Consider the following 288,358-nt stretch of genomic DNA (forward strand, 5'->3'; position numbering starts at 1 on the left):
TATATTATGCATCGCTTGGCTGCACTGCTTTTTCACTGATGTCATATTTTTTTATTATGTGCCTGCTGTGCTTATTTATTTAAATTGTAATTGTAACCTGATTAATTGTGCTGACTGTGATTATGTATGTAAGTTATACTTTGTGATTTATCTGCTTGCGCCTTCATGTTTACTTATTAAGATTACATATGAACATTTATTTGCTTATGCTGATATGATGCTAATGACCTGTTTATTATGTTAGATAACATATTTGCTGCCTTGCTTATGGATTGCATATTTACAGATTTCTGTTTTGTTGTCATAACTACTCTTTAATTTGGCATATAGAAATGCTGATATACTGTGTATGAACATAGAGTTTAGGTCACATTATTGTATTAATTATAGATTGTTCGCTTGGCAGAGCCTCGTTGTAAGAATTGTGCTGCATCCACTTGTTGACATTATGTTCTCTACTGGTATATTTACTCGCTATTGCTTGTTTTGCTTACGCTCAGTGCCTTATATTTTTAAGATAAGAAAATGAACTGCTATAATTCGACGAACGACATTAGTACAAGAAACTTCATAGAAGTCACATGAGCTGGAGGTTTTATGGAAGCTGTATAAATTTATGCTAATAGGAAGAAAGCTAACGACATGACATACCAAAACTAGGTTTAGACCATTGACAGTTATTACACTGCAATTTTCGTGAGCAATTGAAATAGTAAATGACACTTGACACAAAAAATACTCCACATGTTTGCTTCTGCCATGATTCTTGAAGTGGTGTACAAACTGTGAAATATTATGATCATTCACAATCCGTAATCGAACTTAATTACTGAGAATTATTCGAACTAAGTCTGTTAGAGGTCATGTATGCATTTCTTTCGTTTATAATTCATATTGAGTAGAAGATTTGGGTCAGATGGATTACACAGAGGTTGTGTGTTGACGATGTGTCTTCGGATTGTATGGGATAATGGGGTTCGCATTAGGATTTTATCTGTACTTGTTCGAGGAGACTGACTAGAGGAAAAAGTTGTCATGGAAGTGAAATGATATTGGTAATAAGGTTTATATGTATCGACGTGTTGAAGAGGTATTATTGAGGTATTATTGAGATTATGTGAAGTTGATGATTATTGGAGTTTTTGTGGACAAGAGGTAAGGTAAATGATATTGATGATAAGATTTATATGTATCGACGTAAGAGGTATTATTGAAGTATTGAGATTATGTGATGCTGATGATTATTGGAGTTTTTGTGGATAAGAGGTAAAGTAAGTGAGGTGCATATTTTTTTTGTTGGTCTATATGGAACAAGGAGGATGAAGATAGCAGACTAGAACACTAAAGTGGAAGGAAGATTGTCTACACACACTTTGTTAAATCAATAAGCAGTATATACTTTTTTTTGGAGAGAGGAAGTAATTGCATATCTTGGCTCACTGACAGTTGTTCAGCAACCGTACATTTTGATCTGGCTTGGCAAACATTGGTCTTGACATGATGACTATGATGTTGACTTAACTATTATTGACTGTTATACATTGCTGCCACTACTACTTGATACACATGATGAACATCAAATTTTGACAGAATTGCATTTACACAGTTAACACTATTCAATTACACAGTAGTACTTAATGTGGATGAAAGATGAGTGAGTGTGTTTTGTGTGTTTTCCCTTCCTAATCCCAAATTGGTATCGACCTATCTCCTAAATATTATTTTACTTGTTTGTTGTGGCTTGCACTGACACCCATAAATATTATAGGTTTACTGATATTTGAGTATTTGTAATAGTTAATATGACAATTATCTGATATCATTTGTGTGTTTATTAGAATTTATATGTTTAGTGTGTAAAAGCATTTGTATGTGTATTCAAACTATTGTTCATGCCTGAACTGTCTGATTAGTGATGGTGAATATTATGAACTGTTACCTGCACTTGTTCAACATTGATGTGTGACACTTAGAAATGTTTAATTTCTGCTGATGAACTGTCTGATTAGTGATAGTGAATATTATGGACTGTTACTTGTACTTTTTCTACATGATTGGTGCCACTAGGACATGTTTAATTTCTGCTTATAAACTCTGATGAACAGTGTGATCAGTGACAGTGAATATTATGGACTGCTCTCTGGACCTGTTCAACAATGCTGGGTGCCACTAATGGAACTGTTTCTGCTGAGTGATGTCACTTGTTGCTGTCTGCACCTGCTCAACATTGCTGGGTGCCACTGATGGACTGCTTGTACTGAAATAATGTCACTTGTTGGTTTCTGCACCTGTTCAACATTGCTGGGTGCCACTGATGGAATTGCTTCAACTGAGAAGATGTCACTTGTTGGTGTCTGCACCTGCTCAACATTGCCGGGTGCCACTGATGGACTGCTTTCTACTGACATAATGTCAATTGTTGCTGTCTGCACCTACTCAACATTGCTGGGTGCCACTAATGAACTGCTTCTACTGATATAATGTCACTTGTTGCTGTCTGCACCTGCTCAACATTGCTGGGTGCCACTGATGGATTGCTTGTACTGAAATAATGTCACTTGTTGGTTTCTGCACCTGTTCAACATTGCTGGGTGCCTCTGATGGACTGCTTCTACTGACATAATGTCACTTGTTGGTGTCTGCACCTGTTCAACATTGCTGGGTGCAACTGATGGAACTGATTTTATTGAAATGATGTCACTTGTTGGTGTCTGCACCTGTTCAACATTGCTGGGTGCCACTGATGGACTGCTTCTACTGAAAAGATGTCACCTGTTGGTGTCTGTTCTTGCTCAACATTGCTGAGTGCCACTAATGGAACTGCTTCTGCTGAATGATGTCACTTGTTGGTGTCTGCACCTGTTGACCATTGCTGGGTGCTACTGCTGGAACTAATCATTGAAAGCATTTTATGTGAACATTTGTATAAACTGATTTTTTGTGTATTGTGTAAACTATTATGTAAAGTCACATGTATGAAAGAAGTTGTATTGCTTACTGTATTTTATATATTAGGTTGTTGAAAGGTCAGTGCAAAGCCAAAATTTTATCTAATTATGTGATAGTTAGGTATTAATATTATCTTTTATTTTTGTCTGTATTTTTGTGGACGAATTTGGTGGTATTTTCACCACCAATGCTGGCAAAAATACCATCAAATTCTGGCCTGTGGAGGAGGGGCATATGAAAGGTGGCTACACTGAGCCACAGCGCCAGAGATTGCGCCAAAGGGTTTTATTCAGCCGCCTCCACTGGCAGTGCTTGGGGAGAACTCGTAGTAGTCAGTGCCTGTCGAGAACTCGTAGTAGTCAGTGCTTGTTGAGAACTCGCGGTAGTCAGTGCTTGTTGAGATGTGCTAGTGAAAAGTGCTTGCTGAGATGTCGTAATGAAGAGGGCTTGTCGAGATGTGGCAGTAGTCAGTTCTTGTTGAGATGTGGTAGTAGAGAGTCGGTGTGGAGATATATTGTAATGATTAGAGTGATTTTCGTCAATATATGATGGTAAAAGAAAAAAAAATTTCCTTTTCTTTTTATTATCTCAATGTCTTAAATAATGCGTCATTACAGGTTCAGTCAACAAAGCATCTGGCTTGTGTTCTTGTATTAGAGTGTAATTCTGCTTTCCTTACGCAATTATAGTATTTCTATTTTTTAATTACTTCAGTATAAATGATATTTAAAATTTCTTGCCTTATTGAAAAAGAACCGTGCCAGATGTATACGTTGAGTCATACTTCCACACACAGAACAGTTATACTTGTGCTTGGGTTTCGTAGGTTTTATAGTTGCTGGGGACTTAGTTGATTAATTGTGTTAACGAAAATTTTCATTTCATTCTTTGTTGTTGTTCTATGCAGTCAGATTGCGTGCAAAAACTAGTCAGGGCCAACCGTTAACGAGACTTCCTAATCGGACATACAGCTACGATCGAAAAATAAAAATTATTTTCAAAGATATTTAATTAAGCCCCCATGCAATCTCCAGCGGCTATTACGCGCGGTGATATGTTGAGTATTGTGCTGATGTCGCGTGTTTTAATGTTTTTAGGGCTGTTGTATACTGACACCAGTGTAGTGTAGGCTCCGTTGAACATGACCCTGACGGTGGTTGCCTCTAGTTTTTCAAGTTCAGGGAGCACTATGTTTGTGTGTTCTATGTCTTTGTGTATGATGATGGCTGTTCCGTCGTGACCGTAGCCGTCCGGTCGGTCGGTACGATAGGCGCAGTAGCCGGTGAAGTTTAGTTGGTTGCGTGGTTTGAGCTTAGTTTCGCTCAATAGTGCGATAAGGATACCCTTACGCTCCATGAGCGCGGCAAATTCCCCACTTTTGTTGTTGATCCCGTCTGCATTCCAGAACAGGATCTGTGTCAGTGTCTGGTTGTTTGCGATGGGGGCGGGGTGTGGCGTGTTATCCATGTATGGGTGTAAGCAGTGTGGTGAGCGCTGTTTGTATGGCGGCCCAGTACTGCCCAGGTTGAGCAGTCGAGAGCCGTGTGAAGAGTGTGGCGACGGCCGCCATGATCTTGTTAATGATCTGAGCGGTCGTGTGATGGGGGAATATTGTTTCCAATAAACCCTCAAATGTTGTGTTGGTGTTGTGTGTGTCGGCCTGTGGCTCGGTTGTGGTGTTGGCGGCCGCTGGTGCGGGTGTTGGCGTTATGTGTGGGCTGGCGCTTGTTTTGTTGTTATGTGGAACATTTTGAGGCGCCTGTGTGTCTGACGTGGTGGGGGGTGGAGTAGTGTGTGTGCTGGTGTCGCTGGCTTGCTGACTGTGTGTCTGTGTGTCAGTGTTTTGTTGTCGCTGGGTACTTTGTTGTGGTGCACGTGTGTTCCCGCTCCTGTTTCCGCGTGTTCGCCTGCGCCTTCTCTGGGTTTTTGGTTCTGGGGTTCCTTGTGTGAGTATGTTTTCCTGTGTGTCGTGTGTAGGTTCGCAGGCAGTGGCTTCAGGGGGCGGGGTCGTGTTGTTTTTGGGGGCTGGTGTTGGGACTGGTGTGGTTGCAGTGTCGTGTGTTGGCTGAGACGACTGTGTTGTTGTCGCAGCGGTTGTGTTAGGTGTGTGTGCTGGGCGCAGAGGTTCGGCGGCCTGCTCCGCTCCTCCAGGGCGTGTAGCCATGGCGAACGACACTCCGTTCCTGACAGGGTTTGGTGCGGGCCTTGGACGTGTTATGACGTTGGGTGGCTTCGACTGTTGGTTTTTGCGCCTCTCTGTATACGTTGCAGCCCCTGTAGTTGGCCGCGTGGCCTTGGCCACAGTTGGCGCAACGGCGTAGGTTTTCGTGTATTAGTGTACATGCGTTGGATGCGTGTTTGCCAGCGCATCCGCGGCAACGGGGTGCCAGGCCGCAGCGGAGGGCCGAATGACCGAACCGCTGGCAGTTGTTACATTGTTGTGGGACCTGTGGGGGTTCGTATATCTCTACCCTTACGTCCATCCGCAGAAGGCTTTTTATCTGCAGAAGGCCGCGGGAGGCGGCCGTGTCGGCCATCTCGACCAGGTAGTATGGTAGACGATGGTGGGAGCGGAAGCCTGTCATCCTGGAAGCACTTTTGCAGTCGAATCCAAGGAAGTCGAGCGCCGCGTTGTACTGTGCTGTTTGGGGTACTGGGGTCCACTCCCTTTACCACGTACTGCTGTGTCCGTTCTTCAGCGGTCCTGTACGTATAATGTTCGATCCCCTTTTCTTTGAGGAAGATAAGGAGATGTTTATATTCATTGTTAGTTGATACGTACAGTGAGGCCCTATCACCAAAGTACTTCGTGTGTGGCGTGCAAGGTGAGTGCCTTTCCGCGAATGTTGTGTTGAGGACGCTGAGGTCCCCGTAGTTCTGTATTACGACTGGGGGAAAACCAGTCTTCTGTTGTGCGGGCGTAGCTGCGGTTGGTACTTGTGTGGTGTTGCTGACCGCAGGTCGGGTCGTATTTGTTGTTGTGTTGGTGTCCCTAACCGGAAGTGCGGGTTTTGGTGTAGGTAGCAGCGCCTTTCGGCTACCTTGCGAGTGTGGTTGCTCGCTTGTTTGCGTGGTGTTTCTCTGTTTGCGTCGTGGGCCTCCACCCGCCAGGGCCCAGTGTAGTGTTGGTCTGTGTCCGCATCTGCAGCTGCTGGCTCCGCCGTGGGACAGTGGTGCATGAGTCACCAGTTGCAGGTGAATGTAGCGTTATGTGGAGGGTACTTGTCCGCGTGGGGCACTCACTTGGGCCGCAGAGGTCGGTTATCAACCGACGCAGTTCCTGCGCTTGCGCAGCGATCTGCCGGTCCTTGTCGGCCAACACCTCCTCAACGGCGGCAAGCGGGACGCTGACGTCGACGGGAACAGCCGACTCTCGCGCCTCTTTAGCTGCAGCCTTGCTGCGGGTTATGGCGGGGGAAACACCGGCGGAATCTGCCATCTCAGTGTTTACAGGAGCTTTATTTGGTGTGGGTGGGCACGACAATTATGCTTTTTCTGAAAAGAAAAGGCTAACAAGTAGGTCCTACAGAAGAGGGGGAATGCCCTACGGCCTAGCGTGCGCCGTTGGTGCAGTGGCGCGTAGGAAGAGAAGTGGCCTACAGTACGCGGGGTGGTCCGAGGTGAACGGGCCCCTGGCACTGATCAGCCCTAACACAGAACGAGATAGTCTCTCTAAGTTTGTAACCGAAGTTACGGGTTACTGTGAGTCAGTGACTCTTATGACAATTGAGCTTCCACGCGAGCTACGCGGCTTTTCGACGAAAGGGAGCAAGCTCAACCGTCCGCCGATCCACCGAGCGCTACTGGCGCTTCGAAAGGGAACTCTCTGTAGAGCAGAGCGGTCAGCGAGGCCTAAACCCCAATAGCTACCGTTGCACCGGCCATCACCGGCTGAGAGCTCCTTCCGCTGCGACTCAGTTGGTGCTCTGCCACGGCCGATTTCTCCACCTGCCCCAACCTGCAATGTCGCTTATGCTCTTTGATCCTGGTGTTAATTGATCGTCCAGTCATTCTGACATAACCTTTTCCGCATGTGCATGGTATACCGTATATTCCCGACATTGCAAGTGGGTCTCTTTTCTCCTTCGCCGATCTAATACACTCTTTGATCTTCCTTGTCGGTTTGAAAATCGTCTTTACGCCATGTTTGCGCGATATACGGCCGATTCTGTCCGTCACTCTGGGAATGTATGGCAGAAAGGCCGTACCCGACATCTCTTTTTCTGGTTCCTTACTTCGCCGAGTGTTTGGCTCTGTTACACTTCTAATTTAATTTGTGGAGTACCCATTGCTCCTCAGAACACTTTCCAGGTGTTGCATTTCTCGTTTGAGATGTTGCGGCTCACATATTCGTCATGCTCTCGTGACGAGCGTACTAATCATGCCTATTTTCTGGCTCGGTTGGTGGTTTGATAGTTTGTGCAGGTATCGGTCCGTGTGTGTCGGTTTTCGATACACGCTGTATCCCAGGGTTTCGCCGTCCCTTGTGACCAACACATCTAGAAATGGCAGTTTCTTGTCCTTTTCTACTTCCATGGTAAATGTTATGTTGGCATGGAGGCTGTTCAAGTGTCTTAGGAAGCCACCGAGCTATTCTTCACCATGGCTCCACACCACGAAAGTATCAGCGACGTACCTGTACCACACCTTAGGTTTGCAAGTCGCCGAGTCCAGTGCCTGTGCTTCGAATTGTTCCATGAAGAAGTTGGCCACTACTGGACTAAGAGGACTACCCATGGCGACGCCTTCCAGCTGTTCGTAGAAATCGCCATCCCACGTGAAATAGCTCGTGGTGACACATGTGTGGAAGAGCTTTTTGATGTCTTGTGGGAAAATGAAACAGATGTGCTCCAGAGTGTCACTGAGTGGCACTTTCGTAAACAACGAAACAACATCAGAGCTGACCAGAATGTCGTTTGGTGCAAGTTTCAGTTTCTCCAGCTTCTCAATGAAATGTCCTGGGCCCTTTATGTATGTGTCGGTCTTCCCCATGTGCGGATGGAGAAGAGAGGCCAAGTGTTTTGCCAGTTTATACGTCGGTGAGCCAGGAACGCTAACGATCGGTCTCAGTGAAACGTTGTTCTTATGGATCTTGGGTAATCCATACAGCCGAGGTAGTAGGGCTTCTGTGTTGCGCAGGTCTCTCTGTATGTTCACCAGCAGAGAAGATGCCCTGGTTAATCGATTCGTATTCCGTGTGATACGCTGCGTCGGATCTGCGCTTAATTTTCGGTACGTCGTCGGATCTAACAGGTCTCGGATCTTTTGCTGATAATCTTCGGTCTTCATTACGACGGTTGCATTCCCCTTATCGTCAGGCAGTACCAATATACTCTTGTCGGCGTTGAGATTCTTAATGGCTTGTACCTCTTCTTTCTACAGGTTGCAAGCTGGTAGTTTTGCTCGGCGCAGTATCCTGGCTGTTCCAGTGTGTATTTCCTCTGCGCTTTCACAAGGAAGGCTCCGAATGGCTGCTTCGGTGTTGGCAATGATGTCCTCCATAGGTATAGTTTTCGGGATGATAGCGAAATTCCCTCCTTTTTGAAGAACAGACACTTCGTCTTCGGTCAATTGTCGTTCAGTGAGGTTGATCACTTTGTGTGACATGTCGGGAATCGCCTTGTCGGTCTGCTCCCAGCATCTTTCAAACTTTTTCTTCTGTCGCTCGGTGCAGCGCTCGAGTTCGTCCTGCATCCTCCTGTGAGTGATGCTGACGATCTTGCCCCAATCGTCTCGATGCATTCTGTTACTGATCCGTTCTTTCCAAGTCTCTCCGTGTTGTATGAATTCGCTCACGAAGAAAGCTCGTTCCATTCTGTCGAAGATACGATGTGCTTGGGCGGTGGTGAATAGGCGCTTACATCTCAAGAACTTCGGTGTAGCACATTCATTTCGGCGCCGTGACAGAAAGGCGAGAGAGGACATCAATCGCGCTTTCTTCTTCCGTCGTTCGTCAAGGCGTCGGTACAATGCATGTCTCACCACGAGCTATTTCACGTGGAATGGCGATTTCTACGAACAGCTGGAAGGCGTCGCCATGGGTAGTCCTCTTAGTCCAGTAGTGGCCAACTTCTTCATGGAACAATTCGAAGCACAGGCACTGGACTTGGCGACTTGCAAACCTAAGGTGTGGTACAGGTACGTCGCTGATACTTTCGTGGTGTGGAGCCATGGTGAAGAACAGCTCGGTGGCTTCCTAAGACACTTCAACAGCCTCCATGCCAACATAACATTTACCATGGAAGCAGAAAAGGACAAGAAACTGCCATTTCTAGATGTGCTGGTCACAAGGGACGGCGAAACCCTGGGACACAGCGTGTATCGAAAACCGACACACACGGACCGATACCTGCACAAACTATCAAACCACCATCCGAGCCAGAAAATAGGCATGATTAGTACGCTCGTAACGAGAGCACGACGAATATGTGAGCCGCAGCACCTCAAACGAGAAATGCAACACCTGGAAAGTGTTCTGAGGAGCAATGGGTACTCCACAAATTATATTAGAAGCGTAACAGAGCCAAACACTCGGCGAGTAAGGAACCAGAAAAAGAAATGTCGGGGACGGCATTTCTGCCATACATTCCCAGAGTGACGGACAGAATCGGCCGTATATTGCGCAAACATGGCGTAAAGACGATTTTCAAACCGACAAGGAAGATCAAAGAGTGTATTAGATCGGCAAAGGAGAAAAGGGACCCACTTGCAATGTCGGGAATATACGGTATACCATGCACATGCAGAAAAGTTTATGTCGGAATGACTGGACGATCAATTAACACCAGGATCAAAGAGCATAAGCGACATTGCAGGTTGGGGCAGGTGGAGAAATCGGCCGTGGCAGAGCACCAACTGAGTGAGATACGTAATAAAATTCGCTGACACGGAAGTTCTGTCTGTAGAGAAGCACTATTACACGTGCTTGTTCAGAGAAGCTGTAGAAATACAAAAACACGCGAACAGTTTCAACAAGAAAGAGGAAAGCCTTAAGGTAAACGGATCCTGGCTTCTCGTATTGCAGCTAACGACCGTCGCAGGTAGCAAGAGGAGAACCGCACCGGAAATGACTGCGGAGAAGCCCTCGGGCGTTGGCGCGCCAGGTACATATAGTCTGCGGTCGCGAGCTCGGCTCCAGTTCACCAGCGGCAATGGAGGAGGAGGAGGATATTAGTGTTTAACGTCCCGTCGACAACGAGGTCATTAGAGACGGAGCGCAAGCTCGTGTTAGGGAAGGATGGGGAAGGAAATCGGCCGTGCCCTTTCAAAGGAACCATCCCGGCATTTGCCTGAAGCGATTTAGGAAAATCACGGAAAACCTAAATCAGGATGGCCGGAGACGGGAGGCAATGGAGGAAGAAGCTTTGACAATGCCAGCCACTTGCGCTGCTGAAACGTCAGTAAAATCATTAGATGAACGTCGGCCGAAGAATCCGAGACAGAAGCCAATAGGCAGTTGTGGCCACGAAAGCCTTAACAATTTTGTAATATTTCACTTCTATCATGATTATTATACATAACAACTGTCGAACAGGAGCGTACGGCTTCTATCCGACTAGTTCAGGTACACGATCGACTACAATGTCATGAGACCGCTATAAACGATGGTCCTCACAAAGGGGCATTTGACAAACTTGGAGAGCAAACGGATAGCCACGCATCCGCGCTCCCTGCACTACAAACAGGGAAGAAGAACCTATCAGTTGCTTTTGCGCCCTTGGAACGAGTACACGTGTGCGAAAGTTTTTCCTGTTGCTAACGTTTTGTGGTTACAGCGCTTCGATGTGAACACATCGCGAGTTCTGAGGGACTTGTAGAAGATATTACCGACGATTCCCTACACAGCGAGAAATCGAAGTTGCTGATTGAAGATGCAGTTAACCATTTCAGTGCACTGCTGGTTGAAAACGATTTACTGGTGTCAGAAGGTTCGCCGTCAATTCCACGCGAAGATATGCTGATGGCACAGAAGCTGTACAACACTGTGATAGATTTCTTGAGTGAAAACGCTATCGTAGTTGATGAAGAGTTACTTCACGAGAAGGAAGGTGGTGAAGATGTAGAATTCGAAGAGGTTACAATAGACGATTCTTTGTACGAGTATGAACCCCCAGGGAAAAAATCCAAAGAGCCTAGAATACAAAACCCAATGGTCAACATTGCGAAAGCACATCCTCTGTGAAGTCTGCAGGCGCTGAAAAGTAAAGGATGTAATCGTTAAAAAAAAAGGAAGATTTATCACGATGGGAAGACGAAATTAAAAAGGGTGGATCTGTATTTGACAAATACACAGCGCTAGATTCGTGGACTTAACGATCGTTTTGTCGAAGCTAGGCACAATCACCATCAAGTTACCACTCGAAATCTCCAACAATGGGCTTTAGCAGCGGCCGCACAATATGAAAACTTTGAACTTAAAGCTTCTAGTCGATGGGTGGCGAGATTTAAACAACGGCACAGAATTCGTCAACGGAAAGTAACAAAATTCGAATCACGAAAGGAAACAGTGACATTACAAGAAACCTAGGCTGTTGCAGAAACTTCCCGGCTACAAACTCGAGATTTAATACGCACTTTTGACAAGTTCTATATTATGTCAGTCAAACCGAACTGGTATTCCATCTATATTCGCGCGACGCCTATTGCTATGTCCTCCATAAGGGAGTCTGTACGACAGTCAAACGATGATATGCTTCCGCGATCCTCCTGCATGAATGATTTTTAGAATGGTAAATTTAAAACTTCAGCTTTCCTTTTGCAGTCTTCTTTTGCCACACAAATCTGATCTTGGAGTGACTGGGTGGATCTTTCGATCCTCTTAGCGATTTCTCATGGGACCAGAATTTTCCCAGGTTCTCAGCAAGACCTTTGGCTAAGGAACGATAGTGGAAGTTGTTGTATGCTTCGTGGATTGGTCTTTGCACAGACGCACAAATTTCCACTAATGTTTGCCTTCCAACTAGTAGTGGGACAAGGCTGGCATCACCATACATCCCAGGTTGCCTACGCCAGGGACAAGTATACATTCCAGGGCAAACCTAGTGTAATCTTTTGATTGACAGGTCATTAACCTATTGTTCTGCTAAGAGGATTATGACTCTCTAGAGATCAACTGTCCTTTTGACTGACAGGTCCTTAAATTATTGTCCAGTTAAGTGGTTTTCTGCTTAGATCAATATAGGGTAATATCCACAGCATCAGAAAATGGTATAACAGGAGTAGGATTCGTTATGAATACCAAGGTAGGGCAGAGAATGGGTTCTGTGAATAGTTCAGTGATAGGGTCGTTCTTATTAGAATCGACAGCAAATCAACACAGACAACGTTAGTTCAGGTATACATGTCGATGTCGCAAACTGAAGAGGAAGAGACAGAGGAAGTGTATGAGGATATTGAAAGGGTTAATACAGTGTGTAAAGGGGGATGAAAATCTGATAGTCATGGGGGACTGGAATGCAGTTGTAGGGGAAGGAGTAGAAGAGAAGGTTACAAAAGAATATGGGCTTGGGACAAGGAATGAGAGAGGATAAAGACTAATTGAGTTCTGTAACAAGTTTCTAGTAATAACGAATACTCTGTTCAAGAATCACAGGAGGAGGAGGTATACTTGGAAAAAGCCAGCTGATATGGGAAGATTTCAGTTAGATTACATCGTGGTCAGACAGATTTCGAAATCAAACACTGGATTGTAAGTCATACCAAGGAGCAGATACAGACTCACATCACAATATAGTAGTGATGAAGAATAGGCTGAAGTTTAAGATATTCGTTAGGAAGAATTAGTACACAAAGACGTGGGATACGGAAGTCCTAAGCAATGACGAGATACGCTTGAAGTTCTCTAAAGCTATAGATACAGCAATAAGGAATAGCTCGGTAGGCAGTACAGTTGAAGAAGAATGGACGTCTCTAAAAAGGGCCATCACATAAGTTGGGAAGGAAAACATAGGTACAAAGAAGGTAACTGCGAAGAAACCATGGGTAACAGAAGAAATACTTCAGTCGATTGATGAAAGGAGGAAGTACAGAAATGTTCAAAAATGGCTCTGAGCACTATGGGACTTAACTTCTGAGGTCATCAGTCCCCTAGAACTTAGAACTACTTAAACCAAACTAACCTAAGTACATCACACACATCCATGCCCGAGGCAGGATTCGAACCTGCGACCGCAGCGGTCGCGCGGTTCCAGACTGAAGCGCCTAGAACCACTCGGCCACACTGGCCGGCTACAGAAATGTTCCGGGAAACTCAGGAATACAGAAATAGAAGTCGCTGAGGAATGAAATAAAAAGGAAGTGCAGGGAAGCTAAGATGAAATGGCTGCAGAAAAAAATGTGAAGACATCGAAAAAGAAATCATTGTTGGAAGGCCAGATTCAGCATACAGGCAAGTCAAAACAACCTTCGGTGACATTAAAAGCAAGGGTGGTAACATGAAGAGTGCAACGGGAATTCCAGTGTAAAATGCAGAGGAGAGAGCGGATAGGTGGAAAGAATACATTGAAAGCCTCTACGAGGGGGAAGATTTGTCTCATGTGATAAAAGAAGTAAGACGAGTCGATTTAGAAGAGACAGGGGATCCAGTATTAGAATCAGAATTTAAATGAGCTTTGGAGGACTTAAGGTCAAATAAGGCAGAAGGTATCGATAACAATCCATCACAATTTCTAAAATCGTTGGGGGAAGTGGTAACAAAACGACTATTCACATTGGTTTGTAGAATGTATGAGTCTGGCAACATACCATCTGATTTTCGGAAAAATATCATCCACACAATTCCGAAGAAGGCGAGAGCTGACAAGTACCAGAATTTTCGCACAATCAGCTTAACAGCTGATGCATCCCAATTGCTTGCAAGAATAATATGCGGAAGAATGGAAAAGAAAATTGAGGATACGCTAGATGACGATTAATTTGGCTTTAGGAAAGAGAGACAATTCTGACTTTGTGGTTAATAATGGGAGCAAGACTAAAGAAACAAGATACGTTCATAGGATTTGTCTATCTGGAAAAAGCATCCGACAATGAAAATGATGCAAGAAGTTCGAAATTCTGAAAAAAGTAGGGGTAAGTTATAGGAAGAGACGGGTCATATACCATATGTACAACAACCAATAGGGAATAATAACAGTGGACAACCAAGAACAAAGTGCTCGTATTGAAAAGGGTGTAAGACAAGAGTGTAGCCTTTCGCCCCTACTGCTCAATCTGTACATCGAGGAAGCAATGATGGAAATAAAAGAAAGGTTCAGGAGTGGAATTAAAATTCAAGGCGAAAGGATATCAATGATACGATTCGCTGATGACATTGCTATCCTGAGTGAAAGTGAAGAAGAATTACTTGACCTGCTGAACGGAATGAACAGTCTAATGAGTACAAAGTATGCGCTGAGAGTAAATCAAAGAAAGACGAAGGTGATGAGAAGCAGTAGAAATGAGAACAGCGAGAAACTTAACATGAGGATTGATGGTCACGAAGTAGATGAAGTGAAGGAATTCTGCTACCTAGGCAGTAACGTAACGAATGACGGACGTAGCAAGGAGGACATCAAAAGCGGACTAGCTATGGCAAAAAAGTCATTCCTGGCCAAGAAAAGTCTACTAATATCAAATATCAGCCTTAATTTGAGGAAGAAATTTCCGAAAATGTTCGTCTGGAGTACAGCATTGTATGGTAGTGAAACATGGACTGTGGGAAAACCGGAACAGAAGAGAATCGAAGCATTTGAAATGTGGTGCTACAGATGAATGTTGAAGATTAGGTGGACTGATAATGTAAGGAGTTAGGGGGTTCTATGTGGAATAGGAGTGAAAAGGATTATGTGGAAAACACTTATAAGGAGAAGGGACAGGATGATAGGACAATTGTTAAGACATGAGGGAGCCGTAGAGGACAAAAACTGTAGAGGAAGACAGAGATTGGAATACATCCAGCAAATAATTGAGGACGTAGGTTGCAAGTGCTACTCTGAGATGAAGAGGTTAGCACAGCAGAGGAATTCGTGGCGGGCGCATCAAACCAGTCAGAAGACTGATGACCAAAAAAAAAGTGGTTTTCCAAGGAACTCCCTCTCCTCTCCCTCTCCCTCCTCCTCCCCCTCCTCCCCTATCCCTCTGGGAACTGCCCTTGCTGATACAAGCATATTTTTGATATCAATTTGATTGGCTAATTAATTAAATCGATCAATTAATTGGCCCCTCCCCCTCTGGAGAAACCCCCAGCCATACCCTCCCCACTGGAATTTGGCGCGAAAAAGACTCAGCTGACTGGTCATTTGGTGCGAAATCGATTGCAATGTATGGAATATTTTTTAAACAATTTAGACACTGTACAGACTATTGTTTGTTTAAACAATTTAAGGGATATAAGGCAATGTATGAAATATAGTTTATTTATTTATTTACAGAATTTGGGGGGAAATAGATTGCAGTGTATGGAATTTTGTTTAAACAATCTCTGGTATACAAGGCACAGCGCGGAACATTGTTTATTTTACTAGTTGATGGGAAAAACGCAGTATTTGGGATATAGTTTATTTTTTTAGTTAAAGAATTTGTCGGGAAAATCACTGCAGTGTATGGAATAGTGTTTATTTAAACAATTTGTTAGTGACAAGGCAGTATGGAATATTTAAACAACTGGGGCGCTTTTTTATTCTGATCGCGCTCTTATTTTTTTTCTCACTTTTTGAGGCACACTGGTGTCGAAGGACAGATGGGAAAATCAGAACAATTACGAATCTAAAAGTTCATGACATATTTCGAAACCCACCGCCACTTTCTGCAAACGATCAAACTACTCGGATCTCAGTGGCAAATTATTTGGTACAGATAGAGTAACATACAGCAGTCATATTGCACCGACAGTTTAACTCTGCAAAAGTGGTCTACATATCATGAATGGAATGCAGTGCCGTACAGTAGCCATCTTTGAGGTCTATCGTCAGGGCGCCGCCACGAATCAAAACTGCACAGAGTCCTAGTTACAGATCACAGTATTAAATACCACCGACTACGGACCGCATATCAGCCTCTTTTGATCTCGTGGCCTCCAAATAAGCATCAAGTAGTGGCATTTTGTTGATCGGGAAATTCCAGATTCGCTTCCTTTCTCTGTCTTTCTTAACAGGCCACTCACTGTTTGTCTGTGTGAGCCCACGTGTCGAAACATGTAGACGGAGTTTTTCATCTCTTCTCAGATTACAGTGTTCCTATTGGCTAATGCTGGAGACAAAGAACGAACTGACGCAATTTCGATATCAGAAATAGAGTGAAATAATCCATTTGCACTACCTTATCAAATTAATTGTTTAACAGATTACAGGAGTCAAATAGATCTCTTAGAACACTCACTCCACCTTTCGATTATCCTTCTTTGTAATAAAACATATTTTCAATGTTTGAGTATCACACGCAAACATTATGCAAATAAAGTAATGAAATTTCCACAACAAATAGGTCGTAGTGCTAAATATATCTGAGGTCTTGTATGCACTGGGATTTGAGAGTACAGCCTCCTCTACTACAACATTTCCACTAAACATATATGGTGAAAAAAGAAATCCTACCGATCACACAAACTTGCGATGGCAGGGCGTGTGCTGTCTGCTGACTACAGGGTGATGCTGAGGGAACTAGATTAGGAAATGAGACACTTAAAGTAGTAAAGGATTTTCGCTATTTGGGAAGCAAAATAACTGATGATGGTCGAAGTAGAGAGGATATAAAATGTAGACTGGCAATGGCAAGGAAAGCATTTCTGAAGAAGAGAAATTTGTTAACATTGAGTATAGATTTAAGTGTCAGGAAGTCGTTTCTGAAAATATTTGTATGGAAGTGAAACATGGACGATAAATTGTTTGGACAAGAAGAGAATAGAAGCTTTTGAAATGTGCTGCTACAGAATAATGCTGAAGATTAGATGGGTAGATCAGATAAGTAATGGAGGTACTGAAAAAAATTGGGGAGAAGAGTAGTTTGTGGCACAACTTGACTAGAAGAAGGAACCGGTTGGTAGGACATGTTCTGAGGCATCAAGGGATCACAAATTTAGCATTGGAGGGCAGCATGGAGGATAAAAATTGTAGAGGGAGACCAAGAGATGAATACACTAAGCAGATTCAGAAGGATGTAGGTTGCAGTAAGTGCTGGGAGATGAAGAAGCTTGCACAGGATAGAGTAGCATGGAGAGCTGCATCAAACCAGTCTCCGGACAGGAGACTACAACAACAACATTTTTTCCAGTTTTCCGTATGTGTATGGTCAAATTGCTGACATACCCATGTGCTGTTTGATTTTCTACAAGAATATTTGCGCATCTTATATATCAACCTACTAAAAAATCCAAAGACTTGCTCTCTCCCCAATGATCCACATCCATGCATTTTGGATAGGATGAACATGAAAAGTATAGTAACAGTCGCTCCATACCTATATGAAACTTAAGTCTCGCTTTATGTCCAAGGTTTGACAGGGAGATGGAGTACTTTGCATGCATCTTCATTCGTTTTAGAGGAGGATACCGAAACAGGTTTTCCATCGATGAACATGTTTCGTCATCACACATGAGTTGGAAGTCCTCTGATGACTGTGGTATGGAGAGGTTTGCTGTTAACGATCGCAAGTAGATGGTGCTCCATGTCACACATAGAATATGCAATTTTATACTAGTCGATCGCAGGTTATACCACACAGCTGATACACCCTGATAGAACAACGGAAAAGAATGATAAATACTTGGTGAAAGACCTGCAACATATCTCTTTCTCCAGAATGCATCATCAGTCTACCATTAAATTATATTTCGTTCCAAGCCCTCTCAACCGATCGCTCCATCTACTTTGTCTCGTCCTTTAATACAGATCTACCTGTATGTCAATTTAGAGGCTGATGGCTCACTCTTCAGGAAAGCATCAAAGACAGTAGCCAACTTGCGTGTATCACTATTAACTCGGAAGGCATACAGTAGAACGTTGTTACAAAAAATTACAATTGTTTGTAAGGTGTTTGTTAACTGACACGTCATGCGTGTGATTTGTGCAGAGTAGAGAGAAGTACATTGTAAATATTGATTTTTAACGTTTAAAACACTTAAAAAGTCCTGCACAGATTCCAACACACGATTCGTTCTATAGTTGTATATTTCAGTATCCCCAGCTGGTAATACAACGCTCTTTAGCTAAGGACACTATAAAAAATTGTAAGGCGGTTGCCGATAACTTTGGGGTCACACCAGGACTTGTGAGCCGACGTATATAAATTTATTACTCTAAAGGTGGCAGTGTTCGCCGACCTCTGAGTGTTGGCACCGGGGGAACATTGTGTATGGACATCGGGATATGAATGTGTGGGATGTGTGAATGTTTCAGCGATCTCCGACATCTAGCCACGACAACAACTGCCACAAACTGGATAGTGGTTTAAGTGTCTCACGTTTAGTGCTTCTCAATACATTGCAATGGACTCTGTCTTGCAGTGGTATTTGCTGTTGTCTCTATCCTATCACGCAGTTGACTCTCCCTCCTTCTGAAAGTAATGGGGAGAACCAGTTTAGAAATCCCATAGTGCTTTAAAAACGCAGTCACGGCCCAAATTCCTGATTGATAGGAATCTCTGACACCTAGCCATGACAACTCATTACTGGGTACTGGCTCAAAGTTTAATGTGTCGCATTTAGTGCTTCTCAGTTCGTGGCAGTGGACTCTGTCATGCAGAGGTATTTGTTGTTGTTACTATACCATCACGTGGTAGACCCTTCCTCCTCCTTCTGAATGTAGCAGAAAGGACCAACTTAGGAATTCTATAATGCTTTAAAAACCCAATCGCAACGGCAGATTCCCGACTGTTCAATTTATTGTTTCCGATAGTTGTATTGTGAACATGCATGCATTCAGTACAGGCAGGCATGCCTGTGAGTCTCTCTCCTGGCCTGTACAGATGGGGCTACCCTGTAGTCAGCAGACAGCACACGCCCTGCCATCGCTAGTTTGTGTGATCGGTAGGATTTATTTTTTCACCAGATATGTTTAGTGGAAATGTTGTAGTGGAGGTGGCTGTTTGTACTCTCAAACTTCAGTGCATACAAGATCTCAGATATATTTGGCATTATGACCTATTTGTTGTGGAAATTTCGTTACTTGTTTGCATAATGTTTGTGTGTGGTACTCAAACATTGAAAATATGTTTTATTACAAAGAAGGATCATCGAAAGGTGGAGTGTGTGTTCTAGGTGATCTATTTGACTCCTGTCATCTGTTAAACAATTAATTTGATAAGGTAGTGCAAATGGATTATTTCACTCTATTTCTGATATCGAAATTGCGTCAGTTTTCCTTTTGTCTGCGGCATTAGCCAATAGGAACACTGTAGTCTGAGAAGAGATGAAAAACTCCATCTGCATGTTTCTAGATGTAGGTTCACACAGACAAACAGGGACTGGCGTCTTGTGAAAGACAGAGACTGGAAGCGAAATGTGGAATTTCCTGATCAGCAAAATTCCACCACTTGATGCTTATTTGGGTGCTGCGAGATCAAAGGAGGCCAGTTTGTGGTCCATAGTCGGTGGTCTTTAGTAACGTGATCCGTAATTGGGACATTGGGCAGTTTTGACCTTCGTGGCGGCGCCCTGACGATAGACACGCATAGGAGTACCCAAACTATGGATACTATACCGTACTTCTTTCCATTCACCATCTGTGGACCACTTTGGCAGGGTTTAAATGTCTGCTGTTTGTTTCTCGATCTGTACAAAGTAGTTTGCCGCTGAGAATCTAGCAATTAGTTCATCTGCAGGAAGTGGCGGTGGGTTTCGAAATATGTCATGAACTTTTGGGTATTTAATTGTTCTGATTTTCCCATCTGTGCTTAGACACAAGTGTGCCTTAAAAAGTGGAGGACAAACAGGAGCCTCAATATCCCTCACTCTGGCAGCAGATATAAGCTAACCCCACTCAGCCTTTCCACGAATGATCAGAATAAAATTGCGCTGCAATTGTTAAACTATTCCATATTGCCTTGTCACCCACAAATTGTTTAAATAAAATGTATTCCATACACTGCATCAGTAGTAGGTATTAAAATTCATGGAGAAGAAGTAAAAACTTTGAGGTTTGCCGATGACATTGTAATTCTGTCAGAGACAGCAAAGGACTTGGAAGAGCAGTTGAACGGAATGGACAGTGTCTTGAAAGGAGGATATAAGATGAACATCAACAAAAGCAAAACGAGGATAATGGAATGAAGTCAAATTAAATCGAGTGATGCTGGGGAGATTAGATTAGGAAATGAGACACTTGAAGTAGTAAAGGAGTTTTGCTATTTAGGGAGTAAAATAACTTATGATGGTCGAAGTAGAGAGGATATAAAATGTAGACTGGCAATGGCAAGGAAATCGTTTCTGAAGAAGAGAAATTTGTTAACATCGAGTATAGATTTAAGTGTCAGGAAGTTGTTTCTGAAAGTATTTGTATGGAGTGTAGCCATGTATGGAAGTAAAACATGGACGATAACCAGTTTGGACAAGAAGAGAATAGAAGCTTTCGAAATGTGGTGCTACAGAAGAATGCTGAAGATAAGGTGGGTAGATCACGTAACTAATGAGGAGGTATTGAATAGGATTGGGGAGAAGAGAAGTTTGTGGCACAACTTGAGTAGAAGAAGGGATCGGTTGGTAGGACATGTTTTGAGGCATCAAGGGATCACAAATTTAGCATTGGAGGGCAGCGTGGAGGGTAAAAATCGTAGAGGGAGACCAAGAGATCAATACACTATGCAGATTCAGAAGGATGTAGGTTGCAGTAGGTACTGGGAGATGAAGAAGCTTGCACAGGATAGAGTAGCATGGAGAGCTGCATCAAACCAGTCTCAGGACTGAAGACCACAACAACAACAACAACAACACTGCATCAACTTCCCGACCGATTCTTTAACTAAATAAATAAAATATATTCCAAACACTGCCTTGTATCCCATCAATTCTTTAAATAAACGATATTCCACATATTGCCTGGTGTACCAGAAATTGTTTAAACAAAAGTCCATACAATGCAACGGATTTCCCACCAAATTCTTTAAATAAATAAATAAGCTGTATTCCATACACTGCATAGCGACGCGACGCGACGCATGCGCACCCACGAGGCACACGCACTCCGCTGCTCGACTCGCTGCGGCTCACTTCGTTACCGTGTCCGGACGCGGAAAGGGAGAGGCAGACTTGCTGCTGTGGCCAAGCTTCTGCTCACGCTGGCAGGAGATGGCCGTGGCAGCAACAAGAAGAAGCGCAGCCGACCGCAGCACAAGAGGCAGTGCTACCGCTGCCAGAAGATAGGACACGTCGCCAGGACGTGTAGGGAGGCAGTCGCGTGTTTGAAATGTGCCAGGTCACATGACACACGGGATTGCGACAAGCCACCACACGTCGCGCCAACGTGCATTAACTGCGGCGGCACGCACGCTGCAAACGCATGCAGCTGCACATTCTTGAAGCCATGGAGGTAGAATAAGGGGAGATGGCGCTACAGACTTACGGTGTACGTTGTTTTGAAGCCAATGGGCGGCGCCTGCCGCCATCTTGGATCCCCCAAAACATTAGCAGACAGGTGTTTACAATTCCTTCTTGTTCGTTATTTCTGTCGTGTGCACGCGATATTTATTTTATATAGTAAATGCTACGCTGTTTTAGTGTACAACACAGCATAAGGAACGAAACTTCAAACGTTTTTCTGGTTTTAAATGCGTATTCGATACAGTAATACGACACGAAAATATGCAATTCCTTTTTGTTTATGTACTTCGAATTACCGAGCAGAGAAGTATGTGCTATGAAAAGCGTGCTTTCATAATTCATTTCTATTCACTTTCATTGTGTTTGTGTCGATAATTGATAAAGCCAGAACTTCAAAAGCAATGACTGATAGTTTAGAGGCACCGATTTGTATTCGTTGCATTTTCAAGTCAAATGCAAATTTTAAATGTTCAACTTTGCAAGAAACTTGCCTTATTTCCTTTGGTGTCCCATAGATGTATGCAGGGATGATATAAACAAGCCAGCTGTCATGTCAACAAAGTGAAAGATTCGTTAAATTACAAAGGAAAAGAACAGAATTTAAGATTGTCAGACCCATTGTAGTTTACACATCTGCTTTGTTTTTAAATTGTACCCACAAAGTGACATTCAGTGTGGCAAATAACAGCAGTTTACAGGATAACACGACAACACAGTGATTAATGTAATGATCTAAATAACCTGGACATAGACAGGGAACTTTGCTTTAACAAATATGTAACCCTTTAAGTACTTATATTTTAACCATTGTAACAGGTGTTCCACACATTTTACTGAAGATTTAATTAACTACATATAGTTACATTACTTACATATAAAATTATCGTATTTTAAAACATTAGTCCCCATTTCCAGTATATTTCTTGCCAGGACTTTTCAGTTACTCGTGAATAACCAAACAATGAAAACCAAGTGTATTGCTCACCTCTAGAGAGCTCTTCGCGTTGGATTGATGTTGTTGTTGTTGTGGTCTTCAGTCCTGAGACTGGTTTGATGCAGCTCTCCATGCTACTCTATCCTGTGCAAGCTTTTTCATCTCCCAGTACCTACTGCAACCTACATCCTTCTGAATCTGCTTAGTGTATTCATCTCTTGGTCTCCCTCTACGATTTTTACCCTCCAAGCTGCCCTCCAATACTAAATTGGTGATCCCTTGATGCCTCAGAACATGTCCTACCAACAGATCCCTTCTTCTGGTCAAGTTGTGCCACAAACTTCTCTTCTCCCCAATCCTATTCAATACTTCCTCATTAGTTATGTGATCTACCCATCTAATCTTCAGCATTCTTCTGTAGCACCACATTTCGAAAGCTTCTATTCTCTTCTTGTCCAAACTATTTATCGTCCATGTTTCACTTCCATACATGGCTACACTCCATACGAATACTTTCAGAAATGACTTCCTGACACTTAAATCAATACTGGATATTAACAAATTTCTCTTCTTCAGAAACGCTTTCCTTGCCATTGCCAGCCTACATTTTATATCCTCTCTACTTCGACCATCATCAGTTATTTTGCTCCCCAAATAGCAAAACTCCTTTACTACTTCAAGTGCCTCATTTCCTAATCTAATTCCCTCAGTATCACCCGACTTAATTAGACTACATTCCATTATCCTTGTTTTGCTTTTGTTGATGTTCATCTTATATCCTCCTTTCAAGACACTGTCCATTCAATTCAACTGCTCTTCCAAGTCCTTAGCTGTCTCTGACAGAATTACAATGTCATCGGCGAACCTCAAAGTTTTTATTTCTTCTCCATGAATTTTAATACCTACTCCTAATTTTTCTTTTGTTTCCTTTACTGCTTGCTCAATATACAGATTGAACAACATCGGGGAGAGGCTACAACCCTGTCTTACTCCCTTCCCAACCACTGCTTCCCTTTCATGTCCCTCGACTCTTATAACTGCCATCTGGTTTCTGTACAAATTGTAAATAGCCTTTCGCTCCCTGTATTTTACCCCTGCCACCTTTAGAATTTGAAAGAGAGTATTCCAGTCAACATTGTCAAAAGCTTTCTCTAAGTCTACAAATGCTAGAAACGTAGGTTTGCCTTTCCTTAATCTTTCTTCTAAGATAAGTTGTAAGGTCAGTATTGCCTCACATGTTCCAGTGTTTCTACGGAATCCAAACTGATCTTCCCCGAGGTTGGCTTCTACTAGTTTTTCCATTCGTCTGTAAAGAATTCGTGTTAGTATTTTGCAGCTGTGACTTATTAAGCTGATAGTTTGGTAATTTTCACATCTGTCAACACCTGCTTTCTTTGGGATTGGAATTATTATATTCTTCTTGAAGTCTGAGGGTATTTCGCCTGTTTCATACATTTTGCTCACCAGATGGTAGAGTTTTGTCAGGACTGGCTCTCCCACGGCCGTCAGTAGTTCCAATGGAATATTGTCTACTCCGGGGGCCTTGTTTCGATTCAGGTCTTTCAGTGCTCTGTCAAACTCTTCACGCATCTTCCTCTACATCCTCTTCCATTTCCATAATATTGTCCTCAAGTACATCGCCCTTGTATAGACCCTCTATATACTCCTTCCACCTTTCTGCTTTCCCTTCTTTGCTTAGAACTGGGTTTCCATCTGAGCTCTTGATATTCATATAAGTCGTTCGCTTATCTCCAAAGGTCTCTTTAATTTTCCTGTAGGCGGTATCTATCTTACCCCTAGTGAGATAGGCCTCTACATCCTTACATTTGTCCTCTAGCCATCCCTGCTTAGCCATTTTGCACTTCCTGTCGATCTCATTTTTGAGACGTTTGTATTCCTTTTTGCCTGTTTCACTTACTGCATTTTTATATTTTCTCCTTTCGTCAATTAAATTCAGTATTTCTTCTGTTACCCAAGGATTTCTACTAGCCCTCGTCTTTTTACCTACTTGATCCTCTGTTGCCTTCACTACTTCATCCCTCAAAGCTACCCATTCTTCTTCTACTGTATTTATTTCCCCCATTCCTGTCAATTGCTCCCTTATGCTCTCCCTGAATCTCTGTACAACCTCTGGTTCTTTTAGTTTATCCAGGTCCCATCTCCTTAAATTCCCACCTTTTTGCAGTTTCTTCAGTTTTAATCTACAGGTCATAACCAATAGATTGTGGTCAGAGTCCACATCTTCCCCTGGAAATGTCTTACAATTTAAAACCTGGTTCCTAAATCTCTGTCTTACCATTATATAATCTATCTGATACCTTTTAGTATCTCCAGGGTTCTTCCATGTATACAACTTTCTTTCATGATTCTTAAACCAAGTGTTAGTTATGATTATGTTGTGCTCTGTGCAAAATTCTACAAGGCGGCTTCCTCTTTCATTTCTGTCCCCCAATCCATATTCACCGACTATGTTTCCTTCTCTCCCTTTTCCTACACTCGAATTCCAGTCACCCATGACTATTAAATTTTCGTCTCCCTTCACAATCTGAATAATTTCTTTTATTTCATCATACATTTCTTCAATTTCTTCGTCATCTGCAGAGCTAGTTGGCATATAAACTTGTACTACTGTAGTAGGTGTGGGCTTCGTATCTATCTTGGCCACAATAATGCGTTCACTATGCTGTTTGTAGTAGCTTACCCGCATTCCTATTTTCCTATTCATTATTAAACCTACTCCTGCATTACCCCTATTTGATTTTGTGTTTATAACCCTGTAGTCACCTGACCTGAAGTCTTGTTCCTCCTGCCACCGAACTTCACTAATTCCCACTATATCTAACTTCAACCTATCCATTTCCCTTTTTAAATTTTCTAACCTACCTGCCCAATTAAGGGATCTGACATTCCACGCTCTGATCCGTAGAACGCCAGTTTTCTTTCTCCTGATAACGACATCCTCTTGAGTAGTCCCCGCCCGGAGATCCGAATGGGGGACTATTTTACCTCCGGAATATTTTACCCAAGAGGACGCCATCATCATGTAATCATACAGTAAAGCTGCATGCCCTCGGGAAAAATTACGGCTGTAGTTTCCCCTTGCTTTCAGCCGTTCGCAGTACCCACACAGCAAGGCCGTTTTGGTTATTGTTACAAGGCCAGATCAGTCAATCATCCAGCCTGTTGCCCTTGCAACTACTGAAAAGGCTGCTGCCCCTCTTCAGGAACCACACGTTTGTCTGGCCTCTCAACAGATACCCCTCCGTTGTGGTTGCACCTACGGTACGGCTATCTGTATCGCTGAGGCACGCAAGCCTCCTCACCTACGGCAAGGTACATGGTTCATGGTGGAGGGTTGGATTGATAGGAAATCTAAAGTCAAATCACAAAAATAAAACCATACTGTATAATTTTACAGTGCATCAGAATTTCAAATAATATAAGAAAATAGCGCTTAAATAAGTCCACTTACCAATGAAATGTGATTTGTTTAAACTTTAGTCTACAATCAGAACCATTAGTCCGCCAGTAAGCGACGCAAGCCGGCATTTTTTATCAAAACACTTCACGACTACACAGAATCAAACTACCAGAAGCGAATGTTTTGGGGTAGCTAACATGGCGGATCTTCACTTGGGTCGGCTTCAAGTTTGTGACATCATGACAACTCCTCTTATTTTTACCTCAATGCTTGAAGCAGCGAACATCAACCACCAAGAAAGCCGTGCTTGGAGAAGAGGCAGCCGTCCCGCCACCCCCTCACAAGGGGGAAACGGGGAGGCCGCAATCTCCCCCAGCACACCACCGACGACGCCGTGGCCACCCTCAAAGCCGCGATGGCGGCAGAGAGGGCGGCAATGCAGAAGGAGATCGTCGGTCTCCACCGGCTGGTGCAAGAGTTGCGGGAAGAACTCAGGACGCTGCAAAAGAAGACACCCGCCCCGATGCCACCCCCACGGTGGTACGACAAGCTGGGGTGGACGTGTCTGCACAAACGGACGTCGCCCCGGAACCTGTAGCAATACAGGAAACCGGGGAGACGCCCAGGAACGTGGTGCAGCCTGTACCGCCGCCGCCGCCACCGCCGGATGTGGAGAAGAAGACGCAGCAAGAGAAACAAGATCAAGGGGGAGGAGGGATGCGCTCTGAATCCATACCTTTCCCGGACGACACGAACCTACCAGCGATACCCAAGAAGATCGCTACCATGCTGCGACATGGGCGGTACAACGTCCAAAGAAACCCTTACCTTTTCGCGCAAGCGGAAGGGAAACGGAAGCCACCACTTCCACACCGGCCGTTCGAGCTTCGTGGCGGATATCGGACAATTATGCTCGAATTCGTCACGAAGAAGGACTTTCACGCCATCAACTCGAACCCAGTCTTCACGCCGCGCGACTGGGGCTTCATCTTGGAGGATGCGGTCGCGCGGCTGAAGAAAGAGGTCTGAGATGGAGAGAGGAAGCTCTCACCTGAGCTGGAGTTTGCACTGAACAACATCGCACACAAGGGGAAGAAGAACTAGTACAACGCCAACAGCCAACGTCACTGCCAGCATCCCAATAGGCACAACTATTCCAACCCATAAGGGTCTTGGAGGAACAGCTATCCACAGCTTAGACTCCAAACCTCGGGCCAAGGACTAGGCCCGTTTGTATAGCGTCAGCGTCAGCACACTGCCTAGCACCCCATAAATTGTATTAATAAACAATAGTCCATACAGTGTCTAAATTGTTTAAATAATATTGCATACAATCAATTTCCCGCCGAACAGCGTATCAGCTGAGTCTTACTCCCACCAATTTACAGGTGGGGAGGGGGAGGGTTGTGCTTTCCCACAGGGGGGGGGGAGGGTAAATTAACCTATAGATTTAATAAATTAGTCAATCAAATTGATATCAAAAGACGCTTGTATTGGCAAGGGAGTTTCCAGAGTTATGGGCGATGACAAGGGGGTGAGAGAAGAGGAGAGGGATGGGGTTTCTTCGAAAATCACTTATTGAACAGTAGCTTAAGGGCCTGCCAATCCAAACTATGGATTATCCCCAGGGGATCATAATACTCTTAGCACAAAAATAAGTTAAGGACCTGTCAATCAAAAGTGAACAATGGTTTGCCCCTGAATGTATATTTGCCCCTGATATAGGCACCCACAATGTGTGGTGATGCTGGCCTTGTTCCACTACTGACATCTATACATTATTCTTTTGACCATTCTCAGAATTTTCAGAATTTTCTTATTAAATAATGGTAGATCTTTTCCATCCTTAATCCATTTACTGAGCACATACTTGCCCCTGCCATGATTTACAACCAGTTTAAATTTTCCCATAATTACTCTATGTCCATCGTATTGGAACTAAATGATGCCCATTCATTGTCTAAATGGGATGATAATAACTGCTTATCTGCTCTTTCTGGCATAAATGTCCCCTAGCCTTCTTGATGAATTTATTAACTTTAGCAAACACTATCACTCTGATGATGTCACATGTTTGTAGCTACAAACTCTAAAATATTTTCATTGCATGTGAGTTGTCTAACTAGCTGTTCAAGACAGTTTTCAGAAAACATGTTCAAAAGTACTTCATAAAACTATCTGTCCTTACCTTATGCAATGAATCCAGTCAATACTCAGTAAAGTCGCCTCCAAATAATATTGTATGATCAGGGTATTTCTGCACTGCTGAGTGTGGACTCTCTTCGAATGATTTGACAACTGTTATCATTTAATCAGGTGGCTGGTACAAACATCCAATAATTAATTTTAATACACCTAGCCTTGCTACTGGTTCCAGATAACTCACAGTCAGACTGACTTTCGACTTCAATAGACACAATATTTTTGTTGGCAGCAATGAACATTCCTCCTCCTATGGCATACAATCTGTCCTTCTGATAAACATTCCAAGCATTGTAAATATTTTTAAATTCTCTACTACAGGGATCCGCAGGTGGCTTAGCAACAGAGCCCGTGGATTAGTGTAGGTCTTGTCATCAACACAGACTGCAATTGCAGCATGTTCAAGAGGTATGTCAGTGACACAACTAGAACATGAATTGTTGATAATAAAAACACTACTCAAAAAGTGAAAAGACATGAATACATTACATAAGAGTTCTGAAAAGTGCAACTTACTTAAAGAGTATATCAGTCATATAACTAAAACATGAAACTCTGATATAAAAAACCTGTGAAAAATAAAAATTCATTATGGAACACTGCTGAAAAGTATAGTGCACAAACATATGATAACCTGGTGATACTATTTCCATCACTACCAGTCTAACGCCAGATTCCTCCTCAGTGGAGGTACTGCACTGTATATGAAAGAGCAAACAGAAAACTTACAGCAGAAAAATTCTTTTGCAAACACAAACACAGCATAGGTGGTACATCAGAATCAAAAGAACTCAACAATAAACAAGGATGCAGTATTCCTGTAAACTAATATAATCAGTTACATTACAGGAATATTTCTCAAGAAGAAATGTATTTAACTGTGCTCTAATAGCCGTTTCCTTCTCCTACCTCTTTATGTAAGTCGATAGTGTGTTATAAAGAATTGTATCAAAATGGTTCACATGTCTCTGAGTACAAGTTGTTGTAACTTGTTCTATACATAGGGATCTACAATTGTGAGTTCTATTTACAGCTGTGGTAACTGGTGTTGATTTGCAGGTCACCTAATCTGGCTCTTGTCAGCAACACACATTTTTACGTATACAAGGAGGGTACAGTTAGTAAAAAGGACTTTTTACATAGGGGCTTGCTTTGAGTGCTAGAAGAGCTATGTGGGTAACTAGAAATAACCCTTTCCTGCAATAAAAAATTTCATTTTAGTAGCTATTAATTTTACACCAGTGAACTATTCCATATGCTACAAGGGACAGGATGTAATCAAAATAAGCCGTTCTAGCATTACCCGAGGAGCAAACATTAGAAATAATTCTGAGAAAAACATGCAAAACTTGAGTAACTGGGAGAGTTTAGAGAAATCGTCTTTCTAGTTTAAGTCATGATAAACGTACATTCCATAAAGGTTTTTTGCATCATACCCTTTCTAACTCATTTCCATACAGTATCAGATAGAGACCTTGGTTTTCATTCATCTCTCCAAATTGAATATTATTTGTTTTCTTCACATTAAGAGCAAGCCAGATGACACTGAACCATGACTGGAATGACATGAGGACTTGATCAGTTGTTGTAGGCAGAGATTCCCTAACATCACTCACTAATACATCAGTGTCATCTGCTACAACATGGTCTTGGCTGTAGTTTCTGAGGTGTGTATGTCATATAAAAAAGGAACAGAAGGGGGGCTAACACACTACCCTGGGCTACATCTATTTCGATGTTCATTCAATCAGATACTAATCTGAGATGATGTGAGCTCCACAACCTGTGATTGGTTTTGCAAGTATGATTCATACTATTTGTTTATATCCCTTTTATCCCTACTGATCCCAACATATCTAAAGGAATTTCACGACTAACAATACCAAAAGCTTTATGAACATCTAAAGTAACTCCTACAGCACCACTATTATTATCCAAGATGCTCAATATGTCACTGGTGTAGTCCATTATCACTGTTTCTGTTCCTGTACGTTTTCAAAAGCCATGCTGATTATTATTAAGTAGACTGTGGTCATTTATGAACTTGGTGATTCGTTGATTCATTAATTTCTCAATTACTTTGGAGCAGTGGTTGTCGAACTGCAGGCCATGGCAGCATGCAGCTAAAATCAAATATTCATATGATTTGCAGTTCCTCAGCCATATACAACTAGCAACTAACAGACAAATCCAAAAACTTCAGCTCTCGTTACAGCTTTCTGAAGAACGTAGTTTTCCCTCCTAGCAACAAACAAAAATACTTTAAGAGACAATAATGTTTTAGGATATACTCAATGCTAACTGATGCTGGTGAATTTGGCTGTGAGCTAAATATAGTTGCTGCTTACCTAAGGTGCAGATGGGTAAGTAGTGTGGCCACTTTGAGGTTAGAGAATGTTTTATTGTTTGCCTTTCAGTAATGGCAACTTAGGGGCATGCATGACTAGTAGAACTTAGCTCCTATGCCAGTATAAATTTTGAGACAGAAGTAATATAGATTTGTGAACAAGCATTACAGAGACTGTCATTTTAAAATGCAGTAAACGTTTGTAGCAAGTAATACGAAACTAAAATAAGGCTGTTGTAATACAACACTAGAAGAAAAATGACATTAAAATATTTAGTAAACAATTGTGATCATGTCTTACATTGCATAAAGCATTTGAATATAATTGCAATTACTGTTATTAACCAATTAATTATTTGTTTATGTAGATAAAACAACAACACTTCAGCAGGCAATTACAATATCTCAGCTTTGGAACTGCTGAGGATGGCAGCAATCTGAAACAAAGAACAGTTGACATGAAGTGTTCAGAATGGTGCCGATTTTTAGCTATCGGTACTTGGGGTCCAGCAACCAAACTATTGTGCTTTTGCTATAGCTACGCTATTGGGGTTCACAACACACTAATTTAAGTGTTTACGAATTAATAATAAGATCGTTATGTATGCAGCTCCAGGTGCCACCAACAGTGTCAGTACAGGCTCTCGAGCAAAAATATTTGCCGGCTACTATTTTAGAGAATGCTGGGAGGAGCTTGATAATTTTCAACTTTATCATTATTACCACTCTTGAATAAAAGTACCACTCTCATATTTTTAATCTATAGGGGAATACTCCCTTAGTGTTTGATAAACTAACAATGTGAGGCAAGTACTTTGCAATTTGTGAAGGAGTAAGGATTATAAGTGACAGTGGCACTTCATCTACACCTGCCGACATTTTTCATTTGAGGCTTTTAATCATCCTTACTGCTTTATGTTTACTAGTTTCACCATCTGGTACTAAGCTAAGCTAATTGACGTGACGTTCCATCGAGTGTTAATACACTATGATGTTGACGTGACATGATTTGACGTCCCGTTCCGTGCGAATCGGCCATTATGTTATTTGGAAGGTCTCCAACAAACATTAACTGGACCCAATACGCTACCATGAGGAACACTCAGGTTACATGTTTCCTGTCTGACAACTGCTTTACTAAAAATTTGTCATTGTCTGACGTGGGAACTATCTCTGCTTTCTGATTCCTGCTTATCAGGTAAGACTAAAGTCACTGGTTTGCTATTCCTCTAACGCCTAGTGCTTCCAACGTGTTTAGTGCTATTTCATGGTCAAAACTCATCATTGTCAAAAACCTTGTAGAAGTCTACCTGGACACAGTCATCCTTGTCAAAAGTTTCAAGTAGCGCTTTTATGAACATTGTCATAGTCGGTGTCTCTGTATGGCCGATATTGTGCTTCTACCTGTATGTGCCCTAAAAGTATCTATGATGGTGGTCAAATATTATTTTCATGTATTTGTAAAATCTTCTAATTTGTGATAACTGAGAATAAATTATTAAATAAGTAAAGGTCTCTCACGGGACAGTCAGAGGTGGTTCGAGTCTTCGAAATCACTTAGTCCATTTGATACTGTTGATTAGGAATATCTTTAAATTGTAATCTTAGATGTTCTGGAATCGGACATGTTTATACAGTTGTTTTGACTGAGAAGATTTGGTTAGGTATTTTTGTTTGGAAATGGGCGATAGAGCGAGACGTGACAACCCAAAAGTCGTAAATAACCCTTTGTTATTTGCTGCTGGGAGTGGCTTTCCATTCGAAAACTTTTCGGAAAATCCTCTTCTAGTGCCTGTCTCTCAAGCGGATCCTGTATTGCCAGATGGTATGTTAAGTTTTTTAAAACTGATTCTTTTACTTCACAGGTGGTAGCTGTAGCGAAACTAGTTTGTGTGGGTAGATGAAATTGCTAGAATTACTTTCAGGTATTTTGAAAGTATGTTAACAATTGAAGCAAGAAGTTAGTAAACAAAAGCTTTTCTACTGTCAACCTATTTCGTATGTATCCTTTTACAATCTTATGTGCGACAATTTTTTATGAATTGGTCGTTACAGGATTGTCAAGCTTATTACAATATTACCGGTTGTCAACACATAACCACCATAAATAATAAACAAAATCTAAATGATGTTTTACTTTAGTCTCATTTGTACATCTCAAAGATCCTTCAAATGATGCTGTTATAGTGTGCGTCATTCATCCTGTAACTACATCTGCATCCACACTCTGCAAACCACTGTGAGGTGCATGTCAGAGGGTACGTCCCACTTACCAGTTCATAGGGTTTCTTTCCACTCTATTCACACATGGAGTGCGGTAAGAATGATTATTTGATTGCCTCTGTATATGCAGTAATTGTTCTAATTTTATTCTCATGGTCCCTATGTGAGCGATATGTAGGTGATTGTAGTACATTCCTAGAACCATCATGCAAAGCCAGTTCTTGAAACACTGTTGATAGACTTTTGTGGGATAGTTTACATCTGTCTTCTAGAGTCTGCCAGTTCGGGACTAGTGTAGCAGGGGATACAACCCGTTGGCTTTGGACATTGACGTCACAAGTCGCCAATCGAGAAGCGATTCTTCTTAGTGTTGTAGCTCCCTTCAGTGGCTGATAAGTGTTTTTTGGCTTTTTTAAAAAAAATCTCACTAGATAGAGTAAACAGATCCACTTTATTAAGCAATCAGTAAAAAAACGAAACTGAAACATAACAGCAAAAGCGAAAATTGTAAACTGCTATCTGGCGACTTGTGACGTCATTGTCCAAAGCCGCTGGGTTGTATCCCCTGCTACACTAGACCCGCCAGTTCAGTTCCTTCATATCTCTGTGACACTCTCCTATGGATCAGACAAACCTGTGACCATTCATGCTGCCACTCTCCGTATACATTCAGCATCCCCAGTTGGTCCTATTTGGTATGTGCCCCACACACTTCAGCACTACTCTAGAACCGGACACATGAGTGATTTGTAAGCAGTCTCTTTGTAGATGATACCACTTCCCTAGTATTCTACCAATAAACTAATGTCTACCACCTGTTTTACCCACGACTGAGCCTATGTGATCTTTCCATTTCATAACCTTGCAAGGCATCCTGGTATTTGTATGAGTTGGCTGATTCCAACAATGGTGCATTATTGCAGTCATAGGACACTACATTTTTGTGAAATACAAAATTTTACATTTTTGAACATTTAAAGTAAGTTCCCAATCTTTGCAACACTTTGAAATCTTGTCGAAATATGATTGAATATTTATGGCAGCTTCTTTCAGATAGTACTTCATTATGGATAACTGTATCATCTGCAAAATATCTGAGGTTACTGTTAATGTTGTCTGCAAGGTCATAATAAACAACGTGAACAGCAACGGTCCAAACACACTTCCCTGACACACACACACACACACACACACACACACACACACACACACACACACACACACACACACACTAAAGTTACTTCTACATCTGACAATGACTTTCCATCCAAGATAACATGTATCCTCCGTACCAAAAAGTCCTCAGTCCAGTCACAAATTTCAGTTGATAGCGTGTTTGATTGTACTTTTGACAATAAGCATAGATCATTTTATGGAAAAGGCCAGAAATGCGTAACTATGGGGTCTTATCTCTTATATTTAGTAGGAATTCTAATTAAGCCGAATCCTGAAGGTTCATATCACTTATGTTTGATACAAAATCAGATGAAACCAAACAGTTATTTCAGTTGTAGCAACACTTTTTATTTCACAAGTCATTTCTCATATTTGTTTACAGTCCTCATTCTGGGTCAATGGAAGTGCCCGATTTCACCTGTCTGCTTTGACCTGTGACATAAGGGTGTTGTGGTGTATGATGTTATTGAAGCACAGTGTTTGTGAGTTGGTTGTGTTTGTAAATATCATCTTGATGTGTTTCATGGTGCCCTCTGGTGGTGTGTGTGATGTGTCTGCCCACTCTTCAACTTATCAATTGCAACAAGGACACATGACTTGTACTTTCAAGAACCTTGTGGATGAAATGAGTTTCTTTGGCCTTGTGGGAATTCTCTGTAGGTTTCATGTGATTTATTCTTTCCTTCAGTTCAATTATGAAACTTGGGAGATCAGTGTCCATTGTAATATGAAGTTCCCAGAAGAATTCTCCTTGTAATTTCAGTGTACTACTTTACAACATTTCTGCCACTGCAGAATTGCTACCGAGCGAGGTGGCGCAGTGGTTAGCACACTGGACTCGCATTCGGGAGGACGATGGTTCAATCCCGTCTCCGGCCATCCTGATTTAGGTTTTCCGTGATTTCCCTAAATCGTTTCAGGCGAATGCCGAGATGGTTCCTTTGAAAGGGCACGGCCGATTTCCTTCCCAATCCTTCCCTAACCCGAGCTTGCGCTCCGTCTCTAATGACCTTGTTGTCGACGGGACGTTAAACACTAACCACCACCACCGCAGAATTGCTTGCATTCCAGAATGTGTAACCTTAGCCCAGTAATATTGTGGGCAACATATTACAGCATTTAGTTGTGGACTCTTCAGTGTACAGCAAAGCCTTTTAATTTTTCCATTAGCTTGTGGGTAGTATGCAGCCATTCTAGTCATTTTACTGCCACAGATATTTGATAAGGCTCAGAATGTGTTAGATTGAAACTGTGTTCCTTGATCTGTAATTGTTGTGGTATTCCCATGAAGTTGTAATCCAGGATTTGAAAATGCTGTTGCTACTGTCTCTGTTTCAATGTTTCAAAAGGGTACAACTTCTATCCAGTTGATAAATGTACCAATATGTGTTAAGCAGTAAGTAAATCTATGGAGGATGGTAGAGGATCCACCAGGTCAGTATATACACCCCTAAAAATGTTTATTAACTGTGGGGAATTTTCCAATAGGCAATTTAGAATGCCTTGTAATTTTGCACTTTTGCCAGGCTGTTCATGCATTACTGTATTCTTACACACCCCTCCTCATGTTTAGTCAGAAGAAACTTGGATAATATGAGTTTTACTGAAGATCTAACACTTGTATGAACCATGGTGTTGCAATGCTTAAAAACTGTCCTGCTAAATTGTTTGAGAATGTAGGGACAAATGGTTTCAGCTGATATGTCACACTATAGTCATAGATCAACAGGAGTAGAGACTGCTTCAGTTTCGGTGAAGTGCTGCCACTTGACTTGAATGAAATTGTACAGCAGGATCCAAGTGTTTCAACATTTTTTAAAATTTTTGTAAGAAAATTAACAGTTTCAGATTGGCACTTCTCCTCAGGGTTGAAAGGAGATAGAATCACCAGTTAGTCTGTAAGCATTAACAATTCCATTTAATGTGGATTACTATCTGCAGAATCCAGTACTGTTATTTCCATTTTATCAATAAGAACCCAAAATATAAAATTTGTTTTAAGAAATTCATTAATTCTGTAAACCTGTATCATCACTTATTTTACTTACCTATTTCTACAGATTTCAAGATTAAAATGTGACTATCAGACTTGTTTGAGTAGAAGAAACTGCTTTACACGAGGCCCAGGCTGTGCCTCTCAACATCACCTGCATCTATGCTCTGTACCCCATTGTACCACATATTAAATTTTCTTCCTATTCCATTCATATACGTAGCAAAGGAAGAAATATTTCTTATATGACTCTGCGCAAGCTGTAATTAGTCTTTGTTTGTCTTTACTGTCCACGCAAACCAAGTTGACACTCGGTGCAATTGCTGATGGAAGTAACTCTAAAGGCAGTTCCTGTTTAAGGTTGCTCCCATCAGCCACTGTGCTGAGTATAAACTGTATTTGTACAGATAGTACCAATCCTGCAGAAAAAATACATTGGGGGCTGTAGTATTTTCACATATCCAACACTTAACATTGTTTCTCAAAGTCTTGTTAGTAGGTTTTTGCAGTTAGGTGGCATTGTTCTGCCCTTTTTTATATAGGCCTACATGCAGCATCCCTGTTTAGTTCTATCCTTCAGTGTTCTAGGATGGGATATATAAGTGATTTGTAAGCACAACTGTAGAATCGAAGTCTGCCACCTACTTTACCTCCAATTAAGTCGATGTGATCATTCCGTTTCGTATCTCCACAAATTGTTTTATCCAGATATTGGTAGGATTTGCGTAATTCCAAATGTTGGTCATTAATATTGTAGGGGAAAAGTTACTAGTCTTTGCGACTTTGAAAACATACCAGGTTCTTCCTGGATACTTGTAGAATGTTATGCAGATATGAGTAGATATCTACATCATCAAGAAAATCAGTTTGAGGTTACATTAATATTGTCTACCAAGTCATTAAAATACAGCTTGAACAACAAGAGTTCCAACGCATCTCCGAGACATGCCTGAGGTTATTCGAGCTTGAGTGTGATAGTGACCAGTACCTGAAATGTTAATGTGATTCTTGAATTTCTCCTGGCATATTTGATAATCAAAATATCCACGGGTGTACTGCCGGTCTACAGTGTCCAACGGGCTGCCGCCATGACCGAACCCAGTTCCCTCTGAGCAGCCATAGCATACGGATCTCCGTGCCGGCACAGTCACAGGAGCTCAGTTCGTCAGTTCACCTGATGATGGCGACATGTATGATTGCTGAAATATTGTGCCCGTTGGACACTGTAGACCGGCAGTACACCTGTGGATATTTTGATTGAAATATTGATGTCGGTGACAGAATGATCTGTAGGGATCCGGTTATCTATGTTCACACTATATGTAGTCAACTGCTCTTTGCTGTATATAACCCACTTTTAGTCACAAAACTAAAACTGCAAGCTACATTCAGAAAATTTGTATTAGGTAATAGACAAGTATCCAGTGAGTACTTTGGTTGATGCTGCATACATATAGGTCCCTTCACACATAATCTGTCCCCCCAGGGGGTCCACAACTCTTTTGTGGACACGTGCATAGCGAGCACGGGACCCCGAGCTAATGTGGCCCTCCTTCCTTTCCGGGCTGCATACCTTCCCTTCCCTTTCCGCATCCCTCCCCGTCCCCCATCTTCGCCCCCCCCCCCTCACCTCTGGCTCTTTCCTTCCCTTTCTCTCCCTCTGGGAGTATGGTTTGTGCCTACGTCCGGAGACGGACGCTCGAAACTGTTCCAAATTACTTGCTTTTACACTTGCAAGTCCTCGTCCTTCCTCTGTCCTTCTCTTTTCCTTCCCTCTTCTCCTTGCCCTTTTCTCCGCTGTGGCATTTGAGACCCCCTTTTCTTTCCTTTCCCTTTCTCTTTTTTCCTCCCTGTGCGTGTCTGAAGGCCGACCCACGCACTTCCATGCGTAGCCGGTGACGGGGTAACGCGTAATTCCCCGCCCCGGGTAGACAGGTAGGACACGTACGTACCCCCTGGTAACGGCCAGGCCCAGGGAGGGGTGATTACCCGAGCTGATACCTTCCGAAAGTGCCGATTGGTCCCTCTGTCCGTTTGTCGGGAGGTCTGACCTGAGGTGTGAACAATCACCTAAGGCGGGTGTGCCCTCGGTGAGGGCCCCCACAAGGGAGGAGCGCGCCATCGGAGACGCCGGTAATCGTGGGGGATTCTTCCGCAATGGTTTCCTCACCTTCCACTATGTCTGCTCACAAACGTAAGTTCACTGAGTCTCAGCCACAGACGGTTCTTCCATTGTTGCCACAGTTCCTTGTTGTTTCTCGGTCTGACGAAGGTCACGACTTTTCCACGGTCAACCCTTTCATTATTCAGAAAGGTGTCGACGCAATTGCGGGTCCTGTAAAGTCTTGTTCCAGATTACGGAATGGCACCCTGTTGTTAGAAACACACAGTGCCCTCCAGGCTCAAAAATTGCTGCGTACTTCTCTGCTCCACACCTTCCCTGTCCGGGTGGAACCGCACCGTACCTTAAATTCCTCGCGTGGAGTCGTTTATACACGCTCCCTCGATGGATTGTCTGACGAAGAAATTCAGCACTACCTGTCTGACCAGGGCGTCACAGCTGTTCATCGGGTTATGAAAAGGGTTGACTCGAACATCATTCCAACCCGCACTGTCTTCTTGACATTTGACAAAGTTCAACTCCCATCAAAAATCAAAGCAGGCTATGAGATAATTTCCGTTCGCCCTTATGTCCCAAACCCTACGCGTTGCTATCGATGTCAGCGGTTCAATCACACCAGCCAGTCCTGTTCCAATCCGGCCAAATGTGTTACGTGTGGCAAGGATGCCCATGAGGGTGCTTGTCCACCTCCATCCCCTCGCTGCATCAACTGTATGGGTGACCACGCTGCTTCCTCTCGAGATTGCCCCATTTTTAAGGACGAAAAGCTGATCCAGGAAATAAGAGTGAAGGAAAAGGTGTCGACCTTTGCTGCTCGAAAGTTACTCGCCAGTCGACAGCCCACCGTCCCTCAGAAAGGAAAATACAGCACTGTCCTTGCTTCTCCTCGGCCAACAAAGGAGGCAGCCACGCAGACTTGCGACCTCACATTTAGTACCACGGTCGTCAGATCGGCAAGTGCAAAGATCGCCCGTTCAACCTCACCACTTTCGCCTGCCCACTCTATGGCTCACCCTTCGTCGGGTTCTGCTAAATCTCGAGCCCAAAAGTCAGACGCCAAGTCTTCGAAAAAAGAGCATTCTCGTGAAGAGTTTTTACGTACTGCAACTTCACAACCATCGGTTCCTCCTTCATCTAAACATCATACCTCCAAGAAGGCTACGAAGAAACACAGTTCCTCTCCTTCTCCGCCCAGGCGTGTCCCATCTACAGCACCACCTGGCGGAAATCGCCCTCGGCCATCTTCTGTGTCGCCGAGGCGCACTGCTGGTGGCCGGTCAACTGGCCGATCGTTGGTGGCAGGAGCTGCTCCTGACCAACCTATGGATCAGGATCTTCTGCCTTCGACTGAATGCCATTCCATGCTGTCGGTCGCAAGCTCTGAGCAGTCGTTGAGTTGACAGCACCCTTGGTCACGTTCCTCCATTTTCTGTTCACCCTATGTCCATTATCCACTGGAATATCCGCGGCATTCGCGCCAATCGGGATGAATTGTCGATCCTCTTACGATCCTACTCGCCGGTCATCTTCTGTCTTCAGGAAACAAAGCTGCGTCCCCATGACCGCTTTGTTCTCCCACATTTTCAGTCCGTCCGATATGACCTCCCCTCTGTTGAAGGCACTCCAGCCCATGGAGAACTCATGATTCTGCTCCATGATACTCTCCATTATCACCCAATCCCCTTAAACACTTCCTTCCAAGCTGTTGCCGTCCGTCTTTCCCTTTCTGGATACACGTTCTCTCTTTGTACGGTATACATTCCATCGTCTACACCAATGGCACGAGCTGATCTCCTTCATCTTCTTGATCAGCTTCCACCCCCCTATTTGCTGGTTGGGGACTTCAATGCCCACCACCCGCTTTGGGGATCTCCACATCCTTGTCCACGTGGCTCACTATTGCTAGATGTCTTCCACCAGGCGGATCTAGTCTGCCTCAACACTGGGGTCACCACATTTTTGTCTGCCTCCACGGCAAATCTATCTCATTTGGACCTTGCGGTCAGTACTGTTCCGCTAGCTCGGCGCTTCGAATGGTTCACCCTTGATGATACACACTCGAGTGACCACTTTCCATGTGTTCTTCGACTGCAGCCTCAACTGCCATATATGCGCTCGCGACGCTGGAAGTTTGCCCAAGCCGATTGGACACTTTTTTCGTCTCTAGCGACATTCGATGACCGTCGCTTTCCCAGCGTCGACGATGAGGTCACACATTTTACCGACGTTATTCTCACAGCTGCGGAACGTTCAATACCACGCACCTCCGAATTGCCCCGGCGCCCCCCAGTTCCTTGGTGGAACGAGGCATGCCGTGACGCAATACGTGAGCGGCGACGTGCTCTTCGCATTTTCCGTCACCATCCAACTTTGGCCAACTGTGTCCGATATAAGCAGCTCCGTGCGCGATGCCGTCGCGTCATCCGCGATAGCAAGAAAGCAAGCTGGAAATTCTTTATTAGCTCATTTAACACCTTCACTCCCTCCTCGGAAGTTTGGAGTCGGCTTCGACGGTTCTCAGGCGCGCCTAGTTTCTCCCCGGTCTCTGGGCTCACTGTCGCGCATGATACCTTAGTGGACCCCGTCGCAATTTCTCACTCGTTGGGTCAGCACTTTGCTGAGATATCGAGCTCTTCAAATTACCCGCCAGCGTTTCTCCCGAAGAAACGTGCAGCGGAAGTGCGACATCTTGCTTTCTCCTCTCAAAATTGCGAAAGCTACAATACTGTTTTCTCCATGCGCGAACTCCAACATGCACTCTCTTCTTCTCGCTCCTCCGCCCCAGGACCGGATGGTATCCATGTCCAAATGTTGCTGCATTTATCAACCCATAGCCTGCGTTACCTCCTTCGCCTTTATAATCGAATTTGGACCGACAGTACCTTTCCCAGGCGTTGGCGGGAAGCTATTGTCGTTCCCGTTCCGAAACCTGGAAAGGACAAACATCTCCCCTCTAGCTATCGCCCCATTTCTCTCACGAGTAGTGTCTGTAAGGTTTTGGAGCGTATGGTGAATTACCGTTTAGCTTGGTGGCTGGAATCCCGCAGTCTTTTAACACCAGCCCAATGCGGATTCCGAAAGCATCGTTCTGCCGTTGACCATCTTGTTGCTCTCTCCACTTATATCATGAACAATTTTCTCCGGAAACGCCAAACGGTATCAATATTTTTTGATCTTGAGAGAGCATACGATACCTGTTGGAGGACAGGCATCCTCCGCACACTGTTCTCTTGGGGCTTTCGAGGCCGGCTGCCCCTTTTTCTTCGCGAATTTATGGCAGAGCGCACATTTAGGGTGCGGGTGAACACTACTCTCTCCCGTACTTTCTCCCAAGAAGACGGGGTACCCCAGGGCTCCGTGCTGAGTGTTGTACTGTTTGCCATCGCCATTAATCCAATTATGGATTGTCTCCTTCCTGATGTCTCGGGCTCCCTCTTTGTGGACGATTTTGCGATCTACTACAGCTCTCAACGGACCAGCCTTCTTGAAAGACGTCTTCAAGGTTGTCTCGATCGCCTCCACTCGTGGAGCATCGAAACCGGCTTCCGTTTCTCACCCAGTAAGACCGTTTGTGTTAATTTTTGGCGATGTAAGGAGTTTCTTCCGCCCTCCTTACATCTAGGTCCTGTCAACCTTCCGTTTTCCGACGTCGCTAAATTCTTGGGTCTTATGTTTGACAGAAAACTGTGCTGGTCCTCCCACGTTTCCTATCTTTCGGCTCGCTGTCTGCGTTCCCTTAACACCCTCCGTGTCCTGAATGGTACCTCCTGGGGAGCGGACCGAGTGGTCCTTCTCCGCCTCTATCGCGCCTTAGTGCGCTCGAAATTGGACTATGGAAGCATAGTCTACTCCTCTGCTCGGCCGTCTATTCTTCGGCGTCTCGACTCTATCCACCACCGTGGATTACGTTTAGTGTCTGGAGCTTTTTACACCAGCCCTGTGGAAAGCCTTTATGCTGAGACTGCTGAACCTCCGCTGTCCAATCGGCGGGCAGTCCTTCTGAGTCGTTATGCTAGCCATCTGTCTTCCATGCCTGCTAATCCAGCCCATGACCTTTTTTTCGACGCCTCCTTTGATGTCGGGTATGCAGGCCGCTCCTCCTCCCTACTACCCCCGGGAGTCCGCTTTTGTCAACTGCTCCATTCTCTTTCCTTCTGCTTTCCTAAAACCTTCTTGACAACTTGGGGTACAGCACCGCCTTGGCTCCGTCCCCGGATCGACTTGCTCAGAGACCTATGTCAATTTCCCAAGGATGGTACCCCTACACTTGTTTACCGTCGGGCATTTGCTGCTCTATGTGCACAAATGACGGAAGCCACATTTATTTACACCGATGGCTCGAAAACATCGTTAGGTGTAGGGAGTGCCTATATTGTTGGCGACACCCCAAATCACTTTCGGCTTCCCGACCAGTGTTCGGTTTATACTGCGGAGCTTTACGCTGTTCTCCAGGCTGTCCACTACATCCGCCGCCATCAGCGGATACAGTACGTAATCTGCTCAGATTCTCTCAGCTCTCTCCTAAATCTCCAAGCTCTTTACCCTGTGCACCCTCTGGTCCACCGGATTCAGGACTGTCTGCGCTTGCTCCACCTGGGGGGCGTCTCAGTGGCGTTCCTCTGGCTCCCGGGACACGCTGGTATCTGTGGAAATGAGGCGGCCGATATAGCGGCCAAGGCTGCAGTCTCTCTTCCTCGGCCAGCTATTCAGTCTCTTCCGTTTACCGATCTACGGAGCGGTTTATGTCGCCAAGTTGCTCATTTATGGCATGCGCATTGGTCAACACTTCCCCATAATAAATTGCGGGAAGTGAAAGCCCTTCCTTGCGCTTGGACCTCTTCCTCCCGAACGCGTCGTCGGGAGGAGGTAATTTTAGCTAGACTCCGGATAGGGCACTGTCTTTTTAGTCATCGACATCTTTTAAGCGGTGATCCTCCCCCTCTCTGTCCCCACTGCTCTCAGCTGTGGACGGTCAGACACCTTTTAATTGAATGCCCCTATTTTAATCCGTTACGCTCCCGTCTACAGCTATCGCCTGATCTATCGTCGATTTTAGCAGATGACACGCGCTCAGCTGACCGCGTTCTACAGTTTATTAGTGACAGTGAAATGACGTCAGTCATTTGAAGCTTTTTTTGGGGGACAACCAACCCCTTTCTATAGTGGATTTTTAAGCATTCCTTCTGCCTTTAGTTTCTCAAATTTTATGACTTTGTTCCCATTGCTGCTGATTTTAAATTTCGTTTTTTTCCTGTTTTCTACGTCACGGACCAGGCGCTAATGACCATAGCAGTTTTGCGCCCTAAAAAAAAAAAAAAAAAAAAAAAAAACAACAACACATAATCTGTGAAAAATTCAGAGATTTGGGGCACTATGTAACTACTACTGTTGTTCTGTACCCCTCTTTAGTTCTCTATCCAAGAAAACATTTTACATCTTGCCTTTCAGTAATTCTCAATATGATCATGCCCTGATGGGCAGGGGAGCAATAGTCTCTGGCTGTTTGCTGATGATGTTGTAGTGTACAAGAATGTATTGTTGTCGAATGATTGTAGGAGGATCCAAGAGGACTCAGACAAAATTTCTAGTTGGTGCGAATAATGGCAGCTTGCTCTAAATGCAGAAAAATGAAAGTTAATGCAGATGAGTAGGCGAAAAAATCCTTGTTCTAATACACCACAGTTGTGTGTTGATGGGCACAGTTGTATTGATTAAATGTCTAGGTGTAACATTGCAAAGTGACATGAATGGGATGAGCATGTAGTGCGGTAGTATTCAAGATGAATGGTTGATTTCATTTTATTGCGAGAATTTCGGGGAAGTGTAGTTCATTTATAGAGGAGAAAGTATGTAGCACACTACTGCGATCCGTTCTTGAATATTGCTCGAGGGTGTGAAATCCCCACCAACTTGGATTACAGGAAGACATCGAAGTGATTCAGAGGCATGCATGCTGCTAGATTTGTTACTGGTTCATTTGATCAGCATGCAAGTATTACAGAAATGCTTTATGAACTGAGATGGTAATCTCATCTCTGGAGGCAAGATGTTCTTTCTGTGAGGCTCCAAAAAAAAAAAAGAAAAAAAAAAAAAGAGGTCATTTGAGGCTGCTTGCAGAACAGTTCTGCTGCCACTGGTGTACATTTCACACAAGGACCAGAAAGATAAGATAAGAGAAATTAGTGCTCTTATGGAGGCATGTATATGGTAGTTTTTTTCCCTCGCTCCATTTATGAGTGGAACAGGTAAGGAAATAGCTAGTGGTGGTATAAGGTACCCTCTGCCATGCACCGTACAGTGGCTTGCGGAATATGTATGTAGATACTTTTTAGAAGTCTGCCGCTGAAGCCAAGTGCCCCCATGCGGCAGACCTGGGTTCGATTTTCGGTTCTGCCAGGGATTTGTCTGTGGTGGGAGGATGGACTGGGTTCCATTCAGCCCCTTGGTGCCTATTTTTTCCACCTCCATAGCAGACAGATCAGCGCAACTGACTGCCATCTGGAGACTGCGAGTTTGATTCCCTCTGTAACAAAGGATTTTTTTCTATGTGGGAGGAGTGGTACAGGGTGCATTCAGCCTAGAGGCCAATTGAGGAGCTACTTGACTGATTAGTCAAAACCCAATGGCAACTGGGAGAGCAGTGTGCTGACCACATGCCCCTCCCTACTGCATCCAGTGATGCCACTGGCAGAGAATGACATGGTGGTTGGTCGGATCTAGTTGGCCCTTCTAGGGACAGATTGCAGAACTTTACCATCTTACTTACTTTTCAGAAGTCAAGATCCACCTGAATTTCACATTACTGATGTTTTTGGAATCTGTGCTGGATGGTATTTAGGAGGTAATGCTTTTCAATATACTTCATTATATTTGAGCTCAGAATGTATTCTAAGGATCTACAACACAAAGCTATCAGTTACAGTGAACAATAATTTTGTGTATCATTTCTGGTGTGCATCTCGTAGACACACACAAGTGACTTGCACAATTTTCCAAGCACTGTGCATAGGTTTTGTTCAAGAGATCTGTGGTGTATTAAGGTTAAGATACTGGTTAACTTTGCGTTGTGTATAGAATGATGACAGGGATTATATTGGTCCCAAGGTCCTTTCTTGATTTTAGCAATTTTATTTGTTTCTCAGTGTCTCTGTAGTGCCAGTCACCATTGATATCCTTTATGTAATATGAAGGGCAGCACTATGTCCATTGTTTTACATTCACATTTTTCTGAAGTAGGCCTATGCAGAAAATGAAAATGATCAAATTCTCTACATTATGATTTAAAGTTAAGGCCATAGCAGCTGGAGATAGTGGTCATGTGAGCACGAGGTGTGCTTGCTTGTGTGAATGCGTGTGTGTTTCCTTTCCGAACAAGGCTTTGGCCAAAGGCTTATGTGTAACAGTGTTTTTGTTGTGCCTGTCTGCAACTCAGTGTGTCATCTGTACAGTGAGAAGCAGTCTATCCGTTTCATTATATTGTCATATATCTAAAAACAAAGATGCTGTAACTTACCAAACGAAAGCGTTGGTATGTTGATAGAGACAAAAAACATGCACACAAATTATAAGCTTTCGCAACCCACGGTTGCTTCATTAGGAAAGAGGGAAGGAGAGGGAAAGACGAAAGGATGTAGGTTTTAAGGGAGAAGGTAAGACCTTAGGGAAGGTAAGTCTTTCTGCTCCCGGGATTGGAATGACTCCTTACCCTCTCCCTTAAAACCCACATCCTTTCGTCTTTCCTTCCCTAAGGTAAGTATTTCCGCTCCCGGGATTGGAATGACTCCTTACACTCTCCTTTAAAAACCACATCCTTTCATCTTTCCCTCTCCTTCCCTCTTTCCTGATGAAGCAACCATGGGTTGCGAAAGCTTGTAATTTGTGTGCGTGTTTGTGTGTTTTTTGTCTTTATCAACATACCAACGCTTTCGTTTGGTAAGTTACAGCATCTTTGTTTTTAGATATATTTTTCCCACGTGGAATGTTTCCCTCTATTATTTTCATTATATTGTCAGTATTTCAACTGGATTTTCCAATCTAAAGTTAACTGAACTTATTTGTTACACAGAAAAATGCATACATTTGTCAGCCAAGTGAAGCAGGATAGAGTGGTGTGGAGCAGACAGAATTCTTGAAATTCATTGGTTGGGTGGAAGACAGAAGTTCTAGTCAATATTGTGGCTTCTTTGACTAGTTTGTTTGTTCCATGTTCCATAGATAATTTTCGCAATAAACCTGAACATGTAAATTGAACAAAGGCTGCAGAGACAATTAAACATACTAGCTTACCTTCAGGAGATGAAATATTCAGTACTACTGATACACATATAAAAATACATAACAGTATCCTAGCTTTCAGAACTACTGATTCTTTCCTTGAGGAGGAGAGAGAAATTGGTTGGAAGGTTTAAAGGTAGAGCACGTGACTTGGTCTACGGGATGAGAGGAACACATCAATCTGCACCTGGGATGAGGTGGATACACCTGTTTTGAAAACAAGGGGAGGCAAAAATCTGCAATTATAACCTGAGGGAGTGATCTAAGACTATTGCTGTTCATAATGTACATAAATGATCTGACATTGAAAGTTCCGTAGGACTACTTGTAGTTGTTTTTGCCCCCCCCCCCCCCCCATGGATGTAGAGGTGAAGAATATTGTAACAGGAAGACCTGCAGAGAAGTGAAACTTGCTGCTAGTACTAGCAATTTACCCTTGAAATACCAGGTGTACTGGTATGAAATGAGCAGTAAGATACAAATGTGTCGATACGGAACATTTGTTGTGAACGAGCCTTAGTTTTTTTTTGTTTGGTTGGTATGACATCTGTCAAAGATATTTAGTATACATCAAGTCTTGGAACAAACAACATCGTATGTTTTCATCGTGTTAACAATGTCGAATTTTGTACCAGATAGTGATGATTTGCGGAAAGCATTAATTTTTTGTTTTCATTTGAAAAAAAAAAAATAAATAAATAAAAGAAAGGTGCTGCAGAGTCGCATCGAATGCTTGTCGAGGCATATGGTGATAATGCTCTATCAGAAGCAACATGCAAAAGATGGTTTGAACAGTTCAGAAATAATGATTTTGATGTAAGAAATGAAGAACGTGGAAGACCACCAAAAAAGTTCGAAGACGCCGAATTGCAAGCAATATTGGATGAAGATGATACTTTGAGTCAGAAGCAAATGGCAGCAATGCTAAATGTTACACAACAAACAATTTCTGACCGTTTGAAAGCTATGGGAAAGATCCAAAAGTGTGGAAAATGGGTTCCACATGAATTGAATGAAAGACAGATGGAAAACTGAAAAACCATTTGTCAAATTTTGCTTCAAAGACATGAAAGAAAATCAGTTTTGCATCAAATTGTTACTGGCGATGAAAAATGGATTTATTGTGTTAGATAGAGCAGCAGTCAGTTGTAGAATTAAGTTCCATTAATATGACATTTATTGTCACAACACACATCAGATTTCGACCTGTGTCAGGTCATTATCAATGCAGTGCGGAATTGTAGCAGTTGTTCGGGCTCAAGTGAATGCTTACACAGTTCAACCATTAATTCTAGTCAAGTTGTGTCACAAGCTTCTCTTCTCACCAATTCTATTCAATACCTCCTCATTAGTTATGTGATCTACCCATCTAATCTTCAGCATTCTTCTGTAGCACCACATTTCGAAAGCCTCTATTCTCTTCTTGTCTAAACTATTTATCATCCACGTTTCACTTCCATACATGGCTACATTCCATACAAATACTTTCAGAAACGACTTCCTGACATTTAAATCTATACTCGATGTTAACAAATTTTTCTTCTTCAGAAACGCTTTCCTTGCCATTGCCCTTCTACATTTTATGTCCTCTCTACTTCGACCATCATCAGTCATTTTGCTCCCCAAATAGCAAAACTCCTTTACTATTTTAAGCATCTCATTTCCTAATCTAATTCCCTCAGCATCTCCCGATTTAATTCGACTACATTCCATTATCTTCGTTTTGCTTTTGTTGATGTTCATCTTATACCCTCCTTTCAAGACATTGTCCATTCCGTTCAGCTGCTCTTCCAAGTCCTTTGCTGTCTCTGACAGAATTACAATGTCATTGGCGAACCTCAAAGTTTTTATTTCTTCTCCGTGGATTTTAATTCCTACTCCGAACTTTTCTTTTGTTTCCTTTATTGCTTGCTCAATATACAGATTGAATAACATCGGGGATAGGCTACAACCCTGTCTCACTCCCTTCCCAACCACTGCTTCCCTTTCATGCCCCACGACTCTTGTAACTGCCATCTGCTTTCTGTTCAAATTGTAAATAGCCTTTTGCTCCCTGTATTTTACCCCTGCCATCTTCAGAATTTGAAAGAGACTATTCCAGTCAACATTGTGAAAGGCTTTCTCTAATTCTACAAATGCTAGAAACGTAGGTTTGCCTTTCCTTAATCTTTCTTCCAAGATAAGTCATAGGGTCAGTATTGCCTCATGTGTTCCAACATTTATACGGAATCCAAACTGATCCTGTCCGAGGTCGGCTTCTATCAGTTTTTCCATTCGTCTGTAAAGAATTCACGTTAGTATTTTGCAGCTGTGACTTATTAAACTGACAATTCCGTAATTTTCACATCTGCCAACACCTGCTTTCTTTGGGATTGGAATTATTATATTCTTCTTGAAGTCTGACGGTATTTCGCCTGCCTCATACATCTTGTTCACAATATGGTAGAGCGTTGTCAGGGCTGGCTCTCCCAAGGCTGTCAGTAGTTCTAGTGGAATGTTGTCTACTCCCGGGGCCTTGTTTCGACTCAGGTTTTTCAGTGCTCTGTCAACTCTGTCAAACCCTTCACGCAGTATCATATCTCCCATTTCATCTTCATCTACATCCTCTTTCATTTCCATAATATTGTCGTCAAGTACATCGCGCTTGTATAGACACTGTATATACTCCTTCCACCTTTCTGCTTTCCCCTCTTTGCTTAGAACTGGGTTTCCATCAAAGCTCTTGATATTCATGCAAGTGGTTCTCCTTTCTCCAAAGGTCTCTTTAATTTTCCTGTAGGCAGTATCTATCTTACCCCTAGTAAGATAAGCCTCTACATCCTTACATTTGTCCTCTAGCCATCCCTGCTTAGCCATTTTGCACTTCCTGTCGATATCATTTTTAAGACGTTTGTATTCCTTTTTGCCTGCATCATTTACTGCATTTTTATATTTTCTCCTTTCATCAATTAAATTCAGTATTTCTTCTGTTACCCAAGGGTTTCTACTAGCCCTCGTCTTCTTACCTATTTGATCCTCTGCTGCCTTCACTATTTCATCCCTCAAAGCTACCCATTCTTTTTCTACTGTATTTCTTTCCCCCATTCCTGTCAATTGTTCCCTTATGCTCTCCCTGAAACTCTGTACAACCTGTAGTTCTTTCAGTTTATCCAGGCCCCATCTCCTTAAATTCCCACCTTTTTGCAGTTTCTTCAGTTTTAATCTACAGTTCTTAACCAATAGATTGTGGTCAGAGTCCATATCTGCAACTGGAAATGCCTTACAGTTTAAAGCCTGGTTCCTAAATCTCTGTCTTACCATTATATAATCTATCTGATACCTTTTAGTATCTCCAGGGTTCTTCCATGTATACAACCTTCTTTCATGATTCTTGAACCAAGTGTTAGCTATGATTAAGTTATGCTCTGCGCAAAATTCTACCAGGGGGCTTCCTCTTTCAGTTTTTAGCCCCAATCCATATTCACCTACTACGTTTCCTTCTCTTCCTTTTCCTACTCTCGAATTCCAGTCACCCATAACTATTAAATTTTCGTCTCCCTTCACTACCTGAATAATTTCTTTTATCTCATCATACATTTCATCAATTTCTTTCTCATCTGCAGAGCTAGTTGGCATATAAACTTGTACTACTGTAGTAGGCGTGGGCTTCTTGTCTATCTTGGCCACAAAAATGTGTTCACTATGCTGTTTGTAGTAGCTTACCCATACTCCTATTTTTTATTCATTATTAAACCTACTCTTGCATTCCCCCTATTTGATTTTGTATTTATAACCCTGTATTCACCTGACCAAAAGTCTTGTTCCTCCTGCCTCCAGACTTCACTAATTCCCAACATATCGAACTGTAACCTATCCATTTCCCTTTTTAAATTTTATAACCTACCTGCCCGATTAAGGGATCTGACGTTACACGCTCTGATCCATAGAACGCCATTTGTGTTTCTCCTGGTAACGACGTCCTCTTGAGTAGTCTCCGCCCAGAGATCCGAATGGAGGACTATTTTACCTCCGGAATATTTTACCCAAGAGGACGCCATCATCATTTAACCATACAGTAAAGCTGCATGCCATTGGGAAAAATGATGGCTGTAGTTTCCCCTTGCTTACAGCCATTCGCAGTAGCAGCACAGCAAGGCCGTTTTGGTTAGTGTTACAAGGCCAGATCAGTCAATCATCCAGACTGTTGCTCCTGTAACTACCGAAAAGGCTGCTGCCCCTCTTCAGGAACCACACGTTTGTCTGGCCTCTCAACAGATACCCCTCCGTTGTGGTTGCACCTATGCTACGACTATCTGTATCATTGAGGCCCGCAAGCCCCTCCTCACCAATGGCAAGGTCCATGGTTCAAGACATAGACATACATTTGTAAAAAAACATGACAGTAAAATCAAATATATTTGGACTGATACGGAGGTTTATGTATAGTTGTTCTTTGTGCACACTATTCCTGAAAGGATAGTATTATGTCCCGAAGCTGGTAGCTAGTAGGTAAAAAAAAAAAAAAAAAAAAACTGCAACTATAGACTAAGACATATAATATATCTATAGAAAAGAGAGGTGGTATATGAAGTATCCTGCCACACACCGTTAAAGAAGGTAGCAGAAAATATGTGTAGATGTGTATGAAGCTGCACATAGAAAGCAAAAACCATACCACACTGAAAATCAGTTGCAAACACATGAGAATATGGAATATCTTTGCAGATGCGGATTGCCTTAATGGATTTTTGGTGAGCTGCACGCGCAACTCTGACTGATTTTAACCAAGTATTTTATTTTGGATTGTGAATGCGTATCAGAAGCAATAGCATTATAAGAAAAGTGTGGGAAGAGTCCTGTATATACATCTTTGAGTCACTGTGAGCTTCATGGCGTAGGATATTTTCTATCATTTTATTTCTTTGTGTTTGTCTTATTTTTTCACCTAAGGATCATGTGACAATGATACAGGGTTCATCACTGCAATAAAATAAAAATAAATATTTCAGTAACATGTATACGCACAGAATACATAACTATGCTTTTGTGAGGATAGAATTGATGGTCAGCTGAAGACTTGATGAAGGAAGTATCTTGGCATCTGCCTGAAATGCTTTAGGAAACATGGAAAATCTAAATCAGAATGGCTGAATGGAGAAAACTTGTGATCTAACAGAGTAAACTCCATTCTCCCGATATGAGGTCAGTGTCTTAGCAACTGCAGTGCATCCTTTGGATAGTCCTTGTACGGCGTTCTTTGATTTATACACAGGTTGATTCAGATAACTTATAATAACAATAATAATAATAATAATAATAATAATATAAGTGCTGGCAGGTCGATAGACATACAAACAAACACAAACATACACACAAAATTCAAGCTTTCGCAACAAATGGTTGCTTCATCACGAAAGAGGGAAGGAGAGGGAAAGACGAAAGGATGTGGATTTTAAGGGAGAGGGTAAGGAGTCATTCCAATCCCGGGAGCGGAAGGACTTGCCTCTCCCTTAAAACCCACATCCTTTCGTCTTTCCCTCTCCTTCCCTCTTTCCTGATGAAGCAACCGTTTGTTGCGAAAGCTTGAATTTTGTGTGTATGTTTGTGTTTGTTTGTGTGTCTATCAACCTGCCAGCGCTTTTGTTTGGTAAGTCTCATCATCTTTGTTTTTAGATATATTTTTCCCATGTGGAATGTTTCCCTCTATTATATTCATAATAATAATATAATATATAATATAGTTTTGCTCTTCATTGCTGTACACTCTTGAAAACACACTGCTAACTCCTGAACCGAGAAAATGTGCTATGCCCCTTGCAATAACTCCAGTCTCCTTGGAAAACTGCCTCCAGACTGGTATAGATGTTGAACTTGGGAAAATGACAACACATTACTATCATGCACTGTAGGTCTTGGTAAATGATTCGTTTGCATTCCATTCAAGGCTGGAGCCTGGGAGAAGTGACTGCTTATATGCCTCAGTGTGAACTGTTACTTGTCTAATTGTATTGGCTTGATATCTGCAAGTTAGATGTTTAGGAATATTCGTAGTTTCTGCTGTTAAAATTGTGAAATGTGTAGTATCACTCAGGGTGTTAACGTGTTAAACTTTCATGCCAATCGAAAAAGTCTGTGACCAACTATGCCACTATTCTTTGTATATGCTTCATGTCTTCTGCTAGTCCTCTGATGTCTTTATACATTCTGCAAGACACTTATGGTGTGTGGCAGAAAGTACTTATCCCTTTTCCTGTTCCAGTTGTGAATAGTTCGTGGGAAGAATGATTGCTGGTGTGAGCCCCTAAGTGGGTTCAGATTTTTCTGATTTTATCTACATGGTCTTTTTGTTAAATATAGAGTGGGAAACTACACATTGGTTGACTCTTCCAGAAAAGTATGTGATTTGGTAGTGAACAGTAAACCACATCATGATGCAGAATGCCTATCTTGCAGATCGCCCACTTTAGTTGGCTAAGAATCTCAGAGACCTGTAACAAAACATGATGCTGTCATTTCGACGACTCTATTTCCTCTATCAATCCTATCTTGTGTGGATCCCAGACTGATGAGCAATTATCAAATATTGATTGAATGAGAGTTTTGTAAGATACCGCCTTTATTAATGGACTACATCTCCTGAATATTCTTCTGTTCTGGGTCTCATATGCTTGAGCAGTATCCAGTATGGGCCATAGCATTTTGAATGCAATCTCTTTTGTAGATAGACTGCCTTTACCTGTGATGTGATTGTTTCCTTAATATATAACCATGGTTATGCCCAAATATGTGTGTGATATGACTTAATAGTTGCCCTCAGTAATCCTGTAGTCATAGGAAACTACACTTTTGTGTCCTGGAGTTGCACTATAAGCTTTGTGCCCTGCCTGCCCTGAAGTGATGTCTTCTGCTTCTTCAACCATTGGAATGCTGTGTAACATCCTCTTCCACCATCTGAAGCATTGATGTCTGCTCTAGTAGATAAGACCCTTGGGCCTTGCAACGTGATGCTGCTGGGGTAAAAAAAGCAAGAGTAGGCTGTAGAGAGAGGAAAAAAAAAATACAGATGATGTCTGATACAAGTAAGTGGCAGTAACATAAGGCAGTGCAAAAGAAGAAGAATCAGTGCACTACAGTGGCCGGAATTAAAGGTAACTGGAAACGACTTGAGAGCCTGCAGTGAGGGGCTGACTGGCCATGGGTGTCAACGGCGAGCTGCCAGAGAATAGACAGATGGACAACAATAAGGGAAAGACAGACACTGGAGATGACATGACAGAATAACAAGTCCTGTGAGTTAACCAAGATTTAAACCTAAGACATAGCGAATTTAGAACCAAGACAACGGTACATTGCGAGATCAGTATAATATTGCAGAGAAGTTACAACTGACTGACTGAGTGGCTGCACTGCATGCTTTAAAGATTGGCCATGGGTGCTGACAAGTCAGCAGGATGGGCGTGTCTTCATAGACAGCACTGCAGTTTTGACAGAAGTGCTGTTGGATTAATGTAATGTGGTCTAGTAGCCATCATCAAGGTCCGCACCTTACAGCAGGCTTTCAAACTCTCCGGGCTGGAATATCTGATCCTTCCTACCTGAAATGGGCACTTAGGACTGGAAGAGCCCAGGACAATGCTTGGGAAGGTGAACTGGCAGAATAGGAAGAGTCGTGGCACTAAAGGCCGTTGACTGGATGGAAGCAGTGAGGACTCCACCTTCATGCCCGCATCCAGTGGATCTGCCTCTGGTGACCTGGGCAGCAAGTTGTACTCATGCGGGGTTGGGGGATTGGCAAGGGTGGGCATTCCATGTCTGTCTGAGCCACCGACAGTGGTGCAGTCGGTAGATGTGGACAGAGTTGGTTGGTATAACTGCATGGGAACTGCCGCTCTTGAGTGGGAATTTTCAGCCACAGCGGATGTTGCCAGCACTGACCCAAATGCTATTATCCTTTTGAGGTTGGATGCCATTACATTATGAAATTCAGATTTGATTTATTTTATTTTTTGAAGAAAATACAAAAAGTGTGGAATGTAGAAAGATATCGTTGTTAAATAGGTATGTTACATAGATGTAACTCCATTGTGGCAAAATATTAGCAAAGTGACAATTGCACCCTTGAAAAGCATAATGTACTTCAAGACTACACTCACAAGGAAATGTCCTTTTGAGATGCCCTTTGCTTAGTAATATTGGTTAGTCCTCTTTGATGAATGTTTGCTGGGCAGAGTGTATCTATGTATTTTTAACCCAGTGGACTAATAGTGCTGGGGCAATGTAGTCAGGACAATATAGTCAGCCGGGACATTGTAGCTGTGCAGCCAAATGTGTTTTTGTCAGGGGCAATCAAATGAAAATGAAACAGGTGGAGAAAAATCAGTAATCTGTTGATTATTTCAAATGTAATTGCCATAAATGTTAATACATTTATCCCACTGTGAGACAAGACAGTCAATTCCTTCATGGAAAAATGTTTGTGGTTGGATACAGGGCCATGATTGTACCCAGGCAAACACGTCTTTGTCTGAAGCAAATATATGGCCACGAATGCCCTTCTTCAGGGCTCCAGAAATATGGAAATCACATGGGGAACGATAGGGACTATTTGGAGGATGTATAAAGGCTTCCCAGCAAAAATCATAATCATGCAGCATAGTCAAAACAACCTTGACAACATGTGAACCTGCTGCAGAATTTTTGCTGGGAAGCCCTTAAAAATTCTACGTAGTGCCCTGATCTCCCCCAATATGATTTTGGAGCCCTGAAGAAAGACATCCATGCCCCTTGATTTGCTTCGGATGAAGAGCTGCACACTTGGGGACAGTTGTGCCTATGTTTCTGTTTTCTATTTGGTTCAAGGCCTGAGGGAGCCATTCAGTTTCAGTCTCTATTGAACCAGATATCAATTGTCCAAATGGTGGAAGAGGATGGTAGTAGCATCCCAATGGTGGAAGAGGCAGAAGACATTGGTTCAGGGCAGGCATAGTTCGAGGTCTGTAGTGCACCTCTAATCTTCTTATCTCACATTCGAATAAATGTATTAACTGTTATATAGGTTAATTTTGAAGCGATAAACAGTTTACTTACATTTTGTCCATCTATCTCATTTTCATTTGACATAAGGGTACTCTACAGCTCTGAAGAGGGATTCTTGTGAAAGCTAGCTGCATTCTCAGTCTTGTTTATGTGCCACTGATTACTCAGTGCTTCAACTATTCATGAGTTGTTACATTTACTTCTTAAATTATTTATATTCTACCAATGTCTTTCCATTATCAATTTATACTTCAAAGATAACACTTTATGGAAGTTTTTTTCATATTTGTAGTTGCAGTGATACTTATATTTTGGCACAGTCATATTTTGCAAATGTAATGGTGGAAGTTACTGTAATGGAAGAAAGGAAAAGCTTCTCCATACACCAGAACAAGTTACAGAGAGGAGGAGTTAATAGTGAACCACAACAGATAGGTTTCAAACTTGAGAACAACTACTCCAAGGTACAGGATGTTTTTGGATCTGTAATGATAAAATGTAGAAGAAACATCAAAGTGAAGCCAGCAATAAAAAACAAAGAAAACTAGAAATGGCTGAGGGAGCAGAGGATAGAAGGAACTAATAGGGAAAGTATAATGACACAGTTACTGATTACTGACATAATATAAGAGAAACTATACAAAAGATAGAATGTGATGATTCAAAAAGTATGACAGATACCATTGGAGATGGGTGAAAGACAGAGAACAACTGAAGAAAGTGAATGAAAGTTAGATAATTTCAGGAGAATCACGTGGATGGCAAGAGTCAAACAAGTACCATGGGCCAATTTTCATTTCTAGAACACAACAGCATTGCTGTTCGGAGGAGATGCAAATGGTCTTTGTATGAAACAAGTTTCACAAGTTGTTAAACATGCTTAGTAGTATATAACTGCTTGTTGTCAGTGTAGACAGTTTTCTGTACCCGTTTATTCTGAATTATAAGTTAGTGTACCAGAACAGAATGAGGAATAAATTTGCAGGCACTTTTTTCATAATATTGTCTGCACTTACTACTTCATTGAATATTTAGTGCCAGAAGAAGGGGGGGGGGGGGAATATTAATGTGAAGTCATGCTAGGGTATGGGAGGAATAAATATTCAGATCAGAGGAGGAGGAGATTAATTGAACAAAACACCTCAAAAATCCACTTTTACAGAATTATGGTCACAGTAGAAGAGCTTTACTGTATGCTTAAATGATGATGGCATCGTCTTGGGTAAAATATTCCGGAGGTAAAATAGCCCCCATTCGGACCTCCGGGTGGCAACTACTCAGGAGGACATCATTAAAAAGAGAACCAATACTGGTGTTCTGAAAGAACCAGAGGTTGTAGAGACTTTCAGAGAGAACATTAGGTAATGATTGACAAGAGGGGGAAAGAAATACAGTAAAAGAAGGGTGGGTAGCTTTGAGAGATGAAATAGTGAAGGATCAAGTAGGTAAAAAGTCAAGGGCTAGTAGAAATCCTGGTGTAATGGAATAGATATTGAATTTAATTGATGAAAGGAGAAAATATAAAAATGTAGTGAATGAACCAGATGAAAAGGAATACAAATGTCTCAAAAATGAGATTGACAAGAAGTGCAAAATGGTTGAGCAGAGAGGGCTAAAGAACAATGTAAGGATGTAAATAGGGGTAAGATGGATACTGTCTACAAGAAATTTAGAGAGACCTTTGGAGAACATCAAGAGTTCAGATGGAAAACCAGCCCTAAGCAAAGAAGGGAAAGCAGGAAGATGGAAGGAGTATATAGAGGGTCTATACAAAGGCAATGTACTTGAGGGCAATAGCATAAAATGGAAGAGGACGTAGATGAAAATGGAATGGGAGATATGTTACTGTGTGAAGAATTTGACAGAGCACTGAAAGACCTAAGTTGAAACAAGGCTCTAGAAGTAGGCAACATTCTGCAAGAACTACTGATAGCTGTGGGAGAGCCTCTCGTGACAAAACTCTTCCATCTGGTGAGCAAGATGTATGAGACAGGCTCCAATCCCAAAGAAATCAGGTGTTGACAGGTGTGAAAAAGTACTGAACTATCACTTTCATAAGTCAAAGTTGCAAAATACTAACATGAATTCTTTATGGATGAATGGAAAATCTGTAGAAGCCGACCCTGGACAAGATCAGTTTGTATTCCGTAGAAATATTGGAGCAAGTGAGGCAATACTGACCCTACAGCTTATCATAGAACATAGGTTAAGGAAAGGCAAACCTACATTTCTAGCATTTGTAGACTTAGAGAAAGCTTTTGACAATGTTAATTGGAATACTCTTTCAAATTCTGAAGGTGGCAGGGGTAAAATATAGGGAGCAGATGGCTATTAACAATTTGTACAGAAACCAGATGGCAGTTATAAGGGTTGAGGGGCACAAAAGGGAAGCAGCGGTTGGGAAGGGAATGGGCAGAGTTGTAGCGTTTCCTTCTTGTTATTCAATCTGTATATTGAACAAGCAGTAAAGAAAACAAAAGAAAAATTTGGAGTAGGAATTAAAATCCATAGAGAAGCAATAAAAACTGTGAGGTTTGCTGACAACATTGTATTCTGTCAGTGACAGCAAAGCACCTGGAAGAGCAGTTGAATGGAGTGAACAGTGTCTTGAAAGGATGATGTAAGATAAACAACGACAAAAGCAAAATGAGGATAACGAAATGTAATTGAATTAAACCAGGTGATGATGAGGGGATTAGATTAGGAAATGAGACACTTAAAGTAGTAGATGAGTTTTGCTATTTGGGGAGCAAAATAAGTGATGATGGTTGAAGTAGAGATGATATAAAATGGAGACTGGCTATTGGAAGGAAAGTATTTCTGAAGAAGAGAAATTTGTTAACATCGAGTGTAGATTTAAGTGTCAGAAAGTCTTTTCTGACAGTATTTGTATGGAGTGTAGCCATTTATGGAAGTGAAACATGGACATTAAATAGTTCAGACATGAAGAGAATAAAAGCTTTCAAAATGTGGTGTTACAGAATAATGCTGAAGATTAAATGGGTAGATCATGGAACTAATGAGGAGATATTGAGTAGAATTCGGTGAAGAGGTAATTTGTGGCACAACTTGACTAGAAAAAGGGATCAGTTGATAGGATACTTTCTGAGGCATCATGAGGTTGCCAATTTATTTTTGGAGGGAAGTGTGGAAGGTAAAATTTAGAGGGAGATCAAGAGATGAATACACTAAGCAGAGTTGAAAGGATGTATGTTGCAGCAGTTACTCAGAGATGAAGAGGGTTGCAAAGGATAGAGTAGCATGGTGAGCTGCATCAAACCAGTCTCTGGACTGAAGACCAAAACAACAGGACAACCAATCTGTGGCAAGCATGTAGATGCGTACTTTTATCCCAAATTTCCCCAGTTAGTACCTGTTCAGTGCAGACACATATTAAACTATCACATGTTAACTCCTTAAGTTGATAAGTGAGAGCTGCAGCTGTTCTAAATTCATATGCAGGGTCTGTTACAATATGTGAGACGTTTTTTGACTCTGGCATTACACAGCACATGATGCCAAGAGTCTGTCATACAGCACAGCACAACACAACAGTAGCTTTGCCTGACAGCACAACACTACTGAAAACACTCAAGCTGTTATGCTTACTGTACAAAGTTCTACATTCTCATCACCAACTGCCAGGCACTCTGTGGCCATAGTTCCAAAAACAGTGCTTTCCCAACGTACGGTTGCTTGACAATGTTTGCGCATTTCTAGGTGCTCATCAAAACTATTTCAAATGTGCATACTTCTGTTCAAGTGAACAGATTTTATGGAAACAAGTGAAGGGTCAAAAGGCTTAATGTAATATTGGAACTAGTTATGAGAATCAAAGTTGGCAATGTTTACACTACAATAATTGGACAGTGTTTACACTGCAGTAACAGGTTTTGGCTGTCTTGCCTTTCAATTTTAACATATTTCTTGGATAGTTTTGTGCAAAATCATTGTAATCAGTTTTATAAGAGTTTTCAGATCCTCTTATAAAATGTGTATCATTTCATTAAAATATATTAGCTTTAGTATCTCAGCTGGTACAATAGCTAAGAATAGCAACCAGACAACAAAATTACATGCTATTCTGAAAATGGTGCTACTATCATTTGCCAAATCACTGTTTCGACATCTTTAGTTGTTAAAATCTTCTGCAACTCGTGTTGTATATAATGAACTGTCTCACAGGTGGTTCTTTCATCCATGAATTTTGAATTGTGAAGTGTGGATAGCAGTAATACACTCATTGCAATTATTCAGATATTGATAACTTATATAAAATACTGTGAAAATACATATATTAAAGAGAGTGGGGCCAGCATAAAATCTGCGCACAAGGACAAGAAAGGGAAAGTTCATCTTTAAACATCCCTGAAGGGAAAGTTAATTTTCAGATGCGTGTTAATCAAAATAAATTCTAATTTTATAGGTTGTAGACAGATTTTTAGGTATCTGTAAGCAAGTTTACACATAACTTATGCAGTCATCTCTCACACATCTTCTTTTCTTAACCCATCATTCACACCATTTCTTTTCCTGCATTTTAGTTCTACCCATGCTCTTAATGACTTCTGCTGATCTTCTTTTCCTTTTGCAATGTTAGATTTCGTATCCATTCTTCTTTCATTATTGGCTGTCATTATGTCAGTTCACATGATAAAATGATTTAAGTCATTTCCTTTACAACTGTTTGCTTCACGCACATTCTTTTCTTCAGATGCTTCATAATGCACATTATCGTTGCTAGTATTTTCTGTGTAAGTGTCTCAGGTTGCCAAAATGTGTGTGTGTGTGTGTGTGTGTGTGTGTGTGTGTGTGTGTGTGTGCGTGTGTGTGTGTGTGTGTGTGGTGTTGTTGTTGTTATCATAACTTTTCCTCAGGATTGGGGGGGGGGGGGGGGGGGCAGATACTGGAATAAGGTTTTGCGATGGTGGATTTTTAAAGGAAATGAGAAATGGTGTGAGTCATATGTTAGGGGATGTCAGGGATGAGTGAATGGGGGATTAGCAGTGCATTTTCTTTTTATTTATTTATTTCATCTTCAAACATTTTGCACACTGTTGATGTTAATACATCATACAAATTGAATAATATCTAATGGTACATATAATAATAATAATGATGATGATGAAGAAAGCAGCTAAATCATGTTACAATTAGTATAAGTTAAAAAAATTTTATCTTCTTTTGCACAATCAAACAAGTCCTGCCCATTGTTGTAAGTGTAGAGGACCATGTACAAATCAGCAAACTGAAATTAAATGAAAAATGTTTACAGAAAATTAGTCTGTCAAAAATACATTAATGTACGCAATAGACAGCTGCTGCACTATGAAGATTCTAGAAATTTTTTGAGTCTCATATGTGTAAAAAGTTCACATAATCCTATTTAAGTTTCTTTCTTAGAAAAGTCTTTGTGATTCTGTTCAGTCTCTTGACATGGGAAAACTATGAGATTTCTTCTTTTGATGTACACAAACAATTATTAAAATGATTAACAATATAATAATTATAACAGCCAACACAATAGCTATAATTTCACCAGTTCCAAGAGTAAATCCTGTAATAAAACCGAGAAAAAAGTGTGAGAATACAAAAATGCATAATATAGTATTGTATAATTTCAACCAATTGTCTTACCCAAAACATTTATTTTGTATCTCACAAAATTTCCAGCTACGTCAGTGACTAATATCTCGACTTCATTAATGCAGCAACTAACACTATATTGGTATGTTATTGTGCCTCTGATGCCCATCACTAAGTGGTCTGATGTTTGTAGTTGAACAGGCTGTGTTGTTATTTTGCGTATTCCTGGTAAAAAAAAAATGCAAATATTCAGTGAACACACACACACACACACACACACACACACACACACACAAAATAATAACAAAATAATATCACAAATAAAGTAAAGATAACTTTTGTTGTGTCTTAAAATTGTCATCTGTGTCACATGTAATCACTGATTTTGTAAATTATTTTGATAAGTAAATGAGATCAGCAGTGAAATGACAGGTTTTCATTTAAAGTGTCTATTGACAGGTGGGCAAAAATATGTTTAGTTGTGTAGACAGATTTCTGCAGAAAGTCCCTTATCCCTCTTGTGTGTCAGGAATATAGTAGATTAGTGACAGCTGTAAAAGTGAACACAAGGTATCAAGCAGTGGGAAGTAATCCGTAAGAGACCCAACATTTACAGGTGTGCGGAGTTTCTTTTGGATGATGAAGCTGTGAACATAGACGTTGATGCCAACCTGGGGTGACAAACCAGTTGTTGATTTACTTGTAGTATGTAAGATATCAATGGAATGAGTGTGTGAGATGATAGGTTATCTACTATAGGTAACTCGCACTAGTATTGCCGAGCCGACATGAGAAGTATGCAGGGCTACCAGCGCTGGAGTGAAATTAGTTAAGTTAGATAGCTCAAAAGAAGCCACCACTAATATAAGTGCCAAGCCTCAGCATTAGAACACAGAGTGGGTGTAGTTGTGAATTGTACAGTGCCCCAAATGTCATCGAATAATTGTTTACAGAAGACATATTAAAGGGCTAGAAATCCTGGGAAATTGGAGATAATTGCAAATATAATTTACTGTGAAACATTTAGCACATGTTATGTGTGAGAAACTACTCTTACGTCAAAAAATTCTCTGTCTAGCATATGTCACCATTCATACCTCCATTCACCAGCTCCACATGTGATCTGTTTATGCCTCCTAGATAGGACTTTAGAAAACATGACTTTTAGAAAAAAAACCATCTGCTTGTCCTGAAGATGTCTTACTGCTTTGAAGGTGCCTTAATAGACATGATGGGAGATTGTAGGGTGGGCATGATTACCAGGGAAATCAAATTGTAGGTGGTGAAATGGCTGTGCAATAAGAATCCTTGTACTTATATGAAGAAGCATACCAGCCTCCTCATCAGCTGCAGCAGTTGTGGAAATACCAGTGAGATAGGTTTTCCTAGCATACTTTATGGGAAACGGAAGTAAGCAATACAGTGGTATCAGCAGCCCAGAGAAAACCAAATAGTGACAACTAAGAGACGAGGGAGCAGCATTTTAGTGTAAAATTGCAATTCATATATCTGTACTACCACAAATTAATCTACCTGATTAGCATTTGGGTACAGCATTACCACCACAGACAGGGAAACTCTTGTTGTCATAAAACCTAGACTGTGACATGTTGACAAGGACATAAGACTGTGGACAAGAACGATGATAGCACAAGAGAAGAATACAGCCCTAAAGAAATGGGAAGCCGTTGTGTTAGATGAAAATTGTGAGACGTGTGACAATCAAAAGGAAAGCTAATAGAACTGTTAGACCCCCAAAGAGAGAACCTTATCAGGAATTATATGATCCACTTGAAATGCCAGATGGGTATAAGGAAACAAATTGGTTGGTCAATGCATAGATAAGAACTGCCTAAAACACTAAACATTACAGGAGCATAAAGTAAAAGGATGGCAAAATACTACAGGGCAAATGCCAAATGCAGGAAATTTGGGAAGCTTATTTTAATCAGCTCTTCAACACTGAATTCCTTCATATTCAGGAAGCACAGAAATTAACGGATGGAAGTAACTGGAGAAGTAGACAGTGTGAAGAATGTGAGGGCCTTTGTTTAAGCTGACATAGCCTCAGATTTTTCAGAATTAGCTGCTCTGCAGGAACTTTTAGTACAAGTTACCATTTCTCTTTTGATACAAAATGTATGCTCCTGGGTAGTAAATGCTGCTTAACAACAATAGTTCCTTACTACCCATTCATCAGAGAAATTAACTGTTCCAATTTCATCAGTAGCAGAAGTGCAGTAACAGAAGCTGGACAGACAAATATAGACACCAAGAAGATAACTACAAATAAACCTTGTTTTACAGAAGTAATACTTTAGTTTGTCTAAGAAAGAAGGAAATAGTAAAATATTCAGGGGAAGAAAGGAAGGTTGGGGAAAGAGAAACATGGATGATGAAAATTGTTACACTTTTGTAAAATGAGCAAGCTAGCAGTAGGCAATACCAGGCCTACAAAGAAGGAAGGTCATAAGGTAACATGGTACAGCCATGATTTATTGAGCAAATATGTAGTGAACTACATAATATGTGACTGTGTCACAAAGGTAACAGTCACAGATATCAAATTAATACCACCCAAAGCCCTATATAATAATCATTGTCTTTAGGCAGTGACGATTAGAGGGATTAAAGAGGCAAAGGAGCCAGAAAGACTGGAAAGAAGGACAAGAGTGTGAAAGTTATAAGAAGAGAAATGTAAAGAATTATTTCATAAAATAGTAAATGGCAATCTACTGAGTTACGAAATGCAGTCGGCAGAGGAGGAATGGGGAAGTTCAAAACAAAACTACTATTGTGGAAGCAGCAGGAAAAGTGCACGGAAGAATCAGTGATAAGAAAAAGTGGAACGAAGCACTCTTGTGGAATAATAGACTCAGGGAGGATGTTGCTAAGAAAAACAAAACATTTTGTACTGTCTATGCAAACCAAGCTGACACTTGGTGTGGGGGCTGATGTGAGTGACTGTAAATGGAAGATGTCTTACGGTCACTCCCATCAGCCACCGCTTCACGTATCAACTTAGTTTGTGCGTGTAGTATATGGCATCGGGAGAGAACAGAGGAAGCAAGAAATGAATACACTGAGAAGAAAGTGGCTAAGAGAACAGTCGCAGGAGAGAAGAGGAAATGGATGGAAGAGTGGACAAAAATGATTAAAGAGGGCAGTGAGGGAAGTAAGAACATCCACTATGGAATGGTTAAGGCTAAGAAGAGAAGCTAGATGGAAAATGTCAGGATGATTAGTAAAGAAGAACAAGAAGTTGGGAATGTATACATTGTTAAGGAGACGTGAAGTGAATAAATTGAAGAGTTACTGAGCCCCAGTGGAAATATGGAAGAGGAAAATGAGGAGCGAGGGAATGTAGTGGATGCTGAGATGTACGTAACTGGGAAGTGATAAAACCATGAAAGGAGGGAAAGCACATGGACTACCTGAAATAAGTGTGAAGATGATGAGAGTAGTTGGCATTGTTGAAGAGCAGTGGCTCTGTTGGGATATGGGAACAGTATCAAAGGAAAGAAGATACCTGAAGACTGGAAAAAGAGAACCATAGTGAAAATTTCTAAGACGGGTTGTAGTAAACTGTTAAAATTATTGTGGAATTTTTTTTTCTGTCATGCTGTCAAGGTACTTGAGAAGATCCAGGAAAAGAAAATATAGAATATAGTGTTGTTGGGGGGGGGGGGGGGGGATCACTGAGAGAGGAACAATGTTGTTTTCTGTCCAGGAAAGTTGACATTTTTAGGGTAAGGCTGCTCTAAGAGAGAAACTACGAACATTGTAAGAATATAGTAATGGTATTATTGGATGCTGAGAAGGCGTGTGATAGTGTAAATAGAAGCAAGGACTTGGAGACCCTTCAGAAAAGAGAAATTTTGAGGTTGATGATGAGAAGAATAAAGGAAATTTATCAAGTAAGTGTGAATTGTGTAAAAGTAGGAGAAGATAAGACAATGGTTTGAACATAAAGATGGACTAAAGCAAGGACATGCAGAATCCCCTATACTTTTCATCACTATTATGGATGAGGTAATGACAGGAGTGGAATCATGAATAGGAGATGAAAATATGATGTTTGCAGATGATTTAGTGGTCTGAGAAAATGGAAGAGGAGGGTGGAAGAAAGACTAAATCAGTACATAGGAGAAAAATGTGGGACAGTGTGAATTGAAAATTTAATCCAAAGAAATGTGAAGTGATGGCAACAATGAGGAATAAGAGGAGAGTAGCAGTGGAGGTAAGTATTGGAGCAAAAGTACTGAAGAAAGCAGAAAGCTTCAAGTAAGTGTGGAGCATAATAAAAAGACAACGGGAGGAATAGTAGCAAGGTTAATGTAAGGGAAAGGCAAGCCAAGGTTACTTGCATCAGAAATGTGGGTAATAAAGAAGAGACAGGCGAGCAGGATACATGTTTGTGAGATGAAATTTCAAATGTAGGACTTAAGGGCTTAGAATACTGGATACAGTAGGAAATGAGACAGTGAGAGAAATAGTGAAAGAGAAGCCCCTGCAAGAGGTCGTAGAAAAGACAAGCTTAAGACAGTATGAGAATGTTAAAAGAATAGGAGTTGGCAGGATACTGAGATGTGCCCACGAAATGATGATAGGAGGCAAGAGACCTAGGGGAAGACCAAGAGACAGATGGATTGTTGGAGTGAAGGAATGTTTCATGAAGAGAGGGGAGAAGATTTGGATGGATTGGAGAGATAAACATGGTGGGAGGACAGGGAAAGAATTGCGAAGCTTATGTTCTAAATAGTCTCAGCCAAGGGCTAGAAACTGTAGAAGATGATGGTAAATTTAAATGTCCCATTGCATAAACAGGACGTTTTATTTAGTGAAAGAAATAATAAATTACATTGTTCATCCTTACCAGAACTGTCATCCTTCACTGTAGCTTCAAAAGTCCAATTTCTGTAAGAGCAAGTAGTAGGTTCTAGTGCTCCATCACAGTTTTTGGTGATTCTGTGACTTACAGATGGCTGAGTTGTGTCTACAACCTGCAAACCATAAACTTTGATACAACTTTTATATTATATAGTATATATAAGAACCGTGCTGTTGGTGGGGAGGCTTGCATCCCTCAGCGATAGAGATAGCTAATACAGTAGGTGCAAACACGACGGAGGGGTATCTGTTGAGAGGCCTGACAAGTGTGTGGTTCCTGAAGAGGAGCTGCAGCATTTCAGTAGTTTCAGGGGCAACAGTCTGGATGATTGACTGAGTTAGCCTTGTAACATCAATCAAAACTACTTTGCTGTGCTGATACTCTGAATGGCTGAAAGTGAGGGGAAACTACAGCTGTAATTTTTCCCGAGGGCATGCAGCTCTACTGTATGGTTAAGTGATGATGACATCCTCCTGGGTAAAATATTCCATGGGTAAAATAGTCCCCCATATGGATCTGTGGGCAAGGACTACTCAGGAGGACTTTGTTATCAGGAGAAATGAAATTGGCATTCTACAGATTGGAGTGTGGAATGTGAGATCCCTTAATCGGGCGGGTAGGTTAGAAAATTTAAAAATGGAAGTGGATAGGTTAAAGTTAGATATGGTGGGAATTAGTAAAGTTCAGTGGCAGGAGGAACAGCACTTCTGGTCAGGTGAATACAGGATTATAAATACAAAATCAACTAGGGGTAATTCAGGAGAAGGTTTAATAATGAGTAAAAAATTGGGAACACAGTTAAGCTACTACAAACAGCATAGTGGACGCATTATTGTAGCAAAGACAGGCATGAAGCCCACACCCACCACAATAGCACAAGTTTATGTATCAACTAGCTCTGCAGGTGAGGAGGAGATTGAGAAAATGTATGATGAGATAAAAGAAATTATTCAGATAGTTAAGGGAGCTGAAAATTTGATGGTCATGGAGGACTGGAATTCAATAGTAGGAAAAGGAAAAGAAGGAAAAGTATAGGTGAATATGGACAGGGGGAAAGGAATGAAAGAAGGGCAGATGTGGGCTCTGACCACAATTTATTGGTTATGAACTGTAGATTTAAACTGAAGAAACTGCAAAAAGGCAGGAATTTAAGGAGATGGGAAATGGATAAACTTAAAGAACCAGAGCTTGTAGAAGGTTTCAGAGGAAGCATTAGAGAATGATTGACAAGAATGGGGGAAAGGAATAGAGTAGAAGAAGAATGGGCAGCTTTGAGACATGAAATAGTGAAGGCAGCTGAGGATAAAGTAGGTAAAAAGATGAAGGCTAGTAGAAATCCTTGGTAACACAACAGATATTAAGTTTAATTGATGAAAGGAGAAAATATAAAAATGCAGTAAATGAAGCAGGCAAAAGGGAATACAAATGTCTAAAAATGCTAGGTGTAATAGAGATACTGCCTACAAAAAATTAAAGAGATCACCTGTATGAATATAAAGAACTCAGATGGAAAACCAGTCCTAAGCAAAGAGGGGAAAGCAGAAAGATCGAAGGAGCATACAGAGGATTGATACAAGGGAGATGTTAATGAGGGCAATATTATGGAAATGGAAGAGGGCATAGATGAAGATGAGATGGGAGATATGATACTGCATGAAGAATTTGACAAAGCACTGAAAGACTTAAGTTGAAACAAGGCCCCAGGAGTACACAACGTTCCATTAGAGCTACTAATAGCCTTTGGGAGAGCCAGCCGTGACAAAACTCTTCCATCTGTTGAGCAAGATGTCTGAAACACATGAAATACCCCCATATTTCAAGAAGACTGTAATAGTCCCAGTTCCAAAGAAAGCAGGTGCTGGCAGGTGTGAATATTACCGAGCTATGAGTTTAATAAGTCACAGCTCGAAAATACTAACATCAATCCTTTACAGAAGAATGGAAAAACTGGTAAAAGCCGACCTCAGGGACGATCAGTATGGATTCCGGAGAAATGTATGAACATGCAAGGTGATACAGACCTTATGACTTCACACAGAAGATAGGTTATGGAAAGACAAACCTATGTTTCCAGCATTTGTAGACTTAGAAAAAGCTTTTGATAATGTTAACTGGTATATTTTCTTTCAAGTTCTAAATGTGGCAAGGATAAAATATAGTGAGTGAATGGTTATTTACAATTTGTACAGAAACTAGATGGCAGTTATAAGAGTCGAGGGGCACAAAAGGGAAGCAGTGGTTGAGAAGAGAGTGAGACAGCATTGTAGCCTGTCCCTGATGTTATTCAATCTGTATATTGACCAATCAATTAAGGACACAAAAGAAAAATTTGGAGTAGGAGTTAAAGTACAGGGAGAAGAAACAAAAACATTGAGGTTTGCCTATGACATTGTAATTCTGTCAGAGACAGCAGAGGACTTAGAAGAGCAGTTGAACGGAATGGACAGTATCTTGAAAGGAGGATATAAACTAAACATCAGCAAAGGCAAAACAAGGCTAATGGAATGTAGTCACATTAAATCAGGCGATGCTGAGGGAATTAGATTAGGAAGTGAGACACTTAAAGTAGTAAATGAGTTGTGCTATTTGGGAAGCAAAGTAACTGATGATGGTCAAAGTAGGGAGGATATAAAATGTAGCCTGGCAATGGCAAGAAAAGCTTTTCAGAAGAAGAGAAATTTGTTAACATCGAGTGTAGAGTTAAGTGTCAGGAAATCCTTTCTGAAAGTTTTTGTATGGAGTGTAGCCATGTATAGCAGTGAAACATGGACGATAAACAGTTTAGACAAGAAGAAACGTTGTACAACAAAAAATGCTGAAGATTAGATGGGTAGATCATGTAATGAATGAGGAGGTGGTGAATAGAATTGGGGAGAAGGGAAATTTGTGGTACAACTTGACAAAAGGAAGGGATTGGTTGATAGGTCACCTTTTCATGCATGAAGGGGTCCCCAGTTTAAGTACTGGAGGCAAGGGGGCAGTAAAAATCATAGAAAAATTTTAGAGGGAAACCGAGAGGTGAACACAATAAGCAGATTCAGGGGGATGAAGGTTGCAGTAGTTACTTGGAGATAAAGGGACTTGCACAGGATAGAGTAGCATGGAGAGCTGCATTAAACCAGTCTTTGGACTGAACACCACAACAACGAGAGTGTACTGTAGGGTTGTGCACAGCAGTCATTACACTGTCATATCAGTGAAAGACAGTAAAGTCATATTTCCTAAATGAAAAATGCAATTGCATAGATTGAAAAATGCTCAAAATGTTTAATGGCCCTGTAAATGAAAATATTCATAATCCCAAATATACATAGTACAAGTGTGGTAGGATTTTGAAACCAGTTGCAACTGTAGTTACTCACTCACTGATGCCCCCATTCACTCTTCATTGGATTAGAAATGCTTCCCTTCTAATGCATCTTTCAACAGTCCAAAGATGTAAATGACATTGGAGACAGTTAAGGTGTCATGCAGTATCTTTGATGGTACAGCAGTAACTGAATCAACAGTAAGACTGTGGACATTGTTGGCTAATAGAAATACTTGTGAATTAAGAAATTAGCATCATTGGCTACAATAATGCATTCACTATGTTGTTCATAGTAGCTTAACCACTTTCTATGTTTTTACACATTATTAAACCTACTTCTGCATTACCCCTATTTGATTTTGTTATTAGTAATCATTTATATAACTGACCAGAAGTCCTATTCCTCCTGCTACCGAACTTCACTAATTCCCACTATATCTAACTTTAACCTATTCTTTTTTCATTTTTAATTTTTCTAACCTACCTGCCTGATTAAGGGATCTGACATTCCACATGTGGATCAGTAGTATATTAGTTTTGTGTCTCCTGATAACGACATCCTCCTGAGTAGTCCGTGCATGGAGATCCAAATGGAGGACTGTTTTACCTCTGGAATATTTTACCTAAGAGGATGCCATCATCATTTAACCATACAGTAGAGCTTCATACCCTCGGGGGAAAAAACGGTGTCTGTAGTTTTCCATTTGCTTTCAGGCATTTGCAGTACCAGCACAGTAAGGCAGTTTTGGCTGATGTTTCAAGGCCAGATCAGTCAATCATCCAGTCTATTGCTGTAATTGCTGAAAAGGCTGCTGCCCCTCTTCAGAAACCACACTTTTGTCTGCATCCCAGTTGGTACCCCTCTGTTGTGGTTGCCCCTACTGTATGGCTATCTGTATCGCTGAAGCACATCAAGCCTACCCACTAAAGGAAAGGATCATGGTTCATGGGAAAAGGGGGTGGGGGAATTGTAAGACTAATAGTTCCTGAAAAGTTACAGTTCTCAAAAGTAACTTGTAACTGAGGAGAAAACAGGACACTTTAAATTCTCTAATTCAGATTGTTTCTACGTAAGTTATTTATCTCGCAAAAAGCATATGTGAAAGAAAGAGAAGTGGGATATTTTATTGCATTTATGGTTCAACAAAAATATTTAATGGCAAGTTTACAGTGCAGAACTGATACAAAAATCAAGTTTATGCGAGCTTCTTTCAATGTGCCTGCAACCAAAGGATCAAGAGTATGCTATGAAGTTATGTAATTTAGACGTATTAGTCTATAGCATAAATATCATGTAGATCCATGACACCATCACAGATAGTACAAAACTAATGCATACCAATATGTAGCAGTTTGTGCAGGCTAACATATTCAATGAAATGCATACTTACACATTAATGAAATAAGAGATTGTGAAAAGAGTATGTATGAGAGCATAAATCACTACTTGTCAAATAGGGGAGGCAGTAAGGAGTGAACAGATATGAAAAAACTGGATAAGGACAAGTAGGACTTGCACTCAGAGGGTTCCGTACAAACTTAATTATGTATGTAGTTAATAATAATAATAATTTAGTGTGGCTCAGATTGCCTGGTTCATGTTTTTCTGATGGACACAACTTTGGTGACCTGTGTTTTCCCAACTAATGCCAGTTATCCAACGGAGGAAATTGGACGCACAGTTTAACATGGAGTCTGAACTGCATGTGGTTTCTAATGACTCTTCATATTGCTGAGAGGCGAAGGCTAGGTTTAAACAAACAGGAAAAAACCCATCAGCCAACGGAAATTTGATCCCATGACCTTGTTGTTTACAAGAACACACTTTATCACTACACCTTCAGGATCGACATGTATATCGATATTTCATCTATAGGTTTTGATGAGTGAGTTTGTGAGGATCAAACTATGTGAAATATACGGCCATGTCTTTTGATTGCATTAACTTAGAAGCTTAAATTATTTACACAGCCAAGAGACCATAGAGCTTAGCATTTGACATAAATTTCAACTTCATATCTCTACCCCATTCCTGAGAAGAAGGGGTCTTGACAGCCAGACAGGTAGACAAACAGGCAGATTGACAGACTGACTGACTGACCAACCAGCTGACTGTTTCTCTGTCTGTCTGTCTGTCAGTCAGTCAGTCAGTCAGAGGATGGACAGACAACAAATTAAAAAAAAAAATTATATACTCACAAGTTAACCATTTTCAATTTTTTTCCTTTACTTGTACTGTGAAACGTTGCTTCTTGCCAAATTTTATGATTCTAGGTAAATGAGGAGTATCCTATAGGTTTTGATGGGTGAGTTTGCAAGTATCAAAATATCTGAGAAAAATGACCATTTCTTTTGATTTTGTTGACTTACAAGCTTAAACTGTTTACACTGCCAAGCGACCTTACGCCTTAGTGTCTCACATTACTTTCAACTTGATATCTCTATCCATTTATGAGAAAAAGGGGTCATTACAGTTAGACAGACAACAAAGTGACCATATAAGGGTTCCATTTTCACAGATTAAGGTACAGAACACTAAAAAAGGGGAAAAGTGTTTTTGGACAAGTGCTTCCTCAGAGCTAGAAATGTTGAAGGGGAATGCAAGCATATGCTCTCTCTCTCTCTCACACACACACACACACACACACACACAGACACACACACGAAAGAGCGAGAGAGAGAGAGAGAGAGAGTGAGTGAGAGAGTGAGAGTGGGGGGGGGGGGGGCAGGAGGGTTGCAGAATAGTGAAAACATGTAGGGGAAGGTTTCAAGAAAGACTTGGGATGAAATAGAGGGAAAAAAATAATTGGGGGAGGGGGTGGTAAGAGTATGATGAGACCATAGGGGAATCAGGGGTTGCTGACAGGAACTGAGGTCTAAGCATACATTGCAGGATGCATTCCTACTTATGCAGCTGAGAACTCTTGTGGTGATGAGGAGAATCCAACTGACTTTTGCTCTGAAAGAGCTGTTGAAGTCAATCTTGTTGCGTTGTGCAGCATGCTAAGTAGTATGGTAGTCTGGTTGGCCTCTGGCTACAGTTAACTGGTCACCTTTCATGCGGGCGACTAGAAGTCGTACTCCTTTAGAATGCTGTGGCAGTGGTTCAAACGCATTTCATGTATAATATAGCTATACATGGTCATATGTATTACCTCTTCCGTGATGTAAAAATAGACGGTTGCATTTATTGCTTTGAAGTTTTGTGTTTCTGCTGAGCTGATGGTTATTAAGTCTAGTGTTCTCAGAGGCGTGTCTCCTGGTATAGTAACAGTAATTGATAACGTTTCAACGTCTTGTTGGCCAACATAAACTCTGGAAACAGAAAAGTTGATTGTCAGATTTCTCACATAATAAAGTTTGTCTTTATGTTAGTAACGTGTTAATGTGATACTTGACATTATGATAGAAAAACAGGTTATGGTCATACCCTTCAATTATAGAGAGCTATAATGATGATTCTTTCGTTTTCAAAGTTCTATGTTTTCCAAAGCATTACATGTAAAAATATGACTGATGCAAGAATAGAACCGTAACTCACGGACTTGAAATTGTGCCCTTCAATTGGCGTTATGAGAGCAGTACTTGGATGAAATGGCGACAAAGGGAGAAAGGAGATTTTGTATGTTGGAATACGCGAGATGTTTATCTGTTAAAACAATGCAGCATGCATTCAGAAGGAATTATGGAAAAGAACCCCCACGTAAACAGAAAAAATACATGTTGGTGTCGACAGTTTAGGAATACTGGTTGCCTTTGTAAATGGAAAAGTACGGGGCGACCTTGTGTGTCATGCTATCGTGGAGAAGGTGAGGGAAAGTATCGTAATCAGACTAAAATAATGAACGGTCCGCGCAACCCGGGTTCCCGGATTCGATTCCCGGCGGGGTCAGGGATTTTCTCTGCCTCGTGATGACTGGGTGTTGTGTGATGTCCTTAGATTAGTTAGGTTTAAGTAGTTCTAAGTTCTAGGAGACTGATGACCATAGCTGTTAAGTCCCGTAGTGCTCAGAGCCATTTGAACCATTTTTGGTCCGCGCAAACCACGAACTTGGAATTCCGTAGCAAACTGTGTGGAAAATTTTGCGACGGCAGTTACATTTTAGGTCGTATCATCTGCAGCTCGTGCCATAAATAAAACTGGAAAAATAAAGCGTGCGCTTTCAGTTTTGCATCGCAATGCAGGACTCACTTCAAGATGAACATTTCGCCCCTAAGCTGATGTTCAGTGAAAAAGCAACCTTCTATTTGCCTGGAAGGGTTAACCACCGCAATGTGAGAGGTGGGGCTCTGAAAATCCTCATGAACTTGTGGCGCATGGATGAGATTCGCCGATGGTTATTATTTTTTGAGCAATGTCACAGACGAAGCTGTACGGACCGTACTACTTCTGCGAGAAGACTGTGACGGGTATCTCTTACTGTGGTAAGTTGCAGCTTTGTTTCCACAACTGACTGCTGATACCGAGAATTTCATCTTCCAACAAGACGGGGCACCCACTCATTGGAATCTAAATGACGAATTTCTGCATTGCTCGATTGAGAGTAGTGGTGGAGACGACGTGGCTCAGTTCCTTTGCCTCTCCCCTCCCCAAAAGGTCGCCTTACCTAACGCCTTCTGTCTCCTGTGGTGGTACAATAAGAACCGTGTTTACGCACGCCCACTGCCAAGGACACAGGAACAGTTCAGAGAACGCGTCAGTGCTGCTGTGATGACCATTGACAGGATGTTGCTACATAAGGTATGGAATGAACTTGACTACCGGTTGAACGTGTGTATTACGACCAGAGGGGCACTTACAAAAAATTGAAGAGTGCAAAATGCAAACTTGGTGAGTTTATGATTCTATTAATGCATCAGTCATGCTTCTACATGTAATATTTTGGAAAATATTGAGCTTAGAAAGTGAGTGAATCATTTATTGAACCCTTTATATAGTACAAAAATTGCTACATTGTGGTGACAAAAGTCATGGGATAGCCATATGCACACATACAGATTGCGGGAGTATCGCGTACATGAAGTATAAGAGGGAGTGCATTGACGGAGTTATAATTTGTACTCAGGTGATTCATGTGAAAAGAATTCCGGCGTGGTTATGGCCGCACGACGGGAATTAACAGACTTTGAATGCGGAATGATAGTTGGAGCTAGACTCATCGGGCATTCCGTTTCGGGAAACATTAGGGAATTTAATATTCCGAGATCCACATTGTCACGAGTGTGCCGAGAATACCAAATTTCAGGTATCATCTCTCACCAGGGACAACGTAGTGAGAGGACGGCCTTCAATTAACGACCGACAGCAGCAGCGTTTGCGTAGTTTTGTCAGTGCTAACAGACAAGCAACACTACGCGAAATAACCGTAGAAATCAATGTTGGGCGTAAGGCGAACGTATCCGTTAGAACATTGCGGCAAATTTTGGCGTTAGTGGGCTATGGCTGCAGACATCGACGCAAGTGCTTTTGCCAACATTACTACTCGTCCGCAGCGCCTCACCTGGGCTCGTCAGCATATAGGTTGGAGCCTAGACGACTGGAAAACCGTGGTATGGTTAGATGAGTCCCGATTTCAGTTGGTAAGAACTGATGGAAGGGTTAGTGTGTGGCGCAGACTCCACGAAGCAATGGACCCAAGTTGTGAACAAGGCACTGCGCAAGCTGATGGTGGCTCAGTAATTGTGTGGAATGTGTTTACATGGGGTGGACTGGGTCCTCTGTGCAATTGAGCCGATCATTGATTGGAAATGGTCATGTTCGGTCATTTGGAGACCACTTGCAGCCATTCATGTTTCCAAACAACGATATACTTTTTGTGCCCGACAATGCGCCATGTCACTGGGCCATAATTGTTCGCTATTGATTTGAAGAACAAGCTGGACGATTCGAGCGAATGTTTGGTCACCCAAATCGCCCACATGAATGCCATCGAACATTTATGGGACATCATCGAGAGGTCAGTTCGTGCACAGAATCGTGCACCGGCAACAGTCTCTCAATTACGGACTACTGTTGAGGCAGCACGGCTCAGTATTTCTGCAGGGGACTTCCAACGACTTGTTGAGTCCATGCTAAGTGGAGTTGCTGCACTGCATCGGGCAAAAGGAGGCATCCCATGACTTTTGTCACCTCAAGAGCTAAAATTGATACTGCAGGATAGGTTTTTCTTGCTTACCGTCTCACACCGGCTGTAATGAAGTTGTGCGTATCCGCGATTGTGAGGTAGAGCGCGACGGCGACGCTCCTCTGGTTGATGAAGCGCAGCCGGACCTGGGCCGTCTCTCCGGGCAGAGCTCTCAGTGAGGACGTGTCGTCCAGCTCGACAGTGACAAGCTCCTCCTGCCACTGCTGGCGTTGCTCTCTCTTCGGTCGTGACTCTGTGACAAGAACGGGAACTGTTAAGATTCACCAAGCGAAGTGTCGGGCGGTTCTTGGCATGTTGCTGTTACCGAAGTCACAATACCAGGCTCCAACCGGCAAAGGAGCTACGCACCTTTCCTTAACACATTGCGGACGGATCCCGAGTTTACTGTTGTTTCGTGCGCCACTACGGACGGACCTCAAAATATCTCGTGTCTTCTACACGCTGTCTGTAGATGCCATCTGGTGTGATTTACGAGGCGTGTCTGAAATGTGAGTAGCGTTTCGTTCTACCGCCACCGCTGCACTAGAGTCGCAGTTCCGCACATTCGCAGTCGTCTCTCTGGTTCGTCGTCTTTGCACTGACGCCATTACAGCCCGATTGTGTTGTGATTATATTTGTTAGTGATCGTTCAAAAAGTTTAAGACAGTCTCTGAGCCCACCGGCTGTGAAGTGCATTGTGTAGTAAATTTTTTAAACGCAAATAATTTTAAGCCAGCTAAAATTGATCGTCAACTTGTACAGATTTATAGTGAAAAGATGCTGACTGATGGAATGGTGAGAAAGTGGATGAGACAGTTCAATGATGGACGGACCAGTGTTCCTGGAGAAGTACGGAATGGGCGGCCTTCTCTTGTCAATGATTTTGTGGTTCAGAAAGTGAATGAGAAAATTCGTGAAGTCAGACGGTTCACAATAAGAATGCTATGTGATGAGTTTTCCAAAATTTCAAAAACTGTTTTGCCTGAGATTGTCACAAGTCGCTCAAATTTTCGCAAATTGTGTTCTCTACATCCACAGCTACATCTACATCTACATCCGTACTCCGCAAGCCACCTGATGGTGTGTGGCGGAGGGTACTTTGAGTACCTCTGTCAGTTCTCCCTTCTATTCCAGTCCCGTTGGGTTCCCAAATCGCTTACGGGTGTCCACAAAACGAAGCGACTGTGGAGTACTTTGACATTGCTTTCCCGACCCCGATACAGTGGTGAGGGAGATGAATTCTTAAACAGAATTGTGACCGGTGATGAAACTTGGGTTCGTCATGTCACTCCAGAGTCAAAACAACAGTCGACGGAGTGGAGGCACTCACGGCCCCTCACCCACCCCCCCCCCCCCCAAAAAATAAAAATCGAAACATCGCTATCAGCATAAAAAAAACCGTATGCACTGTGTTGTGGGCCAGACAGGACATTCTGCTTGTTGAGTTGCTTCGCAGAGACGAAATCTTCAGTGCAGTTCGTTATAATGAAATAGTGAGAAAACTTCGGCGCGCAGTTCAAAACAGAAGGCTTGGAATGTTTAGTCAAGACATTATGTTGCTTCATGACAACCACGTCTCCATTCTGCTGGTTTCAGTTTAAACCTTATTCAACAATTCGGCCGGGAGCAGTTCGATCATCCGTCCCGTACAGCGCCGATCTCTCACGCTGAACTTGAAGCGTGATTTTTCAGGAAGGCGCTTTGACTGCGAAGATGACGCAAAAAACAGCGCTTAGCAGTGGCTGTCTTCACTGATGGCCTTTTCTGTGAAGAGGGCATAGAAAATTTGGTTTGATGGCGTACAAAAGGAGTTGTTTTCTCGCTATTGCAAATGTCTGAGCAGTGATGTAACTGCGTAGCAAACCAGCTTAAGAAGTGCTCTTTCTTGTAAGAGTAAATTTTGGTGCGAAAAAGATGTTTTTATGAGTTTCTTACCAAAACGTTACTTATTCCTGGACATGCTTGATATTTTAACTGCTTCGGTGTTTACGCCATCGGTCAATGTATCAAATTTGATTCTCTTCGTGTACATTTCGCATATTTAGAATTTTGATTGTATTTTGATATTTAAAACTTAATGTTTTCGTCTTGAAGTTCTTCCTTCTTTTAGAGACTATCCTGTTCAGAAAAATGAAGAATCTGAAATAGTTTCGTAGGCTCTTGCTGATTATTCAGATTTTGCTTGTGAGAATGAACATCCGGCTGACTGTGCGAATGAATGAATGTCTTTATGCTTCTGAGGACTATTCAAGTGTCAGTAACATCATTAGGTCTGTAAATAAGCGCAAGATGACAGTATTTCCCAAGTGATTCCGCCAGTAACGATGAAGGTTATTCTGCTTCTGTGAATGAATTGTTTTGTCATGGTGTTAGTATTTCATTTGTGGAGATGTGAGCTGTATCCCCTGACTTGGCGACAGTTAAATTTGTCATGTTAAAAAAATATATTTGTAGCTCAGGCATAACTTCTTTACACAAATTTGTTCTTGTAGTGCTTGGGCATATCAGGGCCTGTTCCAGAAAATTTTTCTACAGTGGAATGCCCGTATGGCATTATTGGCCGGGAAACCCCCGTCTGGGTGGCTAGCCCGCCGATGGAGATGGGATGGAATGAAGAGGACAACACAATCACCCAGTCTCCGAGTAGAGGAATCTCCGATTCGGCCGGGAATCGAGAAGCAGCAGCGCTAAGCACTAGGCGACGAACTGCATTGTGCCACCCAAGTCACGTATCATTTGGCCCCTCCTCCTCACAATCGTCTTGCCTTGTGCTCTTGGTAAGACCTTTAAAAGTAAACAAAATCTTAGAAATGTTGTTGTCAGGGACCGTACCACAAACGGGAAAATGTAACCCTTGTTGGATCACTGTGTTGTTGGAGGACTACACATTATAAAACTTTGTACAAGACGGATGCCACGTCTGCTCACAATGCATCAAATCCAATTCGCAAGACGATTTCTGATGTGGCGCGTTTTCATAGAAACAGAAGTGATTTTCTGCATCGCTATGTGAGCGTGGATGAAACTTGGATTCGAAATCTTGTATGTTTGATGCTGTGCAGCGCGTAAGAATTCTTTAAAAGACACTGTGCTCTTTCGCTATGAGCTGTATGTAAAAATTAGTAATTGCCAGACCGCTGTTTGGACATACAGCACATCATCAGTGGCATATGCAGGCTGTTTCAAAATGAATATTGTTATTTTAAGGTTTTTTAGTATTTATTACATTCAACTTACAATTGTAAATAATACATCAAATGAAAGAGAAATTCAAACAGTTTTCCTTGCAAGCATTAATGTGAGCAGCAGTCGTCACACGGTACACATCGAGTCGATTGGCGAATTCTTCCCAACCCTTGATCATTGGGTGTGGAGTAATTGTTGCAACAACAGCTTCAGTCCTGTTTCTTAAGTCTGGTATATCGGGTGGTAGAGGAGGCACACACACATGATCCTTTGTGAAGACCCCAAAGTTAAAAACCGCATGGCGTCAGATCCCCTAAATTGGACGTGTTTAGCGCCATATCCCGGCGGAAAGCTTTCTTTTTCAATGAAGCAACTGTAACTGGTGTTTCTTATCTTGATGCGCTAGAGCTATGGCTCTTTCTTCAGTTGGAAGAAGTTGAACCAGAGACTTTTATTTGGCATAAGATGGTGCGCTGTCTCACTGGTATAACTCAGTGCGTAATTGGTTACACGACGTTATACTCGACTGTTGGATTGTCCGCAATTGACCTCCACGTTCACTCGATCTGTTGCCATGCGATTTTTACCTTTGGAGCGTTCATAAAGGATAACGTGTTTGCCTCCGCTGCCAGCTGATCTACCCAATTTAAGAAACCAGTTTAAGGCAGTTGTTGCAACAAATTTTCCAGACACGCTGATCAAAGTTTGGTAAGAACTCGCTTATCGACTCCATGTGCACCGTGTGATGAATGGTGCTCACATTGAATACTTGCAATAAAAATTGAGTGGCTCTTTCATTTGATGTATTGTTTGTGGTTGTAAGTTAAATGTAATAAATGCTAAAAATCCCCCAAACACCGACATTCATTCTGAAAACCCAGTATTGTATACGTCTGTATCAAATGACGTATGTGTTATCAGATCACTGACCATCAGTTCCATGGCCGCACGGGGTAGCCTCGCGGTCTAGGGCACCTTGTCACGATCCGTGCGGCTGCTCCCGTCGGAGGTTCGAGTCCTCCCTCGGGCATGGGTGAGTGTGTTGTCCATAGCGTAAGTTAGTTTAAGTTAGATTAAGTAGTGTGAAGGCTTAGGGACCGATGACCTCTGCAGTTTGGTTCCATAAGACCTTACCACAAGTTTCCAATTTCCAGCTCTGTGTTTTCACTGCGTGACAGTATTGTCCTGCACGACCACAAAGTGTGGCCTTTTAGTGTTTTACAGCTCTAACACGTACGCATGACTACCTGTGCAGCACATTGATCCACATAAGTTTAAATCACAAAGATTTCATATTTGATACAAACGTCATTTTATACAAACGTACAGAATATACGCAGTTGACGATGGATGGTCTCTATCTACGAAAAACCGGCTTTGCAGTCATATTTTTACGTGCAGTTCATGGTGTACAGTAACATATCTCTTAGCAAAGTTGGATTCAGCACTATATACCAGTATCAAAACAAGAATCGAAACAGTGGACAGAAGACGATTCTTCAGGCGAAGAGGATGTAATCAGTATGAAGTACGCCATCAGTGTTTTGGGATGCGAAAGATCCATTAGTTTTCTCTTTATATGTTACTGATGTTTCAACTGTTCTCTTCCACTGCATGTGTCACCTATATGCTGACGAGTTTAAATTATATGTAGATGCAATCAACAAATCAGTCCATGGATACCCAGCATATAAACGCGCAGTTAATCGACTTATCGCAAGGGACCCAAAATAGAAGTTTGAAACTTATTACACCTAAAATGCAAGCACTTTTAGTCGATTTCAAATTACTTCTTGTTCAGTTCAGAGAATCAGTTTCTGCTATTATCCTGAACAGCGCAGAACTAACTTTTTCTTTCTCTGCAAGGAATTTGGTGACAATTCTGAGCCATCGCAAGCCAGGACTGAACGCACTATTGCAGTCTGTAAGGAGATGTCAACGATTCTGTGTCGCTTCTTGAGCTCAAAAAGAAACTCGTAGAACCGCTAGTTCTCCTAATTACTGATCGTATTTAATATGAAGGCTCACGTTGTCCGTAAATGGCGATGAACGCTTGTGTGCAATGCATTTGTGATCTTAGTTGTTTTTTTTTCGATCTGTCACTCCTTCCTACGAACAGTTATCACGCCTACGTGCAGATAAGATGCAAGTTGGAGAGCTTATGGTAGAAACGCAACCGTTTTTATACCTAATATCCCAACAAACTTAAAGGTAGTTTTCGGACATTGTGTTCTTGCTGTAGCACCATATGGCTGTGAACCTAGATTTTAAACGAGTTTTTCAAAAGAAAACTTCTAACAGCTTAGGGAGGTACGGAAAGGTGACTCCTAACTCCCACGAAGAAAGATCGGAAAAGAATCGAAGACATGAAAGCAGTAACAGTAGTTCAGGATGTCGTAGAAAGGGCAGAGTCTCTAAAATAGACCTTGGCAGAGCGTACCGCACCAAAAATTGACGGTGCATAGACAAAGGGAGTACTAGTGTGAATCCTAGAGAAAGGTGAAGACCATAAGGAAGCCACCCGACCGCTGAGACAATAACATAAAAAAGTCGCAGGCTTCAACTGCCAGAGGACAGCAGAAGACAGAGAGGCGTATTCCTTACCTTAAGATGAGAGAGGCTACAGCTTGTAGAGGCTTAATTAGCTGAACCATAAATAAATAAAGGTGGAGCTCGATTCCGTTACAGATGTCATCAAACTTGTACGGCGGTTGGGAATAATATACAGAAGAAATTTTTGAAAACCGTATACACGTCAATTAATGGGTGCAAAAGTGTTTTACTACACTCAGCTAGAACTCGCACGTGCTTGGAAAGTGCGAAAAAAATCACCGATAGAATGTTATTCTGATCTAGCATTTGGCAGACTCAAAATGACTTGAAGCCTGCTGGATGAGAAAAGATATGTACCAATTCCTATACAGCATGCACAGAATCAGTGAATGTCTTGTTACCAGCTTGTGTGCTTCAAATAATGTAGCAATTATATCAGTATTTTTCTATCTCGTTCCATCGAGTAAATACGAGGGATATTCGGAAACTAAGTTCTGATCGGTCAAGAAATGGAAACTATTGCGAAAATTTAATAAAGCTTGGCGCATGTGTGTTTGACAGTGTCTCTAGTATTCCTGTCAGTTGCATCACTTGGCTCTTTTCGGTTCTGGGCGCATGGTGAGCACATAAAAATGCGTATAGAATAGTTTCTCCGCCAACTATGAGGACCTGGTGAGAGATTTCGCCTGATGTTATGCAACCCACATTACAGAACTGTCATACGGTTCCTCCTCCGTGACAATTCTCGGTCGCAATATGCAGGGGCAATGAATATGCTCCTGCAGCCTTTTCGTTGAGAAGTGTTTCATCACCCGCACTACTGCCGGTAATTGGCTCCCTCTGTGTTTGATCTCTGCTCACGTTAACTACTGGCTACGAAGGCAACATTTTCGCACAGACAACGAGCTATAGATGAGCGCAGAGAATTGGCGGGAAGCAGAGGGGGCTGCCTTCTATGACGAGGGTATGGGAAAGTTGGTATAACGATGCGACAGGTGTCGTAGCTGGAACGGCGACTATGTAGAGAAGTAGCTGGAAGGTGGAGCCATCTGTCCCAAATAAAACGTTTCTGATTTTCAATGTAGTTTCCATTTCGCGACTGATCGGAACTTACTTTCTGGACAAGTCTCGTATAAATATGCCCTCCTCCTTATATCATTTACATAAATGAAAAGTTTCCTGGTAATTCGCAGTATTACCATTCCTTTTCCTCCACTCCACTGAGATCATTTCGTCCACATTCACAGACATTCTAAAAAGCAAGCGGGAACCTGCCAAATCAGTCACGAATAAAAAGCGATACCGAGCTAGTTGGCGCACGTGTAAGAGACTGGATTTGTGATCGGGAAGTTGGCAGTTCAAATCGCAGTGCGGCATGAATTCGTTTATGTGGAATGTGGGGAAGGTTCCTTTAAATGGTCAACATCCGACGTTCCTTGCCCAATTATTCTCCAATCCGTACTTGTGATACGTCACTAATGATCTCATCATCGGCAGGACGTTAAGCTCTAATTTTCCTTCCTTTTTTCAAACACTGTAATCCGTTGTGTTTGTTCTGTGGTTTGACGGTGCGCGCCACGACTTTCTCCCCTTTGGTGACCATTTCAGAGTAGCACTTACTCCCAACGCTCTCAACTATTTGTTGGATGTATTCCAATCTCGGTCCTTCCCTACAATCTTTACCTTCTGAAGCTCCCTCTGAAACCATGGAAGTTATTTGCTGATGTCTTAACAGGTCATGTCATCCTGCCCCAACTTCGTGCCAATGTTTTCCTCATATCTCTGTCCTCGCCGATTCTGCTGAGCACCGCCTCATTTCTTACCTTACAAGTCCATCTAATTTTCAGCGTCCTTCTGGCGCACATCATCTCAGATGCGTCGATTCTCGTCTTCTCCGTTTCCCCCACAGTCCGCGATTCACTTCCATGTGGTACTTTGACCCAGACTTATATTCTCACAGTTTTATCCCTCAAATTGTCCGCCCCTGGTAGCTGAGTGGTCAGCGTGACAGACTGTCAATCCTAAGGGCCCGGGTTCGATTCCCGGCTGGGTCGGAGATTTTCTCCGCTCAGGGACTGGATGTTGTGTTGTCCTAATCATCATCATTTCATCCCCATCGACGCGCAGGTCGCCGAAGTGGCGTCAACTCGAAAGACCTGCACCAGGCGAACGGTCTACCCGACGGGAGGCCCTAGCCATACGACATTTCATTTCATCCCTCAAATTGAGGCCAGTGTTTTTCGCCAGGGATGCCCTCTTTGCCATTGTTAAGTCTGTGTTTTATGCCTCCCTTGCTTCGTCCGTCATACGCTAGTTTGCTACGTAGGTAGCAGAATCCCTTAACTTCGTCTGTTTCCCCAATCTTCACTTTAAGTTGATCGCTAATCTCATTTCTGCTAAACATTTGAATTCATATGTTGTGCTCATTAGACTTAATTCCATTCAACACGCCCTGTAATTCTTCTTGACTTTGGCATAGCATGATCATCAGCGAATCTTATCAATGGTATCCTTTCACGCTGAATTTTAATCCCACTCCTGAACCTTTCCTTTATTTCCTTCATGCTTCTTCGATATATAGATTCAACATTAAGGGCGAAATGCAGCGTCCATGCCGTACACCATTTGTAATCCGAGCACTTCAGTCTTGGTCTTCCGTACGTATTGCCCTCTCTTGGTTCTTGTACATGTCTATTTTCTGTCTCTCCCTAAAGCTTACTGCTATTTTTCCCAGAACTTTGAACATCTTGCATCATTTTACATTGTCGAACGCTTTTCCAGACTAATGTCTACGGTAATATTTCCGGATCACATCACTTCATTTTTCTTTGGTACATTCTCTATCGTTGAAGTTCATTTCTCTTAATGTTTCTCTCGCGTTTATAGTTTCTTAAATAAATACCAGATGGGTAGAGGCAGAGGCTGAGCTGGTCGTGATTGCGTCTGGATAGCTCAGTCGGTAAGAATATTACCTACGAGAGGCAAGCATCGAGTCGCGATCCGGCACGCAGTTTTATCCTGCCGGGAAATTTAAACTAATAATTACAGGGTGACAGTTGTCGAACCATATGAAATAAAATAGTCATAACTTCTGAACGGTTTGCATTAGGGCGTTCAAACTGCATGGTTGGCCGCGGGACAGGATGGGAATTAGTATCCGCTTGCATGGTTTAGTTTAGCGACGAAGCCCACTTTCATTTGAATGGGTTCGTCAACAAGCAAAATTGGCATATTTGAGGGACTGAGACTGCATTTCGCGATCGCGAAATCTCTTAACCCTAACGGGAAAATGTGTGGTGTGCAATGTCCAGTCACGGAATAATTGATGCGATATTCCTTGATAGCACGTTGACTATCGAACGGTCCGTGAAGGTTTTGGAAGATGGTTTCATCTTCATTATCCAAAGACACCCTGATTTCCACAAGATGTGGTTCATGCAAGATGGAGCTCGACCCCATCGAAGAAGGAGAGAGTTTGATGTCCTGTAGGAACACTTGGGGGATCGCATTCTGGCTGTGACGTACACAGAGGCCACTGGCATGGGCCGCCATATTCTCCGAATCTGAACACGTGCGACTCCTTTTTTGCGGGGCCATATTAAAGATAATGTGTACAGCAATAACCCCAAAACCATTGGAGATGAATACAGCCTTTCAGAAGGTCTTCACAGTATCGATGTTCCGACACTTCAGCTGGTCAAGTAAAATTGCGCTATTCGTCTGCGCCACATCATCGCCAATAATGGAAGACATATCGAACATGTCATAACCTAAATCCGAATATCTGTAATGACGTTTACTTGTTGAATAAAGTATGTGCACGCCGTAGTTGGTAACTACTTTACTTTTTTTCATATAGTTCAGTGATTGTCACGCTGTACTTTTTATAATTTAACCAGAAATCACGAAAGCAGCGATTACTTCTCAAAACAACGTATTAACGTTGCACAAAACCATCACGTAGGTAGCAGCTAACGCAGCAATCCGCTTGCGACATGGGAACGAAGAAGACAACTGAATTTTTAATAATTGGGTGGCATTTGGTGTCGTGACGGTTAGGGAAAGTGGCTGGGATGCCCACCATTGTATGATGGCGTCGATGGAAGATTCAACCAAGGACCGACGTAGGTCACAACATTCACAGGTACAGTGTCCGTCAAAAAAGTTCCGAGACTAATTTCATACCTGGCGCCTGCTGCGACTTGATTGAAATACAAAACGCGGGCAATTCTTTTCCGTAAAAAAAAGTGTTCAGATTTTTCACCAGTTTGTGGTCACTATGTTCAAGATGCCTTATTTCTTTCTTTTGACCTTGGGTTGATCAGCAGAAATGGAACAACATTCATCAACTGGCAATGCCTGGAAGTTGCAATTACCGATTGAAATTGAGTAAGCCAGCGATTTTCGCCAGAGGATTTGTCATCAAGGAAACGTATTTATGTATTCGTTTTTTAATTACTCATTCTGACACGTGGGTCCATGAAGTTTCTGCGTACTAGTCCAAATACTGTCATAAATTCAGAGCCGTTAGATTCTTTCCGCCTTAACATTAGGCAACGATGATAGCGTCTACGCGTAGATAGCCTATGGCCATGTAACGTCAAAATATCCATTGAAAGTAGCCTACGCGCGCACATCTAGTCGTATCTGTCGTATGTCGTTGCGTCTGACCAGAGATAGTGATACTGAAAAGCGCCTAGTAGCTGTCTGGTGTGCGTCATCGCGGAACTTGCTTCATCTGTTAACCAGCCAACACTACGAACATTGACCGCAGAATACGAGCTTTCGTGGCCGGGATTTGTATCCTTGGTGACTACTGTTTTGAGCAATAGGCCGTGGGCTAAGGCGTGTTTCAGTGCCAACGTTTCTCCACGTGCACCAGGAAATAGCAAAGTTGGTGAAGGACGTGGATACTTTATTCATTGTTCAGCGTCATTAATATTGACATAGATCAATAGAACCTCTCCATAACATTTAAAAATGAGAGTAATAGCTAATTTGAATAACTAATGCCAGAAACTTTTTTGCAAGACTTCATTCGTTGACTGATTCACATAAGTTTTTACTTTTGAACGTGTACTATGAACCATTTACATAATGGAGATAGGAATGTGGTGTTTGGTTTCTGTGACCGCACGGTGCCAGCTAAGTTTGAGACCGCAGACTTTGTAAGAGATTTTCCAAGAAGTGACTGTTGAAAGAGTCATTCTAGTGTATGCAGAGGGTGCTAAAATGGCGTACACGCTTCAGTAGAGAATGACAGTATGCAGTATATTGTTTCTCAAATAAACATCCTTTTTTTCTCAACACATACTATAGTACAGGGATAAATAAAGTGTCGTTAGAAAGGTTTTTTAAACGGCTTCTTAGCTTGCTTACCGATTTGCACTACAACTTACTATTTGTGGAAAATTTTAACATAGTGATCGTACTGAGTTAATTGTCGCCGACCGATGTGTCGTCTAGTCTGAGGTGCGTGAAACCGAATATTCGCAGTTGTAAACTGTCTTATCGTTATGTTCTGTACGGACTGGAACGCCTTGTCGAAAGTGTAGTAAATAGCTTGGTGAAACACAATTTACTCAAAAGACAAAACATATCTTTCAGCTCTAAACTATTTAATGGTAGAAAAGAATACACAAGAGAATAAATGTATCAATATAAAAACTTCGTGAAGGATCGGAGTAATCCGTTGTCGATGCCAGCACCCCTGGCGGCTGGCGCGGAAAGCGGTGTGACAACTGCATCGTAACGTTAATAAACACACGATCGCGCACAACATAACTGACGCTACACTGATAGAGAAGTGTGGCTCGGTCGCTACAACATAAGACTAACTTTTAACTGTCATAGGCAAAAGGGCATCATCGGTGCCCAGCTTTATATACGTATATTTTACGTAGATAACTTATTAATCACGAATAAGAGACCCCCTTTTCATATTATTACAAATACCATTTTATTTGTTTTAAAGGGTACTTACTAACTTAATAATTTGTATACAGCATTGCCGTAGATAATAACCGTGACCACTGCGTTGGTTCATTATCTCTACCCGCTGTCCAAGTTGACTTTTCTAAACGAATTTATTTTCCGAAACGACAAACATATTTGTCATTGTCGCCTTGAATTGTGATTTACATATTGCTACTACGGCCTAACGTGCTTCCCCAAAGTACGAAGTGCAATTAAAATACAAAAAAAAGTTGGAGGTTTTAGTGGCCTTGGTGATATACTAGGTAACTATCATAAATTCTTGATTATTATTTCACTTCGTTCGGTTCATTAGATTAGAACCAGTTTTCGTTACATAGACCCAGAAATGAGATGATTTTCGTGGGTGTGGAACATGAAAGTATGACATTTGAATGTAATACTCACTTCTTTGATTATTTGTCAGGAGATTGTCAAGATATGTGGGTGCACTACAGTAAACTGGAAATGCTAGTATCTACAGAATTAATGTATTGTCAGAATGAAACCTAGTATGCATTTATAATAAATTTATCATACACAAAATACCTAATCTTGACTGTTGTGATCAAGTGCAGTCAAAACTGAAATCTAACAGACATTTTTTACTTAAGCTGGCCTAAACTTCCAGTTAAGATATTCACTTATAGAGTAGAAGGAGTTGCCTACCAAAAAGTCTTTCAAACTCTATTTAAACTGTGCTTTATCTGAAACCAAGTTTTTAATGGCTGCTGGCAGTTTGTTGAAAATGTGTGTTCCTGAGTATTGGACCCCATTTTGGACCAAGGTAAGTGATTTTAGGTCTTTATGTAGATTGCTCTTACCCCTGCTATTGACACTGTGTATTGAGTTATTAGTTGGAAACAGAGACGTATTATTTACAACAAATTTCATTAAGAAATTAATATACTGAGAAGTAGTGGTTAGAATACCCAGTTCCTTGAAAAGTTTTGTGTATGATGATCTTGAATTTACACCACAAATGAGTCTTATTACACGCTTTTGGACTATAGAAACTTTTGCTCAGTTTGACAAGGTACCCTGAAGTGTGAGCCCATATTACGTAATAGAATGAAAGTATGTAAGGTTTTTTATATTTATATCTCCTACATTTGCTGTTATTCACATTGCAAGTACAGACTTGTTTAACCGCTTAAGGAGTTCTGTGGCATGCAGTTCCCAACTGAATTTATTATCGAGTTGTAACCCCAGAACTGTAACACTGTCAATCTCTTCTATCTCCTTGTCTTTATATGTTATACACATGCTGGAAGGAAATCTTGTACAGGTTCCGAATTGCATGTAATGGGTCTTTCCAAAGACTAATGACAGTGAATTAGCTTTAAACCATTATTAATGTCAGTGAAATTTGATCAGCAGCCATTTCTAAATCTTGATTTGCTATTTATTGCACCATGTCTAATTTAACATCTGGCAATGTATCAGACCAGAGGTCATTAATCTACACAAGAAAAAGCAGTAGAACCAAGATGTAACCTTGAAGAAAACCATATGTAATTAATTCCCAACCAGATGAAGACTGATTACTTACTCCATAGGTATTTCACAAAGGCACTCTTTGTTTCCTGTTCATTAAATGAGACTTGAAGCATTTTGGAGCACTGCCAGTGACACCATAATATTCCAATTTACTTTAGAGAAAGCTGTGATCACACGGAGAAAGGCGTTTGATACATCACGGAAAATGCCAGTAGCCTCCAATTTGTTATCTAATGAATTAAATACATTCTTAAAGTATGTGTAAATAGCTTTCTCTCTGTCAGAACCTTTCAGAAACCTAAACTGTGGCGTGGACAATAAATTGGCTCAAATGGCTCTGAGCACTATAGGACTTAACTTCTGAGGTCATCAGTCCCCTAGAACTACTTAAACCTAACTAACCGCAGGACATCACACACATCCATGCCCGAGGCAGGATTCGAACCTGCGACCGTAGCGGTCGCGCAGTTCCAGACTGAAGCGCCTAGAACCGTTCGGCCACACCGGCCGGCGGACAATAAATTATTTGCAGTCAGATGCTTGACCACAACCTTTTCAAATATTTTGGAAAAGCTGGGAAAAGTGAAACTGGTCAATAGCTTGACGGTATATCTTTACCCTCCCCCCCCCCCCCCCCCGCCCCCTTCTTGTAAAGAGCCTTAGATTCGGCATGTTTTAGTCAGTCTGGAAATGTTCCACTGATAAGAGATTGATTACACAAATAACTTAAGATAGAATTCAACTCAGTCTTTGCTTAACTTCGTTGATATGTTATCATAACCTCTGGAGTACTCTGATTTTTAAGTATTTTATGATGGATGCTACTTGCCTGGGAGGAGTGAGTGTCATTTCCATTTTACTGAAGTTATGTGTAAAGACTGGTCTCAGATACTCCCGAACCTGATAACCCCAAGCTGTCAGTGACAGAAACAAAGTACTTGTTTAAGACGTTTGCAACACTACATGCACTTGTTATCAATGTCTAATTTATTTTCATAGCTAGTTGTTCCTCTTCTTTTCTGGTCACACCTGTCTATTTTAACTGTATCCCATATTGTTTTTATTTTGTTACCGGATGTAATTATCTTTTTCTCATAATGAAGCTACATAGATTTCTGATTACTTGCTTTAATATTTTACAATAGTCTTTGTAATATATTACAATGCTAACATCAGAGGTGTTCCTAGATAATAGATACACTTTCCTTTTTATCCCACATGATACCTTTATTCGTTGTGAAATCCATGGTTTATTTTTCGACTTCTGTTTACTTTAGGTTACCTTTAGGGGAAAACGATTTTCAAATGAGCCAGTAACTTTATTAAATAAATGCTTTGTATTTTCCATTTGAAACAGAAGTATTGTAAACATCTGTCCAGTCCATGTCCTTGAGCACTCTCCTAAAGTTCTCAACTTTTGACTGATATATTACCATCCTCTGATCAGTAATAGATTTTATATCCTGACAAGTTTCAACATTTAACATAAGATGCTGCACGTCATTACTGGATAGTCCGTTTACTATTGGCTTTGTAATATGACTTTTCCCCCTAGATTTTTCTACAAAGATATTATCAACAGCAGTCGCAGAGCATTTACATACCCTAGTTGCAAAGTTCACAGTCGGAATTAAATTGAATGACAGTGTTACTGGTTGCGATAATTGTTCTCTGACAGAGTTTTTGAATAAATCCACATTAAAGTCACCAGCAACCACTATTTCCTTGTTCTTTACTTTGAGATGGGCTAAAAGAACTGCCAGATTGTTTTTGAAGATGTTAAAGTTTTCTAAAGGTGCTCTGTATACACTTGAGTATAAAGAATTCATTATGAAATTTCACTTCTGTTGTACAAGCTTCTAAGTGCTGGTCTGAGCAAAATTTATTGACACCAATATTCTTGAAATGAAAACCATTTCTGACAATTATGGCAGCTCCTCCTCTCCCCATATTTTCTTCATTTCCACAACTACCCTTATCCCAACGACTACACTTACTCCAAATAGTGTCATCATTTAAAATTATAAAAGTACGAAAGTTTCGCAAGGATCCCCAGGTGCTTTATAAACATGATGCTAAATTGATAAGTAAGACAAATTTACCGTCCTTTCCCAAAATGGCTGTCGAAAACGTGCAGGTAGACCTTCTTGTGACGAATTGTTGCCTGAGAGACATTCCTGAAAGTGTTACTGCATTTTCTGTTTATCCCCCGAGCCCTGTCAGTGTAACACGTTTATCGTTTGTGCTTTAGGGTTCCAGTATTACAGAGGTAGTAGTATAGAGGTAGCATAGAGTAGTGCTGAATCCGGAGAATGCGGGAGACATTCAGATCCTTTTCTTGTATCCCTTGTTGCGGAAGAACGATGTTGAGGTAAGCATTTCCGCGTCGGTAAAAGTGTGGGCAGTTTTATGTTGTTAAAAGTCAAATGCCCCATTATGTTAGAGCTACTAATCGCAGGTAATGTCTGAGGAGGTTGGCGGTGCAGGGGCGTGGCATGTTCGAATACGCTTTACTATGGCGTCATAACAGTCTAATCATGATACTCCCGATAAATTGCCTTCCTTTGTCACGTGCCGGCCGGAGTGGCCGAGCGGTTGTAGGCGCTACAGTCTGGAACTGCACGACCGCTACGTCGCAGGTTCGCATCCTGCCTCGGGCATGGATGTGTGTGATGTCCTTAGGTTAGTTAGGTTTAAGTAGTTCTAAGTTCTAGGGGGACTGATGACCTCAGCAGTTAAGTCCCATAGTGCTCAGAGCCATTTGAGCCTGTGCCACGTAAATATGTGGATAAACATGTGGATTATTTACACAGCAATATACTCGATTACGTTGTCTTTACGAACTCATTCGAATTATACTGTGTTTATTGGACCAACTTGTTTTTCGCGCTTATTCTTCCTCTTAGACGATGTTCGAAAGCAAGCCTATTACTCTCCAAGCAAGGCCGTTCTCGGTTAATGAAAACAAAAGTTTCAGTATGTTCACTGTAGGCACTGAGGGGAAAAAAGTCCCAACACAAGATAAACGAAAGTTTGTAGTGTGTTTTTACATCTGAATGACGTCGTCTATTCAAATTTCGTACCAGTCGCATAATAGCGGCGCTAGTAGCGCCACTATGACGGTACATCAGGTTTGCTTTCACTACGCGCTGTAACGGTAGTGAGCATTAGTTATTTTTGAGATGGACGTACTGAGTTGATGTCAGTAAAGACGGCGACACCATTAACAACACTTCATTGAGTTTGGACGAGGTCGTGTAATAGGGCTACGAGTAGCTGGAAGTTTCTTATGCGATACTGCAGGAAGACTTCGCAGAAATGTAGCCACTGTACTCGATTGCTGGCAGCGGTGGTCGCCAGAAGGTACAGTTGCAAGAAGATCGGGCTCCTGACCGCCACGTGGCACTACCGAGAGGGAAGACCATCGTGTTCGTCATACGACTCCCGAGCATCGCACTGCACCTGCAGCAACAATTTGAGCATATGTTGGCACCACAGTGGCACAACGAACTGTTACAAGGCAGACGCCCAGTAGCGTGCATTCCACTGCCCATAAACCACCACCATTTGCGACTTCGGTGGTGTCAACGAGAGCTCAGCGGGAGGGTAGAGCGGAAGTCCGTTGCGTTTTCTGATGAAAACCGGTTCTGCCTTGGTGCCTAGGATGTTGCTGTGGGGTTAGGTATAAGCCCGCTGAGCACCTGCAACCTACCTGTCTGGGGCCAAGACACACTTGACCTACACCTAGAGTTATGGTCTGGGATTACGATTTCTTATGACAGCAGGAATACTCTTGTGGTTATCCACGCTCTCTGACTGCAACTTTGTTCGTCAGTCTGGTCATTTCGACGTGTGCTGCTATTCATGAACAACTTCCAGTGGGCGTTTTCCCGACCTGTTGTGCTGCGATTCGTGAACGGCATTCCAGTGGGTGTTTTCCAACAGGACAACGCTCGCCCACATACCGCTGTTGTAACCCAACATGCGCTACAAAGTGTCGATATATTACCTTGGCCTACTCGGTGAACAGATCTGTTTCCAATCGATCATGCATGGGGCATCATCGGACGACAACTCTAGCTTCATCCGCAGCCAGCATTAACCGTCCCTGTATTGACCTACCAAGAGCAACAGGCATGGAACTCCGTCGCACAAATTGACACCGACACCGGTTTACCACAGTGCATGCACGTTTGCGTGCTTGCATTCAACATTCTGGCGGTCACACCTGTTATTAGTGTACCAGCATTCCACATTTGCAAAGACTTTTCTCCCGATTACATTACCCTCTGAACTTGCAACGTTAATCACTTAAATATGTTACCGAGATAAGTGTATTCCAGAAATTTCATTACTCTCTGTTGATTATTTCGTGGTTCTGTGATTTTCCCCCGTTAGTGTATACTTACCTCTGTAGCCCTGATCGGTAGCGCACAGTTGGGCAGTGACGCTCGACTCTTCAGGTGCTCGGTTCGTATCCCGATAGTGGAAGAAATATTCGCCGATAGTATTTCGCCGGCAAGAGGAGGGAAAATAGTGGCGTAAAGTTCTTGATCACAAACCTTTGCACAAGTATACGCTTTGTCACATGTATTTAAGAGCAGGTGACACTGTTGCTGATTAGAGAAAATGAATGGTTCAATATGTAGTGAAGCGTGCGCTTTTCGGAACCTTCCTGGCAGATTAAAATCAATACAGTGTGGGGGAAACATCTGTCAAAGTTGGGGAGAGGCTTTGGCAGAAATTAATTTGCGAGGGCGTGTGGGACGTGCCTTGATAGCTCAGCGGTTGAGAGAAATGTTCGCGAAAGGTAAGTTTCTGTGTACTATTCCCAGGTGTGTGTATAGTTTCAATCCAGCAAGAAAGTTGACAGTTGCTTATTATCCGTCCCTCCGTTCGGGGACGGTAAGCTCTTGGCGCTGTTCGAGAAGCGTAATCTATGTCCGAGAATATCGCCGTCGAATGCAAGACTCAGATTGCTTATTTAACTTAATATTCATTAAATTATTGTTAGTGATTTGCTAAAGAAGTAAACTATGCCTTGCATAAGGCGGAAATTCTCCTCAGTTTTTCTGCACAAGCACAGAAAACACGAAGAACTGCAATATCGTAGAGATGACCGTAGTAGACACCCGGTTTCCCTCTCTCCCTCACTTATCACAGTCATGCACACGACTTAGATACACATTTTACACTTCAGGAAAAGTCGGAAGGAGACAGAGGGAAATCATCTTTGCTGTACATGCGCCAGAATACTCGGCTAGGTAGCTGACGCAAGTAATTGAATCGATAGAGATCGAATCCATTTGGCCGGTATTGATTCTTTCTCGGTCGCCACAGACTCCAACTAGTAGACGACATTGCGTTTAATGTGGGTCTAACATGTCAAAAAATAAAATTACATCAAACTCGGACGCAATAGAACAATTCATCGACCGGTTACTCCTTGTATTTCTTTTTTTGTAGAGACAGACGCCTTAAGCACAGCGTTATCTCTCGTAAGCAACCACATCGTCTCTTCCTAGAGCACGGCGGCCATTTCCTGCGCGGTGAACTAACTTAAAGACTTGATAAGATTCGTAATGAGAATGCGACGTATGGTTTTTCGGTTAACTTGTGTTAAAGGTTTAACACAATAAGTAGGACTATTTTCACCCAGTATTTGACATTCACAAAATAATAAAAGGAAAAAGTTCATAGCTTACTGCATTTTAGCTGTTCATACAGTAAAACTTCAGCTTCATGCGTGACGTTTTAATTCATTACCTCTTGCGCAACACATTTTGCACACTGTATCCACATATATGACCGAGTGCACCGGTACCTGTAAAACTACATCGAAAAAAAAATTAATTATTTCATGTAAAGAAACCTTTTGTTAATCTAACACGCTCCACATCATAACTGAGTATCGTATTCATGATGCATTGAACAAGTAGTTGATCTAATCTAGAGTTCAAGATATACGCAGTCATAAATATTGAGATATGTTTTTCTTAAAACTGAGCGCAAATTACCCAGACTCAGCTTTACTGTATGATTACATGATGATGGCGTCCTCTTGGGTAAAATATTCCGGAGGTAAAATAGCCCCCATTCGGATCTCCGGGCGGGGACTACTCAAGAGGATGTCGTTATCAGGAGAAAGAAAACTGGCGTTCTACAGATCGGAGCGTGGAATGTCAGATCCCTTAATCGGGCAGGTAGGTTAGAAAATTTAAAAAGGGAAATGGATAGGTTGAAGTTAGATATTGTGGGAATTAGTGAAGTTCGGTGGCAGGAGGAACAAGACTTCTGGTCAGGTGACTACAGGGTTATAAACACAAAATCAAATAGGGGTAATGCAGGAGTAGGTTTAATAATGAATAGGAAAATAGGAATGCGGGTAAGCTACTACAAACAGCATAGTGAACGCATTATTGTGGCCAAGATAGATACGAAGCCCACACTTACTACAGTAGTACAAGTTTATATGCCAACTAGCTCTGCAGATGACGAAGAAATTGAAGAAATGTATGATGAAATAAAAGAAATTATTCAGATTGTGAAGGGAGACGAAAATTTAATAGTCATGGGTGACTGGAATTCGAGTGTAGGAAAAGGGAGAGAAGGAAACATAGTAGGTGAATATGGATTGGGGGACAGAAACGAAAGAGGAAGCCGCCTGGTAGAATTTTGCACAGAGCACAACATAATCATAACTAACACTTGGTTTAAGAATCATGAAAGAAGGTTGTATACATGGAAGAACCCTGGAGATACTAAAAGGTATCAGATAGATTATATAATGGTAAGACAGAGATTTAGGAACCAGGTTTTAAATTGTAAGACATTTCCAGGGGCAGATGTGGACTCTGACCACAATCTATTGGCTATGACCTGTAGATTAAAACTGAAGAAACTGCAAAAAGGTGGGAATTTAAGGAGATGGGACCAGGATAAACTGAAAGAACCAGAGGTTGTACAGAGATTCAGGGAGAGCATAAGGGAGCAATTGACAGGAATGGGGGAAATAAAATACAGTAGAAGAAGAATGGGTAGCTTTGAGGGATGAAGTAGTGAAGGCAGCAGAGGATCAAGTAGGTAAAAAGACGAGGGCTAGTAGAAATCCTTGGGTAACAGAAGAAATATTGAATTTAATTGATGAAAGGAGAAAATATAAAAATGCAGTAAGTGAAACAGGCAAAAAGGAATACAAACGTCTCAAAAATGAGATCGACAGGAAGTGCAAAATGGCTAAGCAGGGATGGCTAGAGGACAAATGTAAGGATGTAGAGGCCTATCTCACTAGGGGTAAGATAGATACCGCCTACAGGAAAATTAAAGAGACCTTTGGAGATAAGAGAACGACTTGTATGAATATCAAGAGCTCAGATGGAAACCCAGTTCTAAGCAAAGAAGGGAAAGCAGAAAGGTGGAAGGAGTATATAGAGGGTCTATACAAGGGCGATGTACTTGAGGACAATATTATGGAAATGGAAGAGGATGTAGATGAAGATGAAATGGGAGATATGATACTGCGTGAAGAGTTTGACAGAGCACTGAAAGACCTGAGTCGAAACAAAGCCCCCGGAGTAGACAATATTCCATTGGAACTACTGACGGCCGTGGGAGAGCCAGTCCTGACAAAACTCTACCATCTGGTGAGGAAGATGTATGAGACAGGCGAAATACCCTCAGACTTCAAGAAGAATATAATAATTCCAATCCCAAAGAAAGCAGGTGTTGACAGATGCGAAAATTACCGAACTATCAGTTTAATAAGTCACAGCTGCAAAATACTAACGCGAATTCTTTACAGACGAATGGAAAAACTAGTAGAAGCCAACCTCGGGGAAGATCAGTTTGGATTCCGTAGAAACACTGGAACACGTGAGGCAATACTGACCTTACGACTTATCTTAGAAGAAAGATTAAGGAAAGGCAAACCTACGTTTCTAGCATTTGTAGACTTAGAGAAAGCTTTTGACAATGTTGACTGGAATACTCTCTTTCAAATTCTAAATGTGGCAGGGGTAAAATACAGGGAGCGAAAGGCTATTTACAATTTGTACAGAAACCAGATGGCAGTTATAAGAGTCGAGGGACATGAAAGGGAAGCAGTGGTTGGGAAGGGAGTAAGACAGGGTTGTAGCCTCTCGCCGATGTTGTTCAATCTGTATATTGAGCAAGCAGTAAAGGAAACAAAAGAAAAATTCGGAGTAGGTATTAAAATTCATGGGGAAGAAATAAAAACTTTGAGGTTCGCCGATGACATTGTAATTCTGTCAGAGACAGCAAAGGACTTGGAAGAGCAGTTGAATGGAATGGACAGTGTCTTGAAAGGAGGATATAAGATGAACATCAACAAAAGCAAAACAAGGATAATGGAATGTAGCCTAATTAAGTCGGGTGATGCTGAGGGAATCAGATTTGGAAATGAGGCACTTAAAGTAGTAAAGGAGTTTTGCTACTTGGGGAGCAAAATAACTGATGATGGTCGAAGTAGAGAGGATATAAAATGTAGGCTGGCAATGGTAAGGAAAGCGTTTCTGAAGAAGAGAAATTTGTTAACATCCAGTATTGATTTAAGTGTCAGGAAGTCATTTCTGAAAGTATTCGTTTGGAGTGTAGCCATGTATGGAAATGAAACATGGACGATAAATAGTTTGGACAAGAAGAGAATAGAAGCTTTCGAAATGTGGTGCTACAGAAGAATGCTGAAGATTAGATGGGTAGATCACATAACTAATGAGGAAGTGTTGAATAGGATTGGGGAGAAGAGAAGTTTGTGGCACAACTTGACCAGAAGAAGGGATCGGTTGGTAGGACATGTTCTGAGGCATCAAGGGATCACAAATTTAGTATTGGAGGGCAGCGTGGAGGGTAAAAATCGTAGAGGGAGACCAAGAGATGAATACACTAAGCAGATTCAGAAGGATGTAGGTTGCAGTAGGTACTGGGAGATGAAAAAGCTTGCACAGGATAGAGTAGCATGGAGAGCTGCATCAAACCAGTCTCAGGACTGAAGACCACAACAACAACAACATACTAATCTCATGTTTTTTAACGAGAACACTTATTTCAAAGCTTCGTAAACATTATCTCGCTTACGTGCTTAATGTCAAATATTTAACTAATTAATTCGTTTGTAATCAGGCGTTCGGAGCTGTTTTTACATGGTAGATCGATTTTTTTCAAGAATTGGGGAGGGAATTTATTGTTACGAAATGAAGCTAGGTTGCTCATTGTTAAGACACTGGACTCTTAGTACTGATAGAGTGCAGATCCCCATTTTGTTAAAACACACCCTAAGACAAAAAAAGATAGAACATCTGAATGGAATGGAAATCGGTAGATGTAGTGTACATGTACACACACATATTATTACAATTTCAGAAAAAACTGGATGATTTATTCAAGAGAAAGAGCCTTAGAATTGAGAAAGTCTGTAACGCGTTAGTCCACCTCTGGCCCTTATCCAACCAGTTACTCGGCTCGAAATTGATTGATAGAGTTGGCGGATGCCCTCCTAAGGGATATCGTGCAAAAATTCTGTCTAAATGGTGCTTTAGATCGTCAAGAACCTAAGCCGCGTGGGGGGCTCAGCCCACAGTGCTCCAGACGTTCTTAATTGGGGAGACATCGGGCAACCTTGCCAACCGAAGTAGGATTAGGTACCGTAAGTACGAAGACAAGCAGTAGATACTCCCGCCGTGTGTGGGCGGCATTTATCTTGCAGAAACGTAAAATAGGGACATCTCCAGACACGTCCTCGCTAGTCATCAGGGATCAGTTCGAAGCGGGATTCGTCGCTGAAGACTATTCCAGTCAGTGAGTTTCCAGGCTGAAGATGTGTATTGAGACGCCCTAGGCAGCGATGGAATACCAACGTGACTGTCGTCCGCCACACGACCCGACAACCAGCAACCAGGAGTGATGGTCTGGGGTGCCATTTCTTTTCATAGCAGGACCCCTTTGGGTGTCATTCGCTTTTGTTTTTTATTTTATTTATTTTTTGCCCTTAATGGCAAGCCATCCTGGGCTTACATTTCAGTAAGATAATGCTCGCATGCACACGGTGAGAGTCTCTGCTGCTTGTCTTCGTGCTTGCCAAATCCTACCTTGGCGAACAAGGTCGCCGCATCGGGCCATCCAACCAACTCGGGATTCTGACCATCTAACGCGCCAGTAGGACAGATTTTGACACGATATCCCTCAGAATGACATCCAACATCTCAGTCAGTCAATGCCAAGCCGAATAACTGCTTGCGTAAGAGCCAGAGGTGGACCAACGAATTATTGACCTGCTCAGTTTTCGAAGCTCTTTCTTCTGAATCATCCAATTTTTTTCTGGAATTGTAATAATTTGTTTATCTGCACATGTACGTCACACTACCGATTTCCTCCCTATTCGGACAATTCCTTCATGGTGCATCATTTTTATTGAGTGTGTACTTTCCATTTCCTGACCCAAAAGATGGAATTGGCTGTTCGAGTAACAACCCATCGGATAGTGGAGGACTTAAGTAGTGAAGGAGGGAGAACTAGTTGGAAATATTTGGGGCCGAATTTCCATTCGCTGCATTTGCCTTGCTAACAAGGAAAACCTCGAAAACTTTGGTGAGAACCGGGCGTGGACACTGTTTAGTTAAATTCTGGCACAATATGACCCAAACAAAAAATTGAAAGCCTCTTCGATGTAAAATTTTGTTTGTGCGTACATAAAATATAGTTGCTAACGTGCTCGAAGTGTGCAGTGTACCTGTGTGGCTACTGATCGCGTAATCTCCGGCCCCCTCCCCCTCCAGTGATTCACCTAAGTTGCTGCAGATGAATTCCTTCAGTGAAGAAACGATCGATTCCTAACGCCATCCTCGTCCAGTCCCGTTTCGGTTCGCCGTTGTCACCTTCGACGAAGATGTGATTTTGAACTCCCTAACATTCTTGCTGTAAACGAGGGCGTGCTGGAAAGTAACGCATCCGAGTTTTTTATGTGACAACTCTGAAATATTTTGAAATAATACAAACTTTATGAACAATTATACATCTTTATTGTTAGTTGTGTTGTTGCGGTCTTCAGTCCAGAGATTGGTTTGATGCAGCTCTCCATGCTACTCTATCCTGTGCAAGTTTCTTCATTGTAACCTACATCCTTCTGAATATGTTCAGTGTATTCATCTCTTGGTCTCCCTCTACGATTTTTTACCCTCCACGATGACCTGCAATACTAAATTGGTGATCCCTTGATGCCTCAGAATATGCCCTACCAACCGATCCCTTCTTCTAGTCAAGTTGTGCCACAAATTTCTCATCTCTCCAATTCTGTTCAATACCTCCTCATTAGTTACGTGATCTACCCATCTAATCTTCAGCATTCTTCTGTAGCACCACATTCCGAAAGCTTCTATTCTCTTCTTGTCTAAACTATTTATCGTCCACGTTTCACTTCCATACATGGCTACACTCCATACAAATACTTTCAGAAACGACTTTCTGACACCTAAATCTATACTCGATGTTAACAAATTTCTCTTCTTCAGAAATTCTTTCCTTGCCATTGCCAGTCTACATTTTATATCCTCTCTACTTCGACCATCATCAGTTACTTTGCTCCCCAAATAGCAAAACTCATTTACTACTTTAAGCGTCTCACTTCCTAATATAATTCCCGCAGCATCGCCCGATTTAATTCGACTACATTCCATTATCCTCGTTTTGCTTGTGTTGACGTTAATCTTATATCCTCCTTTCAAGACACTGTCCATTCCGTTCAACTGCTCTTCCAAGTCCTTTGCTGTCTCTGCCAGAATAACAGTGTCATCGGCGAACTTAAAGTTTTTATTTCTTCTCCATGGATTTTAATACCTACTCCGAATTTTTCTTTTGTTTCCTTTACTGCTTGCTCAATATACAGATTGAATAACATCGGGGACGGGCTACAACCCTGACTCACTCCCTTCCCAACCGCTGCTTCCCTTTCATGTCCCTCGACTCTTATAACTGCCATTTGCTTTCTATACAAATTGTAAATAGCCTTTCACTCCCTGTATTTTACACCTGCCACCTTCAGAATTTGAAAGAGAGTATTCCAGTCAACATTGTCAAAAGCTTTCTCCAAGTCTACAAATGCTAGAAACGTAGGTTTGCCTTTCCTTAATCATTCTTCGAAGATAAGTCGTAGGGTCAGCATTGCCTCGCGTGTTCCACCATTTATACGGAATCCAAACTGATCTTGTCCGAGGTCGGCTTCTACCAGTTTTTCCATTCGTCTGTAAAGCGTGTTAGTATTTTGCAGCCGTGACTTATTAAACTGATAGTTCGATAATTTTCACACCTGTCAACGCCTTCCTTCTTTGGTATTGGAATTATTAAGGTATTCCGCTTGTCTCACACATCTTGCTCACCAGATGGTAGAGTTTTGTTAGGCCTGACTCTCCCACGGGCGTCAGTAGTTCTAATGGAATGTTGTCTATTCCCGGGGCCTTGTTTCGACTTAGGTCTTTCAGTGCTCTGTCAAACTCTTCACGCAGTATCATATCTCCCATCTCATCTTCATCTACATTCTCTTCCATTTCCATAATATTGTCCTCAAGAACGTCGCCCTTGTATAGTCCCTCTATATACTCCTTTCTGCTTTCCTTTCTTTGCTTAGAACTGGGTTCCATCTGAGTTCTTGATATTCATGCAAGTGGTTCTCTTGTCTCCAAAGGTCTCTTTAATTTTCCTTTAGGCTGTATCTGTCTCACCCCCTAGTGATATGCGCCTCTCATCCTTACATTTGTCCTCTAGCCATCCCTGCTTAGCTATTTTGCACTTCCTGTCGACCTCATTTTTGAGAATTGTGTAATCCTTTTTGCCTGCTTCATTTACTGCATTTTTGTATTTTCTGCTTTCATCAGTTAAATTCAGTATCTCTTCTCTTACCCAAGTATTTCTATTAGCCATCGTCTTTTTACGTACTTGATCCTCTGCTACCTTCACTATTTCATCTCTCAAAGCTACCCATTCTTATAATGTATTTCTTTCCACCATTCTCGTCAATCCTTCCCTAATGCTCTCCCAGAAACTCTCTAAAACCTCTTGCTCTTTCAGTTTATCCAGGTCCCATCTCCTCAAATTCCCACTTTTTTTGTAGTTTCTTCAGTTTTAATCTACAGTTCATAACCAATAGATTGTGGTCAGAGTCCACATATGCTCCTGGAAATGTCTTACAATTTAAAACCTGGTTCCTGAATCTCTGTCTTATCATTATACAATCTATCTGAGGCCTTCCAGTATCTCCAGGCTTCTTCCATGTATACAACCTTCTTTCATGATTTTTGAACCAAGTGTTAGCTATGATTAAGTTATGCTCTGTGCAAAACTTCTACCAGGCGGCTTCCTCTTTCATTCCTTACTCCCATTCCATATTCACCTACTACGTTTCCTTCTCTTCCTTTTCTTACTATCGAGTTCCAGTCACCCATGACTATTAAATTTTCGTCTCCCTTCACTATCTGAATAATTTCTTTTATCTTATCATACATTTCATCAATCTCTTCGTCATCTGCGGAGCTAGTTGGCATATAAACTTGTGCTACTGTGGTAGGCATGGGGCCACAATAATGCGTTCACTATGCATTCCTATTTTCCTATTCATTATTAAACCTACTCCTGCATTACTCCTATTTAATTTTGTATTTATAACCCTGTATTCACCTGACCATAAGTCCTGTTCCTCCTGCCACTGATCTTTGCTAATTCCCACTATATCTAACTTTAACCTACCCATTTCCCTTTTTAAATTTTGTAACCGACCTGCCCGATTAAGGGATCTGACATTCCACGCTTCGATCCGTAGAACGCCAATTTTCTTTCTCCTGATAACAACGTCTTCCTGAGTAGTCCCCGCCCAGAGATCCGAATTTGGGACTATTTTACCTCCGGAATATTTTACCCAAGAGGACGCCATCATCATTTAACCGTAGGGTAAAGCTGCGTGGGAAAAATTACGGCTGTTGTTTCCCCTTGCTTTCAGCCGTTCGCAGTACCAGCACAGCAAGGCCGTTTTGGTTAGTGTTACAAGGCCAGATCCGTCAATCATCCAGACTGTTGCCCCTGCAACTACTAAAAAGCTGCTGCCCCTCTTCAGGGACCACACGTTTGTCTGGCCTCTCAACAGATACCCCTCCGTTGTGGTTGCACCTACGGTACGGCTATCTGTATGGCTGAGGCACGCAAGCCTCCCCACCAACGGCAAGGTCCATGGTATTTGGGGGGGGGGGGGGCTTTATTCTTTGTATCTACATATTTATCTCTCAACATAGTCACCCTGGCAACACATTTTTCCCAACGAAAGACAAGTTTGTTGATATTGTCACAGTAGAATGTTAGACTTTGTTGATGGAACCACAACCTCACCTCTGCTTGCACCACGTCATAACTATCAAAGTGAAAACCTCGAAGGTATCTTCAAGATTTGGAAATAGATGAAAATCAGATGTGGCCAAGTCGCGACTGTATGGAGGATTATAGATGTCAGTGGACCCAGTGCGTCGAATTGTCGCTGAAGTCGTAGTCTTCTATTGTCATGCCCAAGGAGATGGATTTCAATTGGAAACACGTTTTGAGCATTTAGAAACTCGATTACTGCACGCTGTTTCTCACGCACCGACATAGTTACACACATACCGCCATGTTACACGCAACAGTTCTGAACTCCCTAGCTGCAGAGGGTTGTAACTTTCTCCATCGAAGTGGGAAAGTCGACTGATTAATATGTTTGACATGTAATACCTCAACCGATATTGAGAACTGAATAAAAAAATCAGAAGCATTGCTTTTCAGCACGGCCCCTTAGATTTTATGCACGCGCGAAATTTAAATTCACGTTTGCGATTCTATTCCATACTCACGTCTCCTCTGGCGTCGCCTAAACCAGGATACATCCTGCTACGAATTGATGTTAAAACTTGCAGATATATTACAGAAAAATCACCTATTATTAAAATATGTATATTTGGCACCCTCATGGAATATGTTCATCTCTGTGCTATTGATTTTGATAAAAGCCGATACACTTTTCATAAAGTTCGAGACGAAGAAATTAAAATCTTAGGGTCGCAGATAACACTGTAATTGTGTCAGAGACGGTAGTTCACTTAGAAGATCTGTTTAACGGAATGCGTGTTGTCTTAAAGAGAGGTTATGAGACGAACATGAATAAAAGTCAACCAATAATAGCGGTGTGTAGTGGAATAAAACGAGGCGGTGTTGAGGGAATGAAATTAGGAAAGGAGACACTAAAAGTAGTAGACGAATTTTGTTATTTGAGCAGCAAAAGAACTGGCCACAACGTAAGTGAAGAGGATATAAAATGTAGACTGTCAATAACACGAAAAACTGTACTGAAAAAGAGAATGTAAATCTAAGTGAAACAAAGTCATTTCGGGAAGTACCTGTTTGGAGATCAAGCAGCTGGGTCATCGGTCCCATCGTATTAGGGAAGGATGGAGAAGGAAGTTGACCGTGCCCTTTCAGAGGAACCATGCCGGCATTTGCCAGAAGCGATTTAGAGAAATCACGGAAAACCTAAATCAAGATGGCCAGATGCGGGTTTGAACCGTCGACCTCCCGATTGCGAGTCCAATGTGCTAACCACTGCGCCACTTCGCTCGGTATCGAATGGAATTGGAGAGAAAATATCTTTATGACTAAACGTGACAAAACTAGGGATCACTTGGTCCTGAGGCATGAAGGAATAGTTAATTTGATAAAACAACCGCAATTATTTCTAAACTGAGGAACGTTTAATATTTGTTGTTATACGAGTGGCATTGTTCTTTTTTTATTTGAGTATTATCGCATAATTTTTTCCCCTGGTGTGCAGGTTTTTTATTCAGGTCCATGAGACCCAGTTTCGATTCGACTATTCTCGAATGAGAAGTCACAATTTACTAATGAACTATGGGGCCAACGCTGGAGTGCTGTGTTGATTGTGAAAAAAGATTTTTTTGATGTGATCGTGTAAGATTGTCATCTTCTCACTTAACACGTTATACGCGAAGAACCGAAACGAATCTTTGTGCGTCGCACCGTCGTATTTGTGTTGTGGACGCGTATGTAACAAAAGTAGAGGACAGGTAACTTTTTGTCTAGGAGGGGAGGGAGCGGGAGAAATCAGACTCCATTAAGGCCGTCTCTCTTTTCTTGTGAAAATATGTAGAATTTGAGTCAGGACACAGACGCAGAAACGGTATACTTCAAAGCCCCTTCGTTCTCGCTTGCCTGTCGGATTGCATCTAACAACTGCGACTAAAGAATGGTGGCGTTGCGCCGATAAATGGATAAAACCCTTCTTTTCTTCTAACAAAAAACCGATCTGATGTACTTCTTTGTGATGCAAGCTGGTCAGCGCGACTACTGTTGTCACGAGTTGTGAAACAAGTTCAAAGTAAATTTCTGCTTTATTTTTTAATATACCGGAAGCTGAATAAACACCAGTATTTTGATAGACTATTATCGTTCTTGGGTGACCTTAGACTGCATTTTTGTTTTCGGCGGTGTGCGTGCGTCATCTCGAGTACGGATAGCATGCCGTTGCAATTACGCCAGTGACGTTCCGTGTGCGCAACTCTTACTCGCATCCTGCACAACGAAACCACAACATTGGTCAGTTTTCAAGACTAGTTTCAATGCCAGTTTCATTTACGTTTCTTGCAGTCTCTCAGCAGCAACATGTGGAAGGGTTGTGTATGTTCGTTCTGTAGTGTATATCGCACTACTGTCATTTATCACGAGCAGTGGCTCTGAATTGTGCCGACCTACACTCCGTCCTTGAAAAAAACACGAACAGGTAAGGGCACCAGAAATATGAAAGTGTCGTTTAGTTAGTCCTCAGCGCTTGTTGATTCTTAAGCTACATTTTCACGGTGTTTATTCGCTAATGTGCTGCAGATCGACATTAACGAAAAAGTTGGTGCTACCACAGGGCTGGTCATTTAATTAGGTACAGTGTGTAGTCATGCTGAACATTTTTTTTTTTTGTATAATCTTGGCTGGTTGTAAGCCCGTGGTGAAAGTGTACGGTCCTGTAGTTTCCAGACGAGAAGCCAATCACAAGCAGATGGGTCGCCTCGGACTGAGTATAGAGGAATTTTAAGTTGTCTTCATATTATAGGGTATCATTTTACTAACGAGAGCATATCAGTGAAAGACGTAGTACAATCGGGCAAAAAACTTTGAAGAAAATACATTTTTCCATAAAGCGTCAGTCATGTTAAACATGGTCGTCTTTGGATGAGAATTATGAAGAACACCCACAACGCTTCTTATTGACCGTTCTTTTCCGATAAATCCGGTCTATTGACATTTCCTAATATCTATTTCAAGGCATTGACCCTAGCCGAGGAAGATGATGTTTTCCAACAACATAGTCCTTTGTTTGGTTATATCACAGTCAGAATTATTGTTAATAATTACTATTAAAAAGAGTCTTGATCACGATTTATTTAACAAGGTGACCGGTTTCGACCACTACTGTGGTCATCTTCAGACCATTGAGTAGGAACCTCTTTCTGTTGGAGAATTCTCCAACAGAAAGAGGTTCCTACTCAATGGTCTGAAGATGACCACAGTAGTGGTCGAAACCGGTCACCTTGTTAAATAAATCGTGATCAAGACTGTTTTTAATAGTAATTATTTATAAGACATTGATCACTGCTGTTCCCGTAATGCATTCAAAAGTAAGAATTATTGTTGTTCGAATTATAATTCCGTGTATTCAGACGCAGTCATACTGCTCACACACGTCGAGAATTTTCACAACTTGCTCGGATTCAAATCTGATGATATAGCCTTGCTGTTCTTGATGGTTATGCTTTCCCACGTGGAAACAATGAGGTACAGTTTGGTGGCCGACGTGCACACTACATACTAATCTGGCCTTGAACTGTAATGATCATTGCTTTATTAAGCTGAAAGCTCACTTCTCGTAAATTAGTGTGCTGTGTGACTATTAGTTACAGTTTGTTCGCTAAAGCAGATAGCAGCCACTGACGGACAAATAAGGAAAAAAGCGTGGCTCGCTCGCTAGACTACGAAATGTGATTTCAGCCGCATTTGAGTAACATTCTCCTGTCTGAGCGCCCACATTTGACTTCGAACAAACCCACGCGTTTCTTAGTTGTGGAAGATACAGTATTATTTTATTCATGGCTATAATTTTCAGGAATTGTTTAATATATTTCTCAGAATAAAATTCAGTCGTCAGATGCAGATATATTTCTAATTCGCTTTACCGTTTTCGACAAATCAAATAGTCGTCTTCAGAAGCGTGCAGAATTAGGGATATTATAAATTTAAATGTGTGTGTGTGTGTGTGTGTGTGTGTGTGTGTGTGTGTGTGTGTGTGTGTGTGTAAGAAGTATATCACATAAATTCACAAATTCACTTGGTATTACTTTAGCAGATGTCAATATCTTCTTCATGGAAGCATAATCCCATGACATGTTCAGAAATGTACGTATTGTATGTGATTATTGTAAAACACAGATTGACAGTTTACAGTAATTGAATCACATCTATGGATACGTTAAGCTGCTGTGCTAGCAGCAAGGAAATATATAAATGCATATAAAAAACCAAGGCATATAAAGAAGTTATATATAATACATTTGATAGGACATGGCCCCATTCCTTTTACGTAATACCCTGTGCCATGTTGTTTCAAATGTATTATGCATAACTTCTTTATATACCTTGGTTATATTTTTATATGCTTTTTATATACTCCCTCCTGCTAGCACAAAAGCTTGACATATACATAGATGTAATTCAGTTACTGTAAATAGTCATTCTGTGTTTACAATAATTTCATACAATATGTACATTTCTGGACATATTATGGCATTATGCTTCTATGAAGAAGATATTGACATCTGCTAAACCAATACTAAGTACGTTTCTGTAATATACTTTTTATACTTCACATATATGTATAGTCAAGATCTAAAGATTTATAAAATTTTGTTGACTTCTGAATACGACAAATTAATTTGTCAAAACTGTTAAGGCGTATTAAAAATATATTTGCAACTGACAACTGAAAAAGTTTTGTCAGAGAAATATTATTTACATGGACTACTACCACATATTCTCGGGCATATCTCAGGACTAGTCTTGGAATATTAAGCATACAAAGTGCGAAAGTAAGATGTTTGAAGAAGAGACCTAGCAGCATTACATCTGTTTGGCGGTTCTGGAGTGCCATGCCACTAAGCTCGATGGCATGAATTTGTAACGTGAGAAGTGTCACAAATGTTTCGTGTTACAGTGTAGCCAACACTGAAAGTATAAAGGTTCGAAAGATATTGGTGTCTGCTTTGAAAATGCATAATTTTTTAATGGTAGTTATTTTAACATTACTGATACAAACTAAATTCCGACATACTCATTGCTTGTCACCGGACGTTTTACTTATTCACATCAACAGCAGCAGGATGGGGGAAATATAATTGTGGCAAGCCTGTTTGTAGTTCCGCTTGCGTCTGTTTTCAGATTGTAAATAGTAGTACACATGTGAAACATGCATTTCGAACAGTGCTGGATGTGTAGAAGTAGTTTTGCTTGTGCGGTGTGTACGAAGCGGGAGGATTTTGTTTCTCGCCCGTCTTGAAGATGGGCCTCGGGTCATTTGGCTGGGTTGTCGGGGGAAGCGCGTAGCAGTTGGCAGCGCTTGACTTGGAAGGCCGAGCTGTGGGTATTGAGCCGCGCTATGCTCGTCGTGTGTACGCGGCTCCAGCCCGATGTTTGGTACTCACGACTCCGTGTAGTTCAGCGTTTTTCGTGACGTGTGTGTTTCTAAGTGCGCGTGTGTTAACACGACTTGGTGGTTACGTCACTGAATTTACGTCATTATTCCAATTAACTAAGTAAGTATTTCGATGTCTTATTCATTTATGTCGTGATAGACAACATAATCGTTGTTTAACGCATTTAGTAAATTTATTATCTATACGGAGAGCATGGAGGACGACGACGAAAAACCGCGCGTTTGAAATTGACCGTATCGGGAAGTAGCTTGCCTTAACAGAGTCTGTTGTGTAGTTGTTCCACATTGGTTGTCACACACAGATTTGGATCTCTTGTTGCAGGCGAATATTTAGGGACCCAAAAAGCGGGAGCTGTATGAATTACGCATAGAACGAAGTATTGGCTTCCAAACTACGTCCATTTATTTACAAAAGAATATCAGACCGCGCTTGATTTTTGCGAACATAGTGTGGGTTTCCCCAGATGATCAGAGGCGAGATTCGTGGAATGATGCTTTCTGCCTCTGCTGTGTGACTTCTATAGTGTAGATTCCCTTGTCAGTAACCGTAAGTTTCGAGTGATGACACATTGGTTAAGAGTCTTTCCATAGCTTGCCTAAATAGTGCCAGTAGTCGTTGAACTAACACTACTTTTCCTACCCCACCATTGGATTGTTATTGTCATGTTGCCACTAGTTTTGTTTGTATATGTGTACCCCGTGCTCCGTCTGACGAAATAGTGCTTGTGGAAGGGGTCAGGGTTGTTGTATCTACGTGTTCTATTTTAGTGTCAGCCGTAGGGTTGCATGTACTCCAGTTTTACGCTGTTAGTGAAACTGTCAAATATTCAAGAACTGTGTGTTTTCGAGTGTGCAGAGAGATTAGAGGCTTCTTTTCCAGCAGTAACGCTCTAATTTCGGTTGTGAACTAAGACGCGGATGACTGCACTGCATGTTGCGCCACGATGCTTTATTGGCTCAGCCGCTGAAGAAGCTAACGCGATACATATCTTCCATGTGGACAAGAGCCCTTTTTTATCGTCTGCGTAACAGCAGACCTGCGGAAGCAGTGAATTTTCCGTATATCAGAGGGACTATATACAGTTCGACTAACCCGTCTCGTCTAGTTACGTAATGTGAAATGTTACATCAAAAGGATTTACTTGACGGAGCGGAACATTTTTTCCCCTAGAAGCTTTCTTCTGACTGTAATAATGCGATGTTCAGCGGTGGCATGCTGTTGACATGTTCCTGCGAGAATTTGCATTTAATCGCTGGCGCAAATGCAGGTGACACCTGCGTTTCACGAAAAAATTCTTAGATTATTTCGTATCAGAAAGTCTGAAATGTTGCTGATTACTGTTGCACATTGACATACTGAGAGTACCAAAGTTGGAATTTTAATGTGGCTCGATATATTTTGTATTTTCATGTTTTTGGATGAAACTGCCAACGGAACGATGAGTTACCAGCTGCTGTACAACACGCCAAAAGCTGTTTGAATTTCACAATTGCTTTCCGTATTTTGCGTGCAAATGTGGTTTTTTGTCAGCTGTATATGCGTCTGATTCTCGCATAAAATTTGTTAATGGCCTTAGCTGTTAATAATTCCAAATAGTTCTATTTTAATAAATGTTCATACTTTAAATTTCGAAAGACTTCATAAATTTCGAAAATCGTTCGAGCGTGAGTCTATTGTTAGACACACATGCCATACTGAAACAGTTTATTAAATTGCGGTTGATAATTTTCAAATAGCAGAGCGAAATAGATTGTTCTCTGATTAGTCGAAAGCGCAGATTATGCATGTTGTCCTTACAGTTATTGTAATAAGCATTTTATTCTTCATATGAATGAGCAGTAAGATACTGTTAATATTGTAACCATTTGTAGCCGAAGTTTGATGATGCGCTGTTGACATCAATGCATCTAAGCATTGAGGAAGGAATCGATATTAGCGAAATAACTCACGTTCAGTTAATGGGCCTGAAAGCCTAAAGATATAGTTACGTATTGTAATACCGGCATCTGTCTCTAAGCAAGTAGTTCTGTCAAGGAGCTGTGCGCTGGAAATTCAAGATTATCAGTTACGCTGCAGGCGTAACTCGTTAACAGTAGCTTCATGAGTTATTCGGAAAAAAATGAAGAATGCTGTTAATTTATATGACCAGGTAAACCCCGCTGTGAACTCGTGTTACATAAAAGCTACCCGAAGCAACGCCAGAACAAGTGACTATAGCCCTCGTTTGCTGCTTCTGTCGCAGAAATATGTGTCGTATCGGTAAAGAAAGCATTTTACAACGAAATTGTATCACAAAGAGCAAGCCACGATGATGGGATTAACGACCACTGGGCCAGTAAGGGTTTGTTCGTGTGACGTGTCACCCTTCCGCAAACTTTCGTTAATCAGTTTGGATCACGCAAGCTGTGAAACTTTATCCGCCAGAGGTTTGCGGATAGAAAATGACGAACGTCCGAGGAAACTTTTGGCTAAGCTACTTGGGGCTAAAGTGACACTGAAAGAGGAACAATGGACAAGTTTTTCTATTTTTTTTTATCGCATTGATAGTCTTTTGTGCTTTTCTCATACAGCACGTTATCAGCAATGTTAACTGTATTAATTAATGAACGTTGCTCTTGTCCTTACAGAATGTATTCAGAAACTATGAAGCTGTGTTTATACAAGAGCATCCGTTCTATAAGAACATCAGTATTAAATCGGTACTGTTTCAGCAGAGTGAACTTGAACTTCGCACCGATACTTTTGCACAACTGTGAAGGGGCACACGCGTGTTGATAGAGACGCCCGGTAGGGTCGGGCAAATATTAAGTAAAGGGTCACCGATAGCTCCAACTCAAGTCTTCTGCTTCAGCTCTATAACGCGAGTGTGCTCATGACTTTATTTGAACATTCACTGTGATTTTTAGTCTAATTATCTGCGATGAAATGCCACTGTCCGTTGGCACATACAGTGATACAGCGAAGACCGCTTTTATTACTATCCGAATAACAGTATAATCGTAGATAGTATAGAAGACATTGGCTACTTACATGCATACACGCTAATAGACCTAATCATTGAAATAATTCCACAACTGGTCTTACCTGGGTTGGAGTCGCCCGACCAGAATTTTATGAATTGTATTTCGTTTGCTGCTAAAGAAAGCAAGTTCTAGAATGCAAAGAATACCTCCGCCTGTGACTGCGCCATTGTCCACAATGCACAAGTTCAGTATGAGAGCCTGTTTGGATTTGTGAAGTAACTGATCGACCATTTGAAACTTTGTCTAGTTGTGATATTCGCTTCGGCTGTAAATATAATGAAACTGGAACGATACAGAGAACATTAGCATGGTCCTATGCTCAGAGATGACACGCAAAATCGTGAGGATTCCACATTTGTACTCCTTTAATGGCAGACGTTTTTGAAATTTGGCACGCGACTAAATTACCAAGATTTATAACTGAACGCCTCTGACGAACACTACTGCAAAGAAAACAATTTAAGTCCAGTCACCAAAGGTGGGTCAGTCACTACACAACTCTAGATTCATTATGGCATTATGTCACGGAGCAGAAATCTGGTATTGGAACATGTGAAGTACAACAGCAAACGTTTCTTGTTGTATCGCTAAATTCAGATTAAACAGTGTCTGACGTATCAGCAACTGTAAAGCTGAAGCGGTACTCAAGCTCCACAGGTGTCATTAATTACCAATTGAATGCAACACAAAATTATTTCACTCTAAAAATCGCAAGTCCGTTCTTGAATGTTACGTGAAGCACAATCCGTGGAAAACATGTGCGTAACTGTTTCCGCAATTTTTTAAAACTGAATGTGTTTTGGCAAAACTTCCGGCAGTGCAAAACTTATAGGTAAAGTGGTGCGAAACGGGCTTCGTAGCGAGGAAAAAAAACAAACAAAAAAAACTGTAACTATGAGAAAAGAGGCCGAGCATCAGAAAACATAGCTCGAATGAATGGAAGCCTGGAACAAAGTCCGACGAAGTCTCAGTGCCGTTTGTATATAGCAGTGGGAATTGCGAAATCGTCGTGTGGAAACTTCATTAAAGAGGACCTGCCTCTGCATCGTTATAAATTTGTTGTGCGTATATTAAAGCATCCAGATGAACTTTCACGTGTAGTGTTCTCCCGGTGGTTTCTGAGTGAAGTCAGGGCTTTCGGATCCTCAGGTTTTCATTTCTTCTGATGAGGCCTGGATTAGCTTGTCAGCGTGTATGAACACACAATCATGCGTCAGAAAATCCCCGCCAGTACTTTGAAGAGCCTTTGTATAATTTCAAGATTGGTGTTTGGTGCGAAAATTTCTGATGTCCTCATTGTAACAGGTTTATTTCACCAAAGTGTGGAGGTTAACCCATTTGTTCATCAACTGTTGTGGATCAACTCAGAAGATGAATTACAGTACTGATGTTTTCAGCAAGACGGACAACAGCACACGCCTCTCTGGAAACTTTGTCCCGAGTGCAGAGGTTTTCGGTGAGGGGAGGACTGTCAGCAGAGGTAATGCAATCTCGTGGCCGCTCTGATCCCTCCTCCTTGCATTTTTATCTGTGGGACAAATTGAAGGATCATTTATACTCAAATAATACAAAGTGGAGTATCTACAGCAGAACCTGGAAAACGCTACATCTCTGAGGCAGAGCTGCTACTCGGTCTTAGTTTGACAAATCTAGCGCAGCGCTTCATCGCTGCAACGGCGGTCATGGTCAGTTTTCTGTGAATACAAGTATGTCGATTGATTGAGTTCACAAAACTTTTCTGGCCATCGAAGTATTGTATCAGCAACATGGGAAAATAATTTTTTTCAACAGCAATGAACTGATGCGTTGTAGGATTTTTGGAGTGGCTTGAGAGGAAAATTGAAGTGCTGTTTCCCGTGTCTGAGAGCGAAAGGGGAGGAATCGGATGACTTTGTTCTTCTGTGATTTTGTTCTACTGTGGAGACAAAGCGGTAAACCCCTTTTTTTTTAATATATTCTACTTCTTTTATGCCAAGCTTCGATTGAGTCGGCTGGTCTGGAACAGCCTCCCCTCCCCATTACTGTCATCCTCTACACTTTCGCAATGAGACTCACTACATCGAATACAGTCGCCGATTTCACTGTGTCAGACAAGTGCAAAATACCTTTATCATACGATATATTACTTATCAGTAGTGATCAAAAAGAAGTTGTTTTATTGGCAGTGTGTGCTGAAACCGCAAATTAAAACAGATTATCAGTGGGGCACTCAACGAACGGCAAGCGACACACTGCAGCGGCGATTCACTATGTAGTAGACTACCCTATACGACGACTACAATGAGCCGAAGGCAGAGCTATACACGTCTCCCGTGTGAAAGGGCGTATAAGGTTCAGTGTGATTGGAATTGCTTCTGTTCTGTCCATCTGGATGCACGCTGCCTCCCCCACCCCACCACTCACCAGTATAAAAGAGGCATACTGAACGTTGTGTTGCAAAAGACACATCGCGGACTGATTTTCCATTATCCTCCCTCCTAAGGCCCCTGTAAACGATCAGACTAGTTTATCAGATTCGTTGTTTGCTATCCACGGGTTTCTCAAACAACTAACGAAGTTTCTCAAACTCAACCGCTCTACTGAAGAAGATATTACGCAGTGGGTATCGTGTCGCTAAGTATTTTGACACTTGAGGGCAATGTACGAGGTGCAGTGCAGGATATAAACTTTAAATCTTCGAAATCCGCTCCAGTTGCAGATATTTCAGTTATAGATGATAGTCCAGCAAGCAACTACTAACTGTTTGGCAAACGCATGCTTAAACCGTCCAAGTTGTTCGGCAAATCAGCTGCTAGTCGATACGTTCGTCAAATACTGTCCGAGAAACACGTCAAACGAATCAGTTTACTGCCAGGTAATTTGAAAACTAGGCGAAGTTTCAAAAATTGTCTTGACGGTCTTCTGTGACTTTACGTAACTCACACAAAAATGCGAGAGGAGCACTACTTCTGGACGGACCCGAATTCTTATTTATATTGTCTTTCACGATACACATCTTCGTTCTGACTCCCACTGCAGCAAATACAAAAGTAGATTCTGATCAATGGCAGTGTCGCTCTGACTAAACAATGCGCGCAGCTCGTCTCCGAACATTCGTTTGTAAGGATGCAAGAAATGGAAAGAATACTCCAAAATTGATTAAATTTGCTAGTATTTCATGTAGCTACGCTCCATTGGCCATTTGTTTTTTTGGCGAGTTGACTTACGTGCTCATTCAGCCTCTGCTGACGTTACACTTAAATATTCTATGCGAATGAGTTGACATGCGTTATTTGCCTAATCTTTAATCGCAGTATAACACACTCTTCAACCTCATCTGCAGAAGTTTTTATGCCAAGATACTTGACCAAGATTGTAATATATTACACTAACATCCTTATGAGACCTAGACGGTAGAACGGAATCATCAAAACTTTCCACACAGTGTATTGAAATAGTTCGATGTAGCAGCATTTGTTGTAAACAGTATGACGCATTTTCTGCAACGTCTTACGATGGACATCGCCAGTGATGGCTTGTTGTTGTATTCTTGAGTCCAAAGCCTGGTTTGTTGAAGCTGCCCATGTTAGCATATCCTGTGCAGGCTAGTTCATCTCTGCATAACTACCTCAACGTACATCCATTTGAAGCTACTTACTGTAGACAGACTTAGACCTCCCTGTACAATTTTTATTCTCCACACTTCCTTTCATTATCAAATTGACAATTTCTTGATGTTTCGTCATATGTCCCTTCAATCAATCCCTTCGTTTAGTCAAGTTCTGCCATAAATTTCTGTTTTTACCAGTTCGATTCAGTACTACCTCATTTGTTATTTGGCCTACCTATCTAATCTTCAGCATTCTTGGGTAGCACCATATTTCAAAAACTTTTATTCTGTTCATGTCTGTGCTGCTTACGTCCACGTTTCACTTCCGTACAAGGCTACTATCCAAAATACGTTTAGAAAAGAATATAGCTCTTAAGTTGATGTTAGTTGTAAATAAATTACCCGTTTTCAGAAACGCTTGTCTTGTTGTGTTTTCAGAAACGCTTGTCTTACCTATTTTAATTCGATTACACTCCATTAGCCTGTTATACTGTTCGTCGATGTTCATCTTACAAGCTCATTTCAAGACTATCCATTCCGTTCAGCTGTTTTTCTGTATCCTTTGCCGTCTGACAGAATTACAATGTCATAGGCAAACTTCGAAGTTTTTATTTCTTTTCCATGAATTTTAATTCCCCTTCAAAATTACTTCTTGGCTCCTCACACTACTTGCTCATTGTACACATTGAATAACATCACGGGGGGGTTATGCTACACTTCGGTCTCGCTCGTTTCTTGACTGCTGCTTCCCTTTCATGTCCTACCACACTCGAAACTGCAGCCTGGTTCTCGGGGACAGCTTCTACTTGTTTTTCCATTCTTCTGTAAATAACTCGTGTCAATATTTTGCAACCATGACTGATGGTTTTGTAGTATTAACACTTTTCTGCACCTGCCTTCTTTAGAATTGACTTCTGTATTCCCTTACGCCTGCTTCATTTGTTGCATTTCCTTCTTTTCTCCCTTTCGTCAGTTTAATTATCTCCTGTATTATCCAAAGATTGCCTTTTTACCTATTTGATCCTCTGTTGCCTTTCCTATTTCATCTCTCAAAGCTATCCATTCGCCGTCTATCATATTCCCCCCGTTTCAGTCCGACGCTGCTTAATGCCCCCTCTGCAACTCGAACTGTTTAAAATGCGGTTCCGAAATCCCTTCTTGCCATTATATACCCACCTTCCAGTGTCTCAACGGCTCTTCCACATGTACATCATTCTTACTTTGGTTCTTAAACCAAGTGGAGCAATGATTGAGTTATGCTCCGTGCAAAGTTCTACCAGGCGGGTTCCCCTTTCATTCATTTCCCCTAATCCATATTGTACTGTTTATCCTCCTCGTCCTTTTTCTATTACCCAATGCTAGTTACCAGTCACAATTAAGTTTTCGTTTCCCTTAACTATCTGAATAATTTCCTTTGTGTCATCGTTCTTCCAATCTCTTCATCTGCAGAGCGAATTGGTGTACCAACTTACACTGCTGTGGTAGGCGTTACCTTCGTATATATCTTGGCTACGATAACTCCTTCAGTATAATGTTCATAGTAACTTACCTGTGTGCAATAGTAGTATTGCATTTACCGTATTTTATTGTGTGTTGATAACTCTGTATTAAGCTGATCAGCAATCGGTTCCTTCCTGCCGTCGCACTTCACTAATTCCCATTGTGTCTCTAACTGAAAAGTATCCGTTTCCCTTTTTAAATTCTGGAACTTAGCTATCCGATTAAGAGATCACACATTCCACACTTGGCACGCAGAATGCCTGTTTGCTTTTCTTGACGAGATGCTTCTGAGTAGTCACCGACCGGTGTTCCAAAAGGGGGACTGTCTTACCTCTGGAATATTTTACCCAAGAGGTTGCCAGAACAGCTGCTTGCCGTCGAAAAAAGGGGGGAGGGAGGAGGGGAGAGAGAGAGAGAGAGAGAGAGAGAGAGAGAGAGAGAGAGAGAGAAGTTACCATTTTCTTTCAGTCGTTCGCAGTGCCAGCACTGCAAGGTCATCTTGGATAATTTTACAGGATCCGATCAGACTGATGCCGCTGCAACTACTGCCGTATGACTACTTTTAGCAACAAAAAGTTAGCTTGGCCTTTCCACAGATACCACTCCTTTATGGTTGCACCTACAGTACGGCTATTTGTATCTCTGAAGCACGCATGCCTCCTCACGTCGGCAAAGTCCGTGATGTACTTCAAGAAGAAGAAAAAGAGGAAAAAGGTAGGTGTGTGTGTGTGTGTGTGTGTGTGTGTGTGTGTGTGTGTGTGTGTGTGTAGGGGGGGGGAGGAGGGAGGGAGGGAGAGAGAGGGCGGGGGCGGGTTCGGACTTTCCATCGATTATCGCGCATTCACAGGCATTTGGTGGACTAGTGTGTCTCATCGCCCTTCACTTTGCAACCAAAAAATTCCTCCCTTTACTAATTCGTGAGAATTGCTTGCTTGTAAGTATTTCATTTAATATTTATGATCTGTGCACCCGTAGCGCTTACGATAACCTAAATTGTCTAATAGTTTCATGGAGAACAATCGTTGATATTTCTGAGCATTTTCAAGTAAGTTCGTTGCTAATTCAATTGATTTATTCTTCAATATTTTCAGCTCTGAATAAGGATATCTTCCCTCCTCTTTTCCCCTTACAAACCATCACGGCTTACCTCTTCAAGCTATCGACACTATTCGCCACTTTTTCCTCGGTCAACGTTTTTACCATATTAGAAGAGCGTTGCCGTTATTTTTCGTTTTGTGTCTGAAATTGGGGATCGAAAAGACCGTTTGGATCTCACTTTTCGAGTTTAGCTGCACTGCAGCTTACACATGGACTACAGCGGCAAATCAGTTAGGCAATAGAGGTAACACAATCGCCACGAACAGTGAAAAAAACGAAATTCGCAATTTGATTACACCGTTGCTTCATACATAACCATCGTATGAAAATGCTGCCCTCGTACCATTTGCGAGCTTACGATAGTAGTAGTAACGGCGCTATCATACAGACCTTTCTTAAAAATAGGAACGACCTGCGGCCTATTGCAGTCACACTGAACGCTATTAATAGCACGTTATCTGAAAATTATTATATGAATGATAATGGGGTGCATTGGAACAGCGCTGAATGGCATCAGTGCTGAGAAGTAATGTTGTGCCTCAGTCTGAACTCATAAGGGCGTCAGAGCGTGGAGAAACTCAGATTTGCAATTAGCATGTGCTGATTCTCAGTACGAGGAATCGCACTTGAAGATCCCCTCCCCTCCCACGCCCCCCCCCCTCCCCACGCCCACTCTCTCTCTCTCTCTCTCTCTCTCTCTCTCTCTGCTACAGGTTAGTGCCGCGATGTTATCCATGGAGCGAAGACTCTTGCCTCAGTTCTTGTGCTGTTGAGCATGAGTCGCATCTCAGATGACTTAAACGTCGACGGAACGTTAAATTGTTAAGTTTCTTCCTTGTGCATTAAAACTGGGTGTCAGGGTAGAAACAAATAAGACATTGATTGAAAAGACATGACGGCACACTTATCTGATCCACGTATTTGAAAAGCGGCGAGACTGGCGCTCTAGTTGTCCGAAAGGAAACGAAAATTTTATTTGGCGTGGAGTGCGAACGTTAATAAATTCCTGTTTTGCTTGTCCGTAATTAATACGTATCAGCGCTTCAGGAGGACTGAAGCACAGTTGGTTTGGGTTCCACGAAGGACACTGAAATAACGGCACACCAGCGGAAACACTGAACGAGTGAAATCAGACGTGTATCGGTGGAGCCGGAGGCTAAACACGCAACGCCCTTTCGCCATAGATATTTCATGTTTGGCTAAGATTATGAGGTTTCAGAAACATCCAAAGTTTTCGTACGCCCGTGGCTGATCAAACATTATGATAGGGCGTCGTCCGTTTTCTTTCCTCCGACGTAAACGCAGCGCACACTCATTTGTTAGTGACGTCTGGCGGTCGATCGGTATTGCGTAATTCACTAGAAAGAGAACTGTTGCTGCCAGTTTGTCTCAGAGCACTGCGGTCTCAAAATACTGCGGCTGATTGTGTCGGGAAGGATTCTCATACTAGGTTGCAAACTTTCTGGTTTGCTTCTGCTGTTCATTGTCAGCTCGTCTCGCCGACTAGTTAATTACACGCTGAGTCACCAGCTAGCTGCCAAGGCCGCTAGAGCTTTTTTGGCCCGCTGAACTTCGTTGCGGCGTGACTTGCACTGCGCACATGGTTGAAGCAACCAGTTGGAAGCCATAGCGGACAGAAGTTAAATGGAAACGCTGACGTTCTGTTTCATGTGCAAGAATTTACGTCTACTTTCGTACTCGGCAAACCATTATGAAGCGCGTGGCAGAGGGTATTTCCCATTATACCAAATATTAATTTCTCCCGTTCCATTGACGTATGGTGAGCGGAACAAATGATTGCTTAAACGCCTCTGTGCGCGGTGGAACTTTGTCTTTGCTATCAGTATGGCAGCGGTACGTAGATTCCTTACTTATAGCTGGTTAGCTGGTTATTGAAACTTTGTGAGTAGACTTTCAAAGTGTCTAAAAGTGTCTGCCAGTTACATTTGGCCCCCAATTGTTGTTTTCGTCATCAACACTAAAACTAATTTGATGCTCTTCTCCAATCTCATTTCATTCCAGCATAACTATAGTATCCCACTACCTCCAAGATCTACCATATGCACTCACATTTAGTCTAGGCTTGGCTTATCCCTGTGATTCTTTCTTCAGATCCACTTTTTAGAATCGTCTCTTGCCCTAATATGTGCCTATCCAGTCCCTCTCTTCAATTCTTTATATTACTTGTTAGCAATTTTTCTCGTTGGCTCGTCGCTGGCCTGCTTTTCTTACTAGATCAATCCATCTCATCAACGGCCTTGCAACATCATAGCTCAAAGGCTTATGGTTGTTTCATTTCCGTCTCCTTCAGTGCCCAAGTTTTACACGACACAGACATCGGCTCCAGCGTTTCACATGAATGTTCATTTGGTCTCCGGGATTTTTGTATATTACCCATAAAGAAATTTGTAATTGCCGCTGCCGGCCAGAGTGGCCGAGCGGTTCTAGGCGCTACAGTCTGGAACCGCGCGACTGCTACGGTCGCAGGCTCGAATCCTGCCTCGGGCATGGATGTGTGTGATGTCCTTAGGTTAGTTAGGTTTAAGTAGTTCTAAGTTCTAGGGGACTGATGACCCCAGCAGTTCAGTCCCATAGTGCTCAGAGCCATTTGAACCATTTGTTATTGCCGCTCATGTTACGTCACGTCCATGTGTAAGCGACTGTGTGTGTGTGTGTGTGTGTGTGTGTGTGTGTGTGTGTGAGGGAGAGAAAAAATTAAGATAAAACATTAAAGAAGAAACACCCACAAATGTTTCAACACAGTTCAAAATCTGCCAAGACGGTAAGGGTAATACACAGCCCATGCTGAAGTTTATTGAAAAGTAATAAACAGCTATTTCGGATTTCGTAAAACATGCCTAGACGCGTGCAGCGTGCTTAATTCTGAGATATTATGGGGGGAGGGGCGGGGGTGACTAAATGAGCTGTTCAACTTGTAGGAAAGTTAGAGTGGGAGCACCACAATTATAAAATAGGTCTGGTTAGTATCTCCTCAAACACAAGCCCAAAGGCGAAATTTGGACAGTTGTACGTTGCACTATTGTATGCGTGTGGAAGGTTCGAGAAAATCGCTACAGCTTGACAGTAGGTGGAGGAACTATAAATATAAAAAAGGAAAGTCTAAAAGGCTAAATGTTCAGAAATACTAAATATTCCCGCTCTCATCTAGGTCGAATTGTATAAGCGCATTCTTGAAGTGAATTTTTGCCGTACCACCGCCGAAACTTCCTAACTCATTCCTCCTTACCGCCTAAAATTGTGCTCTGGTTAAAGCATTGGGTTCTTAAAAAATAGCTTGCATCGCTTCCATAGATGATATAAACGTGTGATTCTCAGGTGCTCAGAGGAAAAAGCGCTTGTTTTTCTACGACTCAGAATTAACGAAGGGACAAGCCGAAAACGAGCCTAAAGAATCGTTAATTGGTGATCATGAATTTCTCCGTATTATTCCATAATGGGAGTTGAATATTTTATTAAATATATTAATTTTGTGATTCGTCAGCGATTAAAAAACTGTAGACAATTTCGCATCTTCGTTATCTGTAATCACTTCGGATTACATGAGAAAACTGTGTCAAGTTTTGAGAGATCCTTGATGAGAAGTGTGTCCTTCGCTAGCAGGAACACCTGCACCGTCATGGCGGAACTCGACTTGCGTCAGCGAAGAATCTCTTCGCGTCGGAACAGGTTCGAATTTAGCAAATCATCTGACAGATTGGCTTCGCCTTGGAGACTAAATTTAACCCACACGGAGAAAGAGGGAGGTAGGGGGTCTAGAGGTGGAGGTGCTAAAGGTATCGTAATTTATCACGTCGCATCTTCTGCACGATTTTCAAATGAACCTGCATCAACAGCGCCGTATAATACTTTTCAAGTTCAGTAGGAGGTTAGCACGGCACGACTTCATGCAAATTTGTTGCCGACGTTAATGAAGATGTAAAATCGATCATTAATTGGACCCTACTGGATTTGGCGTATTAACTGAAAATAAAGGAGGAAAAGTTGGTTTATGGTCATTAGAGACGTGCAACAACTCGGATTTGACAAGAACACAGCGTGAAATCTCACAACTTTTCACGGAAACCATCCAGGCATTCGCTTTCACTGATTTAAGTGAACCATGAATAACCTAACTCTGTATGGGCGTATGGGGATTTGAATACCGTTCATTCAGAATGAGCACTCACATATACATACATACAAGCCACCATACGGTGCATGGTAGAGGATACATTGTATCATTGCCAGTCACTCTCCTTTCCACTCACAAAGGAGCGAGGAAAGAACTACTGTCGATATACTTCCGTAGGAGCCCTGGTTTTCTTGTCTAGCCTTCGCGATCGTTAAGCGACGTATGTGTAGATGGCTGCAGGATCGTTTTGCAGTCTGTATTTCATAGTGTTTCGCGAAAAAAGATTTGTCTTCCCTCCAGGGGTTCGCATTTTAGTTTCTGTAATACTCGCGCGTTGATTGAACCTACCAGTGACAAACCCAGCAGCATGCCCCTGAATTTTTTCGATGCATTCGTCTAACCCGACCAGGTGGGGATCCCAGAAACTCCAGCAGAACACTGTGTGAGCCAGGTTGTTGTTAATTAACGAGAAGTACATAAATTCGTTACTACTACTACTACTACTTAGAAAACAATTATTGGTAATTTTTTGTTATTATGAACATAAACGCCGTTTTAATTACGACACCACCTGGGGTGTAAGATCTAAAGAACGTAATTCCTTTTTTTGTATCCACTTGCTGGCTGTTGCATGTTGTGCAATATTTTCTGTCTAGTGCCTTATCAGCCTTTGCTTGTTGTGTTAATTTTTCGCTGATGGAAGCATTCCAAGATTATTACTTATTTTCAACCTTTTCCGTCGGTATTACAACTTAATATGCTATAAAACGCTGATGGTATGCCTTTAAACAAGAACCATTAAAGCGATCCATGGATTATCAGAATAACTTTAAAATAGTATCTTTGTGGCCACTTTCACTGAGCGCGTTGTCGTTGTGGTTAGGTAGTGGATTCGCATTTTGACACCGACGGTGGCGCCTCAGTGGTTAGGAAGTGGACTCGTATTTGAAAACGGCGATTCAAATGCCCGTTCAGCCAAGCTTATATCTAGTAACACTAAATAGGCTGTAATATATTAAATTCTGCGCTATCTTGAAACAGTAGTGTAGTTAAGTGCGTGAAATAAGGCCTTAGACAACAGCAGAACACTTTGATACACTTACGATAACTATCAAGCAGAAATATTGAAAATACATGCACGAGGAACCTTTTTGAACTCTTAACGTTGATGGATTCGAAGAGGGTAGCAATTGATTTAATTCAAAAAGACAAAATAGGCGCGAATTTATTCGAAGGCTCTATGTTCACGACAAAAAGACATAACATTATTTTCTTCTGCCGAGTGAAAATGCGCTGCGTGTAGTTAAAGTACACAAGCAGTGAAACTGGCGATCTGATACTCTTGAATATTCAGTTGTATTATCCTACGTGATTGTTCATACTTCCATAAAAGTGACTTTTAGTTCTACTGCCATTTTTATTCGTAAATACGCAGCTCGCTCTCTGTTGCCCAGACGCATTTGATTGACAACGAGGCACGTTAGTTTGTGAACGGACGGATGTGCTAAAGTGTGAACCAGAGAGAGAACACACTGTGAATATCTTTTCCCAGAGAGAAATTTTCGTAAGAGAAACGGCCTGGAGTAATCGCTCGCTATGTTACGTGTTTAGAGCAAGGGTATTAGTACAATGTGCACGTGGAATAATGGACGATAAATGGTGGGTTTTCGTCAGACTTTTGGGTGACAGGACAACTTTACGAATGCTGCGTTAATGACTTGAGTCTAGTGCGTGCCATTACGATTATAAATGTGGCCTAACAGTCAGAACTAAGACATACCCGACTCATTCAGAAGCAATACGAAGTGAAGATTCTGTGAAAACTGGCAGTATAAATTCACTTAGCCAAATAAGATCGCCCGGTGTATTAATGCACTATGTGTAATTTAAGTGAACTATCAAAGAATTTGATCTGACGCTCCTTAATATTCAGGTGCACCATCTCTCACGACTGGTCTTTCCTACACCAGCATAATTAGCACTTTACACTTTCAATTCTGCTCTCATTTTTTATACGAAAACACTTGCACTCTCAGTTCATTGACGACGGATTCGTTGGTTCGTGACCCACGTGTTAAAGCGTGACCAACGAAGAGAACACATTGCATCCTGTGTCTCAGCAGAGGGAATCCATCGCTACATCCGGTAGCCAAAATGGTTGTGCCATGTGAAACAATGCTCCTGCCAAACTCATAAATCTGCCGGAACGACAGAGGTCAAAAATTTTTGTCGTGGGCGACGGTGCCGCGTTATTGACCGAAGTGAAAGATGTAACACAAATGTCCGGTATGCAACTTATTCGCTAATACCTAACCTCAAAAGAAACTTACGAGAAAATTAAAATACACGAACAGAAAGTATTTGTAACCCTACCTGGGATCATCTCTGCCGTCAGGCGCCCAGTCAGATGTTCGTCGATGCCTTGCAGTTCCTCAGACATTACGGAAGGTAAATTGATTCTTCTCCATGCTGCATCGTCGGTAGGTATGGCAATTGCCCCACAAGATGCCCATACAAGAGCGCCGAGAATGAACGTTAGGGTGTTCATACAGCATACCGTCATTTCTCGCGTTGCTTGGAGTCTCGCAAACGGAACTACAGATCTCTTCTCTCTTCCTCCACAGACGATCGAGCGACTGCCATTTAATGAGACACATGCAGCCTTTCTTATCGGTACCGAAAAGGGCGGTGAACGTCTTGGTAATCAGGTCATTCCGGGGAAGAGGTTCCCGTGTTTAGTTTAGAGGGTGTGCGTCCAGACACGTCATCACCTCCTTTACGTGGCCTCTTTTCGGCAGGAAACATTCTCGCGAGCTGAGCCTCATCCCGATAATAGTACGTAACTGTACGATGTGACTCACTCATTTTGAGCACCTGGCTTTGTTGATTGGGATATACGAGTACTTTGGCTACTATATGTCAGGGATTATCCCGGACAGTTCTGGTTTTTTAGTGCTGTCCTGTGTAATCTCCTGGGTTTGCAAAATATGCTAGAGGTTTGAGAATTTTAAGACTGGGCAAGATTTTTTAAAATTTTAGACGTATGTTAGGGACCTTAGCCGATCGTAGATCAAGCGCTGACGACGGTGGGGAGGCGTGGCTGCTGGTTCCGTCACAGTTTTTCACTCTCTGTTAGCCTTTTGACAACACAACAGGGACAGTGCGGTTATGTTGTTTTCGTGTGCTAAGTAACTCGTCGACACTTTTGGATCATTTTACCTCTTTTCGTATTTTGTCTCATTGCTCAACGTTTACCAAAAGCAAGTCTGTATTACCCTGCAAAAGGAATACCAATTTTTTTAAATTGCCTAATGACAGTAACAGCGAAAGTGTTAATTGCACACTACGAATTGTAGAACTCTGTTGTACATAAAGCAAAGGACGACATTACAGACCACGTGAAAACAGTTGAACATAGGAGCTGTATTAATCCAGTGTTTGTGATTCAGATTCTGAAAAAATATCACACACTATTGAAGACAAGAGTTTCAGCAGCTGTTTGAGGTGCTGCGGAAGGCTGGTATTTCATGTTGCAATATTTCTAAAATGGTTGAGTTTGCAATGTCTGTGCCTGGGACAATTGCTCCAGTTATGAAACGTTAAAATTAATTCTGGACCTTTTCGCCGTGAATTATATGATTCAAAATAAAGTTTAAGACTTTTAAGTAATTTCAAAAATATGCCCTTGAATTGGACACAAAAATATAAGATGCGACTTGAAGCCTTTTTCTCCCCCCCCCCCCCCCCTCTCCCCTGCACTCACAACCCTCAACACCCCTCTCTCGTCCCCTATCAACATCCCTATCTCTCGCTGTTCTTTACGATTTTGCTTGGTGTAAAATGTGTCATATCGTTTAATTCTGTCACAAACTTCTGGACTAATTTTGTGGAGTAGGCAAATATAAGTTCGTAAGTTAAATAGATATACATAAAGGTTCAACACCTTAGTGTATTGGAACAGTCTCCATAAGATTGAGCCACGCGGACTTACAATACCAAGTTTAAATCGATGTATTAGCGCCTTTCATGTATTCCGCTATCAAACTTTATTTACTTAAATCGAATCAGTAGGGTAGGGAGGTAACGCTTGTAGGTAGGGGAAAACTCCTTTCACAAAGCTTCCTGTGCAGTACTTCGTACGTGCCAGTATTACGTGATCCAGATCGTTCACGTCAGTTCGGTCCTGATCATAACTTTCAGAAACTAAAATTTTTATTCGACATATATTTGGGTGGTGGTGGTGACGGAGGAGGAATATCCGGATCCCAGCCTCGTACGAATGGTGGATGTCACATAGTCGAAACACGGTCGAGGAGAGATGTCCAGTTGTATGGTACCTAAGATGTCGGCCCTTATATTGCTGAGTCACATGACATTCGCGGTTCCGATCATGGTAAGCAGCTTTACTGATCGTTGTTCGAAGTCAGTATGAGGGATTGGTTTTAGACGGAACTTTCCTTCATTAATGCTCCTCTTTACTAGGTGGTAGACTCTTTCGTTGTAAAAAATTCCATGAGATCCTCTTACCCATTGCAAATGGACATCTATGTCATTTTTCCGTGCTTCTGTGTTACTCCAATATATCCGAAAATAAATCTGTTAGTCTGCTCGTCAGATTTTGGATTTTGTGAACGCTTTGGGAGAGATAAGTAACAATATGAGCATAAACGAATTGGTTCCATAACAAAATTGCCTCCCATTTGGCCAATAGCTCCGCAGTACAGATAGGAGTTTCAGGTGGGTGGAAGTGCAATCACTTGATAGTTTTTACTAGGCGGACTGAACACGCAGACGGCTTTATGGTCACTTACGAAGAATGAATGACTCCAGATGACTGAAACGGACCTTCAACAGATTCGAAAGAGGATAGTATCCTGGTTCGTGAACACCGAAAAAGATGTAGAGAAAATGGACTCAAGACACACAAATCCGAAACATTTTCAAAACGGTGATATCTGGGACTTTTAGTTTTGAGAAACAGACAACTGATGCCAAATCGTCATACGATCGCTGTTCTAGACGCAGCTAATTGATTAACAATACCGTAAATGAAAACCAATTTCTTAGTGGTTATAAGCTTATCGTGGTACTTGCTGGCGAGATAAGTATGGCGGCGTAGACCAGCATATAAACTAGGAAATACAGGCATGTGATAAGTAGCGACGACCCAATGCTTAAAACGCCGTTTCCTTCGTGTCATCTCATTCGTTACTCTTGGTAGGCCGACTTATTCGGTTTTATTCCGAACATTCTTTGCACTGTGCAGTCAGACCTTTTTCTTTCGCCTCTATCCTTCGTGTGTTTTAACGTAACATTTTGCGGAAGAGATTTGCATGTTGTGTTAGAACAGCGATGCGCACGGTACGGCTCGCTATTTATCTGATACCGATCCACCACTAACCTTTAGCTGTTCTTTTACTCGTCTTTGGTTCCCTGCGAAAGCAAAGGGCGGCCCTTGTAGAACATAGTACTTTTACAAAACATCGTTTTGACTATATTTGTTAAATAATGAGAACGTTTGTGAGGTAAGTGATGTGAACAAATTAGGGCGTTTTTTCGCGAATGTGCAATTTTGTACACCCCTAATTTAGAGGACGCCATAGATGTCAATTTCTTCGACATACTCTTATTCAAATACTCTTCTTCCACTTGAGAATTTTGGAATGATGAGAATAAACATTCCTCTCGCTGTCCTTTATTCAAAGTCAAGCTATCGGATTATCGGATTTCATGTAACAATTCCGTAAAATTTTCAGAAATTTCGAAATATGGGAAACATGGCGCACATGGTGTGACGTTAACGTGCAGAGATTTCGCGCTGTGAACATCTCGGATTTCATAATATTGCTCTTAGAATAACTGCCTTCTTCTTTATCCGTATCACGGCACACACGCCTCTGTTACAGTCATGATTCCAAGGAATACTGGACTACTGGTCAGTTTGAGATTAGTGCTTATTTGTTTTTATTGGCAGAAAACCGTAGCCACAATTTTATGAAAATTTTGTTTCTGATGTTTTCTGTTTTCTTACAAATCTACGCTTTTCTTAATCTACAGTAAATATTTATTTCAGACAAGCTCGCTATGCTTTGTTTCAGAGAGTCGCCATCAACTTGATTGTAGTTTCCTTACTTCAGTCAAGTGTGCTCCCTCAGATACAGGTATCATTTTTTTCATCAGATACAGTCTAAGAGAGCAGACATGAATCGACAAATTGATCAATGATTGTGCTTGGAAACAGAGCAGTAGGCACTTACTGTACCGTATTTGCGAAATACATCATGATGAAGAAACTCGTTTGGAGCAGTTTGTCTGTGACAGCATTAGCGAATGCAGTTTTTGACACTTTTTGTCGTAAACATATTCCTCCAGAAGTGTGGGGGTGACTACAAAGACTTGTGGTCCTTGAGATATAATACATGTAAGATAGAGTAGCATATTCTTAGATTTGTGTCTGAAGATATATATGAATTTTCTCAGACACCCTTAATGCTATGCATCTCTCTTCTGTATGAGTGGCATCTTCACAAATTCTGGCTATGAATACATAAACCGCTTAAGGTCTGCAAAGCTGTTGAATGGTGTTCGTCAGCTACCTTGGTTGTATGAATATGCTGAGGAATTTCATGTGAATGAATATTACGGTACTAAAACTTACACTTTACCAACAGTTTCATTGTCTTAACTGAAATTTCACCACAAGTCTCACAGCTGTGTAATATAGCCTGAATTTGTGGCCTCTACTACATTTAACACTCAGGGAGAATGGCTTGAATGAATGCAAACTTGAAGAAAGTGTAGAATAGTAGGGAGCGATTAAGATAGCAGAGCAATTTCATACAAATAGATACAACAGCAGTCTATCTTGTGTAAATGGAAATGTCAAAGTTACAAAAAGATCAGTCATCTAATAGCCACTAAACAAAGCGGATAGGTGATAGCAAGTGTCAGTATTCCTAGTGAACATCAAAGGGCACAGTTTCAGTACAGAAATTAATTCATACATTACTGAATAACTAGTCTTCAGAGAATGAGTTCATTATACCATTTTTTAAATTTTTTTTTAATGATGATGATGCTTTTGATCACCAGTGGTAAATAGGGTTGTACACACCAGGAAGTGATTACTGCATTATGCAATGTGATGATGACATAAGGTGCTGCCGTCTTATCCTTGTGCATGTAATATGCTCTTCATGTTTGTCCCAAGTCTTGTTTCAGTGCTGGAGTGTTGTACCAGTTGTTCGTCTCTCTGTGCCAATTATTTTACACCTTTTACTGAGGGCTGGAGTGGTGGCATGTGTGGTGTTGCATCAGCTTCCATTTCTGGCAAACCATAAATACTTCACAGAATTGGCCATATGAAATTTATTGGTGACAGGCTGAGTGGATAAACATACTGTCTTTGGATGAGCTGTCTTAAACATATGCTACAGTAATGACTGCATGTATTTTAGATGCCAAGACGCTGATAACAAGTGAATAGCCTGCGTTGTTGACTAGCTAACTGGACACTTACCAAGTTTGGCAGTCCCATGTGTCATGGGATACAAGTAATACCAGTCCTTACATAATGAGAAGAATGTGAACAGCAACTGCTGCATCAGGGACATTTTAAGTCCAGGGTACCCTTCTTCAGGCAACTCCACTCACAGTATTTAGCAGAACATTGCCCAGCCAAAAATTAAAGGGAATGAGGAAGCATTCTTTGAAGAAGTACCCTTGCCTTAATAGTCTGCGATTTGTCTGATGTGTGTTCCTTCAAACATGTCTGGGATGTGGTTGATTGGCAAGCTATTGTTACTGTGCTCCAGCAACCAGTGTTGATGCTTCTTGAATTTGTGTGCAAACAGAGTGAAGAGAGATTCTCATTGGACATATCTATGCCATATTTTTGTTTGTTTGTTTGTTTGTTCATTCACTATGTTCCGTGGATCCCATCAAGAAGGAGAATCTTCAGTGATGCAGAGAGAGTCGAGATATTCATTAACATAAGACAATAATATTAAAACTTGACCTGTTTACTGTTTTAACAGTAGTCTATCACTATACTGCTTAATGCTGTTAACACTTCTGCCATTTAAATTTAATTGAGTAAATTATTAAGAAAGCTGGTGTATTAGGAAAAAAAAAGCTGCTACCTCCTCAGATTTACTCTGTATCTGCTGTTTAAGCTCTGTGTCCTATTCACAGCACGTTACTATTAGTCATACAATTTAATAACAAACCCTACTACATGACATGTAATAACAGAACTTTTTAATCTATGAATCTAGATATTCAGATAATTTGTAGAAAGAGTGGTTAATGTGGTATTGGTAGGGACTCACAGTTTCTCACTTGATGTTAGATGGTAGCTTGTTGAATATTTCAACACCAGAGTACATAACTACATTCCGAGCCATGCACATAAAGGGAAAATTCACATGAAAATTATTTTTGCGTCTGTTATTGTGATTCTAAGCTACAGTGTTACATGGATTTGCTGGGTATGGGTGTTTCACACTATACAGCATTCTCAAAGCCAGAGATTATGTACAAATCTGTAATCCTGATTGTTTGCTTGTTGTCATGTGTTCTATTTGTAGTATAAAGGTAATTTTAGTATGTGTAACCTACTTGATATGACGGTTTACACCAATAGTTGTATGTTTAACAGGACTGGTTGTTCTTCACATCTTTTAGCATTTAGATGTGGTGTCCTTGGAATATCCTATGTCTAAAATTAGAATAAAATATATTTCCTTTTTTTAAGAGCTGGTAATAAATCGCAGAAGAATAGTGTTATATTAATGATGAAGTCAACAACTAAACTGAAATCTCTCTAGCATTTTTTTAAACATTTGATACAACAACAAAAAAAATCTGTAATGTACTTAATTGGTTTTGCATTAGAGTAAGAATGTTGCAAACAATATGTTTCATGTTTAGGCATGACACACACACACACACACACACACACACACACACACACACACACACATTACTCACCAGTTGTAAGGGCCTCTGAACTAAACATTTGCCAGAGGTGAAATAAGTAATAGAAAAGGGAAAAGATCTCACACTGAGTATTTAACCTTAAGCTTTTGGATTTGTAGTCTCAGTGATCTGCCTAGCCACAGGACCACTGTTTAACTACTAACAGAATAATTATTAAAGAATACAAAACTATTGTTGCAAATAACAAACCATTTTTTCTTCATAATAGTATTCTTCAATCTATACAAAAGAGGTTAATGCAAGAGTTGAATGAATCACATTCTGCTGAGGAAATTAAAATGATCACTCGTAACAGCAGTAGAACTCGCTCCTAACTATGGTGCATACTGTCAGTAAGGATGTGGACAAGCTTAGTTGATATCAGTGTGTTTCTGTTCCCTTTAGATGTAAATGTGTAATTTCACATTTCAAATATAATGGTTGAATGTGTTTATCAGCAGATCTATGTAACAGGTCAACAGTTGTTAATAAATAGCTTTTTTCCACTTTTGAGTTGGTCATTATTGTAATCATTTGCAGATAGACTGGTGACAGCAAAATATTATTGAGAACTTCACTTAAGGTACTGAGAATATCTGTAGCAATGTTTTGTAGGTTGTTAGTCATATTTGTTTACATTACTTTCTGTTAATGATCAGTCTTGCAGTATCTTGCAATGCCAGGTTGATTTCTAGTAACTACACACACCAGTATTTTAAGGCTGTGACTTTTCTTGAGTAAATCTCTCCACTATACTCCCAGCAGCATGATTTTAGAACTTTGAGTAGCAACAGCTAATCTTGTGTGATTCATGCTTATGTAATTGCCCACGTTTATTTTTGGATGGGGGTAACTACATAATTGTTACGTTTGTTCGGTGGTATTCAGAATGCTGCTTAATATAATAGTGTTGTACAAGCAACTACAATGTATTTCAGTTATTGAGCTTGTAACATATAAATGCAGACAGTAGGTCACAACAGCTACATGGTGAACAGTGTCTGGGGATAATGAAGATTTCTCTCTTCTGTGAGTGTCAAAGATTGGATGACATGGCAAGAGTTCGAGTAAGTGGAAGCTATATTGTCCATTAATCACCCATGATTGTTTCAAAAATATGAAAAGGTTTTCAGATACCAACACTACTCATGACATTTGTTGTCTAGTAAATAATTTATTTAGTGACATGTTTTGAGGTGATACCTCATTATCAGGCTATAGTGGCATTACAAAAACATTCAGCATAAATGTATAAAGACATTAAAGTTTCTTTACATGGCTGCTGTGATCATTCTGAGGAGAAGGGAAAGGATAACCTAGTAAGGGGCAATGTCACTTTGTATATTGGTCTGCTGTTCACTTCAAAATTTTTATTGAACTGTCAAGTAACTAATGGTTTTATAAAAAATTTTGTATGAAGAGCAGATCAATATACAAAGTGTCATTGCTAGGTTACACACACACACACACACACACACACACACACTCTCTCTCTCTCTCTCTCTCTCTCTCTCTCTCTCTCTCTCTCTCTCTCTTTCGCAAGACAATCACAGCAGTCATGTAAAGAACCTCGAATATCTGTATACAATTATGTTAAATGTTTCTGTAATGCCATTATAGCCTCATGAGAAGGTATCACCTTGGAACATGTCACTAAATGAATAATTTAGTATCAGCAAATTTTGTGACTGGTAGCAGTATTTGCGAACCTTTTCATATTCAAGAGTTAAAGTAAACTAACTCTACATAATGAAGAGGGGGAATTATTTAAAATAATGTATCTTTCTTTGTGAATGTAACATGAGAGTAGGAGTTTAGGGAACAGGTCAACCATTCTTGCATATAACAGAAAATATGTTAAGATCAGGAATATTTAAGGCAAGTGCAGAAAGGAGGAGGGAGAGAGGGGGGGGGGGGGGGGGGGGAAGAGACAGAGAAGAGCTGGATTACAACCACATTACATCAGAAATACTGTGCATGCCACATTGTTCCCTGTAAAATTCTTAAAACCTTTAAGCTTAAATACTGAAAGAAAGGAAGAACAAATAGTCTCTATAGAACGCCATTAAAGGCGGAGTAAACGTTTCTTCCACCTGTAGGGAGAATCAAATTTTATCGTCTAGAATTGCTCTGTCAACATTCCAATGGCTACATTTCCCGGCAACATTTGACACAAATAAGAACAATTCTCAGTGTTATTTCTGGTTCGCTGAAGACATAATGAAATTTACTTCTGGCCCAAACTGCAAGCACACAGACAGGTACAAACAGGTTCTCTGTTTTTCTTGTAACTCAGGTTGCCAGATAAATGTGGCATATTTAGGTTCATTAAGGGGGGAGGGGGGGAGAAACCACTTTGATACATACAGTGATCAAAACACTGTTACCGTTTTTGAAGTCCCATTAGGGAGATTTGGAAAGCGTCCTGAGGAAAATTTCCTAGAATTCTGGGGAAGTTCGACATAAAATAACTTGTCTTTTAAATGAGATGCATAAATTGCAGATCATTCAGCTCCATCTGCAGATGCACAGGGGTGCTTTTAAATGAGACGGCAAAGGGTCAAACACAAATGTGAGACTGGTAGTATCATGAAAATGTTTAGAGAACTGTCATTGTAATTCTTTCAACATTGCAATGAACTAGTCAAAATTCACATTTTCCTTATCACCAGGTGGACTAGAGAAATAGGCATTGTTCTTTGTCAGAAGTTGTCCCTGCTACAATGCAATTTTCTTATAAAGTGCTTACATTTTCCCCATCAAATAATAAGTAAGTTGATTTTCATGTTTCAATGGGCATTCAAGTGTGCAAATTAAGTCCACTAAAAATGTGAGGTCTCGGATCTTCAGATTATTGTTCCTGCTTTCCTTTCCCCATCAGAATTCAACATTATCAGTCTTAAATCCAAAAAAATCATTTTAGGCCTGCCCCCTGACTTAACCAATGTACTTTGCAGTAATATATAACATCTGATGAGTCTCCTGTACATAAAATCAATGATTTAACTGGTACATTATGAGACAATAAAATTCTGATTCTGTTTTAAATGTTGCAGATATTGAAGCTGATAGTTTCATTGGGCAAGAACCACAGACATCTGCAACTGGGCTGCCACGAGTACCTAACATCAGTGTCCCAAAACTATTCTCACCACTGAACAATCAGCAACAAAATGCTCCCTCAGGTAGTTTTCACCTGATAGGTACAACAAGCATTGACAGTAGCAGAACATCCCCTGGACTGCAAAACATACCTCTGAAGCCTCCTTCACCTCCAGCACAGCAAACTGAGGGAAGTATAACTGTCGTGAAGGATCTGCCTCAAGCAATACCTGCACCACAGCCTCTGGAAACAGTTGGTCTTCCTTCTGGAGGTCCGCCAGCACATTCTCTTGTGCAGCCTGCTACTCAGACATCGTTTCCTGCACCTGTGGCACCATTTCAGTTGACCAGCCCACCTCAGCAAGAAGTACATATTCCTGATCGTCCACCTCAGAGTACACCACTTTACTGTAAGTATTTATGTTTTTCCACTTAATGTGCCAATACATATAAGGCTATTGCCTTAGTTACTCTAATTATTTATGAAGACACCTTCATATGTTGTTACCCTCTCTCTATACTCACAATTCATGTAAAAGAGCTTAATGAAGTACGTGACCAATTTTGAAGTTTATTGACTACATGAGGGTCTAGGGGATGACCTCACACTCGTTGCAGTTTCCAGTAACTGTTCTATTAAAGTCATGGTAATTTACTAAATTTCAGGCAGGATATTGGTAATGAAATAAAAATGCCCTTAACACAGCAGTCTTGTTTAGTAAACAAAAAAAATGTTTTTTTCACCCTTGCTTAATGCCATGAGTACTGATAAAGATTGGCCCACTAACGTGGTAATGAATTTATTAAATCCTGAAACTCAAGGTGCTCTTCAGACTTGAATCCTACGAAATCAACTGTGGAAAACTTTACTAAACCCATAAACCTGTAGAGAAATTTTGTAAGCTTATATTCCTGTTACATGAAAATTTCAAATAATTTTGGCCACAACTGACGTGCCACACATCCGCATACGTCCTTCCTCAACGAGCTTGTACAACCAACAGCCCCAGGCCAAAAAGCTACCATCTGACATTTCAAAATTCACAAAAATGCATATTCATGTTGTAACTAAAACTGCATGTCCAAACATTTTATGTTTTTAATGCTGCATAGTGGACAGTGATATGGGACTTACTTCGCTGTAGAAACGCCAGACTCGCAGATCTGTGTGTAACTTCAGAGTGGAGAGGAAAAAATGTACCTATTTACTGCCTTGAACGTGTTGGGTTTTTTACCTACTAAACAGGATGTGTGGGAGGCATTATTCTTCCTCTTTCATCTAAAAAAATCTGCTGCAGAAAGCAACCTTTTGCTAGTGGAACACATGGATAAGATACTGTTAGAAACTACATGCAGGTATTGGTCTTGATGTATCAAAGAATGATTTAGAGGTGAGTGACAGAATGTGTCCTAGTCGGTGTGACGTACCATGAGATTTGGTATAATTTACACAGGAAGAACAACGGGTATGTTCTATCACATAAGGGACACAGTTGCTCACAAAGTTAACATTTATTAACAGCACTGTTGGTACAAGAAACTAATCATAGAAATGATTACAATGTCACGCAGCACCCATCGCTGGGGCAACTGCTTAAAACGCAGTAAACAGTCCACCTCTGACCGACCACTGCATTCACTATGCCCATGTCCTATGTGAGTGACAGAAGCAACTTCAGATACAATTTTGATATGTTGAGTGCATTCCATAAGCAGAAATTTATGACCTGAAATGAACTGTATGCAAAATCTACGTAATGTGTTTTTACCTCTGCAAACTCTTAAAAATTTCATGCTGTCTTATATGTAGTTTCATGTAACACAGTAACTATGATCTATAACAAGAGGAAATACAGTCCTTAATCAAGCAGCGTATCAGTTTCTTAGAGGCAAAAGAATCAAGTCTGTCCTGCGCTGTTAGTCACTTCCGTTGCTTATGTAGGGCGTAGTGTTGACAGCACACAACAGCTTCAGGAGAGAGAGAACGCTACCACAGCTACAGCTAAGGAAGTGGCCTAGGTTGACAACGTCCGTGCCACTGCTGGTTATCCATTCTAACTGGCGACATTTGAATTCAAAGTGTTTGAATCTCATTGCTGCAGCACACGCGATGGATGGCAACAGTTATGTCTTCTCAGTGAAGTGCTGGAGCTGACGTGCTGGCTGCTATGAAGAACTTAACATCTAGTTTTAAGAAAACTATTTGGCGAAAAAATTTGATTCTTTCGCATCTTTTCAGTTTGATACCTTTGCTCGATAAGGGACTGAATTTCTTTTTGTTGTTAGTCATAGTTACTGTGGTGCATGAAAGTAAGTAAATGGCTGCACAAAATTTTTGTTTTCAGAGGTAAAAATGCATTGTGTAGAAGGTGTTTATAGTTGATTTTAGGCCATACATTAATGCATATAAAATGTAGCAAACATATTGAAATTGCATTTAAAGTTGAGAGCAGAATGATATGTCATTTCTTTCTCGGGATATTGGTTTTTATTCTCAGCATACTGGATATGTGTGGCATGCCAATTCCTTCTATGCACATAGAGAAGCAGGTGGTTGTAAAAATTGTCATACTTTAGAAACGGCTCAAGATATCAAAACTAGTTTTTTTGCAAATGACAGTATGCAAATACTTCGTCATATGATTAACACTTAAAAGGTTTTGGTCAAATGTTTGAGCTCGTTGAAAACAAGACTCCCCATAAATTACACAATGGGTTTTTATTCGAATTTTCATAGCCAAATGAAGAGTGAGAAGTAGACTAATGCTACACAAATCAAGCTCCATGAAGTCTAGCTTTGCAAACAAATATTTAATTGTTTGAATGTAATTGGGCAATTAAGGAAAATATGTGAGTTGAGGGAAAACAAATATTTTGTGAACAGTTGCTGGTCGTTTATTGTAAGTGAAGTTTCAAAAAGTTCATCTCTTCAAGGCATAGCTATTTTATGCATAAAAAGATATATTGGTGTGATATTTGTCAAAAAGGCTTCCTTCGAATCAAGTACTCAGTTTGGGACATTTCGAGAACATTACGCGCTAGGAAGACCCTGAGGTGTCAGTAAGATCACACTTTCTGAGTAAAGCTTGAAAATAAGAAAAAAAAAATTTTAAAAATGGTCAAATGTTTTGTGAAATGATTTGCCTAAAAGAAGTAAAATAGATTAGAGAAATGTTTGACGGGGCTTTGAATATTTATTATGTTTAAGCAAATCATTTCACAAAACATTTTACTTTCTTTTAAAAAAATTATGCTCTGTTTATGCTAACTATTTAGCTTAATTGAAACAGTTGGCATTAACATTGACAGCTGATGAATTATGTTCCCAATCCAACAATCAAATATTAGTAAAATTTTGTGGGTATTCAATGTGTTTTATTAGGAATTTAATATGTGATATACTGGGACAGGTATCTCAAGGGGCTGATTTTAGACCACCTCAGCTCCTAAGGCATTGAGGTCCATCTTGAAACTGGTGTGGAGACTGAGGAGGATGATGGGGATTGAGTAGTCCATGTTGTGTTGTGGCAAAGTAGAGCTGCTTTCAGAGTGCAATGCTATCACTCGATCATACCATTGCTGACAGTCTGGTGTGTGGTGGTGTAGTGACAAAGAGTGCCACAGAATCGGGCTAGCTCATTGAATAGCTGGGACTCAAATTGCAATCTGCGATCCATGATGCTGTGGAGTGGAAGTCCAGAACGAACAATCCATTTACTCACAAATGCTTGTGCCACAGTTTCAGCTGATATGTCAGGAATAGGTTTCACCTCTGACTAGCAAGTGAAAAGATTGACAATATTTAAAAGATACCGCTCTGTCAGAGATAGGAAGGGACTGACAGTACGGTGTAAGAAAACAGTTGGCATTCAGAACATTTCCAGTCACCTCAGAATGTTATCTTTGAACATGGCATCTCCACTGGGGAAGAAACATTTTACTGTTGGATGGACATGATCAGCCAAAAGAGTCACATAATGCGTGGCAGTAGTGTGACCTTGCAGAGTAACCATCTGGTTCATGGAGTACCTCAGTATGGGTACCAAAACCACCATCAAACCCCTGCTATGTTTCATTATTGGGGCATAAACTCTGCCAGAAGTTGGAAACAATGTGAAACAAGATTCAGCTGACCAAATGACATTCTTCTGTCGTTCCATAGTCCAGGTTTTCCTGTTATGGTAATTTGCATCACTTATGCATGGTTCTGGCCTCCAGAGTAACGGATCGCCTCATAGATGGCAAGCAGCCTCCTGTCAAAGCGCTCCATTGGCATTGTGTAGGTGTAAGTCTCCTTGAAAAGGAGGTCAAGGTTGCCGGGAACTACTGAAGTGTTGCTGCAAGGCTGCACCTCAAGTATGCTGGTTGGGATTGAACACCGGTACCAAGTGGGCATCATGTGCTGGGTGAGACAGAAATGCAGCATCAGCAAAACTGTTTTTGGCAGCAGTGAAGGTGGCATCCATTTGGTTTGTCCAAGGAACCAAATTGTTGCCCTTAGTCTTAGGATCAGGAAGAGCACCTGTTAGTGGCTCTTGAATGGAGGCTCTACTGGGGAGATGACAATGGTAGAAGTTCATTATTCTGAGTTTCAGAAAGTTCATGGACACTGAATTTCCTGAATAGCCTGAAAGTTTTCATGGAGGGATGCCCTCTGCACAAATATGGTGGCCCTGGAAGGTCTTGTGGGAGGCAACAAGATGCATTTGGAGTGATTAATGATGGCCCCAAAATCATTTAGCTATTGAAACGCTTCTGACATGTTCATGCTGTTGCTGCAGTGAAGAGAGAAAAACCAGTATGTTATCAAGATAGGCGAAGCAAAAGGGTAGGTCATGTAGCTCACTCTCGATGAATTGCTGCCTTATCTGTGCAGCATTTCGGAGACCAGATGTCGTGTCAAGTGATCAAAGAATCCAAAGGGCATGGTGATGGTTGCGTTTGGGATGTCTTCCATGCCAATGGTATCTGCATACATGCCTTCATGCAGTCAAGGATGGTGAATACTAAAATGCTGCTGAAGGCATGATTGATGTTGTGAAGGTTTGGAACCTGATATCTGTCCAGAATGGCGCATGCATTAAGAGCACAATAGTCACCTCATGGTCACCAGGTGGCACCCTTCTCTGGTACAAGCTGGAGAGGAGAGGACCAGGGGCTGTCCAAATGGCAATGGTGCCAACTTGAAGCATGACCCAAAGTTCAGCTTTAGCAGCAGGTCACTCCATTGCGAGGAGTCATGGTTTTCTGAAAGCTGGAGGACAAGGCATGGTGCAGATGTGATGGACTGTGCTGCACTTCCTAGGTCCCAGGTGTGTTTGTGGGATGGCTACAAAATACGTGAGAAGTTCCTGGTACTGCCATGTGTCAATGTCATGGGTGAGCTTCAGCACAAAGTTTTGCGCAACATGACGGAATTCAACAGCTGAATGACAGAAAACCTTGTTGATGAGATGAGAACTGGCACTGTCATGGAGAAGGCAGAAATGTGCAAAGAAATTGCAGAAACGTGCTAAGAAATTGGCAGTGTCATTGCCAGTAATCAGCTAATGTACTCTCATAGCTGGGGCCACAGAGAGGCAGCATACGAGCTCCCTCTTGAGGTGCTGGAAAGCCTCATGGTTAGTGGCACATCAGTGCCAAGTGCAATGGAAGCTGGCCTCGACCCACTTGAACTAGTGGGCTGGTCGTGTAGGCGAGAAAGGTAGTACTGAGACGGCAATGTGGGAGACCATGGGTGGCAGCTCGCTGGACATTGATGAGCCAACAATGTCAGCAGTGGTGGTGCAGTAAGTGGGAATCACTTAGTTGGAGCTAATTATGATGTACGTCAACAAGCGGTCCAATTGGTCTTTGCCAGTCATGTGTCACCACTTCAGGATAATTTATAGAGGAAGTGAAACAGAGATGTTCTAGCACAAAAGATAGAATTGCTCACTAAGTTTACAAATATTGGTACAAGTAACTGGAAACACCTATGACAGGGGTGACCACTTAGCCACTGTAAAGGGCCCATCGCAGGAGAGTACACTGAAGAATACAGTGGACAATCCATTGCTCAGGTGATGGCTGCTCTCCTGATATATCCTGTCAAACAAGTGACCACTAATGCTAAACACAACCTGTTGCCCAGATAACCACTGCAACCACAGCATGTACTGTTGCATAAGCAAACAATGTTACACTACACAATCTGTCACTCAGGTGGCCACTGAAATTGCAACAAATCCCGTCCCACAAGTGACCAGTGAAATCACTACACCATCGCAGCACACGCAACAAACCACTACACTCTGTCTTGGGACCATGTTAGTACCCATTATATGCAGGTCTAATAAAGCTGTAGCAGTGGAGACACATCTGAAACCTCTGGTCTGCAATCCTGCTGGACCCCTTTAAAATGGGCACACAGTGGGACAAAAATGCTGTTGAAATAAATTGGACATCAAATTTGCAGCCTCTGTCATTGGGGTCCCATTATGTTTTTATGTGGGCTGGCATATCCACATACTTGCAACACCACATGGTGACCGATGCTAAAAGCTCTCAGTTAGACTTTTCTGGCAGTGACATCTTTTGGCCTACACTGTAAGTTTGCAACTTTTCCAGCGGAGTGTAGTACTGTGCTGACTGAACTGTGCAGTACTGGTTGCTGTCGCTACAAGCTGCTGCTGCAACCTGGTCAGATGGTGAATACTGAATGTTGTTGTGTTCTTCTAACCTTCAATCTGAAGACTGGTTTGATTCATCTCTCCATGCTGCTCTATCCTGTGCAAGCCACTTCATCTCCAAATAATTGCAACCTACATCTTTTTGAATCTGCTTACTGTTTTTCTCTCTTGATCTCTCTCTATGGTTTTTACCACTCATATGTACCTCCAACACTAAATTTGTGATCCCTTGATGTCTCAGAATGTGTTCCATATGACACCTTCTTTTGATAAAGTTGTGCCACTAGTTTCTTGTCTCCGCAGTTTTCTTCAGTACTTCCTCATTAGTTACATGATCTACCCATCTAATCTTCTGTAGCACTACATTTGAAAAGCTTCTTTTCTCTTCTTGTCTAATAACATTCATGTTTCACTTCTGTACATGGCTGCACTTCAGACAAATGCCTTCAGAAAAGAGCTCCTAACACTTAAATCTATATTTGATGTTAAAAAATTTCTTTACTTCAGAAACTCTCTGCTTGCCATTGCCAGTCTATATTTTACATCCTGTTGACTTTGGCCGTCAGCCATTATTTTTCTGCCCAAATAACAAAACTCAACTACTACTTTAAATGTCTCATTACCTGATCTAATTCTCTCAGCATCACCTGATTTAATTCAACTGCATTCCATTATCCTTGTTTTGCTTTTATTGAGGTTCATCTTATAGCCTCCTTTCAATACATTGTCCATTCTGTTCAACTGCTCCTGCAGACACTTCGCTTTCTGTGACAGAATTACAGTGTCATTGGCAAACCTCAAAGTTTTAGTTTCTACTCTCTAAGCTTTAATTCCAACTCCAAATTTTTCTTTAGTTTCACTTACTGCTTGCTGCTCAGTATACAGATTGGAGAACATTGGGGTTATGTTACAACTCTGTCTCAACCACTGCTACCCTTTAATGGCCTTTGACTTTTATAACTGTCATCTAGTTTCTGTATAAATTGTAAATAGCCTTTTGATCCATGTGTTTTACTCCTGCTACCTTCAGAATTTCAACGAGAGTGTTCCAGTCAACATTGTCAAAATATTTCTTTACCTATAAACATAGGTTTGCCGTTCTTTAACCTATCTTCTAAGAGAAGTTGTAGGTTCAGTAACACCTTGCATGTTCCTACTTTTTTCCAGAATCCAAACTGATCTTCCCTGGGGTTGGCTTGTATCAGTTTCTCCAATCTTCTGTAAAGAATTCGTGTTACCATTTTGCAACTGTGACTCATTAAACTGATAGTTCTGTAATATCCACACCTGTCAGCAGCTGCTTGCTTTGCAGTTGGAAATACTACATTCTTCCTGAAGTCTGGAGATATTTCGCCTGTCTTATACATCTTGTGCACCAGATGGAAGAGTTTTGTCTTGCCTGTCTCTCCCTAAATTATCAGTAGTTATGATGGAATGTCTCCTACTCCAGGGGTCTTGTTTTGAGTTATGTCATTGATTGCTCTGTCAAATTATTTTTGCTGTATCTCATGTCTCCCATCTCATCTTCATTTACATTCTCTACCCTTTCTATAATATTGCTTTAAGTTCATGGCCCCTGTATGGACATTCTGTATACTCCTTCCACCTTTCAGCTTTGCCTTATTTGCTTAATACTTTTCCATCTGAGCTCTAGATATTCATGCAGCTGCTTCTCTGTTCTCCAAAGGCTTTTTTTTTTTCATGTATATCTTTCCCATAGTGAAGTGTGATTCTAAATCCTTATATAGTCTTCGAGCCATTCCTGCTTAGTAATTTTATGCTTCATATTAATCTTATTTTTTAGATGTTTGTTTTCCCTTTCATCTTCTTCTTTTGCTGTATTTTTATATTTTCTCCTTCCATCATTTAAATTCAGTATCTCCTGTGATATCCAAGGATTTCTTTGAGGCCTTGTCTTTTTATGTATTTGATCATCTGCTGCCTTCACTAATTCATCTCTCAAAGCTACCCATACTGTGTTTCTTTCCCCTGTGGTAGTCAGTCATTGCCTAATGGTCTTTCTGAAACTCTCAACAACCTGTCACCCTTTCAACATATCTAGGCTCCATCTACTTGATTTCCTAACCTTTTGCAATTACTTCAGTTTTAATCCACACTTCCGAACCAGTAAATTGTGGTCAAAGTCCGCATCTGCCCCTGTAAATGTCTTTCAATTTAAAATCTGGGTCCAAAACATGTACGAGGGGGTTTGAAAAGTTCTCGGAATCATCACGAGAGGTAATCGCTAGCACAACGAGTTGTTCACGTGATATTCATTGGCCCAGAGAGCTGTGGTGGTGACGGGGTTCTGTTGTTGTTCCCATGTAGCTATTTGCAAAGATGGAAAAAATCGAGATGTGAGCAGTGATTAAGTACTTCGTAAAGAAAGGTATGAAAGCAAAGGACATTCCTTCTGATTTCCAGAGTAGACTGGGGGACTCTGTTCCTTCATATTCAGCTGTTGCCAAATGGATCAATGAATTTCAATTTGGTCAGGAGAGCTTAGATGATGATCCGCGCAGTGGTCGCCCAAGACGTGTCACTACTCCAGAAATCATTGCACAAGTGCACAAAATAGTCATGGAGGATCACCGATAGCAAGTGCGTGAAATTGCTCACACTTGCTAGATGTCATCTGAAAGTGTATATTACATTTTAACTGAAGAATTGGAAGTGAAAAAGTTATCTGCAAGATGGGGTGCCACGACTCTTGATGCTGGATCAAAAACGCGTGAGAATGGGAACAATGTTTGGTCCGTTTTAGGAGAAACGAACAAGATTTTTTTTTTTTTGCACCAGTTTGTGGCCACAGATGAAACTTGGGTGCACTACTATACCTCAGAAAACCGAGCGAGGTGGCGCAGTGGTTAGCACACTGGACTCGCATTCGGGAGGATGACGGTTCAATCCCATCTCCGACCATCCTGATTGAGGTTTTCCGTGATTTCCCTAAATCGTTTCAGGTAAATGCCGGGATGGTTCCTTTGAAAGGGCACGGCCAATTTCCTTCCCCATCCTTCCCTCATCCGAGCTTGCACTCCGTCTCTAATGACCTCGTTGTCGACGGAACGTTAAACACTAATCTCCTCCTATACCTCGGAAACAAAAGTCAAAGCAGTGGAAACATGCTGATTCTCTGCCACCAAAGAAAGCAAAGACAATTCCTTTGGCGGGAAAGGTCATGGCATCAGTGTTCTGGAATGCAAGGGGATTCTGTTTATAGATCTCCCCACTGGGCAAACAATTACTGGAGAATACTATGCTAACCTCCTGGACTAATTGCAACAAAAAATAAGTGAAAAAAGGCCAGACAGTGCGCACCTGCATTCATGTGCCATTGTCATGGCAAAATTAAACCAACTAAGGTATGTATTGTTGCCACACCCGCCTTATTCACCTGATAGACTCTGTCAGGCTTTCCTCTCTTTCCAAAACTGAAAGTTTTTCTTTGTGGACTAAGATCACTTCAAACGTTCAAACAAAGAATTGATAGCCGGAGTTGACAACTATTTTGCAGGTCTGGAGGAAACTCATTTTCGAGATGGGATCAAGGCACTGGAACATCGTTGGACCAAGTGCATTAATCTACAAGGAGACTACATTGAGAAATAAAAAAATAGTTTCAGTGACGGAAGTACCTTTTTCTGTTTTGTTCAGAGAACTTTTCAAACCACCCTTGTATCTTACTATTTTGTAATCAATGTGAAACCTTCTGGTGTTTCCAGGTCTCTTCTATGTATTCAGCTTCCTTTCATGATTATTAAACGTAATGTCAGTGATGATCAAATTATCCTCTGTGCGAAATTTTAACAGGTGGATTCTACTTTCACTCCGTTCCCCCAGTCCAAATTCACCTATTATTTTTCCTTCTCTTCCTTTTCCTGCTATCAAATTCCAGTCTTCCATTACAATTAAATTTTTGTCAACCTTACCTATCTGATAAATTTCTTTTACTTCATTGAACATTTTTTCAGTCTCTTCATCATCTACAGAGCTAGTTGGCATATGAACTTGTACTACTGTGATGGGTTTTTGGCTTAAGATCTGACTTCGCTACAATAATGGGTTCACTATGTTGTTCATAGAAGCTACCAGCATTCCAATTTTCTTACTCATTATTAAACCCTTACACTATTTTGTGTTTACAACCCTGTATTCACTTCAGCAGAAGTCCTATTTGTCCTGCCACTGAACTTCATCAGTTCTCACCATATTAAGCTTCAGCCTACCCATTTCCCTTTTTAAATTTTCTAACTACCTGCCAGATCAAGGGATTTAACATTCCACGCTCTGACCCATAGAATCCCAGTTTCGTTTCTCCCTATGAAGTAGTCCCCGCACAGAGATCGAAATGGGGACTATTTTACCCTGGACTATTTTACCCTGGACTATTTTACCCTGGCCTGTTTTACCCTGGCCTGTTTTACCCTGGCCTGTTTTACCCTGGCCTGTTTTACCCTGGCCTATTTTACCCAAGAGAATGCCATCATTTATCCATAGAGTAGAGCTGCATGCTCTCGAGAAAAAGTACAGCAGTAGTTTCCCTTTGCTTTAAACTGTTTGTGCGCCATGTGCTATTTTGTCTAAAACTGACATGGTGAGACCTATTTCGAACTGGCAGGTTCATCATCAGACGGCTGTTCACATGATTTGCAAGATACAATTTACATTATTGTCAGTTTGTGATTTTTATTCTTCCACTGTGGCAAAATATTTTTGGTGTGTTGGTGCCGTCGAAAATTCTGCGCTATTTTGTTGCGAAGTTGTAGGACACACACACACACACACACACACACACACACACACACACACACACACACACACACACACATACCAAAAAGAATTTGTCACCAAAAATATTTCACCACAGTGGAAGAATAAAAATCGAAAGCTGATGATAATGTAAATTGTATCTTGAAAATCATGTGAACAGCTGTCTGATGATGAACCTGCCAGTTCAAAACCGGTAACGACATTATTTACCTAAATAAATAGCCGTATTAATAGTGGATGGTTGCTGTCTTCTTCTTTGTAAGGATTAACCTACATTAATTGTTTGTGTACCAGCAAAGTGAGGTCATTTTGGTTGATGTTAGCAGTCCAGATCACTCAATGACCCAAACTGTTGCCCTTGCAACTACTAAAAATCGAGCTGCATCCTCTTCAGGAATGCGTTGAAGCACAATTACCCAGTTTGAATCATGCACTTAAAGACTAACTCTCACATGGCTCCTTGTGATTACTGTTCATTTTGGTCATTTTTGAACTAGACTTGAATACTCTTTTAGCTATCTCCAAAACTGGTTCTATGAGTCTTGTCACCTCAACAGAACCTGCCATTTTTTATTACAGTTTCCATTTGTTTTCTGAAAAGTGAAAAGATTGTAGCTGTCAAAGGACACTGCTTACAATAGATGATATTAAACCATTCTATTAAAATAAATATATTTTTTGTCCAGTGAATGGAAGAATTGATTCAAGTACCCAATAACCAGTGCTTACATGCTGATACCTGTGGCATATTGAAATGTAAGTTTTTAGAGGTGTGTGAATGTGAACATGCCCCATGATGAGAAACTGAAGGTAAGCATGAATACGCATGCTGCCAGACACCGATAAACACAATCTCAGTGCCAGGGTGAGTTTTAAAATGCTTCTTCACCTCATTTTTAATTTTCACATGATTCTGTGATCTACTGTGTAGCTTTCTTGGTACTGGTTTTATTGCGACCTTTGAGTATCCATCATGGCAATGTTCATTCACTTTGGGGTAACAACATACAGTTGCAGCCTTTCATATTATTCACTGACCTTCTGACAGCAGCAGTTTACTTCATAGTTGGTCCATCCTGCCAATTGCTCCAGTGTAAAATTTCAATCACTCTACATTATAGCAAATGTGCCTATCTGTGTCTGGACTTGGGCTGCACTGTCCAGCCTGCCAAACCCAAGGATGTTAGCCATGCCATTCAGTCCTTCCTCTCACTTTCATTTTGTCCTCTTCTCCATATCATTATGTCACTAGTCACTGTCTGATTTATGAATCAGTCATAGATAAATGCTCATGACATTTGCATGGAGAGTCTCAGGAAAATAGTTTGTATGGAGAAAAGTAGTATGCAACTTGGTGTCATCATCTTCAGTCTGTCTGTACGCACTCTCTCTCTCTCTCTCTCTCTCTCTCTCTCTCTCTCTCTCTCTCACTCTTAGTTAGTTAGTCAAATTATGCCATAAATTTTGTTCTTCCTTGATTTCATTCTGTGCATCTTCATTATTTACCTTATCTTCCTGTCCAGTCTTCAGGATTCTTCTGTGGAATCACATTTCATCGGTTTCAGTTTTCAGTTCTCTTTTTGTCTGTACTGTTTATCATCCATGTTTCACTTCTGTACAAGGCTACACTCAAGGCAAATACCTGCAGAAAAGTCTTTATACCATTTAGATTTATATTCTATGTTAACAAATTTCCCTTCTTCTGATGAGCTCTTCTTGCCATTATCGGTCACTATATATGCTCTCTACTTTGACCATTGACATTTGTTTTGGCAACTAAATATCAAAACCCATCTGTTTTTGTTATCTCATTTCCTAATCGAATTCCCTCAGAGTCACAATTTAATTAGAATTACCCTTGTTTTACTTTTGTTGATGTTCATCCTATAACCTCTTTTCAAGATGCTACCCATTTCACTTCCATGTTCTTTGCTCTCTCTGACAGGCAAGGTTTAATTCTTCTGTTTGAACCTCAATTTTTTTTTTCTTTCGGGATTTTCATTGGTGCTTGTGCATTGTACAGATTGAATAACATTGGAGATAGGCAGCAACCCAGTTTCACTCCTTTCTCAACTGTGCTTCTCTTTCATGTCTTTGACTCCTATAACTGCAGTAAGATTGATGTAAAAGTTCTAAATAGCTTTTCACTCCCAATATTTTATACTTGGTACTTTATCAAAAGCTTTCTCCCAATTTGCAAATACTGTAGATGTAGGTTCGCCTTTCCTTACTAAGGTAAGTGGGGGTCATTATTATAGATTATGTTCACATATAATGTATTTGATTTTCACATAATATTAGCTGTAAAAGTTGTACTTTTGTAGCTGTGAAATCACATTTCTGAAAACTGATTTGACAGGCCATACTCTGAAATTTCCAACATTAGTTGAAGCTGCACCTCTGAAATAAATTGCCATCCACAAATATAACATTTTGTGAGTGATTTGGAATGTTTTTGCTTTTACATCCAATGATCCAATTACAGTCACCAGAACTCTAGACCACACAAGTGTGTTACTTTTTCTCTGGAAGAAAAAATCCTCATTTCGACAGAGTATACTTTCAGATTATGGGGAAATTGTTGGATGAGGCACTGTTGTGGAGAGAGATTTCATTTGGGCAGTGGAAAATAATTTTGATTATTAAAAGTAATAATACATGTAGATATGTAGAAAAATTTGAAGCATTCGTTGTTTCTGGACCACAGTCCCTATAAACTGCAGGGGGAGGGATTAGAGGACACTTGGTTTCTAAACATTAGAGCATGTGCACACACATGCACATGAAGAGGTTCTCCTCACAAAGAAACTGAAAGGCAAATGAGACTTTTTAAATTGGTCAAGAGTGGAAGTAGAAAGTTAATTTTAATGAGAGGTACATGGGGAAAGGCTGAACGTGTTGCACTGATGGGTAAATGGTGCACTAATGAGTGTCTCCACAACATTATCAGACATTTATTATTGAAAGCATGTGTGTAATTTGTTACTAAGCTAAGTTATTTATTTTTTGCTTGTCTATCACTAGTGTGTATTTTGTTTCTGAAACAAAGTATTAGATTCCATCTGAAAAACCAGAGGAGTTTTTTTTATGTTTGTCACTCAGCTTTGTCAATTCTTTGCCAGAGGTTTTCGAAACAATAATAATGTAGTCACTCTTTAAACATTCATATGTTTTCTTGTATTCTCATGAATGAACTTACTTGTATTTGCTTCTAAATTACTGAAGCAGCCTTGAGATTTATTAGTACTGAATAATTATAGACACCCCTCCCCCCGCAACTGTTAAATGTGTCATTTATGCTGTGAACTTCTCATAACCCTACATAACACACAACAGGCTTAGTTCTTTACTTATTATTATGCATAAATTTTATTTTCTGTGTAAAATGGACCAAGAAAAATAATTTTCATTCCATCTCACTTTGTTCCCAGTAAGGTGAGTGGTAATCAGATGTTTTACGTTTTGTGAGTTGTGTCTGGATTACTTGCTTTAAAGTTTCTGGCCTGGAACTGATAATTTTAACGTTACTAAGATTTCTGGTGTGCATATCTTTTTATTGTTAGTTTCTCCTGTACTGCTAAAGTTGCATGTAATCACAGTAAGAGGCTATTATTTTAATTTCAGTGCATTAATTTCTTTTCCTTTTTAAGAAAATTATGATGTTGATGTGAGGGCAGTATTGAGCAACATTCTGTCCTCTTCCTCCTCCACTTATGCCCATTTATATATCTAGTGTGTCAATAATACTAGTAATAATGAACTGGTCTTGCTTGGGGATTTTTAACTGTGAATTCTTAGCATTGGCATATTTCTGTTGTTTCAGCTGGGACAAATACATTTCGCCTAGGTCATCAGAAGAGACCAGTGTATGCTCAACCACCCGGACTTTCATGGTCTCCGGTTTCTGCACCTCCTGTGACTGCAAATACTTCACCATTACCGCCACTTACACAGTCAGTCACACATTCAGCTCAAATATTTCAGCCTATTCATATACATGAGAAAATGGCTACTCCAAACGAACCTCAGCTGGTTGCAGCCTCTGTTGGATCTGTTCAGTATCAGTCTCCAATTACTAACGGTTCTGGAGCACCTACTGTTTCACCACAGTCATTTACTGGACAAGTATGTAACTTAAATATAGTTATTTTGTTTATCTTTCTACTGATACTTCTTCGTCAATACTTTGTGCCTTAAACTACTATGGGAACAACAATAGAACAATAGACTGTGAAAGTAAATTTACAGTGAGAAATGAACCAAAACTGTTGCTTCACCTGTAAACAGGAAGTAATACATTTTGTCCATTGTCATACAATGTTCTTTTTCAGTGACAGTAATAAATCTGGTTTGATAAAAGGGTCAAGCAAGTAACTAATTTTAAAATGAAGCAGCAAGTAAGAAATGTCGCTGAACCAAATCAAAGTTTTCATTAACGTTTCATGCAGTCTTGTTGTGGATTAATACAGTTTGAGATGCTTTTTCATTACAATGAAACTCACTGCAAATTGGGTAGATTTGTTAATAATTTAATTCATGGTGCAATAAATGCTTTCAATTATTATTTCATTTAATGCTCTGCAGTCACTTATCTACATTGATGGCACATTTTTTTACAAAAAACATTTTATCCATGTTTAGATGAATGCAGGTTCAGTCTATAGACAAGTTTATCATCACTGGTTTTTCAAAAAGGAAGTTGAGACAAAAGTTGTATGGAAACCTTTCAGCATGGCAGATTCTCTTGCATTGGAGGAAGCTTTTACTTCATGTAAGTACTGCGTCATGGACAACTTTACCTTAGTAGAACAGGAAAAGCTTTTACCCTGCTGTTGTTAAGTGTTTGCTTAATTCATAGTAAGATGATGACTACAAGGAGTTCCTTATTTGTAGGAGAGGAGAAGCCTATGAACAAGAATAAAGCAGGTGTTATACAGGATTTAAATTCTCAAATTATTTAATTAAAAAGTAGCTACCAGTAATGATGAAGGAAATAAAAAACAACTATATATAGAATAAAATAATTATTTAAAATAACTGTCTTCAAACGTGAGCCCACAGGTAGTGAACAGAAGGTTTGAATATATTAAACAGTGGAAAACCTGGGATGGAATAACGAAGTGACGGACAGGCACATTGAATAGAGAGCTGTCCCATAGCACCCGTGTGTGTGTGTGTGTGTGTGTGTGTGTGTGTGTGTGTGTGTAGGGAGGGAGGGGGGGGGGGGGAGAGTGTTTTGTCAAAATGGTGGGGGCCTCCCACTCTGGGCATAGAGTGTTCGATGGGTTGGCAAAAACTGTGGTAGCCTACTCTGACAAGAAGATCCCTGCAGGAAGAAGCAAGACAGATGCTTGCTATAAACTCTTTATTGCTTCAACAAGCTACAGCAGTTACAGGTGCATTCTCTCGTCCACTGGCGCAGCCTGGCATCATCCCATGCCCCTCTGCTTGCCTGACACAGTCAGGCATTGATCTTGCAGTCCATGGTGGCAGCAAGTGGTGTCATGAGGATGACAGTAGCTGCTGCCCCAACAGTGCCGAGGCCTTGCGAGGTAGGCATAACTAGGTAGTGCTGCATCAGGTGAGGCGACCTGGAGGTGTTACGCTGCTGGCAGGCAGCTGTGTTGCACTCAGTGGAGGTGAGTGTCGGGCACTGACAGGTGCTCAGTGACTAGGACGACACCAGTTCATCCCTTGGCCCATCTGATAGTGGCAAGACCCACAGCAGGCCTTCCTTGCGGGTTTGCAGAAGAATGTTGATGGCCTTCTGCCTGACTCGAAGCCCAGCAGTTGCAACATAACTAGCCTGGCCGGACTGACAGCTTTTGTACGTGACAAAGCAGGTCTTGTAGCTGAGGTCATGCACATGACCTGGCGAGCACTGCCGAAATGTCCCAGAATGCTGGTTATTGCTGCAGTGCCCTTGTCGTAGTTGCAGAACAGCAGGCATGGCGTGAGTTGCCTGAATTTCAGAATGGAGTCCTGGCTCAATCCCACTCCACTACACTCGTCCCCTCTTGGAATAACTCGGCCCATGGAATTCCTGCTTGAAGTCTGGCTGAAATGGAGGGGCTATTATGTGTACAATTTACACTTTTCAATCTCTACATCCAAATACAAGTCAAGAGAACAAATTCTGTATGCCTTTACTTTTCGTTCCCCTCTTTATATTTACACTGTTTACAACATTCCATTTACCTGGGCTCAGCAACTGTGTCTTTGCTTCTTGATTTATGTGCATCTCATTTCCATTATTCACACTTAAATCCCTTTCTGCGGTCCTCTTGCTGATCTCTGCAGCACTCATCAAGCTGCCTCACTGAGGAGTCAGTAAACCTCTTTTAATCTTTAGCTGTGACTTGTCCATTTTTGCAGCAGTGCAAAACTGTCTCATAGGAATAAGGGTGTAGGAATCTAGGAGGCATTGTATTGCTAGTCTTTCCCAGGTAATAGTACTCATATGCTAATGCTACTAACTTTCCATAAATACACGGCAAATGCATTCACCTAATGTATAAGAAAAATGTGAATAAGTTCTCATGTGTACTGTTGGGTCATGCCCTGCATTATCCTACACAAACAGCATTACATGCTCAAAATCAAAATCAGGTGCTTCTAGACCTGTACGAACTTACAGAACTGTATGCATACCAACTGTTGCCTTATCACTCTGAAATAAGGCAAACTGTTTACAAAAGATGAGAGTCTGTAGTAGCATGGCTGTGACTGCATTTTCAGACATAATGACTAGAGAACTATCACAATTCCATGTAATAACTTCATCAGACTCAGAACACTTCAGTAATATGCACAATACCTTATTATCTACCATAATACAACATAATCATGACCCTAACACATTGTTTTCACATCAAATCCTCAATATTTCATAATAAACCTCAATATCTCAACTCAAAATTACCTCTCGAGAAAGTAGTCCAGTGTATCACACTCCATGAGCTCCGGGATATCACTGACAGACTTCCTGGGCCACAGTCGCTTTTCAGTTGTCCTCCTGGTGCCCTTAGTGCACCAGTGATACCTCAATAAAATTTTGCTAGTACCCAATGCATTCTCCCATGATGTCATTTCTCTAGCTAGGACAGATTTTGTAGGTGGATTTTTTGCTGTCACACTTACTGTATCCTGAAGGACCTTGAGTGGTTTAGTGATGATGTAATGTCTGACAATCATCTCACATGCATGTAGAATCTGTCTATTGCTGTTTAGAGTCAGTGTCGCAAAGACTGGAAACCCTAACGATTCAATATTCTGGCATCACAGTTAGTCATTCAGACAGTGTTCGTTTGTTTGTAGGTAAAACTAGAAGCATGCAACAATGCAAAGAATTCTTGGCTGATGTGAGACTTACCTGTTTTACATGCGTTGTGGGAGGGAAAGTCAGCGTCTGCCATTGGTAGAGACTTCGGCTTATCAAGACTACTATAAGTGTGTGTGTCAATGGCAAAAACAGGAAACCACTGAGCTGGCACAGTGGTTAGCACACCGGAGTGCATTCGGGAAGATGACAATTCAAACCCATGTCCAGCCATCCAGATTTAGGTTTTCTGTGATTCCCCTAAATTGCTTCAGGCAATTGCTGGGATGGTTCTTTTGAAAGGGCACAGCTGATTTCCTTCCCTATCCTTCCCTCATCTGAGCTTGTGCTCCATCTCTAATGAACTCGTCAACGGTACAATAAACTCTGCGAATGTCAGGTCGCCCTCAAAAAAATGACGATGAGGGAGAACAGAATGAGTTGTAAGCAGTAGGCTGCTGATCCGAGAGAATCGTCTCAACAGGTTAGGGATGTTTCGAATAGCATCATGGACTGGACCTACATGTGTCTAATGAAAAAGTTGCCTAGTAGCAGGTGATTTAAATGGTAGACAACCATTACGTAAGCCACTCGTAAATTCAAAAAATAACAACCAGGATAGAGTTTGCAAAGAAATATCAAACTTGGAATGCTACAGATTTTATGGAATAACAAAAGTGAAATTAGTATACTTTCTTCTGATTGTATACAGTGTATACTGTTGTAATTTGGACACATAACATGACCAAGAATGTTAGTACAACTTTATTAGACTGTGGCATGTACATAAATCACCATAAAATACACTGAACACAATAAGATAAGGCAAATGTTTACAAGCTGTAATAACATGATAACTGAGCTTGTGCATAATGCGGCAGGGTTTAAATAGGCACTTGCCTGTGGCGGGCTCTGTCGGAAGTTCATGGTATTGCTCTTTCGCGGCACACTCTTGCAGAAGACAACACACTGCTAATGTGTGCAACTTTCAAGTGTGTGCTCATTACTTCATATATGTTGACCAGAAACCCAAAGGTACAACGAAACGTACCGGGTACTGACCCCTAAGCATGCTGGCGGCAGCATCATGCTGTGGGGTCGTCTTTCTTGGAGTTATTTTCATCTTATAGTCCAAGTAGAAGGAAAAATGGATTGTTTCCTGTACAATGTCATTTCAGAAAAGAATATGGTACATATGGGAGAAAGCATATGCCAGATAATTGGATATTTCAGCAGTATGCTAATTCAAAATACACTTTTGGCTATTTAAAAAAATTCTTTTCAGATAAAAAAAATCAAACCTTTTGGTCTGGGCAAGCCAGAGCCTGGGTGTAAATCCAATTAAATAACTTTGGGATGCATTGGATTGACATCATTGACATCTTTCACATAGAAGCTTCACAAAACAGGATCAGTTTCCTGCTGCCCTATTTGATGAATGTCAAATTTCCCACTTAATCTATTACAGAATCTTGTGAATTCAGTGCCAGATACATTTGCAGCTGTGAGCAATGTCAGTGGGTATACAATGAAATACTGATACGTTCCTCATATTCCAAAATAGTTTTGTTTCTTATGTCCTTAGACCTAAAAATTACTTTTGAGCCAGAAGAATTGTCATTTTTTGTTTTGATGTCAAATAACTGTTTAAACTGAATGTAGTTGTGCATTAAATGGATTACAATTAAATACTTCTCAGTTATCTGCTGGTAGTTTTTTCTATTAACACTTACTTTTAGTAATTGTATATAATGCTTTCTTCGAAATACTTTTGGGCACTTCTGTACCTCAATTAATAGCTATTCTATTTCCTCGTACACTCTTTGCTGTTTACAACACTCACTCACAACCTACCTCTGTTGCAAGTTTGCACCACTACTTCTACACAAATCACTGTTTGCATGAGAGGTACACACTTCACAAAATTATTAACATATTGCAGTACTCAACAATGCGAACAGAAAATTTTGTCTCACAGTTCCTTTAAACTTTTGTCTCATCTCTTTTACACTTACTTGTAATCCTTTCTTATAAATGCAATACAAACTTAAACATAACTGTAATGTACATGTACATCTACATCTATCCTCAGTAAGTAACAAGAAAAAACACAAGTTTATTTACGTTTTGCACTCCACTACATATGGACATATCACACACACTACTGCAGACTGCTAAATTCCTGCTTCTCTACTTACAGCAAACTATGCCTATGGTCACGTGCTACCTGCCTACCTACCTGACTTACACTTCCCAGGCACCTATGCCTTTCTCATCTCAACCATGCGCTTTCTCCATGTTGCCTGCTAAAATACCTTTTCCTTCAACATATTCAGTGTGAATTAGTGCATGAGGCCTTATGACCTGGTAGGTTACATTGCGTATGTACAACCAGTCGCATTGGCTCATTCCTTGGGCCCCTCCCAGGTACTAGCACTGAGTCTATACCAAACATATTGTAAAACAGAATAGTGGGAAGAGTATAAATCCAGGAACAATAGATTCAATGATCCACAGTTGGTTATAAAATGCACATGCTGTTGCTCACTTGCATTGCTGACGACCATAGCACCTTTGTCAGTTCTGCTTCTTACTCCAAATTTAGTAGGTTGGGCGTGCAATTACTGCTACGGGGAGAGGGATGGAGTGTGGAAAAGCCATTCTTTTGGTTGTGTAGATAATGGGATTCTTCCGATCTGAGTGTTGGGGTGTTGATGGCTTGGCAAGGGCTGTGGGAACCCAGCATGAGGAGAAGGTGGCTGTAGCAAGACAATCAGGTTTCACAGAAATTGTTTACTATGAGCTACAGTCAGCAGCAGCTATCACAGGTGCTCATTCTCATCTGGTTGTGTGGCCTTCAGTTGTCTTGTGTCTCCCTGGTTCCCTGACTTGGTCAGGCATTTGCATCAGCGGCAGGAGGACAACAGTAGCTGCTGTCCTCAGAGTTCCAAAGCCGTGCAAGGTAGGTATACCTATATAGTGCTGCGTCACATGGGGCAGCCTGGTGTTGGTGGGCGGTTGTGCCAGACCCAGGTGAGGCAAATGCCAGGTACTGGCAGGTGCCCAGTGGCTTGGTGCCTAGGAGGGTAATGATTTGTCCCTTGGCCAGTCTGGCAGTGGCAGGATCCCTGAGCGGTGGTCCTCGTGGGAAGGGGGAAGAACATGGTGGTCTTACAGCAGAAACCAACACACAGTAGACACCAATTTGAAGCCCGCCTTGTGGCCGAGCAGTTCTAGGCGCTTCAGTCCGGAACCACGCGACCGATACGGTCGCAGGTTCGAATCCTGCTTCGGGCATGGATGTGTGTGACGTTCTTAGGTTAGTTAGGTTTAAGTAGTTCTAAGTTCTAGGGGACTGATGACCTCAGATGTTAAGTCCCACAGTGCTCAGAGCCATTTGAACCATTTTGAAGCCCTCCTTCTCAACTTGTCCTTCAGGCTTCATGGCTAGCTTTTAAACACAATAAGGTAGGCCTTTTTGTGGCTGAGGTCGTGTATATGGCACTCAGAGTTCTGCAAAAATATTTTGAAATGCTATTTTTGTGGCGGCGTTCGTAGCGACAAGCAATTTGCTGTAGAAACGGCTTACGAAGTCACTGCCACACTTTTAATAGCGGGCCGATCGGTCCGCTAGAACAGTGAACAGAAAGATGAAAACCCAAACACTCTGATTAAATAAAAGTCGGTACTTATCTTTATTAACGAAGATACAGAACACAGTAGTGAACTTTGTGTCTACAGAGATCTGTCTAGTTAGAGTCGGAGCGGCTAGGTCAGCGTCGGCTGACGACAAACAACTACTCTGCTGCGATGAACACACAACTGACTAGCAAGTACACAATTCGGTGGCGAGTATACAACTGAGCGGCGAATACAGAACTGTCCTAGCGCTCGCGACTCCAGCGCTTAAGAAACCAGAAGCCAGCGGTGGCGCGCGCAGACTTGCGGCGATTTCCTGTCTCGCTGGCGCTGCTTATGCGGACGGCGTCCGAACTTTGATGCTGCCAACCTTTTGGCAGCGGGCTCGGGTGGCATTACTGGCTAGGATATAACAGCTATTTATTGCCACAGCATCTGAGTTTTAGTTGTAGGGCTGCCAACATGCCAACTGAACCAGCAGATGTCCCAAGCACATAGATTTCAGCATCGGGCCGTTGTTCAATCCCGTGCCACTACTCGTTTGTGAATTTATTGCCACAGCATCTGAGTTTTAGTTGTAGGGCTGCCAACATGCCAACTGAACCAGCAGATGTCCCAAGCACATAGATTTCAGCATCGGGCCGTTGTTCAATCCCGTGCCACTACTCGTTTGTGAATGTGTGCGTGTTTTGTCTACATCTGATGAAGGACTTATTCCAATAGTTAAATAGTATCTAGTGGTCTTTAGTCAGTGTACTTGTCTGCCACTCAGTGCCTCCTCTATGTGGTGAGTAACCATATGCCCTTTTCACCGAGTTATGTGGACATAAGTGTAAATTTAACCATAACTAATGGTGATAGCTGACAATTTTAACTGTGTAAACTGTGCTTTAGACATGGATTTGTATACAATGAAAAGGCCACGGATGGTTCCACATTCATAATTTACATCAGAAAATTTTTACAGTTACACTGAGAATAAACAGAGATGTTTACAGTTGTAACTGGTTATGGTGTCATTTCAGTAATAATGTACAGTTCGTTTTATGGATAGGTAAGTGAAACGATAAATAAGTAAGGTCATGGAAATACAGTGAAAAATCTTTCTAGATGTCACCTTACTTTCAGCTTTTGTTTGATGAATTACGGGTTTCAAGGTTTTGTTGTATTTGATAATGGGATCGTGCACTTCACTCCAGCCATTTAAATAAAGTGTTAGAGCAAAGTTGCTGCTGGAAATATTTGTCATCATGTTCCACAATAATTCAGCTGCAGTCCCAAATATAGTGTGTTTATAAATGAAATGTGCAGTTTAAAAAATTAACAGTAAATACATTTATTCATTTATGTGGGCAAACCTTGTAGCATGAGCAATGGTAACTTTCAGTTTTTGATGTGTTACGGACTGTTCGCCTGTAATGCTTACTGCACAGGCGTAGCATCTGTTTCCAAGAGAGCATCACAAGAGCAAAAGGCTTTCTGTGTACTCCATTTTGAGGTGTCCAGATCTGTAGTTACAATGTAGTGTGAGTTTCATGCTCGGGTTAAGAAAGACCCACCACACAAAAAATACCTCACATGTCACTTAGTAAAGCAAGCAGGGAATTGATCATGCCAAATATTATTGTGTGGAAGGTTTTGTGTAAGTCACTATGTTTTAAAGTGGGATTAGTGCAGGCCATTACACCAGCAGATAAAGTGAAAAGGTATGACTTTTGTGAAGAGCTGCAGTTAAAAATGGAGAATGGCAGTTTTGTAGAAAGGCTCATCTTCTGTGATAGAGCCACTTTCTATGTAAGTGGCAAGGTGAACACACATAGTGCCCATATCTGATGATGAAGTGATAAACCGTATGCACTGATAGAGCATCAACATGACTCTCAAAAAGTGAAAGTTTTCTGTGCAGTGTCCTGTGATGGAGTGCATGGCCCATTCTTCTACAGACATCAAACGGTGAAGAGCAACTCATTTCAAGATGTGTTGGAAGCCCGGTTGTTGGTACAGCTGAACACTAGTTATGACAATTACATTTTGCAACTTTACAGTGCCCCAGCCCATTTTCACAGGAATATACAAGAGCTTGCCAGTCATTTTCTTCACCAATGCAGATTGGGCATGCTGCAACAGACAACCAGTTTCTACCCTGACCACTCTGTTTGCTGGATTTAAAACCCTGTGTTTTCTTTATATGGGGCTTTGTGGAAGACTGCATTTATGTACTGCAGTGTCTGTGTTCCTTGAGGAAGTGTGTGATCGGATAAAGCATGCATTGCAGACCATCATGCAGGACATGCTACACTGAATACAGAAAGAATTTGGTTTCCATGTAGATGTGTGTCATGTGACCAAGGGTGCACATATTGAAGGAGAGTGATTAATGTATCAAAAACTTGGACATTTGCCACTTCCAATGCTGTAAGATTTGCCCCTATAAATTAATAAATAGATTTATTATTAATTTTAAAAGCACACCATTTATTTATAAACACACTGTGTACACAAAGTATATTATAAATAAGATGTCTTGAAAAGCTGCTCTAATTGAATTCTCCATTGTTACTTTGCCCAAATCTGATAAGACTAAAAAGGAATATTTGTTGATGCTCTGCAAACTGAGGATATTATTGCAGAAATCAGGAAAGTGTTTTGTTCACCCCCTTTACCCTTTTTGCATTAAATGCAAAGAATAAGGACATAGCAATCACAGTAATAACAACTTTTTTTCAGCTGATCTTTCACCAGAGACAGTGGTATCAACAGATGGAGGCCGATATGATGTCAATATTTTGAGGCGGCAGAAAATGGCTGTTTACTGGGAAGAAAACCCCACAGAAGTCCGTCGTTGTTCATGGTTTTCGAAGGGCTCTCTTGATAGTAGATATATACCATATGATGAAAATGTTTCTGCGAGGTTGGAAGAAGAGTATAAAGTAGCCACAGTGACAAACAGCTGGCATCACCGTGTGGAATTATCGAATGGAGAGTATATTATTTTTCATGGGCCTAATGTAATGGTTCAGTTTCCTCAAGCTACATCACCTGATGTTTGGGGCAACACACCTGTTAGTATAAAATTTCTGTGTTTTGTGCTGTTTCTGGAACCTCCTTTCATTTGTACTGATGATGAACTCTTAACAAAGATCAAAATTTTCACTCCAGCAAATACCAACAAAACCTCGCATAGTGAAACGAGGAGTCGATGAATTTGAAATTGATGAAGGAGAACCTGACAGAATAGACCATCTTCTGTTTCTTGTTCACGGAATAGGATCAGTGTGTGATTTGAGGTTCCGACCTGTGGTAGAAGTTGGTGAGTAAATATGTATTGTTTTGTCTTTTTCCATGCTTAAGTTTGCATAGCCAATTACAATCTGTAATATAACTTTTGCTTTTTTTGATTACAGTTGATGATTTTCGGTGTATTGCTTTGCAACTGCTCCAGTCTCATTTTAAATCGTCTTCTGAACAAGGGATTGTCAACCGCATAGAAATAATCCCTGTTTCCTGGCATTCAAGTCTGCATAGTGAAGATACTGGTATTGACAGAAAGTTGAAGAGTATCACTCTACCAAGTATTCCAAAACTGCGGAATTTTACAAATGATACAATATTGGATGTGTTATTCTACACAAGTCCTGTTTACTGCCAGGTAGTTTTACTGTATGCAACTGTTAACTCGTATGAACATATTTGAAGGATTTGCTGATAACTGAAAATAACTGTAAGATGGGGGAAGGCCTGTGAAAAGCCCAGTTGCAAGCCCTGCCCAATCCACTCACCCACCTCTTACTACTCCAATCCTATCATTGGCTCACCCTATCCCATCAGAGGCAGAACCACCTGTGAAAGTATATTATACCATCTCTGCTGCAATTGCTTCTTGGCTTATTATGATTCTTGGCTTATTATGCTTCTTGGCTTATTATGCTTCTTGGCTTATTATGCTTCTTGGCTTATTATGCTTCTTGGCTTATTATGCTTCTTGGCTTATTATGTTGGTATGACCGCTAACCATCTGTCCACCACAACGAATGGTCGCTACCAAACTTCGGCCAAGAAAAAAGTTGACTACCCAGTGGCACAACCTGAAGTCAATTGCATCATGCTTGAATTCAACGCTGCCTCACAACCTGGGCCATCTGGACCCATTACTTTCCTGAACTGAACTACTCAGATGGGAGTTATCCTTTCAACACATCCTTCACTCATGTAACTCTTCAGGCTGAATCTCCATTAACCCATTGTCCCCACACACTCTACCCAACTACTTCCTCTTCCTCTGTCCTGTCACAATCACCCAATGCGTGTCTGCGTATGGCCTTCATCGTGCACCGCACCCCATCAGCTCTGGTACTCACATGTCACATGCCTAGCCTGTGCACCTGCCACCCCTCCCTCCCCACAGTCCTAGCCAGCAGGGAAATAAACCTGCTGTCTTCCCCCAAGCCACTAAGAACCTACCTGCAACACCCTTCCTACCCCCCACCCATTTCACTCAACAGTGCCACCATTCCACCCTAGTATTCCTGCCACACTGCAGTCCCAGTTTTGTGTCCTACTGGGAAAATAAAAGAACTCAAAATCTCAGAACTCATGCTGGTAATCAGTGTGTTTTTAATAGTGAAAAGGAAAGAGAGAGTTTAGCATTTCTGTATTCAATAAGGCTTAAAGGGTATTGCTGGCAATTTAAAATCAGTCAATTGATTGCATAATGGGACACTGTTGGTGGAAACTTCTAGTTACCAACAAGTTAACAACATCCAGAAAGCTCAGTACTTCGTGGAACATGCCATCAAAAAACTGAGCTACACACTACCTTGAATTACAACAAAGGTTTTGTGACACGCAGGGCTTTGGTGGACATTCCAAAGGAGAAACTGAAGGATGAATGGGCTGTAGAAGATGAAAAACATCATAAAGAAGGCAGATGGAAATCTTATAAAATCTGTCTCCTTTGTCCTGACAGTCAGTAGCACTAAACTTCCTGAGCATGTTAAGACAACATGCTTGTGCAAAGGACTTGCCTTATGTCCCCAACCCAGTGCATTGTTTTGGTTATATGACGGTGAAGTCACTTGCGGCAAATGTGGTAAGGCTATCCACGAAGGTGTTGCTTGTTAATCCCCCTTTGAAGTGTGTGAATTTCTCTGGGGCCCACCCTGTCTGGAGTTGGGACTGCAGTGTATATCTTGATGAACGGAAGATATGTGAGCTTAAGACTATGAAGCACAGCCCATATGGTGAGACCAAAAATATGTGTAAGGTCATGCTATTCACAATGTTTGCTACCTCCTTTGCTTCTGTTCTTAAACATCCAGTGCAGAAAGCAGACGCTGCTACACAGAGGTTGCTAATGTCAGCACTAGTACCTGCATTTGTCAGTGCGTGTGTGCTGCTGCAGTTGTTTCGAAGCTTGCCCCTCCCCCCAGAACTTCAGAAAAGGCCGTGGTTGCCGACATTGCTTGCTGGATCCCCCCCCTCCGAAGATTCATTCTGGTCCACTGTCCAGGAGTGCCACTACCACTTCTGTGGTTGTAGCTCCAATGCCTCCTCAGGCTAAAAAAAAATCAAAACTGAAGGTGAAGACTCAACCACTGACTGAGATGGGAAGTACATACTCTGCCAATATTGATGTCATGCTCTCTGACGTGTCTCTAGACTCTACTTCAGAGTTAATGGGCATTGTCGTCATACTGGGGCGATTACCTCACCCCAAGACTGAGCCTCCATCCGTCCTGGCAGAAAGTCAGCATGAAAGTGCTACCCCTGTAATAGATGCATCCCATCCAACAGTGGAATGTTAGTGGGTTTGGGACACATGGAGGAGCCGAAACTCCTAGCTCAGGAACACCCCATGTGCTTGCGTTTGCAGGAAACATTTTAAAGTGTTGATGTCCCTGTACTACACAGCTATACTTTCTGTCATAAGGATGTCCTGAATGGGGAAATGGCCAAGGGAAGGGTTGCTGTGTTCGTAAATAATGTGCACTACTCCTCTGCTCTCCCACTGGCTACTGACTTGTTTCAAGCAGTTGCAGTTAAAATTCATGTGTGTTAGAGGATCGCTGTATTTACCTCTGCAAGATGCAGTATACTCTGAGGCTTCATCTTCCAGAGCAACTCCCCCCAACCAGTTCTCTTACTGGGAGACTTCGGTGCCCAGCATATCTCATGGAACTTGATCTCTGCTTGCCCTCAGGGGTCTGGTTTCGGAGAGCCTCATGATGTCTCACCAGCTGTGTATCCTCAAACACAAGTACTTCTACTCTTTTCTATGCTTCTGCTGCTGGGTCATTCTCAGCCATAAACCTCTCTTTCTGCTTTTCAGCCATCGTGGACTCGAATTACCTGAACTGAAGTCACTACAATAGATGGCCAGCAGGGCTAATTGGATGCTGTTCATTTGGCTGGCTGTGTTTGAACACTGCAACAGTGTCGAGGAATGGGGGGACCACATTACATGAGTGATCAATCATGTTGTTGACTTATGATATGCATCCCAATGTCCTAAGGTCATCTGGGAGGCAGTCTGTACCTTGGTGGACCAGTGAGTGCCACTCAGCAGTCTGGGACAGGCAATCGGCTCTTCGATGGTTTAAGTACTGCCCAGCACCAGATAGCCTCACCCACAGCCTCTTGGGTTGCAAGAGCCAAGACTTGAGACATAATTAAGGAGAGTAGGAAAAGGTCATGGCAAGCATTCTTGGACTCCATCAACCACTCCACTTGTTTTGTAAAAGTATAGGAAGCCACCTGGAGTATTTATGGTAAACACAGTGGTTTGCTACCAATAGCAGCAGTGCTGAAACAGGGGTGACTTCAAACACAGGGTGTATACGTGGACAAGGAAAAAGTTCCCGAATTTCCTGGTTAAAAATACACTTTCTCCCGGGTGAAAACACACTTTGTCCATGTTAAGTGACAGTGTATTTTCCCTTGGAACTGTGAAACTTATCAATCCTTCGAATGGTTATAGTTTTATACATGGGCATACAATTTCCCAGCACTTCAGACAGTGTAACTCAGGGAAAAAGACATGTTTTGGAAATATCTTTGATGCGCAGCAACTTGTAAGCTGCATATTTTCGTATTATGAAAGTATACAGTGGAATTCCACCAAACACCGCATGTTACTTTCTGAATAATTGAAATCAAGATTGCGATGCGCTTTTGTAAGCAAGTCATAGCTCGTGTCACGTGATTTCGCCAGCCGATGAGAGCGGATATTCAGAGCGTAGAACACGTAATGTAGTCAGCCAGCAGCAACATCACTGTTGAGTAGCGTGAATACACAAACAGTGAAAGTTAATAGTTTAAATTAGTATACATAGTGTTGCTACAAAAGCAAAGCTTTCATATACAATATTGGTCTCTAAGGTTAATAAGCTGCAAGAGAAGCTAAGCTTTAACATATAATGTTGATCTTTCTTGCGCGTGTTACACTTTAAGATCTATCACACAAATGTGCCAGTAAATTTTTTGATAATGACATAAATGTCTGATCTGGGATGAAATTCTTGTAAATCGCTCATCGAGTTGATTTTTAAATGAAAGTCGAACACACTGTGATTTAAGAAATTCATGGTACATTCTTGCACATAGTTCAACTTAGGTAAAAGGATATTTACTGTGAAAGTAACACTTTTCAAACTGCCATTCGCAATATTTTCCCGCGACCTGTTAGAAATAGGTTTGTTTCAGCGGTTGCCAGAGATGGCAGATAACAGGCGACACCACGCTTGCGCAGCGACCAAGACGTAGGAAGCCCGTATGTACGTACATGTAAAACATTGATAGATCATACATTGTGTCATAAAAGAAACAAGACATCTGAGGATGCTCACAGAGCATTGGAATTTCGTGAACCATACTAAACTGTGCACATTTAAAATGCATTCTTAAAGTGCACATTTGTATGTCCAGATTCCCAATGATGTAGACCTCGACCTGATATGCTTTTCAGTGTGGTTTTGGGGATGTAAATTTTCTTGGAGCACCAGTACTGTATTATCTCATGTTTGGTTCTTTGTTATGGCATAATGCCACACGTGCTAGAAGATGAAAATGTGCATTTGAAATGCAGCGAACGGTTGAAACTAGCCAGTACTGTGGAATTAAACATTTCGTTTTAAATACATTGACTGCCTCTGTGGAAAAGGTTAATAAAAGTCAAATTTCTTTAGCAAACAGACAAAAATATCTTTATTGTTCTGCAAGGCTATAAGGTGGAAATAAAATCAAATCTGAAACTAACAACATATTTTAGCTTCCCGTAATTATGTGCATGTATTTTATTCACTTGAAAACTCCCAGCCACAGATATCCATTTTGTTTTCATTTGACGTGCTTTTCATTTGACGTGCGAGTAAACGAAGGGGAAACAGCAAAAATCACTAAATGTAAACATGGTTCACATAGAGACTACCCACTATTGCTCTGTGCGTCAGGCCCGGATCTATGATATTTGCTAACGGGGTCAATACTAAAAAAAAATTGAATTTTCAAAATATGTTCATCTTGTAGCACACCTCTTTCTGGAAAATCTGAAACAGAAAACATATGTGTTCGAGGAAATGTAAGACATGTTATTTGGTCTTAAATGTGCCAAAGTGCAGTGCCACGCCTCTTCATACAGTATTCTTCTATCGCACGTCACTGTATTTCGCTCTGTGGAATTGAAACATGTATATTTTGTAATGGATGCCATCAAACTATATTCAGGACAGTGGAAATTGAAATATGCTGTGGTGCCCCTCCTGCTCCCAGTTGGCCGATTTGACAACCTGCCCTTCTTAAAAAAATTAAAAAAAAAAATCTCTCAATTAATAGTGGATGGGATTATTTGTAATCGGGAGAACAAGAACTCTTCAGAGAATTTGCACTCTTTATTACCTATTAGCTAATAACTTGCTGTTTTGTGTGATGTAAAATTAAATGTTGGATTCCATAAAACTGATAAAGACGAGAGACGAGCAAGAAAGTACACATTTCTTCAATCCTTAGGTCCTAGCATTTTTTCTCTGTAATCCTGCTACAGCTTTACATGGCGTGCTTTCCTTTCTGCGAAAGAATCTATTACCTCATCGAAGTTCGTCAAACATTTTGCTACATGAAAAATCGAAATGTCGTTATGTAAATCTTAAAAAGCTGTTAATCCAAATAATACCCAAGACTGGTGTGGTTTCTCGATCTGATTACAATTATTTTGTCACTGTCTGCTAGATAAAACAACATAGGCCTTTCTAATATTGCAGCAATTTTGTAACACACACCAAATAAACTAGATTGTTTTGGCACAAATGATCATTTTTATAACGCGACAGAATATAATTCAGGAAGTACCAATATCAAATGCCTATTAGGCCTACTACAAGCAAAAAGCTTTATGTTAGGAAATAGTATCACATTTCTTTCATACACACCAGTTTCTCAAGCTTGAGATAAAGTAGTATTACAAAATTTTTATATAAATTTGGAATCGTCTTACTCTTCCATAATTTGTGTGATGTCCCCTTTTCTTCTCCTTCCTCGTTCTAACAAACAATCTTGTCATCACCAATTCTGTAGCTATTCCTGCCATTGTCAAAATTTGTTCGCCAATTAACCTCACTAACCCTGCCAGAATCTCAGGTTTAGTTATCCCGCGATTATTCTCCTGTTAGGCGTTGTTACTTGCTCGTACAACATGTTTTCCGCGTTACTTCCAGAATAGAACTTAAGCGGCTGCTAGCCGGGGACTGTACAACTGATCCTCACTAGTGTAGCGATCTGGCCTAAAATTTTCTGTCAAAATTTCATTTTCTTGGATACACCGAGAAGATAATACGTAATCTTTGTCACCTGTTATTCCTGTTTGTCATCTATTTCCATTCTGGTAGTCTGAATCTCTGGATTTTGCTGGTAATTATAACAACGCTGATCATTCGCAAACCAAATCAACCACATAATCGGACGGTGATTGGCATTCACCCGTTCGGCTTTACTCCGCTCAGCTAGTATAGCCCTGTCCCCTTTTGTCTGCGGAAAGTTTATTTCTAGATGTGACGAGGATTCTCCAGAGAGAGACATCATGTAAATTATGCACACATTCAAAAATCAATTTATGATTCATTCAGAAATAAACTTAAAATGTGTTCATGTTCAAAAACCAACAGGGATGCGTTTCAAAATCATCTGAACAATCGATAGACCAACGTGTGCTGGATGCTAGGCACTTTGTGAAACGAGTTTTTTTTCTTCAAGGATATGAATTTGACGCCCCCTTTGCCCGCAGCATCTAGCTGTTTGCTGCGACTGCTTGGACAGCCAACAGCCACATTCCCGCATCCAGAAGCGGGAGAATCTACTAATCAAACGAGATGCAACTGCGCATGCGAATGAGCCCATTCGTAGCTGCTAAAACAAATCTAATGTAAACAGTTGACATCATGCTCATTGGAGGCAATTTGTTCTTATGAAGTGTTGCGTAGTCTTCCTAAAGCCTTTGACACATTTTGCTGTTGGCAAATGCTTGCATGAGCACTGTGTATCGTTGTCGTTGTTGTTTACGGCGCATTTCCTTTGCAATTAAAGTTATTTTTGTTTTTTTTCTCTCGTTTATGTTTCATTGTTTAAGTATTATTCTGCAGTAGCGGCATACAGTAATATCCTTTGTTAGAGTATCGGTTCTTACCAGTCAAAATTACAAAAATTTAACAGAAAACTAAAACAATGAAAAATTTCCCGAAGTTTAAAGATTTCCCGGGTTTTTCCCAGTTTTCTCCTGGATGAAAAACATCCCAGGTTTTTCCCGGATCTCCTGGGTCGTATATACCCTGGAAGAATGCCGGGAGACATCGCTCGTATGATGGCAGAACGTTTTACTGTGATTAATGCCGTGCGACTGCAGAAAGGGGCAAGTTGGACTTCATATCCCACAATCTGAGCCCACAATACGGAGTCTTACACCTGTCATTTCTCCATGTGGGAGCTAAAATCAGCACTGTCTGAAATTCCTGATACATCACGCGGTCACAACCAAATCCACCACTGCATGCTTCGACATTTGCCAGCAGTGTCAAAGGAAATCCTCCTCAAATGTTTTAATTTGATATGGCAAACAGGTTATTTTCCCAACTTGTGAAGAGAGGCAATTTTGATACCTCTCCTCAAACCAGGAAAGGACTGCACATATCCCAGTAGTTAGTGGTGTGTCACCTTTACGAGGTGTGTATGAAAGACCCTGGAACAAGTGGTTAACCGTCATCCAGTCTGGTCATTTGAGACCAAGCAACTTCTTAGTCTCTCTCTGTGTGGATTCTGAAGATTTTGATCCGCTGTCAACAACCTAATCCTATTATAGGCAGCTATTCAACAGGCTTTCCTGTGTAAATATCACTGTGTTGGTATATTCTTCGATATCAGTGAAGTTTATGACACTGCTTGCAGACATAGTATCCTCGCTTAACTCCATCAGTGTGGCAACCTCCGCATCTTCAAACAGATTGTTCTAGGTGTAAGTGCTTTATTAGGTCCCGAGTTGTTGACACGCAGGCAGATCGTTTTGAGTAGGAGAATTGTGTTTCTCAGGTCAGTATTTTAATTGTTACTCTCTTTGCCATAGCCATAAACAGTATCACGTCTGCAGTAAGGAGTCAGGTGCATTGCTGTTTTCTGTTCCTCCAACCAGTGTTGCAGAGTCGACCTGTCAGTTGCAACATACACTGCAGTCATCAGTCATTAGAGAAGTGGTGTGTGTGTGTGTGTGTGTGTGTGTGTTTGTTTTATATTTTAAATTTTTAATTTCTACATTTTAAATTTTTAATTTCTACATTTTAAAAAATACTCAGTGAGGTTTTTGGGTCTCATTTTTAACTCCAAATTGTCATGGTTACTACGCCTAAGCCCAGAAAGCACTAAATATCATAAAGTGTCGTAGTCACAGGTCTTGGGGAGTAGAAGGGTGTGTCTGCTCCAGTTTTATAGCTGTTTTGTGTGTTCACGGCTAGACTATGGATGCACAGTCTACTGGTCATTGAGGACTTTTTTCCTTAAGATTGTTGACACTATCCACACACATTGTTAGCTGCAAACAGGCAGAAAACATGCTTTAAATGATTAATGGAAAATCTCATATAAGATGTGAAACAAATACTAACAAAGAGATAGAGGGGCTGGCCAGTACTTACCTCAGCTCAGTACAGCCGATAGATACACATAAAACAGAACTGAAAATTTACATTCCTAGCTTTCGGAACTTTGTTCCTTCATCAGGGAGGAGAGAGGGGAAAAAGGGAAGAAGGGAAAGTGGATTCAGTTACTCACAACCCAGGTTATGAAGCAACAGGGAAAGGTAAACAGGGAGGGTAGCAAGGATGGAGGCATGGTTGTCAGAGGGAAGCCAAAGATATTCTACTGTAAGTACTGTGCCAGCTTCAAACCAAAGAGGATGCATACAGAAGTAAAGTATAAAGATAAACACAACTATGTAGGATGAAAAGATGCGTGAATGGCTAAAGAGGAAAGGGAAAGAGGAGAAGACTGAAGAGTGAATGGGAGTGAGGTTGTTTAACGTAGGTTCAGTCCAGGGGGATGGCGGGATGAAAGGATGTGTTGGAGTGCAAGTTCCCATCTCCGCAGTTCAGAGGGACTGGTGTTGGGTGGGAGAAGCCAAATGGCACATACGGTGTAGCAGGTTCCTAGGTCCCTAGAATTATGCTGGAGGGCATGCTCCGCTACTGGGTATTGGGCATCTCCTAGGCGGACAGTTCGTCTGTGTCCGTTCATTCGCTCAGCCAGTTTGGTTGTTGTCATGCCGATGTAAAAGGCTGTGCAGTGCAGGCACGTCAGTTGATAAATGACATGTGTAGTTTCACACGTAGCCCTGCCTTGAATTGTGTATGTTTTACCAGTAGCGGGGCTGGAGTAGGTGGTTGTGGGCAGATGCATAGGGCAGGTTTTGCAGTGGGGTCGGTTACAGGGGTACGAACCGCTGGGTAGAGAAGGTAGTCTGGGAATATTGTAGGGTTTAACAAGGATGTTACGGAGTTTAGGGGGGCGACGAAAGGCAACTCTGGGTGGTGTGGGGAGAATTTTGTCAGGGGATGATCTCATTTCAGGGGTTGACTTGAGAAAGTCATATCCCTGGCGGAGTAATTTGTTGATGTTTTCGAGGCCAGGATAATATTGGGTGACAAGGGGGATGCTTCTGTGTGGTCTGGGGGTAGGAACATTGTTGTTGGACGGGGAGGAATGTATTGCTCGGGAAATCTGTTTGTGGACAAGGTCTGCAGGATAGTTGCGGGAGAGGAAAGCACTGGTCAGGTTATTGGTGTAGTTGTTGAGGCATTCGTCACTGGAGCAGATACGTTTGCCACGAATACCTAGGCTGTAGGGAAGGGAGCGTTTGATGTGGAAAGGATGGCAGCTATCAAAGTGAAGGTACTGTTGTTTGTTTGTGGGTTTGATATGGACAGAGGTGTGGATGTGAGCTTCAACAAGATGAAGGTCAACATCCAGGAAGGTGGCTTGGGTTTTGGAGAAGGACCAGGTGAAATTCAGATTCGAAAAGGAGTTGAGGTTATGGAGGAAATTAAGGAGTGTTTCTTCACCATGAGTCCAGACCACAAAGATGTCATCTATAAACCTATACCAGGCCAGGGGAAGCAGCTGTTGGGTCTTCAGGAAAGCCTCCTCCATGCGGCCCATGAAGAGGTTGGCATAGGAGGGAGCCATCCTGGTTCCCATGGCCGTTCCCCTGATTTGTTTGTAGGTCTGGCCTTCAAAAGTGAAGTAATTATGGGTGAGGATGAAGTTGGTAAGTGTGATAAGGAACGAGGTTTTTGGAAGATCTTCGGGTGGGCGTTGGGAGAGGTAGTGCTCAAGGGCAGAGAGACCATGGGTATGTGGGATGTTTGTGTAAAGGGATGTAGCATCCATGGTGACAAGAAAGGTTTCAGGTGGGAGAGGAGTGGGAATGGATTTGAGGCGTTCTAGGAAGTGGTTTGTGTCTTTGATGTAGGATGGGAGTCTGCGGGTGATAGGTTGTAGGTGCTGGTCTACCAGAGCTGAGATACGTTCGGTTGGGGATTTGAAGCCTGCTACAATGGGACGGCCAGGATGGTTCTCTACCTATTACCCAAAATCCACAAAGAGAACCATCCTGGCCGTCCCATTGTAGCAGGCTTCAAATCCCCAACCGAACGTATCTCAGCTCTGGTAGACCAGCACCTACAACCTATCACCCGCAGACTCCCATCCTACATCAAAGACACAAACCACTTCCTAGAACGCCTCAAATTCATTCCCACTCCTCTCCCACCTGAAACCTTTCTTGTCACCATGGATGCTACATCCCTTTACACAAACATCCCACATACCCATGGTCTCTCTGCCCTTGAGCACTACCTCTCCCAACGCCCACCCGAAGATCTTCCAAAAACCTCGTTCCTTATCACACTTACCAACTTCATCCTCACCCATAATTACTTCACTTTTGAAGGCCAGACCTACAAACAAATCAGGGGAACGGCCATGGGAACCAGGATGGCTCCCTCCTATGCCAACCTCTTCATGGGCCGCATGGAGGAGGCTTTCCTGAAGACCCAACAGCTGCTTCCCCTGGCCTGGTATAGGTTTATAGATGACATCTTTGTGGTCTGGACTCATGGTGAAGAAACACTCCTTAATTTCCTCCATAACCTCAACTCCTTTTCGAATCTGAATTTCACCTGGTCCTTCTCCAAAACCCAAGCCACCTTCCTGGATGTTGACCTTCATCTTGTTGAAGCTCACATCCACACCTCTGTCCATATCAAACCCACAAACAAACAACAGTACCTTCACTTTGATAGCTGCCATCCTTTCCACATCAAACGCTCCCTTCCCTACAGCCTAGGTATTTGTGGCAAACGTATCTGCTCCAGTGACGAATGCCTCAACAACTACACCAATAACCTGACCAGTGCTTTCCTCTCCCGCAACTATCCTGCAGACCTTGACCACAAACAGATTTCCCGAGCAATACATTCCTCCCCGTCCAACAACAATGTTCCTACCCCCAGACCACACAGAAGCATCCCCCTTGTCACCCAATATTATCCTGGCCTCGAAAACATCAACAAATTACTCCGCCAGGGATATGACTTTCTCAAGTCAACCCCTGAAATGAGATCATCCCTTGACAAAATTCTCCCCACACCACCCAGAGTTGCCTTTCGTCGCCCCCCTAACCTCCGTAACATCCTTGTTAAACCCTGCAATATTCCCAGACTACCTTCTCTACCCAGCGGTTCCTACCCCTGTAACCGACCCCACTGCAAAACCTGCCTCATGCATCCGCCCACAACCACCTACTCCAGCCCCGCTACTGGTAAAACATACACAATTCAAGGCAGGGCTACGTGTGAAACTACACATGTCATTTATCAACTGACGTGCCTGCACTGCACAGCCTTTTACATCGGCATGACAACAACCAAACTGGCTGAGCGAATGAACGGACACAGACGAACTGTCCGCCTAGGAGATGCCCAATACCCAGTAGCGGAGCATGCCCTCCAGCATAATTCTAGGGACCTAGGAACCTGCTACACCGTATGTGCCATTTGGCTTCTCCCACCCAACACCAGTCCCTCTGAACTGCGGAGATGGGAACTTGCACTCCAACACATCCTTTCATCCCGCCATCCCCCTGGACTGAACCTACGTTAAACAACCTCACTCCCATTCACTCTTCAGTCTTCTCCTCTTTCCCTTTCCTCTTTAGCCATTCACGCATCTTTTCATCCTACATAGTTGTGTTTATCTTTATACTTTACTTCTGTATGCATCCTCTTTGGTTTGAAGCTGGCACAGTACTTACAGTAGAATATCTTTGGCTTCCCTCTGACAACCATGCCTCCATCCTTGCTACCCTCCCTGTTTACCTTTCCCTGTTGCTTCATAACCTGGGTTGTGAGTAACTGAATCCACTTTCCCTTCTTCCCTTTTTCCCCTCTCTCCTCCCTGATGAAGGAACAAAGTTCCGAAAGCTAGGAATGTAAATTTTCAGTTCTGTTTTATGTGTATCTATCGGCTGTACTGAGCTGAGGTAAGTACTGGCCAGCCCCTCTATCTCTTTGTTAGAAAACATGCTTTGTTGGTGCTGCACACTTCAGTGATTTTGACCAATACAAACTCAAACTGTGGTGATGTTCTTTGGCACAGCAGTATAGAAACTGGCACAGAAACAGCTAAATGAAAAAAAAAACATGTAGTTTGCACATTTATTTATAAATAATAGCCAACTTAGGTTTTGTGGGAGACCAGATGTACGAGACTCATGTGCTGATTTGAAATTGTAGATTTGCATGTTTCACTGTTCACTACTTCTGCATAAGCTTTCATTGATTGTGATATAGTGTGAATTTTTGAACATTACTCTCATCATCAGTTGTGGACTTGAACTTTTTTGTGTTCTTTTAAAATTTTTGAGAACAGTAGGCCTATCCTCGTTCAAAACAATCTTCTCTAATTTCATTGTATAATAACATGAGAAATAGTCTTTTTTTTTTTTTAGAATTTTTGGATGATTATAAACCTATATTTTTGTAAGTTACTGGTATGAGTACTTTGTAGTGAATCAGCATTTGTGGTCACAGAACACTTATAAATTTCATTGTATATCAGTGCAGATAAACATGCATTTTTGAGAATTTTTGGAAGCTGCTATTGTCCTGTACATAATCTAATTTGTAGTAAATCGGTGTTTGTGACTTACTGTAGCAGAAGTGCCAAGTGACATGTTGTGTTACATCTAGATTTCCCCTAAAGAGGTGTAGCCCTATATATTATCAACATTTACCATAAATTAACTTTGTTTTCGAGTTTTACTAACAGTTGTGCTTAACCTCAAAGGTTTTTGGGAAACTAGAATTTTTACCACAGGTTTTTCTGTTTCCGTAATAGAAATTTTGTTTTGTGTATTTGCTTCATTTCTTATAGCAAAATTATCTTCCTAGCTCAAGAGATTAAAAGATAATCAGCAGAATTAAAGTTATTTGCTCACTGTCCTGTAATAAATTGCACCAATTAAAATGCAGCCCCACTGTGAATGCTTGAACACAGAATGAGTTGGTTAACAATCATAAGCAGCGAGTTGGTTAAGTCATATACAGCTGGAAATTTCCCTGGCCACTATCAAATGATTGGTATCTGGTGCATGTCATTGTGTTGGAAGAGCTTCTGAGACTCGTGTACTTGTGGTACCAGTACCAAAAGTGCCTCAAGTATTATCTACTCCTGTGGCTCATGTCTGCTCTGCAGAAAGTAAGAGATCTGTCATTATTCATTCACCTGACTGTGAGTGGTGTTTCAGAGTTAGAGCTAGGTGTCCTGAACAGCGTGGATGGGGACCAGGGGGGACTCAGGGTGTTGTACCGATTCTCCTAACCAACAAGTTTGAGGTATTGTCTTTCACTGAAACTGAAACTGATCTGGTGGGATTCACTTCACCTTTTGGGGGGAAAACTGTTTTGTCTGGTGCCAGGAGGCAGCAAACACACAAGGATAGGGATCTGTTAATTGTTAATTGTCAGCAATTCAAACGTATGGTGAATGATGGTACCTCTTGGGGAAATGGCAGCAAGGACAGAAAAGGACACCAGGTGCACTCATTGTGTATGCCTTGGGGCCTCCTTCAACATGTTGAAGAGGCTATTCCAACAGCCAGCGAGGGAACAGGGTTCAACCTAAAGCAGATTGTGATGCATGTTTGATCAAATGATGCCTGTCTTCTGGGCTCTGAGGCCATATTTGAGTCATTCCAGTGACTGGCAGAGAAGGTTGAGAAGACCAGCTTGTGCATGGAGTTTCGATGAAGCTCACAATTTGGAGCATTGTCCCAAAACTGACCATGGCCCTTTGGTTCCGTGTTGAGCAGAAGGACTGAACCAAAACCTTCAACGATCCTGTAACAAGCTAGACTGTGACTTCTGGATTTTTGCCATAGGGATGAGAACTTTAGGGTCCCCCTAAGTGGGTCGGGTGTGCAGTACGCAACAGAGGATGCTACTCAGATATGACCGTGTGTGGTGTACACATGACGTGATTTTAGATTAGGCGACCCTCCATTCAATCCAGATAACAATAACTGTAGTAAACCCAGAAATATCAGTGTAAGATCAAAAGAAATGCCTCTCACAGATGAGAGTATTAAAATCCTAATGGTAAGCTGCCAAAGCTTTCACAACGAAGTGCCAGAGCTTTAAGCACTCCTGAAAAGCAGTGAAGCTCACATAGTACTAGGTACAAAAATCTGGTTCAAACCTGAAATTGATAGCAGTGAGATTTTTGGAGAAAATTTGAATCCCTATTGAAAGAACAGGCAAATGGGAAGTGAAAGTGGTGTGGTTGTCACAGTAGACAAGAAACTCAACTCCACTGAGATAGAAATTGAAGCTGCATGCGAGATTGTTTGGGCAAGACCAGTATGAGGGGTCATCATAAAAAGATAATGGATCCTTCTATCACTCAACAGACTCGTCTCCTGACCTAACTGCACACTTCAGCAAAAACCTCAATTCACGTTTAAATAAGTTCCTCATTCACACTGTAATCGTCTGTGAACGCTTTAATTATCCAACAATTAATTGGGAAGATTACAGTTTTGTTAGTGGTGGGCATGATAAGACATCCTATAAAAATTTACTAAATGCATTCTTTGAAAACTACCTACAACAGATAATTTGGAATCCCACTCATGATGGAAATATAATGAATCTAGTGTAAATAAATAGTCCTAAAAACAAAGATGATGTGACTTACCAAACGAAAGCGCTGGCATGTCGAAAGACACACAAACATGCACACAAAATTCAAGCTTTCGCAACCAACGGTTGCTTCATCAGGAAAGAAGGAAGGAGAGGGAAAGACGAAAGGATGTGGGTTTTAAGGGAGAGGGTAAGGAGTCATTCCAATCCCGGGAGCGGAAAGACTCATCTTAGGGGGAAAAAAAGGACAGGTATACACTCGCGCGCGCGCACACACACACATATATCGATACGCACATACACAGACACAAGCAGACATTTGTAAAGGCAAGAAGTTTGGGCAGAGATGTCAGTCGAGGTGGAAGTACAGAGGCAAAGATGTTGTTGAATGACAGGTGAGGTATGAGTGGCGGCAACTTGAAATTAGTGGAGATTGAGGCCTGGTGGGTAACAAGAAGAGAGGATATACTGAAGGGCAAATTCCCATCTCCGGAGTTCTGACAGGTTGGTGTTAGTGGGAAGTATCCAGATAACCCGGATGGTGTATCACTGTGCCAAGATGTGCTGGCCGTGCACCAGGGTATGTTTAGCCACAGGGTGATCCTCATTACCAACAAACACTGTCTGCCTGTGTCCATTCATGCGAATGGACAGTTTGTTGCTGGTCATTCCCACATAGAAAGCTTCACAGTGTAGGCAGGTCAGTTGGTAAATCACGAGGGTGCTTTCACACGTGGCTCTGCCTTTGATCGTGTACACCTTCCGGGTTATAGGACTGGAGTAGGTGGTGGTGGGAGGGTGCATGGGACAGGTTTTACACCGGGGGCGGTTACAAGGGTAGGAGCCAGAGGATAGGGAAGGTGATTTGGGGATTTCATAGGGATGAACCAAGAGGTTACGAAGGTTAGGTGTAAGGCGGAAAGACACTCTTGGTGGAGTGGGAAGGATTTCATGAAGGATGGTTCTCATTTCAGGGCAGGATTTGAGGAAGTCGTATCCCTGCTGGAGAGCCACATTCAGAGTCTGATCCAGTCCCGGAAAGTATCCTGTCACAAGTGGGGCACTTTTGGGATTCTTCTGTGGGAGGTTCTGGGTTTGAGGGGATGAGTAAGTGGCTCTGGTTATTTGCTTCTGTACCAGGTCGGGAGGCTAGTTGCGGGATGCGACAGCTGTTTCCAGGTTGTTGGTATAATGGTTCAGGGATTCCGGACTGGAGCAGATTCGTTTGCCACGAAGACCTAGGCTGTAGGGAAGGGACCGTTTGATGTGGAATGGGTGGCAGCTGTCATAATGGAGGTACTGTTGCTTGTTGGTGGGTTTGATGTGGACGGACGTGTGAAGCTGGCTATTTGACAGATGGAGGTCGATGTCAAGGAAAGTGGCATGGGATTTGGAGTAGGACCAGGTGAATCTGATGAAACCAAAGGAGTTGAGGTTGGAGAGGAAATTCTGGAGTTCTTCTTCACTGAGACTCCAGATCATGAAGATGTCATCAATAAATCTGTGCCACACTTTGGGTTGGCAGGCCTGGGTAACCAAGAAGGCTTTCTCTAAGCGACCCATGAATAGGTTGGCGTATGAGGGGGCCATCCTGGTACCCATGGCTGTTCCTTTTAATTGTTGGTATGTCTGGCCTTCGAAAGTGAAGAAGTTGTGAGTGAGGATGAAGCTGGCTAAGGTAATGAGGAAAGAGGTTTTAGGTAGGGTGGCAGGTGATTGGCGTGAAAGGAAGTGCTCCATCGCATTGTGGCCCTGGAAGTGCGGAATATTTGTGTATAAGGAAGTGGCATCAATGGTAACAAGGATGGTTTCCGGGGGTAACAGATTGGGTAAGGATTCCAGGCGCTCGAGAAAGTGGTTGGTGTCTTTGATGAAGGATGGGAGACTGCATGTAATGGGTTGAAGGTGTTGATCTACGTAGGCAGAGATACGTTCTGTGGGGGCTTGGTAACCAGCTACAATGGGGCAGCCGGGATGATTGGGTTTGTGGATTTTAGGAAGAAGGTAGAAGGTAGGGGTGTGGGATGTTGGTGGGGTCAGGAGGTTGATGGAGTCAGGTGAAAGGTTTTGTAGGGGGCCTAAGGTTCTGAGGATTCCTTGAAGCTCTGCCTGGGCATCATGAATGGGATTACCGATCCATCGTCATTCTTCTGGCGGACGAGGGTTCCACGGCCATGGTACTTGATCGTCGGGAGTATGTGGCTGAGGGACTGCGTCCCCACTCCACCAAGAGTGTCTTTCCACCGTCCACTTAACCTTCGTAACCTCTTGGTTCATCCCTATGAAATCCCCAAACCACCTTCCCTACCCTCTGGCTCCTACCCTTGTAACCGCCCTCGGTGTGAAACCTGTCCCATGCACCCTCCCACCACCACCACCACCACCACCTACTCCAGTCCTGTAACCCAGAAGGTGTACATGATCAAAGGCAGAGCCACGTGTGAAAGCACCCACGTGATTTACCAACTGACCTGCCTACACTGTGAAGCTTTCTATGTGGGAATGACCAGCAACAAACTGTCCATTCGCATGAATGGACACAGGCAGACAGTGTTTGTTGGTAATGAGGATCACCCTGTGGCTAAACATACCTTGGTGCACGGCCAGCACATCTTGGCACAGTGTTACACCATCCGGGTTATCTGGATACTTCCCACTAACACCAACCTGTCAGAACTCCACATATGGGAACTTGCCCTTCAGTATATCCTCTCTTCTTGTTACCCACCAGGCCTCAACCTCGGCTAATTTCAAGTTGCCGCCGCTCATACCTCACTTGTTATTCAACAACATCTTTGCCTCTGTACTTCCGCCTCGACTGACATCTCTGCCCAAACTCTTTGCCTTTACAAATGTCTGCTTGTGTCTGTGTATGTGCGTATCGATATGTGTGTGTGCGAGAGTGTATACCTGTCCTTTTTTCCCCCTAAGGTAAGTCTTTCCGCTCCTGGGATTGGAATGACTCCTTACCCTCTCCCTTAAAACCCACATCCTTTCGTCTTTCCCTCTCCCTCTCCTTCCCTCTTTCCTGACAAAGCAACTGTTGGTTGCGAAAGCTTGAATTTTCTGTGTATGTTTGTGTGTCTATCGACCTGCCAGCACTTTCATCACTTTCATTTGGTAAGTCACATCATCTTTGTTTTTTATATATATATATATACACACGGTAAACCAGATCAAAAAAATCTGTAGTGTCCTATCTCAATGAGAAACATAAAACTGTCAGCACAAGGCAGGACCATATAGAGGATGAATGACTCAAGTTTAAGAGAGTAATTGATATGCACTGGATAGTTGCGTACCTAGTAAAACCGTTCATAATGGGATAATTGATAAGAATAATGCAATAACACCTCCTAGCTTATTAGGGATTGATCGTAGAATTGCGTATGCATATCATCCATGGTATTCAGTCACTGTACAGAAATTTTTAAAGAAACAGAGATTACTACGTGATGACTGTAAAACAAAGCATAGGGTAGTAGATGGAGAGATGCTGAATGAGACATGTTTTGCTGTAAGGAGAGGAATGCATGAAGCCTTCAGTGACTACTGTGGCAGAATGTTGTCAAATGATCTTTCACAAAACTCAAAAAATTCTGGGTATTTGTAAAGGCTGTTAGTGGCACATTAGTCAATGTCCAACCTCTTTTGAATGAGATAGGAACTGAGATTGAGGGTATCAAAGCAAAAGCTGAAGTGGTGAACTGTTTTCAAATGTTCCTGTGTAAAGGAAAACCCAGGAGACTCATCCCAGTTTAATCCTCATACCACTAAAAAGATGAGTGAAGTGAGTGTTAGTGGTGTTAAGAAACAGCTGAAATCATTAACATTGAACAAAGCTTCAGTACGCAGTGGAATCTGTATCACATTCTGTTCTGAATTTGTGAGTGATTTATTCCCTCTTCTAACTATAATCTATCATAGATCTGCCGAACAAACAAACCAACCATACCCACTTCTTTGAAAAAAGCACAGGCCCCACTGTCTGCAGGAAGGGTAGTAGAAGTGATTCACCAAACTACCGTCCAGTGTCCTTGTCATTGATTTGTTGTGGAAGCATAGAACATATTCTGAGCTCAAACAGCTTGAGCAGAATGACCTCCTCCATGCCAACCAGCATGGATTCCGAAAACATTGATCACGTGAAACCCAACTTGCATTTTTCTCACATGACAGACTGAAAGCTTTGGTTCAAGGCAATCAGGTAGATGCAGTATTTCTTCATTCCTGAAAAACATTTGACACAGTAAAACACCTACGCTTATTTTCAAAAGTACTATCATACAGGGTGTTGAGTGAAATTTGGGACTGACTGGATGAAGGACAGTTTGGTAGGGAGGACGCAGCATGTTATCTTGGATGTAGAGTCGTAGTTATTTGTAGAAGTGACTTTGGTTGTGACGCTGGGAAGTGTGTTGAGATCCCTGCTCTTCATGTTGTATATTAATGATGTTGCATACAGTTTTAATTATAATCTCAGACTTACAGACGATGCGGTTATCTGTAATGAAGTACAGTTAGAAAGAAGGTGCATAAATATTTATCCAGATTTTGATCAGATTTCAAAGCGGTGCAAAGGCTGGCAACTTGCTTGAAATATTTAGAAATGTAAAGCTGTGCATTTCACAAAATGAGAAAACGTAGTATCCTATGACTATAATATCAATGAGCCACAGTCAGAATCAGCCAACTTGTACAAATATCTAGGTGTAACACTTGTAGGGATATGAAATGGAATGATCACATAGGCTCAGTCGTGGGTAAAGCAGGTTGTAGACGTTGGTGTATTGTTAAAATACTGGGAAGTGTAGTCAGTCTACAGAGGGGATTCCTTACAAACCACTCATCTGACTGATTCTAGAATATTGCTTAAGTGTGTGGGATCCATACCATATAGGACATATACAGAGAAGGGCAGCACAAATGGCCACAGGTTTGTTGGATCTGTGGGAGAGTGTCACAGGGATACTGAAGAAACTGAACTGCCAGACTCTAGAAGATAGACGTAAACTATCCCAAGAATGTCCTCTAACACGGTTTCATGAACTGACTTTAAATGACGACACTCTAGGTACATACTACAAGCCCCTACTTGTTGCTCACATAGGGACTGAGAATATAAGATTAAAATAATTTCAGCACACACAGATGCATTAAAATGAGCATTATTCGCGCACTCCATATGTGAATGAATGGAATGGGAAGCAACCCTAATAACTGGTACAATGTGACATACTCTCTGCCATGCACTTCACAGTGGTTTGCAGAGTGTAGATGTAGATGTGATTAGGCTGGCCACAGGTGCTTACAGGACCAGCACAATACTCAATATCTCTGCTGAGACACTGGGGAACCACCACTCACTATCCGGCGGCAGCTCCTCATTGTGTGTTAAGTGTTCCTCTTAGTTTCGACTTTACCTGAATATACTGTTGCTCGTCCACCTCTGGAACACCTTTTCTCCAATCATACACAAGTGACAATACTATTTGGGATCTGTGTGCAGCCTGTCCTGGAGTCACTTGGTATGGAGCATGTGCAGCCACAAATAAAAGGTTTTCACTGCCTGCCACCATGGTTAATGCAAGGGCCCAGAGTAGTTTTGGATCTGGTGCAGTACAAGAGAGATTGAATTCCAGCATATGTTTTTAATGCATTATTCTATGATGTCTTTACGGATATCTCAAAACAGGGGCTCCATTGGTTGCTCTGTTGTTTTTCCTGATTGTGTGCTTATGGTGTGACTGCCGTGAGACTTCACTGTCTTCGATATGGAATTATATGCAATCTTGTGGGCACTGAAGCAGATGAGATGTGCTTAAAGTGCAAAATTCCTTGTCTGTTCCATTTCTCTGAGTGCCCTTCACTCTTGCAATGCTTGTACCCAGCAGGTAGAATAGTCCAGAAATGTCCAGGACATCCTCTTGCAACTACAACAGCTGAGGAAGTAGGTGTCTTTCTGCTGGGTATCAGTGCACATGGATATTGCAGGGAATGAAAGGGCAGACATGGCCGCCAAAGTAGTGTGCCAAGCTAATGACAGTGTGCCCTCCTCCTGCAGAATATTGCCTTGCTGTTGAGATGCAGTGTGTTGGGTCAGTGGGAAGTCAAGTGGCTGCAAGTGACTGATAATAAACTGCATCCAGTAAAGCCCACTGCACAGCTGTGGCGTACCTCCTTCCAGCCACATAGTTCGGATAAGATCTCTCTTATTCATCTTTGGAGTGTGTTTACATCGTTTGTCCAAGCCTCACGCCTCAGTAGTGTGTTTACATTTTGAAGCGTGCAGTTGCAGCTGTAACGGTTATAAAGCTAAGTACTGACAAAGTTATTTGTGCGCTGTTATATAGTTATTAAATTTAATAGTTTTCAGCAATGTTTTGTGCTGTTTGTGGCAATTAAATGATTTAATAAACTTTTGGAAACTTCCCTCGCTGTGTTTTTTTAGAGTTATCTGTATGGTGAAGTTGTTTAGTAAATTTCGTGCTTTAGTTTTCAGCTGATGTTTCATATTGTTTCGAGTGAAATTTTCACTAAGTGTTTTAACTTCGTTAAGTGTTCCAGTGGCCGCTTGAATTTTTGGTTTTAGCTAATAATTTTGTGAAGTTTTGTTGGTATTGGTATTAGCTGTGGTGTAGTAGTATTAATACAAGTAGTTGCTTTCTTAGTAGGCAGAGAATTTCGAGACTGCCATTGATAGTTCTGTAAATAGTTCTACTTGTGTAACTGAACTTAGGTGACGTAGATGTATAGTTTTTTTTTCAGTAACTGTAAAGTTTTACCATGAGTGGTAAGTGTGGGCTCTGTCGTATGTTTGTGAGTAGTGGGTTACGGTGTGGGATTTGTTCAAAGTATTTTCATTGGGGGGGAATGTATTGGGGAAGCCAGTGGGCATTCTAGCAAGATCTTCTCCTGGGAATGCAGAATCTGTAGTAGAATTAAGTTGATAGAATAGCAGGCGTGTAAGATCTCTGTCCTTCAGGTGCAGTTACAATGTGCAAAGGAGGAACTAGATAGGTTGAGGAGCGTGAAGGGTGGTGGGGATTGGGAACTGGCAGTTGGCGAGAAGACAGCTAGGGGGAGGTGGTATTCAGATAGTTATACTTTGCGAATATGCAATCGATTTGGCCAAATGTCAGAGCTGAGTGGAGAGGAGCCTCTTGTAGCTGTAGATGTAGGGAACATGAGGCAGTTCTCAGCAGTTAGGAGACCAAGGTCAGTTGCAAAGTCTAACAGAAAGGAGGAGGTTCTGTTGTCAATGTGTGGCGCTTGTGGTGTTCAGATCACTGTAGATCACATTGAACTAGAATGTGTTGAACCAGAGGGCAGTGGCAGATCTGCCCTATGTTTTAAGTGATGTTCAAACAAATGTGGTGAGACTTTTAAGGTTCTGTGATTTATCCAACTTGTTTCTAAAAATTATGGGGACATGCTCTTAATGTGTCAACAGTAACAGGGTAACTGGTTCACCCATGATTTTTTTGGCTCACCCATGATTTTTTGTAAGTGGTCAGCCAGTGAAATTTTCCTGTGCCTTTCTTTTAGCTCCTTTATCGTTTTTCATTCTTTTTTCATCCCAGGTGTTGCACCTTACACTATTTCTACATGTTTTACAGCATGTGATATGGAGTGATTTTTGTGGGTCAACATGCATGCTTGCTCCAATGTGTTTTTAGTCCTTTCATCCATATTCATTTCTTTTAATATTTGTAAGGGCATGGATAACATCACTGTAGAGTGCCCTTACACTCAAAAGGCAACATAATGACGACAAATTACGAATCTCTTTGTCAAAAAAGTGAATCATAGCAAAAGGACTTTATTGCATGTACTGCTGTTAAAGATGGGAATTGACAGTTGACATCTATGATTAAGTGTGTTAGCAAGGATTGTCATTCCAGTGCCAAAAGTTTCTTGACAGCAAATGTCATTGCCCGGCATGGTAAATCTTTTGGCGCCGGGGAACTTTTAAAACAAATCTGGTTAGTGTGTGCCCCATGACTTTTGGAAGATTTTGGAAATAGAAGTGAGATATCTGAGTGTATCGAAGACATTCCTTTATTTAGAAACTAATTAAAAGACAGAATCCTAAAAGCAATGGAAAATGTAAAGGAACAACAAAAAATGACTTCAAGTTCTCTCCTTATATTTCACTGTGTCTTGATGAAAGTACAGTTATAACAAAATATACCTGTTCAGCTGCTTTTGCTTGATATTGTGCTCTAAATAACCTTAAAGAAGAATTGATTGTGATAATATTGTGGCCATCAATCGCTGAAGGCAAATTCTGACATGGTTCCTTTGAAAAAAAAAGGACATTGTCAATTCCCATCTTCCTGCATTTTGAGCTACTGCTTCATTTGTAATTACACTGTCATTGATGGTATGCTAAGCCCTATTTTTTCTTCTTCCCTTCCATCATTTGCTGTCTTTCTGGTTAATTTTTCTCTATGTAACCCTTCTGAAACTGAATGTGGCCTAAAGAAAAATTATTTTTAAATTCAAGTGTGGTTATTTGAATACAGGTTTTTTTTCTGGACATTTGTGAGACTTTATCTGTATTCAGCATATGGTAAATTAATTTTCAAGAAAATTTGTTTGATGAAAGGTTTTGGTATTTCTGATGTTACATGTTGTTTTACACTGACAGAAATGTGTCTACAAGATTGCAGATATCAGTGATATATGGGACGATTAAAAAGTTTACATGTAAATTGAAGGAGGAATCGAAACAAGACGACTTAGCAATAGGAGTTAATTGTGTTGGAATAAATTCTTAGCCGGGGAAGGCTTTGGAATGCTAGGAGCAACAACAACAATCAGTGCACGTGCGCCATAAGTTCAGCAAAGATAATGTACTGTTCTTATGTTCATATAATTGCTTGTCATTCAAACCTTGTGTGCCTGACACTAGTTTCTGACCAACACTTTTTCCAGGGTACTTGCAGCGTCTTATGAGATTCTTGTGATGCCTGATATACTTGCTAGTGTGTGCAAGAATGTTCTACAAAGATTTTATGTCTGTATTGAATGTGGTGGTCGCCATTTTTAGGGTTCAGTACCTCCATCAGTAAAAATGGAACCCTCATAGGATTATTTGTTTTTCGTATGTGTGTCAGTCTGTCAGACTGTTGAAAACCCTTCTTCTTAGGAACAGGTACACGTATCAAGTTGAAATTAGTGTTGCATACTAATATCTATGGTGCCTTGGCATTGTAAACATTGAAGCTTCCCAGTGCAACCAAAAGATACAGTCATTTTTGTCACAAATTTTGATACTTACAAACTAGCTCATCAAAAACTATGAGATACTTCTATTGACATAGGATAATGAAATTTGTCAAGAAGTAAGAAGTAAGGATTAAAAGTACAGCAAAGGAAACAATCAAAAAATTGTGAATTTGTAATTACATCACACAAAAAAGGTCATTTGTTATCCGAATGCCCATCTTTCTATTAAGACTTTTTCCTTTTTTTTTTTTTTTTTTTTTTTTTTTTTTTTTTTTTTTTTTTTTTTTTTTTTTTTTAAAAGGAATAGATAGACGTATCAAGTTGAAAAGGATGTCGCATACTAAGGTCCTTAGTCTCATGGCGGCATAATAAATGTACGCTTCTAAGTCGATGCAACCAACAAATATGGTCATTTATATCACATAATTTGAGACTTGCAAACTCACGTGTTGAAACCCATAGGGTACTTCCTAATGACCTAAAACAGTGAAATGGTGAGAAGCAAGGTTTTGCAGTAGAATCAATGGAAAAGAAATCTGAAAAGTGTTAATTTGTAATTATGTCATGCACAAGAAATATTTCTTATGTCATTAGTTATCCAACTTCAAACTTGAAATTAAAACATTCTTGAAAGTCTTGGAATGATACCTTGCAAGTATCAGTGTCAATAACAGGCAAAAATTGCTGAGATTCTTGATTACTGGAATGGATGAACTGTCATATATGTAATTAAGTCTGTTTGTAATCCTCAGGACCTGAGTCCTACCCCTACCTGGCCAATATTTGAATACCATCTGTAATATACAACATTGTTGAGCAAACAGTGTATTATCTTTGCTGAATTTAAAATGTGTGTTCATTTATTTCCCTCGTCATTCCCGACATTCCAAAGCTTTCACTGGCTCAGGATTACTTCCAAGATGATACGTTCCTATTCCAAAGTTGTTGACTTTTGACTCATCAGCTAGCTCCTTCAATTTGTGTGCAATATTTTTGGATCAGCGTTTATAAATTGCTGTAGTATGTCAAAGCACTAAAAATGCCTTGATCGTAAAATGAGTGCATTAAATATAGGTTAAACAATGTGTTTGCTGTTAATTTGATTGTAGCAGGGTAATTACACTATCTCAAATGATTAAATAAATTAGGTTTAACACTCCTTTCTCTAAGGAGTACAAGTAAAATAGAATTACATTCTTGATTTCAGACTATTATGGATACTGTAGGAAAAGAGCTGAACCGTTTGTATGATTTATTTCAAGAAAGAAATCCTAACTTCAAGGGTGGAGTTTCAGTTGGAGGCCATAGTCTTGGGACTGTAATATTGTTTGATCTTCTTTGCAACCAAAAGGATCGTTCAGGCAAAAACACAGAAGAAACCAACTCTGAATCAAGGGAAGGATCAGAAGGCAGAAACTGTGTAAGTTAATGCTGCAGTATTTGCACATTGTGATTTACATGGAAAAGTACTTTGAGGGACATATTTGAATCATCATGGATGTCTATTTATTTATTTATTTATTTATTTACTTACTTACTTGCTTGTTATCTGTATGACAGTCACTTTTTAGACATTGTCATCTATTTAGTTCACGTATACATAGAGGTACAACTCATTGAGAGAGAAGGTTGTACTAATTGAACTTCTCTTACCAGTGAAAGATAAATGCCTACAGTGATATAAAAAAGTGAAGATCAGAATTTATCAGTGTTTTGTTGCAAAAACAAGCCAGTGGCTATATATACTAACACTTTTACAAGGAGACCTTACAATTTGAAGTAGTCTATTGAATAACAGCATCACTGTATTAATAAATACTTAAGTTTATTCTTTAAGGCATTTAGATCAGTTATCTTAAGGTCTGTTGTAAAAAATTGTTTCTGTCATATGCGAACTGTGGTCTGCGGTCTGTTTGGTACTTGTAATTCTGTGGAAGTTTTCCCTTCCTCATATATTACAGTTATGTACATTACTGTCTATTAAATTATGTTCTGAACTTATTTTCATAAACATGATTGCCTGCAAGGTGTATGTAGAGTAGATGGTAAGTATTTTATATTTTCTGAAAATTTCTCTAAAATGCTCTATCTTTTTGACGTCAGCTATCACTATTAGTGCTTCCCCTCCTACCCCATACTCTCCTCACTCGTCATACCCCTTGACCTCCTTCCACCCCCTGTCCCCACCACCACTCCCAAGCCCCACTCCTCGCCTGATCCTTGCCTGCTCCTCGCCATCCTCACGCTCTCCTCACCATCCTCTGTCTTCTTCCCCCTCCCTGTCCTACCCCATCATCCCGTGTCCTACCCCATCATACCGTGTCCTACCCTTCCTCTCTCATTCCCCCCATCCCCCTCTCTTATCTCCTTCCCCCCTCCCCATCATCTCTCTCTCTCTCTCTCTCTCTCTCTCTCTCTCTCTCTCTCTCTCTCTCTCTCTCTCTCTCTCATTTTTGTGATACAAAAAGACTACCTGTATAGAGTGCTGGTGCCCCAACCCAGATCTCAATATCATACCAAAGATGCGGATGATTAAACTGAAATATATTGACTTTCTTATAAATATGATCTATGTACTATTTTGATGACAGATGTTTATCCTCATTAATCTCCAAAAGTTTGTGTATAGCTAAGTACCAGTGTAACTGTAATAACATTTGTGTCTTGAGTGTAGTTATTTTGATTATAGTTATTGTGTATTTAGAAGGAGCTTATTTGCATTAATATAAGTTAACAGATTGTTGTAATTCATTTCACTGCCGTTGGCAGCAGTTTGCATATCGCTGCCCCAACTGACAGAGGATAAGCCATCTCCATAGCTTATGACCATGAAGTCTTAAAGGTTCAGTTAAAGCATTAGCATACACGAGGAACAGAAAAGGCCCCACTGTACTTCCTTCAGGCACATTCTATTTATAAGTTAGCTTAATACACCATTTCCTGTCTTTTAAACAGGAGTAAGTAGTTTTAAGGTGACTCCTCATATCCCATATTCGTTTAATTTTTGCAGTGAAATGGTATGACTCACAGTAGAAAATCATTTATCATCACTAACAAAGACAAGTATGAAAAAAAAGACATACATTCTATCAGTTTATAATATTTAAAGTCTAGATGAATATAATTTTACAACATAAAATTATTGAATTTACAGGATACTGAAGGACAAGGTAATTCAACTCCTGTCTCAGAACCAAACCACTCGCTCCTGCAGAGGAGGTTGAGTAGACGAATAAGCTATGTTATGGGAAATGCTGGTACAGGGCAACCATACATCTCATATCCCCATTTACAGTTTACACCAACGGCATTTTTTGCACTTGGATCTCCAATTGGTAAGTGTTTATGAAATGAAGACTTTATAGTGAAAAGTATTCAAGCATGTAACACAGTCTCATTTCTTTTTTCTTATAGGAATGTTTGTAACAGTGAGAGGCATAGATGCACTGGGAGAAGATTTTCATTTTCCAACTTGCCCAGCATTTTTCAATATATTCCATCCATTTGATCCAGTTGCATATCGTATAGAGACATTAATCAATCCAGAATTTGAAAATCAGAAACCTGTGCTGGTTCCTCATCACAAAGGAAGGAAGAGAATGCACTTAGGTAAGAAAAGTGAGTTGGAGGAAGAGAGAGAGAGAGAGAGAGAGAGAGAGAGAGAGAGAGAGAGAGAGAGAGGGGGGGGGGGGGGGGAAATCAGGTAGATCAACATATTATTGAAATTATCAGTATGATAGCAATGACTTATGATAAAGTAAACATGCTTACGAATAACATTACATTTTAGTTCATTAGTTTCATTTAAGCTATTGCTGTCCGAGGTACATAAAATGTGTAATAAGGGGCATTTGTTTAAAAATATAAGATTGGGCATGATGAGATAGCTAGCTGTGAGGATAACATGAAGAGGTTTGATATACACTGAGTTGATAAAATTCATGGTTATGAATGATGGTCTGTAACAACTGTTAATGGCCTTCCATAGAGAGACTGTTGAAATTTGCATTGACCCAGATCACAGCAAGACATTCTCTTTCTGTAGTTTAGTAGTTTCTCTTGGCTTTTGCAAATATCTGAAATTTGCACCAGAATAGCACCGATCCCGTACCCACTGGCATCTGTGTGTAGTTCGGTAGGTGCTCTATCATACAGACCAAGTACAGGGTCAGTCATCAGAGCTTTTCACAGAACATTGAAAGAATCTTGTTGGGCACCACTCAAGATAAATTTAGCATCAGATTTTAACAACTCTTAGAGTGGTCTGGCTTTGATACAAAAGTCTTTGATAAAATGATGGCAACAAGAACATAATCTGAGGAAGTTTCTCATGTCTCTAATACTTTTAAGAATAGGAAATTCCATTATAGATCTCACCTTTTGTGGGTCTGGCCGCACACCTTTCCCCAAGTATTTTTATTTCTTTTGCTCCAAAGAGTCACTTTCTTGGATTAAGTTTCAGTCCGCCTTGTTGGAGACACTTAAGAGCGGCCCTCAGTCTTTTTGTGTGTTCATCAGATATCTCTGAGAACACTATAATGTCAACTAAATAACAAAGACACATCGTCCACTTCAGGTGATTTAGGAGATTATCCATCACCTGTTCAAAAGTTGCTGGTGCATTACACAAATCAAACGGAATTACCTTAAACTCTTACAGGCCCTCAGGGGTGATGAATGCAGTTTTTTCACGATCAGCTTCACCTACTTCGATTGGCCAGTATCCTGAGTGCGTGTCCATGGTTGAGAAAAACTTCGCCCCCTTCAGATAACCTAGTGTATCATCAATTTGTGGAAGATGGTAAATGTCCTTTTCAGATATCTCATTAAGCTTCCTATAATCAACACAAAAGCACCAACTGCCATCCTTCTTCCTGACAAGGACCACTGGTGATGACCATGGGCTCTTCGAAGGTTAAATGATGTCGTTCTTCATCATTTTCTCTACTTCATCCCCAATTATTCGGCATTGCATTGCTGACACATGATATGCACTTTGGCTTATTGGTTAATGGTCTCCAGTGCTAATCTGGTGCTTCACCATCATTTTGTCTAATTTGCTCTTCACCAGTGGATGGAAACATTCAGAACAACTCTTGATGAATGGCAAGTAGCTTCTCCTGTTGTTTCTTAGTGAGATCTGGTGATAGTCGAGCTATACAATCCTGTCTTGTAGTGGTAGCGCTAATTTCGCACACAGACTCGGCATGGGAGGTTTCTATGACACTCAGCTGTTCTGCAATTAACGGTTCAGCGTTTGCCACACACATGCATCTTGAAAGGGTCTGCGGTTCTCATCAACAGTTAACTATCTACAATTCACCAAATCCATTCTTAAACGAGACGACGGAGGCTGGGATGACTAAGTTATTCTTCAGTAGTATGCTTCTCTCACATTCCACTAAAAGATCCATGGGTTGATGCATGACATGACAAGTTGCAGTTACGTATCTGGTGCTGACTGCAGGAATGATCATTTAATCCAGCACACAGTCTCCACACACTCGGATGCACATCTTTCTGTCCACAGTATCACATCTCGTCTAGCATAATCTTCGAGTGACTACAATCTATAATTGCCTAAGAAGCTTTACACTCTTGTAAGATGATGACTTCTAACAGCTGTGTATGGCCACTTACACCCACACAAATGGTACATCTTCCCATAGGTTTTACATATTTCCCATTAGCCACTTTCAGCAGAGATGTTTTGTTGCCAACGAATACGGTTTTCTGCAACTGGTGATGGCACTTCTCCGAAATGACTGAATATGATGCTCCAGAGTCCACAAGAGCTTGGGCTGGTCGGTCATCCATGAGGATATCGAAGTAGTTTCCTATCCTTTTTGTAGTGATCGACGGCAGAGGATTTTTCTCTTCAGTGGCCTCACCTCCAAGGAAGGTCGCACCCTTTAGTTTTCCAGGTTTCGGTGCCTATGTGATTGGCTGGAGCTTCTAAACAGCGATGGAGACCTGGATTGGCGTGTTGGGTAGCGTCCTCTCCAGCGGCTAGCTTGCGGCGATGGTGACCTACATCGTCCACAAATTTTCTTGTTCATCTTCGTGTCCCATAGTTGGTCTCGGCTGAGATCAGTCTGCTGTCTTCTGGTGCAGGCGTCATAAAATATCTACCGCCTTTCTCGACAATAGCGCACCACATGTCCCGGTCGTCCGCAGTGGGAACATAGTGGTTGGTTATCCTGGGTCCTCCAGACATCAGATCTGGTGACCAAACTGGTTCCTCATATGGCATTGTAGGAACGTAATTCCTCATGGCCTTGACTTTTTCACCATTCTAAAGGGAAATGTAGGTCAAGAGATTGGGTTCAATGTCTGTTCCACTTCCTCCCATATGACCTCTTGAAGCGTCTTGGTTTTTTGATCGCTGTGCAATGTAAGTGCCTTCTGAACTTCCTCTCTCACTATCTGACGAAGAACACTTGTGAAATCAGTTGCTTCCACCATCACAGACATCGATACGATGTTTGGAAGCCGATCAAACTGCTTGAGTGTAATTCTTTTTTGATGCACTGGCACCATTTTATGAAGTCATATGCTGTTGAAACCTCCTTCAGGAGTAGGGCTCGATACATGTCCTCAGCAACACCCTTCATGAGATGTGCAACCTTATCTTCCTCCTTCATTCTAGGATCCACTATTTTACACAGCTCCAACACGTCTTGAATGGAGGATGCTGTCGTTTCTCCTGGACACTGTGCCCTGCGCTTTAATTTATCTTCAGCTTTGCTCTTCCGCCGTCATGTGTCACTGAAATACTTGCGCAGTTCCACCTGGAATACTTCCCAGCTTGTGAACTTCTCCTCGTTGTTCCCATACCATTGCTTGGCAGGGCCCTCCAAGTAGAAAAATGTGTTAGCCAAACACACGGTGGCATCCCGTTTGTTAAATTTGGCTATACGCTTACATACCTTCAGCCACTTTTTTGGATCTTGGCCATCATCACCAGAGAACCCAGAAGGATATCTCGTGTGGTGGCATACAATTGCTGCATTGTCATGTCCTGCTCTTCTTCTGTCTCCGATAGATTGCGATCTGTTGAATATGGCTCAAATTCGGGTTTCTCGCCATGTAAACAGTGGCTCTGTCGTGGCCTGATGGGAGCCACTGTGTCGCCAGTAATGTGTGCTATCAAAAGTTCCAATATCCATTGCCTCCACCTGAATAATGTCACGTAGAGGAATGTGTAATTAGACAAATGGTGATCACTAACTTCACTTAATGAAGGTTTATTCAAGACTTGAACATACAAGAGCACGGAGTGGACTGCCTCTGGCCAGAACACATACAATATATGTACAGCTACAGAACATTCAAGTACAATGATTCTTGACATTTGTGGATACTTCTAGAATGTACTCGAACTGAATATAGAAATTAAAATTTTACAGTTCATGTGAGTTTTGAGCTCACGACCCTCCATGCAACAGTTTAGCATCATAACCACTACACCATGGTGCTACTACTCAGCTTCTTCTGCGACAACATGAAAGATAAAAATTTATTCTTTCAGAAGCAGAACAACTATTTTTTAATTTGCCACACATCTATCGGTAAAAACAGACTCCTTATAGGGTTGCTTTGTCGTCTGTCTGTCTGTATTTCCAACTGTTAAAAACCCTGTTTCTCAGGAATATGTGGATGTATCCAATTGAAATTTCTAACATATTAAGGTCTATGGTCTTTTGGTGATACAGTGAACAGTAGCTTCTAAGTCAGTGCAATCAATAGGTATGGCCATTTATGATAGTCGTGAACTTGCTCATTGAGACTTAAAGGGTACTTCCTGTTGACTTACAATCATAGAATTTGGCAAGAAGTAAGGTTTTGTGGTACAAGTAAAGGAATAAATCTGAAAATTTTTACTCTGTAGTTATATCACACACAAAAAGTATTTCATTTGTCACTTGTCATCTTGACTTCAAACATGAAATTAAAAAATCAGTAACTCCACATTCAGGCGGACTTGGTCACAGTGTTAAAAGTCAAACATCAGGCGAGCCGATTAGCTTCAGTTCTGTAATGATGTATACATTTGTTGTTTGACTTCTTTATGCCATTTTTGGACAGGCACTGTAAACCACATGACCATAGCAATATGCCACATGCATCTTATTGTTGTCACTTGGAAATAATGTGATAGTTTTAACCTTCTGAAGAAGGGCACTAATTGCCCAAAGCAGTTAAGAAATAAAATTTCTTTTACGCAGGTAGTTGCTAATTGTTTCAAAATATAGCTATGTTCAGTTGCAGTTGTAAACCTTAAAACTCTTCCGTAGGGTGAACTTTCCAAAAAACAGTAGGAGGTGGAAATATTGCAGTATTTGTATAAGCACATATGATGCAATTAAGTGGAAATGATTATCCAAAACAGATACTGCTGCCAAAATTTGTAGAATTACATAGAAAATGTTACATATGACATTCGAACCCCAAAAAAGTCACAGCAGTACAATGTAATACATGTGGATGTACCCTAAAATCAGTACAATGAAAAACCTGCCAAAGCTGGAAATTTCGCTGTTTTTGTTTACTTAATGACTAGTTTCATGCTAGAACCATTTTCAGATCATCATGCCAGACAGTCGAAATGATATTTCAAAAAATACTAAAACCATGTCAAAAGTATATACTTATTATGAAGTGCAAATGAATAGTTACATCATCATACAAATAGATGGTGTGCACTGTAACTGTTGATTTGCACTTCATAATATGTATATATTTTTGACATGGGTTTTGTGTTTTTGGAAATACTATTTTGACTATCTGGTATCAGTTGAAAAAGGGTCCCGGCCCAAAACTAGTCATTGAGTGAATAAAAAAAAATTGAAATTTGCATTGGCTGGTTTTTTGTTACACTGGTTGACAGAAGTTTCTGATCTGCAATTATTCCAGCATGCTGGAAGTTCATACACTGAAATGACAGGGGGACATTCACCTCAACGAGGATACTATTCTCCCACTACCCTAGGTCCGCAACCTGCCGAAGACCAACAAAAGGGTAGTGTCTCACATGATCACCGATCTGTGTTCTTCCTTACACAGAGTAGGTCCTACTTTTTGGCACTTCCCATGTTCTGGAAGATTCCCTCTGACATACATAGCAGTCACTTGCGTGAACCTTACATGTTTTGTGCAGATTAGGAGGCACATCTTCCACTGTCTCTGTTATGGGACTGGAGTCTTGCACTTTTGTATGCTGCCCCCCCTCATGTGTGTATAGCCTGTGGATTGTTCGGCACCAGACTGACACTGTTTGAGTAAATGATTATGCAAATGCATCCGTTGCCTTCTTAAGACAGCTCGTAGCTACAAAGGGAATTTAATGCTATTTTCATCTCTCAGTATTCGATTCCACGTCATCTCCCATCACCTAGGCAAAATTTCACGAACTCTTCCCTCAGAGAGTACAAAATTTTCTCATCCTATCAATAGATATTGGTGCCTTTGGAACATTATTCCTGTTCATTACATTCATTTTACACTGTTACATCTTACGGTACTTCACAAAATTGTGACTAGCATAATTCTTCATTTCCATCAGAATTATATTAATTTTACAACATTACACTTGGTCTCCAATATGACTTCATTAGTATTTTAATACTCTGATACTTTTCGGTCTAAGAGCCATATATATATTTACAAAAATATCACCAGTTTAACACTACATTCCATTATTTTCCAGCCCTTGCTGGGAACTTACTGTTTATCAGTACGTAATTGTGGGGAATGTGGTACTGGAGAGAGGGATTCAGTGTCCCTAGTTCTCCTTGGTAGAGGTCTCTTTGTCCTCCGCAGTCTCCGGACATCAATAGGGGAATGCTTTATTGATCTTAATTAATACATGGCACAGCTCTTTCTCACCATAGTGTGTATCAGTTTGGTGAGCTAGGGTTTATCTAACAAGTGTACTTGGGGCACGTTCATTCACAACATTATTTGTCACACAAATTCTGGCACAACGGTCTGAACTCACTATGTGACACATTCTGTGACCACAATTTCGTCAACATTTACAGTATATACACAGGCAATAAGATCATTGTTGTTGTTGTGGTCTTCAGTCCTGAGACTGGTTTGATGCAGCTCTCCATGCTACTCTATCCTATGCAAGCTTCTTCATCTCCCAATACGTACTGCAGCCTACATCCTTCTGAATCTGTTTAGTGTATTCATCTCTTGGTCTCCCTCTACGATTTTTACCCTCCACGCTGCCCTCCAATACTAAATTGGTGATCCCTTGATGCCTCAGAACATGTCCTACAAGCCGATCCCTTCTTCTAGTCGTGTTGTGCCACAAATTTCCCTTCTTTCCAATTCTATTCAATACCTCCTCATTAGTTACGTTTTCTACCCATCTAATCTTCAGCATTCTTCTGTAGCACCACATTTCGAAAGCTTCTATTCTCTTCTTGTCTAAACTATTTATCATCCACGTTTCACTTCCATACATGGCTACACTCCATACAAATACTTTCAGAAACGACTTCCTGACATTTAAATCTATACTCGATGTTAACAAATTTCTCTTCTTCAGAAACGCTTTCCTTGCCATTGCCAGTCTACGTTTTATATCCTCTCTACTTCAACCATCATCAGTTACTTTGCTCCCAAATAGCAAAACTCATTTACTGCTTTAAGTGTCTCATTTCCTAATCTAATTCCCTCAGCATCGCCTGACTTAATTCGACTACATGCCATTATCCTCGTTTTGCTTTTGTTGATGTTCATCTTATATCCTCCCTTCAAGGCACTGTCCATTCTGTTCAACTGCTCTTCCAAGTCCTTTGCTGTCTGTGACAGAATTACAATGTCATCGGTGAACCTTAAAGTTTTTATTTCTTCTCCATGGATTTTAATACCTACTCCGAATTTTTCTTTTGTTTCCTTTACTGCTTGCTCAATATACAGATTGAATAACATCGGGGATAGGCTACAACCCTGTCTCACTCCCTTCCCAACCACTGCTTCTCTTTCATGTCCCTCGACTCTTATAACTGCCATCTGGTTTCTGTACAAATTGTAAATAGCCTTTCGCTCCCTGTGTTTTACCCCTGCCACCTTCAGAATTTGAAAGAGATTATTCCAGCCAACATTGTCAAAAGCTTTCTCCAAGTCTACAAATGCTAGAAACGTAGGTTTGCCTTTTCTTAATCTAGCTTCTAAGATAAGTCGTAGGGTCAGTATTGCCTCACGTGTTCCCATATTTCTACGGAATCCAAACCGATCTTCCGAGGTCGGCTTCTACCAGTTTTTCCATTCGTCTGTACAGAATTCGCGTTAGTATTTTGCAGCTGTGACTTATTAAACTGACAGTTCGGTAATTTTCACATCTGTCAACGCTTGCTTTCTTTGGGACTGGAATTATTATATTGTTCTTGAAGTCTGAGGGTATTTCACCTGTCTCGTACATTTTGCTCACCAGATGGTAGAGTTTTGTCAGGACTGGCTCTCCCAAGGCTGTCAGTTGTTCTAATGGTATGTTGTCTACTCCTGGGACCTTGTTTCTACTTAGGTCTTTCAGTGCTCTATAAAATTCTTCACGCAGTATCATATCTCCCATTTCATCTTCATCTACATCCTCTTCCATTTCCATAATATTGTCCTCAAGAACATCGCCCTTGTATAGTCCCTCTATCTACTCCTTCCACCTTTCTGCTTTCCCTTCTTTGCTCAGTACTGTTTTTCCATATGAGCCCTTGATATTCATACAAGTGGTTCTCTTTTCTCCAAAGGTCTCTTTAATTTTCCTGTAGGCAGTATCTATCTTACCCTTAGTGAGGTAAGCCTCTACATCCTTACATTTGCTCTCTAGCCATGCCTGCTTAGCCATTTTGTACTTCCTGTCAATCTCATTTTTGATACGTTTGTATTCCTTTTTGCCTCCTTCATTTTCTCCTTTCATCAATTAAATTCAGTATTTCTTCCGTCACCCAAGAATTTCTACTAGCCCTCGTCTTTTTACCTACTTGATCCTCTGCTGCCTTCACCACTTCATCCCTCAAAGCTATCCATTCTTCTTCTACTGTATTTCTTTCTCCCATTCTCGTCAATTGTTCCTTTATGCTCTTCCTGAAACTCTGTACAACCTCTGGTTCTTTCAGTTTATCCGGGTCCCATCTCCTCAAATTCCCACCTTTTTGCAGCTGTGATTAAGTTATGCTCTGCGCAAAATTCTACCAGGCGGCTTCCTCTTTCATTTCTTAGCCCCAATCCATATTCACCTACTATGTTTCCTTCTCTCCATTTTCCTACTCTCGAATTCCAATCACCCGTGACTATTAAATTTTCATCTCCCTTTACTACCTGAATAATTTCTTTTATCTCGTCATACATTTCATCAATTTCTTCGTCATCTGCAGAGCTAGTTGGCATATAAACTTGTACTACTGTTGTAGGCGTGGGCTTCATGTCTATCTTGGCCACAATAATGCATTCACTATGTTGTTTTTAGTAGCTTACCCGAACTCCTATTTTTTTATTCATTATTCATAAGATCATTACTAGACATAAAATAGCGGATCCTGAGTATCCCCTTGTGAAATACTCGCTCAGTGACCATCCCTTGACCTTTTGTAGTTTATCAGTCTTATGCCCAGTGGTTTTTAAGTTGTCCAACAGGTGAACTGCATGCTTTAAAGCTAAAATTACAGGTATTTCTGGGATTTTATGCTTCTCATCCCCTATGATACATCAGTTTATTTCTATATTTAAAGCTGGTACTACATCCGCATTACTTACATTGGTACATATAACATGTTTCAATTGTAACCTGATCTGGGCTCCATAGTCCTTGCATTTTCCCCAAAAATGTCAACTTGCTGGTACTACATACTATTATATCAGTTGGATATAACTCATTACACAGGACTGTTAATTCCCCATACTTTGGAGCTAAATAACCATTAATTGTTCCATATCTGCATCCAGATACCTTCATGTAACACAATGTATTTTACATTGCAGTCCGCAGCATTCATGCTACACATCTGTCATTATTAAAGGTAGACATGAGCACTAAATTGTGTGTACATATCTGATGCTTGATCTTAATATTATTATAAGTAAACTGTTCAAGGGACAGTTGCGTATACTACCCTTTGGTCTCGTCGTTTAGTAAGAGTTCTTACTGGAGCAAGAAAGGTAAACATTCTTCTAGTTTCGTTAACTTCCATTGGTAATGGCCATACCTTATATATAAGGTCATTCTACATCAAATATACTAATACAATATTAAAACGCCGGCCGCGGTGGCCATGCGGTTCTAGGTGCTCAGTCCAGAACCGCATGACTGCTACGGTCGCAGGTTCGAATCCTGCCTCGGGCATGGATGTGTGTGATGTCCTTAGGTTAGTTAGGTTTAAGTAGTTCTAAGTTCTAGGGGACTGATGACCACAGATGTTAAGTCCCATAGTGCTCAGAGCCATTTTGAACAATATTAAAAAATTGTCCCCACTCGACCATCTCCAAATCTAATTAAATTTGGTGTGAGGGTTCTATATGGTCTTCGAAGGCTATATTCCGAATTTCAGTCCAGTATCTGCAGTGGTTGAATTTTTAGTGTCTTTTAAAGAGAGGCTACTCACCTTTGCACCATGTACGAAGATGCAGATATGCCAAATTTGCTAGGTTCTTTTTAAAAGTTCCAGCATACGTTTCGTCATTTTCTTTAACGTACATTTGGTCATTTTCTTTAACGTACATTTGGTCATTTTCTTCAACATACATTTGGTCATTTTCTTCAACATACATTTGGTCATTTTCTTCAACATACATTTGGTCATTTTCTTCAACATACATTTGGTCATTTTCTTCAACATACATTTGGTCATTTTCTTCAACATACATTTGGTCATTTTCTTCAACATACATTTGGTCATTTTCTTCAACATACATTTGGTCATTTTCTTCAACATACATTTGGTCATTTTCTTTAACATACATTGACAACTTTTTATGCTGAATTACATCGTGACAAAAATTTGAGATTTAACCACACCTAAATATAGATACAAACCTCTAAAGTTGGTATAAAATCCACCATGCTATTCTGAGAGCCAAGATTTGACCGACCACTGCTACTTTTCATATGCACCAATCACACCAAAACTTCAGAAGGTTATTCTTACCTCTTTTACTTACCAAAGGTGGAAAGAGCATGCTTTTAGCTTTCAGAGCTATGTTGTTTAATTTCCGGACCTTGCATATTGATGAGAGTAAGACTACCTATTCAAAATTAGGGAAGACGGATTATTGGTAAATACAAAAAATTAATACAATTTGAAGTTGTAAATCAAAAAATGTGTAATTGTAGTGTCTTTTAATAGTATAAGATTTGCCGGCAGGTCAGGGAATCCAACTGTGCTAATAAGTGTTTTTACATTATTTTACAGTATAGAATATAAATGTAATAAAACCACAGGAAATGCTCTTAAGATCATAAGATCTAGATGATCACAATGGAATGGAATGTTATGTTATATTTGGAATGTTTTAACCCTACAATGCATGATGTTGCATGTGTACATTGTCACTCAGTTTCCATCTACATTATAAAGCAGCAATAGTTTAAGGCTCTATCCTCACAGCAATGATACGTTGCTGAAATACCGCTTTCAACTTTTGCTTTCATTATTGGCAATTTTCTCTGTGTCAGTCTTCTGTGAGGTGTTACCTTTGTTATTGACATTGTGCGGTCTTAACGTAGCTGAAGGTAAGCACTAAAACAATATATTTTGATGGCCTAATCTGTATATTTTATATGTAAACAAGACTGAATCGTCTATGTATCAAACCTGGATATTCATAAGCTTTCAAAATTGCTTGTTATAGGTTAATAAACTACTGTATAAAATGAACCAAGAGACCGTTTCACCCACCTGCTTTGGTGGATCAGATGGAGCTGACTGTCCTAAGTCATCACCATTCTGTTATGACATAAGTCAATTACAATCAGTTAAGGAAATGTCACCAATGGACAAGGAGCTTCTACGATGTAGGTCCTGGCTTGATTTTACTCAAGATGCCCAAATTTGTCCATACCATAATGCCTAGTTGATGACAATATTTTAGTTCCTACAGAAGACATGCTGCAACCTATTTGGCAAAGAAAAACACGTAACCAAGATGACTTTAATAGCAGTGACCAACGCAATTTCTGATAGGTTGAAGTTATTGACTAATGTTTTTCAACCTGGTCAGAAAATTTGTACCAAATTTAGACAAGAGTGGCCCAAAAAGAATCATCCCACCAGGATAAGTGAGAATCACCATCCACTGAAGACATGGATGTCGTTGATGCTTGCTGTACTGCTAATATTTCATTATCATTATGTGGAGAGTTACCATTAACGGTTCAATGGATCAGCAAAAGGGATTCAATGGGATACATAAAGCACAAAGTTCTGATGGCCCAGGTAGCATTACTAAGGTAATTGCCACAGCTGCTGGTGCGAGCCAAGTAAATAATGCTCAAATACAAATCGATGAGTGCCAAAAATTTGAAGATATGGTTATCTTAATTGAAAAACTTATACTTCAGGCTTCAAGAAATTGCAGTAAAGTTCAAATTTTGACCCTGGCCCCAAATAGCTGGACTATTGAAAAAAGAAAACTGCTAAAGAATTTGTTGTTTTGACTCAAAGGAGTAGTAATCTAGGAAACTAAAGATAGAAGATGGGATTTTGGCAATATATGCAAACTGAAAAGGGAAAAAGCTCAACAATGAAGTAAAAGAAAATATCTTCACTTTTTTTTGGAGCTGATAAGTTTTCTTGTTTCTGCTTAAGCTAAAAGGATTGTGTCGCAGTAAAAATAAATGGGAAAAAGATTCACAAGCAGAAACATCTGCTCCTTTGAAACCAGAAAGAAATGTTCATGGAAATCAACTGAGCTTCTCAAAAGTTTGTGAGCTCACACTGAAATGGTTTACTACAGTTGGTGCTTCTGGATCACAGTCAGTATGCGTGTGTGCAATTCATCAAAATGTCAAATTAATGTTGGCTTCAGAAACATCCATCCAAGATGACTACAAGGTTTCTGAGGAAAAAAGTAGTATGGAGTTTGGAATCAAAAGATAATATGCTGCATTGTTGTGAGGAATGTCCCGGAAAAATACAACTAGAGGCTTTTCTCAAAGATGCTTTTAAAGACTATGAAACAGTGTAAAACCAACAAAGGTCCATACTGACAGATACACATTGGAGACATGTCAGAACTGTTGAAGATTTCATGGAGACACTGATTTTGAAATTATCGTTTTAAGAAACCATCACTTTGTGGCAAATCACTAAAGTTTATATCTTGAACAACTAAAAAGAAATCATGCAGAAAATGAATTAATTATATTGATATATTTACTCCTTAATGAAATTTGTCCTAAATAATATCTCTTTTTCCAACAAACAGCTCACTTAATACATACAATGCCAGGAACAAAAATGATCTGCACAAGGAAAAAGCACTTACTTTAGTTCAAAAAGGGGTCCGCTGCTCAGGAACACTTATCTTTAGTAATTTGCTAGCACACACAAAAAATTTAGTTACAAATAAAGATCAGTTTAAAAGGAATCTGAAAGACTTACTAGTGGCCAACTCCTACTCCATTGACGAATTTTTTAATAGAAACAAATGATGTATTGTATATACTCAAACCATTAGTATTGTTATTTCAGCTTAAAAATGATGTATTGTATATACTCATACTATTAGTGTTGTTATTTCAGCTTAAAAAAATTGACATGTTCCACATCCAAGAGGATCTCCTCAGCATGGATCTATGGAACAAAAACCTAATCTAATCATGTATGTTGCTGAGAATTATTCATTTGTTGTTGAAGATGCTGTGCAAGGATTTCATTGGGAGAACAGTCTGGCCACATTACATCCATTTGTTATCTATTTTGATGGCAAAGAATGTCAGAATATTAGCATTTGTATGACCAGTGACTGTCACCATCATGATACCATTGCTGTCCATGCCTTTCAGATAAGGTTAATAGCGTATTTCACATGAACAAGATGATGTGCTCATCAGCTTTATGCACCCACATGGTTCTGATCATTCCTTCCACTGGCCAACGGTTAAAGACACCTGTTGAATTCCTGAGCAACATATTTTCATGACTTTAGAAGCACCATCATCATCAGGAAGACAATATAGTTTTCCTCAGTCTGACCTTGACAAAATTGTAAAACTATTTAACCAGAAATGGAACTTACTATTTAGTGTTTTTGTTTTGCAAATTTACACTGTTGTGTATTATACTTGTTTTATGGCACATCTTAAATTAACATTTGAAACTCATTCATACACTAAAAAAATTGTGAGATTTTATGAACAAAAATTTCACTTTTGAATCTTCTCGAAGTGATAAATAATAAATATAACAGTCGCTGAGTGCAACCGCTTTCTGAATGGAAGGTAACCTGATGAACTTTTGAAATGTATTCTTACTCATCAGTATGCTGGATCCAGAAATTGAAAAAATAGATTTGAAAGCTTAAAGCCTGCTCTTTCAAGCTGTGGCAAGAAAAAGAGGATTGAACAAGACACAGTTTAAATATTTCCCCCAAAACTACCCTAAAATTTGCACGTAGAAAATTTTGACCAACTTTGTAGACGCAGATCTTTCCTTCTAGGCATCCAATGTTAGTTAAATTTGATCCATATGTAGACCTCATACATAGGAATAACCTTCTTATGTTTTGGTGTGATTGGTTCATATGAAAAGTGGCAGTGGTCGGTCAAATCTTGGCTCTCAGAGTAACATGACGAATTTTTTAGCCAGTTTAGAGGCTTGTAACTATATTTAGGTGTGACTAAATCCCAAATTTTTGCCATGGTGTGATTCAGCATAAAAAGTTCTCTGTGTATGAGGGTCACTCCAAAAGAAATGCACACTATTTTTGTAAAAATACAGTTTTCATTCTGCATGTGTGAAAGTTTTACAGTGTGTAGATGCATCCTTCCCACTTGTTTTCAAACTTAGTTCAACCTGTTCCCGTGAGTGGGGCCGTCACAACAAGTCTTCAAGATAGCTGTTACACTTGACGTTCGTCAGAAGCAACGTGCTGTTGTAGAATTCCTGTGCTGTGAAAACGAGACAGTGGGAAAAGGTATATGGAGATTCTGCTGTCGATCGCAGTACAGTTAGTCGGTGGGCAAGCAGGTTACGTGATGAAAGCAGGCATGGCAATATTGAGGATTGTCCTCACAGCGGCAGGGCTGATACTGCACACACTCCAGACAATGTGCAGAGAGTTTGCGAATTGGTGACTGCTGACAGACGCATCACAGTGAATGAATTGTCACGCTGCGTTGAGATAGGGGAAGGAAGTGTTTGCAGAATACTGAAAGTGTTGGCATTAAAAAAGGTTTGTGCCACGTGGGTTCTCAGGATGTTGACAGTGGCTCACAAAGAAACTGTATGCAGCGAACTTTTGGAACAGTACGAGAATGGTGGAGATGAATTTCTTGGAAGAATTGTGACAGGTGATGAAACATGGCTCCATCATTTTTCACCAGAGATGAAAAGGCAATCAATGGAGTGGCATCATGCAAATTCATACAAGGAAAAAAAAATCAAAACCACACCTTCTGCTGGAAAAGTTATGGCTACAGTGTTTTTCGATTCCGAAGGACTCTTGCTTGTGGACATCATGCCAAGTGGAACCACCATAAATTCTGATGCATATGTGACGACACTGAAGAAACTTCAAGCTCGACTAAGTCGTGTTTGACCACATCAGCAAAAGCAGGACGTTTTGCTGTTGCACAACAATGGGCGGCCACATGTTAGTCAAAAAACCATGGAAGCGATCACAAAACTCGGGTGGACAACATTGAAACACCCACCTTACAGTCCTGACCTGGCTCCATGTGACTATCAACTCTTTGGGGGAAACTGAAAGACTCTCTTCGTGGAACAAGGTTTGAAGATGATGACTCCCTTGTGCATGCTGCCAAGCAATGGCTCCAACACGTTGGTCCAGAATTTTACGGTGCGGGTATACAGGGGCTGGTTCCAAGATGGCGTAAGGCAGTTGAGAGGGGTGGAAATTATGTGGACAAATGGAAATATTGTTCCTAAAGGATGTATCTACACACTGTAAAACTTTCAAACTTGTAGAATAAAAGATGTATTTAAAAAAAAAAAAAAGTGTGCATTTCTTTTGGAGTGACCCTCGTATATTAAAGCAAATGACCAAATGTGTGCTAGAACTTTTAAAAAAGTGTAGCAAACTTGGCACATTTGCACCTTTGTATGTGATGCGAAGATGAGTAGCCTCCCTTTAAAAGCCCAAAAAAATTCAACTAATGAAGATACTGAACTGAAATTTGGTATATTAGCATCAAAGACCATGTAGAACCTTCACACCAAATTTCATTAGATTTGGAGATGGTAGAGTGGGGACCCCTGGTCCCCATGACATGGAATGACCCTGTACTTTCATTGCTGTCCACTAGTTGTACATTTAAAACATAACTTAAAATAATACTGACAAAGAAGACATCTAAATCTATAATACAGTGTGGTTGGTATCCCTTGTTATTGGTGAATTCAATTGGAAACCTTTTGTCCTTCATATCATCTTTAAACAACTGCAATCAAACAATTGTTGAACAACTGCAAGTATCACGTCACCTGTACTGGGTTTATTAAGCGAGGCACCAACAAGCCTTCCTGTGTATTCACCGTGCCCATGATTAGCAAATCATACTTTCTGTTTATATGATTGAAAATTGCTGTTAACTGCACCAGCTGTTCTGTTACTGTTACCAGAATCAGTGCTGAATGCAGCTTCTTGATCGTACTATTTTCACACTCTTTTTACGTGTCTACTTAACTTGCATGTACTGTCAGCGATTATCTTTCCATTCTTCGTAACAGCATTAATCGTCTGATTGAAATTCATTAGCGAGGCCTTCACTATCGTCCCTTGTTCCCTCTATAGCCTTAATAACTCTCCTTGTTCCTCCTCCAGAACATCCATCTTAGGTTTGAAAAATGACACATCATCCTCATCTAGTGTGTCAAACGGAATTTTACTTGGATCTTAAAATTCAAAATTCCTAGTTTTGGTCCAATGGATTCATGTCTAGCTAACTGCCCTATCCGTTCTTTAGCCCAACATATGTTTTCTGCATGCTATGTTATGTCTTGCTGCGCGTGCTTGCTGTCAACTGTGACCAACTTTACTGAATCCAATCTCACTATGCAGTGCAACACAGCTTGATTCTTGGCTTGGTGGGTTTTGTCAGTGTTACATTGTAATTCCTTCACATTAAAGTAAATTATAATACAGCAAGTAATACTATACAGACTAACCATTCCTTGATTTTCATGATAAATCCCTGGTGCAGATTGGAATTGTTGTATGTCTCTTGTTGTGTATGTCTGTCTGGTTATGCTGGTTACCATACTACTGCTGATAAGCAATCCCGTACTCTTGCCATCTGCAATTAAGAGAATTTTTCTCACACTGTTTGCATGTGCTTTGGTACATTTCTCTCCTTTTATCCTAATTACTACACTGGGTCTATCCACTTCGACTGTGTGGCAGGGTCCTTTACACTGACTGTCTAATTACTTCTGTCTGCCCCTTCTTATGCTCTCATCATTCTTCTATAGTGAATTTTATTCCTTTCCTTGATCTCCTGCATGTTCACACTGGTCTCTTGATGTAACTGTTACATCATCTGGTGTATCTCTGTGTCATAACCATGTTAGTTATAAATAACAGTTTCAGGCTTTCTTTGCAGAAGTCCCAGTAGGTTGCATTTTTTGCCAAAGAATAACCTGAACCGCGTATACCCTCTTGTGCTACTGGGGCTTGTGTTGCATATGAAGATTGCAAAAAGCACCCACATGTCCCAATCTGCAGTGACATAAATAAACCAAATTTCAGTATAATGTTCTCTACCAACTTCTGTACAGTGTTATTCGTATCATGCCTGTCTAGCGGTTGTGCCACTACAAATTTCATCAGCGAATCTTGAAAAGTCAAAATGTATTTGTTACCTGTGTGGGTTTGTGATAAGAGACCGACATTATACTCTCGAATATAACTTCTGGGGTGTGTGAGCTCTGTGTTATGTTAGCTCTCTGGGGTGTGTGTTGCCCGGTTTTAGTTTGAGTAATCTTATTTTTCTGACAACTTTCACACAAATAAACTTCTCTGTCTTCATCTCCAGCCAGCTACAAAATTGTTTTACTCTCCCATATGTTCTACCCATACCCTGATGTCCTCCAATAGGAGGAATGCTGTGGCTTCAGAATTGCTAACTTCTCTTTGTTATTTAATTTGACATTATCCATTTCCTTCAATGGACTTCCGAATGGCTCTTCTGACATTAGGAGGTCCTTGTTGTCCCTTAGTGTTATCTGTGGTTCATATCGAGCACCCTTGGTTACTGCCTCAGCTGTGCTGCTTGTGTCTACACCATAATCTTCAGCACACACTGCGGTCCTGTTGCACTAGTTGTTGGATGACATGTTACTTCACATGCATTCATAAGTGTGATGATGCATCTTCTGTCTTATTCTGTTTGCCTTCCTTGTATAAAATCTGCTAATCATATTCCTCTAATTTTAATTTTAATTTCTTTGGACGAGAAGACAAATCCGAAATATTGCATAACCATGTGAGTGGCTTGTGATTTGTCAGTATCTTTCTTTTAGTTGTTGGAAGGCTTCTTCCTTTTGAGCTCCCACTTGTAAGGAACTCCCTTTTTGAGTGGTTTATGTGGATCTGATTCTGAGAGATTATTGACACAGTGACTGGAGAGTTGTCAGAGTTATTATGTGAAAGTGTGTGTGCTCTTGTTTTCTGACAAAGGCTATGGCCAAAAATTTAGTTGTAAGAGTGTGATTGTCTTCTCTACATGCCTGTCAGCAGCTCAGTGATCATTAGTACTGATTCTCAGAGTATTTTCTCAAGTTATCTGTTGCTTGGATTGGTCACTGCAGTTTCATTTCATCAGCATGGTGTCTGTGACTCGTGAACAGCTGGACACGAGTTTACTTCAATGACGGGCCATTTCAGCAGGTATCTCTAATGGAAGAGGCCTGCTGATCTGAAGCCCATCGTTTCCCAGTAATGTGCAGGTCCTGCCTGTAGGATCTAGTCTCACCAACCTGCCTGCAGGCCGGGTCTGTTTGTGTGTGGCGTAATGCGGCAGATTTTCATCATGGACCCAGGAATGCAGTGCTCCTCAGCAGGCCAGAGCCCACAGTCAATGGATTTCAGGAATTGCAACTGTCTCGCCACAAGTACATTGTACAGTGTGGCGTTTCATAGACATTTTATTAGTCTAGCACATTTTGGCACTTTGAAAGTAGTTCATATATTAGAAAGTATGGACAATAAAAAGAAGAAAATTGTGTCAGTCGCTGGTAGTTTGTGTGCTATGTACTCATATATTTCTTGAAAGAAAAAGCACACAGTATCTGTAAAATGAAATGATTGTGTGCCATTGATGGCCATGAGGCCCCATTCAGGGAAGTTTGACTGCCGGGTTGCAATTCTTCATTCAGGTGATGCCACATTGGCCTTCTTGTGTGTCAGTGACCATGAAATGATGATGAGGATAACACAACATCCAGTCCACGAATGGAGAAAATCTCCAATCTGGCCGGGGATCAAACCCAGGCCCGCTGCATGTTAGCCAAACGCATTACCACTCAGCTAAGCAGGCGGTTACACAATACTTCTAAAATAATGGGCATAACACAGTGGGTAATAACTGACAAAATGAACATAGTAGAACCAATATTCTATTGGTGGTCACCTATAGTGTTGGTTTACACAACTCTTCCCTGCCTTATACACTTCTTTCAAGAAGTTTACTTTTTTCTGAGGTTATTTCTGAAATCAGTAAAGGCATTTTAAATCTATCTTGCGACTCCAAGAAAATGCGTATTTTTGTTGAAATAAAACGACGTCAGCGGTCTTCATGAAACACACACATTGGCTTGCTTTCTAAGTCTATAAACAGTTCATTACAAAAGATGTTGATGTTAGTACTTAAGGTTTTTGCTCACACATTTAGAAATACAGAAGTCCCTACATTTTCTTGTCAGCTTGTATCTCTACACACTCTTGAAGTCTCAAAATTTGTCAGGGAAAAATGCTAAAACTTGTCAGGAAATAATGCTAAAACTTGTCAGGAAATCAGGGAAATACAAGAGAATTTCACTTGGGGAAACTCGTAACAACTCTGGTTTGCCAACCTTACTGAAGTTGCTCAAAAATCACATGTAGTATCCGATGAGGCCTAAACACACTTTTACTTGTGTCATTGTATGCGGTTGATGATATCACCTGATGGCTTCAACTTCGGACGTACCTGGCTGAAGTCCCTTAGCTGTCAACACATGATCCAAAGAGGTGACTTCCTTTCTCAAAAACTCACCCTTGTCCATCATTACATTGTTTTGTCTTAATGTTCTAACACTACTTTGAGTCAGGCATTATGCTCCTTGAGTAAATCTCCCACAACAGTGACATTGTCTAAATATGTAAAAATTAGGTTACCCTGTATTCCAGTCAACACCGCCGATCTTTCGAATGTGGATGGAGCTGCCATTAACTCCATGGCCATCTTATTGTACTCAGAATGCCCCGTGGGAGTGATGAATGCTATTTTCACCTGATTTTGTCATCTGTCAGTACTTGTAGTATCCCTTATCTAGGTCCAACTTTGAAAAGTATTTTGCTTTACCTAAGCTGTCTAGTATTTCATCTATGTGGGGAAGAGGGTACACTATAGAGAGAGATATCTCATTTAACTTTCTATAATCTGCTACCATTCTTCGCTTATGTTGTCCACTAGCATCTGATTTTTTGGCAGCATTGTTAAAGGAAAGCTCCAAGCTCTCTTGCTGGCTGGTATTATTCTATCAGGTAGCATACTGTCGACATGTTTCTTTGGTACATTGTGCTGGGTATGTGGGATCGTGTATGGTCATTGACTGATGATTGTACCTTCTGCCTCGGTATTAATGGTATCTGATGCTCCACTATCGTCATGTGAGTCACACAATCACCTCGTAAATGGAACATTTTGTTATAGGTGATGCACAATTCCTCAATAGATTGTTTCTCTTCTTTGCTCAAATGGTCTACTCACAAGTTATCTAGCAAAAGGCTCTTTCTAGATTTAATTACAGCATTTGGTTCATTTCTTTGGTTCTCTTCTTACATAAGTGATTTTACACATGTCTGGTGGAAGCACAGGCTCTGCAAGTACCTTGGGTGTTGGTATTTGCAATTCTTCCTCATGAGTATTTATCATGCTGGTAATATATGTTCCACCACCCGCTGTGACTATTGCATCTGGGATGAATACACCTTGTCAGATTTCTTGTCTAGGAATTACAGTTTGTCCTGTTAACTCTTGTTAGTCATACTTTCACAAAAAAATATTCTTGTAGTCCTATCAAAGTTTCTGTTTTAACCTCTTGTTGCCTACGTGGCTGGAATCTTGCCTATCGACTACTGTTTGTCCTCTACATTCTGTCGATGCTTTGTTCTGGGAAAATTCTTTCCCACAATTCTCTTTTCTTTGCTATGCTGATTGCACCTGACAGGTAAAGTGCAGCTCTTGATAACACCTGGGGCGGTTGCCTTGGTCTGGGACCCTTATGCATAGCTCTGTTTGAGTTTACTTGGCTTGGTACATCTCACGCCAGTGTGTGTGCAGCTGCCGGTGTTGAGTTATTGCTTTTGAGTTTGCATGCGTCTGAGGTCTCATAATTCTTTGAGATGCCATTTTACTGGATCTCAACTCTTGCTTCCCATCTTGTATCATGCATATCTTCTGTTTGCGCTTGTGTGTGTCACCATTCTCAATTTGGCTACTGTTGCACATTTGTCTGCCTCTTGCAACTTGACCTACTCGTCCCATATTTGAAGTCTTCCACATGCTTATTCAATAATTAAGTGGTACTGGTCTAGGAAGTCTCATCATAATAAACCATCAAAGGGTAAGTCTATACTTTCCCGTATTAACCAAAAATTCTTCACACATTCCATTCCCTGCAGCTTGTACAAGACTATCTTCACTCTACCTTTAGTTTGGACCTCCTCATTTGCAATACTGTCAATGGTGTCAGCTCTCCTAGAATCCCAATGTTTCCCTAGCTTCAATCCACTCTCTCTTATTAAACTCACATGTACACAACTATCTATTAGTACTTTGTCTGGGACTTACATGAATTGGTGCATTGTAATTGAATAAAATCATTCTCACTGGTGCAGTCCGCAGTATGTGTAAAGCTGGACACAGCCTAAATTTGACTTGCATTCATTTCCCAGAGCATTCCTCTTATGGATATTTAACCCTCTGCTTTCCAACCAGTTTCTAGTATAGTGCCCTCAGCGATTACGTTTTAAGCATGTTCCTGATTTTGCTTGTGTACATGCGTACATATATCCCATTAGGTTGCACTGACTGCACCTCACTGGAAGTGGACATTGTGATCTGAGGCTATTCCCTCTGAAGTGATGAACATTGATCTCTGTTGTAGGCAATTTTCTTGGTGGAAGTACTTGTGTATAATTAATTTTTCATACTTGACACCTGCTTATGCAGTTGCATGCCGAGTGACTTTCTCACAATTAAAATACTTTGCACTCGATCCATGGCCTCACCACGTCTTGCCTTGGATTGACAGATCCCTTAAACTCCTTTTGATTAGAGCTTATGGCAGTCCCTTCAGTTGAAGCAAAATCATAGCTTCAGATAATTTTAGACATTGTCTTTGCGTTCTAGCGATCATCTTTATTTAGTCCTCATAAAGTCCCTGAATGTAAACAGCGCACCTGAGTTTTCTGATTAATGCGTTACTTCCAGGAACATCCTCCTCATTCATTACTTGTTTCACTACTTCCATGAAGTGGAATTGCGTTGTGTCTATTCTTGTACCCCATTGAGCCACACTCTCATCTTCTGCTTGCCCACTGCCAAACAATTTTAAAGCATAATTATCTAACATTCGCTTATTCTCACAGTTTTCAATCAAAATCACATGCGCTGTGGACCAGGTTTCCATATTATAATGGACTAGTAGTTTGCTATGAGCTGACACTCTGATTTGTCCTATTATAAATTCTAAAAATACTTTCTTAGAGCTACGATCTACCAGTTCATAAGCATTGTTACAATTATTTATAAATTCAGATAACTGCTCTTGATCACAATGAGCCTTTTGTAGTGCTAATTCAGTTGCTTTGCTGTAGCTTAAAAATTGTCGATTCCCAGGTTATGAATCCACACTGTCAGGCTCAGTGGGTGTACTCATGGTCAGTAACCTTACCTCTTGGTCACCGTTACATGGCTGCGGTGGTGGCATTGGTGGCAGCCCTCTGGCCTGCCTTTCTTTTCACGGTTACACAGCTGTGGCGGTAGTGGTGGTGGTGGCTGCCCTCAGTCTTGAAACTGTTCACTTGACATGTTACCTGTCCATGTTTAATGAAAACTGTTGAGATGGAGTAAGGAGGACACACAAAAGTTTGACAAGGGCTTACCTTCATTGATGCAATTGATGAAACACTATCACATGGGCAGCTTGCAGGACTTCAGTTGCATAGCACCTACAGGCTAGAAGGATGTTCATAAACACATAACCTGATGTAATTCTCAAAGAAGCTTGAGGGCAATGAAACTCAGAGTAGCTTAGTTTCAATGGAAGTATATTCTCAGAACTACTGAATGGAGTTACTCTAACTCAGTTAACCCTGTCACTGTCTTTGGCTTAGGTAGCTCTGCTAGTCAGCTGCCATCAACCTCGCAAACACGTCTGTCTTCTCAGTAATGATATTTTGTCAACATTCTCCCACTATCGTAAATCCACACCCTGGCACTGACCAACACGGGTAGCATTTCAGCATTTCAGACAACTATCAAACTGTGTTCTTTGTTACTAGGGACGGATCCTCCCTGTATAGCAGTTGCCACATTCTCTTATGTATGTAGCAGTCACTTGCCTGAATCTTACCATATTTGGGGCAGATCAAGAGGTGCATCCTCCTCTGTGATGAGGATTGTTACGGGACTGGAGTCACATGCTCGGTGGACACTGCCATTGTCGTGTGTGTACTCTGCAGATTGTTCGACAACAGGCTGATGCTGTTTGAGTAAATGATTACGCAGGTGCATTCACTTCTTCCCGAAGACAGGTCCTTGCTAGAATACCGGTTCCGTATCTCACTATCAGATTCTGCAACAACAAGCAAAAATTTTGATACAACCACTAAAAGATAATGGGGAAACAATATGAACAGCACCTTTAAATTGTACTCAAAACAATATGATCCAGATTTTTGAAGTGGATTGACTGTATCAGATCCCAGTTATATTCAACAGAAATGATACCAGTTGTTGTATATATGTATATATAGGTGTGAAGTGCATGGATTTTTTGCTTAACTAATTTAGTGATACCTTTTACACTAGTCTACCAAAGATGAACACAGTAATGTCAGTTTATCTCACTCAAAGCATTTGAAATTGCTGAGCACAAAGAAGCACGTCTTCCATATGAGGTGGCAAAAAGTGCTCCATTGAATGAATAGTAACATTGAAGTATAAGATGAAAACCTCTTTTTATTAGATAAGAATTTTGTATCTATTGGCTTATATTTCCTTTTTCTCTTCTCCTTAAAGCATATAATATAGTTTTTTCTCCCATTAAGTGTCTTCAAATGACTAACTTTTGATATTGATATTTCAGTTGCCCTGATACTGTCTTTTCATCACTTCATTGTCTTGATTTATATGCGCACATTGGTTTGAATAATATCATTCAAATTTTTGGTGGGGAAAAATGAAGATGACTGTTCAGAAAGTGAATTTTGAGGCTTGTTAAAAAGACTAACTTGTCTTACTTTTACAGCATGTTAGCTACAATAGAAACTTAATGGGGTCTTTTTTGCTGCCTAAGAACTTAATAATACTATCCCTGAATCGTACCCAAGCTTCCCTGTCACTCAGTCATTTTTTAGTCGAAGTTGGACTGGAACATCATTTTTGAATATTGGGTTCAACAAATGACTATTTTTTTTTTGTTTCACATGTGATATACAGGGTGAGTCAGCTGCTGCTTCCAATTAGTTTTATGCAATGCACACTGTTGTATTGGGAACAGTTTGCAGACAGGTGACAGCCACATAATCAGTATTAGTTCCCTCTCAGCACTTTGGGTGACTGTTAGCAACCAGAATCATCTGTAAAAAATAAAAGTGAGCATTGACCACAAGTTACATGGTATTTTTGAACCAAGATATACCTTACTTCTGCCATACTTAATCCAAGTGTTTCCCATCTTACTTTGTGTAATTACCAGTGTAGTCATACAGGTTTTGGATGTCTGTGTAAATTTATTCAATTTATAGTACTTAACCTTTCATATATATTTCAGGGGTTATTTACCTGAAAGTTGTTACTTCCATGCTTCCCATTTTAACATCTCCAGTTAATTTTGTTGTTTCCTGTGATGACACACACTTCATAAGACAACGTGTCTGAACCATTTACAAAAGATTAAGTGCTGTAAATGGAATAAACTTATAGAGATGTCAAAAACTTCTATGATTACATTGCTAATTACACAAAGCAGGTTGGGAGACACTTCATCAGTATGGCAGAAGTAAGGCATGTCTTGGGTCAAAAACACCATATAACTCATGGCCAATCCTCACTTGTATTTTTTATAGTATGAGTCTATTTGCTAACAGTCACCCAAATCTCTGAGAGGGAACTTACATTGTTACGGGTCTGTTACCTGTCTGGATCCCATTCCTGATACAGACATAGTGCAGGTTGTGTAAAATGAACCAATAGGGCTAGCTGAATTACCCTGTATAAGGAAAGTTCTCACAGATATACTTTAAACACTCCTAATATTTGAATAAGACTTTCACAAGCTGTCTTATTAGGTCCAACTTATTGAGTACAGATGTCAGCACAATTTTTTTTTTTTTTTTCAGATCCATAAGTTTCATACACAGAACATTCTTCTCTCCAGTTTTTAAAAATTTTCTTGCTCTCCTATCATATGCACATGAGAAACAAAAACTTGAAATAGTATGTGCAATGTGATCAACTGGAGTTGTAAAAACATATTTTTAAATGTTAAACATTAACTGTAAAAAATGTCTTGCTGTATTTTTGTTATTGTGTTATGATTCAACACACTGAAAACACCAAGAGAAACCATTTCTGTTACAAAAGTTTTTTTCATAATTGGCATGTGTTACCAGTACATTAGAGAGAGAGAGAGAGAGAGAGTGTGCATATTGTAACTAACATTTATATGTGCTTATTTTCTTTAGAGCTGAAGGAGACTGTGAGCCGCATGGGAGCCGACTTAAAACAAATGTTGCTAGACTCTGTTCGCAGTACATGGAATACTGTCTACCAACTGGCAATGTTTCACAAAAATGATGACAAAGCCCTGGAGCAGGAGATGAATAAAGTAATTTTCAGTTTTTTTTTGTAGTGGTAGGAAAATTATTTGTTAGATATAGTGTTTCTCAATAAAATAATGATATCTTGTTTTATTATACAGGGCAGTGATAACTTTCTGTTGTTCTTGATTGTCTTTAGCCTCCTTGAATCAACCTTTCAACATTGCTAATCTTGTTTCCCTATGTTTCTCATTTTTGAAACACTGGCATACTGTTTTATACATATGTTTTCATATTTCTTCCATTTCTCCCTTTATTTCACTCTTTTTGTTGCATCAAAAATGGTATCATTCAGAACAAATCCATCACTTAGCAGCAGTGCATGCACTGTTATGAAACCTATCGGCAGATAAAAACTGTGTACTGGACTGGATCTCAAACTAGGAATCTTGCCTTCAGAGCCAGCACTCTTCTAATGAGTTATCCAGACCTAAGTCTGTTCTTTCATCTTAGCTGTGAGCTATGAGTTGCTAGCTTAATAGGTATGAGCATTATCTGCATGTGTCAGGATTATGAGTTTGAATCGTGGTCCGCTACCCAGTTTAAATGTACCAGGAAGTTTCCAACAGTTATCATTCTTGTATGACTGCCTTTTTAGGTTTATAACCTCCCTGCAATTGTACTCCAATTGTTCACTGTTCAGTACATAGAGGTGACAAAAGTCATGGGATACCTCTTAATATTGTATTGGACCTCCTTTTGCCCAGTGTAGTGCAGCAACTTGATGTGGCCTGGACCCAACAAGTCGTTGGAAGTCCCTTGCAGAAACATCGAGCCATGCTGCCTCTGTACCTGTCCATAATTGCAAAAGTGTTGCTGGTCCAGAATTTTGTGCACAAACTGTCATTTTGATTATCTCATAAATGTTTCATATGATCCATGTCCAGTTGTCTGGGTTGCCAAAATCATTCGCTCGAATTGTCCAGAATGTTCGTTAAACTAATCGCAAACAGTTGTGGGCCAGTGATGGGGCGCATTGTCATTCACCAAAATTCAATCATTGTTTGAGAACATGATGGCTGGTATGACACTGATGATGAAACTCAATGTGTGAATGCTCTTAAACGTCAAAAGGTTATGACAGTGTGACTCTTGTGTGTGACGTTTCAAAAACAGACTTCAGAATGAGTGTTTGTCTGATAACTCAGATTCTGAATATACCCAAAACCATTGTCCGCTAAATCGTGACTGAACAATTGCAGACAAAGAAAGTGTGCACAAAATTCGTTCCAGAATCACCTTCTCTGTGCTCATTTGTGAAAAACTTGGGGAATTGGATAGAAATTACAGTACATTTTTGATCGATGTTGATAACAGCAGGTGATTCATGGTTTTGAAATATTACTATGAGTCAGAGGCACAGCTCTGAGTGTCATATGGCACAGTTCCCATGCCTCAAAAGGCAACAACGAGCAGATCTAAAGTGAAGAAAATACTCATTGTTATTTCCAGTTGCCTGACACCTTTGTGGTGAATGTGGAAAATAGATTTGACCTGTTGCTTCAGTTAGAAGCTGGTGAGCCTCAAGCAGTTGCAGGTGTTGACAAGTTACAAGAAACTTTCAGCAGATATTGAAAACTAAGAATGTAGGGAAATCAGGAAAGAGTAAGAAAGTGTTGTTGTTAGGTAGTTCCCTTGGAAGAGGTGTTGGCCAACTTTTGCAGGGTGAACTTAGGATCAGAATACCAGGTCACCAATTTTTTTTTTTAAGTGTAATGCTGGTCTGGAGCAGATGACATAGGATTTAGGATCACTTTGCAAAGATTTCACTAAGGAAGACACTGTGGTTATAGTGGGTGGGCCAGGTAATAGTATTGACAGAGATCCCGGGTACCGTAGAGTGTGTGACCTGGCAAAGATTGCATCAGTATCGAAGCATACTAGTGTTGAGTTTGTATCTGTTCTTGGGCATCATGACCGACCTCATTTGATCCTCTTTTGTCAAGAGAGTTAATTTGGGGTTGGAACGGCTGCTTATGTCAGGTGTAGGTTCACACATTGGTGCGGTTCCTGTTGATTCTCTCAATAGGTGGGATTATACTAGGCATGGCCTTCACCTCAACAGGAAAGGGAAGGGTAAACTGGCTGGGAAAATAGCAGGAAAGTTAAATGGGGGAGGCACTGTCACGAGTGATAAACTACCAGTGGTTATAGGCTTCAGAAAAGACCCTTTTTTAGTGTAGGGAGGACAGAAAGAAACCAAGTCTTAAGAGAGATTGTATTTGACAATTTAGAGAGATACTGAGATAATTTGTAATGTATTCAACACTTCTACCATTGTATTCACACAATGAGTAGAAATGAACAAAACTCTTGTCTGCCCTTCCATCAAAAGTTCACCATGTATTGTGAATACCAAACAATAGTTTTTAATTTAGGAGTAAAGGAAACAATTCATAAGTAACAGAAGCAGTGACTTGTTGATTATCAAACATGTTTCACCAGCTGAATACACAATACTGGGATGCAGTTGGGCAGATTGACTGGGGGTGAGACGTTGTGCATAGTGCTGTGGGATGTTGGTTCTACTTCAGATTTGTGTTGCAGGGCAGTGCATTTCCAGACTCAAAAGAGCGTCAGCCAGCAGACTAATACAGTGCATCCAAAATCTCTCCGTAGCAGCAAGCTCTGTGTGTCTTGGCTTGCGGGGCATGTGAGGTTGGCAGCGCATTCATGTCACTGTATAAGCTATATGGCGGGATTCACTACTAATGGCTGCACTCACTTTGAGAGATTATTACAGTTAAAACAATGAAAGTATTGAAATAAATTAATTATAACTAAATACACTGTACTTACCAATATGACAGAAGTTGCTGGCAATGTTTCCTCTTTCTTGAAGCCATAGTTCAACACATTTACATTTATTTGTAAACTCCTTTACCAATGTTTTATGTGTAATCAAATTCAGATAATCAATTATTGCTGTCTTCAGTTCATGTATTGGCATTGTTACTTTCACATACAAATGGTTTTAGCCACACCCCAACAGAAAGATTTCATCTAAAAGCCAAAGGGACTGATGTGCTGTATGAGCAGAGTAGCATTGTCTTGTTGGAAAATGAATGAATGAATGAATGAATGAATGATTTCATTTTCTTTCAGCAGGGCAATAAATGGATAAATTATATGGGCACAATATACATAGAAAATAATGGTAGTCCTGAAAAAGGTCGGCTCTATAATTCCCACTCATGTTATGGCAACCCACACTGCACTTTCATCTGTATGCAATGGTGTTCCTTTTAAGGCATGCGGATTTTCTATCTAAAACACCAACTCCCATGTCAGTTAACAGATCACTGAAACCATTCACAACATGCTTTTCGCTTCATATGGTCTATACAATGCAGTTGTTGTACAGCATTAATTTTGTGTGGGTACATCCCCAGTTCTTTGGTTACGCCCTTCTGTGTTGTCGTACGAGAGATGGTTGCCTCTTGCTATAATCTCCGGACTGATTTTGTTGGACTCCACAACATGATGTCCAAAATGTCGTCAAGCTTCCGTTCTGTTAAAATTGTGGGCCTACCACTTTGTGGTGCATCTTGAACAGAACCTGTCATCTGAAGTTTGCAAATTGAATCACGTACAGTGTCATGATGTGGACACCTCAAAGCAGGAAAAGGCAATCCAAATTGCCGTCTCATGTGCTCCATAAAATTTGTTCGTGCACAGAAAACCTCTTCCACTAAAAACGCTCTCTCTGCAACAGGAAGCATTCTCACTAGGAGTCAGCTTATACAAGAACTACGCAATAACGCAACTAACAACTACAGCACACACATGCCGCTCCCACCCTACCACAGCAGGCCCTCGGAACTTGTGCAAGTGAGACTTGAACGTGCCGCCAACCTTATGTGCCCTGCAAGGCGAGACATGCGAGGCTTGCCCCTATGGAGAGTCTTTGCAGATGCATGGTACAACTGATCAAATCAGTAAGTTAAAACTATGTACTCAACAGGGGTAAAATGTGATTGAATGTATAACATGCAGTTCTCTTCTGATTGAATTCTGTTACAAGATCACCGGCTGATTTGTGTCTCCGTTAACAGAATATTTCAAGTTGTCCTGCAATATCTGTGCAGTATGTACTCCCCACTAAAGAATAAGAAACTGCATACTGAAGTAGGTATTTACTGTGTTGTCAGTCACTATATTTGTGTAATACGTGTATACACTAAGTTTATTTGGTGCTGAAATTTTTGCTGACACTTTTTATAGGTCTTAGAAGAGGAGATGAAGAAAAAGGAGACTGAAGCTTCACAGGCAGCTGATGCGGAGGCAGCAAATTTATGCATTGGCCGGCTGAATGATGGGAGAAGAGTTGACTATGTGCTGCAGGAGGCACCTTTTGAGAGTATCAATGAATATATTTTTGCTATGGGCAGCCATGTTTGCTATTGGTAAGCTCTCTTTATATCTTTCGTCCTAAATTATTTTGTTGTATCCCATGTTATACTGACAAAAAGAGCCTATAAAAGCCAGTCCACAAATTTTGCACTGACCATGTTTTACAAAATAAAATATTACATCTTAAAGTTTTTTCCACATAATCTCCCAATAAATTGACACATTTCACCCACCTCACTTACTTATTTAATTAATACATGAGCATTCAAAGGTACTTCTCATTTTTCCGTGGTTGTTTGTGTCAATTTGACGCCAAAATTCGTTTATGGGAATGTATTGGCCGTCTAAGTACACTGAACAAAAAATTAGTCACCTTCAGGTTACACCACACTAATACTGTAAAACACCACCACTAGCCTTCGTAATGGACTCAGTTTGATGAGGAAGAGCATCCACAAGCATCTTCAGGTGTACCATATCCAGCTAAAGTGAGTCATTGATGATTAGATTCAGTAAAGTACCAAATTGCGGGTATGTTGATTACTACTTTTCACCTGCTGTTCCAAATAGCCCCAGACATGTTCTGTGGTGTCACAACTGGGTCATTAAGTGGGCGGACAGTGTGACAGGGTGCTTGGATGGTCGTCAGACAAGGAATGCATGAATGCAACTTTGAGAATGCTGCTGTTGTCATGTTGGAAGAGTATGTCAAACAATGAAAAATCCAGGATGGAATGTAACGATATTAGAGCATGAAAGTTACTGCTCACCATATAGTGGAGATGCTGAGTAGTGATAGGCACAACAAAAAGATTCACACAAATATAGCTTTCGGCCATTAAGGCCTTTGTCAGCAATAGACACACATAACCCCCCCCCCCCCCCCCCCCCCCCACACACACACACACGAGCGCGTGTGCAAATGCAAACTCAAACACAACTTGCACACATGTCTGCAGTCTCAGACATCTGAAACCACACTGCGAGCAGCAGCACCAGTGCATGGTGGGAGTGGCGACTGGGTGGGGGTAAGGAGGAGGCTGGGGAGGGGAGAGGGAGGGATAGTATGGTGGGGGTGGTAGACAGTGAAGTGCTGCAGTTTAGATGGAGGGCAGGAGAGAAGTTGGGGAGGGGGGGGGGGGGGTTAAGTAGCAGATAGGAGAGTAATAAAAAGAAATTAGAAGACTGGGTGTCGTGGTGAAATGACGGCTGTGTAGTCCTGGAATGGGAACAGGCAGGTGGCTGTATGGGTGGGGACAGTGACTAATGAAGGTTGAGGCCGGGAGGGTTACGGGAATGTAGGATGTATTGCAGGGAAAGGGAAAGATCCCACCTGCTCAATTAAGAAAAGTTGGTGTTGTTGGGAAGGATCCATATGGCACAGGCTGTGAAGCAGTCATTGAGATGAGGGATATCATGTTTGGCAGTGTGTTAAGCAACAGGTTGGTCCACTTAGTTTTTAGCCACAGTTTGTCGGTGGCCATTCGTGTGGACAACTAGCTTGTTGGTTGTCATGCCTACATAGAATGCAGCACAGTGGTTGCAGCTTAGCTTGTAAATCACATGACTGGTTTCACAGATAGCCCTTCCTTTGATGGGATAGGTGATGTTAGTGACTGGACTGGAGTAGGTGGTAGGAGGATGTATGGGACAGGTCTTGCATCTAGGTCTATTACAGGGGTATGATACATGAGGTAAGGGATTGGGAGCAGGGGTTGTGTAAGGGTGGACAAATATATTGTGAGGTTTGGTGGACGGCTTAATGCAACTGTAGGAGAGGTGGGAAGGATAGTGGGCAGGACATTTCTAATTTCAGAGCACGAGGAGAGGTAATTGAAACCCTAGCGGAGAACGTAAATCAGCTACTCCAGTCCTGGACAGTACTGAATTATGAGGGGAATGCTCCTCTGTGGTAGGACTGTTGGACTTTGGGAGGTGGTGGGAGACTGGAAAGATAGGCATGGGAGATTTGTTTTTGTACAAGATTGGGAGGATAATTACAGTCATTGAAGGCTTCAGTGAGACCCTCGGTATATTTTGAGAGGGACTGCTCATCACTGCAGATGTGACGACCATGGGTGGTTAGGCTGTACGGAAGGGACTTCTTGGTATGGAATGGGTGGCAGGTGTCGAAGTGGAGGTACTGCTGGTGGTTAGTAGGTTTGCTATGGACGGACGTACTGATAAAGCCATGTCTGAGGTGGAGGTCAACATCTAGGAAGGTGGCTTGTAGGGTTAAGTAGACCAGGTGAAACAAATGAGGGAGAAGTTGTTGAGATTCTGGAAGAATGTGAATAGGGTGTCCTCACCTTCAATCCAGATAGCAAAGATGTCATCAGTGAATCTGAACCAGGTGAAGGGTTTAGGATTATGGGTTTTTAGGAAGGATTCCTCTAGATGGCCCATGAATAGTTTGGCATACGATGATGCCATGCGGGTGCCCAGAGCCGTACCCTAGATTTGTTTGGAGGTAATGCCTTCAAAGGAGAAATAATTGTGGGTGAGGATATAGTTGGTCATGGCAACTAGGAAGGAGGTTGTTGGTTTGGAATCCATAGGGTGTCTGGAAAGGTAGTGTTAGACAGCAGGAAGGCCATGGGCATTAGGAATGTTAGTGTACAGGGAGGTGGCATCAGTAGTGACAAGCAGGGCATTGTGTGGTAAAGGGATAGGAACTGTGGCGAGTCAGTGGAGGAAATGGTTGGTATCTTTTACATAGGAGGATAGTTTCCAGGCAATAGGTTGAAGGTGTTGGTCTATGAGAGCAGAGATTCTCTCAGTGGGGGCACAGTAACCAGCCAAACTGGGGCATCCTTGGTGGTTGGGTTTATGGACTTCAAGAACCATGTAGAAGTTGGGAGTGTGGGGAGTGGTAGGGGTAATTAGGGAGATGGATGATGGGGAGAGGTTCTGGGATGGGCCTAAGGATTTGAGTAGTAACATGCTGGAATGAGGTCACTGTGGTAAGGTTTGTAGGTGGAAGTATCCGTCAGCTGACAAAGTCCTTCTGCCACATAATCCATGCGGTTCAAAACAATGGTGGGGATTATAAAGCCGGGATCAGTTTTTACATGGTGGGCCACGGTTCTTTCTGCGTATGTAATGTTAGTTTGCATGTTGATGGATTTGGGGAATGATGGTGAGGCAAGGTTCGAGGTTAAGAAATTCTGGAAAGTTAACAGGGGATGGTGTGAAGGCAGTGGGATTGGATCACGGTTGGATAGTGGAGTGAACTGAGTTGGGCAAGGTTCAATATTGTTCTTTGGTTGAGTCAGATTAGTTGGGTTGGTGGTGAAAAAATGTTTCCACTGTAGGAACTGCGAGGAGGAGAGAAGGTCTTTAACTAGTCCAGCATTATTGAATTTGGGAGTGGGGCAAAAGGTGAGACATTTCGAAATGACTGATATTTCTGTGGGATTAAGGCTTCTGTATGAAAGGTTCATGACTGTGTTGCGGGTCTTGTTTAGGTTCTGGGTTCTGTGTGGTGGTGGGAGGGAGATTTGGAGGGTGGGGTAAGTGTAGTAGGTCTGCAAGACAGGGTTTGTCAGCTATGAGGGGACATGGGCGGTGGTTTGGAGGTTGTTGGAGAGGTGGTGGACAGTGGTACTCAGGGGTGTGAATAGGAAGTGAGCAGGATGGAGAACTTTTTGAGGTGGCATTGTGCATGTTGCTAAAGTTCCTGCAGGGTTCCAGGAATTTGGGATTACATAGCTGGAGAATTTTGCGGATGGAGAGAAGTACTGCAAGGAGGACTGGGCTTGGTTGCTATGGTTTTGCAGGACTATGTTGGTGAGGGCTAAGGATTGGCGGAATCTGAACAGGTGGAGATCATTGTGGAAGAAGGGGTGACAACAGGGATGGGTAATTTGATGGTAAGGCCATTAGGGGGGATTTCATGAGCCAAGCAACAATGCAGGGACTGGGATCTGGCTAGGGATAAGGAATCTTTTTCTATATTGACGCAGATGGAAGGAGCAAGGATCTGTGGTGGTGCAAAAAATGCAAAAAAAATTATGTAAAAAATAAAATTACATTTAAAAAATGACGCATAAATACACCCAAATATGTGTGAAAAAATATGAAAAGGGTAAAATGGATGCACAAGGGGAAAAAACAAGATGTAATCTGAGGAAGACGACAATAGTGGCAGGCGAAAACTCACTAAAATTGGCGAATTCACAAGGCTCAAAGTAGAGAATAACTAATAATTAATAAACGTATGTATATTACTGTGGGTAACAGGTTGGAGGTTGGATAAGTGTGAGGAAGGGGGACGGCAGATGTGACAGGATGAGGTGGATTTAGTGGGTGCGAACAGAGATAGAATGGAGAAAGTGTGTGTGTGTGTGTGTGTGTGTGTGTGTGTGTGTGTGTGTGTGTGTGTGTTGGGGTGGGGGGGTGGGGTGGGGTGGGGGGGGTTCGTAATACAAGATTGTGTGGCACCGGAAAGGTGCAGGAGATAACATGCAAAAATAGGGGAACTGATGCATTAAAGTGATCAGTTTCAGAGTGTAGGAGTAATTATATCGGCGCGAGTAGTGTGGCACATAAGATGTTGCACCAACAATCAGTGTGGTATTGAGACTGTTGCACGCGACAGAGATGGTTGATACAGTGTGGCTCATAAGTAGATCGTGCAGTGTGGTTCGTAAGGCAACAAGAGAAAAACAGAAAAGAAAAGAAGGAAGGATGCACATTGAGTATAACAATGCAAAAGAAAGTAGTAACAAAGGAAAACAGCACAGGATTAGGATCGAAAAAAAGCTGTCAGGCAAAAATTAAACAATGGAAAATCAAGGATGGAATGTAACAGTATTAAAGAAGGACAGTTGCTACTCACCATATAGTGGAGATGCTGAGTCACGATAGGCACAACAAAAAGATTCACACAGTTACAGCTTCCAGCCATTAAGGCCTTTGTCAGCAATAAACACACATACACACACGCACACATTCACTCACGCAAATGCAACTTTCACACACATCTGCAGTCTTACAGCTGAAACCATACTACTAGCAGCAGCTCCAGTGTATGATGGGAGTGGCGACTGGGTGGTGGTGGTGGTGGTGGTGGTGGTGGTGGTGGTGGTAGTGGTGTAAGGAGGAGGCTGGGGCAGGGAGGGGGAGGGATTGTAGGATGGGGGTGGTGGGCAGTGAAGTTCTGCAGTTTAGATGGAGGGCAGGAGAGAAGGTGGGGAGGGACACTAACCAAACGGCCTTGCTGTGCTGGTACTGCAAACGGCAAGACTGGGCCTTGCTGTTGGTGGGGAGGCCAGCTTGTCTCAGTGATACAGATAGCCATCCCGTAGGTGCAACCACAACGAAGGGGTATCTGTTGACAGATCAGACAAACGTGTGGTTCCTGAAGAGGGGCAGCAGCCTTTTCAGTGGTTGCAGGGGCAACAGTCTGGATGATCGACTGATCTTTCCTTGTAACACTAACCAAAATGGCCTTGCTGTGCTGGTACTGCGAACGGCAAGGGGAAACTATGGCCGTAATTTTTTCCCGAGGGCATGCAGCTTTACTGTATGGATAAATGATGATGGTGTCCTCTTGGGTAAAATATTACGGAGGTAAAATAGTCCCCCATTCAGATCTCCTGGCGGGGACTACTCAGGAGGACGTTGTTATCAGGAGAGAAAAAACTGGCGTTAAATGGATCGGAAGGGTGGAATGTCAGATCCCTTAATCGGGCAGGTAGGTTAGAAAATTTAAAAATGGAAGTGTATAGGTTAAAGTTAGATATAGTGGAAATTGGTGAAGTTTGGTGGAAGGAGGAACAAGACTTTTGGTCAGGTGAATACAGGGTTATAAATACAAAATCAAATAGGGGTAATGCAGGAGTAGGTTTAATAATGAATAAAAAAAAATATGAGTGCAGGTAAGCTACTACAAACAGCACAGTGAACGCATTAATCTGGCCAAGATAGATACGAAGCCCATGCCTACCACAATAATACAAGTTTATATGCCAACTAGCTCCACAGAGGATGAAGAGATTGATGAAATGTATTATGAGATAAAAGAATTTATTCAGATAGTGAAGGGAGACGAAAATTTAATAGTCATGGGTGCCTGGAACTCAATAGTAGGAAAGGATGGGAAGGAAACGTAGTAGGTGAATATGGAATTGGAGTAAGGAATGAAAGAGGAAGCTACCTGGCAGAATTTTGCACAGAGCATAACTCAATCATAGCTAACACTTGGTTCAAGAATCATAAAAGAAGGCTGTATACATGGAAGAGGCCTGGAGATGCTAGAACATTTCAGATAGAATGGTAAGACAGGGATTTAGGAAACAGGTTTTAATTGTAAGTCATTTCCAGGGGCAGATGTGGACTCTGACCACAATCTATTGGTTATGAACTGTAGATTAAAACTGAAGAAATTGTAAAAAGATGGGAAATTGAGAAGATGGGACCTGGATAAACTGAAAGAACCAGAGATTGTAGAGAGCTTCAGGGAAAGCATTAGGGAACGATTGACAAGAATGGGGGAAAGAAATACAGTAGAAGAAGAATGGGTAGCTTTGAGAGATGAAATAGTGAAGGCAGCAGAGGATCAAGTAGGTAAAAAGGAGGTTAATAGAAATCCTTAGGTAATGGAAGAGATATTGAATTTCATTGATGAAAGAGAAAATACAAAAAATGCAGTAAATGAAGCAGGCAAAAAAATGAGATCGACAGGAAGTGCAAAATGGCTAAGCAGGAATGGCTAGGGGACAAATGTAAGGATGTAGAGGCACATATCACTAAGGGTAAGATAGATACTGCCTGCAGGAAAATTACAGAGACCTTTGGAGAAAAGAGGACGACTTGCATGAATATCAAGAGCACAGATGGAAACACAGTACTGAGCAAAGAAGGGAAAGCAGAAAGGTGGAAGGAGTAGATAGAGGGTCTATACAAGGGCGATGTTCTTGGGGACATTATTACAGAAACGGAAGAGAATGTAGATGAAGACAAAATGGGAGATGTGATACTGCGTGAAGAGTTTGACAGAGCACTGAAAGACCTAAGTCGAAAGAAGGCCCTAGGAGTAGACAACATCCCATTAGAACTAATGGCAGCCTTGGGAAAGCCAGGCCTAACAAAACTCTACCATTTAGTGAGCAAGATGTATGAGACAGATGAAATACCCTCAGACTTCAAGAAGAATATAATAATTCCAATCCCAATGAAAGCAGGTGTTGACAGATGTGAAGATTACCGAACTATCAGTTGAATAAGTCATAGCTGCAAAATACCAACGCGAATTCCTCACAGACGAATGGAAAAACTGTTAGAAGCCGACCTCGGGGAAGATCTATTTGGATTCCGCAGAAATTATGGAACATGTGAGGCAGTACTGACCCTACGACTTATCTTAGAAAATAGATTAAGGAAAGACAAACCTACGTTTCTAGCATTTGTAGACTTAGAGAAAGCTTTTGACAATGTTGAGTGGAATACTCTCGCTAAAATTTTGAAGGTGGCAGGGGTAAAATACAGGGATTGAAAGCCTATTTACAATTTGTACAGAAACCAGATGGCAGTTACAAGAGTCGAGGGGCATGAAAGGGGAGCAGTGGTTTGGAAGGGAGTGAGGCAGGGTTTTAGCCTATCCCCAATATTATTCAATCTGTATATTGAGCAAGCAGTAAAGGAAACAAAAGAAAAATACAGAGTAGGTATTAAAATCCATGGAGAAGAAATAAAAACTTTGAGGTTCGCCGATGACATTGTAATTCTGTTAGAGACAGCAAAGGACTTGGAAGAGCAGTTGAATGGAATGGACAGTGTCTTGAAAGGAGGATGTAAGATAGACGTCAACAAAAGCAAAACAAGGATAGTGGAATGTAGTCGAATTAAATCGGGTGATGCTGGGGGAATTAGATTAGGTAATGAGACGCTTAAAGTAGTAAATGAGTTTTGCTATTTGGGGAGCTAAATAACTGATGATGGTCGAAGTAGAAAGGATATAAAATGTAGACTGGCAATGGCAAGGAAAGCGTTTCTGAAGAAGAAAAATTTGTTAACATCGAGTATAGATTTAAATGTCAGGAAGTCGTTTCTGAAAGTATTTGTATGGAGTGTAGCCATGTATGGAAGTGAAACATGGATGATAAATAGTTTAGACAAGAAGTGAATAGAAGCTTTCGAAATGTGGTACTACAGAAGAATGCTGAAGTTTAGATGTGTAGATCACATAACTAATGAGGAGGTATTGAATAGAATTGGAAAGAAGGGAAATTTGTGGCACAACATGACTAGAAGAAGGGATCGGCTGGTAGCACATATTCTGAGGCATCAAGAGATCACAAAGTTAGTGTTGAAGGGCAGCGTGGAGGGTAAAAATCGTAGAGGGAGACCAAGGGATGAGTACACTAAACAGATTCAGAAGGATGTAGGTTGCAGTAGGTACTGGGAGATGAAGAAGCTTGCACAGGATAGAGTAGCATGGAGAGCTGCATCAAACCAGTCTCTGGACTGAAGATAACAACAACAACAACAACAAAAGACTGGGTGTGGCGGTGAAATGACGGCTGTGTACAAGCTAGCCACCTGTGGTCATCACATCTGCAGTGATGAGCAGTCCCTCTCAAAATATACCGAGGGTCTCACTGAAGCCTTCACTGACCTTAATTATCCTCCCAACCTTTTACAAAACAAATCTCCTGTGCCTTATCTTTCCAGTCTCCCAAAACCTCCCAAAGTCCCACAGTCCAGCCACAAAGGAGCATTCCCCTCATAACTCAGTATCATCCGGGACTGGAGCAACAGAATTACATTCTCCGCCAGGGTTTCAATTACCTCTCCTCGTGCCCTGAAATGAGAAATGTCCTGTCCACTACCCCTCGTGTAGTGGTATTCTGCTGTCAACCGAACCTACATGATATACTCGTCCATCCTTATATAACCCCTGCTCGCAATCCATTACCTCATAGCCCATCCGCCTGTAATAGACCTAGATGCAAGACCTGCCCCATACATCCTCCTACCACCACCTACTCCAGTCCAGTCACTAACATCAACTATCCCATCAAAGGCAGGGTTACCTGTGAAACCGGTCATTTGATTTAGAAGCTAAGTTGCAACCACTGTGCTGCATTCTATGTAGGAATGACAACCAACAAGCTATCTGTCCACATGAATGGCCACCGACAAACTGTGGCCAAAAAACAAGTGGACCACCCTGTTGCTGAACACACTGTCAAACATGATATCCCTCATCTCAATGACTGCTTCACAGCCTGTGCCATAGGGATCCTTTCCACCGTCATCAGCTTTTCTGAATTGCACAGGTGGGAACTTTCTCTACAATACATCCTACGTTCCAGTACCCTCCTGGCATCAACCTTCGTTACTCACTGTCCTCACCCATCCAGCCATCTGCCTATTCCCATTCCAGCACTACACAGCCGTCATTTCACTGCCACACTCAGTCTTTTAATTTATTTTTATTTTTCTTCTTTCCACTACTTACCCCCCCCCCCCTTTCCCACTCCCTCCCCCCTTCTCTCATGCCCTCCGTCTAAACTGCAGCACTTCACTGTCTGCCACTCCCACCATACTATCCCTCCCCCTCCCCACCCCAGCCTCCTCCTTACCTCCATCCAGTCGCCACTCCCATCATGCACTGGTGCTGCTGCTCCTACACACACTTTGGTGGCTAATGGTACCAGTAGCACCCTCTTCTACACACACTTTGGTGGCTTGTTCAGTATCATGTAGATGTTAACATAGAATGTTGGAATAAGCATTCTGGTTTATGTTAATGGTAACCTAAATGAGTGTGTTCAACTCGTGCGAAACTCAGCGTGCCCTTTTCACACAATGTCCTGTGAACTGTGGGTGAAGGGCAATAAGCAGAGTCCATATTCCTAGATTTGCAGTAAGTACTCAACACTGTGCCCCACTGCAGACTGTTAACAATAGTATGAGTGTACAGAATAAGTATCCAGATATGTGAGGGGCTCAAAGGCTTCTTAAATAATAGAACACAGTACATTGTTCTTGATGGCTAGTTTTCATCAGAAATGAGGATATCGTCAGGAGTGTCCTACAGAAGTGTGACAGGACCACTCTTACTTTGCATATGCCAATCATCTGACAGACAGAGTGAGCAGCCATCTGCTGCTGTTTGCTGATGACGCAGTAGTGTACATGAAGGTGTCATCTTTGAGTGACTGTAGGAGGATATAAGATGACTTAGATGGAATTTCTAGTTGGCGTGATGAATGGCAGATGGGTGTAAATGTAGAAAAATGTAATGTAATGTGAGGGATTGGCAGAACTCTTTGTTGCCTCCTCTGCCTAGACTGGGCTGCATCTCCCGTGGCTGGGCTGTCCAGTTTGGTCCTCAACCTACCTGCTTTTTTACTCTTCTTGCCCCTTCCCCCTCTGGTGTGGTCTGTTAGACTTGTTCATCTTTTGTCTCTCTGCTTTTCTTGCCCTCAGATTCGGAGTAGAGTGCCTCTGGGAAGTGGCAGGGGATGGGGGATTGTATGTTCCCTCTTTGCACTCTGCTTTTAGAGGGTTCCAGCTGCTACCTAAATGAGGCACCTTGGTTGCCTTTCTTCCTCTGTCTCCAAGTCTTCTGTTTGTCCTTTACCTCAGCTTTGCTGACATTGGTAGGCCTTGGGGTTTTCTTCGCATGTGTTTTGTACAGTAGGTTATCTCTGATCTACATCATCATAGAAGTGTCTGTTCAGAGGAAAAAGGGACTAATGGCCTTGTTTTGGTCCCTTTAACCAACCAACCGTCCAGAGCCTGGTCGTCTTGCCACTGTACATTCTTGTGACCACTGCTGCCAGTAATTGTGTACAGTGGCCACATTCCTGCCAAGTGTTTCTGCAATATTGCAGGAGAAACATCCAGCTTTTTGTAATCCTGTTACATGACCACGTTCAAACTCGGTGAGGTTTTGATATTGGTATCTTTGTCACTCTTGACTAACATCAACTCACCACGTCCAATCCGAAAGGTAACTAATGCTCATAACCACAACAGCATGTATTTAAACCAAAACTGATTTGCATCCTCAAAGTGGCACCAATAGCACCATTTTTATGCAACTGGTGCAGAATTTGAATAGGCATCTTTCAGATGTAGAAACACACGTACCAACTTATGTTTATATCACACAACTCTTTCTTGGTGTTGCGATTTTTTCCCTCCCAGTATATTTAGCAGACAGCTACAAAGATGTGTCCCTTCAACATTAATGTTAAAGGATGAAAATAATAAGATGGCCTGTAGCAGTAGAAAAAAAATACGCAAATTTCAGCAGGAACATTTAACAAATTACTAAATTGTGAAGGTCCCCAAAGCTACTTCAGCTAAACAAATTACTAAATTGTGAAGATCCACAAAGCTACTTCAAATGAAGAGAGATACTTATATTAAGACACCAGCAGATGCAGTCCAGGAAGTCTACAAAGCTTTGAAAGAGCTCAAAAACTCTAAAGCAAGTGGAGATGTTCAAACATACTGAAAACCTTGAACAAAGAACTACTACCAGAACATTGGACTACCATTATAATCCATCCACAAAAAGAGACAAGTCAAATCCAGACAACTATAGAGGAATTTCTTTTGTGGATATCACATATAAAGTCAAGATTTGTATACAGTTATTGTAAAGTTCAACTTGAACTGGAACTAACCCTTTGAGAATATCACGGATTTAGGCCCTGGAGAAGCTGCCCAGAACAGATAATCGCTTTGAAATTAGTAATGGGTTACCAAAGAAGGAGAAAAGAACAAAAAGTCATAACTTTTGTAGATCACAAAAAAGAGCTTACAGTTGTATCCACAGATCTTCAGTGATGGAGAGACTAATGAATTTCGGTCTGTAATTAAAATCAATAAAAATGATAATTCCAACAAATACCAGATGTAAAGTAAAGTTCAGAGGAGAAATATCTGAGGCATTTAAGATTAAAACAGGATTAAGACAGGAAGATGATTTACTGTCATTACTTTTCAACTGTGCTGTGGTACAAGAAAAATCCTAAAAAAATAACTGGACCAATTAACATAAAATGAACTTGAATTGCTTGGGATTCACAGATGACTTAGCATTATTTACTGATAACATTCATGAAGCTAGAAATCAAATACCATGCCTACATAGCACAAAAAATGGGACTCCAGATATGATTTGAAAAGACTGAGATGATGGTAGTAGATCCACTTGTAATCAACCACATCACAGTAAATAACTGGAAAGTAAAATTGGTGAAATAGTTTATATATCTAGGAGAAATTACAACATACATCTTGGATGAGAAATCTGCATGGCAAGAAAGAATTACCAAAATGATAAAAGCTAAAAAATTAACTTAGTCTTTGTCCAATAAAAATATCTATTAATCAAAACTAAATTAAAAAGATAGTTTATTACTCACCATATAGTGGAGTTGTTTAGTTGCAGACAGGTACAACAACAAGATGACTAAACATGTAAGCTTTCGACCATAAGGCCTTCTTCCAAAATAGACAACATATACACGCAAATTCATGTAAACGCAGCTCACATACATGACCACTGTTGGTGGCTTCCAGGGTCAGACCCAATCGCCCTGACAGCCAGAGACAGTAGTCATATGTATGTGAACTGCATTTGCATGAATGGCTTATATATATTATCTGTTTCAAAAGAAAGACTTACCACCAAAAGCTGACTTGTTTAGTAGTCTTTTTGTTGTGCTTTTCTGTGACTCATCATCTCTGCTGCATGGCGAATAGCAGTCTGTCCTTTTGATAATACTGTCACTATTCCATCCTGGACTTCTCGTTGTTCGAAAACTAAACTAAAACATTACAAGACGGCTGTTCAACTAGAGTGGGCATACAGAAGTGAAACTCTTTTCAGAGTCACCCAGAGAAACAGAATCGACAAAATCCTGAAAATGGAGAGATGTTTAAAATTATATAGAAGGAAAACGAATATATATGGGAGAAACAATTTGTCTAATGGTTTAAATGCCTTGCTGTTATACGTAAAAGGGTCTCTCCATACCAACCAAACCACAGTATGCAACCCACTGACTCGGATTTTCATGAAATTTGGTACACATGGTTCATTTGCATATGTAATGACTGGTTTAAAATTTTGGAACTCTTATCTTAAGCTATTTCAAAGCTAGAGAAACTAGAGCAGCCTGATTTTCAGCATAAAATACTAAAAAAATTTCATCCATGGCTGTCGCGACTTCAATAAGTAATTTTAAATTTGAAATTTCCCATACTTTCCTGTGGAATTCTAATATTGTATCAGATTTGTTGTAATCACATTATGAAGGGTCATTTGGGCCTTTCAAATAGAACTATTACTTTACTTTTAAATGTACACAATGTACAATACAAATTCCTGTGTACAGGCTGTAGTTAGTGTCGCAAAACTATGGTTGATATCATTGGAAAGAGGAAAAAATTACCTTTAAAACAGACTGAAAAAAATCTTTGGGGACACGACAACTAAAACAGTGATACAAATAAATAGGATAAGTGTAAAAAAATGACATCATCGTAGAATACTTTTCAATTTTCCGGCCCACACCAAGTGTCACTACTGATAACACATCTTCCGAAATGTCTATCATGGGAAATTGCGGTTGGTGTGGTTTGTGGTTAGTGACTTACCGAACAAAAGCGCTGGCAGGTCGATAGACACACAAACAAACACAAACATACACACAAAATTCAAGCTTTCGCAACAGACTGTTGCCTCATCAGGAAAGAGGGAAGGAGAGGGGAAGACGAAAGGAAGTGGGTTTTAAGGGAGAGGGTAAGGAGTCATTCCAATCCCGGGAGCGGAAAGACTTACCTTAGGGGGAAAAAAGGACAGGTATACTCTCGCACACACGCACATATCCATCCACACATACAGACACAAGCAGACATATTTAAAGACAAAGAGTTTGGGCAGAGATGTCAGTCGAGGCAGAAGTGTAGAGGCAAAGAAGTTGTTGAAAGACAGGTGAGGTACGAGTGGCGGCAACTTGAAATTAGCGGAGATTGAGGCCTGGCGGATGACGAGAAGAGAGGATATACTGAAGGGCAAGTTCCCATCTCCGGAGTTCGGATAGGTTGGTGTTGGTGGGAAGTATCCAGATAACCCGGACGGTGTAACACTGTGCCAAGATGTGCTGGCTGTGCACCAAGGCATGTTTAGCCACAGGGTGATCCTCATTACCAACAAACACTGTCTGCCTGTGTCCATTCATGCGAATGGACAGTTTGTTGCTGGTCATTCCCACATAGAATGCATGACAGTGTAGGCAGGTCAGTTGGTAAATCACGTGGGTGCTTTCACACGTGGCTCTGCCTCTGATCGTGTACACCTTCCGGGTTACAGGACTGGAGTAGGTGGTGGTGGGAGGGTGCATGGGACAGGTTTTGCATCGGGGGCGGTTACAAGGATAGGAGCCAGAGGGTAGGGAAGGTGGTTTGGGGATTTCATAGGGATGAACTAACAGGTTACGAAGGTTAGGTGGACGGCGGAAAGACACTCTTGGCGGAGTGGGGAGGATTTCATGAAGGATGGATCTCATTTCAGGGCAGGATTTGAGAAAGTCGTATCCCTGCTGGAGAGCCACATTCAGAGTCTGGTCCAGTCCCGGAAAGTATCCTGTCACAAGTGGGGCACTTTTGTGGTTCTTCTGTGGGGGATTCTGGGTTTGAGGGGACGAGGAAGTGGCTCTGGTTATTTGCTTCTGTACCAGGTCGGGAGGGTAGTTGCGGGATGCGAAAGCTGTTTTCAGGTTGTTGGTATAATGGTTGAGGGAATCCGGACTGGAGCAGATTCGTTTGCCACGAAGACCTAGGCTGTAGGGAAGGGACCGTTTGATGTGGAAGGGGTGGCAGCTGTCATAATGGAGGTACTGTTGCTTGTTGGTGGGTTTGATGTGGACGGACGTGTGAAGTTGGCCATTGGACAGATGGAGGTCAACGTCAAGGTAATCTGGCTAGGGTGAAGGCATGTTTGGGAAGGGAATGTAAATAAAACGTAATGGGGTCGTTGTGGGGGTGTTGTGAGGGTGACATGGTATTAGAAGGTGGAAAGTGTAACATGAGGCTGAAATGAAAACGAAAATAAAAATATATGGGGAGAGATAAAGGTGAACTAGAAAGCAACTGGAGATCTGGTGTGAAAAAAGGCGAAAAAGTGTTGGTTAAAGCTGTGCTATGTTGATACCAACCTGTCAGAACTCCGGAGATGGGAACTTGCCCTTCAGTACATCCTCTCTTCTCGTTATCCACCAGGCCTCAACCTCCTCTAATTTCAAGTTGCCGCCACTCATACCTCACCTGTCATTCAACAAAATCTTTGCCTCTGTACTTCCACCTCGACTGACATCTCTGCCCAAACTTCTTACCTTTACAAATGTCTGCTTGTGTCTGTGTATGTGCGGTTGGATATGGGTGTGTGTGCGAGTGTATACCTGTCCTTTTTTCCCCCTAAGGTAAGTCTTTCCGCTCCCGGGATTGGAATGACTCCTTACCCTCTCCCTTAAAACCCACATCCTTTCATCTTTCCCTCTCCTTCCCTCTTTCCTGACGAAGCAACCGTGGGCTGCGAAAGCTTGAATTTTGTGTGTGTGTGTGTCTGTGTTTGTTTGTTTGTTTGTCTATCGACCTGCCAGCGCTTTCGTTTGGTAAGTCACATCATCTTTGTTGTTAGATATATTTTTCCCACATGGAATGTTTCCCTCTATTATATAAATATATACATATATTTATAAACAGTATGTATTAAAAATTAGCAGCCTGATTCCATCTGTACATTGCACTTTCCAAGATTTTTGGTAAGAACTTTGAACAATGACTTGTATTTATTTATCAGTATAGATGTACAATACAGAGAGACGGTAACCAGATTTGTCACAATGGTTCAAGATATACAGTAATATATTGTTGCAGTAGTGAACATCATAAGGTTAACATAACATGCTAAAATAAGAAAACATTGGTTGCTTTTCATCTTATTGTTAGTGGAATTACCGAATTTATATTTGACTGTGCTTAAAATTTAGCATTCTGGTTTTTAACGTAAAAAGCTTCAGGCTGGACAGACATCTCCACTGAATGTAATTCAGTAGAATCGTATTCAGAAAGCATTTGTAAAATATTTCACAGTGGTAGAGGTACCCTTCATATTAAATTCTTTGTGCACATTGACATTTTATGTAGAATGATGCAACTACAATTTCAATCAGATTGTGCAGGAGTAATTTACATGTAGAAATTTTGGAATTTGGAAATGTGAAAACCAACAGGAGATAGTAAAATATGTGAAAAAAAATATTGTTCTCGCAGACAATAACTACAATGGTGCTAAACACAATCGTGGAGGCTTTTGTAATTTTTGACAATGGCAAGTATTTGTGTCGATGAAACATAATGAATATAATAAAATAACCAGTGACCAAAGAATGCTAACAGACAGCACATAATGTAAGGATGTTGTGACTACAAAGACTAGTCTCCAGTGACCACGAATAATGCAGTGCATGTAGAAGAAAAGTTACAAATTCATAACTATCAAACAATGGAAAATCCAGGATGGAATGTAACAATATTATGAAAAGGAAAGTTGCACTCACCATATAGTGGAGATGCTGTGTTGCAGATAGACATAACAAAAAGACTGTCACAAGTAAATAAAGCTTTGGGCCAGTAAGGCCTTCATCAAAAATAGACGACAGAGACACACCTGGACACCTCACGCAAATGCCAACTGCAGTGTGGTTTCAGTTGCCTGAGACTGCAGTCGTGTGTGCGAGTTGGATTTGCATGAGTGAGTGGTGTGTGTGTTTGTGTGTGTGTGTGTGTGTGTGTGTGTGTGTGTGTGTGAGAGAGAGAGATTTGTTTTTGATGAAGGCCTTATTGGCCGAAAGATTTATTAATTTGTGACAGTCTTTTTGTTGTGCCTATCTGCACCTCAGTATCTCCACTATATGGTGAGCGGCATCTTTCCTTTTCATAATATTGTTAAATTCATAAATATATTACAAACATGTGCAACTGTTCAAATACAAGTTGTAAGCAGTTAAGAAAACCTTTGAACTAAATTGACAGGTGATTACTTTATCTACAGAGTGTTTTTTACCTTTCTGAAAGAGAGCAGTAGACTATTTAATGTTTATTGGGTATTTTATGTAGCTTCTGCTTTGGGAAAATGAGCAGAAGTGAAATTCTTCAATGCTAACTCCACAATACCATTTCCAAAATAATACTTTTAATGTAAATTTTGGAGAATAATTTTCTGAAATCTTTGATATTGTAATATCAACTGTTTCAATGTTTTCTTACTTGTTTCAGGGAATCTGAAGACACAATACTTATGATTTTGAAAGAGATCTATGCTACAATGGGAGTACCACCTGACAGCCATTCAATACAGCAAAACATACCTATTGACAGGGAGCCAAAAACTAACACAGACCCAGATATTTATAATGAACTATCATATTTTGATGGCTCAGAACCACCAACAGGATCTGCTTCATCTGCCAGTGGTACCTCAACTTCGTTCAGTACTCCAAATCCTTCACATCCAGATGGACTTCAGCCAAAAGTTTCTAGCCACCCTATGTATCCATCCACCCAACAAAATGAGCCTGAGAGAACTGTAGGTATGGACCCAACAGCTCCACTGACAGAAAATAAGAATTTAGGACCACCACCAATTTCAGGTTTTGTGAGAAAATAAACGTACAAGTTTTTATTGCAGACTGCTGAAATATTTGCCAATGAACGTGTAAAATATGTTGCACATAACACAAGTATATATTGCACAAAATGGTGATGCTGTCTTGTATAGATAATTAAATACTGTGTTAAGCTATTTTCATCTCTCTGTGGGATTTCAAATTTTAATATTTATTTTTCATGTAAAATATTGTACAGTTTGTTGTTGAGTTGCTAGACTTACAGTATTTGTGTGCAGTATTTATTGTGTTTCAATGCAGTTGAACAGTGATTTTGAAAGGTATTTTGTTTGGTGTCAGAGTGAATGTACTGAAGGGAATATGTGCAATGTTGTCTCTGTAGTTCTGGTGTATTGTTTTTAATTCAGAGAAAGGGATTCGATTTCTTGGTAATGCTTACATAATGCAACACAGCCGTAACACAAGTTTTCTTGGTCATTAAGCAAAAATGTATTTATCTCTATGCTCCCACTGGGAATTTTGTTTCCAACCAATGCAGATTATGTAACATAACATTACTGAAAGTGACAGTGTGGTGCAGAAGTTGATTTTAAATTGGTTGCAGCCAATACATACTTCTGTGAAAACTCGAGCCTTTTTATGAGAGTGGAATCACAGTAAAATAATTGTGGAGGTATGCCGAAAATCATCATACTTCATGTCAAAATGGATAGCTTTAACATTTGTAACTATTGTACATATTTTTTTTTTTTTTTTGTAATACCTCGATACATTATGTAATGTATGTGTGTGATATAAATATCAACATTATTTTTGTTATAAAAATTTAGTCGCATATGGTGACATTATGAAATAACTCTAAATAAAATGATCTTGTTGTTATAACTCTTATGTGTGTGTGACCTTGTGACTCCTACATTTCTTAATTGTTTGTTGGCCTTTCTATAAGGGGAGTCAAACGAAAACTATACACTTCCCGCAAAGGGACCATGGAATGATTCCATTCAGAAGTAATCATCACATGCATTAAGACATTTATCCCACTGGTAGAAGAGATGATCAGTTCCTGCTTTTTAGAATGTAGTCAGCCAGTGATGGGTCCACAACTGCACCATTCTTGCACTTTCTTGTATGACTGAAACTGACATCCATGCATGTCTTTCTACAGGTAACAAAAGATATGAAAATCATGCAGAGTACGATCTAGGCTGTTCAGAGGATGTTGCAGTGTTTTCCAAGCAAATCACTGAAGTATAGCCTTTGTGTGACTGGCAGTGTTGGAGTGCACATTATTGTGCCACAGGATGATTCCACCCAACAGTGTTCTTGGGTGTTTTGGTTTTGTCACATAGCAGTTTCTGCAAAGTGTATTCGTAGCACTGCACATTGGTTGTGATTCCACACCTGAGGAACTCAATGAGCAGAGCGTTCCTGCAGTTGAAGAAAGACCTCATCATTATCTTTTTTGATCCCACCATTTCTAGTCTAAGGGCAAACACTAGCCAGCATGAGAAGCTTACTACATCTCACTGCCAAAGAAATTCAAAGCTGTTCTCACAAGTTCCAGTAAGACCATGATGACCTCCTTCGACTATAGGGGCCCTCTGCCTATAGAATTCCTTAATCATGAGACCACAGTACATGTGCTGCAGTATGGAGACACTTTGCAGAAACTGAGATGTGCCATAAAGTCAAAACAACCAGAAATGCTGTTGGACAGAATCATCCTGTTGCAAGGTAATGCCTGCCCCCATGCTGCCAATTGGACAAAGGCTAGGTGTCAGCATTTCGGTTGGGAAACACAGCAGCATCCTCCATAAAGCCCTGGTCATTCTCTGTGTGATTTTCATGTCTTTGGTGACCTTGAGAAAGATGTATGGGCATTAGTTGCAGTTGGATGAGAAAGAAGGAGATTGTGTGCGATTGTGGATCCATCAGTGGTAGACTATGTTGCATGAAACAAGAACTGATTGTCTTGTCTCCCAGTGGAATGAATGTCTTCATGAGTGCAGTGACTACTTTTGAATGGAACCATTCCTTGGTCTTGTTGTGGTGGAAGTTTTTCATTTGACTGCCACTCCTTTTATGCTTTCAAGCATCATGTTACAACCAAATGACATAAAGTCAGTCGTACTGATGTATATATTACAACAGAGCAGTGTTACAGTGGTTCAGACATCATTCTGGAGGACAGGGGCTCAGATTCACTACTGGCCAACCAGATTTAGGTTTTCCGTAAATGCTTTACAGCAAATGGCAATGTAGTTCCTCTGCAAAGGATATGCTAGGTTTTACCTTGTCCAGTATGAGCTTACGATATCTTGAATGAAATTGTTGCCAGTAGGACGTGATCTTTCTTGCTTTCTATTCATTGTATCTAGTTACAATCCAGGTAACAACTTACCTGCTGTCTCTGATGGCTAATAGTGTGCTCATTCTGTGTTTGTCAGAAAATGTTCGTGAACTAAAATCTGGTGTGCTTCAGAAGCAAGACAATATGTGAAGTAAACAAGATGTGAGAAAACTGTCACAACTTGTGAGAAATATTTAACTGGATAAGATGCTGTTGGTAAAAACACTTTCATCACAATTTTTAAGTTGCCTTACCAAAGAGAAGAGGCTACAGATAATACTTAGCTTCCAAAAGTAAATTGGGTTCCGCATAGCTATTGTATGATTGTCAGGATACTGTTTCCGAGTGTGGGAGCAATGACTCGGTACATAAAATAATTTATCATGGAACAGATGAGATCGTGTGAGGACGGTTAGAAAGGTGCAAACGTATTTTTTAAGGGCTGTTTATTCTTGCCACTTGCCTATAGTAAGGTACACACTATTGTGTTGCTATTTCTGATCTCTAAGATGTGTTACTGGTTTTACTTGTGCATGCAAATGTGACTTTTAGTTGCTTCAAGGTTGTCTGTTTTCTTATTGGTCCTCTTCACATGGGTAGAGTGTTTCAGTGGTCCAAAACTACAACTCATCGATATATAGGCAACCTCTCCCTCCTTTACTCCCCATTTCCTAACCCTAACTGAAGTACGAGAGAGAGAGAGAGAGAGAGAGAGAGAGAGAGAGAGAGAGAGAGAGAGAGAGAGAGAAACTGTTCCATTCAAAATGGATCTGCAGCTCTTTTTAGAAGTTAAAAACAGACATTTTATTTATAATTTAAAAAATGAATTAATGATGCTTCTGATATTCATAACACACATTTAAACTCTGCAAACCACAGTGAAGTGCGCGGCAGAGGGTACGTCTGTTGTTGGCCTTCGGAAAGTGCATAGCTGCAGGATCGAATCGATAAAAATTTTCTCGAATGAATGGCATGTTGAAGTCTTGATATCTGGTAATTAAAATTTTCCGTAAAAGACACATAAGGTGTAGTTCATTATGTAGCGAAGAAATTCAGAGATAATCACTAACTACTAAGTAGTAACTCATAATTGTCTATGGGACTCAACTTGGTTACTGAAAGTATTTAATTTTTCCACTTTTGCATAACTATCTTTCACAATTAGTTACTAATCATTAAATGTTGTATTTCTTGTAACCTGTTATTTCATAGATTTTTTAGCTCAAAACTAATGAAAAAAGTTTTCACGTAAATCAATAGTTTTACTTCCAGAAGAACAAAGATCACTTGACTGCAGTATTTCTCCATATTATTTGCATATAAGTTTCAATTCTTGTCTTATACTGCTTTCCAAAAATATTCTCTTTTTAGATAACTATTGACAGCTTCAAGTAAAAGTCTTCAATAAGATTTCAACTTAGGATGGCTAAATAATGTTTAACACATCATAACTTTTAATTGCATATTTGCACTACACACATTACTGACCACGTAATATGTTATATTACTTGAGACAGGTGTGCAGTGAAATGTGGCTGAAGATGTAGTGGATATAATTAACAATATATGTTTGCAACATAAAACATACTGATTTGTTTCTATTCTTATGGGGAAGTACTTTCTTGTGGTGCATGGGTAGAGTGTCGGATGCAAGTTGCTCCAGCATCTCAGTATCAGCAAATGGCATCAGAACCACCCCTCTACTGACATCAAGTCTACATGTCGTGTATGAAACTGACAGAAAAATATTTTGTAGCATTTGAGAAATGTCCAAACGTGATAAAATAAAAATGTAATAAAATTATTAATCATTTATTGAAACAAAATAGCATAACAATACTGTACCATGTATTGTGACTGTGGTGTAATTCATGGTGGAACTGTTTCGAAAGTTAAGACACTACAATGTTTCAATTTAGGGCTACAAATTTATTCATGATTTAAAGTTACAGACCAAATTTCTGTATGCTTTCAATCATTTAGTTCATAAGCTTGTGGACTACACACGTACTTTTGTTCATTAAACAATGGAAACACCAGGATGCAATAACAGTAGCGGCCGAAGACACTGGCCGTGTGTGTATGGAAGCTGTGTTTGTATGCATTTGTTTTTTATGTTACCTATTTTGGAAGAAGGCCCTTTGGCTGAAAGATTCAACATGTGGCAGTCTTCTTGTTGTGCTTGTGTGAGATTCAGTGTCTTCTATAGTTTCAATTATTGTTGTGTAAGTGAAGCTGAATGTACAAATAGACTTGTAATCCAAAAAACCGCCTGCGGCTTAGAATAGAGCGCAAAGTAAGCGGAAGTTCTGAAAAATGTTGGTAGGTGCTGCCGCAACTAACTTCTGCCATCGAATATATGTAGCGCTACACAGGCATGCTTTGCAGGCACAAAGATAAATACTGGCACGAAAACCTCTGCGTCAGCAAATAAATTAAAAAAAGGTGGAAGATGAGCTTTTTTCTCCGCCCCGAGTTTCAACCACTGCATTTTCATACATTGTCCAACAAAGCAAATACAAATTGCGTATTTTTCATCTTCGAATGTAGGAGAATTTAATGTACTACGAAAATCCGACTGGCAAGACTGTTTGGGGTGTTTGTCAATATGGCCAACTGTATGTTCTGAATTTTTTCCTACCTGTGAGAAGAGATGGTTGCTGATAGGAAATTTTATGAATTGTGAATGACGTGCAGTATTCTCTTCACCATAAGAATAATACGAATATAAACATTTTGCCATGTATTCTTTTGCTGCTATCTCGTTTAAATCCTGTTTGCTTAATAAACTACGAAACTAGTGTGAGACAACAGCAAACGCGGAAGAATATACATATCATGCCATGTTTGTATTATTATTATTATTATTATTATGCCTAATAGTGATACAGTCAGAAATGAAGCACGGCAATTGACTAGATTTTTAAATCTAAGATGAGTCTAATTTCTGTGCAGAATGTAATGTACTAAAGAGGCGTCTGCAAAGATTTTCAAACGGAGAAATATTTTAGGTAAACTCTCGTTCAGAACATCTTCTATCATAGACAGTCTATTATTTGGTTCTTGTTGGTCATTATTAAAGAAAGCAGCAGTGTAAGTAACAACAAATAGCAGTCTCTTGCCATTGTTTCGCTTATGAGACAATTCGTCTCTTTTTATATTGTAAGCGGCAGTAGCACGAACAAAAGCAAGCCATGCCGCGAGCAGCGACAGGTCATAAACACACATTATTAGAATGCGACAAACAATGGATGACACAGTACAATAATGCATTTTCATCTTAGAGTGACGTAAATACCTACAACAAAGAGAACGGCACTTATCAGATCAAAGAAAAATAAGCAATCGATTCAAACCAGACGAAGCATGCGAAAAAGGAAGGGTACCCGTATAAATACGGACGGAGCACCTGACGCATAGCAATGGCTACCTGGTAAAGCTTAACTGTTAAGCTTACAACTCGAACCAAACTACTGTAGCTGTATCGTCATTCATTCGACCTAAATTGTCTCTCATATTACAATGGACCAACTTTGTTTTGATTTGGAGGTGCGGCCTAAAACTTTTCTCTCCCCTTGAATTTCAAGTCTCAAATTTCAGGTGCGGCTTAGATTCGAGTAAATACGGTAGGAACAACAGCACTATTTTCTTTTCAGTGATTACTTAGAGAACTTTTCCTGGAATAAAAATGTGGCATCTAGTACTATTCAAATTAATTTATTAAATAATCATTGACTTTATGATTTAAATCACTGTAGATGCTTAAATTTTTTTCTCAATCTCCTCACTGTATCTATTGATCTTCATCTGCGCTACTCAGGGGACCTTCTTCCACTTAACAATACCATACAGTAAACAATACTTTCATGTTCTGGAAATTATCACTCTGCACTTGTCAAATGTACACCACATAAGAGATTAACCTTTCAGACATGATGGGTATGCCTGAAAAAATCTCTGATTAGTTATTTAAGGCCAAATAACAAGTCAACTGTTTTTGTTCTACTGATTTTTATTTATTTCAGACTAGCGGCTCTGTCGTTGGAGACAGCACAAAGTGACTCAGATGTCAAGCAAGGTACATAGTATGTTAATAAGCAAATGAGACTCTAGGAAAGACAGAATGCTTCTTACCGTAAAGAGTGTATTAAATTGCAGACAGACACAATCAAAGACACTAGCATAAAGCTTTCGGCCACAGCCTTCATCAGTAAAACACACACAAACACACACACACACACACACACACACACACACACACAACCATTCATACACGCAAGCAAGCACACCTCGTGCACACATGACTGCCAACTCCAGGTCTCGGGCCGGAATGCAGCTATCACATGGTATGCAAGCAGCAATTTGGGGGGGGGGGGGGGGATGGGGAAGGGATGTGGGTGGGGAGAGAGAAGAACTCTGTCTGGTGGAGTGTGCAGGGACTAGAATATCGATAGGTGCATCATCAGGAAGTTTGTGGGACAGTAAGGTGTGGAGTAAAGGAACAAAAAAAGAGAGGAGCAGGGAAAGACAGCTGGGTGCATTGGCAGAGGGTGACAAATAAACAGGTTGGGAGATGAGAATGGGGAGGAGATGACTGGACAAAAGGGGGTGGAAGCTGTTGGATGGAGGGTGTGGGGCAGTAGTTATTGTAGATTGAGGACAGGATAATTAAGGGAGATGAGAATGTGTTGTAAGGATAACTCCAATCTGCGCTGTTGAGAAAAGCCAGTGGTGGAGGGAAGTATTCGGATGGCTGAGGTAGTGAAGTAGCCATTCAAATAATGTGTCTTACGTTCAGCTGCATGCTGTACCACAGGGTAGTCTACTCTGCTCTTGGTCACAGTTTGGCGGTGGCCATTCATTGTCATGGACAGTTGGTTGGTATTGTCGCAGAAGAAGCTGAGTAGCACAGTCACTATTGTGTAGTGGTTATGATACTAGACTGTTGCATGGAGGGTCGTGAGTTCGAAACTAACCTGAACTGTAAAATTTTAATTTCTATATTCGGTTCAAGTACATTCTAGAAGTATCTTCTAAATGACTGGACAACCGATTACAATATTTATTTTTCAGGTACTTCATTTTAGAAAATAAAGCTTCACAAAGATAAGTTGAAGGAAACAGTGTTAAAATGAACTGTGCACAGTCTCATAAATTTTTATAATTGTTACACAGACATTTCCAAAATTCAGTGTACTGTTGTGTTTCAAAGAGCTTTAAGCTGTGTGTCATGCTGAAGTTCGATTATTTCATTTAGCAAATTAGTTTTACGAAATCCAAATTGGCAGAATAATTTGAGATCATCTTGTCCAACATGCCTAGGGTTCTCTACGAGAATGAAACAGCTTCGAATGTTTCTAATATCTGCAAATCTGTTTTATACTTCTTCCAAATAGGCTTCCAAATGTTCTTTCATGTTTTGGTAAATAGTTTTGGCGATAGTTAAGCCTGATCGGAGCATAGCAACACTTGGAAAATTAGACAGATCTTTTACTTCGAGTTCATTTATATATAATTGCAGTTTGGCTTCAAATGCAAATATTTAGTCATTTGCCCTATTATCTTGTTTGGTCCTTGTCATTCCAAGTTAAGTGTGTTGAATTTTTGTGTAATATCGGTCAAAAAAAAGCTGTAAGTATCCACCATACATCATCATCATCAAGTTCAAGATAATTTTTGCCACTTTGTCATAAGAATAAAATAATTTCATTTTTCAAATTGACAAACTGTTCCACCACTTTTCCTTTGCTTAGCGATCTGACTGCAGTGTGTAGGAGAACAACACTGTAACAAGGTTGCAATTCCTGCAGAAGTTCTTTAATTTTTCGGTGATCAAGTTTGCAGGCACAAATGAAATTTATAACGCTTGTAACTGTTTGCATAACATTCTTCAATTTGTTATTTAAAATTTGACATGCCAAACTTTGATGCAGTAAACAGAGAATGGAGAGTAAATTTGGCACATTCCATTCCTTCTTAATCAGCGTTATCAAACCACTGTTGACGCCCATCATTGATGGACAACCATCTGCACATACTGATATTAATTTGCTCATAGATAAGTCATTTTTTATACAAATTCCTTAATTGCATCCACAAAATCACATCCTTTTGTGTGACCTTCCATGGATATAATTGCTAAAAAATCTTCCTCTATTACCCCATCATTTGAGCAGTAACACACAAATAATGAAAACTGAGCCACCAAAGCTAAATCTGTACTGGAATCACGTGCAAGACTGAAGTATTTGCATAGTTTGACTTTATTAATTACTGCTTCAGACATATATTTTGAAATATCTTCTTTACGATGTCAACAGGTAGATTCTGAAAGTGTGAGCTTCTTTATTTCAGCTGATATTTGTTTACTGTTGGAGAAATTTTGAAACAAGGTTTCAGAAACAATCATCATACATTCCTTCACTAATTCAGCATCAGTGAAAGCTTTCATATTTTTTACCAGAATATTATATACTTTGTATGGTGATCTTGTGACAGCCTCACTTTGCCCAACTGCTGCGAACATAAAGTTCTGTTGATGACGAATGGTAAATTTTAGATGAGCAATTTTTTCCTTTCTTTCATTTTAATTCAAAGGAAAAGCTAATGTAAATGAATTGTGCTTAGTTGTGTAGTGGTAAAAAAAATTGTATCTCTTTAGTCCCACAATTGTATCCTGGCATATTCAGCAAGTAGCAGTACCTTCTTTGTGTCCACTTGTAAAGCAAAACTCTTCTTCCCATATTTCTTGGAAACTTCTTCTCTCTTCACATATTTTCCTCTTAGTCACTGTTCTTGAGGGTCAAGCTCGCTGCCGAAAAAGAAGCGATGGTGGGCACGCATCGCTTTTGAAGCACGGCTCATATTGTTGGCTAGCAGGCTGCTCACGCCTTTAGCGCTGCGGAACACCGGCAAGTGGCACGTTAAATGAAAGTAGTGGATGGTTTTCAGTTACCTAATTACTTCACCAACTTTAATCAAAATTCTATGCAGTTTCCATAAACAAAACACCACTATCAGACAAGTAGATAACTAAAACTATTCCTGCGAAGCCGAGGAGTGTCGCGAGCTGCACGAAAACATGATCTGGGCTGCATGCAGGCCGCAGTTTGATGACCACTGCACTAGATTGTCTGAAGGGGGCTAAGTTTCTCTTAGCTATGGACATGTACTCGGGATACTGGCAAATCGAAGTACATGAGGCTGATCATGAGAAAGCTGCATTCATCACCTCTGAGGGCCTGTATGAGTTTAAGGTAACGCCGTTTGGTTTGTGTAATGCACCAGCAACTTTCGATCGGCTGATGGATAATTTTCTAAGTCACCTGAAGTAGGCGATGTCTTTGTTGTTTAGATGGCATTATAGTGTTCTCAGAGACATTTGATGAACACACAAAAAGACTGAGGGCCGCTCTTAAGTGTCTCCAACAAGGTGGACTGAAACTTAATCCAAAAAAGTGTGTCTTTGGAGCAAAAGAAATAAAAATACCTTGTGTCAAATGAAGGTGTGCGGCCAGACCCAGAAAAGGTGAGATCTATAATGGAATTTCCTATTCCTAAAAGTATTAGAGATGTGAGAAGCTTCCTTGGATTATGTTCTTATTACCATCATTTATCAAAGACTTTTGTATCAAAGCCAGACCACTCAAAGAGTTGTTAAAAGCCGATGCTAAACTTACCTTTGGTGGTGCTCAACAAGATTCTTTCAATGTGCTGCGAAAAGCTCTTGACAACTGACCCCGTACTTGGTCTGTATGATGAGAGAGCACCTACAGAACTGTACACAGATGCCAGCGGGTATGGGATCGGTAATGTTCTGGTGCAAATTTTGAATGGAAAAGAGACGGTTATAGCCTATGCTTCTAGGACACTTACAAAAGCTGAGAGAAACTAATCAACTACAGAAAGAGAATGTCTTGCTGTGATCTGGGCCATATGCAAATTTCAACAGTCTCTCTATGGAAGGCCATTAACAGTTGTTACAGACAATCATCTTTGTTGGTTGACAGGTCTTAAGGATCCAAGAGGACGATTCGCCAGGGGGGCACTACGTCTTCAAGAGTATGACGTTACCGTAGTGTAGAAAAGTGGGAGAAAACACCAAGATGCTGACTGTCTCTCAAGAAACCCTGCACAAGACCATCAAGACTTTGATGATGATAAGTGACTGTTGCTGCTCTCCAGGATCTCTCTGCTGGGCAGGAGGAGGACGCCAATATACCTCAAATTATGCTTGCCTTAAGTCGGTCAGAGGATGTAAAAGGACAATTTAAGGTAGTTAATGGATTACTTTGCAAGATAAACTTCGATCCATTTGGGAAGAGGTAGCTACCAGTGATTCCTAAAAACGTACGCTTAGATGTTCTACAGAAATTCCATGACACACCTGAGGCTGGACAATTAGGATTTTGACACACAGTAGAATCTGCAAGAAATTTTTCTGGCCAGGTTTATTTAGGAGTGTCCATCACTATGTGTCGCACTGTCGACAGTGTCAGAGGAGAAAGGCAGTTCCTCAGAAACCACCTGGTCGACTCGTACCAATTCCACCAGCTGAAGTGCCTTTCCAGCGTGTTGGGATTGATCTCCTCGGATGACTTTCAACGTCTGCTAGTGGCAATAGTTGGATTATTGTTTGCACTGATAATCTGACACACTATGCCATTACAAAAGCCATGAAAACAGCTGAAGCATCCGAGGTAACCAAATTCATCATGGAAGAGATTGTATTAAAACATGGTGCCCCAAGGTCATTGATTACAGATCGAGGGAAAGTTTTTCAATCAAATCTTGTGACAGAGATAAACTGTGGTGCAATATTACTCATCACATGACAACTGCCTACCATCTGCAAACTAACGGGCTTCTGAACACCTTAGTAAGACTTGGACAGACACTCTATCAATGTCCATCAATGTTGAGCAGAGCAACTGGGATGAGGTGCTACCTTTCGTGACGTTTGCCTACAACACTGCCAAACAAGACACCACAAGATTTATGGCATTTTTCCTTGTGCATGAGCGTGAGGCGACTACGGTCACGGACACTGTGTTTCCGTTACATCCTGATGACATGGATGATGACTACATCAACCAGGTGTTAACCAGAGGTGAGGAAGCTTGGCAGTTAGCTCGACTCCACACACCGCAGGCTCAAGAAAACGATCACAGAGGGTATGATGCGAGCCACCATCCTGTTGTCTACCAGCCTGGTGACCTCGTCTGGATCTTCACTCCTGTTCGGAAGGTTGGTCTCTCTGAGAAGCTCCTCAGGCGCTACTTTGGACCTTTTAAGATTGTAAGGCCATTATCTGATGTTATTTATGCAAATGAAGATTTGGACCCCGACACAAGATTGCGAAAGATCAGAGATACGGTCTATGTCCTTCGAATGAAGCCCTACAAGGATCCTGCCACCCAGGGTAAATTTGAAGCTCCAGCAACAGGCAACAAGCGGAAAGGTGACGAAGAGCATAGTAGCAAAAGAAGTTCTAAGATCACCGCCAGGGCAAGAATCAGTCATTGGGAGTCGGAGTATGCAGGACCAATGACTCGTTTCCAGACTAGGAGGATGTAACACTGAGACACCGTTCTCTTAAGGAGGGAGCAATGTCACAGAAGAAGCTGAGTAGCACTGTCACTGTTGCGTAGTGGTTATGATACTAGGCTGTTGCATGGAGGGTTGTGAGTTCAAAACTCACCCAAACTGTAAAATTTTAATTTCTATTTTCGGTTCGAGTACATTCTATAAGTATCCACAAATGTCAAGAATCATTGTACTGGAATGTTCTGTAACTGTGTATATAACGTATGTGTTCTGGCCGGAGGCAATTCGCTCCGTGCTCTTGTATGTGCAAGTGCTGAATAAACCTTCATTAAGTGAAGTTAGTTTTGTCATTCATCTAATTACACCTGCTTCTACATGACAGTATTCATATCGATATAAAAAGGTGTGCAATGATTGCAGCAGAGATTGTAAATGACATGGCTGCTTTCACAGGTGGCCTGGTCCCTGATGGTGTATGATAAACATGTGATAGGACAGCAATAAGTAGTACTGCATGGGTGGACTGGGCAGGTTTTGAATCTGGGTATTCCACGGGGATATGATCCTTGTGGCAATGGGTTGGGATTGGGAGTGCCATAGGAATGGACTAGGACATTGTCGAGGTTGGGTGGGCTACGGAACACCACTTCATGAAGGGTGGGAAATATCTTGGGTAGGCTGTCTTTCATTTCAGGGCATGATAATAGGTAATCGGAGCCCTGGTGAAGGATGTGTTCCAGTTGTTCCAGTCCGGGGTGGTACTGGGTGACAAAGGGAATACTCCTTTGTGGCTGATTTTTGGTGGTGGTGGGAGGATTGGGGTTGTGAGGGGAAATGGCATGAGAGATCTGTTTTGCAGACTAGGTCTGGGGCATAGTGCCTTGATGAGACCCTGAACATACTGGGCAAGGGAGTTTTTGTCACAGCAGATATGCTGTCCCAATGTGGCAAGGCTGTAAGGGAGGAATTTTTTGGTGTGAAAGGTATGTGCCTCATTTTTTACTGATGAAGTCTGTGGCCAAAAGCTTTATGTGAGTGTTTTTAATTGTGCCTTCCTGCAACGTAATGTGTTTTCTTTACGGTAGGTAGCAATCCATATTTTCGTACATTGTTGAAATTCCTAGCGGGCGTTTCCATTATTGAAATGAGGCTCTGGATTTGTTTTTGCTTTGCTTTTAACTCGTGTTAATCTTTTTACTTGAACATGCCAAAGATCACAGACACTGCGTAGTCACTTGAGACCTAAAACCCACTTAACATAAACATAAAATGCAAATGTGGCTTGTAACTTCATGCTATAGTTAGATGCTTCAGCCAACCACCAGAACGAATGGCCATATCAGCGTGACACAGTATCAGGAGTAGGGTGCACACAGTAATGTCTAATGAGGGCATTTCAGACCATGGATCATGAAAAGGAGTCAGTTCCTATTGCTTTAATCAAACCCTTGGGCTAAGTTGCACATCTGAGTGGAAGTGACAAACAGATACAGATACATACAGGCAAATGTGCAAAAGAAACCACTAATCATAGTCTGAAGGTACAGACAGTAACAGCTTAATTGAGTATAATTCTCACTCATGTATTTTCTGCTGTTGGCTGGTGATCATCTGAACTGATGGTTTCGATAGACAAAATGGTGAAACGTTGCTGATGGCTGGAACTCTCCTCCACATCTTGGTTGGTGGCCTTTCATACTGCATTTGAGGCTGTTTGCTTATAGATGATACATGACTGCTTCGCCTTTTGTGTCAAAATCACAATCCATGAACGTGAAATTAGCAATTTCTTAATGTGTGTGACCTCATACTGAACTGGTGATAGCCACTGCACTGTATGTCTCCATCTAAGTTATCTTGCTTACTGCTAACATTAATACCTACATGATTTTATTTTTTCTGGCAGCCAGCAATGATTTGTTAATTACAATAATTTGTCTAATAGAAACACAAAAGGCAGCACAAATTAATAAAATAAAACACAAATACTAACAAAGAGGTAGAGGAGCTGGCAAGTACTTACCTCAGCTCAGTACAGCCGATAGATACACAAAACAGAGCAGAAAATTTTTATCCTAGCTTTCAGAACTTTGTTCCTTCACCATGGAGGAGAGAGGGGAAAAAAAGGGCAGGAAGGGAATGTGGATTCAGTTAGTCACAACCCAAGTTATGAAGCAACAGGGAAAAGGTAAACAGGGAGGGTAGCAATGATGGAGGCATGGATGTCAGAGGGAAGCCAAAGATATTGTACTGTAAGTACTGTGCCAGCTTCAAACCAAAGAGGATGCATACAGAAGTGAAGAGGTATATAGTATAAAGATAAACACAAATATGTAGGATGAAAAGATGTGTGAATGGCTAAAGAGGAAATGGAAAGAGGAAGAGACTGAGGAGTAAATGGGAGTGAGGCTCGTTAACGTAGGTTCAGTCCAGGGGGATGGCGGGATGAAAGGATGTGTTGGAGTGCAAGTTCCCATCATCGCAGTTCCGAGGGACTGGTGTTGGGTGGGAGAAGCCAAATGGCACATACGGTGTAGCAGGCTCCTAGGTCCCTGTACAATTATGCTGGAGGGCATGCTCTGCTACTGGGTATTGGACATCTCCTAGGCGGACAGTTTGTCTGTGCCTGTTCATGCACTCGGCCAGTTCAGTTGTCGTCATACCAATGTAAAAGGCTGTGCAGTGCAGGCATATCAGCTGATAAATGACGTGTTGTTCAACATGTGGCCCTGCCTTGAATTGTGTATGTTTTACCAGTGGCAGGGCTGGAGTAGGTGGTTTTGGGGGGATGCATGGGGCAGGTTTTGCAGCAGGGTCGCTTACAGGGGTAGGAACTGCTGGGTAGAGAAGGTGGTCTGGGAATATTGTAGGGTTTGACAAGGATGTTACGGAGATTAGGGGGGCAATGAAAGGCAATTCTGGGTGGTGTGGGGAGAATATTGTCAAGGGATGATCTCATTTCAGGGCTTGACTTGATAAAGTCATATCCCTGGCGGAGTAATTTGTTGAAGTATTCGAGGCCAGGATAATATTGGGTGACAAGGGGGATGCTTCTGTGTGGTCTGGGGATAGGAACATTACTGTTGGATGGGGAGGAATGTATTGCTCGGGAGATCTGTTTGTGGACAAGGTCTGCAGGATAGTTGCGGGAGAGGAAAGCACTGGTCAGGTTATTGGTGTAATTGTCGATGGATTCATTACTGGAGCAAATACGTTTGCCATGAATACCTAGGCTGTAGGGAAGGGAGCGTTTGATGTGGAATGGATGGCAGCTATCAAAGTGAAGGTACTTTTGTTTTTTTGTGGGTTTGATGTGGACAGAGGTGTGGATGTGAGCTTCAACAAGATGAAGGTCAACATCCAGAAAGGTGGCTTTGCTTTTGGAGAAGGACCAGGTGAAATTCAGATTTGAAAACGAGTTGAGGTTGTGGAGGAAATTAAGGAGTGTTTCTTCATCATGAGTCCAGACCACAAAGATGCCATCTATAAACCTATACCAGGCCAGGGGAAGCAGCTTTTGCATCTTCAGGAAAGCCTCTTCCATGTGGTCCATGAAGAGGTTGGCATAGGATGGGGCCATCCTGGTTCCCATGGCCGTTCCCCTGATTTGTTTGTAGGTCTGGCCTTCAAAAGTGAAGTAATTATGGGTGAGGATGAAGTTGGTAAGTGTGATAATTAACGAGGTTTTTGGAAGATCTTCGGGTGGGCGTTGGGAGAGGTAGTGTTCAAGGGCAGAGAGACCATGGGTATGTGGGATGTTTGTGTAAAGGGATGTAGCATCTATGGTGACAAGAAAGGTTTCAGGTGGGAGGAGAGTGGGAATGGATTTGAGGTGTTCTAGGAAGTGGTTTTTGTCTTTGATGTAGGATAGGAGTCTGCGGGTGATAGGTTGGAGGTGTTGGTCTACCAGAGCTGAGATACATTCTGTTGGGGCTTTGAAGCCTGCCACAATGGGATGGCCAGGATGGTTCTCTTTGTGGATTTTGGGTAATAGGTAGAAGGTAGGGGTACATGGCTCAGGTGGAGTGAATAGGTCTATGGAAGCCGTTGTCAGGCCTTGGGAGAGACCTTGGATTTTTAGGATTTTCTGCATCTCAGTCTTTCTTACAGCCTAGATATTCATGGGAAACATATCTGCTCCAGCGACGAATCCCTCAACAATAACACTAATAACCTGACCAGTGTTTACCTCTCCTGCAACTATCCTGCAGACCTTGTCCACAAACACATCTGCCGAGCAATACATTCCTTTTCATCTAATAGTAATGTTCCTACCCCCAGACCACATAGAAGCAGCCCCCTTGTCACCCAATATTATCCTTGCCTCGAATACATCAACAAATTACTCCGCCAGGGATATGACTTTCTCAAGTCAAGCCCTGAAATGAGATCATCCCTTGACAATATTCTCCCCACACCACCCAGGGTTGCCTTTCGTCGCCCCCCTAACCTCCGTAACATCCTTGTCAAATATTCCCGGACCACCTTCTCTACCCAGCAGTTCCTACCCCTGTAAACGACCCCGCTGGAAAACCTCGCCCATGCATCCCCCCAAAACCACCTACTCCAGCCCTGCCACTGGTAAAACATACACAATTCAAGACAGGGCCACATGTGAAACAACACATGTCATTTAACAGCTGTCATGCCTGCACTGCACAGCCTTTTACATTGGTATGACGTCAACTGAACTGGCTGAGCGCATGAACAGGCACAGACAAACTGTCCACCTAGGAGATGTCCAATACCCAGTAGCGGAGCATGGCCTCCAGCATAATTGTACAGGGACCTAGGAGCCTGCTACACCGTATGTGCCATTTGGCTTCTCCCACCCAACACCAGTCCCTCGGAACTGCGGAGATGGGAACTTGCACTCCAACACATCCTTTCATCCCGCCGTCCCCCTGGACTGAACCTACGTTAACCAACCTCACTGCCATTTACTCCTCAGTCTCTTCCTCTTTCCCTTTCCTCTTTAGCCATTCACACATCTTTTCATCCTACATATTTGTGTTTATCTTTATACTATATACCTCTTCACTTCTGTATGCATCCTCTTTGGTTTGAAGCTGGCACAGTACTTACAGTACAATATCTTTGGCTTCCCTCTGACATCCATGCCTCCATCTTTGCTACCCTCCCTGTTTACCTTTCCCCTGTTGCTTCATAACCTGGGTTGTGTCTAACTGAATCCATGTTCCCTTCCTGCCCTTTTTTCCCCTCTCTCCTCCCTGACGAAGGAACAAAGTTCCGAAAGCTAGGATAAAAAAATTCTGTTCTGTTTTGTGTATCTATCGGCTGTACTGAGCTGAGGTATGTACTGGCCAGCTCCTCTATCTCCATGTTAGTATTTGTTTCTCATCTTTATATGAGATTTTCCATTAATCATTTAAAATAAAACACAGACAGACTTGTGCAACACAAGAAACAATGAAACACTTTCAAGAATGAAATAAGTTACTAAACCTGCCAACTGGTAAGAGCTACTTAGGTTAATCAGCACTGGCAGTGAACTAAACACTTGGGCTAAAGAATAAAAAATAAATAAATAAAAAGGGAATATAGTGGAATGAAGAGTGTAAATAAGCAATCACAGCAAAATCAGAGAGATGTAGTTCATGGGAACATTCTGGCACCACTGAACACTATGAGTAATTTAAACAGCAAAGAAAAGCAGCTCGTAGGATAATATGGAGAATCAGAAGATCTTTGGAAAAATCACAGCTTGTTAAAATGCTAGAAAACTTGACAAAGAATCATTCCAGAGACTTCTGTCAGACATTAAATAATAAGTTAAAGAACTATCAAGCATGAAGCACATGCTTCAAGAATGAAAGAGCTTGAATTGGCTCAAATAATACTGAAAGATGTAAAGTAATTATAAATAATAGTCATGTTGAAACTACAATAAAGTCCACATCTGAAGGCAGGTTTATCTATGAAGCACAATACTTACAACTTACAGCACATTTGTTACAGACACCAATGTTCAGTCAGAACACTTAAGTCATGGCTGGACAGTGCAGTTATTTATACAAGCATCAAAATTTCCAGAAAGCAGGTATTTATACAAACACTGAGTATTCTAGAGTATACAAGCACTACAAACATAAGATATTTCAAGAGGTTTCTAGAAATAATAAATACTAAATAATGAATACCTGATAGTGGCTGGGAAGAAACAGTGGCTTGCAGTTTTAGAAATTCTCACTGGAGCCGACTATCGCATTTTGGACCCAAATCATGTCAATAATACTTTGTATGGTGGCACTGGTGGATCCCCACATTCTGCTCATGTTGTTACACCCTCTTCCCCATGTTGAGCATCAAAGGTAGCCCCTTCTGTCGAAGCTTCAGTTTCCCTGAAACTCCCATCATCTATCTGTGCCTATGGAATGTAACAGGACTTCGTATGGAGTGTAAGGGTGACATCTCTGTGCTTTTGTCTTCTTAATGAAGTGTCATAATCTTTGATTTCATATGTAATGTCCACAAGTGACAAAGGATATGGTATGGCCCAAAGAACCGATTTAGTAACTTTTTGGTAGTCCTAGTTTTTACACTCATGTGAATGTCCAAACTAAATTTCTAGGGCTATATCTCGCTGGTCAGTGCTTGGCATTGTAGCACTTTTGGTTCTTCTCCTGGGCATCATGGGTCTGTCTGCGAACCAGCTGTCTGGCTTCTTTAGTCCTGATGATGAGATGTTTCAAGTAGTCATCCTGAGTATCATCCATTTGAAAAGGGAAAATTTTATCCATTATAGTTTCAGCCTTGTGACCATGGAGCAGAAAGAATGGTGTGAAGCATTTGATGTCTTGCTTTTCTGTGTTTTATGTGAATGCCACAATGGGAATTACGGTATTGGAGTCTCCCTGTTCAGCACCAATGTACATTGAGCACATATCTGCCACATCTTAGAAAGGCATTCTGTGAGGTCATTTGTCTGTGGATCGTAGGCAGTTGTCATCCTGTGGGTGGGGTTGCAATGTGACATTACTGCCCACACTAGTTTTGACTGGAAAACTTTTCCACAATCAGAGATCGCCTCATGGGATGCTCTGTGCATCGAAATGGTGTCTTTTTCAAGGAACTTTGGGATTTCTGCAGCTGCAGCAGTCAGTACAGCTTTAGTGAGTGCTTAGCAGGTGAGGTAGTCAGTAGAGGCTCTTATCCATTGATTCCCATTTGCTGATTTTGGGGAACTCGAAGAGGGGTCAATTCCAGTTCAGTGGAATGATGCTGTTGCAGATGGAATAGGTACCAAGTGCCATGGAGATAACTGCAGCATGTGATTCTGTCATTGGCATTCCTTACAATGGCTCACAATATCTAATGGCTCAGTAGAGACCTGGCCAGTGACACCTGCTTCTGATTCAGTCTAAAGTATTCAGAAATCGACGGTGGCTAGATGTTTGAGCATTGTAGAAATACTTCAGGATAAGTAGCCACAGATGAGCCAGGATGACGAGCAACCATTTCTGCCCCATTGGATCATAGTTCCTCTTATTCAATGCTCTGTTAATTAATTAGAATTCTTCTTTGGTCAGTTTGTCTCTCTTCAAGGCTTTTATGGTTTTCAGCAGTGCTGGATCTTCCCCCTGTTCAGCAGGAATATCATTTAATGCAGTGATGACTGAGATTTCATCCATGTTGCTGTGTTCTGATAAAGCATTCCTTGAAAGACAGTCAGCGTCCTTGTGTTTACATCCACTTTTGTATACCACTGTGACAATGTACTGCTGAAGCCTTAGTATCCATCTCGTGAGACGACATGCCAGATCCTTGAGGCTAGTAAGCCAGCAGAGAGAATGATGATGATGATGATGATGATGATGATGATGATGATGATGTTTAGTTTGTGGGGTGCTCAACTACATGGTCATCAGCGCCCGTATAAATTTCCAACCTTTGCTCACTCCAGTCTTGCCACTTTGATGAATGATGAAATGATCCGGACTACACAAACACCCAATCATCTTGAGGCAGAGAGAATGGTGGCTTGTCATAATGGTGAATGGTTTCCAATTAAATATGACTGAAACAATGCAATGCACCCTTTCTCAGCTGTAGGGTAGTTCATCTGAGACTTGGTGAGTACTCTGGAAGCCTAAGCTACCACCTTTTCAGCACTTTCCTCAATGCTCATTGGTAGTGCACCTATTCCAAAACCACTAGCATTAGTTTGAATTTCTATCTCAGTATTCTTATCATGCAATGCTGGAACTTGGGATGATGTTAGTGCCTCCTTAAGGGCAAGGAAAGATCATTAATGCACTTTGTTCCAGGAAAATTTGGCATCTCACTGCAGTAGTTCTTGCAGGGTTCATGTCTTGGTTTAGTCCTTTACAAATCACTGATAATATTGAGCCCATGGCAAGAAAAATTCACATCTCTAATATGCTGAGTAGCTGGAAAATCTACATACAACTGCTCTTACTTTCTCTGGATTGGGATGGGCTCCACTGCCATTCACTAGGTGCAACAAGAGTTTTATTTCTTGGGTGATACAGAGGCTGCCAGTGCCTCCAATGGCATCAACAATCACCAAAAGTGCGCCAAGCACCCTAGCCACTGAAGCTCTCTTGATGCTGTCCTACTATCCTTCAGCCATGGTCACCATGGGAAACCCACCGTGCTATGTCAGTCTACCACACTACAACCAGAGTCAACATGGGAAACCCACCATGCTGTAGCAGCATTGATCCCGACTCAGTGGCCTTTGACAACAAAGGCACCAACCCCCTAACATGGACGATGCCCATGTCCCTGTTTCTGTACCACCTATGCCCAACACAGTGAATTCTCTTCCACTGCCATCAACAGCAAGCAGCTATGCCACTGACACCACATTGTAGCCCCCACCATGTCAACAACAGCGTTATTTCACACACTCCCAGTGCCATTCCCCAGAGCTGCCTTCGCCCTCCTCACACCGGAGGCACCAGCTATTCACACTTGCAGTGCCCAGTGTGAGCACTTTCAGCAGTCAAACGTGGACACCAGGCCATCAACCTTTCCTCGCAGCTAACGAGAAAGATGCTGTGCCCTTGCCTCCTCAGCCCCGTGCTGGCAATAATGACCAGGGCAATGTGGTCTGGCTCCCCCCACTCTGTGTCCTGGCAGCTTACTCATTGGTTGCATTGGCTGCCGGTACCATGCTGCCGCTGGCTGTCATGCAGTGAACCAGCACTGCTGACAGCCAGCCATCCTGCCTACTTCACATTTGGTCCCTAAAGTCACTCCAGTGTCCACCCCCTCACATGACTGGCAAATGCAGTGTCGGTGCTGCCATTCATGTCTCCACTGTGGGTATAAGACGAACCCCCCCCCCCCCCCCCCCCCCCCCCCCCCTTTGCCCCAAATAGGACCATCCTTTGCCATCACCATCTCTTGCACCATCTGCGCTCCACTCTTGTGGGGAGTTTGGGAGGAGTTGGCCTTTCACTGCACAGCTGCCTTAGCAGTTCCATAAGTCCATAGCTTGCAACTGTCATTTGTAGGGGAGCGAGTTTCTCTCTTTGCTTATTACTTCTGTCCCAAGCTGTCAATTCTACCGTGTGACCAAACATCAGTGTACTATGGTCACTGGCTACTGGTACAGAACAATAGTTCAGTCTGTGGCAAGACTTCTGCTGACCTAGCCTTGAGCAGTCTCCATCTTCTCTTTGTGGCATCTACATTGGTTTCTGCTCTGCACCTGCACTGTTCCAGACACAGCATGTGGCACCACCTCCTGTAAAGTCTTAGAGAAATCAGCGCCATCTCTCCTCCTGCTGTGCTGCTAAGCGCATAAATGGTGTTCCGTGCTGCATCTTCTGCCAAAGATTATTAATTCCTGTCTTGCATTGGAATATCATTGTGCTGTGAAACTCGGGGATGCGACTGTCACCTTGCTCAGTGTCCGCCTTTTCTACCATGCTGCAGCTTTTTCCAGTACCAACCATGTCAGCGAGTGAGTTTGTTCAGAACTTAGGAGTTTCATGACCATTTTGTGTGTTTCTTTGTAGGTGCATAGTTGGTAATTAGATGTGTTCCTGGACTGCAGCACACATTGTTCTTTGTGTGCTGCTTACCATGCCTTGCTCTGCTGTTTGGTAATCAACTTATAAGATACATAAGGAAATGAACCATGAACCATGGACCTTGCCATTGGTGGGGAGGCTTGCGTGCCTCAGAGATACAGATGGCTGTACCATAGGTGCAACCACAATGGAGGGGTATCTGTTGAGAGGACAGACAAACGTGTGGTTCCTGAAGAGGGGCAGCAGCCTTTTCAGTAGTTGCAGGGGCAACATCTGGATGATTGACTGATCTGGCCTTGTAACACTAACCAAAACGGCCTTGCTGTGCTGGTACTGCAAACAGCCGAAAGCAAGGGGAAACTACAGCCGTAATTTTTCCCGAGGGCATGCAGCTTTACTGTATGGTTAAATGATGATGGCGTCCTCTTGGGTAAAATATTCCGGAGGTAAAATAGTCCCCCATTCGGATCTCTGGGTGGGGACTACTCAGGGGGACGTCGTTATCAGGAGAAAGAAAACTGGCGTTCTATGGATCGGAGCGTTGAATGTCAGATCCCTTAATCGGGCAGGTAGGTTAGAAAATTTAAAAATGGAAGGGTATAGGTTAAAGTTAGATATAGTGGAAATTGGTGAAGTTTGGTGGAAGGAGGAACAAGACTTTTGGTCAGGTGAATACAGGGTTATAAATACAAAATCAAATAGGGGTAATGCAGGAGTAGGTTTAATAATGAATAGGAAAAAAGGAATATGGGTAAGCTACTACAAACAGCATAGTGAACGCATTATTGTGGCCAAGATAGATACGAAGCCCACACCTACTACAGTAGTACAAGTTTATATGCCAACTAGCTCTGCAGATGACGAAGAAATTGAAGAAGTGTATGAGGAAATAAAAGAAATTATTCAGATTGTGAAGGGAGACGAAAATTTAATAGTCATGGGTGACTGGAATTCGAGTGTAGGAAAAGGGAGAGAAGGAAACATAGTAGGTGAATATGGATTGGGGCTAAGAAATGGAAGAGGAAGCCGCCTGGTAGAATTTTGCACAGAGCACAACATAATCATAGCTAACACTTGGTTTAAGAATCATGAAAGAAGATTGTATACATGGAAGAACCCTGGAGATACTAAAAGGTATCAGATAGATTATATAATGGTAAGACAGAGATTTAGGAACCAGATTTTAAATTGTACGACATTTCCAGGGGCAGATGTGGACTCTAACCACAATCTATTGGTTATGACCTGTAGATTAAAACTGAAGAAACTGCAAAAAGGTGGGAATTTAAGGAGATGGGACCTGGATAAACTGAAAGAACCAGAGGTTGTACAGAGTTTCAGGGAGAGTATAAGGGAACAATTGACAGGAATGGGGGAGAGAAATACAGTAGAAAAAGAATGGGTGGCTTTGAGGGATGAAGTAGCGAAGGCAGCAGAGGATCAACTAGGTAAAAAGACGAGGGCTAGTAGAAATCCTTGGGTAACAGAAGAGATACTGAATTTAATTGATGAAAGGAGAAAATATAAAAATTCAGTAAATGAAGCAGGCAAAAGGAAATACAAACGTCTCAAAAATGAGATCGATAGGAAGTGCAAAATGGCTAAGAAGGGATGCCTAGAGGACAAATGTAAGGATGTAGAGGCTTATCTCACTAGGGATAAGATAGATACTGCCTACAGGAAAATTAAAGAGACCTTTGGAGAAAAGAGAACCACTTATATGAATATCAAGAGCTCAGATGGAAACCCAGTTCTAAGCAAAGAAGGGAAAGCAGAAAGTTGGAAGGAATATATAGAGGGTCTATACAAGAGCGACGTACTTGAGGACAATATTCTGGAAATGGAAGAGAATGTAGATGAAGACGAAATGGGAGATGTGATACTGCGTGAAGAGTTTGACAGAGCACTGAAAGACCTGAGTCGAAACAAGGCCCCGGGAGTAGACAACATTCCATTAGAACTACTGACGGCCTCGGGAGAGCCAGTCCTGACAAAACTCTACCATCTGGTGAGCAAGATGTATGAGACAGGCGAAATATCCTCAGTCTTCAAGAAGAATATAATAATTCCAATCCCAAAGAAAGCAGGTGTTGACAGATGTGAAAATTACCAAACAATCAGCTTAATAAGCCACAGCTGCAAAATACTAACGCGAATTCTTTACAGACGAATGGAAAAACTAGTAGAAGCCACCCTAGGGGAAGATCAGTTTGTATTCCGTAGAAATATTGGAACACGTGAGGCAATACTGACCTTACAACTTATCTTAGAAGAAAGATCAAGGAAAAGCAAACCTACATTTCTAGCATTTGTAGACTTAGAGAAAGCTTTTAACAATCTTGACTGAAATACTCTCTTTCAAATTCTAAAGGTGGCAGGGGTAAAATACGGGGAGCGAAAGGCTATTTACAATTTGTACAGAAATCAGATGGCATTTATAAGAGTCAAGGGACATGAAAGGGGAGCAGCAGTTGGGAAGGGAGTGAGACAGGGTTGTAGCCTCTCCCCGATGTTATTCAATCTGTATATTGAGCAAGCAGTAAAGGAAACAAAAGAAAAATTTGGAGTAGGTATTAAAATCCACAGAGAAGAAATAAAAACTCTGAGGTTCGCCAATGACATTGTAATTCTGTCAGAGAGAACAAAGGACTTGGAAGAGCAGTTGAATGGAATGGACAGTGTCTTGAAAGGAGGATATAAGATGAACATCCACAAAAGCAAAACGAGGATAATGGAATGACGAATTAAGTTGTGTGATGCTGAGGGAATTAGATTAGGAAACGAGACACTTAAAATAGTAAATGAGTTTTGCTATTTGGGGAGCAAAATAACTGATGATGCTCAAAGTGGAGAGGATATAAAATGTAGACTGGCAATGGCAAGAAAAGCGTTTCTGAAGAAGAGAGATTTGTTAACAGTGAGTATAGATTTAAGTGTCAGGAAGTCGTTTCTGAAAGTATTTGTATGGTGTGTAGCCATGTATGGAAGTGAAACGTGGACAATATATAGTTTAGACAAGAAGAGAATAGAAGCTTTCGAAATGTGGTGTTGTGTGAAGATCAGATGGGTAGATCACATAACTAATGAGGAGGTATGGAATAGAATTGGGGAGAAGAGGAGTTCGTGGCACAACTTGACAAGAAGAAGGGACCGGTTTGCAGGACATGTTCTGAGACATCAAGGGATCACAAATTTAGCATTGGAGGGCAATGTGGAGGGTAAAAATCGTAGAGGGAGACCAAGAGATGAATACACTAAGCAGATTCAGAAGGACGTAGGTTGCAGTAAGTACTGGGAGATGAAGAAGCTTGCACAGGATAGAGTAGCACGGAGAGCTGCATCCAACCAGTCCTAGGACTGAAGACCACAACAATAACAACAACAAGGAAATTTTCCTACATACCACAATTTGAAATTTCATATGACTTCATGATTCATTGGTTGAATCAGTGGAATAACATTGGCAGGAAGATAGGTGCAATACATGTTATGTGACAAAATCCAGTTATGGACGGCAAGCGTGGCAATATTGTTGAGGATGAGAACTGCCTTAGAATTTGTAGGTAGTCCTATGTTTTCAAATTTTCTTTCACAGCCGAAAAAAATGGTGAAAGAACTATGGTAGACTGTGAACAAAGTGCCTTTCATCTAGGCATCAGTCACTGCACCATTAATAACTGGTATATGTGTAATATTTTTTGGAGGTCTAGGCTTTTGATATTTCCCAATCACAAAGGCATTATGTCATCACTTGAAGCATTTCCATACACTAAGACAGTTATTTGGTCTTAATTCCATTTGGAATACTTTCCAATGGATTACTCAGCTCCGTTGGAGGTTGAATTTTAGCAAACATGACCATAACAGGCAGTCTCATCAAATTAATGTGAGCATTTTGCCCACTTAGATCAGTTGATGTTGTTATACCACGCATTTAATTTTTTATCTTTTCTACAGAAACAGCAGCAAATCAATTCTACAAGCATATAACTCGAATTAAGTATATGTTCAATGAATTCACTCACTGATTCATTTTCTGCAGATACTAAAAATTAACTGATAGCTTCAAGAACCTCTATTACAGCATTACTAAATTCAGTAACTCTGTTAAGTACTGTGCATTAATTGACTTTCAAGTGTTTGATGACAGCCTATGGAAACCTTTAATTAATCTTTCAACCTGCAAATAATTATGCACTGTATGTAATGATGCTACTTATCAACCACAGAGAATGAAGTCAGTAAAACTTGATAAGACCTAAAAAGTGTAAGTCATTAGGCTTAGATGAAGTACCAGTATGTATGCTGAAGCAATGTGTGCAGAGAATACAAGCTCTTTTAACAAATATAATAAATGAGTCTTGCACAGCTGGAAAATTTCTGGGGCATTTAAAATAAGCAAGAGTTGTGCCTTTGCTAAGGAAAGGTGATGCAAAAGACAGAGTAAACTACCAGCCCATTTCTTTGTCATCAATTCCAAAAATAGTGGATTCAGTTATGAAAACTGATTAATGAACTACTTGAGTAAATATAACCTTCTAAACAAATCATAGCCTGAGTCCAAAGTGGTAGAAGTACAGACTCAGCTACAGCAGAATTCACAGAAGTGGTTCTGTCCTTGGTGCTGTTGACAAGGAAGAGTGTGTCACAGCCATATTTTTAGGCCTTTCTAAGGCTCTTGATGCTCCTGATGAGGAATAAGAGGAATAGTTAATGACTTTCAAATAACTTCCGGGAATTCAGCCAGGTAACACTTTCAGCGACCGCCGATATTTCGGCGGGAGAACACCCCGCCATTTTCAAGGCAAACTGCAACGGACAGGCGGTGTTCATGCAAATTTAATACCTCGATTCTCCGACAGAAGCAGGAAAGATAACACACACACACACACACACACACTGAACACTAGTGCCACCAAAGATGACCAAAGTCAGAGCTATCGATAGTGAGACTATGAATTCGCAGGTGAGGCAGCATTGACTCTGTTCCTCTGTTTTTTGACAAGGGAGAGAGCCGGATTCCAAACAGAGTTTAAACAGAAACCTCCATCCCTGTTAACGAGGTTGCTCGCTAATTTAATCTCAACTGCCTCCCTAATGACACTGTCCCAATAGCTGGACGTGCATGCCAATATCTCGGTGTTATTATATAACATGGGGTGACCAGTATCCAAGCAATGTTTCGCAATAGCAGATCTACTTGGCTGCTGTAATCGTGTGTGCTGTTTATGCTCAGTACATCTGTCCTCCACGGTCCTGATAGTTTGATCAATATATGCCATGCCGCAGCTACAAGGATTACGATATACACCCGCCTTACGCAGTCCAAGATCATCCTTAACGGAACTCAAAAGTGCTCTAATTTTAGATGGAGGTCGGAAAACACATTTCACATTGTATTTCCGTAAAATATGACCGATCTTATTGGACGTGTTCCCTATGTAAGGCAAAAAGGCAGTAGACTTAGGTGTTGACTCAGAATTATCATCAATCACCCAATGTACAGTTGGTCGATAGCGCAACACACGTTCAATCTGTCTATCACTATAACCATTTTGATGGAATGTAACTTCAAGATGGGACAGCTCAGCTCGCAAAGTCTCAGCGTCAGAAACGACATGTGCCCTATGTACCAAGGTACAAAGTACTCCTTCACGCTGAGCCGAATGGTGACAACTATTAGCTTGTAAGTACAAGTCGGTGTGAGTACGTTTCCTGTAGACTGCATGTCCCAATGATCCATCATCCTTCCTCCTAACCAACACGTCGAGAAAGGGAAGGCAACCATCCTCTTCCACCTCCATCGTAAAACAAATGTTTGGGTGGATCGAGTTCAGATGTTCTAGAAAGACATTCAAATTCTCCCTACCATGAGGCCAAACAACAAAGGTATCGTCAACGTATCTAAAGAAACAGGCGGGTTTTAAAGGCGCCGACTCCAATGCACTGGTTGCAGTGATATGGCTTTCTTAATGTGGGGTAACCTCGTTATTCAGCCAGCAGTATGTATTTAAGACGATGTACCTAGTCTTCATCAGACAGCCAGCTACACCCACAAAGATTGCATCTCACATGCATCCAAAGAAAATTCATTGATTACAGACAGGTTCTTGTCCACTCTAGGCCTGAATGTGGGAATTGGTTCTTAAGGATACCAAGCAAATACTTTATGTTCAAATCCAGTTTTTTTAATCAGCTACAGGGAGATTCATAGATTTTTTCCACTGCTATCTCAAACTGTTGCTTAAGTGCAGTTTCTTTTATGAAATGGTTACTTGGTTAGTTGCACTATCTTTGATCTAAGTAATAATAGCTCACTTAGTATCAATTTCTTTATGAACATTGAATGTTTAATTTGAAATATTGTTCTCTTATAGAAGATATATGGGCCTATAATTTCGTGAAACTTCAAACACTTGCACTTTTGGTTTATAATACATGTAACTTGTTTTCACCAGAGGCTATAAATACCTCTGCACAGTTGAATATATAATATTCACTTTCCAAATTAAATGTAAATTGGCCTTGAAATTAAGCACTCACGTCACTGAATCTCTTATAATATTATAAAAATGAATATTCCAGTATCAGTTACCCCTCTGACCTGATCTCCCAACACAAATCAGGTTATTAATGTGTTGCTTGAGGTTTTCTCGACGGACATGTTGTATATATGGTTCTCGGGCGAGACGTCAGATGTAATAGTGAAAACTCGACAACATTTCACCAGTGCAACTGGCCGACATCTTCAGGTGTGATGAACACACTGCTAAGGCAGGACCAGAGCCCCCTATTTATGCCAGTCTTAGGCAGGAAGTGCGCGTGCAATGGAGGCGCCAAATTCAATGGCCAATAGCGACGAAATCAACTGATAGCTGGAAGGACAGCAATGCCACCTACAGGATGGAGAACCAAAGACTTCTGCGCGTGCGTGAAGGCTGCCACCCCTACTCTGCGCTGCCATCGGCCACCCCAGCGACCTCTGTCAGAAGCTGCAAGTGCGGAGGCCGCCGCTACTGCTCTGCGCTGCCATCGGCCACCCCAGCGACCTCTGTCGGAAGCCGCAAGCAAAAATGTGCAACCGCGTAGGCACCTTGATTATCCTCCCATTGTCAACAGAATATTTATGTTTCTGGTGAATCATCATCTGTCGTATGACCAATAGTACTCCTCTCTGCTCGAAGGCGACTTCAATATGGCCAGTGCTGGATCCCATGCTGTACTGAGCTGAAAGCCCGTGTCTCTGTTTACAAGATTCGTCGAGCTACGTATTTCCACTGCTTCCTTAATAACACTGTCCCAGTATGAACTTGTCGATGCGAGAATTTTGGTATGTTGGTAATTCATAGAATGGCCTGTACTGAGACAATGCTCGGCCACTTCAGACTTTTCTGGTTGCTCCAGACGAGTGTAGCGTCTGTGTTCAGTACATCTTTCTTCTACAGTGCGACAAGTTTGTCCGATGTACAACATGCCGCAGCGACAAAGAATCTCATAAACACCAGGTCTTCTTAGGCCAAGGCTGTCCTTAGATGAGCCCAAGAAAGCTCTGAGTTTTGCTGGTGGACAAAAGACACATTTAACTTCATGCCTCTTCAATAATCTTTCTATTTTGGAAGAGACACCACCGATGTATGGCAAGATGACCATTCCCCTTTGTTCTTCACCTTCTTCCACTTCCTCACATTGGGTAACCCGCTTCGGGTGTAAGGCACTGCGAATCTCCTGTTCAGAGTATCCATTTCATTGGAAAGTGGTACGCAGATGGAGTAGCTCATTGGATAAGCTGTCTGAGTCTGATATGGCTCGTGCTCTGTGAACCAACATCCTCAGTACACCACTTCATTGCGAAGGATGGTGACAGGTGGTGGCCTGTAAGTATAAGTCCGTGTGTGTTGGTTTACGGTACACTGCGTGACCTAATGTGCCATCTTCTTTTCTCCGTACCAACACGTCCAGGAATGGAAGTTCGCCATTTTTCTCCATCTCCAGAGTGAACTTTTGTTTGGATGAAGTGAGTTAAGATGCTCAAGAAAAACATTCAGTGATGCAATGCCGTGAGGCCAGATAACAAAGGTGTCATCCACATATTGCCAAAAACACGTAGGTTTCAAATCCGACGTCTGGAGTGCTCTCTCCTCGAAGTCTTCCATGAAAAGATTAGCCACAATGGGTGACAAGGGACTACCCATTGTGATGCTGTCAGTCTGTTCAAAGTATTGTCCATTAAATAAACAGTACGTCTAGGTGAGCACATGTTGGAATAAGTTTAAAAGTTCCCCATCCAGCTTCTCGCTAATGAGCAACAACGATTCCTGTAATGGTACTCGAGTAAAAAGTGAGACTACGTCAAAACTTATGAGTATATCTGATGGTGCAAGTTGTAAGTTTTTGAGTCGACGAATAAAGTCTTGTGAGTTATGGATATGATGCTCACACTTTCCTGCTAAAGGGGTCAGGTGCGCTGCCAGATGTTTCGCGAGATTATACATTGGTGCCCCAGTATTACTCACAATAGGCTGCAGTGGCATATTATCCTTGTCAATTTTGGGCAATCCATGTAGCCTGGGAGGTACGGGCACCTGTGTATGTAGTCTCTTAGCAACCACATCGAAGATTGTGCTGTTTTTGAGGAGCTCCAAGTTTTTCGCTGAATTTTGGCTGTGGGGTCCTTATTTAGTGTGCGATATACAGAGTTGTCCAAAAGCTGGTGCATCTTGCTCAGATACATTGACGTGGGGAGGATAACAGTGGCATTTCCCTTATTTGCTGGTAAAATCACAATATCAGGATCTTCTTGTAGGGATCGAACCACTGACCTCTCTGCAGCTGTTATATTGTTCTTAGGCACTTGAGCCCATGTCAGAGCACGGCAAGTCTCCCGCTGGATCTCCTTGGCAGATTGCCTGGGAAGTTTTAGGATGCCTTGTTCGACGGAGCTAATGATGTCCAGAACAGGTGGTGTCCTCGGAGTGGGTGCGAAGTTCAGTAGCTTCTCCAAGACCGATACCGTCGCGTTAGGCAAAGGTTTGTCTGCTAGATTGTATACAGTTCATCTACGAACTTCGTTGTTCTCTTCTTGTGGTAAACTGTCTCTGAAGTGATGAAACTTATCAATTTGACGTGCTGCATCTTGTTATCGTTTCCAGTCTGAGAACGCCCAAGTAGCTGTCAACCCATGTCCAAGAATCTGCGGACAGTCTTGACAATATCTTCAAATGAAGTGCCAAGAGCTCTCTGGATACGAAGTCCAGTTCTCACCGAGTATGGTGAATCCTTTCTTTTACCAGTGCGTGGCCTGCTCGATTTTTTATCCTTTTGGCAGCTGCAGAGGTTATGAAGTGCATCATCCTAGCGAACATCGGAATAACTCGATGATCTCGGCATCTTAATAAAAACGTAAGGGCACATAACAGTCTGCTCTTCTTATTCCGTAGTTTATCAAAACTATTAACTTCTTTTACCATCTCCTCCCCGTACAGGTATTGGATGTGTTGCTTGAGGCTTTCCAAATTAAATGTAAATTGGCCTTGAAATTAAGCACTCATGTCACTGAATCTCTTATAATATTACAAAAATGAATATTCCAGTATCAGTTACCCCTCTGACCTGATCTCCCAACACAAATCAGGTTATTAATGTGTTGCTTGAGGCTTTTCCGATGGACATGTATATATGGTTCTCGGGCGAGACGTCAGATGTCATAGTGAAAACTCCACAATATTTCATCAACGCAACTGGCTGACATCTTCAGGTGCGACGAACATACTGCTAAGGCAGGATCAGAGCCCCCTATTTATGCCAATCTTAGGCAGGAAGTGCGCATGCTTGGAGGTGCCAAATTTAAAGGCCAATAGCAACGATATTGACCGATAGCTGGAAGGACAGCAATGCCACCTACAGGATGAAGAACCAAAGACTTCGGCGCGTGCGTGGAGGCTGCCACCACTACTCTGCGCATGCGCCAAAGTCTTTCAAATGTTTTTCTTGAGCATATTAACTCGCTTCATCCCAACATCAAGTTCACTATGGAGATGGAGAAAAATGGCGAACTTCCATTCCTGGACGTGTTGGTACGAAGAAAAGTAGATGGCACATTAGGTCATGCAGTGTACCGTAAACCAACACACATGGACTTATACTTACAGGCCACCAGCTGTCACCATCCTTTGCAATGAAGTGGTGTACTGAGGACGTTGGTTCACAGAGCGCGAGCCATATCAGACTCAGACAGCTTATCCAGTGAGCTTCTCCATCTGCGTACCACTTTCCAACAAAATGGATACTCCAAATGGGAGATTCGCCGTGCCTTACACTCGAAGCGGGTTACCCAATGTGAGGAAGTGGAAGAAGGCGAAGAACAAAGAGGAATGGTCATCTTGCCATACACCGGTGGTGTCTCTTCCAAAATAGAAAGATTATTGAAGAGGCATAAAGTTAAATGTGTCTTTTGTCCACCAGAAAAACTCAGAGCTGTCTTGAGCTCATCTAAGGACAGCCTTGGCCTAAGAAGACCCGGTGTTTATGAGATTCCTTGTCGCTGCGGCATGTTGTACATCGGACAAACTTGTCGCACTGTAGAAGAGAGATGTACTGAACACAGACGCTACACTCATCTGGAGCAACCAGAAAAGTCTGCAGTGGCCGGGCATTGTCTCAGTACAGGCCATTCTATGAATTATCAACATACCAAAATTCTCACATCGACGAGTTCGTACTGGGACAGTGTTATTAAGGAAGCAGTTGAAATACGTAGCTCGACAAATCTTGTAAACAGAGACACGGGCTTTCAGCTCAGTACAGCTTGAGATCCAGCACTGGCCATATTGAAATCGCTTCGAGCAGAGAGGAGTACTATTGGTCGTACGATGGATGATGATTCGCCAGCAACATAAATATTCTGTTGACAACAGGAGGATAAACAAGGCACCTACGTGGATGCGCATTTCTGCTTGCAACTTCTGACTGAGGTCGCTGGGGTGGCCGATGGCAGCGCAGAGTAGTGGCAGCAGCCTGCGCGCGTGTGCTGAAGTCTTTGGTTCTTCATCCTGTAGGTGGCGTTGCTGTCCTTCCAGCTATCAGTTGATATCTTTGCTATTGGCCATCGAATTTGGCACCTCCACACATACGCACTTCCTGCCTAAGACTGGCATAAATAGGGGGCTCTGGTCCTGCCTTAGCAGTGTGTTCATTGCACCTGAAGATGTCGGCCAGTTGTGCTGATGAAATATTGTGAAGTTTTCACGATGACATCCAACGTCTCACCCGAGAACCGTATACACAGGTTATTATTGTTATAGTGAGCTACTTGCATAAGTTTTTATCAATCAAAGATATTTTTCACTCTTTCATTATCATCAATATGAACTGCATCTGTAGTTATTTATTTTCTTAAAATGGTGTTAATTTACCTTCTTCGAATAAATCAGAACACCAAGATCTTAAAATTAATTTCAACACTTCATGATAGTTTTATTGCAACAGTATAAACAGTACCTTGCCACATATTTTTAAATATATTCAATAGATTGTGGCTATTATGACATTACATAAACCAGGTTACGACTCTTGAAAATATAATTGGATAGGTAAAAAATATGCTCACCAAGTGGTGGCAGGAGAAAACAGGCGTAAAGGTTTAAGGAAATGTGAAAGCTTTCAGAGGCAGTGGCTCCTTCTTGTGGCAGAAGGGTTGAAGGGGAAGGAAGAGTGATGAAGGAAAGGGTCTGGCAAGGTTCAGGAAATGGGAAGACCTATGGAGAAGCCACCCAGAACCCCAAGTCAGGGTGAACTTACCAGGTGGGATGAGAAGAAAAGACCCCTGACCTTGGGTTCTGGGTGACTTTTCTGTAAGTCTACCCATTTCCTGAATTTTGACAGTTGTTTTCCTTTATCCCTCTTCCTTCTGCTTCAACCCTTCTATCAGAAGAAAGAGCCATTGTCTCTGAAAGCTTGCACAGTTCCTTAACTTTTTTGTGTGTTTTCTCCTGCCACCATTTGGTGAGTAACTTTTTCTTTATCCAAAAACAAAGATGATGTGACTTACCAAACGAAAGTGCTGGCAGGTCGATAGACACACAAACATACACACAAAATTTAAGCTTTCGCAACCAATGGTTGCTTCATCAGGAAGATAAGTCTTTCCACTCTCGGGATTGGAATGACTCCTTACCCTCTCCCTTAAAACCCACATCCTTTCGTCTTTCCCTCTAATTCACTCTTTACTGATGAAGCAACCGTTGGTTGCGAAAGCTTGAATTTTGTGTGTATGTTTGTGTTTGTTTGTGTGTCTATTGCCCTGCCAGCACTTTTGTTTGGTAAGTCGCATCATATTTGTTTTTATATCTAAAAACAAAGATGATGTGACTTACCAAACGAAAGCGCTGGCAGGTCGATAGACACACAAACAAACACAAACATACACACAAAATTCAAGCTTTCGCAACAAACTGTTGCCTCATCAGGAAAGAGGGAAGGAGAGGGAAAGATGAAAGGATGTGGGTTTTAAGGGAGAGGGTAAGGAGTCATTCCAATCCCGGGAGCGGAAAGACTTACCTTGGGGGAAAAAAGGACGGGTATACCCTTGCACACACACACATATTCATCCACACATATATATTAAATATATTTAAATATGTCTGCTTGTGTCTATATATGTGTGGATGGATATGTGTGTGTGTGCGAGTGTATACCCATCCTTTTTTCCCCCAAGGTAAGTCTTTCCGCTCCCGGGATTGGAATGACTCCTTACCCTCTCCCTTAAAACCCACATCCTTTCGTCTTTCCCTCTCCTTCCCTCTTTCCTGATGAGGCAACAGTTTGTTGTGAAAGCTTGCATTTTGTGTGTATGTTTGTGTTTGTTTGTGTGTCTATCGACCTGCCAGTGCTTTTGTTTGGTAAGTCACATCATCTTTGTTTTTAGATATATTTTTCCCCACGTGGAATGTTTCCCTCTATTATATTAATATCATGTTTGTTTTTAGATATATTTTTCCCACATGGAATGTTTTTCCTCTATGATATTCATATCATTAATTTGAGTCCAACAATTACGTTTGTTATTGTAACTGTTGCATTTTGAAATCTTTCCTGTCATCTTATTTTCTCTTTCTGTTTTTGCAAGTAGTTTCACTTTGTATTCACCTTCTCCTCTTTACCGAAACTACCATACAATTTTAACCCGCCTATATATACTCAATAATATGTAACCCACTTCCAAACCATAACCAAAAAATTATTTTCCGCTTTCAACACTACCGCTGCTATAAAATCCACCGTTTCCAGTTCACAAACAGTTCCTTTCAGCTATTAAACAGCCATTTTGGCTAGTTCTAATAACTTTCACTTTTTTTCCATTTCCGTTTTTCCCACATCAGTGATCTTTTTTAGCCGCTTCCCACAGGTTTTTACGTCATTATTTCTTCATCAGACAATTGTTAGCCTCATTTTCACACTCTGCCACCACAAAACCACTCCTTTTAATACATTTACATGCAGTTTTTTCGAAATTTTCCCGAATTGCTCCACCATTTAACGTGTTTTGGCGGCAACACAACCACCTAACCTTTGTGCACATCGTTGTCTACCAACCCAAGTTCACCGCAGGATCACCATAGCCCAGCTATAACCAACACTTTTTCTCCTTTTTATACCCTAAGGTAAGTCTTTCTGCTCCCGGGATTGGAATGACTCCTTACCCTCTCCCTTAAAACCCATATCCTTTCGTCTTTCCCTCTCCTTCCCTCTTTCCTGATGAAGCAACCGTTGGTCGCGAATTCTTGAATTTTGTGTGTATGTTTGTGTTTGTTTGTGTGTCTATCGACCTGCCAGCACTTTCGTTTGGTAAGTCACATCATCTTTGTTTTTAGATATATTTTTCCCACGTGGAATGTTTCCCTCTATTATATTCATATCATTTTTCTTTATCCAGTTAGATTAAAAATTACATTTCTAGATCTCAAAACTAACTGACAATTTTACAGTACAAATAATATCTTCTTTCTTCATTTATTGTTAAAAATAATAGATATAGCAAGATTTTGACACTTTTTACATTTTTCTCATTTTTCTCATCTCTCTGGCTGCTGACTTGATGGGAAATATATCTGATGGTTCATCATTGCTGTCAATTTCTTGCTCCACTGCACATGGAACAGAATAAAACATCTTTTGTTGTTCACGCAAACAGTAAAAATTATTTTATCTTGAAATCATAAGTCATAAATACACTATAACATCAATTTGACTAGCTCCTGGAAAAATGATGGCTGAATATTTCATATTACTGCATTAGTCACCCTCAAGAGCAACAATATATGGGTGCAACAACCTTTTTTAAATCTATTAGCAACTAATAACATAGTAATGATCATTCCATCTGTGATTCTGTTATTGCCTTCCAATATCACTCTTCCCCTATAAACTAGTCTAATACCAAGTCATCCTAAGTAATAATCCAGAGTAGTGTTGACTTGATTCTGTTACCTTCTTCTCCTGTTCAGAGTACTTTGTGTTTACCACACATTTAATGCTAGGTGTGAAAGGCTTGTCCATTTGATTCACTTATTTTAAGCCACATGCTTAATACCCACTGCTTCCAACCTTTCTCTTTACTGAAGCACTTTCCGATGAGATTATACTTTCAGCAGAAAACTGTATGTTTATTAATATGTGTCAAATGCATGTGTACCCTTCTTTAGTCTTGAGGAAATGCTGTTATTTTCTTTTTTTCTCCCTTATTGGCTGTTACAACACTAACAGTGAATGTTTACACTTACACTGATGATTATGTACCAATCAACATTGCTCTACACAAGGAAATGTCTTTAACAATTTTGATTTAACTTTACCATCAACAGTATTTCAGGTAATAACTTTCTATCTGTAATTCTTCATAGTTTTCCAGTGATCTGTTGATATCTTGAGGTGTTGGGTATTCTGCTGGATATCAGCATCATCTTGCACAATATTTCGACAACATGACTTGTTATTTTCTTCAAGGCAATAACCTAATGAAGGTAACAAGTCATGTTGTCAAAATATTGTGCAAGACTGACACTGATATCTGACAGCACCTCAAGATGTCAACTTTCTATTTATTTCTTTTCTTGATACCACACTATATCTAATCATAACAATAAATTAAGTATGGCATATATAACTCTCTTAGTAATATTTATATTACACAAGTAGGAGCAGCTACATTACAACTGTGCTTTATCAAACATAAATGAGGCATCTCTTATGTCAACAAGCATTCTTCAAATGGAAATATAATTTCAATGTATTTCCAATTCATTTTCTCCCCATTCCTAACAAGATGTTGTTACCCCTTACTATTACACATTAGGAAACAATCTACTGGCATCTTCCTCTCATGTAGATAAGCTCACTGGACAAAAAATTAGTTGCCCCAGTGCACAAGAACAGGTGGTGCAGTGATCAAGTCACATGCTCAGCCACATGCACACTGCCTGTACATGAGCATATGGCAATAGAATCAGTGATAAATTTATGTTTCAGGCAGACCTTGTACATAAACATGGGTAATATAAGGATGTGAAAGTGACAAAAAGGGGCAATCAACTTTGGCTGTGCCACAGCCATGCCATGTGAGAAGTTGCTGGATTTGTTGGCATTCATGATTGACCGTTCAACAGGCCTACAAGCAGTGGTGTAACAAGTGTGGCCATGAAACATGACACCCAAATTATGGCCTGAATAAGATCCTTACGTAGAGGGACCTGAGACATGTTTCATGGCTTGTGAGTCAAAATCACATCCAAACCCAACAGCAATTGCTGCAGGCAGTGAATGAAGGTCCACCCCAATCTGTTAGTGAAAGGACACTGCAATGGGAATTAAATGCAACAATCATTTGGAGTCAGTCATCTTGCAAGAGACCGTTGCTCACACAAGCATGTAAGATCCATGCATGGATATGAGATTTTGAGTTTTCATGACTTGAAATTGCAGAATACAGATTAATAAGGTCCAAATAACAACAATCTTCACTATTCCAAGGAGATTTGTCAAACATTTCCAACAGAAGAGTTTACACGATGTTTCACTCCTACATAACCAAATTGTTTTCTTGTAAATATCAACATTAAATGTTCAAACAATGGAATCTCCAGTGTGGAAAATCACCAATGTAGGAAAAGAAAAGGAAAAACACACACACACACACACACACACACACACACACACACACACACACACACACACACATTCATTCACACAAGAAAGCACACTTCATGCACACATGACTGCCATCTTTGACTGCTTGGACTGAAATGCTACTGTCACATAGAAAATCAGCTACAGTCTGGGCAGGGGGGGGGGGGGGGGTAGGGAAGGGAAAAGGATAGCAGGTTATGGATGGGGGGAGAGAAGAGTGCTGTCCGTCAGAGCATGCAGGGTCTAGTCTGCCAACAGGTGCAGTGTTGGAAGGATGTGAGGCAAAAAAATGGGAGGGGGACAGGGGAAGGGGAGAAAAAGGAGAGAAGTGGGGAAGTGGGGAAGATGAAAGACCAGTGGGTTTGTTGGCACAGGGCAGCACACGAAGAGGATCAGGGGAAAAATCAAAGAGGAGGTGATAGGATGGAGGAGCATGGAAACTGTTGGGTGGAGGGTGTGCGGACAGTAGGTTACCTTAGATAGAAACCGGCATAATTTCGGGAGGAGAGAATGTGTTGTAAGGATAACTCCTGTGTGTGCTGGTTGAGGATGGGAGGGCTTGGATAGTGAAACAGTCACTGAAATTAAGTATGTTACATTCAGCTTTTGTGCCACATGATGATTTACTTTTCTCTTTGCCACAGTCTGGTGTTGGCCTTTCATCCTATGGGATATGATCCCTGTGATGAGAGGTTGGGGTGAGGAGTGGCGTAGGATAGACTAGGATGTTGTGGACATCTGGTGGACAACAGAACAATACTTTAGGAGGGGTGGGAAGGATTGTGAGTAGGATGTCCTTCATTGCAGAATATGAAGATAGGTAGTCAAAGCCATGACAAAGGATGTGGTTCAGTTGTTCCAGTCCAGAGTGGTATTGGGTAACAAAGGGGGCATTCCCTTGTAGCTGGTTCTTGGGGGTGATGAGAGAATTGAGGATGTATGGAGAAATGGCACAGGAGATCTGTTTGTGGGCTATATTTGGGGGATAGTGTCTGTGAAAGCCTTGGTGAGACCCTCAGCATTCTGGACAAGGGTGTTCTTGTCATTGCAGATATGCCATTCCCAGGTGGCCAGGCTGTATGGAAGGGATGACAGTTGTCAAAATGCAGGTACTGTTGTTGGTTGGTGGTTTTAATATGGACAGGAGTGTGGATGGAGCCAGCAGAGGGGAGAACGTCAACGTCCAGGAAGATGGCACACTGGCTTGAGGAGGACCAGGTGAAGCAGTTAGGAGAGAAGATATTGATGTGAAGAAATGAGGATAGATTGCCTTGGTCCTGCACCAAGATCATGTAGATATCATCAATGAATATGAAAGAGACTAAGGGTTTGCCATTAATAAGGTGTAAAAGGAATGAGTTAGTGAGTTTGGAATATGAATGTTGTTCGGATAGGTAGTGTTCAATAGTAGTAAGACCATGGGTATGAGGGATTCTGTTGTACAGGGAAGTGGCATCATCAGTGATGAGTAGGGGTCCAGGAGGTAAAGGGGTTGGGATAGAAGAGAGTCGGTGAAAGATGAGGTGGTATCTTTAATGTAGAAGGCTAGGTTATGAGCAAATTGGTTGGAGATGTTGGTCAATGAGGCCTGAAATTCTTTCAATTCGGAAGGGAAGGTGGCACAATAACCAACTACAATGGGGTACCTAGGATTGCTGAGTTTGTGGATTTTGTGGAGTATGTAGAAGTTGTGCAGAGTGTTATATGGGTGAGGAGGGAAATGGATCCAGGGGAGAGGTTCTCAGAAGGGCCTAAAGCTTTAAGCAGGGATTGAAGGCTATGCTGGACTTCTTGGATGGGATAACTCAGGCATAGTTAAGAGGTCGAAGAGTCATATAATTGGCAGAGGCCTTTCACCAGGTAGTTCACAAGAACAGTTGCAGACCCTTTGTCTGCAGGTAGGATGACCAGGTCGCAATTTGTTTTTTGGTTGTGTATGGCTGTCATTTCTCCTACTGAAAGGTTTGTGATCTGAGGAATGGATCTGGTGTGGGATGGTGAGACTAAGTTGGAGACATGTAATTCCTGGAAGGAAACCAGGGATTGTTAGGTGTGAGAACTGCAATTTGTTGGTGGTATGGACTGGGAGAGGCAGGGTTCAATGTTGCAATTTCATTGGCTTTGGTTGGTGGGACTGCTGTCAAATAAGTGTCACTATTGGAGGTATCGGGAGAAGGAGAGTAGGTCTTTGACAAGGCAAACATGGTTAAATTTGGGTGTAGGGCTAAAGGTGAGGCCTTTGGGTAAGACTGAAACTTCTGTGGATTTAGGATTTTGGTGGCAAGGCACTGTTACAGGAATGTTTCAGCTCTGGATTTGGTGAAGTATTGTTAATCAGTTTTGGGGAATGTGTTAGCTTCAGAAGGTCAGCAAGTTAGAATCTTGGTAATGTGAGGAGTTGATAAGGAGGAACACTAAGGCAGGCCCGGATCTAGGAGGAGGAGGGGAGGGGGGGGGGGAGGCAAACCAGGGTATCTGCCCTGCACAGCAAACTCAGGGGGTGCTAAATTCATATTCTTGAAGCAACAAACCTTGTGTCACAAAGCGCCTAGCATCCAGCATACGTCAGTCTATCAATTGTTCATATGATTTTCAAATGCATCCCTGCTGGTTTCTGAACATTTTTAAACACATTATACGCTGATTTCTGAATGAATCATAAGTTGATTTTTGAATTTGTGTGTTTGTATACATGGTTGATTGGGTGTGCCAGTTATAAGCATTGTTATAATTATTAGTGAAATCTATAGATACAGACTACCAGAGTGGAAATAAACAACCAATAAGAATAACAGGTAAGAAAGATTACATATTATCTTCTTGGTGTGTCCAGGAAAATGAAATTTTGACAGAAAATTTATGCCAGAATTCTATACTGCTAAGGGCCAGTTGTACAGTCTCCATTTAGCAGCTGCTTAAGCTCTATTCTTGGTGTAGCATGGAAAACACTTTGTATGAAGACATAATAACGCCTGGCCAGAGAGTAAATTCAGGATAACTGAACCAGTGATTCTGGCAGGGTTAGTGAAGTTAACTGGAGAACCAGTTTTGACAATGGCATGAATTGTTACAGAATTAGTGATGACAAGGGTGATTGTTAGATTGAGGAAGGAGAAGAAATGGGGACAACACACAAATTTTATGAAAGAATATTACGATTCCAAATTTACATAAAAATTTCGTACCACTACTTCTTTTCGATCTCATGCTTGAGAAACTGTAGCATATGAATTAATGTGAGACTATTTCCTAACATAAAATTTTTTGCTTGTAGTAGGTCTGATAGGCATCTGATATTTGAACTTTACTATTTCCTAACATAAAATTTTTTGCTTGTAGTAGGTCTGATAGGCATCTGATATTTGAACTTTGTGAATTATATTCCATCATTATTTATTTAAATGAGGTCTGATAAAAACAACCATTTGTGCCAAATGGTCTCACTTATTTTCAGTGTGTTACAATTGCTGCAATATTAGACAGGCCTATTTCGTTTTACCTGGCACACATCGACAAAATAGACATAATCAAATCGAGAAACCACACCAGCCTTCAATACTACTCATATTAACAGCATTTTCAATATTAGGCCAAGACATTTTAATTTTTCATGTAGCAAAATGTTTAATGAAGTTTGAGGTAATAGACTCTTTCACAGAAAGGAAACCATACCATATAATGCTGTAGCAAGATTAGAGAGAAAAAAATGCTGGGAACTAAGGATTGAAGAAATGTATACTGTCTTGCTTGTCTTTACTGCTTTTATGTTTCCTGTATTTAATTTTATGTCACACAACAGAGAAAGTTATTAGGTAATAGGCAATAAAGAGTGCAAATTTTCTGGAGAGTTCTTATTCTGCTGGTCACAAATAATCCCACCCAGTATTGATTGTGAGTGTTTTTAAGGGGGTTAGGATGTCAAACCGGCTGTCTGGGTGCAGGAGAGCCATCACAGGAGATTTTAATTTCCACCGTCCTGAGTACAGGTTTGATGGCTTTCATCGCAAAATATATATTTTAAATTCCACAGAGCAAAATAGAAGAATGCTGTGTGAAGACACATGGCACTGCACTTTGGCACATTTAAGACCAAATAACACCTCTTACATTTCCTTGAACATACATGTTTTATACACATCAAATTCCTCAGGAAGATGTGCACTACAAAATGAACATATTTTTGAAAAATTGATTTTTTTAGTTTTTGGCACCCCATCTCAAGTGCTTGAGGGGGAGGCAGGGGCAAGGGACATCATTATCAAATTTTTGCCCCGGTTCAGAAATATTATAGATCCAGGGCTGTGCTACATCTACATCTACATCTATATCTACATCTACATCCATACTCTGCAAGCCACCTGACGTTGAGTGGTGGAGGGTACTTTGAGAACCCCTATTGGTTCTCCCTTCTATTCCAGTCTCGTATTGTTCATGGGAAGAAAGATGTCGGTATGCCCCTGTGTGGGCTCTAATCTCTCTGATTTTGTCCTCATGGTCTCTTCGCAAGATATAATTAGGAGGGAGCAATATACTGCTTGACTCCTCGGTGAAGGTATGTTCTCGAAACTTCAACAAAAGCCTGTACCGAGCTACTGAGCGTCTCTCTTGCAGAGTCTTCCACTGGAGTTTATGTATCATTTCTGCTGACCTGGTATATTGTAGCTAAATGATAAAGGATCTTTCTTTCTATGTATTCGCAGCACATTACACTTGTCTACATTGAGATTCAATTGCAATTCCCTGCACCATGCGTCAATGCGTTGCGGATCCTCCTGTGTTTCAGTACAATTTTCCATTGTTGCAACCTCTCGATATAGTACAGCATCATATACAAAAAGCCTCAGTGAACTTCCGATGTTATTCACAAGATCATTTATGTATATTGTGAACAGCAACGGTCCCACGACACTCCCCTGCGACACACCTGAAATCACTCTCACTTTGGAAGACTTCTCTCCATTGAGAATGACATGCTGCATGCTGTTATCTAGGAACTCTTCAATCCAATGACACAATTGGTCTGATAGTCCATATGCTCTTACTTTGTGGGGAACTGTATCAAATGCCTTGCGGAAGTCAAGAAACATGGCATCCACCTGGGAACCTGTGTCTATGGCCCTCTGAGTCTTGTGAACGAATAGCACGAGCTGGGTTTCACATGATCATCTTTTTTGATTCCTACAGAGTAGATTTCTAGTCTCCAGAAAAGTCATTATACTTGAACATAATACGTGTTCCAAAATTCTGCAACTGATTGACGTTAGAGATATAGGTCTATAGTTCAGCACATCTGTTCGACATCCCTTCTTGAAAACTGGGATGACCTGTGCCCTTTTCCAATCATTTGGAACGCTACGCTCTTCTAGAGACCTACGGTACACCGCTGCAAGAAGGGGGGCAAGTTCCTTCGCATACTCTGTGTAAAATCAAACTGGTATTCCATCAGGTCCAGCAGCCTTTCCTCTTTTGAGTGATTTTAATTGTTTTTCTATCCCTCTGTCATCTATTTTGGTATCTACCATTTTGTCATCTGTGCAACAATCTAGAGAAAGAACTACAGTGCAGTCTTCCTCTGTGAAACAGCTTTGGAAAAAGAAATTTAGTATTTTGGCCTATAGTCTGTCATCCTCTGTTTCAGTACCATTTTGGTCACAGAGTGTCTGGACATTTTGTTTTGATCCACCTACTGCTTTGACATAAGACCAGAATTTCTTAGGATTTTCTGCCAAGTCAGTACACAGAACTTTACTTTCGAATTCATTGAACGCCTCTCGCATAGCCCTCCTCACGTTACATTTTTCTTCGTGTAATTTTTGTTTGTCTGCAAGGCTTTGACTATGTTTATGTTTGCTGTGAAGTTCCCTTTGCTTCTGCAGCAGTTTTATAACTCAGTTGTTGTACCACAGTGGCTCTTTTCCATCTCTTGCAATCTTGCTTGGCACATACTCATGCATATTGTACAATAGTTTTGAACTTTGTCCACTGATCCTCAACACTATCTGTACTTGAGACAAAAATTTTGTGTTGAGCCATCAAGTATTCTGAAATCTGCTTCTTGCCACTTTTGCTAAACAGAAAAATCTTCCTACCTTTTTTAATATTTCTATTTATGGCTGAAATCATCGATGCAGTAACTGCTTTATGATCACTGATTTCCTGTTCTGTGTTAACTGTTTCAAATAGTTCGGATCTGTTTGTCACCAGAAGGTCTAACATGTTATTGCCCCAAGTTGGTTCTCTATTTAACTGCTCAAGATAGTTTTCAGATAATGCACTTAAAAAAAATTTCACTGGATTCTTTGTCCCTGCCACCTGATATACACATTTGAGTCTTTCAGTCTATATCTGGAAAATTAAAATCTCCTCCCAAAACTATAACATGGTCGAGAAATCAACTCAAAATATTTTCCAAATTTTCCTTCAGGTGCTCTGCCACAACAGCTGCTGAGCCAGGGGGCCTATAGAGACATCCAATTTCCATGTTTGAGCCTGCTTTAACTGTGACCTTCACCCAAATTATTTCACATTTCGGATCTCTGTCAATTTCCTTTGATACTATTGCACTTTTTATCACTATAAACACGCCTCCCCCTTCACTGTCCAGCCTGTCTCTGTGGTATACATTCCAATCTGAGTTTAGAATTTCATTACTGTTTGCATCTGGTTTCAGCCAACTTTCTGTCCCTAGTACTATGTGGGCATCGTGACTGTTTATTAATGAGAGCAGTTCTGGGACCTTTCTATAGATGCTCCTGCAGTTTACTATTACCACATTAATATTGCTATTCCCTGTTGCATTTTGCCTACTACTACCTTGTCGTATTTCAGGAGGTGTCTTGTCGGGCCTAGGGAGGGAATTCTCTAACCTAAAAAACCCACATGTGCACTCCACACGTACTCCGCTACCCTTGTAGCCGCTTCCGGCGTGTAGTGCACGCCTGACCTATTCAGGGGGACCCTAAATTTCTCCACCTGATAGTGGAGGTCAAGAAATTTGCACCCCAGATCTCCACAGAATCGTCTGACCCTCTGGTTTAAGCCTTCCACTCGGCTCGTAACCAGAGGACCGCAATTGGTTCTGGGAATGACACTACAAATAGTTAGCTCAGATTCCACCCTATGAGAGAGGCTTTCCGCCTTCACCAACTCCGCCAACCACCTTTATGAACTTAAGATGACCTCTGAACCCAGATGGCAGGAGTCATTGGTGCCGACATGAGCAACAATTTGCAGTCGGGTGCACCCAGTGCTCTCTATCACCACTGGCAGGGCCTCCTCCACTTCTCAGATGAGACCCCCTGGCAAGCAGACAGAGTGAACACTGGCCTTCATCTCCGACCTTTCCGCTATTTCCCTAAGGGGCTCCATCACCCGCCTAACGTTGGAGCTCCCAATCACTAATAAACCCCTCCCCCCGTGTGCCTGCTTGGACCTTGCTGAAGGAGCGGCCACATGTCCACTCACAGGCAGAGTGGGTGATGCCACATGGCTAGCCTCCACATTGACCCTCTGCCTTGTGCGATGTGAATGCTGCTGAACCCGCCACTCCCCTTGGGGAGAGGGTGGCCCAATTGTGCCCAGTGCCCATGAAGATGTCTCGACAGCAGGGACCGTGGGTGAGGCATGTAACACATGGGGTGTACCATGCGATGCACCAGACTCCCCACTGCTGCTACACTCCGCGGCAGCAACCTGAAGATGGCTGACCGCGGCCATCAACATGTTCAGCTGTTCGCGAACAGTGGCCAGCTCCCCCTGCGTCCATACACAGCAGTCACACATCCTATCCATCCTAAGAAATCAACAAGTTACTGTAGAGAGTTAATCAACTTTTAACTAGACAAAAAAAAAAAAAAAAATAAAAAATAAAAATAAAAAAAACACGGAAAAGGAAGTGACAAGTAAGAAAAACACAGTTAATACTTAAATTTACATAGCTTACTGTGCAGATGATGTGAAGCAGATGGCAGTTATGATGACACTGACACTACTGGCCTATGGCTGACTAAAGGGACTCTCTCTGACTGTATTCAAAACAAACATAAAATCTATGGAACACTATTACTCGTACTAGAAAATTAAAGCTTCCTGAAAGCAAAAACACACGGAAAAAGAAGTGATGAGTAAGAAAAACACAGTTAATCCTTAAATTTATGTAGCTTGCTGTATAGATGATGTGAAGCAAACAGCAGTTACGACAATGGGTGTGTTGGTTGATGGTGCCCTGAGGCAACAGCAGGACATCAGCAGGTTGGATAGCTACAGGAGCTGGTGACTTGAATTCCCGTCCAAATGCTGGAGAGAAAGGGATGTAACTTCAGAGAAGTGATGTATGTATAAGGGATTTCACAGTAGCAGTATCTTACACTTGCAGGATTGCTGTGCCTTCAAGATGTGTTTTTGCAGTACTGGTTTTGTGAGGGCCAGAGATTGGCTGAATCTGGAAAGGTGAAGGTCACTGTGAAAGGAGGAGTGGCATCCAGAGAAATTTCACATTCAAGAACTTGTTCATGCAGGAGAACCATAAAAACAGACCACCGTTTGACCACCGGACAGACTGTATGGACAACATAGAAATAAGCATGCCTGGAGCAGAGAAGCAATTTAAAGATTTGAAAACAAATAAATCACCAATCCCTAGGTCTGGATGGAATCCCAGTTTGAGTCTACGAAGAGCATTCTGCAGCATTGGACCCTTACCTAACTTGCATTTATTGTGAATCTCTGACCCAGCACAAAGTCCCAAGTGACTGGAGAAAAACACAGGTGACTCCAGTATATAAGAAAGGTAAAAGAATAGACCCGGAAAATTATGGACCAATATCCTCAACTTCTGTTTGCTGCAGAATTCTTGAACGCATTATCAGTTCAAATACAACAAACTTTCTTGAGGCTAAGCAGCATATGTCCACAAATGAGCACAGTTTTAAAAGGCATCACTCATGCAAAACTCAGCTTGCCCTTTTATCATATGTTATACTGAGAACTATGAATGAAGGGCAACAGGCAGACTCCATATTTCTAGATTTCAGGAAAGCATTTGACACGTTGCCCTCTTGCAGGCTGTTAACAAAGGTATGAGCATGTGGAATAAGTTCATGGATATGTGAGTGGCTCAAAGACTTCTTCAATAATAGTACCCAGTATGTTGTCCTTGACAGCGAGTGTTCATCAGAGACAGGGGTATTGTTAGGAGTGCCCCAGGAAAGTCTGACAGGACCGCCATTGTTATCTGTGTACATAAATGATTCTAATAGAGGGAAACATTCCACCTGGGAAAAATATATCTAAAAACACAGATGATGTGACTTACCGAACGAAAGTGCTGGCAGGTCGATAGACACACAAACAAACACAAACATACACACAAAATTCAAGCTTTCACAACAAACTGTTGCCTCATCAGGAAAGAGGGAAGGAGAGGGCAAGATGAAAGGATGTGGGTTTTAAGGGAGAGGGTAAGGAGTCATTCCAATCCCGGGAGCGGAAAGACTTACCTTGGGGGAGAAAAGGACGGGTATACACTCGCACACACACACATATCCATCCGCACATACACAGACGCAAGCAGACATTTATAAAGGCAAAGAGTTTGGGCAGAGATGTCAGTCGGGCGGAAGTAAAGAGGCAAAGATGTTGTTGAAAGACAGGTGAGGTATGAGCGGCGGCAACTTGAAATTAGAGGAGGTTGAGGTCTGGCGGATAACGAGAAGAGAGGATGTACTGAAGGGCAAGTTCCCATCTCCGGAGTTCTGACAGGTTGGTGTTAGTGGGAAGTATCCAGATAACCCGGACGGTGTAACACTGTGCCGAGATGTGCTGGCCATGCACCAAGGCATGTTTAGCCACAGGGTGATCCTCATTACCAACAAACACTGTCTGCCTGTGTCCATTCATGCGAATGGACAGTTTGTTACTGGTCATTCCCACATAGAAAGCTTCACAGTGTAGGCAGGTCAGTTGGTAAATCACGTGGGTGCTTTCACACGTGGCTCTGCCTTTGATCGTGTACACCTTCCGGGTTACAGGACTGGAGTAGGTGGTGGTGGGAGGGTGCATGGGACAGGTTTTACATTGGGGGCAGTACAAGGGTAGGAGCCAGAGGGTAGGGAAGGTGGTTTGGGGATTTCATAGGGATGAACTAAGAGGTTACGCCGGTTAGGTGGTCGGCGGAAAGACACTCTTGGTAGAGTGGCGAAGATTTCATGAAGGATGGATCTCATTTCAGGGCAGGATTTGAGGAAGTCGTATCCCTGCTGGAGAGCCACATTCAGAGTCTGATCCAGTCCCGGAAAGTATCCTGTCACAAGTGGGGCACTTTTGTGGTTCTTCTGTGCAAGGTTCTGGGTTTGAGGAGATGAGGAAGTGGCTCTGGTTAATTGCTTCTGTACCAGGTCGGGAGGGTAGTTGCGGGATGCGAAAGCTGTTTTCAGGTTGTTGGTGTAATGGTTCAGGGATTCCGGACTGGACCAGATTTGTGGCAAATGAATCTGCTCCAGTCCGGAATCCCTGAACCATTACACCAACAACCTGAAAACAGCTTTCGCATCCCGCAACTACCCTCCCGACCTGGTACAGAAGCAATTAACCAGAGCCACTTCCTCATCTCCTCAAACCCAGAACCTCGCACAGAAGAACCACAAAAGTGCCCCACTTATGACAGGATACTTTCCGGGACTGGATCAGACTCTGAATGTGGCTCTCCAGCAGGGATACGACTTCCTCAAATCCTGCCCTGAAATGAGATCCATCCTTCATGAAATCTTCCCCACTCCACCAAGAGTGTCTTTCCGCCGACCACCTAACCAGCGTAACCTCTTAGTTCATCCCTATGAAATCCCCAAACCACCTTCCCTACCCTCTGGCTCCTACCCTTGTAACTGCCCCCGATGTAAAACCTGTCCCATGCACCCTCCCACCACCACCTACTCCAGTCCTGTAACCCGGAAGGTGTACACGATCAAAGGCAGAGCCACGTGTGAAAGCACCCACGTGATTTACCAACTGACCTGCCTATACTGTGAAGCTTTCTATGTGGGAATGACCAGTAACAAACTGTCCATTCGCATGAATGGACACAGGCAGACAGTGTTTGTTGGTAATGAGGATCACCCTGTGGCTAAACATGCCTTGGTGCATGGCCAGCACATCTCGGCACAGCGTTACACCGTCCGGGTTATCTGGATACTTCCCACTAACACCAACCTGTCAGAACTCCGGAGATGGGAACTTGCCCTTCAGTATATCCTCTCTTCTTGTTATCTGGCAGGCCTCAATCTCCGCAGTTTCAATTTGCCGCCGCTCATACCTCACCTGTCTTTCAACAACATCTTTTCCTCTTTACTTCCGCCCGACTGACATCTCTGCCCAAACTCTTTGCCTTTACAAATGTCTGCTTGTGTCTGTGTATGTGCGGATGGATATGTGTGTGTGTGCGTGAGTGTATACCTGTCCTTTTTTCCTTTTTTCCCCCTAAGGTAAGTCTTTCCATTCCTGGGATTTAAATGACTCCTTACCCTCTCCATTAAAACCCACATCCTTTCGTCTTGCCCTCTCCTTCCCTCTTTCCTGATGAGGCAACAGTTGGTTGTGAAAGCTTGAATTTTGTGTGTATGTTTGTGTTTGTTTGTGTGTCTATCGACCTGCCAGCACTTTCGTTCAGTAAGTCACATCATCTGTGTTTTTAATATAATGGAAGGAAACATTCCACGTGGGAAAAATTATATATAAAAACAAAGATGAGGTGACTTACCGAACAAAAGCGCTGGCAGGTCGATAGACACACAACCAAACACAAACATACACACAAAATTCAAGCTTTTGCAACAAACTGTTGCCTCATCAGGAAAGAGGGAAGGAGAGGGGAAGACGAAAGGAAGTGGGTTTTAAGGGAGAGGGTAAGGAGTCATTCCAATCCCGGGAGCGGAAAGACTTACCTTAGGGGGAAAAAAGGACAGGTATACATATTTAAATATGTCTGCTTGTGTCTGTATGTGTGGATGGATATGTGCGTATGTGCGAGTGTATACCTGTCCTTTTTTCCCCCTAAGGTAAGTCTTTCCACTCCTGGGATTGGAATGACTCCTTACCCTCTCCCTTAAAACCCACTTCCTTTCGTCTTCCCCTCTCCTTCCCTCTTTCCTGATGAGGCAACAGTTTGTTGTGAAAGCTTGAATTTTGTGTGTATGTTTGTGTTTGGTTGTGTGTCTATCGACCTGCCAGCGCTTTTGTTCGGTAAGTCACCTCATCTTTGTTTTCATCTGTGTTTTTAGATATACATAAATGATTCGGCGGACAGTGTGGGCAGCAGTCTGTGGTTGTTTGCTGATGATGCCATGGTGTATGGAAATGTGTCAAAGTTGAGTGACTTAGAAGGATACAAGATGACTTAGACAAAATTTCCAGTTATTGTGATGAATGGCAGCTAGCCCTTAGTGTGGAAAAATGTAAGTTAATGCAGATGAGTTGGAAGAAACCTGTAATTTTCAGATACAGTATTACTAGTGTCCAGCTTGACACAGTCAAGTCATTTAAATATCTAGGCCTAAAACTGCAAAGCATTATGAGGTGGAACAAAAAGGCAAATGGTTGACTTTGGTTTATTGGGAGGATTTTAGGAATGAGTGACTCACCTGCAAAGGAGACAGCATATAGGACGCTAGTGCATCCTGTTCTTGAGTACTGCTTGAGTGTTAGGGATCTGTACCAGATCGGATTGAAGGAAGGCATTGAAGAAATTCAGAGGAGGGCTGCTAGATTTGTCACCGGTAGGTTCAAACAAAATCTAAGTGTTACAGAGATGTTTTGGGAACTAAAATGGGAATCCCTTGAGGAATCGCGGTGTTCTTTTTGGGGAAAGGCTATTAAGAAAATTCAGAGAATAGGCATTTGAAGCTTTGGCTGAGCAGTTCTACTGCCCAAACATACAACATGCACAAGGACCACAAAGATAATATATGATAAATTAGGGCTTATGTAAAGGCATACAGACTGTCATTTTTCCCTTGCTCTGTTTGTGAGTGGCACAGGATGGGAAATGACAAGTAGTGGTACATGGTACCCTCCACCATGCACCTTATGCTGGCTTGCGGAGTATCTATGTAATGTAGATATCAACAAGAAAACAATGTGCACAGTAGCTAATTATTGGAAGTAACACTTCATAGCCTGATCCTGTTGTCACAATAAACATTTTTGAAGTTTGACACAGTCCATAGTAAGTACAAATTCACTGTCAAATTACACATTCAAACAGTCACTAGTTACAGAATTATTTCCTGCACATAAAATGTTTCTAAATCTTGTAAATTTTGTGACTTGTAATTTATACTAACTCATCTGTGGAACATTTCCCCACATCGGTGGACATGAAGCTTATACATTTCATAACCATCAGTAGATTGACTTCAATGACTTCCAACAAGCTTACCACAATTAAAACTGAAGTTACCTATTGTTGTTTTCTGGATTTTCGTAAATTACGATTAAAGATTTACATTTCAGGGTAAATGAGGAGTGGTGACATATTTGTTTTAACTAATACTTTTAGATATAGATTTCTGTAGAATTATGCTGCTTAGTTTCCCAAAATATGATTCTATTTCAGTAAAAATGTTTTAACTGTAATTCTTAACCACTCTGAAACTAAATGAGTGCATGTGTTGTTAAAATATTTTTGTCATCGGCTGTATAGGTACTTAATTTGTCTCTGTAGTTTCTCCATCTACTTTACCAGGAAATCAGTAATTGGGTATATATTTAATTATGAACAATGTCAACAAATCTGAAATTATTGCTGTTCTCTTATTAGCTTGGTTTCTAGGTACACTAATCACACATATGGCATCTAAATATCCAAGAGAACGAATAATAAAGTTAAGTTGAAGAAGCCCTGAGTAAATACTCAATATTTTTAGATACTGTGCACATGCCATATAAATAGCACAATCAAAGATCTCAAAACAGGTTGAATATTTTATACTACAAATGATATCTTTCTTCTTTATACATTGTTAAGAATTGAAATATATTTACAGTCAAAATGAACACTTATCTTTCATTGTACAACTTCTTCTTCACTGTGACTGTGGTCCAGAGTGAAGGTACATTTACACACATAGTATACATAGACAGACCTTGCCTCGGTGGTAACACCAGTTCCTGTCAGATCATTGAAATTAAGCACTGGCGTGTTTGACTAGCACTTGGATGGGTGATGATCCACATCTGCCGAGTGCTGTTGGCAAACAGGGTGCACTCAGCCTTTGTGAGGCCAACTGAGTAGCTATTTGATTGACAGGTAGTAACTCTTGTTATGTAAACTGACAATGGCCAGAAGGATGGTGCGCTGACCACATGCCCCTTTGCATCAGCATCCAGTGAGGCCTCTTGGCTGAGGATGGCATGGCAGTCAGTCAGTGCCATTGGGCCCTCTGGGGTCTGTGTAGTGAGTGTGCATACATAGATAGAACAAGTCTAAAACCTATGCTGCAATAGACTGTCATTGGTTATACAATGCTCAAAGCACTGTTCAAGAGAAACTCTTTCTTGGAGCACTCTTCTTCAAAAACAAAGTTCACAAACATATGAAAGGACTTGCAGATTAACTAGAAGAGTCTAACTGTCTCTAGCTCAGTTGATGCTGGACATGGCACTCTTATAGCTGCTTGATGTGAGCTAGGTGTTGACTGGAATGTAGCTGGTGTAGAGCTGATCTCATGTCCCTATGTTGATCTATTTCAAAAAAGGACACTGCTGGTGGCACAGAGAACTTATGTGGGCATGTCTTGCCACTTCTGTCTCATTGGTGTGGACAGACATACTATGATAGCAAGGAGCATCTTTGTGGTGTCAATAGCAGGCACAAACACCACATCTATCGA

At 41.3% G+C, this 288,358-nt stretch overlaps 1 protein-coding gene, 1 long non-coding RNA gene and 1 other non-coding gene across 3 annotated transcripts; 2 read left to right on the plus strand and 1 right to left on the minus strand.

The window, feature by feature from the left end:
- The first annotated feature begins 31,979 nt into the window (after positions 1–31,979).
- Positions 31,980–236,144, plus strand: LOC124795230 (phospholipase DDHD2). Its single transcript, XM_047259153.1, has 13 exons — positions 31,980–32,183; positions 133,456–133,911; positions 148,769–149,070; positions 149,587–149,716; positions 158,630–158,964; positions 159,062–159,212; positions 159,307–159,551; positions 185,072–185,284; positions 187,019–187,199; positions 187,279–187,473; positions 213,226–213,368; positions 217,585–217,766; positions 235,024–236,144. Exons 1-13 carry the CDS (start codon positions 32,039–32,041, stop codon positions 235,412–235,414), a joined length of 3,069 nt encoding a protein of 1,022 aa, XP_047115109.1. The 5' UTR covers positions 31,980–32,038; the 3' UTR covers positions 235,415–236,144.
- On the minus strand, positions 60,505–75,540 carry LOC124795231. Its single transcript, XR_007016661.1, has 6 exons — positions 75,443–75,540; positions 75,125–75,326; positions 72,104–72,263; positions 65,624–65,750; positions 60,799–60,972; positions 60,505–60,718 (listed from the first exon to the last, which is right to left on the minus strand). It is a non-coding gene; the product is annotated as an uncharacterized LOC124795231 (long non-coding RNA).
- LOC124796968 lies at positions 111,356–111,461 on the plus strand. The gene has a single exon (XR_007016859.1). It is a non-coding gene; the product is annotated as a U6 spliceosomal RNA (small nuclear RNA).
- Positions 236,145–288,358: the final 52,214 nt, after the last annotated feature.

The sequence above is a fragment of the Schistocerca piceifrons genome, chromosome 4, assembly GCF_021461385.2.
Source record: "Schistocerca piceifrons isolate TAMUIC-IGC-003096 chromosome 4, iqSchPice1.1, whole genome shotgun sequence".
In the NCBI taxonomy this organism is placed as follows: domain Eukaryota; kingdom Metazoa; phylum Arthropoda; class Insecta; order Orthoptera; family Acrididae; genus Schistocerca; species Schistocerca piceifrons.

Coding starts and splice junctions, on each gene's coding strand:
- LOC124795230 (XM_047259153.1), top strand. CDS start 32,039: ATGGGCGATAGAGCGAGACGTGACAACCCAAAAGTCGTAAATAACCCT. Junction 133,912..148,768: donor TCAGAGTACACCACTTTACT/GTAAGTATTTAT, acceptor CTGTTGTTTCAG/CTGGGACAAATACATTTCGC. Junction 187,474..213,225: donor AAGGAAGAGAATGCACTTAG/GTAAGAAAAGTG, acceptor TATTTTCTTTAG/AGCTGAAGGAGACTGTGAGC.